This window comes from Ambystoma mexicanum, chromosome 5p (assembly GCF_040938575.1).
Source record: "Ambystoma mexicanum isolate Mex_15411 chromosome 5p, UKY_AmexF1_1, whole genome shotgun sequence".
Taxonomy (NCBI): domain Eukaryota; kingdom Metazoa; phylum Chordata; class Amphibia; order Caudata; family Ambystomatidae; genus Ambystoma; species Ambystoma mexicanum.
The window spans coordinates 706,628,640-706,916,997 of NC_090930.1; positions in this window are offsets into that span (position 1 = coordinate 706,628,640).

Below are 288,358 nucleotides of genomic sequence, written 5' to 3' on the forward strand. Positions count from 1 at the left end.
CCACTACCCCAGGCAGACCCTGCTTGTTCGCTCACCTACTTGTCCAATTTGGAGCAACAACCTACCTTGACTCCACTGCCCTGGCTCCACAAGACGAACACCTGCCACATATCCTCCTCCAATATGAACAACTGGGAGCACTGCTGTGGAAACCAGGACTGTAGCTGGCGCCATGATTTGGTAGAGCACATGAAGCTGCATGTCATCTGGACATCCTACTGTTGCACAACATACACTTTGACAACTCTATGTACATGTGAGATACCAATGCAATTTAATGCAATGTGGGCTTTGTATAGTACCTTTTTGCCATTGCAATGGCTTCAAAGCGCTGAAGTCAAATGCCCTTGGAGGACAAAGGTATGAGGAACCATATATTATCCCAGCTGAGTTACACTATGTGTGTTCATTTTAGCCTGTACAAAGGTAGGTATGTAGGGGTTGTAAAGTACCTGCTAGCGACTCAAGTAGTACAAGATTGTGGTTGGGTGATGTGAAGGTTCTCAGAGAATGTGCAAGTCAAGGAGACTGATAATAAGTTCAACTAGACTGAAATATCAATCATGGGGCTCAGCTGCATTGCAGTGTCAGAGTTGATGGACGATTTGAGAGCAGGTAGTGGATTATTGCAGATGTGTGCAGGTGGGTGGCTGCAGCATGGGATGGCCACAGCAATCTACAAATGAGTGTACACAGTGAGGCCACACCCTACCACAACACTGGCAATGCCAAATACCCACAACAGTGAATGAAGTGTGGGCACATACACATAGACAAGCAAGTGCCAAAAGAACACCTAAACATCAGTGGACCAGAAAGGAACTCAAAGTACAATTAACTCCACTTGCAGTAGCGAATGTGCAGAGGCGAATGAGCTGACACCATATACAACACACAATGAAACCATATAGAGCATGTGGCAAAACACATGGACAAGTGAGTATCCATCCCCAATGAGAGACCCCAAACACCATTATGATATGATAGGTTATTTATAACGCGCTTAATACCCAAAGCTTTCTAAGCGCGGACCTGGGGATCAGACCTGTCGTCTTGCTGCCAAGGCAAGCACGTTGCCCCTGAGCTATCCTCCCGAGACTGATACATCTCACACATCACAACAGCCATCCCAATGCACAACAAAATACTTCACTCAAGCAACACAAACACACTGACACCAAACACGCAGTGCACCTGCACATGGAATGGAATCTGATAATCAGCCAGTTCTACATCCATCTGCCTGATGGCCCCACTCTACATGTCAAACACATGTGCATATATGTTCCAGCAAACATCACAGTAACAACATGACACACAGAGTGAGGCCCCAATCCACGAGACTGACACACAACATATGCCCTCGAAGAACATGAAAAAGTAAATGTGCCTACACAGAAAAGAGACATATGTACAAACAATAGGTGTGCCCCGGAGTGCAAGCGTGAGAAGGGGCCAATAACACGTTTTAAACAAAGAACCAAAAAAGGTACCCACGCTAGTGACAGTCCTAATTTCTGTCAGTTGTTTTGGTTAAATCTTGATATTAGTACAAGGTATATGCTTTCAAAGAAAGTCACATGAACAAAAACCAAAGAAAAGAGGTCCTAAGAGTACAAACAATACATTTATTATTCAAAACATTATTCAAAAAAACATATTATTATTCAAATTACTTCTAACATGAGTTAAAGAAAAATGTCAAGAGAAGAAAAAGACGCAGAACATAGCATTCATCGTATATACATAAGTACACCAAGGGTGGTATACTCATCGAGGAGCAATTTGGATAGTTTTCAATGAACCTAATTTGATGAAGGTATCCTCCCTGGAAAATAATTGTTCCTGTGGACTAAGTATTACCAGGGTGTATAAAAAATGACCCTGGTAGGTAGAAATGAAAAAAATCAGTCAACTTGGTTTATATGGTTATCAGCCATATGGTTATCTGCCAACGTTTATGAGTGATCAAAAAAGTTGTTCCCAGGGTACTTCCAAACGAGAAGGGAACAAAACACATGGATAACACGTTTCAGCATGCCAAAACAGGCATCAGTAGTTGGAGCCTTCCTCAGGGCAGGGATTATGTGGTATAGTAGTTTCTCCCCTGAAAGAGAAGGGGGGATCCGTGAGGCTACTATCCCGGGGTGTTCGATTTCTAACAGTACTTCTGGGATTAGCCAGAAGCGGTGGACCTGGGCCGGAGTTCCAGCGTGTTGTGCAGGGGGTCCAGCAATTGTGTGCATGGTACCAAACGGGGCTGGAGTGAAAGAGGCTTTGGTGAAGCTTGGACAGTCTAGGGTGGACTGAAAGCCAGACCAGAGCCGGCAGCACAGATGATTCTGTGTTAGCTCAGGGCGGCGATCGTGCTGCAGGACAGCTTAATGGAGCTGAAGCGTGCAGCGAAGAAAAAGGTGCCGCGTCATGCTTGGACGAGTGCCGTGAGAGTAGCCAGAGAAAGAGACTGCAGGAAGCGTGGAATGAACTGAAGGAAAACTTATATTAAAATGGGAAGGGTACATAAGTCCTGGGAGAAAAACAAAAAAAGTCCAAAATGAAACATAATTTCATGGAACAATATGATAGCAGTGGGCTACACATCACCATTGTTTGACAATGACTCGACCAGGACAGAGTCGCATTCTACATCCTCTGCCTCTATGGCGGCATTGTTCTTGCCTGGAGGGCTTGCAGGCTTACCAACAGCTGCTTCTCTGCCTCCTTTGCAGACCTGCAAGAATCCTCCAGGATGGCAGCCCACATCATCGCCCACCTACGTGCCAACTCTGCCCTGGCCACCATCACTGCTGCCTCCCTTCCCCGCTGTCTTTCTGCCACCAGCTGCCTCGGGTACCGCCCAAACACAGAGCCCATGACCTGTAGGAGTCCTCTGTGTGCCTCCTGCCTCACATTATCCAAGTCTCTTCCTGTTTGCCTCCTCCAGGTGGTATTGTCTGTAAACAACTGCTGCTGCTGTGCAGGGTGCAACCTCCGCTTTTGCACCCTCCAACTAGATGACATTTGTCAGGGGACTATGGCACCTGCAATGCCCTGAAGTGCCAGCTTACCCTCCATTGCCTGTTCCTGTTTTGGTGACCATATCATGTGGCGTTGTTGGGATTTCCACCTCTGGCAGGGATGTAGGCACAACCAGACTGGGGGGGTGGTGGCAGGACTGGTGCATCGGTGGCCATGTCGGTATGCAGCATGGAAGGCTTACTGGAGGATGACTGGGGCACAGAGGAGGAAGTAGATGAGGTGTCAAATGAACTGCCAGCCAGGTGAGACCACCCAAGAGCAGTGCAGTTGCCATCTGGGCCAGGAAGCGGCTCCTCTGATCGTGATGCTGTAAAAGCTCTTTGCATGAAGGTTTAACAGTGTCACACACAGATGTGGTCTGCCTCGCATTTCCAGCCAACAAGGGTTGCATTTCATCTCGGATGTCCGCATCAGCCTCATTTAAAGCATTGGTCTGGGTGGAGGCATCCAGGAAGGTAGTCACTGCCATAGGCAGATGGTCTAGGGAGAGGAGGTTGTGCAGAACCCTCCATGGTGGACTGCACATGCTCATGTCTCTGGTCCAGGGATACAGCCTGAACACCCTCCTTGATACCCATATGGGCTGAGATGCAAAGGCCTCCACATCCATCAACCCAGATGACTCCAGAGATTTCTCTGCCCTTGAAGGCCCCTCTGTGGCAGCACCCTGTCCCACAGCTGCTGAGGTGTCCCCTACAACAACCCTGGTAATTGCCCTCAGAAGTCTTGCCTGATGGTATTGGTGCTCCACCGCCCACTTCAGTCTCAAAATAGGTGTCAACAGTAACTGGTTGGGGTCTGTGACTGGGTCAGGAGGCCCTGCCCCTGCTTCTCTGCTCCACAGCACTGCTTCTGCTCTCTTTTCCGGCTGCAGCATGGACAAAAAACATCAGTCAACAATGAAAATGCATGTGCGGCATACATAACATAAACAGTACCATCAACTCAGCATGGGTCAACCAGCAACGGCCACACATACCCATGCCCATGCAATCAGCATGAATATTGGCACACTAGTGTAGGGACAATGATGAGTTACAGTCATGACACAAGCACATGCCAACCCAACACAATGACATGTGGCCAAAAACACATTGCAAGAAATCATGACATGGCACAATGCTAATGCCAAAGTAACCCAAGTGTAACCCGCAGCAAGGGCCATGGGAGGTGCACCTGGACACATGTCTCAATGACACTATTGCATGTGTCACATTATCACCTTTTCCACTCACATAGACATTCAGCATGGGAAAGGCTACAAACAGGATGGCCTCGACGACTAATGTGTGCTACAAGGAAATTTGACAGCCCTGGCCTACACAGTGGCACACCAAGTGTGTGGCCACAATGTGCATAACTGGGGCCATGCTATTGACACACTAGAGCAGTACCATTCCGAGAGGCCTGGGGACCCCAACTGCCTTATGGAGCCCCACTAGCACTTCCCTGGGACACCTACTGTGTACATATCCAGCCTGGATCTTCAACTACTGGCCTTCCTCAGCCACTCACACAGCATCCAGGACTGTAGTTACACACCTGCTCTGGTGCCCTGGTACCAGCACAGAGAAGCTGCTCAAGCTCCCATGTCACATGCCCTTCACACAGGGAGACACCAATCACAGACTACAATGCATGCACAAAGTGGGGTCCATAGAGCACAGCTGCAGACATATGTGGGGCACAACTGGGCAAGCTGCGACTCAGGCCATCTGGAGGGCCTATGCCAGCAACATGGACAGTCGGGCCTGGCAGAAGGTACTGGCAGAAGGAAGCAGTGCTAGCCATAAGGCCACAATCCAAGGTTTAGCCTTCAGCCACCAACACTGTGCTGTAGTCTGCTAGTGGCATAACACTGTATGTTGGGTGGAGCCCCATCAAAATGCCTTGTGAACCCTGAGCGGTTCTGGGAAGATGGCCACTTAATGCCACATGTCCTGCATCCGGATGAGAAAATGGCACTGTGCACAGTTGACTTCCCACATCACTCTACGTGACTGCGGGACTCCTGGACATGTACTGATGATCCACTCAAGTAACAAGCCCTAATGTCGCAGTCCACCACCTCTAATATGAGTACATAGTCAGGTGATTGGAGCCTAGGTTGCTGCTCTAGGATGAGCATCACACCATTGGGCCTGTCTATGTGACCTCAGTTTCAGTGGTTGGCCCAATGCTGCAAGGTGGGGGCCATGTTCGTCATGCATGCACAAACAACCCAGCTGGATCGGTGGCAGGAACATCCTCAACCCAGGCTATAATCTTGCGAAAAGGGTGTGGCTGTTGCACACGCATGCACCATTGGTATGGGGAAGGGTGGGCTGGCACCAGTGTAACTTTCGTCCCCCTGGACCGCAGTTGGAAAACAAGCTTGGTTGAGAAGTGCATGGGCATGGCTAAAATGGGCCCAAACCCACTGTGTGTTGTCCAGACCCTGTGGTCAGGCCACCATCCATGTTCTCCCACATGAGCACTGAGGAACTGCTGGCTGGCTCTGTCTCTGCAATGCTTGGAGGGGAGAGACAGCCATGTAAGGGGGCACTCCCTGATGGGGCATGCCCTTGAGTGAACACTGCCCCAAAGCATTTGGCAGTGAATGCCTGTCTCAACAGCCATGACCAGACAAGCAGTCCAACCCAAGATGAACCAAGTGAACAAAATTCGCATGTAGAATGCAGTGAACAAGATGGACAGGCCACCCTGGTGATGCAGTGCACGTCTGCGAGGGTCATTTGATGGCCAGGCACCCTGATGGGCTGCAACAGTACTAACCCACTCAGAAGAGTGGCCCCAGCAGTCAAAGCTCTTTGAGCACATTGCATGGTGCATGGCCCTTGTCTGTCCTCAGGCCAGCCTTCTGGGCCTACCATGCATTCCCGAGGGCCATCATCAGATAACCAGGCAGTTCAAAGGATTACATGTGCCCTTGGCCCTGGCCTCCTGTCAAAGACCACACACCCCTGCAGTGTGGTCCCTGGGAGGTAGAACACAGGGATAGAGGGGTGGCCAGTCCTAATCTGGCACCTGTACCTGTCAGAGCTCTTGTTGTCATCAACTCACATTGCATGCGCACAATTGCACCAACTCACCCAGAACTGACAATGCACATACCTATGTTTGTCCTTTTCACAGATGTCTACCATCACATAAGCCCAGCATCAGCAGGAGGCTGCATGCTGTTGTAGACCCATGCAACACACATGCTGTGTACAGACGGGATACCTTCAATCAGGCATACCCTTGCACAACACGCATAGACTGTAGAGCAGTGCAACACATGGGTACTCACCAGCAGCTTTGAGATGTCATTTCAAGTCAAGAATATGGGTGTGGAGGACTGGGTAGAACCTCTCGAGTACCTGGAGCTGAAGGGATGACATCCGATTGCAGCCCGCATGGTGCAACTCCACGGTGGCTCCTGTCTCCGGTGCTGCCATTGCCTTATCATGGCACCAGTGCTTTAGGTCTTCCCAGTGCTTCTTCATCGTCTTCAGGGAACGGGCTGCTGTCCCCTCTGCATTGATGGCAGCCATGATGTGGTCCCAGATCCTCAGACATCCGTATTTTCTGAATTGCATTGATGGGTTGAAGAGGGCATCATAATTTGCCAGGACCCGATCCTACAGGATGCTAACTTTATTGTAGGTAAAGTTGGCAGCCCTCTGCCTCACTGCCATGGGATTGACCGTCGATGGAGAGGAGGACGGAGAGGCAGGTGTGGGCTAGCTGGGTCCTGACAATGAGCTATGGAGCTGTGGTGGTGGAATAGAGAGGTGGAAGTTCCAAGACAGCAGATGCAGTGGTATCAGGATAACAGGTAATGGGGGAACAGTAGGCACTCCAAGGAATTGCTGTTTGGGAGCAGACACACACACACCACCAGGCAGCAGCAGATGATGAAGCTTGGAGGCAACATAGGACAGGAGGAGGCAACTGCCTCATGCACTCCAAGGCAGCATGGAGAGCAGAGTAAGGGTCCTTGGCCTGTAAGTTACGTGCTATGCGCTGCACGCAGCATGCCTATGCAGCCCACAGTAGGGATGAGTAGATTTAGGAGGTGCAATGAATATTTCCATGCATTTCCAGGTGTGCACGTGATGGTACGGATACCGAGGATTTGAAACTATAGACACTCATCTCACAGAGCTTTTTCTCATCACGTACCACATTTTCTTTTGTGATACCTTGTTCAGCCCTCTGTGCATTGCATAACGCATTTTCTTTTGTAGGGTGCTTTGTTACAGTTACAGGACACCGGTGTGCCCCAGATCACGGCTGATGAACTTAAAAAAAGAGTGGATGACTACTTAAACACCAACTTTGCAAAGGTATTCTCTCAAGCTGTTGGTCAGTCACCTTGCCAGTCCATCGTGTCTAGAGGCTCAAGCACTTTGGCTGGTCCTCAGCAAACATCCTCTTTAGCTGTACCTGATAACTCGCAGAGGCAAAGGAATGAAGGGCCATCTAAATCTCATGTTATCCCCGCCACAATGAAATGGACACCTCGTAAATCTGAACTCCGGTTGCCCTCACGACATCTGCATCCACAACGTGCAAAGTTTCATACACTGATTCTAAAATGTACAGAGGGCAACCATCCTGTGTATGATCTCAATCGACAAAGTGTCTTGAATATATTTGGTGAAATTGACGATCTGTGCAACATCTCCACGCTAGACATAGATCATATTGAATTCTTAACTGATTCTCCGCTTTCGATAGTCAGACTTTGGATTCCTTCAGGTGTGGTATGGCACTCAATATGGCGTTGCAAAATGCTCTTGTTTGACAAGGGATTCTTGTTAGCAGAGGATCCCGAGAATGCCCTATCAAAATCTAAAACACCTATTATAACACCCAAGATATATCAAGGTACTCGACGTGAGACTAGAGATTATTGGGCAACTGAGAGCTCACATCAATAACCATTGCAATGGAATATTCCAACAAAATTGAGTGTTGTCAGCTGGAATTCTCAGGGCTATGGCCATCCAACCACCTCATTTAAAGATATGCCTGAACCCTACCATATCATAGCGCTACAAGAGACATGGCTAACTAAACTACCATTATGGAACAATTACGAATTGGCATTCATTCCAGTGGTGCCTCAAAGCGGGTTTTTCAATTGTACCATGGGCCTCCGTGTATTGTATTGTATTGTATTTTATTTATAACGCGCAAACCCGCAGGCCCGGAGGCATCAGGGCGCAATTAGTACAAGGTTACAGAAGTGCAGGTATAACAGAGCATTATTACAAACATGGGATCCAAAAATGCAGGTCAGGCAAAGAGTCATTATATATATTTGCAAGAGGATCTTATATACATATGTACAGTAGTTTCAGTGCCGATAGATGATAGTAGTGGACGGCAGGTCAGGGTATGTCGGGAAGAGGCGCGAAGATGGCCTTAATGCTGGTTGAAAAGCCAAGATCTAGTGTTGGCTTTGAAGGTATTGAAAGAGTCTTCCGCTCTAATTGAGACAGGGAGGGAGTTCCATAACTTGGAAGCTAAGACAGGGAAACTTGAGCCCCCTGCTTTTTGCAATTTAAATCTCGGGATCGCTAAACAGTGGGATTGGGCTGTTCTTAGAGGTCGGGAGGTAGAGTGGCGCGATAGTCGACTACCAAGGTAGATCGGGGCTTTGTTGGCTAGGCATTTGTGCGTAAGGGCAAGTGTTTTGAGTGAAATTCTCTGTTTGACAGGTAGCCAATTTAGCTTACTTCTGGTTTCTGTGATGTGGTGGTGTCGGGGGATGTTTAGCGCAGCACGAATGGCGTTGTTTTGTGTCGTTCGAAGTATGTTCAGGTTCTCTTGGCTGGTGCCAAGATAAAGAGCACTGCAGTAATCAATTTTAGCCATAATAAGGGTTCTCGCTAGCGTAACGCTGTTAGACGTAGTGAGGAAAGGTCTGCAAGCTGCGATGAGTTTGCATGTGTATGCAGACGCAGATCTGACAGCATTTGTTTGTCGGGTTAATGAAAGTGTGGCATCAAGGTAGAAACCTAACGTTTTGGTATCTTTTGAGACACGAATGATATTACCATCTATGTTGAATGATTGATAGGACGGTTCTAGTCTGCTCAGACGTTGTGCAGTGCCCAAGATTAGGAGCTCCGTCTTGTCATCATTCAAGCACAACTGATGTTGGGCCATCCAGGCCTGGATGACCAAGTAGATGTCGTTAAGGGCTTTGGTGTCACCTAGATAATCACCAGTGATGGGGATGAGTATCTGGGTGTCGTCCGCATAGTTGGTATAGGAGACACCCAGATAGTCAAGTACATCAAAGAGTGGTTTCGTGAAAATGTTATAAAGTGTAGGTGACACACAAGATCCCTGAGGAACGCCGCAGTGAATCGGGGAGGGGTCCGCGGCTGCGGCTGGGGCAAAGACTCTCATGGATCTGTTGCTCAGGAAGGATTTGATCCAAGCCGCAGCCGAGGAAGAGAAGTTGGCTGCTGAATGGAGGTGCTCGCACAGGATCTGATGGTTGACCAGATTGAATGCGGCTGAGAGGTCGAGAAGTAGTAGCAGTGCTAATTTGCCTTGATCCTTTAGAACCTCGATTTGAGTTTTAAGGTCTAATAAAGCGGTCTCTGTCCCGTGTCTGGGGCGGAAGCCAGATTGTCGTAGACCTAGCAAGTTATTAGTTTCCAGGTAATTTTGGATCTGAAAGTATGCGGCACGGTCTAGGATCTTGAGCAGGAATGGTACGGTGGTGATAGGTCGGAAGTTAGTGGGAATGTTCGGGTCTAGGGAAGGTTTTTTAAGCAGTGGGATAACCCAAGCGTCCTTCAGATTGTCCGGGACAATGCCTGTTTGAAAGGAAGAGTTGATGAAGGCCGTGATGAATGGTGCCAACTCATGCGCTGAGTCCTTGATAGTATGGGCTGGGCACGGGTCACCTTGGCAGTTAGTTGGCTTAATTCTAAGAATTATATTTTCTACCTCTGCCACGGTAAGTGGAGAGAATGCGAATGGTGTGAAATTGGTAGGGTCTGGTAAGGGGGCCTTAGTGAGGGAATGAGCGTGGTTGTCGCGCTTCAGGCTGTCCTGTTTATCTTTGATTTTGTCTTGTAGTGTGGAGATTTTATTTAGTAAGGCTGCTTGGATGTTGGCGCACCATTTACTATCTTTCACGCATGTGTCAGGGGGGGCGACTGGAGTTTCAAGCTCTCTTAGGATTTTAAAGAGTTCCTTGGAGTTCGAGTCGGCTTGTATAATGCGGTTGTTGAAAGATTCCTTTTTAGCCGTGATGATGGCATCTTTGTAGGAGAGTGAGGCTAGGAGGAAACTGTCTTTATGCTCGTCTGAGGGGTGGCTTTTCCATCGATTTTCGGCACAGCGTTTGGCTTTGCGGAGCGATCTTAGCTGTGGTGTGAACCATGAGTTGAGATAGGCTTGAGGTTTAGCCTTTCTAAGTTCCGTGGGAGCGCATATACAGTTAGTTAACATTACTAATGGCTAGAAAGTCTTTGCTGTGATCAACATTTACCGAAATGTTGCTGGTATGTCTGATGAAACTTTTTTTTGCTGGTCTTCTCGACATGCTTTATATTATCTCATTAGGCAATATGATAACACACACCATCATATTGGGAGACCTAAATTTGGACTGTTAAAAAGATAAGCCTCAAAGCCAAGAAGTGCGTAAATGGATGTCACTCATGCATGATTGTAACTACCACATGGTGAATGGTTCAGTCCTGGGTGACGTCCCAGCACACTATACATGGGGTCTCATTACACGGTAGGCGGTGGACCAAGGTGCTAATAGCACCTTGGTCCATGCTGGTAAAATACCGGCACCGCCTTGGTGGAAAGGGGAATTACCGCCCTATTCCAAGGTTGGCGGGGCGGTAATTCCCCCTTCCACCATTGCCCTTCCCCATTCCCATTTTTACCCCATAGGGCATACTGGGAATGGGGAAGGAGCTACTTACGGTACCGCAAATTTGCTGTGCCGTAATTAGCACCAAGTTCCCTTAGCGAGTTGGTTTTTAACGCCTGCTAAAAGCAGGCGTTAAAGTACCAACCCGCTAAGGGACCTCGTAGTAAGGCGGTAAGGGTTAACGGTCACCGGTACCATTACCGGTGACCGTTAACCCTTACCGCCTACCGTGTAATGAGGCCCATGGCATTGCGGCTTATCGACTAGCATAATCAACTACATTTATGTTGATTATAAATTGTTTCGAAGGATTGATTCTCTAACCATTAAAGACCATTCAAAGAGCGGCCATAGTCTGCTGATCCTCCAGCTTGAATTGCACCTGATGCCAAAGGGCTACTATCATGGCAAATTAGGAGTCAATAGTTCACGCTCACGACTGAGATGGAACCCGAGGACATTGAACCGGTTTGAGCACTTGGTTGTTTATAACTCGGAAATAGTACACAAAAATCAGTATAGTGATTTTCTACACTCTTTTGCTTAAACAGTCACGATTTCTCAGCGTAACATCGTAAAACATCCTCATGCTTTTGATTCTAACATCCGACTAAAAACAGCTGAATTCAGGATGATCAAAAGGCAAATCTTAGCCTCACTGTCAGTAACCAAATTTAAAGAATTACAATCTGCTAAACGTAAATATAAAAACCGGCTGCATAGTCAGAAGTCAATTCTATACCAGCAAGACAGCAAAGCCATGGCTCTCGCAATGCGTAATAAAAACTCTTCAGGAATGTGGTTCCTTTTAAATAATCATACCTGTCATCAGCAAGCAGATGCCCAATCAAATGGAGTGCCTGAACAAGCGTGGGCTAGTCATTTCACAACTTTATATGCTGACCCACAGTATGCTGATTGCTCCTACGAACCGGTCTCAACATCGACCTGGCTGTTGCAAGCTTCCTATGACACCATCCACACAATCATACAGAAGATTAGCTCCTCGAGAGCAGAAGATCCAGATGGGCTATCTAATCAGATGTTCAAAACAAAACCACAGATATGGGCCCATATACTATCACAAATCTTCAAGGAAATATTTGTTTAAGTTTGTATTTTGTTTTTGGTAGTAAAAATTAATTTACACCTTTACAAAGGAAATTCCTTTTTTTTTATCAAATAGCATCTCTAAACACTTTCCATAACCAATATTAAAATTTTAGTTGTAATGTTTACATAAAACAAAATACAAACAAAAAAATGTATACATTCACTACAAATTAAAACATCGCAACATAACATAAACAAACATTACATTGCAATCAATTCATCACGCAATTCATCATTATACAATTTAAAACAAGAATTCAAACAAGGTTGCAGGTTCAGTTTCATTGCAATTCCAGTGACGTTTCAATTCCTAACACGACTTCACTAAGTTTGTCCGTGAGGGTGTCACATCACCACTAGGGAGATACCCAATTCAAATGTGGTAATCATAGCTAGCTACATCTTAGTGTGTGCCATAAACAAGACAGGATACTCAATACCTTAAAGATCCTACCAAAGCTCAAAAATAATAAACTGCGATTACTTCAACTTCATGATTACATTCACCCTGGGACCAACCACAATAGGGGCAGTTACAGTTGTTAATAGACACAAACTTCATATATAGGTCCTTTTGCAACATACAAGATATCGTTTAAAATTGAGAGATCATCCTCAATCATGTTAACAAGTCTCACAGTTGCCAACATTATTGGGGTACACTGGCCCTACATACAACGCAGCCAAATCATGTTACGCTCAAAGTGAGACTTGGACACCAAAAAGGAGCCTAAACAGAGGAGCCTTTGTTGCTCAAAGTGATCGCAATACATGAAAAAATGTTCAAGAGTTTCAGACTCCTCACGATTGGAACAAAACCTGCAATAGTCCCAACTTCCCATCTCTTTGAACCCTGACCAATTCTTGATACGTGATCCCGTATGGATAAGATCCAACCGGAATCTCATGTATGTCCTTCTGGCATTCTTGTCCGGAAAACACAGAATATATGGCAGACGTGGGGAAAGAGCATGTCTAAATTTAGCATATGTGCCAAATGATGTGTAGTCTGCAATTAAGTCCGAATTGCGGGCCCAGGCATTCCTATAGAACCTAGTTTTAGCTTTTCCCGGAGAGACAATCAAATCCTGCTGTGACATATTCAAAGTACTCAGGATTTCAGACATACGTATTTTAAATTTTAAGATTGATTTTGGCTGGTCTGCTTGAAGCATTGCCCTAAAGTCCTCATAAAGAGAATTTGGCGGTGGCAAAAGCATTTTGCAGTATGTGTTAATCATACGCCATTCATGTTTATCCGCCAGGGGATATAGACCCAAATCATGTAATACGATGGCATTAGGCTTGTGTATAGGCGCGTTACAAATGCCATGTCATATCATATCATATCATATCATAACAGATGGACAGTCAGCATTTGAGACCAACAGGTTCCTATGTACAAGGAACACCATTTTGCGACAGATGCAAGGATGCCTTCTGACAGACAAAGTATGCCTATCACTTTCCAACAATGTCGCAGACACCGAAGTTTCATACAGGTCAACCCCAATTTAAAGATTTGTGTGGAGCATTTGATGGACGCTCAAACCCAGATCCAAAATCACAATGGGGTCAAGCAATCCTGAGCATGTCCCTGATGCAAGCATGTAGTCGATTAAGGACGAGAATTTCATACGCTGCCAAGAGGCCTTAATGCTGTGAGGTGCAAATGAAATCGGGTAAATACCCCATGATTCAAAAAACTCGACCCACAATTTGCCTCTACTTGCAGCCTGTTCGGCATATAGATAGGAATGGTAGACCAAAGGATTGGTTCCCTCTATTCCCAGACAGGAATTCAAGTCTCCACCAATTAAGAGTTCATGCTTGGGGAAGTGCAATGAAACCTTCTCCAGCATTTGAGTTAGTTCCAATAGGACTAAATCCATTGGAACGGCACTGGGATTCCAGTAAATAGACAACAAAAGCAAGGCATGTAACTTACTACCGATGGTATACATTTCCACCAGTATACATGTGTCCGACTTGTCCACTAGTCTTGAGGACACCTTCAAGCTTTTTTTAATAAGAATGGCGATGCCACCACATGGGTGCCCAGACAAGTGCCGACGCGCATGAACGTTAAATGTGATGTAACCATCCAACACAATGTTATGCATCGCCATTGTTTCCAGCAACCGTAAGATATCAGGTCAAAGATGAACCACGACCTGTTCATGCCAAGCCTTAAGATTTCTCACGCCGCAGCGATTCCAAGATGCGACGGCGATCCCTGACAGTTATAAGTTGGAGGATTCAAGTTTCATAGCGACTGCCACTTTAATCAGGGGCTCCAGCCATGATAGACCGCTTAGCACCTGCGTCAGCGGAGCCAATTGTTGTGTTAGTTCATTGGCGTGAGACTCATATCTGGCTGGTGGCAAACCTACGGCCAGTTCTTTAGGTGTCGGCATGATAAAGTCTAGAAATACCCATGTGCTCTCCATATCTGGAAATAAGAAAGGGGAGAGACCCAATAACTCAAAGTCATCCAAGAAATCCAGAATCAGTTTGGTTATTATCTCTGATTGGACTCTACATAGCACTCTATGGTTATTATGTGGTGGTAGTTTTACCTAATCCAGGTCCTTAGGCGCCAGCTTTCTTAAAGAAGGAATCTGGAAAAATGAATTTATCAAAAAGGACTTGTTAATCCTGGCTAGACCATTTATCTCTGGATTACTTACCCATCCAAGTATCTGTTTCATGTCCTTTGGGGTCTCAGAAAAGGACAACATGTCTTGGGGGCTTTCTACGAAAGGAGCCCCCCCTGTTATTTCATCCTCAGGTGTAACATGAACCACCTGAGCCAAAGGAGCAAGCAGTTTCAAAGCCGTTGCTACTTTCCCCTCATGAGCTGCCTTATCCACAGAACTAACTTCTTGTATCAAAAGATCATTGTGGCAACCCTCACGGTTGACCCCAATAGGGAGAGGGTCTGTGCCCTTTTTTAGAGCACTTGCACAATCCACTTCTTCCTGCGGCTGGACAGCTATTTTTTTGCTTTCAATTGTTGCAAAAAAGCTGTGGAGCTGGGATTGTGATTTAGTAATGGGAGTCCTAGGGGACTTTACAGATGAGATCTGTACGTTTCCACTTTTCAGTGCCTTGATCTGAAGATGTTTTTTGCTTTCCTCATTCAAGTCTAGGAGATCTAATTATAGATCATCCAAACCCATGACTAATTTTGGCTAAATGTAGGCGTTTTTGGGCTCTTAGGAAGGCTTCTTTGCCTTTCGAGAGGTAAAGTGACTTCCCTCTTGCTCTGTACTGCCCACGACCAGGTCACTTGTCGATGAATACACCGGAGGCTTTAAAGTTGATTGAGCATCAATAATGTCTGTCAATACAGAGGGACTATCCGGCGCTTGACCATCACTGCTAGTGGACTCCGTTCCTCCACAGAGCCCTGTGGTTACTGAAGGCTCGGATTTAGTGACCATATTAAAAAGTAGGTGTTCCACCTGAAGCAGCCGGTCATGATGAAGTTTGGTTACTTCCAGGAGGTCTAAATCCTTAGTAATGCCATGTTCAGTAACCTCTCTATTTACTCCTTGTAACACATGCAAGTTCAATCTTTGTGGTAGATGTATGAGTGAAGGCCAATTTCCCATTTGAGTGCCTTGAGACCGAGAGGCAGAAGCAAAAGGAAATGATAGACGATCACCAGCAAACTTCATCATCATTTTTCAAATTGAGAGAAGTAAAATGCTTTTGATTGCTCATACGCAAGTATGAAACCTTCCAATTTGGAAATGTTTTCTTTCATAAAGGCTAAAGAGCCCTGCATTTCCCGTATGGAACAATGAGTTAATTCGTGGCCTTTATCAAGAAGGTTAAGTATACGCGAAATCACTGGGAAATTAAAGGCTCATTCGGAAAGATGTCAGAAGGAGAATCCTCAGGCGTCGAAGAAACCCTTATGTTCCCTTTCAGTGCACCTAGGCCAACATCATCATTCCCCAATGAAAAAGTCCCCAATTCCTGGGGCAAAAAGCCCCATTTGTGTGTACACATCCTTCATGGGGATTTGCGTGACCCAAAGGGATACCCCCTCCCATTCCCATTGAAGGAGGCCCTGGAAGATCCCTTCCAGGTTCACTATGATCTTTAAAGCTAGATTCATTAGGAAGATGGAAATTAACTTGTTCACGGAAAGGAAAGGACCTAGAGGCAGGTGAGGAAGGGCCAAGAGAAAGCCTCACACGTTTGCCCATTTCACTCATAATTGTTGGAGCAAGCATAGATGTGTCAGATACATGGGCAAAACCCTCCTGTGCATGTAATAAAATACAGTTGTTATCATGTACATGGGACAGTTGGCAATTCACCTGTCCATCATTCTCATTAGCATCTTGGACTGAAAAAGTGGGTTGGAGCTGGCCCAAAGACCCTCCCTCTATCTGAGCATCTGGGTCAACTACCAATCCCGCCGTTGGTTTAGAATCTGTTACTCCTTCCTGATCTGGAGGTACAGATACCACAGCTGCTGAAGTTGACATTGATAGTAGCGATTTTTTGTTTGAAGGCAGCAGGGGTAGGGTAGTGTTAGCTAGTTTATTCCCTGAGTTCTTACCAGGGACCTTGGGAAGGTTGGCTAACTTATTGCTGCTTCTCAAAGCACGGCTCATGCTCTATTCCTAATCTACAAATAGTATAGGATAGATTTTTCGATCACTAAGTAGTGTGTTTCTCCCGCCAAAATCGGCACAACTGTGTAGGTTGAGACAGATTATACACTAACCATCATCTTCCCTACTAAGCTATCACAGACTCTTTTGAAAAAATTCCACAGCCACCGCCCTGGTAATTTCACTCCAAGTATGAGAGTACTGACTGGTTTTAGAGTTCAACACAGTGTAATTTGGGAGCAGCAAACTCAGGAGACAAAGTGAAACGTAAGCTGAGTAGACTCCAATTTTCACACCTTGATCAGAATCAATAATCCAGCACTTAAGGACACTTTATCACACACACATAGATCTCTTATTCTAAGTGCCTAGGGTCCAAAGGCACAAGGCCCGCAGTCACCCTCTGGGTGCACACTGGAAGTTACAGTTCTAACCACGCCTTTCAATTGCGTGTATATAAATGAAGACCTTAGGGCAAGGTGCGAGAAGGGTTCAAGGGCCTAGTGCCCACAGACACCATTAACAGAGGGCTTCCAACTTGTGCGGGACACCACAAAAACGTCAGTACCCACAATTGCCCTCTGTAAGAAAGGATCTCAAGCACACATTACCCTTACATATGCTCAGTGCAAACATATAAATCAGAATACAAAAGGGAAAAGGGTTCAAAGGCCTGTAGCCCACAGTCACCCTTTACAAAAAGCCCCCAAAATGACAATTAGTTCATCCACAAGGGTTCAAAAGAACAACGCCCACAGTCACCTTCTATGTGGATTGAAGACAAGCACTTTTAGAGCAGAATTACAAACACATAATATCGAAACTCCAACTTCAAAAGGACCTCATAGGCATAGCTTAATGTCAGTATATGGAGGACAAGCACGAGCGTGACAGCCACTACTCGGCTTCTCCCAACACACAACAGCGACAAAACACAATGCAGGCTTCCCTCGAGACGTGTTCCAAACTGTGAGAGCACAAGGCACGAAAAAAGGCCAATTGCAAAAAGTCTTTGAAATGCCACTGGTCACAGGAACACAGGAGGTAGAGAGATACTATGTTCAAAGCGATGAACCAATGTAAAGCTACTAGGGTACCAAAATCAATTTCCAAGTTCTTGTTTTTTTTTTTTGTATTAAATTCTTTTAAAGTCTTACCAATGTACCCGGGGGGCTCCACAGCACCACTCCACTACCAAACACGAAACACACGGCTGACACACCGCGTCACGCTCCGCGCCTGCGCGGTGTGTTTATGGAGCGCCGGTCCGGATTGGTGAAGATAGAAAAAGGACTACGTGTTATGGTGGTCCAGGGTTGAGTCAATTCAGCAACAACACGGAAGGCAGAAAACAAGGTCCTCTCCCACGAACAACACGAAACAACTGCTGACACAAGGACATATTACTTACACGTAACATACCGCTGTCATGGAAGACCTCCATAATCGTCCCTATATTTAAAAAAGGCTATCGTACTGTCCCTGCAAACTACCGTCCCATAGCACTTTTGGATGCTCCAGGGAAGATCTTTACCAGGCTGGTGCTTCATGAATTTAACACCTGGACAGGGACCTGCAACCATTGCAACTCAGACTGGGTTTGTGGCTGGAATGGGAACAAAAATAAACCTATTGACCCTCAATGCCATTAAGGCGCAATGTCAGGAGATCAAGCAGCAGGTCTTTTTGTGTTTATTGGTTTAAGCCCAGCGTTTGACTCAGTCAGCCGCCTTTTACTAATGAACAAATTAAAAAGAGATAATTGTCCTACTACCCTATATGACATCATTAATTCGTTACATTTCGCAACATTCGAATCACCTTGGACGGACTTCTCTCTCCACATTTCGGGGATTAAAGCAAGGATGTTCGGTAGCCTCAGCGGTCTTGAATTATTACATACATGATGTCAAAGTTTCTTTGTCAAAGGTCATCTCTGACTCACCCATGTTGAACAACCACCAGATTCAATCACTCATGTATGCTGACGAATTTCCAGGACACAGGTTGGGCTACAACGTTTACTTAATGCGTTCCAAGAATATGTACATTTAAATGAATTATCAATTAATCCAACCAAAACTCAAATTGTACAATATTCACCTAGACGCAAGGGGCCTCTAGCGTTTGTTTGGACCGTTGACTCTACACCGATTGGGATAGTAACAAATTACTGCTATTTGGGAATGGTCTTTGAAGGGAAGTTGAGAGTGCAGGGTCAGTTGGAGCGAGTGGAGATGAAGCTAATCTCAGCCATATCTGAAGCCCGCATCATCATATAAATATGGTAAATTTTCAATCCTGCCTGCGTGGCATTTCTGGACCAAAAAAATTGTTCCAATACGACTATATGGTTTGGAATCTATAACGATTGAGTCACCTCTCAAATTCAATCCGTGGGAAGCTAAATTATGGCGCTCAGTGTTACACTTGCCCCAATGCATACCGATGGCATGGATGAGATATGAGCTGGGGTTGCTATCACTCCAGGCGCATTACAGCTGGCGTCTGTGTTCCTTATTTAGAAAAGTCTGTTGTCTACAAAGCAAGATGTTCTGTTAAAAAGTCTTGCACAGTACTTGTTTACAGCCAAACATGTGTTTGTAAATAATTGGTTGGACAAAGTCTATCACATCCTAGTCAAGGCTGATGTAACTATTGATCTGTTGTTGTCCAATCCAGACAAAGCAAAACTAAAGATACAACAAAATGATTGGATCAACACCTGTGACCATTGTCTGACTTTTCGTGATGGTGACACAGTCCGATTTCCACCAAACAAGGTGGGCATTTTTCCACCATACTTGATACGGTGTCCTTCACCTAAATTCCGCAATGGCATACTTCGCCTCCGCTTTAATTTGTGGGTCCCAACTGATATAAAAGCAAGGCGCAGGATTGTGAGTACAGATCAAAATTTATGTCGTTTTTGCAATGATGATACTATTCCTGAAACTCTCACTCATTTGATCACAGAGTGTCCAATGTTAAGATCCCAAAGAGAAATTGCGAATACTTGGGGAATATATCTCAAACTAAATGTTGGGCGGTCTTGTTGGGGTGCAACACCATGTCAATTCAAATTGCAGCTGTTAATTGTTTACTCAGCTTAAGATTTGAAAGAAATTTGAAATTAACATTGTAACTGTCAATGGCAGGATGTAAGAACCATAATGCTAAAGTCTGGCAATAACCTAATCGATTATTTTATTGTACTTATTTTGGATCACACCACATGTATTTGACGTTGTTTCTTTTTATTAATTTTGTTGCACTGTAGCGATGATGTCGAGAGTATTGGTGTGAGTTGATTGTTATTGATAAATGAACTTTCTGCTATGATGAATTAATGTAATCTATTTTTAAGAAATGTTTTATGTATTATGATAAGTTTTGTATGTATTTTTGAAAGGTTGATTGAATTCAGCCATATAAAATAAAACAAAATAAAAAAAATGTGAAGCCCTCTATGTATTGCGTACATTTCCTTTTGTGGGGCGCCTTTCAGTGCCCACTACGCATCGCACAGCACATTTCCTTTTGCGGGGTGCCTTGCAGAGCCCTCTGCGCAGTCGGTTTTTTCTTTTGTGGGGTACCTTGCAGAGCCCGCTATGCATCGCGCACTGCATATTCTTCTGTTGGGGATTGCCTTGTGAGCCTTTCCTCTCAAGTTAGGCATTTCTGCCCCTTTTTTTCTGTTGGGGCCGTCTCATAGAGCCTTGCAAAACCACTCATCTATGTTCTGCATCAAGTAGCCTATTTTTTGAGGCGTGAATTTCTGATTGACTGCACCATGAGTGGGAAGGTTTCACTGAGTGGGAGAGAATGAGGGTGTGGACCAGGACAGGGGGAGGAGAGTGGTGAGCCTACAGGTGCCCCTGAACCACCATGATCCGTTAGGGGCAGAAAGAGTCACCATCCCATGAAGAGGCACGGGTGAGGGATGAGGAGCCGCTGAGGAAGAATTGCTTCACTGATGCGGAGCTGAAAATCCTCATGGATTATGTGGAGTAGAACTATGTGGATCTCTACCCTTTGGCTGGCAGTACCCTTACTCCGGCTCAGCACCAGAAGAATTGTCAGGAGGTCACTGACTTCATCAATCCCTGTGGCGTGGAGGGTTGCACTGCGAGACAGTTCAATAACAGGATGGGGGACCTCTCACGGCGGACCAAGGACAAGCTAAGTGAGGACTTGGACTCTTGCCTGCACACTGGAGGAGGTTTGCCACAGGAGTAGGACCTGATTCCGTTTGAAGATGTTGCAGGTGGACTTATCAGCAGTGAGCAGGTGGCTGGTGTGGGAGGTGTAGACACACATGTCTCCATATTAGGTGAGTGACATAATTGCATTCCATAAGTACTCACATTATTGCATGATCTGCTCACATATGTTAGGGTAGAGTTGGCCTGAGTTTGACAGCCATGCATCTGCATTCAGGGAGGTGGTTTTGTGGTGCCTGTGTGTGGTTCACTTTGATGTCACATTACACATAGCTATATAGAGGAGTTCCCTGCTGTGACAATACATCCATGTGTGGGAATGGCATGCAGTGCATGCAGTGCCATGCATGCGTATAGTTGATTGTTAGTGCACACCAATCCTCACAGGGTATAACAGCAACGAGGGGATGACGTCACAGTCATCAATTCCCTGGCCCTGGACACATTAGGCTGTTTTCCAAACAGGAGTATTTGTGAATAGCCAATAGATATGTCAGTGTAGTACTTGGCACATTTTGAAGGTCAATGTAGCAGTGGCCGTGCAAGCTGGCACTTGTCATTTCTATGTTGAACTGTCCTCACACATGGTTGAGGTTCATGTGATCATGACTAACCACATATCCAGCTGAGAGCAATGTGCAATCGGATTTAGGGAGATTATGGCAAGACATATGACTGCATGCAATTTCGGGTCAGCAGATGTACAGGTCAGACTTCCCCATGTTGCAATCAGACAAGGTCAGAGTAGAGTAGGGGCTGACTGATGATGCACAGACCTCCATCCTCCCACTGATGTGAATCAATTCCAATTATAACCTTGTGAGTGTATGTACTCTGGATCATAACTACCATACTGTGTGACACAGCCTTATATGCCCTGGCATGATAGCACAGGTCAACAAATGCCACTCACCTGTGCCTTACAGGGCACAGTTTGCTCATTTATAATATGCATTGAAATGCAAATATGCATGTCCTGCTAGGTACTTATACCTCCAAATGTTTTTTTGTCTTTCGTTGTGCAGGCGGTGATGCAGCAGATGGGGACATGAGGGAGGAAGAGGAGGTGGACTCACAATAGTCCACTTGTGGAGGCTGGGGTGTTGTGCCCCATGAGAATCCCCACGTGCTGCAGGCACGCCACTGTATGATTGCAGACTCTTCTACTGACTCTTCAGATTCTTCACATGAAGCTGATGAATCAGATGTGGAGGAATCACTGAGGGACTTTGAGGGTTCCCCAATGGACAGTCTGGATGGGGCCATTGAGTCAGAGGAGGTGAGCCAGGAGACATTGGTCTGGTTAGTGGGATGTCCTGCATCAATAGTGGTTACAGCTGTAAGATAATCATCGTCAGTGTCGAAATCAGCAGCAGGAGCTCGTCTGCAGCATAGGATTACAGACCTGCAGCCAACGACAGGGGTACCACTGTGTCTGGTCTGGACCCCGGCATCCCACCTTTGTCAGCCCTGCACACTTGGTGGACGTTTGCATGACAGACATTAGGAGTGGGAGCAGCTGCGTGCAACCATCTGACATGGCAAGGTCCTGAAGCTGCACGGGATGCAAAGCATCTGGCCTCGCATTACCATCAGCAGCGGTTGATAGACACCTTGACGAGAACACTGCATGCAGAGATGCAGTCCACTAGGCTCTCCCACAGACTGGGCATGAAGGTCAACATCAAAATCCAGCAGGCTGATCTGACATCTCTGCACGATTCCCTGCATAGAGATGCAGTTGTGAAGAGAAAAGTACTGCAGCTGTAGATGTTGGCGCCTAGAGATGGACACCTGGAGGCAGACGCTCTCCCTGCAGTTTGATGCATCATGAGTGAGCGCACATGAGGACTCTGTTGCCATTCGTGAGGAAGTTCAGTGTGACCTCACCACCATTGGGATACTTATGCATGCATCTGTTTCATGAGTGTCCCTAGCCAATGAAGACAAGGCTTTGGCACTGCATGGACAGAGTGTACCACCACCACCTGAGGATGCACCACAGGATGAGGCTGACAGTTCCAGACCATCCACCCCACCTCACCCACCTGTGCCCTGTTTTATTTCTGTTAATATCTTGTTCACTTACGTGCACCTCCTCCCGTCCAAGATGGACTTTCTTAATTTTTTTTGTCCTCATCCAGAGTGGACTTTATTTAATTTTTACACCCGACTAAGATGGACTTTTCTCCTAAATTGTCCCTCAAGTAATGGGTCATTGCCCTTTCAAGGCCTTTTTGAGTTTGAGCACTAGACCTGCGGCCATGCACAGTGGAGTCAACTGCCATGGTTTTGTGGACTGTTACTGCCTCCCACATACAGGTGCAGATTACAATCTTTTAATTCTCATCTGTGCAGTCTGCATGACCGACTCCTTTACCTGTTCCAATCTAATGTCCTATGTTGTTGCAGGTTGCCTCATCCTGTATCCGCACTCCCTGAGAGGTCTACCCAGCACTCTTTTCCACCCTAGTCCCCAGCTCCTCTGGACACTGGCCCTCCATGCCCCAATGAGGAGGCACAGTGTTAGGTGGAGGTGGTGAGAGAATCACTGCAGAACAACACTAACAGCAGATACAGTAGTGTAACTTTGGGTTACTGGTTCTACATCCAAAAAGTACTGCAGATGCAAAAGGCTGTGCTGCACTAATCCTCCCTGAAATATCGGCAGTCTTTGACACCATTCACCACATTCACCACAGCATCCTCACGGACAGACTCTAATCTCTACGCATCAGGGACTCTGCATTAAGATGGTTCACCTATCACCTGGCTGATTGTTCACAACTCACCCTTCTGGCACCCTTCGCCTCTCTCCCCACCCCATTCCCTACTCTTCAGCCTCTACTTGAGCCCCCTGTGTGTCTACACCTGGTCACATGTCCTGACCTGCTGAAACTATGCTAATGACACCCATTTCATCCTCATGATCCCCAACACCCTGGCTTCTCCACATCCTGACCTTGCCCCGTGCATCACAGAAATAGGCAACTGCATGACGGCTGACCACCTCCACCTCGATCCTTGTAAACTGTGATCCTGAACTGCAGTGAATTGGAACTCTACCCCCCGACCCATCCCCTGGCCGTCCTTCCTTCACAACTCATCCATGGCATCCAGCTCAGAAAAGAACATGGGATACACCAAGGATTCTGAACACTCTCTCACCACATCAATGCTGTGTGTACATCCTGTCCTGTCATCTATACATCCACAACCTTAGGTGGTTCTTCCACTGCCTCTCATGCACTCACTGTTGGCAATCATCCTCTCCCACCTAGACTACGCCAATTCCCTTTTTCTGAGTGCACCTTCCTATCACCTCAGTGATCTCCAACATATTGAAAACTCCAAAGCTAGGCTCCTACTTGCACTTGCCCACTGGGTACACATCAATCCTGGCTTCCGGGTGCTCCAGTGGCGATCCATCAGCTGAAATGCCACCTTCAAGGCCATGTGCATAACCCACTGTGCCCTCCACAAGACAGGCCCTGACTTCCTGTAACACTGGCTCTCAGGCTACTAACCCAACAGGAACCTTATATTAGGATCTGTGCTCCTCTATGTGACCCCTTCCTTCAATTCCACTAGAACATGAGTATCCTCATTCTCCATCCAAGCTCATACACTCTGGAACTCTCTCCCAAACAGCCTCTACCACGTAGAGGACCACCATTCCTACATGAAGGCACTCGAAACCTGGCTCTTCCATTCCCCAAACCACAAAAGGTTCATGCCCCACGCAATGTTGCAGCACGGCCTGCCCTGCTGGGGGCACCATGCCAGCTCATGGAACTGTTGCAGTAAGTGTACTGCCTGTGGTGCTTTTCAGTGAGTCCTGCTTTTTTGGGCAAGCATGGTGCCTGGTCAAAAGGAGTATCACTATGAACTTGCACACAGACACCAGGGCAGCCTGCCTGTATGCATTCATGAACTCCACAGGACCAATGTAATGCATTTGGACCATGTAGGTTTTGACAGCTTGGCACATGCGAACCCCTGACAGTCTTTACCTGTGTCTCACATATATGTCAATTGTCGTTAACTTTAGTTTTTTTTGTTTGTGATCTTCAATGTATTGCATGACTTTTAATTTCCCACATGTCTTTAATTCTCTACTTGCACTGTATGTGACTGTACTGTATGTGACTGTATATTGTGGGTGCATGCCTGAAAAATGTACTCCCCTCCCCACAGCTTCTATTGTCCCTGCAGGATTTTGCAGTAAACCTTATGATTCATAAGGTCCGTGCATCCGGGGGGGTGAGCTCTGAATGAGGGGGAAGTGACAGGCAGGGAGGGAGGACCTGTCAAGCTGTTTCTGAACAATTGTGTCCATCAGGGGGAGGTTTTGAGGGAAGACTCTGGAGTGGGGTTGCCAGAGCCTTACATATGAGGGGAGCTATGACCTGTGTCTCTTCCTGTGTTGCCTGCCATGGTGTGCTGACTGTGTGGTTTGGGGTCAGAGAGAGACAGAGGAGGCCCCTTTAGCAGATACGCTTGTTTTACCTGTCTGCCCTTCACCCTTCCCCTTTTGTCATCCTTCACCCCCAACCTCCTCTGCGTCTCTAGAAGTGGGGCTCCTGGTCTCTCTGCCCCTGCTTCCTTCTCTCTTTCTCTCTTTCTGTCTCCAATCTTTCTTCCAGCTCTCAACCTCTCTACCAGCCCCTTTCTCTCCCCTTGTCTCCCCACCATCTAATCTCCTCCTTGCTCCCGACTCCCTCTCTCTCCCCTCCCCAGCTGCCCATTCTTTCCTCTCTCTCTTCTCTCCCCAGTCTCTCTCTCCCTCTTTTCTTCTTTCTCAGCTGCATACTCAGCTGCATACTCACTCATACATTCCCTCCTCAACCCTTCACCTCCTCCCTTCATGTCCCTTTCCCTCCTCTGCATCCAAGGGTACCCTACAGTCCCCTGGGCAACCTCACAGTGGGTGTTCCGGAATTATATGCCTTCCATCAATGTGCCCAGGGCAGAGAAACCCCTTTGTCTAGAGAGTCTAACATATCTATGTATTTATTTATTTCATTTGTAAAGCACACATACAACCCGTGGGCATTGAGAGCTGCTGCAGGTAGGAAAATCGCGCATGGCTACATGAAGATACAGGTAATGTGGGTAAATCCTGATGCAGTTATCATACCAACATCCAGGAGAATGAAAAGTGACCAGCTGGAAATAATCTTAACGTACATTCTTAGGTCAGTGTGGAACAGGCATAAACAGGTAAATTAGTTGTAACCTGATGGCAGTTATACACAGATACAGAAACACGACCAACTGGTAAATGTCATTCAAAGCAAAACCTGTGGTGGTGGGGGAATGCAGAAAGGTCATCATGAGGGGAGTGCCAGGAGTGGGGAGTTCAGATTTAGGTGAAGAGCTTGGCTTAGAGAGCTTTGCAGAAGATCCAGTAGGATTTCTCTGCCCTCAAGGAGGGTGGGAGGTCGTTCCAGAGCTTGGCAGCCAAGTAGGGGAAGCTGGAGGCTCTGGCTTTGCATCTTTTCAGGAGTGAGCTTCGGCAGTTCTTTTAGAGAGGTATGGTGGTGCTATGTTGGACAGGCACTTATGTGTAATGTAGAGTGTTTGGAATATGATCCACTTTTGAATGGGGAGCCAATGTGCATCTCTTGTAGCTCTTGAGATGTGATCTATTTATGGGATGTTCATGGATGCTCTAAGGGCGTTATCCTGGATCACTTGAGGTTTGAGGATGTTTATGGAGGAGATGCCATTGAATAGGACATTCCAATAGTCTAACTTTGAGCCAATGATTGCATAGGCAGTGGTTAGGCAGCTTTTTTAAAGGAAGCGTCTGGCTGCATTAAGGACCTTGGTAGCGTAAACTGCAGGGGAGGCAATAGCATTCACTTGTCTGGTCATAGTCAGTGAAGCATCTAGGTAGACCCCTAATGTCTTTACGGTGGTTGATACAGGAATTGAGTAGTTGTCGATCATGAAGGCCAAATATTGCTTGTTGAGCTTTTCTAGGGTATTCGGTGGGCCAACAATCAGGATTTCGGTTTAATCGGTGTTGAGACAGAGATGATTGGCGGCCATCCAAGTCTGAATTGTGGAATCGATTGAGTTCAGGGTGTTGGAGTCTTCTGTATAGTTGCCTGAGAGTGGGATCAGTATTGAGTGTCATCAGCATATTTAGTGTATGCTATGCGAGAGAGTCTAAAATGTGGAAAGAGGGGTGGGTGAAGATATTGTAGAGTGTACGGGTGAAACAGGATCCTTGTGGCACCCCACAGGTGATGGGTGAGGGATCAGCATTGGCAATCTCAGAGAAAACCCTTGTGACTCTTCCCTTCAGGAAAGATGCAATCCAGGCAGTCGCTGAGGGTGAGAAATGGGCGTGATTGGTGAGGTGGTGGCAAAGGATCTGGTGGTTGACCAGGTCAAACGCTGCAGATGAATCTAGGAGGAGGAGCAATTCCGACTTCCCTTAATTCCTCTTTGCATCTAATTGTTTTTTTTAAATCAAGCAAGGCAGATTCTGTGCCATGCCTGAAGAGGGAACCAGATTGACGCATCCCTAGGATGTGATTATCATCCAAGAACTGCGGAACTTGTAGGTAGGCAGCTTGGTCAAGGAGTTTTAGGAGGAAGGGGACAGTGGTGATTGGCCTGTAGTTTGAGGCAATGGCTGGGTTCATGGAGGTTTGTTTTAGGAGAGGGAGTACCCAAGCTTCTTTGAGGCTGACTGGAACAGAACTTTGAGTGAAGGAAGTGTTTATGATGGTGGTGATGATAGGGGTGAGTATGTCAGAACAGTCTTTGACAAGGGGTGCAGGGCATATGTCACCTTTGCATTTAGATGGTTTTAGGATGTTGATGAGTTTGGTGACATCAGTTTCAGAAAGGTTTCTAAAGACGAACTGAGGGGTTGGGATCGTGGGGGTGGCAGGAAGGCAGATGTTGCTGGTGGTCATGGGTACTATGTTGAATGTCGCTTGTTGAGATAGGATCTGCTTATTCACTGTGTCAATTTTGCCTAGGAGTGCCTCTTGGATATTAGAGCACCGGGTCTTGTCTTTCATAATGGTTGAGGGGGAACTGCAGGGGATTCAAGTTCTCTGTAGATTGAGAAAATGTCTTTTGCATCTGACTTGGCATTTCTAATTCTATTGTTGAACAAGTTGGACTTTGCTGCGATAATGGCTAGTTTGTGCTGTTTGGAGGCTTTGGCAAAATTCTGTTTTGCCGTGTCTGTGTGTTCTTTTATTCCGCTTAGCTTTGCTTGCCATTTCAGGGTGCAGAATCCTAACAGGCCAGGGTTGAACCAAGGATTGAGTGTCTGAACAACTGTGCTTTGTGAGGTACTACCGGCACTAAGGTGTTAACTGCCTTAGAGAGTATTGAAGTGTAGGTATCCACTAGTGAGATGGTGTCAGCAGTGAAGGAAGCCTGGAGACAGGGAGTGTTGATCAGGGGTAGGAGATTGTCTCTGGTGAGTTTTAGTGAGCTCCTTGTGACAGCAGGAGGAAGTGGGTTAGGTGGTGCAGTGGGCTTGTTTGGAAGTGTGATAGAGAAGTGTATAATGTGGTGATTGAACCAGGGACATGGTGTGTTGGCAGTAGTAGAGATGTAGCACTTGTTCTCTGCGATCCAGTCCAAAGTTCAGCCTTTATTGTGTGTGGGATTGGTGATGTATTGAGTGAAACCCAGAGAGGCTCATTACAATACCGGCAGTAGCCATGCCGGTGTAACAGGCACGTCTGCTGCCGGTATAATTTTTTGTTCTGGCGCCCTCGAATGGGCAATTACCAAGTCATTATGGCCCCACTGGACCCGGGAATTGCCCATTCATGGACACCAGAAAAAAATGCTCCCCATTCTCATTCGAGCCTCTTAAGACTCAATGGGAATGGGGTGGTCGGATGCATTCGTGAATAGTGCTGGTGCATCCGAAATGGTCTGCCGGGCTGCCCACCAGGTCAGACCTGGCAGGCAGGAAGCCACTGCGAGCAGAACTCGTAGTTTGCCGGTCCAGTAACAATGGTACCGTCAAGCTTACCAGTACCGTTGTTACCGGACCGGCAAAGCTATAATGAGGCTGAGGGTGTTGAGGGTGTCAAAGAGTGATTTTAAGGGTGTGTGATTAGGGTCGTGGAGGCCCAGGTTGAGATCACCAAGTAGTATTATTTTTGAGGAAGCTTTAAGATTATCCTGAAGAATATGGGGTATGTTTTGCTCAAAGTTAGGAGAATGGTCAGTAGGGCGATAGATGAGGAGAATGATGATTGTACTGGCGGGGGATGGTGAAAATTTAAGAGACAGAAGATCTGTGTTCCCATCAATGGATGTATGAATTTGTCTAAGGGGAAAGAATTCTCTTGCAATCATAGCGATTCCGCCCCCCTGGAGGTGGGTATGTCGTTCCGTAAAAAGATATATACAGTGGGAATGGCTAAGGCTAAGGCAGGCCCTGATGCTTTGTGAAGCCAGCTCTCTGTGATGGCTAGTGTGTCGAGGTTGTTGCTGGTGATGTGGTCGTGGATATCGAGTGCATGGGCAGGAAGAGATCGGGCATTGATTAGGGCACACGTTAGGAGGGGCTGAGGGACATTGCGCAGGGTAGCAGGGGCTTGATCAAGTAAATGGGTTTGGTTTTGGGAGGCTAGGTGGGAGCGAGGGGGGTGTTTGTAGTAGCGGTGTGGTTTGAGAATGCTGTGTGCTATGGCTTTTGTTGGGGTCCTTTCTGATGATGTGATGTGGAGAAAAATCGCTTGGGTCAGGGTGTAAATAACCAATGTGGTTGTAGGGGAGAGCCGCAACTTGATGTGAGGATTTGGGGCTAAGAATCGTTTTTTTTGGTGGAGATACGGTTGTGACCAATTAAAAGGAGTGAGGGACCTGAGATTCTGTTGTGAGTAGGGCTGGTAGAGGTAACCTGGTCATGAGTGATGTGTGCTATACTGCGTTTAAGTCCTCGCTTGGATGTTATGCTTGGGGGTAACCTGGTCGATGGTAGGCTTATTGTGCGACGTGTGTCAAAGCAAAGTGCAGCCTCATGAGACTTATCAGAGTTGATGGTGGCCTGCGATCTTAGGCACGAGTTTCTGGTGTAACTCTCCGGTGAGGTAGTTTTAGAGGATAGGTTGTGGGGGCTCCATGGGAGGCTAAGATGTACTTGAGGGGATGTGCTACCTGCTGTGCTCTGGTGTGTAAACATCAGGTCAGAGGAAGAGCATGGGAGTGCTGCCGGCAGGCAGTGGATGATAGCCTTAATTACTGCTTGTATATCTGAAGACTGTGAATAGAATGCATTATCCTTGATACAGGCATGTGTAGGGCTATGCCATGGGGGCATTTCAGAAGTGATTTGGAGGTGATGATGGGTGATTGGAATCATCTAAGGGCAATTGCTTGTTTGAGCGGTGCGCGGTGTGTGGTGTGAGATCACTGTGTCTGGGTAGACTTCAGTGTTGGCAGGGTGATGAAGTGCTGGGCACACGTGTGCAACCGCATAGAATTGTGGGGAATGTAGTTCTTTAGTCGTGAATGGGGCCGAGCGTCCCATGTTTTCCGAGGTTGTTTACGCAGCGGGACCGGCGTCCCATGGCAGCAATTAGTATACTTCACTGCCAGTAATGCCTCTGTTCCAGAGTTCTGAATTTGGTGTATTCATTGGTGATTTCACTCTTTGATGTAACCTGCCTGTTGTTGCCAGTGGGGGGACCCAGTTCATCTGTGCATACAATGCACCCTCATCGGGTCGGCTAATCCCTGGTCCTAAACTATGGCTCTGCCTGGGGTCACCCACATGGCCTTCCCCATTTTGTCATTTTCTCCCACATCCACAGGCTGCAGTTTTGATCAAATGGCATTGGGACTGTCTGAAGGGTAGTCCAATGGGGTGGGCCCCCTTACATGGGTGGCTCCCCCCTCCAAGCAGAGCAGCGGCTCCCCTGTCGCAACCCTACAGCAGGTGCAGCTACTGTGTGGATCCTGCAAGTGGCATATGCTTGTTTGTAAGATTGAGCCATACACACATTTGTGCACATGGCCAGTACAGTGACATTGCAAATGGCTCATTGAGATATGGATGTACCCTGTGATGGCTGCATCTGTTATATGGTTTTCGTGAGGAATGCACAGCTAATATATGCCAGCAAATTCTTGTCTTCTAGGATATATGCATTAATCAGACCTAGACAAATAAGGCATATCATGGCCGCTTCAGTGACTGTAGCTACACTTGGACAGTTTGCACCACCCCATGTGGGCAAACATACATTGTGATGTCTGCCCTGTGTACTTCCTGTGCCGACCATGTTGAACACAGTTAAGGGTGAATCATGTTTCGAATCCAATGAGTGCATCTGACAATCATCTACCACATCCAAGGAAGGCAGCAGGCATGCAAATTGCCCACTACCAATTTGTAGATGTACTGATTTGAATACATGTCACAGGACTCTTTCGAGGCCCTGTGATTGGAATGTGTACAGTTCACATCCTTTGAAGCAGAATCATTGGAGGGCAAGTCTGGTGGCAATAGCCATGGTGATTTCTGCTCCACATGCATATATTATAGTTGCTGCACTTGAAATAGCTCATAGTTGGATATTGTCATGAGCTGGTGATGTAGCAAGAGGCACGCAAATGCCTGTTCCAGCCCCAGCCAACATCACCATGTGAAGGCCTGTCCTGCTGCCACAGGGGACAGCAGGCAGACTTGGAGGGCTGTGCACCAGGAAACAGTTTGTTTTGTTTCATATTGGTTTTGTTGGACTCCCAAGTGTAGTTGCTTAAAAGGCCATAGGTCCATCTCGCCATGTGGGCAGGACAGAAGGCTGCCTTTCCCCGACTCTCCTGTACTGGCAGGTTCAGGCTGACATCTGGATGGATGAAAGTTATGTGTGACTCTTGTTGCTGGAACACTCACGCGTCAATGAAGAATGCAGCTAGCTGCAATTCATTTGTGTGATTAATAGTGCAAATTGATCTTTGTCACTTCAATCTCAGCTTGCAGCTCCGGGTTCTTCCTGAGGCTATGCCTGTCAGAGTGTCACTTAAAGGTCAATTTCATCATGGCCCTCCCCGGGGTGAAACTAGGGCTCTCACAGGGTCCCCATTCCCTGTATCCCCATAATCTCAGTCCCCTCTTCACTGCACCCAAGGACTGGGCAGAGAGGGGAGGAGACGTAGTGTAGAGGTGATTCGAGGCAGGGAGGCCTCTCAGTATTCGGAGTGCGTGGGCAGGCTGTCAAAGGGCCGCTGCGCGGAGCAGAAAGTATGGGGACTCCACCTCCTTCCTTCGAAAGCTTGCATCTCTGGATCCACAGAACGTAGGAGAGTCGGGATTGTTTCATTCGGTGCACTAGCGATTCAGATGGCCTCAGGGCGGGCTAGGTCCCCAGATGGGGGGCTCAGACCCTTTCAGTCAAACCCGGTAGAGGAGACCGACGGAGATGCTTCATGACATCTCAGCACCCCTGGTGGCTCCTTCAAATGAATGTGTTTTTATGAAAAACTGAAATATGATACACATATATGTTAGAGCTGAAGTGGTATCATGAGGGATATGCCAGTTTGACATGTCATGAACCTTCCCATAAGGTAAAGTGAGGGAATGGGACAAGGCATCACTAGTCTATTATGTGATAAATGAGGCTCAACTATCATCCACTTTTTAGGATGGAGCTATTTTATACATGAGATGTTCCAGCTGACCTTTGTGAGAGCACAATGCACAATAATAATTTACTGTTAAAAAATATGTATAGTTCATGAATCTCACAAGTTCCATAGCATGTGCGCAGTGGTCTGTATAAAATATTACTACCATTGGGTCTAAGCCCATAATTGATAAAATAAGTCAAAATACTAGGTTATTTTGATCATCAGTTATTTTAAATATGAAATATCAGGCTAGATTGCTGATGCAAGAATATGCACTTACTTATTGCGCAACTAGGACAATATGTTAAGAAGTATTGAATAGTATTTTTCATTTAAATTTTGGCACTTGAATCCAGTACAATTGAGAAGGACCCAATGACATATTTAACTGCATTATGGAAGCAGATAGTACAGTAATTTAATTTTTTTAAACCAAATGCTAAGAATATGTGAAGATTCTGACTGTTTGTGAAGATTTCTGTAATGTAAGATACCATAATCAGCTGTGAGAGGCATTCTGTAACGTTGCGCGCATGACGTGTGACATCATATGAAGTTCATGACGTTACATGCAGTGCATGATGTCCCATGGATTATTTACTTCATTAATATATTCAAAATGGTGCTGGTGCACGCCCGAAGCAGAAGCCACACAGGACACATCCCAGAGACTTATCACAAATACTCTATGGTAAGCCTAATTGTGTTGTTTTCTTTTTCAGAGAGTTGGAATTTCTATTCTCTGAATCAGCACGTGGACATTGGACATACTTAGCCTGTTTGGGGATCTATGGGGATAGGACCCATGCACACATAGTACTCATATATATGTACTTGCTTACAGGTATTGGGACCAGATAAAAAGAAAAGAGGACCAATGATATCCATCACATTATCCATTCTGAAAGGAGGATCTGAAACCAGATTATCTGGTAAGATACCACATTCAATAATGCTAATTAGGAACTCCATTCAACCATAGACTAATACTTAAAGACCATATCAAGGAACAATGAGAGAACATTTGTTTTACTTCTCTCTTTATTTATTTCTGTGCCTTAGATCACATTTGGTTAGAAAAGGACAAATACTGTAAGATTGAGAATCCGTACTAGCCATATGGAAAACAATTTGATTTAGTACAACGGCACTGGGTTAGGTATTCACCAAACAACATATTTTTTTTTGTAGTCTATTTAGTGGGATAATACATTTAAGAGTGATAGTGAGTAAACATCTGATTCTTCAAAACATGTAGAACCACATTTGATGTGGTGAACGCATAGAACCTATCGAATACTACTTAAATCAATGGAGGAAGACCCGACAGCTACAATAGTCAGGGGTAAGTGAACCCCAGACCATGGACTTTCTGTCACTATGTCTACAAGATTTAGGGAGGTCACTAATGTCCTACCCAGCTTACATTTACAGAAACCAACTAAGGAGACAAGTTGGTGAGTTGATTATCTCAATCTCACTTACAGTAGATACTAACACAATCACGTTTAGGGTGTCTTTTCACTATTGAGAAGTATGGCTGAAATAGCAATAGCAATATTACAAGAGCACGCAAGCAATGGTTCAAACTTACATGATTTGCATGCATGGGAATAACAGTCCTGGATTTGCCCACTTTATATAGTCTGAGGACATCAACTGGCAGATCACTGATGATACAGTAGGGGACAAAACAAGCTATAACACTATTGTACTATAGATTGTGACATGGACCACTAGTGTTTGACAGACCTCAAGCATGAATCACAAAGGAGTGATGATGTATTAAGGTTTAGACATGAACCCCAAGGTTCAACAGTCTACTGCAATATGGTAAAGTGTGTGACTATTGTACATAACTGATTGAGGTTTCCTGTTCTGTTTTTTATCTTCTGTTTGCCTTCCTCACCTGACAAAACATGACATTATGGGTATGTAACAAAAATCTATGTTATCCAATATGAACTGTGTTTGTCTGTAACAACTTTAAAAAAAAAAAAATCTTTATTTTTGGTCTCACAATATACAAACGCATTTGCAATGATCTAATAATCATGATGTGATTACTGTAACCAATAATTAACAGCCTTGAGGACGACCATAGCTCAAAACACGTTTCGGCTGTGCAAGACCTGTATCATTAAAAAAGAAAGCATTTGTACATACATTTTTTGAAGACTCTAATAGGTTTTACTATCCAGAAAGTTTTTTCAAACCTTATCGTTCATGGTCCAGGCGCTGTTTGTCAGCATACAACTTTTCTGTCACTTCTCTGTGTGTGTTTTCTGTTTGATATCTGCACAATAGTCCAGTTTGGACCTCTGACAGTGCAGTTCTTCATCTTTACCTTTTGGTGAACAGTACCCAATGGATACCCTTCGGCACCCATTGGTAGGGTGAAGCCCTTGTACCTCTAGTGTATATTTAGGGGCACATGTGTATTGCCCATGTAGCACAGTGTGGGCTGGTGGGTGCTACAGGCTGACTTGACAGTGGCCCTGGGTACTTCCATTTTTGGGATACCCAGGTCATGCAATAAGAATCAATGGATTCCTACACAAAGGCATACACAAAGGCAAAATGACCATTGTAGCCTCTTGGTTTATTTTGGCTTTACCCCTTGTTTCTCAAAGTTCTGAGAAGCCCTGCCTCTGTTCCATTCCCCTGAATGCCTGTTGGGTGGAAGGACCATATATGACTCTGGGGCTGCCTCCTGCCAGACTGGCTGGAGCCTTCCCTAGCACTGCTTGTTGTAGGTACACCATGGGCTGCCCCCTGCATGAATGGAAAGGGGAGTCAATTCACATTTTGTTTTGCATGTGTCTGCTTTTGGTGGAATGGCCTGGATGAATGTGAGCCTGGTTGGGTACTGCCTACATGAATCCACTTGTGTGTGATTGGCTGAATGAGTGTAGCTCAGCTGAGTGAATGGGGAGATGTTTGTATAACAAGGGAACTCTCACTTACCTCTTTGTCAGAAGCTGAAACCAGAAACTTAATTCAGAAGCTGAAAGTCGAAACAGAAGCAAGAAGCTGAAGTCTCAAGAAGCTTGTATCCTGGAATCTAGATGGATGAAGACGTTCTGCTGCTGCAACTCCAAAGGCTGCTTTGCTACTTTTAGGGACTGTACCAGAGAGGACCTGGATAGGAGACCTTGTCCCGTTGCTATGAGGGGACATTGTGCAACTGCTGCTCTTCACCCGAAGTGTCCTGGTAGCCAGTCCTGTGTGTCTGCCGTCCAGAGAACGGATCTTTGCGGGTGCAGAAGAGTAGTGCCTGGACATCTTGAAACCAAGAAGTCTATCTGTGTCTCCCAAAGTCTGGTGGAGTGTTTGTGACCGCTGGTAGCCAAGTTGCTGTGTAACACCCGGAAGAGCAGGTACCCTGTCATAGTGCTGCCCAACACCCAGAGCTGCCAAAGTTCCAAGAAATCTTTAAGTGGCACTGCAGCTATGACATCTGTCAACTTTTCAGCACCAGAGAAGATCCACCTGCAGAGGAGTGCCAGACGGTGGGTTTCCTGCCCCAAAACCACCAAGAAAGTGTTCCATGGGTCTGTACTTGGTGATGGTCCGTAGTGCTCGAGTCCAAGTCACCAGAAGCCCTGAAGAACCGACAGGTGGCCAACAGTAAATTACCAAAAACTGACACCTGCTTCTGCCACTGCACCCATTGCCACAGAAAACCACCAATGACCACCAAAAGATGTATCTTCTTCAGCTAAGCCTTTTCGAGGTCCACGGCAAGTTTAATCTTCGTGGGACATCCACAGCCGGCATAGCAACTCAACTACAGAGACCACTGTGACATTGCTGCCTTTCTGAAACTGCTTGGGTCCCTTCTCTTGCTCAACACCAATGTCCAAGTGACCTGGTCTTCCAAGGAGGGTTCATCATTGAGGAATATCATTGAGTGAAACAGAGAAACTCTGCCACATCACCTTCCAAGGCACCTACTGTGACGAGGAAGAGCATTTTCCATCCTTAGGATTCATACAGTGGTCCCAGATTGGTCTTGGGTCATGTTTTCCTGTGGCTTCCAGGTACTGTGGGATAGTGAGATCTGTAGAAAGAGAAGCAGACTATTAATGAACATATTTGGACTGGGCTGTAATATACAACATAAAGTGCACCTTAACCTTTGTGTAGGTTGCACCCTTAACTTTTCCTTACTCGTTTCCCAGGTGTGACGATCCACACACAGTATTGCATGTTTACACTAAAGAAAGCATTCTGCCTATGTTCTAATTATTACCTGCCTTTTATCAGTAATGTTTATAAGGTGAAACCATGCCTGATAATGGCAATGCTTTTTAATGACTGTCAGCAGTTGGTGCATCATAATTGAATGTAAAGGTAACACTGGTACCACATATAATTAATTTATTTTACCTGATTAGTGTTCTAGTACAAAGTGAGTCTTATTTATTTGTATATATCCACTTCAACCTTTATGTCATTGACTAAAACAACCACGGTAGCATCTGGCATTGTGTGTGGACATTCCTTTGTGGGGGATTGGGGATTCACTGTACCTTAGAACCAACCTACAAAACCTCCCTTGAGATTTGGCCTTGGCTGCTCATCCATTCTACCAATTAAAAGCCTTGGCTTGGGTGCTCTGTGTCTCCATCCCAACCATATAGTGGGCAGAATTATAGATGCCCCCTTCAGTCTTTACAGAAGGGCATTATCTGCTGTAAATACAATAAGGCCTACCTTATTGTCACCAAGGAAACCAAAAGGTAATCAATGGAAACATTTGAATCACTCCTAGCCACGGAAATTCCACAGGGTATCTTCCAATGCCATTGTTTTTCAGTGTGCCTGTCGCATTTTAGGAGGGTGACCTCTTATGCAAAACAGCTTTGGCCCCACAACAAAAGTGGTAGTCGATGGAAACCTAAAAGTTCACATTCTTGTTACATGGGCCCGCTTCTTTGGGCATCATCAGTGAGGTACGTCTTGGGACATTAGGCACTGAAAACTCAGGATCTAAATACAGTCATATCCATGCCACTTAGGATCTGCAAGGTAGCAAGAAATAGTGGTGGATGGAAAGCTCTGACGTATTCATAAACACTTGCATTTCCTCTTGACAGCTTTCCCTTCCATCATTATGTAACCGATCCTGTAACAGAAGACAAAATCACTTGCAAGTCAGACATAATCTTCCTCCAAATGGGGCACTTGGAAGTGAACTGTTAGACCTATTTATTCTGCATGGTACGACTAGAAACCATGGCCATCTTTCTGCCTCTTTGGCTGTCATCATGGGGTGCAACTGGGGCTCTTGGCACATCAAACTCGGGAGATCAGCATGATCCATCTAATTCTAGAATCATTTGTTTGACCTTTTGCAGTAAGCACTGAAGGATGAAATGCACTTTCCAGCCTACCTGCTCCAGGTTTGAATATTTAGTATCTGTTATGTTTTTTTTTTCTCATTGAGAGGTAATTGAAGCAAGGTCTGTACATTGAATTGCACACATTGTTGCTGATTATCTCCTATCTGCTCCCTTGTCCTCTTTGGTGAAGTGAGGGTTTTGCTATGTAAGTGCATGTTTTAGTTTGAATGTCTACTTTATGCCATGCTAAGTAGAACAGGGATTGTCCTATTTATGAGACTATCAACTCGGCTGATAAATGCTTTCACTGCCCTAAAGAATAGCATCGTTGCAGTGTACACCCCGATGCACTGGAAGTGCAGTGTACATCTCCATCACAGGTATATTATTACTGCTAGGTTGTGTTGGCACTATCTCATAAAATTAATAGAAACCCTACTAGGAAATGTGTGCATGTTTTCATTAAAGCTACAGTTTCCCTTCTGATCATTGGTAATAATGTTCTCTCAAAGGTATAGCAGTGCTGCTGACAGGGGCGTGGGAGACACATAAAATCTGGGGGGGACAAGGGACATCTTGGGGACTTTGCTTTATTTATTTATTTATTATGTTTTAGTCAAAGAACTCGACTTTTCACAAAATTATAATTAAAATAGCGGTATTTATTAAATTACAAATATCATTGTATAAAACAAGAGAAAAGAAGAAAAGAAAACAGAAGAAAATTAAAGGATGCAGCAGCAAAGAACATGGGCCTCATTCCGAATAGGGTACAAAGGGATACCGGGCACCGTTAAGGACATCAGTGCCGGTAATCCCTTTGCGCCCTACTACGAGGTCCCTTTGCGGCTTTGCAGAATGGGGAATGGTATTTTCAATGGGGACTTACCAGTCCCGCAAAGGTCTGAGTAGACCGGTAAGTCCCCATTGAATGAGGACGGACTCGGTACCGTTATTGGAGGCTGCCTCCAATCTCGGAATGAGGCCCCATGTGTTTGTATGCTGCATTTCTGGATTTTTCATCTGACTATGAGCTCATGGTAAGAGAGAGGAAATAACAATTACTTCCAGTGGGCCACAGCTCAGACGCCAGCTCGTTAAGAGGCAAATCACCTGTAAGTGGGCTCCTGCCAAATAAAGGAGTTGAAGCCTTTTCTGCCAACTGCAAGTTGCTCGTTTTTTTGTGTGGGTCAATGAGACGTGTGTGTCTCTTGGAATGGAAAGATGGGGGTTTCAAAGAAAGAGGAAATCTTGTTTGTACCTCTGAGTAAGCCCTGTTATGGGAGTAGAGGGACCAGGTGTGTGATGTTGCTGCTTTGACTGTCCCCGGGGGGTGGGGGGGTACAGCAAACAAGGAGGATGAGCGATCGCAAGCCCACCCTCCTATAAGCACTCCCCAGGTCTGCTGCCGGATATGTCGGACCCGGGGGATGCCTAGTAGGTGGGTTGTATGTGCACCCAGGAGGGTGGCCAGAGGGGCAGCCCGCTATGGGGGCTGCCCCTCTAGCGCCCCTGCGAGGGCCAGGCCAGCCTCTCACGATGAGTCTGGTCCCTCTTGTTTCATCTCATACTGGCTTCAGAGCCTAGCCTTTCTTTACCTTTGTTATTCTGAATGCAGAGCTGGACTCTGTTCCTTTCTCGTTTAAAATTTGCTGCACAGCCTGATCTATTTGATTCTCTCATATGTTACTAGGAAGGCAGAGCATGGGTCCTCTGCCCTGTTACTTCATTCATAGAGCCCCTCTGGCCTTTCTTTGCCTCTCCCTTGTCTCACTGCTTGCTTGCTTAATACATACCTCCTTGCTTGAATACTCAACATATTCTCCCTAACACAGCAAAGGCAGCTGCAGTCTGTCTTAACTTCTATTTGTTCCGTGTCTTGAATTTGCCTCTTATTTCCGATTTTCTGTCTGCAAGGGAAAGGCATTTGCCAGTCACTGCCATGATGGTTCTACCTGGCCATAAGAGGGCATCAGCTAGCCAATATTGGAAGAACATGGGCATATTATGCCAGAGGCTGGCAACTGCCTTCCTAATGCCTACACAAGAGACACAACTCTTGCCTTTGTTTTTAACAGTAATTCAGTGGATGAAGAAACGTGACAGCACACATATTGCTTATAAAAGAAGGGGATGATGTCACACTTGGTTAAGACATTTTGATCACGCCAGGAGCTAATTTCCAGCTGCAATTAAGCGATTACCTTTTAGACTTCTGGTTTTAAATAACGTTAATATCACCTGGAAAGCACAGAGGTTGCTCAACAGGGTTCCTGGAGAGAGGAATACCCTACTCGTGGGCATGGATGATTGGAGGGCATTCTTGCCCTGTTTTGGAGCCTGGCCCCTACAGCCATGATGGGGCAGGGGCCTATTACTTCTGGTTGTATGTACCCTTTGAGGGTGGGCAGACATTGCCTCCTGCTTTAGCCCACTAACAGCTCTGCTCTGCAACTTTATCACACATACCTGTCAAGTGTCATGTAACTCAATGCTACTAATGTTATCAGCCTCAGAAGTCTGGAATCCTTTGCTACATCGACTAGGGTACAGGCTTGCCACCTGAGACTTACCCATGTCTGAGTCGACATCTGTCGCCCTGTGGGTAAGACACACACAGAAAGAGCAGGGCACAGTGCCCTTGTGGGTTTTTCACACTTCTTCCTCGGGGTGGGCACAATTCACTCTGCAGAGAAAGTGGCACATGCTGGGCAACATTCTCCCACTTTGACAATGTCACCCAAAGAGCGAAATTGGCCGTTTGAAATACCTCTGTCGACTTATTATTGTGCAATCCACACTGATGGTTTCAGCACCTGCTTAACGCGAGATGGCAATTAAGGGCATTTGCCAACGCATTCAAGAAGCACAAGACACCCTCTTACCAGCGACATGCCATCCTCACTCATTCTGATCACGAATTGTCATTTATCTGGGGTCATGTTAAATGTATTTATTTATTACATGTGTAGCATCACGCAAAACCCCCAAGCATCAAGGCGCAAAGTAAACTGCATGGAGTGGACCACCTACCTTCCCACGTTCCTACACGTGTCCCGACGGAAACGGTACCTCACATGTGTTGATGCCCGTACCTCGGCGCAAAGGGAAAAGGCTAACCCACTGATAGCCCCAAGCCTTTCGGCAAAGCAGATTTTGCTCATGTGGGCAACCTACGGATTTGGGCCTATGGTGTCGAAGCCACCAAGAAAAACAGAGAACACCATGCATTTCTGAAAAGAAGACACCTGTGGGCACCCCCCTTTCCACTAAAAACATCCATGGTGGTTTAATGACCCCCACACCCACTCAAAACAAGTTATCATTTTTTTTGCCTCTTTCCTAGGGGCAGATTGTGCTAGTAATCTGCCCCCAGGGAGGGCTACATGAGATGCCCCTCATCCATTTGGGGTGGGGGGAGAAGGCCACACCCCTTTCCACTAAACACATCCATGGTGGTACAGTGGCCCCCCACACCCACCCAAAACAAGTTATAATGTGTTTTATTTTTGTTTTGCCCCTTTCCTAGGGCATGTGTGTGGCCATCTGCCCCCTGGGGGGGGGCAAAACAAACTGCCCAGGCTTGGGGGTTGGCTCTGCCAATATTTGCAGTGGCCCCCCCACCCCAAATGGATGGGAGCATCTCATGTACCCCTTCCGAGGGGCAGAAATCTGCCCCCTGGGAAGGCTACATAAGGTGCCCCCATCCACTTAGGGTGGGGGGAGATGGCCACCCCCCCTTTCAAATACAAAAAATCCTGGTGGTCTAGTGGGCCCCCCACCCAAAACAAGTTATAATATATATATGTTTGTGTTGCCCTTCCCTAGAGGCAGGTGGCACATGTGTGTGACCATCTGCCCCAGGGGGGTGGCAAACATACTACAACAGGCTTGGGGGACGGGGTGGCTCTGCCCGTATTTGCAGTGGCCTCTCCCCTCACCCCAAATGGATGGGGGCATCTCAATTACCCCTTCCTAGGGGTAGAAATCTGCCCCCAGGGAGGGCTACATAAGGTGCCCCCTCATCCACTTAGGGTGGGGGGAGGGCCGTCCTCCTTTCAAACACAAACAAATCCTGGTGGTCTAGTGGGCCACCCTCTGCCCCCACCCAAAACAAGTTATAATATATATATTTTTGTTTTGTCCTTCCCTAGGGGCAGGTGGGCACATGTGTGTGGCCATCTGCCCCTGGGGGGAGGGGGTCAAAACGTACTGCCCCAGGCTTGGGAGGGGTGGCTCTGCCAATATTTGCAGTGACCTCTCCCCCCACCCCATATGGATAGGGGCATCTCATGTACCCCTTCCTAGGGGCATAAATCTGCCCCCAGGGAAGGCTACATAAGGTGCCCCCATCCACTTAGGGTGGGGGGAGAGGGCCATCCCCCTTGCAAAAATCTCTGGTGGCTAGTGGTCCCACCCGCACCCACCCCACCCAAAACTATGTTTAAAAAAATGTTTTGTTTGCCCCGCTTCCCTGGGGGCAGATGATCACCCATCTGCCCCCAGGGTATTGCCCCCATGCCTTGGGGGACAGGGGGTGAGGGCAGCTTACATAGTAAGCAGCCCCTCCCCGCCACTTCAAAAACAGATCCCTGAACGACACACCAAACACATATTCTGAGGGGGATAAATGACATTACATCCCCCCCACTTAAAATTGTGGGGGGGGATTTGTCCCCCCTGCCCTCCCATGTCCTACGCCCATGGCTGCTGAGAACTGACAGCACTACCACATTAAACGTGTCACACAAACAGTCTTGCTTGAAGTATGGCTACTGTCCCATGAAACAAATAGTAAAGCTGCAGTGAATTGTTTGCATTGTTCAGGTGAGTGGTGGAGAGTTGCAGTCCCTGCAAGTTGTTCTGGAGTGGGGACTGTTCTTTGGAGCTGCTAGAGTATTTTCTACGTGCAAGCCTGAATTTTGGACAGCCCCTTTAAAATCTCAAGCAACTCGCAGAGCGGTGCAGAGTTGCGGAAAGTTGCAGTCCCTGCCATACTTGCCAACCCTACCAATTTAGACGGTAGGCTACTGATTTGTATGCAGTCCTACCACCTACAGATTTCATCCACTAATTCTACCGCTATTTATAGTATGTCAGGCTGAGTGGCAGGTTCATGGGGCTCCAACCAGGCCTGACTACCTGTCAGCCTGCACCCAGGATGGCGAGCTAAACTGCAGCAGCATTTGTATTCACTCTGTTTTACTGGGAATTGGGGGGGACTCATTAATTTGATAGATGATGCACATGATCTGGTGTGCTAGTCACCAGGCAAGAGCATGATGCTGTTGAGGAGGAAAAAGTGCCTCTACCGCAATCCCGCCCCATATTGCCTATATGTTGGAAACCGGAAAATGCAACATGCACAGTGCCAATATTGCTCCCTATACCACGAAGAGTCCTTTGAGAAAGCTCTATATGATGTACCCGCTGAGAAATGACAGTCTTTTAAAGGAGATTCTGGAAGAAGTGTGAAGATGAATGAAAGAGAAGATTGGTGACGTCACATGAAGCAGAAATGAGGCACCCAGAAGAGATGCCAATGAAGAGAGTGTATGACCTTATAGAATCTGATGGCGAAGTAAAGAATTGAGCATCATTTCATGTGCGGAATGAAGATTACACGTGCAGAAAGCACTGAAGAAAATGCAAAGGCGTTTTATAATTGTACAGATGCTGAAATGCCGGTAGACTAAGTAATCATAAGGCTGGCTATACGTAGTGAATACACTGGAGGTGGTGCCACCATTATGTATTTGTGTATAGAATCTGGATGTTCCACAAGGAATTTAAGCAAACTAGGACCCCATGAACAGAAGGGCTGAAAGTGTGGCGCAGTAGAAGAAAACAGCTGACGACAAGGGAAGATTTGGGAAAGGTTGTCTGGCCAGGTGTCAAGGGTTGGTGTAGCCAAGAAACTGGTTATCTATTTGAAAAGATACAATGAACGTGAGAAACGAGGCAAGCTCCTGTTGAGGTGTAATGGAAAAACACTAGACGTGCCAGGATGTAATAATTTAATAGTGTTAAATGCGAAGAAGGAGCTCAAAACACGGTCTTCTGTCACATGGTCAAGATGAAAACAGACTTTGGACAACCTACACCGAGACTTGAAGATAAGACCATGCTCAAGATAAGACCATGCTCACACTCCCTTCTATTCTCGTGCACAGTGATACTTTGCAAGGCCGAGTTCAAAGACTAATTGAATGGCAGACAGCAGGAGTGATGATGGATGTTGGGCTAACTGGGTGGGGAGGCATGGTCAAGTCCAACCCCCCAGCACCTGGGGTACCAGCTTGCATGCTGCTAGCAAGTGGAATATTCCAGAAGGGTACAAACGTGCCACCCAATTGTAGAGTGCCACGTTGCAAAGAGCCCTATAGTTTGAAAGCCAATGAAACGTCATGTATGTCATGACAGCAAATATGACTTGCACTAGGGGTGGCCATAGCTGTTCACCTGACCTTAGAGGTCCAGTCACAATGATAACCCCATAGAAAGTATGCCTAGATGTTCCCCGTAGACCAACCACACTCTTGCATAGGTTTTCCTATTTTGCCACGTAGTATGATGTCACGTATGACACATTTTTGCTATAAAAGTAATGTTTTTTATGAAATGCGTTGAGATTTATGCTGTGGGACGTCCGTTGACCCCCGTTGTTCTCCCTGTTTTAGACAATTGCCATTAAAAACAGTAACTTCTGCATCCCTATCCATCCCACAGAGCGTTGCCTCGCTTAAAGGGCCTACGGGTTCAATGCCATACAGCCCGTGTCTCGTCTTCTTGCCTAAACTCGCCTTTTGTGTGTTTCCTTCAGTGAGTGCACTGCAGAAGTTTGCTTCCCATCTGCTTACACAGGGCAGTGTCACACGCTGTATGCCGTGACATCTCAGTGATTCTTCTGCAAAGTTAGCCAGGTAATTTTGCCATGAAACTCAGAGTGATTTTGAATTACATTACTGCAGGGGGCTAACGCTTCCCAGCTTGAATTTATTTGCATGATAGTCTGGGAAATTGTAATAATTGCACATGAAAGTAAATGCTCAGGATTTCAAAAACTGAATGTGGCAAACAATTGAACGCTGCCTGACAGTTTGTTCTGTCAGATAATTCTTCTGATCCTGATGCCAAGTAGGTAAATTGGTTTTAGTCCAAATTGCATTCAAAATACATTTCAAATTGAACATGCAAAGTAGCCTGAGAAATAGCAGAATTCTAAGGCCCACCAAAGCTTGAAATCCATATAAACGTAGCCAATGCCCACTTATTTCATTTTCGTTTACCGCTTCATTCACACTCCTGGACATTACAACTATACAGAAACGGCTCTAAAATCCCCTTCTGTAAACCCTGGCAGGTCGTTTTGCAATTCCTTTTCAGAATACAAATGTTGGTTTATGCATCTAAAAATGCAACATGATAGTTGTGTAAAAGCAAGGAATTCATTACCATTTTAAATTAGCCACTGGACAACTTGAAATCGCCTTAAACAGTCCGAAATTTCGTACCTAGTTAAACAATAGTTAATAACATGATTGATTCCAATCTATAGGGGTTTATCCCGTCCTGGTTTTTCTTTGCATTCTGAGACTTTTAATCTGAGTTTTATAACGGAACAAGCAGAACTACAAGTCCGAGAATGCAAAGAAAATAACCATTACTGGATAAGCACCTACAGATTTGAATGGATCATCTTGGCAACTATATTTAACACTTAGACATTCCCCAGAAATGCTGTTGTGATAAGCCCATGTGCTTGTAAGTCACCATTTGATAAAGCGTGCATCTTAAATTGTTCTACATAACGTGGAGAACATTTGCACAACAAACTATCCTCATTACCACTTAACTCTGGTGGAACCCTTTGAGAGGGAAAAGACCCCTACAACTGCTGTTTGCTGCAGCTGTTAATTAAACTGCTGCCCATTACCGGAAAGTTAATGAAGATATATAGCATCGATAGTGGTATGTTTTAAGAAGAAAATATGTGTTAGTGTGGTAAAAGCTAGGAACAGTGCTCAGAGTTCACTCATAAGTGTTATTACATGGCTATATTGTCCTACATTGGTACAAGCAGTCTGGGCATGTTCTCTATTTGTGATATGGCATTTTCACGGGCAAAACCAACATGACAAGTGTTTTGACGGGGGGATAGTGGCATATAGTGGTGCAGTCAGAATGGACATGTATAAACACAACCAGCATACTCAAATATATTGTGGGAAAAACATCATGAAAATGCTCCTGTGCGTGGTTTGTGACTTGCAGCTGTTGGATTTTTTTGTAATTTACATTATAAAAACGATTGCAAACTGTGCAGCTCCATTTTTCAGAAAGTAAGCTGTAAAATGCACCTTTTCACACTTTATTAAAAAAAAAAAAATGCCAGGGGGCGGAACATGGTACCCTGTTCTTTGCTACACATATTTGTGGGAAATCCCTCTAATTAAAAGATTCAGGAGCCGCTACTGCTCATTTGGTGATCTGATTTCTTATGATCGCTTAGAAGATGTATGATAGACCACGCCAGACAGGCATTTACTCTAATCTGGTCCGGAGTATATGTCAGGTAATGTTATTCCCTGTGATGGCTTTAGGTTAGAGGTCATGTGATGTATTTGTTTAAGGTCATTCATAAGCTAATTACTATTTTTGAAACTTCCAAGAATCCTACAGCTTTTTGCTCACAGAATGTTGGCAAGTATGCCCTGCAGTCCCAGCAGAAAAGAAGACGTTAAACTTTAACATCCCACCTCACTTGCAAATGTGAGTGGTTTTAATTATAGTACGTTTTCTGCTTGAAGCTTTAGCTTCTGTGCCTTTTTTCTGGTCATGTTGTACAGTACAGTCGCTTAGTGTGCTCTGATTGGATCTCAGTAATGGTCGCTCATGTATGACCTTCGCAAGCTAAAGATAAAATGGTATCTTTTGTCGCGCCAACGTACATAACTGATATGTAAATGATGGTGGCCATACATCTCCCTCCCCCCTTGGTCTCCAGCTGAAGTTTCCACCCCTCGAGTAACGTTTGACTCACTAACTGCTGGGGAGGGGAAACAAAAGTATGCCATTCCAGCTATCTTTTCCCCTCCAGCTAAAATCAAATTACCCACCAAAACCTGCAAGGGGAAGATTACAACGTGCTTTCCCTTAAAGCCGAACCTAGAAAGGAAAATCTGCCACTGACAACTATTTCTCCACTGGTCTAAAATCTTTTTTTGGGCCAATTGGGCTCTGCTTCAGCGGCTGTAAGTTAAGCAGAAGTGACTGTGCCTGCAAACACCGCCTTAAGCGTTAATTCACAGAGCTTTCTTGACACTCCACCGGCTCCGGATATACGCTATGCCCCGGATTTTGATTCATTCTTCTTCCTCTTCTTTGAACCCCGTTTTGGTTCCTTTCGTAGGTTCTCTGTGGGGAATGTCATCAACTAGACTCTAGAGGAAATACATCAGGTTTGATGTATTTTGGTTTCTTCATATGACAGACTTCAAATGGATTTTAAAAATAACTCTGGCATCTTGGACTCATTGGTATTTAAGTTTTAACATATTAACCTTCATGTGGCTGCTAAGGAACTATTATTCAATCACAACATTGTGAAAGGCATTACCTCTGTGCCTTATCAGCTGCCAACAACAAGAAGAGACACAGTTGCAGTGATGAATGATTCCTGCTGTGCTGCTAAGCCTCAAAATGAGAGGGTACCAGTGCATGATAACTCTAGGTGTGTCTCGGGTGGTGATGTATCCTGTTATGAGCTCTGAAGATTGTGTGATTGTGGCCTCCAGTGCCCCTTTGGGAATCTTGGATCACTCTGTATTGGAGATGGTCCAGATTCAACCTTTACCACTGTCTATATTTCTTGAATCATCAGTGGTTATTTAAGTTGAGGAAGAGGGTGCACATAAGGGAACCATTAATACCGCTCCCTTGGGCCCAGTTATTGGTTCGCATGTAATGGTCGTGCATGCGGGTGGAGTAAACAGGTGGGTTTTGGCCAAAAAATGTAAAAACATTACCCTCACGAAGAAGCCTAATGAGGCATTGTGCCGATTTCTTCATAATCTGTTGTCCCAGTTCACAGTTAGGGCGCTTTTGAACAATACGACTACTAAAACCATGGCAGTTGAAACGATCAGAGTCTCAGATGAACATTCTATTATGTTGATACCTGGTCAATATGAACTTAATAGCGGCATAGTTCAGAATGTGCTCTCCTTTTCCTCTTCAACCAGCTCCTTCCGTGCTGCCCTCCTCAATAGTAGATGGCAGCTCTGCTGTAATTGTACAAGCCTCAGTTATTCCAGATGGAGAGATCACTCACTCTCTCCTCACACATCTCAATTGGTCTATATTAAGGGCCCAGCCCAAGGAGCGGGCTGCCATTTTGTAGTTCAATCCTCTGGGTTACCGTCTTTGGGGAAATCAATCAATGTACCTCTCATCAGTTGGTAATCAGAGGCGATGGCTCTTCTCGTTATCTTTTAGTGCCTTCAGTTTCTTTTAAGGGTTCAAATAAGGGCCACAATATGGGGAGCGTAATCCAATGCAGCGTAAACCATCTGGCCTGGGAGGCTACACAGTGAGACATCTGCATGTTTACTTGTTTGAAAGTGTTTTACCTGAAAACAAGTCTTTGGGCCCCATTACGACTTTGGAGGTACAATGGCGCTATTGGCGCCATGGATGCCTCCAAAATCGTGTCTAGGTTCCCTGAATGGGGAATTATCGGGCCATTCCAACTTTGGAGGGCCCGGTAATTCCTCATTCAGGAAACCCGGGCTCGGTCCTTCCCCATTACCATTTGAGCCCATATAGGGCTCAATGGAAATGGGGAGGGAGCTAACAACGGGCCCACTCATAATGGGCCCATTGTTAGCTCCCTGGTTTCCTCGCGGGACCCGCTATGGATGTCTGGATAAACCAGACGTCCACAGCGGGTCCCGCGAGGGAACCTCGTAATAGTGCAGAGTGGGTTTAATGGCGCCGGCACCATTACCAGCGCTGTTAAACCCATTTTGCACAAGTCGTAATGAGGCCCTTTATGTTTGAATCGGTGAACAATGTTACACTTGCTCTCTAAGATCCAAAGTCGGAGGCATATTTCTTCAGGGGACATTCTGAGGGTTGATTTTGTCGATCGTTATTGTATAGACCGATCCACTGCATAATTTAATTCTACACTTGTCTATGACTTGGTGTTGCAAGAACAGGAAAGCCTTTATTCTTTTGGTTTTGATCTTGGGCACTATATAGAAAATGTGACATCAGGTAATCTTGTCATATATCTGGAAAAATTAAACCCTCTGAAGATTAAAAGGATTGGTCTTGGATATAAACATCAATACACTGTCACCTCTGTGTTTTTCGGAATTTCTCATTGGTTGCGCTAGCTTGGAAAACACAAGGCCATTTTCATCTTTTTTCGAACCCAGCAGTGGGAGCAAAAATGTAGGATGCTGCAGAGGAGGAGCCAAGTACCTCTACCGGAAGTTCGGCCCCTATTCTGCCTATATGTTGGCAACCAGAAATTGCGAAATGCGCAAAGCCAATAATGGTGCCTATATCGCAAAAAGTCCTTGAAACAAGTTATCCTATGAGAAAGCCCTGTATGTATCCATGAAGAAATGATGACCTTCTGAAGGAAGTTCCAGAAAAAGTATAAAAATGAATGAAGAAAGAAATGGTGACGTCAGATGAAGTTGAGGTGACGCACGCCGATATAAATGAAGTAAGAATACCTTATAGAAACCTGATGGCGAAGTAATGAAGTATATAACATGTTGCCCCTGAAATGAAGATTGCATTTGCAGAAAGGCACTGAAGAAAATTTAAAAGTATTTTACAATTGTACAGAATCAGTAACACAAGTAGTCAAAGTAATCATAATGCTGGCTACGTAGTGAATAGATTGTGGCGATGCGCCGATGTATATACATAGGAATATACTGAAGCTGGATGTTCCACAAACGCACTTTAGCAAACCTGGACCCCGTGAATGGAAGAATTGGAAGTGTGGCACAGCAGAATAATAGCTGAAGGTGAAGGAAGATTTGAGAATGTCTCGCCTGGCCCATATTCAAGAGTCGCAGCCACCGAGAGTCTTGCCATGTACTCAAGAAGATGCAAAAACATGAGAAGCAAGCTCATCTCCTGTTTGATGTGTAATGAAAACCATTGAGGGTGCCAAGATTACTTCATTTAATGGTATTCAAATACAACAAAGAGCTCGAAAGCATGGTCTCCAGTCGCATGATTGGATGAGAATAGACTTTGGGTCCAGCTACACCGAGAACCGAAGATAAGACCATGCTTCACTCACTTTTATTCCCAGGCGCAATGTGCCTCTGCAAGGCCGAGATCAAAGGTATTATTTGAATGGCAGTCCATAGGAGTGATGATGGATGTTAGGCTAATTAGGTGGGGAGGAATGACCAGGCAAAACCCCCCAGCACCTGGAGTCCCAGTTGCATACTGCTAGCAAGTGGAATCTTCCAGAAGGGTACAAGTGTGCCGACCAAATATAGAGGGCCACGTAGCAAGGAGCCCTATAGTTTCATAAGCCAATAGTATGTTGTATATTTTCATGACACGGAAGAGGACTTGAACTTGGGATGAGCCTAGGTGTCCACCTGACCTTAGAGGTCCAATCACGTCCCTGCATCCCATAGAAAGTATATGTAGATGTTCCCCATTGACCAACCACAACCACTAGTAGGTTTTCTTATTTTGCCAAGTATACTGACGTCACTCATGACAAAAAATTAGTATAAAGGCAGTGTTTTTTGTGAATTATGTTGAGATAAGTCTGTGCGGCATCCATTGATGTCTGTTGTACTCCATGTTTTAAGGACTTGTTATTAAAAGAGCTTTAACTTTTGCCAACCTCTTGAGTCGGTCTGATTATTGATGTATGAGTAAGATCTGCATCCCCATCCATCTCAGATACTGTTACCTCATCTTAAAGGACCCTCTCTCTGGGTTCAACGCATGGAATAATTTCCCTCCAGGAAACATGGTCAAAAACCTTGCCTCATTTGACGGATACAGGGTTTATTGTCAGGCCGCTAAACAGGGAGCATTGAGTCACCCCTTTGGTGGTCTAGTGACTAGTGAAATCTACCCCACACATTTCCGTTATTGGAACCTGGGGTGTTTGCTTAGGGGTTCTTCAAACAAATGGCAAGTTTACATATGAACTTCCATTCAATGTATTGGTCCTTAATGTGTATTGGCATGCTGGGATGAATGATTTGGGCAGTACACTTGAATGTCTTTGTCATGTGGTGAATGATTGGCTTGAAAGTTTTGAAGGTGGCCATATTATGCTTATGGGGGATTTGAAATCAGATTTTTTCACCCCGGAATTTGATGTTTTCACAGACATAGTGGGAGAAGGGAGCAAAACCAAGTGCGCACATGGCTAATATTGGCTGAAGGGGTTGAGGGGTCTTGGCCTCGCCCCTTTAAATGATATTTCATCGGTTGATGATGTTGTAGCTCTGACCTGGTCCAATGGGAACATCATCTCAACAATAGACTACATTTTCACGTACAGCTGGCTTTACCTGAAGTGTACCCATTTTACTAAAATACAAACGAGCCTGAGTGATCACTTAATGCTAGAAGCCTCATACACTGTAGATCTTGAGAGTGAGGCTCTCAGTAATCCAGTATTGGCGGTCGTAGGGGTAAATCCTTCAGGAAAATGTATTTCTTGGAACCCTGCTACAGCCACATAAGGGAACAACTTGGTTTCAACTTTTTGTTACATTCTTCTGAGGAGTCGAAATTCAACACCTTGTCAGTCAACCATTGTGAGCAATTTGTGGCCCGAGTTCTTAGTTCCAGCAAATTGATCAAATAGATGAGACTAACAAATTAATTTCACAAGGATTAGGATGAATATTGTGAGGTACTGGTAGACATAGGTGGGAAATGAGAATGAACCTTTGACTCCTTAGTAAAAAGTCTGACATACCCCTTCAGGAAAAGTGTGGTTTGAGTAGAAAATATCTGCCAGCCTCACCGTAGTTGGCTTCATCACACGCACACTATAAGATCCCAAAAGGACGTAGAGCTGATGTTGTCTATTTTTGGTAGTAAAAACACCTCGGCTTTTCAGCGTGTGATCAATGAGATGGATGTCTCTCGAGTGGAACAGCAGGTAATGCAGTCATGGAGGTGGAATGAGTGGCTTATTTTCATGATCTATTTTTGCTACCCATTGGAATAGACTCGTCTTTAACCCATGTATTTCAGAACACAAGTGAGATCGACCTTTTTGATTTTGGCTATGAGACTGTGTTTGATATAATTCTTCAGCTCAGTCCCTCAAGTGCTTTTGGCCCTAATGGGCTAGCTAATTATTTATTTAAATCAAATCCAGAAAAATGGGTGACTACGTTATCCTGTTTGTTCCAGAATGTGAACACATTTAAAGTCTTTCCAGATACCTGGTCCACAGCTTATATTATACCTATTCATAAAAGGGGTCTGAGATCCGGCCCCCTTAACTTCAAAGCAATAGCAGTGCTGGATGCTGACAGCAAACTGTTTGCCTTAATCTTGCTGTTGCATCTTGAACTGATGGCTGTGGAAGCTGGGAGGCTGGAACAATGGTAAATAGAATTTTGTATAAACATGAGTATATCATTAAATGGCCTCCTATTTAATTGTATTCAACATCTGGTCTTGAGTGCTAATTACGAATCAGTGTATATTGCGTCAGTGGACTACATGGCCACCTTCAATTCAGTTGACCGTGGCCTGTTGTGGGCCAAGCTCTATGAATGGGGTATTCCATTGAGTCTTTTACGATTGATCATTGGCTTATACACTGACTCAAAGATTCAAGTCTGTCTCAATAGTGTTGATAATTTATCGCGATCTGTAGCTTCCTCACGTGATATCATGCAGGGATGTGTTTTGGTTCCCTGCCTGTTTAACCTATACATGGCTGATATAGACAAATCCATTACATCAGCTGGCTTTGTTCCCCCCTAAATTAGATCACTTGCATTCAGTATGCTTGGCCTATGCGGACGACTTTCTTCTGTTTGATTGTAAACCAGTGGGACTTCAACGTCTCCTCAATGCCTTTTCCAACTTTGCCACCAAACACTCTTTCACAGTCAATCATAGTTAAACTAAAATTATCCAGTGTGCAAAGTCTAGGAAAAGGTCTAAGCATATATGGTGGCTAGGTTCTGAATATGTGGGTGAACTTGGTTTGGTTTTATGATCTATCTGGGCATTTTAATCACCTCTAAGCCGTGTGTTTCAAAGTTTTGTTCTTGAATTAAGATTCGGGCGGTTGCCCTGGCCACGCATCTTCAGAGGATTGACTCCAGGTATGGTGTATTTTCCTTGAAGTCTGCCATAAAGTACTATGAAGGGTAGATTGTCCAAAAACTACTCGATGGGATTGATACTTATCTCCTGGCAGTTCTGGAACACTCGTCTGTGGTTAAAGCTTGGTCTGGAGAAGCATTTTAAGATTACCCTATTTAAACCCATCCACTGCCATAAGGTATGAGTTGGGTGTTGTATCATTAAAAGCCAGAGCCCAATGGAAAATCTTTTATCTTCTCTGAAAAATCTTGTGTCTGTCTGATAACACCTTGTATGTGGACCTCAAAGTGATGGTAGTGGCGAAACGCAGCAAACTATGTGTGAAATACACCATCATTGTAGCAACCTGTTGGAGCAGATGGGTAATTCGATTCAAGATCGTATTTATTACCCAGCGCAAATTAAATGTAAATTCTGAGAAACTGACTAGATTTGTATTATTGAGACTGCATGTATATCCCTCCTTACACCATCTTCGAGAGATCCACAAGAAATTAGGGTCTTTGTCCCATATCTGTCCCTCTATCCAGACGGATTCACTAGGTCAATATTTCTATGATTTTGATGGAATCTGTCTGCCACTAAACAAATCTCGGCGAGGTATGGCCTGATATCTGTTGATCAAATCTCATGTCGCATTTGTAATCAGGAAAATACCTGTGAAACTGTGAAGCACTTCTTAATCGCTTGTAAATCACTTCAGGGCTTGAGATCAAATTATCTCAAGAAATTTCAGGAGTTACTTTTATTTTCTGGCTCTGAAGTCACTTTGGACAGCTTGTACTGTACTACTACCTCTATGGTTACTGCAGTTATGTTTTTTTTTTAAAAGCTTCGAAGCTGGAGGTTTATACTTTTTGAATTCTTGGGAGATATACTGTATGATGTTTCTCGTTCATTGATTTTATGAAATTCAATCCTAACATTTAAACTCTGGTTGTAATATTGTGTTTTGATTGCTCATTTTCTTGTGTGTTTTATGATGATTGTGTAAAAATGTTAAAAGGTTGATTTTTTTTCTTTTCAACCAAATACCAATAAATATATATTTTTTGAAATTGTTCAGTTGAATGTACAACAACCCAGCCAACAATGAATGGCATTGTCATTACACATATGCCAGGACTGCCAAGTGCTGCTACCCCCTCAAACTTGTCACTCTAAAGTTGTAGGAATCTGTCCCCAAAGTTATAAGAGTGTCCTCACAAAAGTATAACATCGCTACGGAAAGTGAAAGCACAGTGTCATGCAGTGCACAACAAGCATCCCTGTTGAGAGCTCTCAATAGTGTCCCATTAAAGGTATTGCCACCCTTGTGAAAGGGGGCAGATCGCGATAGTAGACAGGCTCTGCAGTGTCAGTACTTTAAGTTGACATTACAGCTACTGGTCTGAGAATTACAGGTTCTGTCCCATTTAAACTAGAACAGTCCTGATGAGAAGAAAGCAAAGGCCTAAATTAAGAAACATGTTTTTCACACATGCGTGCCATTTTCATATGTGAACAAAGATAAATCCTGCATTCGGCAGGTGGGTTAATTCAGAGAAGCGAATCTGCCTTTTGACATTGCTTGGATTGGGCAGATCAATGAGATCCACCGAATTTGCTGGCATTGGTCATGCCGAGGAAGTGGAGGCCGCGTATCAAAGCAAATCCTTCAAAAGGATGTGCTTAAATATGCAGTGGTCAGTGTGAAGTTTCCCCTTGTGTCTTGTCTCTTCTCTACCATGTCATGGGTCAGAGAAAAGTGCAATAAATAAGGGGTCTTTTCAGGCTATGGTCAGTGTAAAGACTGGAGGCGGTATCTGTAGTTCTGCCTTCTATTTTTGTGGGCACGGGCACAGAGCACCCCGGAAAAGGTTCTCTATATGGTAGCTTGGACAAGCAACCAAGGCTTAAGCTCTCAGGAGGTGATGCAGGCTGGTTCTTAAGTACAGTGAATCCCCAAGCCCCCACAAAGGAATCTCAACACACCATGTTAGGTGATAACAAAGCTTCTTATATAAAACAAGGCTGAGTAAAATATATACCTATACATAATAACACTTTGTAATTTGGCATTTCTATTCAAATAATGTCAATATGATATACATTCTATGTGGTACCACACAAAACTTAGATTTATAAAAAAATATGCACTGACTGTTGAAAGTATGCAAAAAGCAGGTGAACTACTAAGTAAGAGGTGACTGCATAGACTAAGGAACAAAGGCAGGTTAGTTTCAGAACATAAAAGAAAAGGAAAAGTTAAGGTGTACTTGGTCTTGTCTATTACAGCCCAGTCCAAATAATTTCAATAATGCTGTGCTTTCTTTTTATAGGTTCCACCACCACAAAGTACCTTGGATGCCACAGAAAAACAGGATCCATGATGAATCTGGGACACCTGGATGATTCCTGAGGTTGAAAGTCACTCTTCTTCATCACAGTACCTTTGGTGTGTTGGGAGGCCAAGTGGTGGAGTCTCTTGACTATACTCAATGGGACCCTTGAAGGACACACCCCGCCATGCAAGAAAGAGTCTCTGTGTTGTCGAGGCCAAGAGAAAATGCAGAACCAGGCAGTGACGGAACAGCAGCAGTTTCGGTCTTTGCGTTGGTCTCTGTTGGTGTGTCGTTACTCTGGCTGTGAATGTCCCATGAAGGTGAAACTTGCTGTGGACACTGAAAGGGCCTGACTGAAGGTCCCCTGGGCACCTTGGATGCCTTTTGGTGGTGACAGGTACAGTGGCAGAAGTGTGTGGGTTTCAGGATTTAGCAGTTGACAGAATGTTGGTTCTTTGGTGATCCAGCCTCAGCACAGACATCTGGATGGCTTCTGGTGATCTGTACTCGACCACTGGACTGGACTACGGACCCTAACCAAGGCTGGAACCTCAGGATATCTTCTTCAGATTTTGGTGGTGGGAAACCAACTGGAGAACCTTCCTCTGCACAAAGCAAACTGGGATCTTCTTTGCTGGGAAAAAGTGGTCAGATGTCATGTCAGGGATGTCCCATGAAAGGCTCTTTGCTCATTTGGAACTTAGCAGCTCCTGGTATCAGACAGCGCTATGCCAAATTACCACTTCCTCTGGGCAGCAGACAGCAATCTGGCTTCCAGTGGTCCCCACCACTCTTCCGGACCCTTGGCAACACAGTTGGAATTCTTAGGATCAAGATGTCCAGGCACTCCTCTTCTGGTCTCACGAAGACGCCTTCTCCAGAAGGCAGGCACACAGGACTGGCTTCCAGGGTACCTCTGATGAAGAGTAGCACATGCACAATAGTGCCTCGTAGCTCAGGAAGAGGTCTCCTAACCAGGTCCTCTCTTGGATCAGTCCTTGAATGAACACAGCAGCTTTTGGATTATGTGAAGAAAATGCAGAAGCAGACTTCTTCCTCCAGCTGGGCTCCAGGGAGCAGCTTCTTCGTCCTTCAGCTTCGACTTCAGCTTCAGGACAAATTGGTGAGTGAGGGTTCCCCGGTTATAAAAATTGGTTCCCCATTCACCCAGGCTGAGACAGGATCAGGCAGCCAATCATTCACACGTGCATTCATGCAAGCAGACAGTCAATCAGGCTCACAGGCAATCAGGCCATTCACTAAACCCAGATACCCATAACAATGAAGGTGGATCGGAGTAAGCACCCAAGCTTTCAGCACACTACACTGCATTCACTCCAGTTTCAGTCAGGTTTGGCCCAGGTATTGCATCACACACACCAAAAGTAGACACCCACAACACAGAATGTGAGTTGACTTCAGACTCCATTCATGCAGGTCCCACCGCAAGGATGTATCCACAACACACAATCCCTGGGAAGGCTCCAGTCTGTCTGACAAGTGCAGCCCCGGAGCCATATATGGTCTTTCCACACAACAGCCAGTCAGGAAGAAAGGGGCAGAGTCAAGGCTTCCCAGTACTATGGGAAACAAGGTGTAAAGGCAATAGAAACCAAGAGGCTACAGTAGCCATTATGACTTTCTTCAGGAATCCACTGATTCATATTGCAGGGCCTGGGTGTCCCAAAAATGGAGGACACTCAGAGCCAGTGCCAGGTCAGCATGTAGCTGCCACCAGCCCATACCCTGCTCTATGGGCAACACACAGTTGCCCACAACACAAATAAGGGGTACAAAGGTGTACCCCCACCCAAGGGTGTAATAGGGGTATCCCATGGGTGTTTTTCACAAAAAGGAAAGCATAAAGAACTGCACTGACAGAGATCCAGGCTGGACCTCAGTGGCAGATAACATACAGAAAACACACACAGATAAGTGGGAGGACAAAGACTAGAAGGCCCTGTCGCTCCAAAAGGCATTCGCATCATCACGGTCAGTATTTCCAACCCCCTGAAAGAAATGCTAACATGCAGCGTTAGCAACACAATTATTTTTCACATCTCCACTCGTGAAACAGGGGTGAACATGGAGAAACTGGAATTGATCTGGCATACTTTAAATACTGTTACCGTAATTGCACTCGCCGAATCCACGTGGCCAAGAAGCTCAGCACTGACTTGCTCGGTTGTCCAGTGTATATTGAGATGTCAGGAATTCCTTCGACAAACAGAGGGCCTGTTTGGGGGTTCCCTTTTCTTTAAGTCGACCCATTCAATGTTTCTGAATCAGGATTTTACATGGAGGAAAATGTACTTTTATTTATTTTATTTTATTTTATTGAGCATTTTCTAGGCGCCTATACAACCAACTGGTGTTTCCAGGCACTGCAAGGCAAGTGGGGAGGGAGCAAGGCAGTGAATAACAATGACAAAAACAGTAAATATACAATTGTGGTCCTACTAGGCCTTGTGGCCTACGGACGTGCAAGTGCAGTGAGGAGAGGTGCAAGGGATAGGGAAGGGAGGGGGGGCAAGGTTATGATGGGAGCGCAGGAGGGAAGTGACACGGGGAGCCAGGGAAGAGGACACTGGCTAAGTGCTAAGGTGGAGGAATCCCAAAGGGGGGTGCACAGCTGTCAGGCAGGGTGCCTGCAAGGGCAGTGCTGAGGGGTGCTGGTGTAAACTGGGTAGAAGGCCTGGTGACTCGTTAGGCTCATGAGGGACCAGGCCGCCAGTTTCAGTGGCAGTGGGGTGATTAGCATGGAAGAGAAAGAGGAAAAGAGGTAGACAAAAGCAACGTTTTTAAGATGTTTCCAGAACTTAAGAGAGGCACCAGCTGAAGAGAAAGACCTGCCCACACTCACTATTTGGAGAAGCGTTTGACAAGAAGAGAGTTAGAGTTAGAGGAGTAGAGTCTCCAGCAGGGATGTATTTTGGGAGAGAAAGTTGGAGATAGCATGGTCGCAGGCCCCAGAATGCCTTTTGGATCATGCAGAGGGTCTTGCATTTGATCCTTGCGGCCACCAGGAACCAGTTGAGAGATTTTAGGGCTGGAGAGATACGGTCAGAGGCTTGATGCCAAAGATAAGTCTTGCACCGTGTTCTGCATTAGCTGAAGGGGGCATAGGGAGTAAAGGGCGAGATTGAGTAAGAGGCTGTTGCAGTAGTCCAGCTTAGGACCAGTTCTTTAGAGGCATTGAGCTTCTGGGAAAAGGTGAGGAAAGTGAGAATGCCTATAAGGAGGTGACGCTGGAAGTGGGCCTTCTTGGCAAGATCCATGATATGAGAGGTGAAGGAGAGGGGGGAGTCCAAGATGACCCCAAGGTTTCTGGCCTCACAGGAAGGTGACGGTAATGAGCCCAAGGAGAGTGGCCAGCGGGTAGTAGGGAAGCAAGGCGCAGGTGACCCAGTAAGGAGGATCTCCGTCTTACTGCCATTAGTGCAGAGATTGTTAGCCACACACCATGCCTGGATGGCAATCAGACCATCAGGGATGGGAGAAGAGAAGGAGGAGGTAGTAGAAGGGAATCAGAGTGGGACCTGAGCTATAGCAAAGTCAGCTTTGTAATTGTTTACACATAACTCTGGGTTGTATTAAATTCACAGACTTGATCACAGGGCTTCTGAATTGATAATTTGTCTCTGTGAAGTAATTGAAGTAATGTCTGTAAATTAATCATATGCCTGGGCTCTGTGTAGACGCATACCCTATCCCGTCACCCCTTTTGTGACAGGAAGGTGTGTATGTGTGTCTGTGTGTGTTTGTATTTTTGCCTGTGAATGTGCATGTGGGTATGTTTCTACTTGGTCTTTCCAGGGTGGGAATGGCAGAAGGGAGAGAGTCGTGTTGCAGACTTTCTTAAAATGTCTATTCCCTCCAAATGGTTCAGGAACCCCAGTGCAAGATACAATTCCTATGCTTTCACTCGAAACCGAAAGCAGCCCTGTTGCAAAGTGACTGTAGTTCCCAAATAAAGCATAGCATAAAGGTCATGTTAAGAAATACTGATACTGTCCCATCAAAAGTGTAAGCACATTTAGAACTAGGTGAAAGCACTCCCAATAAAAGTAGAGCGTTCATGATTGAAAGTGCTGTCACTAGCCATTGCGTGTATATTGGTCCTGCTAGGAAACCTGCCACTAAACTGTACTGGTGTAGACCAGTGCTGCCCAATTCATTGAAACGCTGCTCTGCTGAGAAGTGTTGCTGCTCTCGCCTGAAATAGGCAGCAGGTCTGCTGAACATTGTTCTACTCTCCCATTACTACTCTGTCAGTTTTCCTGGAAATGATTGCCACTGTCCCTTTAAAGGTATGGTACTCTTGCTGACATGCGCACACACTGTCCCATAAACAATATATCAGCTCTAGTGACAGGTGCTGTCATTGTCTGATTAAAAGCATACAGCATATGTGTCAAAAAAAAAATCCACTACATAGTCCTTCAAAGAATAAAGATGTGCAGGTACTGATTCTAATATTGTCTGACTAGATAAAGCATTGCCTAAAGTCACCACTGTTATTCTTTACAGTACTTGTCATTGCCATTTGAAATGCTCGGGCGGCACAGGATGCATTCTTTGCCTCAATACTAGCCACTTATTCTCGGCTAGCCAGTGGCCTCTGGTGGATGTATGTATTGTACTCCCACTGCAGATGGCTCTTCTACACTCTCTCCACAGTGTGGCACTAGATGCACACAACTCATTCACTGGTCTGGGTGATGTGACCTGCTGTGCTCAAGCTTACGTACACGTGCTGTGGCCTTCATAATGGTGGCCTTGTTTAGTCTGCTGCTTTCTTGACAAATGGAAAGCAATATGGGGTTGTGTTATGTATGTGATTTTGCAGATGTAAGCCTCGTGGCTTGCTAGCCAAGGGCATATGCTGCAGCCAGTGTAACATTCTCCCTATCCCCATAAATCAGCACGATTGCTCCATCTTGCTTTCATCAAGTCACAGCACTTCATTTAATCCTTCTTTGCCTCACCCCTCTACGTGAACCACCGCTGTCATTGCACTTGCGCAGTTAGATTATTGCAACTCACTTTAGTACGTTCTCCGCTCCTACTAAATCCATCATGGACAGCTAAGCCTGAATGTGTCAGCCTGATGCATTGCCAACACCAATAAAAATCACTATTTCTCATCAATCCATTGCTCTCGCCACTGGCTCCCAATCTGCTCAAGAACTCATTTTAAGAAAATGTTCTGGAGCTCGCAGATGCTTCTATCAAACTTGCCCCGTTATCTTGATATCCCATTTCAAAAATAAGAAATAAAAAAAAAAATCTCCTGAACACCCTGCTCCTCTGAGCTTCTGCTTTTTCAGGTGAAAAAAACTGCCAGGAACACCAACAGCTGAGTGGTTTGTAACCACTATCTTTAACCATATGCTATTTTATCAACTCTCTTCAGCCACCCCCTGCCATGCACTATGGTGTGCATGGTTGGTCAGTGTGTGTGTGTGTGTGTCTGTGTTGCTTAGAAATGTGGGCTTTGGCCACTCAGTTGGTACTGTGGCAAGTCACGTGTCAGCCTCCTGCAAAGTGTTCGATGTTTCAGGCCTGGTAGGTCTGGTCTTGGCCTCTTGCAAAGGAGTGGACTCACACCTTTTTATTGAGTGAATTACGTCTAGCCGAGGACAGATGTTATAACATTTGCACAAGTGCTAAACATTGAGCAAATGCTTAGATAATACAGAATGGCACAAACAGATTTAGTTACAATCTGAATTACCTGAAAACGTTTGTATTAGGGCAAAAGGAAATCAGTGTTTGTACTATGTATGTACCATAACATGAAATAAAATGTGTATCCTCAATGTATTTCCATATTATACAGAACAGATAGATAATGAAACAGCCTGGCCCTTTATTCTCCTTGTCAAAACATGTTTAGATGACATGGATTGGGGCTAAACCTATTTTTCCCATTCCTAATTATCTAACAGTGAAACCGGTGCTAAATTATTTTGATTCATTTTTTTGCGCAATATAAGCATTTTGATAATCTGGCCCTCAGAGTGCAAAGGGAGTTTTCATGCCATTTGTTATAGTTTGTTCCCCAGAGTGGCTACTGCAATAACTGATTATGTATCACAGTCTGCGGCACCCACATCCTGGGGCCAGATTATCAAAGGTGTGCAAACAAGTGGATCAAACATATTTAGCACCAATGTTGCTGTTTAGAAATTATGAAATGAAGCAAGCAGGTTTCGCTTCAATCAGTAATGTCAACAAATGTTTTCACCAGGGAAGAATTGGAGAAGGGGCCAGATTTTCAAAGCTTTGCACTGGTCCAAAAAACTGGAGCACATTAATTTATCACCAATGTTACTGTTTAGATAATTGGGAATGGAGCAAACAGATTTAGGACCAATTTTCATTATCTAAGCTTGTTTGTACAAGGGCAAAAAGGAAATAGACTGTTTTATTTACAATTTGATTGAGTAACATGAAAATAAATGTAGCAGATTCCTTTTAATGTTATGAAGTAAGAACAGTACAAAAAACAGTATGATGTATTGTTGCCCCAATGGAAAAGCTTTTAGAATGTGTGAAAATGTTAGATAATCTAGCGCCTGGTTGTTTTATTAACTACGTTTGCTGCAAAACCGGTTTGGTCCATTTTGTATTATCAAAAAGCATTTGCTCACTTTTTGGACTGGTGCAAATGTTAGATTTTCTAGTCACTGCTTGATAATTTGAGAACCAAGTATGTAAGGCAGACGTGTGCCCGTTTGTAGCAGTGCTTTGCCGAGAGTCACTACTATAATGGCTGTTTATGAATAACACGTATTGCATTGAGTTGGGACTCGTATTGACAAATATCTATCAACACAGAGGTTGCATTTTTTTGCATGTGTTTAGTAATGTTTATTAATGTCAATGGAAATTACCTTTATTTATTTCCTATCTGCCCTTGAGCTGCCTACATTCAGATAAGCAATGCTACTTCCAGTCAAAGGTTTCGGGCTAGTGCTTCCCCATTTCACCAAAATGCCAGGGGTAACAGAAGTGACATCACATGAACCTTGACCACTGAGGACATCACAATATGTGATGTTATCTGACCCCACCCCAAAGTGAAATCACGAGAAGCGATGGAACACAACCTTCCCCCCCTTGATAACACAGGAAGTGGAATCACAAAGCATTATTTCTGAGTACACTATGAAAAATATGGTTATGGTATCACTGTAAAGTGATATACATTGCACACACGAATGGCTCACCATATGTATCATTAATATCAGTGCATATAGGCCCATATTACCAAATTACTGTGAATGCAAGCAAACGTCCAAGGCCAAGTGATAATGATCTGTTATTATATAGCACTTACGCTTAAACGCTTCATATAGAACAAATATGCATACAATATCACCCAACCTGTGTTGGTACTCATTTATCAACCTCAGCAGGAAGAAGGGCTGAGTTGACCTTGCTGGGAGTCGAACCTGCAGATCACACACACATTGCAGCAGCAAGTGCTCTACCCACAGAGCTATTTTACCGGCTATAGCTATCAGAAAACTAGCCACTGCAGAAAGAAAGAACCACATGCTGCTGGCCACAGCCCAAGAGCCTCGATTAAAAAAGAAAAAAAACTTTAATTTTTTTAAATTTTTGTTTAGGGGTAGCAAGGGAGGCCACATGGGTAGCAAGGAAGACTTCAGGGGTCACAGTTGCGACCCCTGGCGTCCCCTAAATTACGTCCCTGAGCCCTTCCCAGGAATTGCAATGGGGAGAGTTGATGGATTTGTAGTCTGAAACCTCTCTTAACTCACATTTTTTGCTTGTGTTTATGAAAATTGACTTTCTGGTTACAGTGAAGAAAAAGAGTTACTTTATGTACAGCTTTAAGAAGCGGAGCACAACATTTAGGGCCTCCACAGGTTACAATATGCTTGAGCCTCTGTTTTCTATGATAACAGGTCATACTAATACATACAATACAAGAGAAATAGGTAGGAGTAGTATACAATGGGGAATTTTGCCATGGTGGTACAGTTGAGCCGATCATCGGAGCACGTGGTGATTTAGAATGTGTTGAACAACCATGTTTTTAGCGTTTGCTTGAAGCACTGGTGGAATGGTTCAATTCTAGAGAGAACAGGGAGAGAATTCCAGAGTTTGGGGGCTAACACTGGGAAACTACTTCTCCCTGCCCATGAACATTTGTAACATGGGATGAAGAGCTGAGAGTTATTATTCGATCTAAATAGTCTCATGGTCTTAATGCGAGTAATCGCTTTGTTGATGTAGGTGGGTGCCTTTTTGGAGATACATTTATGGGTGACGCATAGAGTTTTAAAAATGATTCTGGCTTTGATGGGGGGCCAGTGTGCTTTTTTCCTTTTATTAGTTATGTGATCAGATGTTTTTAGGCCAGGGCTGCTCGTAGGACTTTCATTTGCAGCAGTTGGAGTTTGGCCAGATTAGCATTAGAAGAGCCTAACAGGAGAACATTACAATAGTTTAATTTAGACAAAATCAGAGACCGGGCAAGAATTAAACAGTTTTGCGGGGTCAAGAATTGGCGGCATAAGCAATATATGTGGAAGTGTAAGAAGTAGTTGAAGGCAGGGCATTGACATGTTTGGTCATTGTAAGGTTGCCATCTAGGTGGACACCCAATGTTTTGACTTGCTTAAGGACTGGTATGGGTGTACCATCAATGGTGATAGATAAATAATCAGCATGGAGAGATTTGATTTTGGCGGGGGAGCCTACGATGAGGATCTTGGTCTTTTCATCGTTGAGGCACAAACTGTTTGTGGGCATCCAGTTATGGACAATGCATACATTTTGATTATGGTGAAGGTGTCTTCATCATGGTTGCTGGTAATTGGAATGAGGATCTGGGTGTCATCGGCAAAGTTCGTGTAGATGACACTGATCGTGTCCAAGGCTGCAAATAGCAGCTTGGTGTAAGCATTATGGAGAGTGGGTGAAAGGCAAGATCCTTGCGGTACCCCAATAGGGATGGTATAGGATCTGCAGATTCTTTACTGATGGTAACTCTTGAAGTGCGTTCTGCAAGGAAGGATTTGACCCACAGGGTGGCTTCATGCAAGAATTTAAAGTTTTATGACAGAGTAGTGCATCATTTATCATGGTCCACCAGATCAAATGCAGTGGACAAGTCTAAGAGGGGTAGGATGCCGAGATTTCCAGAGTCTCTAATAGAATCCATCTGGATTTTTAGGTCCAATAGTGCTGTTTTGTTGCTGTGGTTTGGCCGGAAGCCAGATTGTCTGGCTCTGAGGAGTTGGTTTTGTTGCATATGACTTTGTGTTTGAGTGTAGGCTATTTCATCTATAATTTTTAACAGGAATGGCATGGTAGTTATGGGGTGGTTATTTATTAGGTACCATGGGGTCCAATGTTTTTTTTTTTAATGAGTGGGGTGACCGACGCTTCTTTAATGCTTGCAGGGATGGCATTGGTGCTGAAGGATGCGTTGACAAATTGGGTGATGATAGGAGCTAGTGTGGGTGATCGCTGAAGCAGTCTCCTTTGCACTTTGATGGTTTTAGTGTAGAGATGGTGTTCAAAACCTGGTCCTGGCTGACCTGAGCAAATTTTAATTCAGTGGCTAGGGTTTTGCAATTTTTGTCCGCAACTGGGCGAGGAGCATTTTTACTGGCCAGGAGCTTTCTTTTGGCTAGAATTTTGTCTTGGAGCAAGGTTATTTTAGAAGCAAGAGCATCTGTATGGTGGTGCACCAGGCTTTATTAGTGTGGACAGCAGTGGTTGATGGGATAGAGTTTTCCGATTCCCTTAGAATAGTAAAGAGTTCTTTATAGTCTGAAGCAGCATTGTCTATCCGAGAATTCAGGGCATTGGCTTTATGAGCTATCAAAGTTGATTTATAACGTTTGTTGGCCTCCTGAAAGGACATGTTAGAGTCAGCCGTAAGAGATTTTTTGTGGATGTGTTCCAGAGATCTCTTGTTTTGCCGAAGAGCCACCAGTTCCTCATTGAACCAGAAATCGGAGCGCTTGGCCAGACGTGGCATTTTAGTAATAAGTGGGGCTAAAGTATCAATAGTGGTTTTGAGACACCTGTGATAAGTAGCTGCAAGGTAGTCAGGGTTAGTATTAGTTCAGGTATGGGCGGAGAGAGCTTCCTGCAGGACAGGGGTGAGGCTATCAACTGTAAGATTACAGGTATTTCTAGTTTCGATAGGATCGAGAGCAGTGTGTACAGGGATGCATTTCATTAGTCATTAAATCAGGTGGTGGTTGGACTCTATTGAAAAATTAATGTTCAACGTAAGTATCCAAACTAGTATTATACCTTTGACATGTGTAGGTGAGTTGACTAATTGGGTAAAATTCATGTCAGTGTGGGCAGAGTGGAACGCCTTAGCTTTAGAGTCATATTTATCATTAATACCTACATTGATGTCACCTAGAATCATGCATTTGTAATTGGGTTTGAGATAAGTTGTGATAATGAGAGCGATGCCGTTTCTGGATGCTTAGCCTTGTTAGGTGATCTGTAAATGCTGAGAATATTATTTGTAGTTTTGGGGTCTGTTGAGAGTTTAAGGAGAAGACTTTTGTACCCTTCTAGTACATCTAATGGGCATAGTCTTAGTTGAAGGTTAGATTTGGCAATGATAGCAACACCACCTCCTGTGGAATTGAGCCTGTCAGCCCTGTATTTGTTGAAGTCAGGGGGGATGGCTAGTGCCAAGAGGGGACCTGATGCTTGGTGAAGCCAGGTTTCAGTGGCAATAAGAATGTCACGCTGATGGTCTGTGATGAGGTCCTGTATCTCAATAGCGTGAGCACCTAAGGATTGCACATTCAGGAGGGCACCTTTGAGGATAATAAGGGGGTTCTGGCAAGGGGCGTGGGGGAAGCTGAAACCTGTGATCCTGGGGATCTATGCAGTGTAGTAGCTGACTTGTGAGTGTGCCGTGATGTGGTGTGGGCTTAGTGGAGAGTTGGCTCTTGGAGTGTAGGGTAGTGAAGTGCACGTTTGCATGTGAGAGGTGTGTTGGTTTGGCTGTATTACTGTGGTGGTGGCAGTTTGTGGTTCGAGAAGCTAATCTAGATAGCCTATCGATACCTATGATGACTTGTGAGGCGGATATGAATGGGGAGGACAGTCTAGAGCGAGTATGAGTACCCTTCAGTGTACTGAGGTTGGCAGTGGTGTTGCCAGGTAGTAGTTCTTTAGCCGAGGTAGTCATAAAGTGCTGGTTTGTAGTATTGTGTGACACAGTGCCTAAAATATTCCTATGGGTGTCTAAGTAGTATTTTGAAGGTAAACGGTGAGGTTTTGGGTAGGAATGGGGTGGGGCATGGGAGCGGGTGGTGGCGTAGGCAGCCAAGTTTGGCCAGGTCATTTCCCATATGTATGAAGGTCCCTCCTGCGTAGCACACAGTAGTATCCCTACTGATGTGTGTCTTCCAGCTAGGAAGTGGTGAAAGGGGAGTCATAGTGGGGGTAAAGCAGTGTGCAATTATTAGAACTTGGGTTCAGACCTAGTGCAATTATTTGTTCAAACAAACCGATACATTGTAGGGTAGCAATTCTATGCACATAGACAATACGTGACTATCCTATTAAACAGCAAGACAGTGTGCAATTGTTAATCTTGGGGCACAGACCTACTACAGTAATTTGTTCAAACACAGCAATACTTTGCAGGGAAGCAGTCTATGCAGATGGGCAACGTGCGACCATTCTATTAAGCAGCATGACAGTGAACACGTGTTAAACATGGGGCACAGACCCACTGCAGTAATTTGTTCAAAAAAGCCAATACATTGTAGTATAGCAATTCTATGCACATAGACAAGATGTAACTATCCTATTAAACAGCAAGACAGTGTGCAATTGTTAGACATGGGACACAGACCTACTACTATGGGGCGGGAAAAAGGATCTGTGCTAACACACATGAATGGGGGACACCACATCATTGAAAGTCTGTCTGCTCTTGACAATGGATGGTCAGTAGACAGTTTCCAGTGCTCTGATTGAACCTGCCACAATGCTTTGGCTTTTAACAGGTATACGAGGCGTTATAAGTATAGGTATGCACAGTTTATTTTCCACCTGCATGTTCTAGCAAGTTTCTCAAGTTTGCATGCATGTAAAGTTGCACAATTGCAGTTTCCAGATATTCTTCTGGCTATGCCTACAGGAAAGATTTTGCTTTCACCATATATTTAGGTTTTGATTCACGGAAAAGTGTGCATTTCTCCCGCAATTGCTGCATGCCGAGAATGACAAAGCACGAGCCTACGCACAGAATAAAAAATGCGCGCCCTGCATATTCATGGAATTGTCTGTGCAAAGTAACCGTATATGCAAGTCACGCCCGGAACGCCCCATCACACCCCCACGCAAAGCAAAAACAGCTAGAACAGTTACCTTTGCGTGCACCCCCGGGTGTGAATACACACACCCATCAAACAGTGCGTGGGGTCCCCCGCAAGCATTCTTGCATCTCGGGGCCCTGCACGCTGTCCCCCGTAACTGTAACGAGCACCCGAGGACATGTATACAGTTTCACAGAGAGCATGTATATACCTTGTCAAACTGCGTATGAGCCACCATAAAAGTCCAAGCACCCCGCTTCACTGCGTACGTGCACCCCTAAGTACAATCGGGACCTCATCTGCATGCACGCACCTCTAAATATGACATGCAAACTCACCTATGGAGTTGCGATTGCTCTGTGCAAGTCCATAAGCCTGCTTCCGGGTGTCGGAGATCATGAGGACACTGCGTGGGCATTTTGCAGGTGAGAGGTTATGCAGTCATATCTATGAATACGCTTTGTCATGTTCTTTTGTGGGTGTGCTATGGACTGCCTGCAGTCTGTCCCTCATAATGCCCACTTTCTGGCCCCTTCCCCATTTTGCGTTTACGACACCCTATTCAGGCCCCTACGCAGGCCAGGCACACCACCTGCGTGGAGTTTTGCGCAAGGCACTGTGCTGCTCGCAGAGCCGTGCCGAGTCTGCGCAAACTCCACGCAAGTCTTGCACAGTCTGTCACATAAATCATCGAGCAGAGTTTTGCACGCAGTTTGATGCACTCGTTCCAGATTGTACGCTGAAATGATTCCATGAATCGGGCCCTTGATGAATGACATTTCCTACCAATTCTCATTGCAGGTAAACATGGTTGCGCACATAGATGTGTATAAAATATTTCAGAAAAGTATATTTGTGATGTGCAGAAAATGAGAAGCATTACCCCATTTGCAAAGGTGATTGATAGATAATATACAGTCAGCTGAAAATAAACGATGAATCATAACCGCATTTGCAAAGACAAGATAAACAAACTTTAACCCAGCCCCATCACCCATCCCTCACAAACAAGAAAAACAAAGTTCTTCAAAAATGTACTTATTATTTATAACAAATGTAGTTAGTGAACACTTGTCTTGCAGCATGAAAATCACAAGGGAATAAAACAGCAGGTCAAAAGAGTAAACTATATTCTTCCAATCATAAGATTTAGTCAACCATCACTCCCAGTGCAGTTGGAATACTGTTGATCCTTCTTTCTGCCTTTGAATTACACTCAAATGGGACATCGTAAAACCAAGCCATCAAAACACAGGTTATATATATTAATACTTTACAAAAGCACCAAAGAGGAGCATTTCATCTCATTCTTCACACAACAAACAGTGTTGACATCTGGAGTCACGACTGTGTTCATAAAAACATATCATTTATTTAATACAAAACATTAAAAACAGTCGATTTAAAAACCCCAAAGCATTTTCTGATCAAGGTGTTGTAAACTGCAGAAGCGGGTGAGAATCAGGCTCAATCAGGAGTGTTTCCTGTTCCGGGCGCAGAGTGACGTGGCACAATTAAAAGACGTTTTCGTGGGAAGAAGATGAAAAAATTAGCTCAAGGACATATTACTTGAACTCACATGAAAGGAAGTTGTCTATGCCATGGAGAAATACATTTTATTGAGAGAATTCATCGCATAAAATACTTGTGTCGGCTTATCTAGCATCTAAGACGTCTACAAGGCAGAACAGGTTATTTTGATTCACAAGGGGCGCATTTAGTGTATTGAAGAAGCATTTTTGTCCTGATGAAGGCCAACAAGATGAAACAGAGGGACAAGATTGGGCTAACATACCCTCCTAAAGGCTGAAACACAAAGTTCTTTATGTATCTATAAAAAGCATTTTTGAACTTATTATTTATCATTTTAAAATATTAAATACAACACAAACATTAAAATAAGGTCAGTGGGTTATATCTCAACAAATCAGATGATTATTTTCCAATGGGAAAAGACATACAGTAGTTCCATTCTTGATCATTTGGGGCCAAGTGTTGGCCCTGGGACGGCACATTAGTATCTGTTGTTGTTGACATCATTACAATTGCTGTAAGGAGTAGAGTTTGCTAAAAAAAAAATCACAATTGTCGTTGGAAAAAGAGCGGGGAACTGGCCTGATGTTTTTTGGTTTCAAATATACCGAGAGATACAAATGTATGTCCGATTACACTGCAGCACTTACGAACAACTTGATCACAACATTATTTTTAAAGCGACTATTTTTACTGTTTTGTATTAAATAAATTATATGTTATTATGAACACAGTCATGACCCCAGATGTTAACAGTCTGTTGTGCAAAGAATGAATTGAAATGCTCCTCATGTGTGCTTTTGCAATGCTTGTATTGAATGACATTCTCATCTCTATTATCGTTTTGACCTGGAAGTAATTTGTTTGTGACAAATAATTTCAGCAAATAGTATTTTACATGAATATTTGCTTGTGTCCACTTCCTTGGTTCTACTGGAATTTGTTCTTCAGTTTAAACTGTTTGCAGATGGGAGGAACCATTTATCATTCTAGTATAGTATATGCACACTTAAATCCCCCCAAAACCCAATGTGCAGGTATCTAAGGTGCTAGTAAAAAGCTTTTTAACTTCATGAATTTTGTAAAGCATTGCAATAAACTACCTTAAGGACCTGATTCATAGAATTATCTGCACTAAAAAGCCGGACTTTGCGCACCAAACCACACACAAAATCCCATTTGTCGATTCATGGAATCGACTTTGTGGCACTTTTTTTTGTACTTTGCGTGGACTTCGCGCAGGCTCCGAACATCACTGCGGGAGGCCGAGTGCATTGCGCGAGACACCATGAAGAACTTGGGTGTGGCTTGCGCAGAGGGCAAGGTAGGGGCGGTACACAGAAAATTAGGAAATACAAGGGAAAATGTGGGCGTTACGAGGAACGCACCCTCACTATTGCGCGGAACGATACATATTCATGGATCCAACCGCGCAACCTCACAGCAGGGAAATGGCCACGCAACGCCCCCATACTATCCGCCACCCGAAGGCAGGCTTATAGGCAGGATTCACAATGCAGAGGTAAGTTTAGGTTTCGGATTCAGGGGTGCCTGGCAGTCAGGGTTCCGTTCTAACTTTGGCGTGTGTGCATGCAGTGTAGCGGGGTGCAGGAACAGTTTACAGGGGTTGGCACGCACATTTTCAGAGTTTTACTCAAGTTACTATGAATCAAACGCATTTTGTCGGGGTGCCAGTAACAGTTACGGGGGTCCTGCGCAGGGTCCCCGAGATGCAGGCCTGCTTGCAGGGGACCCCACGCACTGTTTTAAGGGTCCATGTTTTCACACCCAGGGGAAGCACACAAATTTAGCTGTTTCTGACTGTTTTTGCTTTGCGTGGGGGCGTGCTCGGGGCATTCCGGCCGTGACTTGCATATATGGTTACTTTGTGTGAACAATTCCATGAATACGCAGAACATGCAGAAAAACCTCTGCGCATCAGGCTCGTGCAGAATCGCTCTTGACATGCAGGCTTTGCTGGATCTCTGTGCACTTTTCAAGCCCTTAGTGTGCAAGGGAAATGTCCCACAACTTTGCACAATCTAGTTGTGAGGATGGCCATGGGAATAGTCATGAGGTGAGCCACAGTCAGGGCTGGTGGAAAGGGTGCCTATAGGAGGGTGGAGGTATTGCAAGAATTGATGAAGAACGGAATGGGTTTGCCGTCCCAAGGTAACTGGCAGTGCCATTTGAGGGTGCTGGGCTGCTGACATGCAAGCCATATAATGCCCGGGTCAGAAGCATCGAATTCTGGCTTCGATAGACGTCCAATATATCACTGAGGAACTTCTCCAGCCTAAAAGGCGTTGCACCATTCTCCTTAACCGGTACATATTGTTTATAAAGCAGGGCAAATGACACTGTATGATGCACAGTTCACGGCAAATCGTCCATGAGTGCAGGAGGAGACAAATGTCCTGTAGGTGCTGAGATGTTTTACCAGCACCAGAAAGCCTTTCGTCATCACATCCACGTCACGTACTCCACCCCTTTAATCTTTTGTCCACTTCATGGTGCCATCCACTGGTTTATTCTGGTTTATTCTGCACATTTTTCACCCCTACTCCAACGCTGATATAATTATCAGGTTGTTCTGACCCCTGACATTTCACCCAAACTACAACCAAGACCACATCAAAAACTGGCAGAGGTGTTGGAGTTAATGAAAAGGAATATATACCATGTTAATGCCATGTGTCTTCAAAAATGGGAAGAATACAACAGACAGTCCTGCGACCTGTATAATATTAAAGCCTTCTGATGCCAATCGAAAATGAATAATATTTATCATTTAATGGGCTACAACAGGCTCTAATTGGAAGAAGACAACATACAGTTTGGTGCCCCAAACAGGACAAACCCCTTTCAATGCCCTTAATGGGAAAGGCTACAATTTGCAGCAATGGGAAACACAAAACACAGTACTGCACCCCCTTACAGTTCCAAATCCTTCCAATACAAAAGGAAAATGTAATGCAGTATTTTAATGCAGTTATATAAGATTGGTGAAGAGACAAGAAAGTTTACAACCTACCCTTGATGTTAGGAGAACCTCATTCGAGGCATTCACATTTTCCAGGTCTTTGGAGCCATCTTCCCCTTGACATTGTGAGGTTTCTTCCATTTCAAGGCAGGCTCCTGACATCCCCAAAATTAGTTTACCAATGAAGGTGAGCTTTTCATGGCATGATCCACATCAGGTCCGTTCTTGGCAAATGCTGTGTTCAGAACTAAACCCGTTAGTTTTTCTTCCTCGGTTTTAGGTGCTACACAGGCCAATTTCTCTTCTGTGAAACGTACAGTGAGTTAAACTGTTGCTGGGGACTCTCAAGTGGGTACCTGTGCCAAAGAATAGGTCATTTACCGTGTTCGTTCTCGCAGAGGGGCGCCTATGAATAATATTTTATTGTTTAAGGGACTTAGGTTTAGTCACCCTAGGTTTCCTAGGGTCATCCAGACGTGGACCCCTTGCTCATTGTGCTCAGAGAGGCACACCTCCACCTCACTGAAGAGGCCCAACAAGGCTGAAAAACGTGTATGGGGTTGCTTTTGGTACTCTAGTTCAGAGGAGAATTGCCATGGCATTTCATTACTGGACTGGCCATGTGGGCAGGACAAAGACTCATATGCACATAGATATTTCCATTCAGTGAAAGGTACAGAGAGCTAAAGTGTGGCTGCAGACTCTCGAGTGGGTACCTTCTTAAAGAACAGGTCATTTAGCCATGTTCGTTCTTGCAGGGGGGCGGCTATGACACATTTTTCATTGTCGCAATATCAGATGTTCTGTTGTGAAAATAACGCAGTTTTGTCTGTTTTTGACATGCAATGGCAGAGGGTTGCCTTGAGGGTGTCCATTGACACTCCGAGGGAGGGAATTGTAGTTCTATGGCATCAAGGTCCACTTGATGGCCTCAGATAGGCCAAAAACTGTGGGCCCTGACACTTAGAGGTGAGTCAGTTGAGAAGAGATGTGAGAAGGGAGGGCAACAAGCGGAGAGCAGCTTCAGGTCGAAAGCTCTTTTGAGGTGCTGTGGGTGTTATCATGAACTGCAGATTGTTTCTGAGCGCAGTAAGCAGTGCTTAACCACATGATCGGAATTATTTTTTTGTGTGTAGTGCATACCACCATGCTGCACACACACATTCTGGCACATCTAGTCATTGACCTATAATGGAGAAACAAAATGCAGCTGTGCTTATCTCTAATGCAGCACTGCCCTTGGGCACGAGATGTCCACTTCCTGTCTCCCTACCTGTCCTTTAACTCCCACTGGTAGCACGACTATCTAACACACATTTACAATAACCCTACATTAGGTTTGTGTGCTTCCATCTGCTTTGTTTCTGGCATTTACTGAACAGTAACAGTAATTATAAGCACATTTGTAGTATTGGCTCACTCACACAATGCACTACTTGCCGTTATTCAAGTCCCATTGTATGAGTGCAGCCCATTCAAAATGTACTGTGTGTCTCATAAAAACAAGACACATTAAATACAATAATAAGAATATACACCGTAAAAACAGCAGGACAAAAATAATAAAAAGGAAATACTGAATGTTTTCAGAAATTCCTCGCTCTTATTTTCTGCAACAAATTCAGAATAAACACACTTCCCAAAAAATCAAGGAAAACAATTAAAACAAGAAATAATAACTAATAATGCATTCTAACTCAGGTGTATAATGTACTGTTTACTCAACACGTTCTAAATAGCATTGGCGCTGCAGACCCAACTGAATGGAGGCCCCCCAGTTGAAGAGCATTTGTCCAGTTGTTGAGGCCGGCAGCATAATAAAACAATGCTTTCCAACACATTATGGGCAGATCAGGCAGGCACTCAAATAGCTGTCCGCCTGTGTCTCAGCAGCGAACCATGGGTCCCTGAATTCCTAAGGTGTGGAAATGATACCTATGCCACAGTCTTCTCTTCAGGGCCAGTGCACGCAGGCGTGGCTGCTTTGAAACCCATTGAATAGCAAGGAACCACTTAGTAGTGAAAGGATGCACAGTGTCTTGAAGGGCTGTGCACATTGTGCTGTGTCTCAGGGACAATTTGGGCCCAAACAACTGGGGAAATGTATGGCCGAGAAAGACGATTCCGTCTATAAAAGAGAAAACATTATATCTTCAGAAACGATTAACAAGTGCCCATTTGTAGAAAAGTAGATATTCAAATCCCACTGCACAGCCTGAAATTTCTTATGCCCAAGCTGTGTTCCCAAATGGCAAGGTAGCTGAAAATACAGCTGTTTGCTTTCAGGAGGCACTATAATTCTCAAAAACGCTACTATTAACAATAATACTAATACTCCACAAAGGACCAGAAATTCAGTCGACGCCAAAAAATTCCACAAGACTTTGCTGGGGTACTGTCACCGTCTCAAGATTATTGCTTGGATATATTTTGAAATGGAGCCTGTACTTTGGATACATTTCTGCTTCTTATGCTTAGATGTGTAAAATGTGTAACATGCTCATGGTTTGGGGCGTTTTACATTTGTGATACCATGTGGTAAAGGAAACCTCTTGAAGTTAACCTTTTAAGAGACTTGTACAGAGATGAAGAATTGAAAATGCACCCTGATGCCAAGGGCAGAGCTTTAATGAAAATGAACACATCTGATTATGACAATGAATGTCAAAGACAATTGAATGATAGCACCATATATGCCAAACTAGATGAAGATCAAACCATGTCTATAATGAGTAATCTTAAAGATATTTTGAACAAAGCAGAGGAACTAGAATGGATTAACCATCATGCACAAAAATATCTGTTGAACTTACATCCTATGGTCCCCAATTTTTTACACGATACCTAAGATCCATGAACATCCTACTGATCCCTCTGGAAGACCCATAGTAGCGGCCATTGACAGCATATTACACTAACTGTGCAAATACATAGATTATTTTCTTCAAACACTTATACAAAAGACTACTAGATATATTGAAGATACAACACATTTTTACAACGATTTAGACAAATTGAATACTCACTGCAAAACATTATGTTCACAATAGATGTGAAAAGCCTATACACGTCTATCCCACACGATTTAGCAATTGAGACAATAGAGTGGTTTCTCCTTAGTGAAGAAGATTTTAAGGCATAGAAGGAACTCATCCTTATTTTGTTACAATTCATCGCTCAAGATACATATTTCCTGTATAGGGAACAACTCTTTTTACACATATCCGGCACTTCCATCGGGGCAACCATGGTGCCCACTTATGCTAATTGTTTTATGTACACATTCAAAAAAGATCATGCATTAGAGCATCCAATTTGGCATAACAACCTAACATTTTGGGTAAGATACATAGATGATATCTTTGAAATATAGATATGGAGTGAAGAGTATTTGGAGGTATTCTTCAAATACCTCAATTCATTATTTGGATGTAGAAATCACACGCACACAACATCAGTATCACACAACTTTTTGGGAAATACACTGATAGGAACAATTAACTCCCTTGCTTGAGTTTTCATCAACCAAGCCTTATTAGAATTCTACCATATAGTCAAATGCTATGAGCAAAAATAATTGTCAGCAATCCACATGTTTATGGGGAACACATTTCGATTATGGAAAATAAGTTTGTGTCCCGAGGTTATAAACCCGAGGATGTTAGAGAATCAAGGGAATGACTAGAGAAAACAGAAGTAGCTAATACTTCTACTCAACAGCCCAAATCTAAAAAAGGCACAAAGACTAGTATTTGGCTCCAAATATTCAACCAAGTGTAAAAGGATTAAATCAGTGATCCAAGGGAACTGACAAACACTAACATGTGACTCACTAGTGGAACATTTATTTTAGGAATTATCAGTTTTCCGCTATCTAAGAAGTGGCAGTATTAAAGACCAATTGGTATAAACAAGAACATGTAAAAACCAACATCAACCCAAAGAACTGGTACATACCTTTGCTTGAACTGTACAAACTGCGGGATTGTAACAAAAGGAAATGTGATTACATCATCCCAGAACTGGTGAGAAAATAAAGATACAATGCTTTGCTACCTGTGATGCTAAAAATGTAATCTACACAGTTAAATGACCCTGTGACATATACTATGTGGGACAATGTTCAAGAGCATGTAAACTGAGGTGGAACGAACACAGATCATGTATTCAAACACAGAATACAAACTCAGCAGTAGCTAGACACTGGATGCAACAAAGATATGACTTTTCACAGATCCACTTTCAAGTGGTGGAAGCTGTCACCGGACGAGGACCTTATGACAATTTACCACAGAGAGTGGAACAGAGAGAGAAATATTTTGGATAGACCATTTGGACTCCTTGTCACCAAATGGGATAAACAATGAAATTAACTATCAATGCTACCTGTAAAAAAATGTCAAAGATTTGGAAAGTATTGCATTTCATGTACATACCATATGCAACAGCTAATAATGTGTTATTTTAATGAAAAGTGTCAAATGCTCTGAGTTTATCATTGAAATAAGAATCAGAAGAGGACGTACTTCACGTGCGTTGCGAATAAAGCAGCATAAGGTATGCATGAGAATATTTAAACAAAAATAGGTTAGCTATGCAAATGACATTGCAATACCAGTCAAGTAACATCCGGTATTCTAACATCAGAGCAAGAATGTATCACAACTTTTTTAATTACCCGAGACAACCGAGATTTTACTATATGCAGCAGTTGAATAACATAGTAAGCAGTTTAAATATATAACTACCAACAGTATTCCCACAGTGTTTCTGATGAACGGATGCACAATGCAGGTTGTATCTGCTATGTAGTGATGTAGATTCTGGACACAGGAAGTGTATTTAATGTAGGAACGTTTGCAGGACTAACTAATGTTTTAAAATTAAACATTTGTTGAGAAAGTGAATGAGTTATACGTGATCTACCAAGCCGAAATGTTTTTGTTTACCCAGGCTGCGCATTTCGTCACCAGGCCATTGACGTCACACGTCAGTGATGTCGTGAAGTGGATGACATCATGCGATATGCCATAAAGCTAATAAGCAACACAGGTAAGTGGGATGCGGTAATGGCTAATGCCAAACAACCACATGGACCTCCCTGTGACTACTATTCTTCTAATAGAGATGTAAAAATGGTGGCTATCCTGCCCCCTTTGACGCATTTTGATTTAAAATTTGAGAACCCATTTCTGAAATATATTTTTTTTTCAAATAGGAGCATGCCAGCTGTTGGTGTTACACCCAACTAAAATAAGCACCGATAATAAAGGCCATGATTCCTTACCTAAATAGAAAAACACTTTGTTTGTGATAATCTGTTTTTGTGCATATCTTGAATATATCTACCAATATGTTAGTGTTAAAATGCAATTATGATCATGTTACTAATTATCCTTTTCTTTTGTTTCCTTTTGACTTTTTATGTATATATGTTACATTTTAATTACAATTGGTTTTTTGGTAACTAAAAGGTTCCATCCCTGAGGACGGACAATAGGGCCTCATTATAAGTTTGGCGGTAGCCTTGCCAGTAAAACCGACAGGCGGCCGCCAAACTTCAGAATGATTCCGGCACCCGCAACTGGGCATTTACTGGATCATTACAGCCCTGTCGCACCCGGTAATTGCCCATTCGCAGGCGCCAGAATGTTATGCTCCCCATTCCCATTGAGCCCTATAGAATGGTGCCGGTGCATCCCACATGCTCTGCTCGCGGGTGTCCGTAATGGCAAGTTTACTGGACCGGCAAATTTATAATGAGGCCGATTGTCCGAAATGCATTGGCTAAACATGCAATGTGAACATGAATGTCTACTTCTTCTATTAAAAATTTATTTCAACTTAAAATTAACATTTGTGAATCATATTTTTATCGAATGGAATACAAATATGAAGACAAATATCATAGAATTGAAAGATATAGCATCTCAGGAGAGCAATACGTGAACACATGGACTCCTCAGGACTACTTGAGGGTAACTATTTGTACCATATGAGTCCCTACGAAGGGCTAAAAGCCAGCATGTGTGTAAAAGAAATATCTGGTGGAAGAGAACTGGGTGTTTGGCCGACCAACTGGACCCCAGCTCTATAACTGGAAATTTGGTGTCGAGGCAATCGGTTTTGCTCGGTCCAGCATTTCCTCCAAGCTAGGGATATAATGATTTAAAGAAAATGCCCAGAGGATTTCTAAATTGCACTTCTGTGCGTTGGAACTGTTCCTAAAAGTCACATATTAATGCATGGCCTTTTTAGACAATTGATTGTATACCGACGGTGTGAATATGCTACACAAATCTGGTAATTCTCCCACCATCCAGACTGTTGTGTTTTTTCACTGGAGCTACATGGGCAGCTTATTGTATATTTCTATAATGAGCATTTTAGAAGCCTTTTAGCCTGAATCTTACAATGGAAGAAAGTGATGCTTGTTCACTGGAAGAGCATGGTTATCTCAATGAATTCTTCTATGTTGAGCACTTTAGATCCCTTTTAACCTGAGTCTTATTTTGCTGCAAGAGGGGATGTGCTAGTTCAATTCCACACTTGCAGCACCAACATCTTCATGAATCAGTCCCAGTGTGTTCACCACCCACAAAAATGAAATGTATGCAGTACCCTAACAAGAAATGCAGTGCCTATGCAATAACCAAAATAGGGGACACATCATACCATGGAATTTAAAACACATTATGCATTACATCCAACTAAAATGTATACGAGAACGTGCATCGACTACCGTGCACTAAATCAGGTAACAGTTAAAAACCGTTATCCTCTACCCCTTATCCCAGAACTGCTGGACCAAGTCAAGGATGCCCAAATTTACACCACATTGGACCTCAGGAGGGCATAGCATCTTGTGCGTGTAAAGAAAGGAGACAAATGGAAGACCGCCTTTCGTACTAGGTATGGGCTGTACGAATGTCAGGTGATGCCCTTTGGGCTTTGCAACGCTCCCGCTGTGTTCCAGTATTTCATGAACAATGTATTACAGGAATTGATCTACATATGTGCCCTAGTTTACATCGACAACATCTTGGTGTACTCCTCTTCTAAACAGGACAATGTCAGGCACGTTCACTCTGTCCTTGCAAATTCCAACAGCACCAGCTATATGCCAAACTTGAAAAATGCTTCTTCCTGGTCACCAAAGTCGAGTTCCTTGGTTTCGTCCTCACTCCCAGAGGAGTCCGGATGGAAATGCACGGGTATGTGTTCAAAAGGTACATGATAAAATTCAACATTGTGAGAGAAAAGCTACGGTTAATCCAACTATGACAACAAAGAAACTGCACAAGTCTAGTGTTAATTTTATAACCAAGTACTCAATAGACAGTGGGTCTCATTATGACCCCGCCCAAGTCATTTTTTTCCTTCGCCTGGCTATGGGGACTTAATGGGGCATTAAATCACCGGCAGTCCCGGTAATTCCCCATTGCCGGGCGTTGGACAAAAATGACTCCCCGTTCCCATTTGAGTCCCATTGGAGTCAATGGGAATGGGGAGGATGGTAGCACCGGCACCATTATGAATGGTGCCGGTGCAAACATCAAGGTCTGCGACCGGACCAGCATACTCATAATGAGGCAGAGTAACTTGCTTTACAAAATGTTCCAGAAACATTGTCACATTTTAATGTTAGATACATACCTGAAGCAATACATTGATGAGAAGCCAATGTTCATATATACTCCAGCTCTGATGATTAAGAGTAATGTCAGCGCATAATTTCTATAACCCAGTGAGGTACCAACTGGTAGCCAATGGGTCAAATCTACACACAGGGGTTTTCATAAGTGTGGAACCTGGAGTATGTGAAGGTATGCACACCAGGATACTGAGAATGTTATGTGTAATGGAGGAATGGAAATTCAGATTAAGGATATCATCAATTTTCAGTCCAAACATATAGATATATGTGGGCAGTACCATAAGAAAGATGCATACATCTAAACGAGAACATCTATGCAGATTGAATAGTCAAGATCAGAGATTACCACTGGCCATTCATTGGCAGGAAGACCATGAGATGGGGAACAAAGCTAATATATGTTTCATTGGATTACAGAAAGCTATATGCGGCGATAGGGGTAGTGATCAACCACTAGCTCTTAGACAGTTGGAATTCAGACTAATCTGTAAGTTACGATGTACCACAATTTGTTTCAATAAAGAACATGAGCTAAATGTATGCATTCATCAAACCACACTATGTTATTTAGTTATTTGAATCCAGATTGATCTGTGAACAACAATGCACCATAATGATTTTTATTTAAGGGCCTGAGTGTGATATGTTTTCCCCAGAAGCTCTTCTGTGCTATACTTTTGACAATCACACTATATAATTGGATGCTAATCTACCATCCCCGGGTGCTGATACATTATTTGCTGGTGCTCTTTCTGACTTGGTGGCTAATCTCAGACTACGGATTGAGACGCTAGTGGTCCTGGGAGATTTAAATTTTCATACTCATAATCCAAGGGATACCCAGGCAGCCTGCCTCATCTCCACTTTTCTGGAGATGGGCCTTACCCAGTTAGTAGTGGGTTCTACTCACTACTCAGGAAACACTCTGGATCTCCCCAACCCCAACCTTGTTAGTTTCTTCATTTACACCATATCCAGTATTATGGTCCGATCACTTTATTATTCCTTTTTCAGCTTAATTTTCTTCAGCGCTGTCCCCGTTGCTGCCCCTGCCCCTCTAAAAGGCAGTGGAGAAAGGTCAAGCACCTTGACATTATTCAAGTCATCACTCAGTGGCAACCAGGCGGAGCCGCATGCAGTTTCCGGACTCTCGCTCTGGCTATGTCTCTGCAGCCGATTAACTGGCTCCTCTTCCACTTGCAAACCTTGTGCCTGGCCTTCTGAGCCATGGTTTTTGGCTGATTTGGCTAAATTGCAGCTTGCCCGTAGGCAGGCCGAATGCAAATGGTGTATCTCCTTTTGCGCCCCATCTCGCCTTGCTCTTCGGCAGGCGACAGCTTCTTACCAGCTGGCCATCACACAGGCTAAATGTGGATATTTTTGCCTCCTGTGTGGAAGCCTCTGTTAACTCTTGAAAGGACCTTTAAGGTTGTTTGCTCTTTTTCCTCCCTTTCTTCTGCAGTGGTGGCCTCTTCCCAAAGGCTATGTGACTCTTTGTCTACTTTCTTTGAGGAGAAAATCACAGTCATCCATCAGAAGATTTCAATCAGGGCGTGTCTAGCTGGTCCATTTTCCCATTGTTTTCTGAGGCCACTGTGGTCTCAGCAGCTCTTGCTTTAAAATCGGCCTCTCCAATGCATCCTATACTGCTCAACTTCCTGATGTACATCTGCCCCAGCATTTCACATCTTCTTACGGTAGCGGTAAATGCCTCCTTTGCCTCAGTTTACGTTCCCTCCCCTATTAGCCATGTTCTGATTTTTCCTTTATTAAAGAAACCTAATCTTGACCCGGCTGTTCCTTCCAATTTCCGGCCAATCTCTGTCCATACTTTCCCTATGAAGTTGCTGGAAGCCCTGGTGACTCCACTTCTCTGTGCCTTTTTAGAGGACTCTGGGTGTCTAGACCCTTTTCAATCTGGATTCTGGCCTGGTCGGGGAACAAGTCGGTTCTTGTGGCAGTGGCTGATGATCTGGCTCAAGTTGTGGATCAGGGCAGCACCGCAGCTCTGATCCTGTTGGTTCTCTCGGACGCATTTGACACTGTGGACCAAGCTATCCTGCTGGGGTGATTGTCAGCGGGTGGCTTCTCCAGCCAAGCCCTGGATTGGTTTGCCTCTTTCTCTCAGGGTGGACCCAGCCCCTCTCCCTGCCTCCTTCAACCTCAGCTGCAAAGTTTCTTTCCTGTTGTGTTCTCCAGGGTCCGTCTCTGTCTCCTCTTCTTTTTAATTTGTACATTCAGCCTCTTGTTCTTTTGAACCAGTCTTTTGGCTTCTGTTTGTTTCTCCTATGCTGACGACACACAGTTCTTGGTGCGGATGGATTCATCTCTCCCAGCCTTCACGAACACTGCTGGTGCTGCCTTCTGGCAATTCATCTCTGGATGAGCAGGAACTGTCTGTGCCTGGACAGTGAGAAAACCAAGGTGCTGGTGGTTGGCTCCCCTCGGCCACTTCAGGGGGGTCTTTGGCCTTTTGGCCTCTTGAGATGGGCCCGGTGCATGTGCCTTCGACGGATGTTAAAAACATTTTATAACTCTCTCTCGATGCAATATCAGATTAGTGCAATGTACCAATCAGTAATTTTAAGCTGAGGATGCTGCAGTAGGATTTTCCTTACCTCCATGCTCACCTTCACGCTCTTGTGGTGTCCTCCTTAATATCAGGTTCCATTGACTACTGCAATATTCTGTATCTGGCTCTGCCAGGCTACCTGCTCCAGAAGCTACAGGTGCTGCAAAACTCAGTGGCCCGTTTGGCAGCTGGGGCACCCAGATTCTGTTCCATCACTCCATTTCTGTTTAAACTTCAGTGGCTCGCAGTGGCCAAGCACATTAAGTTCAAGGCCCTCTGTCTGGTTCACCAGGCTCTCTGTGGCAGAGGGCCAGAATACCAGCAGGCTAAATTCTGTCTTTATATTCCTTCATGGTGTCTTCGCTCTGCTTCTTCTCTCAAGGTTTTGGTTCCTCAGTTTCAGTGGGCTCGGGGGGACACTCTTTTTCTGTCACAGCAGCTCTGCTATGGGATGCCTCCCCCCTATTTTTGAGGGCTACTGTAGACCATCTCTCCTTTCGGTGGGCACTGAAGACCCAACTCTTAATTTCTAAATAGGATTCTCCTCTTTCACCCTCCTTTGCTACACACTCTTTGGCCTGATAACGTCATGATGCCCTTGCTGGTGAAGGTTTGCTTTATAAATTCGTATTACATACCAGTACATTATGTTACATGTTATTAGACACACCACACAGATGACCTAATACTTTGGTGCCAGCTGCGATTTTAACATATATGCATTTGTCAACCATATTATTTATTTGGATAGCATGTCACTAGACATGTCACACAGGTGATTTTTATCATTTTAGTTGTAGCTGCAATACGAGTTAAGAACATGTATCATTAGATAATTGTGTTGGCTATGTTTGTAATGTATAACAAGTGCACACAGGATGGCCATTGTTATTGTAATTTTCTAATGAGATGTTCATTTGATATCTTTGTGACTTTTGGCATTTGAGCCAGTGGGTATCATGTAGAGGAGAGGGTACTGTAAGCAGATATATGGTAATATGTTTTATTTGTATGTATAATCTGATTTAGATATATACATAGGGACAATAGTGGCATGACACAATTAATACACGCCTAGAAGAAATTTGAGGTCGAACTAGGAATGATGTATGTGCATTGTAAGAATGCAGCCACAATCCCTGGCCTCTAGGACCAACACTACTACTTTTGTCAAGATACAATTACTATCCACATGCCGTATGCCAGGATTCTAGTAGACATATGACACAATTTAACAATGGGACACATATTTTGGGCACACAGTGATAAATCATTACAATTTCACCAGTCAGTATGAAACAAAAACTCTTTTTATCAGATCACCAATTTGCCATCACTAGAATTTCACTGGCAAGTATATCTGCCCGTCAGAGGTATATATATAACAGCATTTAGAAGCAAGGTGTCAAAACAGGATATTATCCCACATATCAAGTGCACCTGAGCTAAACCTGTTCCTCAATATAGAGATTATTAGAATATCAAAGGTTCACAAACATTGACTCTGTATAAATCAGGATTACAACAGGGACACCCGCCCATACATTGGTCACTCCTTTGTGCTAGAATCGATTATCAGCACAAGTGAAATATTCAACTTTGGGATCCAACCCTATAAACATTACTATGATCGTCATAACTTTCTTATCTTTGTATTTTAATATATATTGCAAATCAATGGGCCGGGTGCATGGACGGCACTGGGCATTTGTTAACCTACCATCAACACTTCGCGTGATGTCAATCGCGGCATAATAGATAACTAAAATGGTGTCTGCCAATGTAAACACGTAGGACTCCACGCAGCAAGGATACACTTTAAACAGGCATCCTTTTGTTAATTAACTACTCAAGACCTAAAAGTAAGGATTTCAATCAGGGTCACCAGGAGCTGGCAAGATAATATTACTTATTTATCTATCAACAATGGATAGTTTTACCAGGTTTAACCAACTCTAAAACAGAGTGTTCATTATTATATATCCTTGCAGATGGATTATTGACTCTTTGAACATAGCCCAACACAATGAATTTTAGGGAACATAGTCTACATAATTCAGATATTATTTGAACTAAGCTGACTTTGAAAATGCTGTGTCTTGGAACACCCATTGATTGTTTGCACAAATATAGCTAATGTCTCACAAAGTGCTAATAGAAGCCTAATACAAGCCTATCTATCCATACAGATAGGAGCATTGGATAACATGAGGACCAATCTTTAGGTTTGGATGAAGAATGCTACTCGTCCAATATGGTGAGTGTGCACTCACCCAATCATTACGCACTAGTTTGAAGCATGTTGCATGGATAGTTGTACACCACTACCACACGGGAATATGGCTGTATTCATTTAGATGTTGGAGTGGATTACAATGAAGTGTTTGTATCTAAGACAAATTCAAAGATCACTAATATGCTAAATCATAAGCTATGTATTGACAACACAATTGCATGAAAGGATGTTTTGGGAACCTATGTATCAATCTGATACATGCATTTAGGTTGATGTGTTAATTTTTTTTTTGTTTTCTGTTTTTCTGTTTCTGTTTTGGTGTATGTCGCTACATTTATCATATGATATATTTTGGAACATGCTCATTTATCATGTATTATTATGTATATATGTCATATTGGAACTTGCTATGGACCCATATGATTTAATTTGGATGTATTTTGTAATGTCTCCATTTAAGGATGTCATGTTCAACAAATTGTGGGAATTTCGAGACCATTGTTTGCCTTGACAAAGACTGATTGGGTTGAAACATGCGTCAGCAGGGGCATTTAGGAAATTTAAATCAGGACATGCTTTGTCATTTATGAGTTGATTATTTCAAATGTTGGATTAAAATTCCTCTTAGTCAATGAAACTGGATAAGAGCAATCTCTCTGGTGTACATCTTTTCTAATCGTTTCAGCAAGTAGTACACATTTTAATTACAACTAGTGTACAAAACTTAAAATAATCACCCTAATTAGAATTATCCATGCTAGGTGACGAGAAACAATTGAGCAGAGACAAGGCAAGCAGCGTTCATCATGCAAGAGCTATGTGCAGCAGCACTGCAGTATCAAATCAACTCCCAGTACCCATGCATTATGAAACTAAAGGCTATGGGTATTCAATACACAAAGGTTGCCCATTATTGTGATACGTGTGTCCAGATAACTAGTTCAGGGAGACTTGAAGCTGAAATTGAAGCACTTTTTGAACAGTGTTTGATTTGTTTTCAGTTTTAAGAACTATCATGTTCCTTGTCCCCTTTGAGTCAGTTTGAGTATAAGACAAGGTCTGAGAAAAAGTGCACATATGTTCTATACCTGGGGTAAACTCCAAAGTGTGTGCATCAGTGCTCCAAATAGGATATTATAACAAGCTGTTCAATGTGGAATTTATTTCAGGAACAGGGCCATTATGCACATAGAATGCATCCACTCTAGATCTCCAAAAAAGAGTTTTGTTTTCTTAATTACACCTATTCTTTTCATCCTCCCTTCCTAAGTAAACACTGTCATATGTTCTTTGTCTGCTTGTGTTGATATAAAAATGAGCTGCAATCTATTCACAGACTTATCTCAGTAAGTTGTCAGAAAGTTTGACCATGCCCCTCCATCTGCCCTAGATGATCTACAGATTTGGGCCCTCACTCCATATTCTGTTTCAAAATAACAGTACACCCAAAGAGTCATCTGAACAATCAATTGCATCCATATCTAAGTAATCCTAAAGCACTTTAATCCGATTAAAAACTAAGCCTTAACTCAACCCACTTTACCACTTTGCAAGACTCACTTTACCGATATCATTGTAGAAAGCTTGTAAAAAGCTACCTTATGGGCAAAACACACATAAAACAAGTGTTGTGAAATAGTGGTGGAATGTGCATTCAGGTTTACATGTTGGTGTGATATACTTTCTATTAATTGCATTCTTAATTTAGATGGTGGGTTTGTACCTTAGCATTGGAATTTGCAAAGATGATGGACTTTACTTTTTTGTTGTTTGGTATGTTGACATTAACCTTACTGTTGCTACTCTGAAGGTTAGTAGACATTTTTGTTTTACAGGTAGTATCCGTTACTCTTAAAACAAAAACAAGTCCACATATTTCCAATGTGCGTGTGTGTGTGTTGCTGACTTTTTCTCGGCAAGTATGTTCAGAAGAACCCATAATCGAACAAATATCAACTGTATTGATGGTTCGACAAACGTCTCAAAGTTTTTATAGATTTGTATCATTGAATTCAGGATGACAGATTTGCCTGTCTGTAAGAGGGGCTTGCTGCTGAAACTCCACATGGGACTGTTGCTATTTGAGGAAATACATATTATATTTTAGGCAGGGCCCTAAGGCATTGATTTTAGGAATGTTGTTTGGCATAGATGAACAAAATGTTTATTTGTTATTTTTGCAAACATTTTGTTTGGATTTCTTATAAAGGCATACTAGATTAGTTTTCAAGTGTTTTGGATATTGTTTGAGATTAAACTAAGTAGTAGCTGACATCAGCATGCTCATGTATTGAATTATTGGCTGGGGTAGCCAGTGTTGCCCAAACCCTGAATGAGTGGTGTCTCATGTGCCCTAGAGGATGCTGCTCTTGTCCTCATGTCAGCAAGTCTTGCTTCAGTTTGCTCTGGCATCTCATTTGTCCTGGAGAAAGTTTCTCTTGCCTTCTGGTTGGCAAGTCATGCTGCTGTTTGTTGTTGTGTTTCAGAAGCTCTGAATGTTGATTTTCGCTTTGCATCAGATGGAGCTTTTCCAAGTGATGTTCATTTTTTTGCAGCATGTTTCAGTCACTCAATGGCTTCAGCATGTTTGGGAAAATCTCCAAGGAAGATTGATTTATTGTGCTCTCTTCTTGTGAATGTACTTAAGTAAACTGTAACCTTGCCATTTCCCATATTTGGAGTGGTTTGATAAAAAAAGTAATTTGTTTTTTAAATAAATTCCATTTAAAAATGCCTCAATAAACACTGTGTACAGTAGTAATACATTTCAAAGGAATAACCAACACATCACACATTTTGCTTCAGACACTTTCCAAATGTTGCCTTCTTCTAGGAACTACTGTAGTGAATTGTTTGCATCCAAACATAGACTACAATCTTGCCCCATAAAAATGAGAAATCCATACAAAATGTGGTAGCAGTGGGTTCAACTTTGTGAATGTGTATAGCCAAACCCACATACATACACACACCCCAAACATTTTTTTCATATCAGATTTTTTCATCCAAACATAGACTACAATCTTTCGCCAGACAAAAGAGGAATCCATTCAAAATTTGGTAGACGTTGGTTCAACGGTGTGGATTTGTATTGCCGGACAAACATACACACACACATACATACATTCAACTTTATATATAAAGATTGCCAGCACTTTGAGGGAAGGGAAAAGTGGCAGGGAAGTGCCAGGAAAAACTGTTGGCAAAGTGTTTATAATCAGTGTTAATATGGCAGAGTGATTTCTCTGATGGAGGATTGATTTCTTTGCTCGAGCAACTAGTAACTGTCTATGACATAAGAAAAGGCTGAGAGAAATATTTTTCAACCCTAGACCCAGTAGAGAGCAATGTGGATATGGAGGAGCAAGGAAACACTGCAATGCTGCCAGCACAGCCCTGCCTGCATTCATAGTGAAGATATTGCTTGACGAACATGTTCTGTTTTCACTTTTTTTGCACAACCTAGTTAGATAACCTAAAGTGCCTCCATCTACAGTTTTGAAAACAATGGTTTGGCAGCTGATGTCAAGTGCGGATGCCTGCTGATAGGTTTCTAACCAGAATTACTTTGCACTCTAGGATATGACACAGTGGTATGATGCAGTAGTTCTTGTAGTGAGAATGATATTGAACAGGTTGGAGAGTTGGAAAGTCCAATTAATAACACATATGATGATGAGTGGCAAAAGATGCATGGCTGTAATGGTGCATTGGCTCCCCCGGTGCCCCCTGTGAAGGCTTGTTTGGAATTCAACATTTGTCCTTATATAAGTTTTTGTGCTGGGATTCAACATTTCACATACTCAAATCCCTTTTTGATTAAAGTGATGCTGTAAATGACTACAGATGCAGTCACATTTGGGTATTGGATGCGACGTCTTCACAAAGAATCAATGGTAGATTATGTGTTTGTTTTCTGTACACTAAAGCCACACCTCTTGTGAGCAATAGCGCTGTGTCAATTGGGAAGATGTTTTCATTGATACGCTTGTTGGAAATTAACCTACCCTGTCTTCAGTGAAAGAGGCATACACACACACACACTTTTGGCCATACTCACAAAGGGAAACACATTTACACTGAGTTTTTCTGCACTCCCAAAGGGAAAGAAGTATCCTCAAATCGTTGCCATAATCCCTTAGGGAAGAGTAGAACATACACAGTTTGTACTGCTCTCCCACATGTAAAGGGGTGAACCCACAACTCTTGGTAGACTCCTCTAGCAAAGTGGTGAACACATTATTTTACTAGACTCCTGCATGGGAAGGTGCATGCATAATTTTTAGGCACTATGGCAGGAGAGGGAAAGCACACACAATTTTCCCCCACCTCTCCAGGGAAGGGACACACACCCAATTATTGCCACACTTCCTCTGTAGAAGGTGTGCACACAACATGTGTGCTCCACACCTTCAGGGAATAGTAGACACACAAAATGTCTGATGAACTCTGAAAGGGAATGAGCAGACGCCTCATTTATGCCAAGCTCCCACAATGAAAGGGACTCAAACATATTTGCATCCACACTGACTCAGTTATTGGGACTATGATTAAGTCACATTTTGGAGGCTGGCTGATGTACCATGGTGACCTTGCGTAACTGGATCCATCACCCATTCCATGCTTCAGACTATGGAGGGCGTACATGGACAATCTCCCAACCTCCCTGGTTCATCACAATCTTTATGTCTGTAGCTCCCACAAGGACTGTTCACAACCCCAGGCTATCTGGGACTAACTGAACTGTGTGGAATATAAACAAGGTGAAGGGTATCCTGAGAGGCATATTGCATAAGGGTCAGCAAATGGGATGTAGCACACTTACGCTATAAAGGTTACACACTCAGGTCTCTGGTCTCAGGAGTATATGTTGACTCCCTCCATTCCTCTAGGAAAAGTGAAAGTGATTTACCAGTCACTAAGGAGGAAGCAAAGAAACTGACATGATTGAACCTCTGAACAACCCATGGAACCCCCTTGGACATTAGTAAGAAAGTACTTATGTGTGTCATGGAGAGTTCACTGCTCCCCTTAGCAAGCAAGTGCCCAATCAATCCTTGTTGGATAGGATGTGCTGGAAGAAACACCACTGACTCAATGCAGAATGACTTTGGTGGTAGATTTACAAAAATGGCACATGCAACCAACAGCAGATGTTTGTTTGTTTGTTTGTTTGTTTGTTTTATTTGGTATAGCGCTCCAGACCCAGGGGTAAATGGGCGCTTAAGGATAGGTTACATAATTACAGTAAATAATCAGTTATACAGTTGTGGCGTTAAGATGCCAAATATAGAATGTACAGGCAGGTAGTAAGCACATTTCCAAGTATGTACAATATATACAGTTGGTACTGATCTTAGTCAATCTATTCAAAGTATGTACAGTAAATGCAGTTGGGACTAAACTTAGTTTATCTGAGGATTTCCTTCTTCAGAAGCCAACTAATGACTGATCTCCTGAACAGTTGGAAGGATTTGGTCAATTTAATACTCAGTGGCAAGGTGTTCCAGAGTTGAGGGGCAAGGACACTAAAGCTTGAGCCCCCCGCTCTTTTGGCGGAGAATCTGGGCACGGTGAGGCAGAGAGTATTGGATGATCTGGTGAGTCTTGAGTTAGGCTTGAAGGAGAGTTTATTGGTGAGGTACGGGGGGGCAAGGTGATTTAAGGCTTTATAGGTGAGGCAGAGGGTTTTCAGGTCGATTTTTTGTTGGATAGATAACCATTTACAAGATATTCTTATGTGGGAGATGTGCTCTCTCCTGGGGATATTTAGTGCTGCTCTCAGCGCATTATTCTGGAGGATCTGAAGTTTCTTGATTATAGCTTGGTTGGCACCAAGGTAGAGGCTGTTGCAATAATCAAGCTTAGATTGTATGAGGGCCCTCGCCAGAATGAGGCAGCTGTTTGTGGATAGAAAGGGTCTACAAGCCCTAATTAATTTTCCTGTGTAGGCGGTAGCTGAGGCGGTCATATTAACTTGTTTGGAGAGGTTGGTATTGGCGTCTAGGTAGAAGCCTAAGGTTTTCACATGATTTACAACTGGAATGATGTTGCCATCTATGATGAATTTGGAGTAGTCAGGGCTGAGTTTCTGGAGGTTATTGCGGGAACCGACCAGGAGGAGCTCGGTCTTCTCATCATTCAGGCAGAGGCCGTGTATGGCCATCCATGCCTGAATGATGGCGAAGATTTCGTTGATCCTGGTGGCGTCAGTGTTGTAGTTGCCAGTGATGGTGAGGAGTATCTGGGTGTCATCTGCGTAGTTAGTGTAGGTGACACCCAGATGGTCCAGTTTGTCAAAGAGGGGTTTAGTAAAGATATTGTAGAGGGTAGGGGAGACGCAGGACCCTTGTGGGACACCGCATGTGATGGGGATGGGGTCTGCTGCAGCCACAGATGAAAAAACCCTCATGGTTCTGTTGGCTAGGAAGGATTGTATCCAAGTGACAGCAGAGTGTGAGAAGTGGGCAGCAGAAGAGAGGTGGTTGCAGAGTATTTTGTGGTCGACCAGGTCAAAGGCTGCTGAGAGGTCTAGGAGGAGTAGGATGGCTGCTTTGTTGCTGTCCTTGATGTCATCAATCTGGCTTTTGAGGTCAACAAGGGCTGTTTCTGTTCCATGTTGAGGGCGAAAGCCAGATTGACGCAGGCCTAATAGATGATTGGTCTCCAGGTAATCTTGGATTTGTAGGTAGGCGACTCTGTCGAGGATTTTTAGCAGGAAAGGGACCGTAGTGATGGGTCTGTAATTAGTTGGTATGGCCGGGTCGAGAGATTGTTTTTTTAGGAGGGGGAGAACCCAGGAATGTTTCAGGTTGTTAGGTACAGAATTGGTCGAGAAAGATAAGTTTATTAGTTTGGAGATGAAGGGGGCTAGATCTCGTGCAGCATCTTTGATGATCTGGGCGGGGCAGCTGTCCCCTTTACAATTAGAAGGTTTGAGGGATGCTATGATTTTTTGGATTTCAGGTGTAGTGACCGGTTTGAAAGTAAAGCCGGAGGTGTTACGGGTCAGGGTGGGTACGTTAGGAATGAGGGCATTACTGTTGGAGAGTTGTTGTCTTTTGGCTTCAAATTTGTTTTGGAGACCAGTAATTTTATTGGCGAGGGCATTTTGGATACTGGTGCACCAAGGCTTGTCCTTCACGCAGGTATCGGTAGGAGGGTTAGGGTTTTCTAGTTCCTTCAGGATGGTGAAGAGTTCTTTAGCCGACGATTGGGCATTATTTATTCTAGTGTTGTAGGTTTCTTTTTTGGTGCGGATTATCTCTTTCTTATAGAAGGAGGAGATGGTTTTGAGGTTAGATTTATTTTCTGCAGTGGGGTTGGATTTCCATAAGGCTTCCATCTTGGCTTTCTTTTTTCTTATAGATTTGAGTTCTGGTGTGAACCAAGGGTTCAAGTGGGCTATGGGTTTACCTTTGCGTTCCTTTAGTGGTGCAATAGCATCAATGGCGCTGGTGAGGGCATCATTGTAGGTGTTGACTAGAAGGTTCAGGTCGGCGGTGGTAGGCAGTGTGTTTAGAGAGGGGAGGATCAGAGGTGTGAGGGTCTCCGCTGAGATGTTGCGCTTGTTTCTAGACAGGCAGGCTGGTGCACAGGGGCTCTGCTTGGGGTTGGGATTATTTAGGTTGATTTCAAATGATATGAGGGAGTGGTCAGTCCATACGAGTGGTTGTGGGGCTTTGCAGGTGATATTGCAGTTGTGGGCTGCGATCCAATCTATGGTTCTACCTTTCTGGTGGGTGGGTAGTGTAACGACTTGAATGAAGTCGTGCTCGGATAAGGCATTGGCCAGGGAGGCAGCTGGAGAGTCGTTAGGGTCATTAAATCCTAAATTGAAGTCTCCTAGAATGATATTTTGGGAGTGGGGTTTGGTATTCTCTGCTAAGAGAGTGGTAATGTCTTCCTCAAAGGATCCTGTGGGGCCTGGGGGTCTATATATTAGTTGCATGGTAATGGTACTCTTAGGGGTGGTTTGTACTTTGTAGGTGAGGTGCTCGCAGGACTTTAGCGGGGGGGAGGTGATATGTCTGAAGTCGAGTGAGGATTTGAAAATGATAGCTACCCCTCCTCCGCGAGCATTAGGTCTGTCTGCTCTGAGGATAGAGTAGTTGTCGGGGACGGCCAGTGTGAGGTAGGGTCCAGCTGCTTCATGTAACCAAGTTTCTGTAGTGGCAAGGAAGTCGAGGTCTCCTGATAGGATAATGTCAGCAATTTCGGTGGGGTGGGCTACTAGAGATCTAACATTGAGTAATGCACCTTTTAGAGCAGTTGTGTTAGTGGTCTTAGCGCTTTCCTTAGTGGTTGAGGTCTTAGTCATAGGTTTGGTAGGCAGTTTGCTAGATGTGGTGGGGAGTCTATCGCCAAGTCTATTATTGCGGTCTTGGAGGGTGGGGTAGGTTGTGGGGCAGTGATCTAATGGGTTGGGAAGGAGAAAGTTGGAGGCAGTATGGTTGGCATTTGTTGAGTTGGTGCTGTTAGGTGGGATGTTGGCTGGTGTGGCCTTGCTTTTAGCGATGAGTTGTTGGTGAGGGGTGTGTGTGAAGGGTGGAAGGGAGGGGAGGAAGGGTGTGGGGCAGGGGATGGGGTGGTGCCTAGGGCAGCCTAGTTTGGCTAGTCCATTGTTGTATGGTATGTAGCTGTTGTTGCTACATGGCGTGTTATTGTTTAAGATGCAGAAAGGGAGCATGGTGAGTATGAGCCAATGGATCATAATTGGAATAGAGGAAAGCGTGGGCAGTTTGGTTGTTGACACAGTAAGATAGGCAGGGGCAGGGTTCGAGCTGGCTGGTGTGGTGCGGAGGTGGGCAGTTTCAGTTAGAGCATAGGCGAGGTTACAGATTGAAGTTGCTGTTATAGTGCAGAAAGGGCGGTTTCAGTAATACAGCCACAGATGGCACAGGCTAAAATCGAGATTATAGCTAGGGTGCAAAAGGGCAGTTCAAATGAAGCAACACAGGTAGGCACAGGCTAAAATTGCGAATATAGCTGGGGTGCAAAAGGGCAGTTCAAATGAAGCAACACAGGTGGGCACAGGCTAAAATTGCGAATATAGCTGGGGTGCAAAAGGGCAGTTCAAATGAAGCAACACAGGTAGGCACAGGCTAAAATTGCGAATATAGCTGGGGTGCAAAAGGGCAGTTCAAATGAAGCAACACAGGTAGGCACAGGCTAAAATTGCGAATATAGCTGGGGTGCAAAAGGGCAGTTCAAATGAAGCAACACAGGTAGGCACAGGCTAAAATTGCGAATATAGCTGGGGTGCAAAAGGGCAGTTCAAATGAAGCAACACAGGTGGGCACAGGCTAAAATTGCGAATATAGCTGGGGTGCAAAAGGGCAGTTCAAATGAAGCAACACAGGTAGGCACAGGCTAAAATTGCGAATATAGCTGGGGTGCAAAAGGGCAGTTCAAATGAAGCAACACAGGTAGGCACAGGCTAAAATTGCGAATATAGCTGGGGTGCAAAAGGGCAGTTCAAATGAAGCAACACAGGTAGGCACAGGCTAAAATTGCGAATATAGCTGGGGTGCAAAAGGGCAGTTCAAATGAAGCAACATAGGTAGGCACAGATACGGCTCATCCGTGAAAATAGCTTGGACTGCTGTGGAAATGCCCATGAGCTTACCTTTACACCCAGCAGGGTGAAGGTGAGGGTGGTGCTGCTTCTGCAGCTCGGGGGGGGGAGCAAATAGCATATGAGCACTCACCAAAGGGGCTAGTGTTCAGATCATGTAGCTGTTCTTAATGCGCACAGTTAGGCGAACAGGGGGCAAACAGGGGCCTTTGTATGGCCTTCGTGTGGCTGCCGGCGCTTCCGCCTGCCGGCGGATGTGGGCGGTAGAAGTATGCGCTAGTTACCTAGCAACGAGGCAACAGCCTCGCTTTGGCGCCGCGCTGCGCCCGGCATCATTAGGTCAGGCAGTGCGGGTCAGGCAATGCGATAGCGCGTCGCTTGCTTAGTTAGGCCAATAGATACAAATTCTTCAGGCAACGTGTGGGCGAGTAGGTAGGGCCTTACCGGCTGGATGGCCCAAAGATGAACAACTGGGCCGCATGAAGGTGTTGGTCGCCGCACGATGGAGCTGGCTGCTGCTGGGTAGAAGATGTTGTGGGTGAGGAGGGGCTCCTGCCCTCTCCTCGAGGTGGCTGCTACGTGGATTGCTGAGGCTCCAGGGGCAAACAGGGGCCTTTGTATGGCCTTCGTGTGGCTGCCGGCGCTTCCGCCTGCCGGCGGATGTGGGCGGTAGAAGTATGCGCTAGTTACCTAGCAACGAGGCAACAGCCTCGCTTTGGCGCCGCGCTGCGCCCGGCATCATTAGGTCAGGCAGTGCGGGTCAGGCAATGCGATAGCGCGTCGCTTGCTTAGTTAGGCCAATAGATACAAATTCTTCAGGCAACGTGTGGGCGAGTAGGTAGGGCCTTACCGGCTGGATGGCCCAAAGATGAACAACTGGGCCGCATGAAGGTGTTGGTCGCCGCACGATGGAGCTGGCTGCTGCTTGTGTCTAAACTGTTCAGACCGTGGACTCCCACACTGATTGTCTGTGTAGCCTAGAACATTGTTATGAAAGAATGGTTTTGAAGAAGACATTTAGCTGTGGACATGTATTCTACATAGGTAGGCAAACACAAATTGTAGGTGTCCATTGGAGGTTGTGCAAGGGAGAAATTCCCATGCATACCCACCACAATCAACATGTAACATCAGAACATATAAAGCGATCAAATTGTTACAGTAACAAATGAGCCTGAAAGAAGGCGGTGCACACAGAAATCAACTCAGACTGCAGAGTCATGTATACACTACTCCGCTGCATTGCAGCAGCTGGGAAATATGTAGTTCCCTAGCAAGCGGCCAATCCACAGTGATCATTTGAAACATACTCACATGTGAATACATTCAAACAATTAGGAATCACAAGGAAAAAACCTACTAGGGAATAAAGATTAACGTGTAAAAGTGAGAATAAGAAGAATCAAGAGTCGGAAGTATGAGATGATAGTGCATGATAAAAGAGCGAGCAAGTAAAGTGGCGAGAGGAGGAGTGGAAGTAGCAGAGAAACAGAATAAAGGGAGAGGGGAAGAGAATAGAGGGATTAAGAAAATGGAAGGTAAATGAGACACTGAAGAGCAGAACAGATGGTGGAGGTGAGGACATCAGTACAAGAGGGAGGGCCAGAGGTGAGGAAGAAGGGGGCACAACATAGAAAGTGGGGGGGGCAGATGCAAAGGAGCTAAGATGAGAAGTAAGGAGGAACAGGGATGATTATCAGCAGAAGAGGAAGGAACAGAGTTAAAGGAGTTGACGATATACAATAAGAAGGAAGAGGGGAGAACATCAGCGAGAGAGTGGAACAGAAGAAGCAGAGCTGAAAGGAATCCTGAAAAGGGAGAGGGGGGAAGTAAAAGGGGAGAAAGGAGGAGCAGCAAGGAGAGGAGCGAGGAGTAACAGTTGAACCCCAAGAGCAAACGAGAAGAAAGGAGAGTGGTGGAGGAGGACCAGATCAGAAGAAGGTAAAACAGTGAGGAGCAGAGAAACTGCACAGAGGAGAAATGAGTGAAAATTAGAGAGAACGAAAGGGGAACAGGGACGTCATTTAGGGGTCGCCTGAGGTCGCAAGAGCGACCGCTGCCGATTGGCCAGCGACCGCTGTCACTCTCTTGCGACCTCTGGCATTTCCTCCAATCAGAGGAGGAGGGGGCGTGGCCACCACTTAAGCGGTGCAGCGTGCTGGTGGTCCTCCATTTTGTGAGCACTGCAGCCAAGCCAGCGTGCAGCAGCAGCTTCGTGGTTTCTCTTGGTGCCAGCAAGTCCAGGCCAACTAACTTCTTCCAAGCTAACACACAGTGGTGAGTCAGTCTGTGTCGTGTGTGTGTGACTGAGGTCGGGGGTCGAGCGGGTGTGTGTGCGCTGCTGGGTGGATTAATGTTGCTGGCGTGTGCTGCCGTAGGCCCCAGCCTGAGGTTGGATGTGTGCTCTTGTGGTATTCCCCTGCAGCCGCCAGGACCAGGTGGAGGCTAGGTTGCGTGTGTGCTGTGCTAGCCTACTATTCGCCTGTGGCCGCAGGTGGCTAGCTTGGCACCTCAGGCGACAACAGCTACACGTGCGTGTGTGCTCGGCAAAATAAAAACCCCTGCACTCCCTACATTTTGGGCTGATCTTTATCTCTGCTTTGCGTAATCGTGCAGCAAGCTTTTTCCAGGAACTCTGATGACAAACATTATGGTTCACGTCTTCTAGACAAACGTACCTCGCTGACCTTAACACGGCCGTTGAGGCCTGATGGATCTACTGCTGTTATTAAGGGCGATTGCGAATGCAGCATCAACATGCAAAGGGCGTTTGAAGCAAATTCATCAACATATTTTTCAGATTGCTATCTAAACATTCTTTGCAAATCAGAATGTTGAAGGTGAGAAAGGGCCATTTGTCTATATGCAGTGTGCATAAAAAGGCGAATTGAGACACTGCTTTGCAAAGTGACACAGTCGGACGCAAGGCACAGAGGCAGAATTGCAAGAAGATGGCTGCCAGAATCTGGTCCAATGATCATTACGGGAGGGAAATAAAATACGCAGTGTTCTAGGCTAGCTATGCGGCATTGTGCAGGTTGGACTAAACATCTACAATGGCAGTGGCTCTGCTGAAAGGTGACACCGGAAATTCTTATTTTCCATAGTGGATGATTTTCTTCCGACATTCGTTTTCGTCCGTGATTTTATTGGCGGTCATTTATATTGTTTCGGGGGTGGGGGTGATTTCAACTTTCGGTGGAGGAGTCGAGGACCGGTTAGTTTTTCAATCACAAAAACGTACTTGTGACGTTGCTGTGTGCGGCACCGTTAGCACTAATTACTGTATGGGTACGTAGGTCTGACTTTTGCCTAATGATAGAACTGTCAGCAGGTCCCTCAAATGTACACATGGATATATTTTGGTCGGTGGAATTTGCAAGTGCCAGCCATATATCTCTTAAACTGGGTCTCCAAAATCTTTGCTAGTGGACTGGATTAAAGTGTGGAGATGGGGGCCAGAAAATGACTGCTAGAAGCATTCTATTGGTTCTCAGGAATATGCTGGCAGAATTAAAGCAGGACCTTTTCACATAATGTAGGTAGGTCTGCTGTTATGATATGATTGGTTCTTTATTATTATATTATTATGATTGGTTCTTGCTTAATACCTAGAGGTTTCTAAGCTTGGACCTGGGGATCGAACCTGTGTTGCTCCCGCGTCGTCTTGCTTCCAGTTGCCCCTGAGCTAGGAATCTGCCCCACGGACTGTCGAGTTGCTGAGGTTTAGCCACCCCAGATTCTCCCCATTAGAGTCCATAGAATCTAGGCAGTGGCCCTGATTTATAAAGCATCATGTGTGTCCCGGCCTTGCAATATTCTAAAATGTCATTGGCAAGGAATTTCAACATATGATATACTATGGCATTTATAACACGGTGTAATATCCATGCTACTAGGAAGAAGAGCACGAGAAGCCAGCATTGCTCAGGCCCGAGCGTTGCAGCGGCCCGAATTGTCTAACGGTAACATTGTGAATATTGTTGCAAATACGGAGTAGCTTAATGTCGTGTTGGTTTGCCGTGACTCCACCTGAGCTCTGGGAAATCTTTTTCAATTACGTCCTTTCACTTCCTCTATTTCCACACGCATGCGTGTTGAATGCCTTACTCTTAAAAGGACATACATACCATTTTGCCTGCACAAACCAAACAACGTGAGAAAGGAAGGTGCTGCAAGCGTTTGAGACTTGTCACATTTGTGGCGCTCATGTTATTCAGGAAATGCTGTTATTGAAAAGGAAACAACGCTGTTTTCCCAAGTAATTCTGATGTCAAAGCATTTAGAAACAATATTAGTATACTGAGTTGAAGTTAAATGAACATTTGAGGACACAATTTAGTCAAACAACCAGTTTATTCCGTGTCTCATGTACTATTTTACATTCACTGAGGAGATTCATCCTGCTTAAATTTAGAAGAGCTTCAGCACTCCGGTGGGCATTATATTAAACCACATTAACTATTGGTGGATTATATATCATATACAGTGGGCAGTGATGGCATTTAGTAGTGTGCCTCCTCCAGCATTGTTTATGCCTGATACAGATGATACATTCCTTGGAAAAGACGGATGCAGCTTTTGTGGTACTAATGTATACTTTGCTCCTGTATCAATCATCATGTCAATTTCAACACCATCAAGATGAACTTTAGCCTTCGGACTGTCTAATACTTTTTCATCTTCATCATCCATGACCGCAGTGATCAAGACGAAGGTGAAGAATGTGTCTTTGTGGTCATGGATGATGAAGATGAAAACGTATTAGACAGTCCCAAGGCTAAAGTTCATCTTGATGGTGTTGAAGTTGACATGATGATTGATACAGGAGCAAAGTATACATTAGTACCACACCAGCTATGGGATAAAAAAAGGCATGAATATCTACATGAGACAGATATTAAACCCAGGGCATATGGTGGTGTGAAAATAGATACCATAGGATGGTTTTGGGGAAATTTGAAATTTAAAGGAAGAAGAGCCAATGGAAAGATCTACATCACTGACTCAGGTCAAACTCCCCTATTAAGTTGGACACATCAAATCAGATTAAAAGTGAAAATTGATTCCATTGCTGAAGAATCTGTGTTTGTTGTTCAGGATGAAATGAATAAACGGAAAAATATTCCCGAAGTGAAGAATTACACTTCTCAAGATGTCATAACAGAAGTGTTTTGTGAAGGGATCGATGTCTTCAGGGATATGTGCATGAGCTAAGACTTAAATCCAATCATACGCCTGTAGTACAGAAATTAAGGAACATTCCTATATCTATGAGAGATGAAGTCAGGAGAGAGATTAAACTCATGGAAAGTCAAGGCATAATTGAAAGCATAAACGCCAGTGAATGGGTGTCACCATTGGTAGTTCTCAGGAAGAAATCAGGAAAGCTACGAATTTGCATTGATTTGAGAGAACTTAATAAATGTATCATACCAGATAGGCATCCTCTGCCCAATATTCAAGAGCTTATATCCACCATTGGGCCTTCAAGTCATTTCTCCACTCCTGATCTTACGTCAGCTTACCATCAAGTCAAGTTACACGAGAAATCGAAACATCTTATGGCATTTATTACACCGGATGGATTATACCAATTTAGGAGGATGCCGTTCGGTCTCGTGTCAGCAGCATCCGTCTTTCAGAAGATTATGCATAAGCTATTTGAAAGAGTGCCAGGAGTGATATGTTTCCAAGATGATATTTTGATTTACACAAATAGTAAAGAACTTCATGATGAAAGATTGAAATATGTGTATGGAAAACTTTGTGGAGCAGGAATAACATTAAGCAAAGAGAAATGCAAAATTGACCGTGCTGAAATTGAGTATTTAGGGCATAAGATATCAGCCGAAGGAATATCTCCAAAAGAACAATTGGTCAATGCAATAAAGAATATGCCCAGACCAAGTAATAAAGAAGAAGTACGTACATTTTTAGGTATGGCAGAATACTACTCTAAGTTTGTCCGTGATTTTGCTGTAGATACTGTTCCTTTACGTGAAGCCAATAAGAAGAAGAATTTTAATTGGAACAACGAATGTGAGGAAGAATTTGAATTTATCAAAAATGCAATTGATAAAGCTCCAGCGTTAAAAAATTTCATTAGTGATAAGAAAGTCATAATTACCACAGATGCCAGCAACGTTGGATTAGGAGCTGTCATCACTCAGGAACATGAAGGGCGAGAGATGGTAATCGCATTCGCTTCAAGAATTCTTAAGGGTGCTGAAAAATCGTATGCAGCGATAGAAAAGGAAGCCTTGGCAATTAAGTGGTCGGCAGAAAAGTTCAGAAGCTTTATTTGGGGTCGTGAAGTGGAGTTCCGGACTGACCACAAACCGTTGGTTCATGTTATTATGTCCAAAGGATTGGACAAAGTATCCAACCGGATCAGAAGATGGGTGATACTCCTTCAGGAATATAATTGCAATGTAAGATATGTACCAGGTACGAAAAACATTACAGCCGATTGTTTGTCAAGTTTGACTAATATATCAGAAACTACAGATGAGGATGACGATACTGAAAATGTTCTTAATATTGAGTCCACTTCTATTTCAAGGACGGAGTGGAGTGATGCCATAAAAAGTGACAGTGATATGGACAATCTTAAAGGATTGATATGCAGTCAAGCTCCATGGAACAAAGCGTTGTTTGAGAAAGCCAATCTCTCAGAATATTGGCCTATTGCTGATGAATTACATATACATAGAGACATAGTTATGAGAGGAGACAAGATAATCCCACCTACCAGCCTGAGACGAAGAGTCATGGAATTAGGTCATGAGGGCCACCAAGGGATGGTGAAAACCAAACAACGCATAAGAAATGACTACTGGTGGCCAAGTTGTGACCTGCAAATTGAGCGACATATTAGGGATTGTATCCTTTGAAACAATAATGATAAAAGTTGTGTGGGAGTAAAACAAACGATGGTTGTAACTGAAATACCGGATAAGGCATGGAAGGATGTGGGAATGGATGTGTTAGGCCCAGTGTGCAGTGCTGGTGTACAAAAATACTGTCTAGTATTAATTGACCTTCTCACCAGGTGGGTTGAAGTACTTATTGCACCCAAAATCACAAGTAATACAGTGATCAAATTCCTATCTGAAATATGTGAGAGGGAAGGTTACCCGAGTAGCATCATGACAGATAATGGTACTCAATTCAGGTCCAAAGATATGAAAGAATTTTGCAAAAAATATTCCATATAACATAAAAGGAGTGCCATTTACCATCCTCAAACTAATGGTACTGTGGAGCGCTTTAACAAAGTGTTGAAACAGACCATTAGGTTGGCATGGTCTAACGGCATGGATTGAGAAAGAGCAGTTAATGAGAGAATTGTTGCACATCGATTCACACCCCATTCAACTACGGGTCTTTCCCCATTTGAGTTAAGTAGGGGTAGAAAGGCGCAAACAACGCATAAGAAATAAGCGTCTATGTGGTTAGACAATGAGAACAATAGAGTCAACAAAGACTTTGGATTGGTGTGTGAAAATATAAGAAATACGCAAATGAGAAACAAAAATGTTTATGATGAAAAAAGACCCATGGGCAAGTATGATGAAAGTACTGTAGTAGGAAAAATGGTAAGAATTAATTTATCCCCTGTGCTCAGAGAGGGTCCCTGTAAATGGTCCAAGCCCATCAGAGTGTTGGAAGCATGCAAACACTCTGTCAGAACTAAGGATGGCAGAATCTGGAATGTGGAAAGAGTATGGATATGTGGTGACAACAAACATTCTGATGGTGGCAGAAGTAGTATAATGATGAGGCAAAAGGAGGGAAGGAAGGAAGATCAAAGAGAAGTAGAGAATAAGAAAGTTCAGAATGTTGTATGTGAGATGAAGAATGTGCAAGAGATGAGATCCAACAAGTCTTAAGTAATTTCCTTGCCCAGTCGCATCAACGAGATGTCCCGCAGATCCAGAAGTGGGAGAACATATCGCAAGCCCAGAAGGATGGAGGACTTTGTGTGAAATTGTATATAGGCTAGTGTGAACACCATTGGTGTTTCATATTATTGTATATAAAGGAAGGGAGATGTGTAATATCCATGCTACTAGGAAGAAGAGCACGAGAAGCCAGCATGAGAAGCCGGGAGCGTGCCAGAGACATGACGTAGGGAAATGGAATGTTGAATACGGGTTGAAGATCAACTGCTGCCAGCCCGGGCTGAAGGATGCACAATCTCCCTCCTCCCTAATGTTTATAACTACTTATAATTATAAATAAAACTCACGTTAACTTACTCCTTAGTCTCTTCCTGTTTCTCCGCCAGACACTTCAAACGCCTATACACAAAGTAAAACACAGTACCATTGGAGAATGATGAAGCTTATCTCTGCCTCTTTCCATAGAATTGGGGGTTTTGTGAATTTACCTCATTGGCGAAGGAGCATGCATTCAATACAGCAATTAAGTGCGCTGCACACATCTGTAATACCTCAAATACTTACACACAATTGGAGCTAAAAGCCTAAATTCTGATTCCTCAAGCAGAATGTAAACAGGGCCCCAACACACTCCACTGGCAGTGTGCCTGTGGCCAAGGACAGGGAGCTCTGCTTTCGGGATGGGGTGTGCATGCATGCAAATGTCTGCTTGCACTAGTCTGTGTGTGCGTTTGTGGGATGTGGGGGGCCTGTATCTGGAGTGCTGCAGGGCTTGGTTGGGCCAAAGAAGGGGGCTTTATCTGGAGTATTGCGGGCTGCGCTCTTGGCCCCCTAGGTGTGTGGTATGTGCGCTCCCTGGTATCTGGAAGGGAACCCTGTGCCTTGGGTGGTTCTCTGGCCCGGGGTCCATGCTGTGGAGGTGTGTCTGGAGTGCAGGGTTCACTGTCTCTCTGTGGCCTCCCTTCTCTCACGCCTCCTTGACTGGGCAAGTGTGGTGGGAGTCGTGGAACCCTGCAGAAACCTAGGCATATAAAGAGCGTTGGTGAGTGTGGGAGTAATGCAAAATGCAGCCAGGATTTTTTCCCCGTAAAATATGGGTACAGGACTTATGAGGCTTTTGGCACTGAAGTTGGCATCGCTCAGTAATGCACTGTATACCTTGAACACATTTTGAACTAATCTTTTGGCAGCCAAAATAACACAAGAAGAAGAATTATTAACAACTGTGGATGCTATACATGTTTTATGGTGAAATATTCTCCCTCTCCCCTTTTATCCTGGCTTTCCCCTATCCCCATGCCCGCCTCTCCGTCCCTGTCCCCCCAGAATGTGATTTCGCTCTATGTCCTGTTGAAATAACAGGGCGGATCCACATAAAGATGGGATTTGGGTTCATACACTTTGCGTGGCAACATGGACCTTGACACTGCTACATATGATGATCCATTATTGTATGAAATGCCACAATACACTGATATCGTAACCATATATTTCATAGTGTACTGAGGGATAATGCTTTATGAGGACACTTCCTGTGATGTCATGTGGAGGGCGTGGCCACATGATCACTTCCTGTGGGGCTTGGTCAAATAACATCACTTTATGTGATGTTGAGTGGGGGTGTGGTCAAAGGGCATCACTTCCTGTGATGTCACTCTTGTTGGTGTGGCACTGTGATGTCAATTCTGCTACCCCTGGCATTTTCGTCAAATGATGTCCCTGAAGGGGAAGTGATAAAGGGAGAAGATGCCACAGGAAGGATGCAACTGGAGCGTTAACTGGTTGAGAAGAGTGCTACTGGTGATTGTCCTAGCTCAGTGGATGAGTACGATGCAGGACGGTCTGCAATATCCTATAAAGGGGTTAAATTGTCAAAGCGAGGTCCCGGGGTGATCTATGCAAAAGAACTTAAAATGCCTGAGACCCGACACCAGACACTATGGGATAATGGAGCCAATTTATCCAAAGAATAAATGTAACATTATGACAACTTTTAAGAAAGCTAAGGAAGCTAGAAACTGCCAAGAATATGTGCAGGACAATTACACCCCAAAGGCCATGGGTGCGTTTGAATCAGCTTGAAACTTGGAGATTAAATGAGATGAGGAAGGACTGAGGACCACAAATCCTCCAGAGAATGCATACTTGTAAATGTTTTTTTTGCAATCCCATACAAAGAACCAACCCCATAGTTTTATGTTTGTTGAACTAAAATCATTGAGCCATTGAATCATTGATCTTGGATTTGAGTCATCTGTTTTTTTATTGGTATCATATATGTTGTGAAAAGTAGGATCACAGACCTTTACCAAGTAAAGGATGCAACGACCCTCTAATCCCAGATTGCTTGGGTCTGGATCAGTTCATCATGGCTTCTAAAATCCTTTTTTAATTAACTGGGGCCAAAGAATGATTGGTAGGCATCTCTACATGATACCGTTCCCAAGGTGCAGAGAGGAGGTATGCCCTAAACAGGGGTCTTATAATTTAGGGCTAACCAATCCAGACCTAGTGTCACATTTCAATACACATCACACTTCAGGTGAGGAAAATGAAAACTGTTCTTCAGGCAGGGCTACTCTAGTTTAATCCTTGCATCCTTTAAGAGCAGCCCTAATATGTAGGTTAGGAGCGCTCAAACCCACTGGTTCACTAGGTACCTAACTTGAATTGCACTGTCACTACCTTTTTGGGTCTCTGGTCTAGTGATAAACCTAACAGGGAAGTGGCCAAGAGAGGAGGTCCATGAACTGGTTGACTGCCCAAAACAAATGGAAGCCTCTGGAGTGGCCTTAAAACAAATATTTATGAAGCCTATAGCCATAGAATTTGACCTGTTAGCAATATATCAAAGCCTAAGAGATCATCTATGGTTACACCTGCATGAAACATTCACCTTGGCAGAGAGGCTGGTGGGAAGCAAGATGCAGAGATGTTTCAGAATCAGATATTGCAGGAGTTTGTATTAGAATAGTTAAAGTCCATTACTGGGTTAACTGAGACAGAAACCCAGCATTGATTGGCAGTCCATGCACCACCAGAGGTTTTACAAAAATACAGTTATTTTGGAACTCTGTGGTTAGTCAGCAAACATTCATTAGATGATCAAAGAGGACAGACGGGCCTATGTCTTTTAACATTCCTTTGTAATAAATAGGTTTGACAATTGTTAAATGCTTTAGGCGCAAGACAGTACATTCAGCTGAGTTATTGTCCTTACTAGCAATCACCACAATTCTGTCATTTTAAGTCAGATACAAATGATACAATACTAATTTAAAACAAAGAAATGACTGGGAAAACAATTTTAAATGTTTAGGCTAGTATCTCCATAACATAGAACTCTCAAATGTTGGAATTTCTAATATCAAGGTTTACTATATTATTAACCACAAAACATAAAGTTGCAACCAACATTGTTGGACTCTTAGTCACCTTCACAAATGACAAGTAAAAAGGTTACATCAGCTTATAGCTACATATTTACATCATACATCAACAACTATAACAAATATACAAAATGTTCTCAAAATACAAAACATTACATATTTAAATACTAGGAAGGACATACATCTTATATTAAATAAAATCAAAACATAGTCCCACACTTACTACAATGATTAGTTCACAACAACATATACTCTTGTTATCGACTTCAAACAACTATTTGCACTACACAACTAACATCCACAAGCAAAATTTGTACAGCAAAACATTAGTATACAAACTAAACACAAAATACTAGTAACACATTACCATATTGATAACAATCCAAAAGAAGAGTTAAGGCTTCTTTTGGTTTATGTTTAGTGTTTAATAACAGATAACTACAATCTTCATTCAGGTGAATCTGGGGAATGTTGCACTCTATTATTTGGTACAGATGTACCAATCAATTTTCATTCCTTAAAGGATTAACCAACTATACGTTACAGAACAACTGTGTCTCAACACTTCACCTGCAAGTGATATATCACAATAAACAAAATCAAACAAAAGCACACTTTGTTCTGCACTTGATTCATCAAAAGTAACTTCAACATGCCACTTAACTCAGAACACAAATTGTACATCAGTGAAACCTAAGGTACAAGAAACACTTTCTAAGGAAAAGATTCTAGTCCACTATATACAATACTAATTATACACAATTCACCATGGTAATGGTAATCGTAATGTGTATTTGTAAAGCGCCTATATACAAAGCAAGTGTTTCAAAGCACTCACAGAGGGAGGGAGGCAAGGGGAAAAACAGCAGTCATTCAGAGCCCTCATATTTCTGAATGATACAAATCTGCCCAGGTACAGTAAGTGCATTTAATACAATTAAGAGTGTAGATAACAGCAAATAGGTCTGACGATTCTGCAGTTTTTCCAAGTTCATTGCGGTGCTACCATGCAAGGAGGGGGGGACAAGGGTAGACAGATAGACGAAACTTCAAGGCATGGTACGTACAGATCGTGCAAGTGCGCAGACGGTACATGAGAGGGGAGAGGGAGGACAAGTGCAGGGGGGTCCAAGTGAGCCCAGTCAGTCAGAAGCTGGGGTACATGCTGAGAGATGGCATTCTCATGGGTACATTGGCCAAGTGCAGTAACAATGCAGCAAGTGCAAGACCCGGAAGGCAAGTGCGAGGGTGTCAGGGACCTGTGAGACTCTCAGGTGCACCTGGGGGCCAGTCAGCAAGCTGTGAGGAAAAGGAGGGAGAGAGGGATAGAGTGGAGAGAGAGGTTAGCAGGGTAGAGGGAGAGAGAAGGAAGAGGAGAAGAGGAATGTCTTAAGGATTTTCCGGAACTTTATGCAATAAGGCTCATGAGGGAGAGCAGTAGGGAGATAATTCCATAGGGAGGCCCCTGCTTAGGATAAAGATCTCCCCCAAAATCTCTGCTTGGAGAACCGGCTCACTCGCAGAAGGTTGGAGGTAGATGAGCAGAGGGCTCGGGATGGGCAGTATTTAGGTAGGTATCATTGCAGATAGCTAGTTCCCAGGCCCCAGAAAGCCCTGTGGACAATGCAGAGGGTCTTGAACTTGATCCTTGCAGCCAGGGGGAGCCAGTGGAGGGATTTCAGCTACAGAGAGATACGGTACCTGGGCTTGAGACCAAGGGTAAGTCTTGCAGTTCTCTTCTGGATAAGTTGCAGAGGGCGCAAAGCAGAGGCAGGGAGGATGGGAAAGAGGATGTTTCAGTAGTCCAGCCTTGAGAGAACCAGGGCTCTGGAGACTGAGTCACTGGGAGAAGGTGAGAAAAGGAAGAGTACCTCAAAGGAGGTGCAGCTGGTAGTTGGACTTTTTATAGATGTCGAAATGTGAGAGGACAAGGGGAGAGTGGGGTCAAAGATGACTCCAAGGTTTTTTTCCTCGCAGATGGGTGCGGGTGCAGTGCCGACGGACGCTGACTAGAGTGAGTGGGAAAGCAGGGGTCCCAATGCGAATGAGCTCAGTCTTACTGACATTGAGGCAGAGGTTGTTCGCAGCACACCATGACTGAATTGTGGACAGTCAGATATGAGTGAGGTAGAGTAGGTGGCTGAGGGTAGCCAGAAGGAGAATGTGTGTCAACTGCATAACACTGGAAGTTAGAGATGAAAGTGGAAATCACACGTGCCAGTGCAGCCATGTACATGTTGAAGAACCAAGGGGATAGGTTAGAGCCCTGGGGAATGCCCCAGGTGGAAAGAGTGATAGTAGAGAGAAAGGACCCAATGAGGTAAACCACGCCAGAGCCTAACCTGTAACTCCCAGGGTGTCAAGCAGATGTGCGATCAGGATGTTGTGGTTTATCATGTCAAAGGCATAGGAGAGATCAAGAAGAATGAGGACAGAAGGGGTATTTGTTTCGAGATTTGAGTGTAGGTCTTCATGGGTATTCAGAAGAGCAGTTCCCATGCCTCTAGCTGCTCTAAAGCCAGACTGTTGTTCGTGAAGACAACCAGCAGATTCATTGTGGAGGGTTAGCAGAGAGATATCCATCTTGTCTGGGAGTTTGCCCAGGAAAGGGGTGATAGAGATAGGGCGGTAGTTTGCCAGGATGGAGTGGTTGGCAGAGGGTATCAAAAATAAATACATCAGTCAATTAAATTGAATTCAAATTACTTAATTTAATATGCCAATGCTGAATTCAACATACCTTTGCCTACGCGTGTTTCACTATACAGGTTCAGGGTATATATATTTTCATTCCTGCTGTTACCTTCTTCAGTATACACAGGAGGGAGAGCCCAACACAGACCCACAGCTAAGTGCTATAAATAAATGTGTACAAAAAGGGTTTTTTTTCCTGGCTGTAGGAGTCAGAGCTAATTGCAACTTATTTATTACAAGTCAATGTTGTGGAGTATTCACTACCCTTCGGCGGCACTATTTATGCATATCCTAGGGTAGGTGTACATGAAGGCGAATAATAATCCACATGTGCTAGCTGGTTTACGAGGGGAGGAACAGCTTTTATTAAGTAACTGTCATTCCGCCCATATAACAAACCACAGTTCAAACAAAGGTAAGCAGTAAGCATAGATCAAAGCCCAAAACAAATGGATGCATGAACATGCTGCATGGTAACAGTGATAGAGAGCGACACAAGTACAAAGACATCTTATTGTTTCTAATACACTTTCTTCTTCTCATTGTAGACCATGTTTTTTGTAGCAGGTTTTAAACAAGTTCACCTAACCAAAGTGGAACTAACATAACCTATTGTTCCTCTAAAATGAAGACCTTGGAAGGGTCTAACATAGCCAGGCTAAAGGGTGACCAAAATAATGGATCGACGTCACTGAAATGAATCTAAACTGAGATTTTAAGGGGACCTAACAACACCACAAGGGGGTGAAAGTGTCCCAGGACGTTTTGGCTTTCAGTGGGTCACAGCCTTCTTCATGGAGCCAAGGAAAGGAGTCACCTGTAGAAAATAAAGGGGAACTAAGGTTACTACATGTGGTGTATAAAGAATAATGTAAAAGCATAGTGGTTAAAAGGCCATGTGCATTAACATGTCATTGTCAAAGGTACAGGACCCAAATAGTTAAAAACACTAGTTTACTCATATTGGTGGTCAAGTACTGACCTTTCACCGGACTGGGTCCTAAATGGGAGCCAGGGGCTATGGATGTTTGGAATCTGATGAATTCCTCATCTGGGATGTGGTGCATTAAACTGCAGCGAAGAGCTGGGTGGAGGAGGGAAACAGAGGAGGGCTATGATGAGTGATTGACCGCTGTGTTTCACCTGTGTTTCACCAATACCAGAGGACATGAACTGGTCACATGTGATTACATAGAAAATGAGAGCAAGGCGGAAGGTACATTGAGGTTGTGAAACAAATATCCAGCATGGACATCTGTATTTTCTGGATGATAAACGTACTGGAAATGTGTGCTGGAGGGGCCTAGCGCGCGGTGAAGGACCTTCAAGAAATGGACGTAGAATGGTATTGTTTTGGAATACATCGAGCTCACGATCATCTAATGACGACCAAGCTAACACCAGTGGAATACCAACTAATCATGGTAACCAACCACAGCCACAGATGTTGCTTTTTTTTAGGCCAATGGGGAACCAGGAGAGGCTACTGGGGCCCTCCACAGTTTCAGCCAATGCCTCCTTTCAACTACCCACGGTGGCGGGCACCGAGCAACAACAGGAGACGGAGGAGGTATTAGAAATAATACCTATCTTTAACCTTTCAGGGATTGCACTCACCGAAGAGGAGAAGTCTCTACTATCCAAAGGACTGTCATTTGTCCCGACGAACCATACGGATTGGTTCTGACTTGACCAAGAACTCACTAACTTTTATAGGACGACCAGAAGAAAGATCTTCTTTCATGATAAAGAAAGCCCTTTGGAACCTGAAGATTCGGGGCTGAGTAAAAAATCTGACTTCTTCCCGAACGACAATGAGATGCCGGCATCTGTGCTTGCTTTTGAGAAATGCATTAAACAAGAAATGAAAAAAGTACAGCATGCTACTTCACATAAAAGATACAATCTCAAACATGGTGAACAGAAAGCATTGAAACTGCTATCTGAGAACACTTCCATTGTCATTAAAGCAGCAGACAAGGGAGGTGGAGTTGTAGTGCAGAGAAGAGATCAATATAAGCAAATGGTGCTGTCACTTTTAAATGATGAGGACAACTATAAAAAAACTGCGCAAAGATCCTACTGCAGAAATAAAAATAAGAATTAAAGAGACAACAGAATTTGCTAGGGTCAATAACTGGATCTCTGACAAAGAGGAAATCTTTTTGAACAACTCAGAAGGGCGGACCCCTGCATTTTATGCTCTACGGAAACTCCATAAGAACCAGACAACGCCACCAGGACGACCCATAGTGTCGGGATGTGGTTCAATACTGGAACCTATCGGGAAGCTCATTGATTACTTCTTGAAGCCTCTGAGTCAAGAAACACCGACATACCTGCGAGACACCATGTCGACCATCAACAAATTTGAACATCAACCCTTTAATCCATCTGAAGACATACTAGTCACTTTGGATATTAACAGCCTCTACACCAGTATCCCCCAAGATTCAGTGGTGGAATGTATCAGGCACCATCTTAAGCATCATATGATACAAACGAGGGTCCCGACCAACTTTATAGTTGAATTGTTGGAATTAGCGCTTACAAACAACTTTTTCCAATTTGCGGGGACCTTCTATTTACAAATATGTGGGACAGCTTTGGGGGCAGCATTTGCCCCGAGTATGGCCATCATCTTCATGGCAGAATATGAATATAACAATGTATTGAACACACGCACTCCATTTCTTGACAACATAGTGCTTTGGCACAGATACATTGATGACATTATCTTTACCTGGAAAGGGGAGAACAATACCCTCATGGACTTCTTCGACTGGATCAATAATTGTACAGAAGAGATAAAATTCACCATCAATAGCAGCAATACCAGTATCAACTTCTTGGATTTGGCTATTAGACCCAAAAAAAATCAATTGGAATGTACCATGTTTAAGAAGGAGACCGACCGCAATACAGTACTTCACTACAAAAGCAACCATCCGTGCAATCTGAGAAACAATCTCCCATATGGTCAGTTTTTATGAGTCCGTAGAAACTGCACAGACATCTCAGAATTTAAAAAGAATGCGTCAGCCCTGGAAGACAAGTTGAAAACTAGAGGCTACCCTAAAAAACTGCTTAGAGACACCCAGAAGAGGGCTAGATTTACGCCTAGAGAAGCTCTACTCTTACCTAAAGCCCATGACATCCAGGAAGATAACGTCATGGCTTGCGTCACCACATTTGGACCTAGTACTACTAAACTTAAAGGACTAATAAGAACATTCTGCCCACTTATTCAGCTCAGTTTACCTGATGAACCCATGCCAAGAATGCCATTGAAGAGATCTAAAAATGTGAAGGACATGCTCACCCATGCCAGGATGAGAAAAAAGACTACCAGATCCTCTTTGTGGAACCTGAGAGAAATCAATGGGAACCATCCCTGTGGAAATTGCACAGCATGCAAACAAACTAAAAAAATTATCTCCTTCCACATAGGCAGTAAGGAGTGGAAATTAAGGCACATTTCAAATTGCAAATCAAGCAACGTGATCTACATCATTGAATGCCCCTGTGGTTTACGATATGTGGGGCAAACATCGAGACCGGTACATAAAAGAATTGGGGAACACCGGTCCCGTATTCGGTGTAAAACCATCACAGCACCACTGAGTCCAAACATCCATAGCCCCTGGCTCCCATTTAGGACCCAGTCCGGTGAAAGGTCAGTACTTGACCACCAATATGAGTAAACTAGTGTTTTTAACTATTTGGGTCCTGTACCTTTGACAATGACAAGTTAATGCACATGGCCTTTTAACCACTATGCTTTTACATTATTCTTTATACACCACATGTAGTAACCTTAGTTCCCCTTTATTTTCTACAGGTGACTCCTTTCCTTGGCTCCATGAAGAAGGCTGTGACCCACTGAAAGCCGAAACATCCTGGGACACTTTCACCCCCTTGTGGTGTTGTTAGGTCCCCTTAAAACCTTAGTTTAGATTCATTTCAGTGACGTCGATCCATTATTTTGGTCACCCTTTAGCCTGGCTATGTTAGACCCTTCCAAGGTCTTCATTTTAGAGGAACAATAGGTTATGTTAGTTCCACTTTGGTTAGGTGAACTTGTTTAAAACCTGCTACAAAAAACATGGTCTACAATGAGAAGAAGAAAGTGTATTATAAGCAATAAGATGTCTTTGTACTTGTGTCTCTCTCTATCACTGTTACCATGCAGCATGTTCATGCATCCATTTGTTTTGGGCTTTGATCTATGCTTACCGCTTACATTTGTTTGAACTGTGGTCTGTTATATGGGCGGAATGACAGTTACTTAATAAAAGCTGTTCCTCCCCTCGTAAACCAGCTAGCACATGTGGATTATTATTCTCCTTCATGTACACCTACCCTAGCATATGCATAAATAGTGCCACCGAAGGGTAGTGAATATTCCACAACGTTGACTTGCAATAAATAAGTTGCAATTCGCTCTGACTCCTACAGCCAGGACAAAACCCCCTTTTTGTACACACGTGACCTTCTTCAGGACTTTGGTAACTATTTCTTAAATGACTTTTTAGTATCTCCAACTGTTAAAATATTTTTTTTTGTATTACAAAGATCTCCTGTACAAAATGAAATAAAGAAAGACACAAAGAGAATAGAGAAAAAAGTGAAAAGAAAAGAAAAAATGTAAATGCAAATAGTGTACAATCTAGTAATTGAACAAGCATTGTTAGAATTTTCACAGTTAAATTAAGTTTTAATGTAGCAAGGTCAAACTATCATATGTTTTTAACCAACACGTTTACAAAACTAACAATCAAATCTAATTTAAGTTCAATTGTATACCTGTATCTATGATGAAGCTTTTTACCACCAGACAGTGTATTTGTTTATTTAGTATTGAACATTCACTGTTCTATCGATGTACCAAAAATTGAAAAAATAATAAAATGTGGTTATAATTCCCATCGTTCTTCAATTTATGAGGCATGTTTAAATTGTCATTTGTTTTTGAATTACAATAAATCAAAGTCCACTTGCCTGTTTCTTTTATTTGTTTATCTCATTAACTTTTTAACTTTTTTTAAAGTCACTGCAACAAAATAAACGTTGAATACCCCTCACTGATGACTGCCAATAATGCAGAAACATGCCTAGGGTTGCTTGTGGTCTTGTGCAGAAGGAATGTGACCGTGCAGTTCTGGCTTGACCGCTCCTTTTGGGGTGGGTCCAGGCCTGATTTGCATACAGCCTTTCCCCTCTTTATAATGGGTTGGCAGGCTCATGGTAATTACTCTATTCTCTCTGCTGCTCATGCTAAGCATTCTCTGCTCTTTTGTTATTGAATCTTTCTGAGGTATTTGACACTGCTGATCATGCTATTCTCTCTTCTACCCTTTCTTCATTGCATATTTCTGGTGTTGTCCACAATTTATTTTTCCTCTCTGTCCGACCGTCCTTATTCTGTTTCATGGGTAAGTCAGTTTTCCTCTATACTACAACTGCAGTACAGTGTTCCTCAAGGAACCATTGTGGGTCCTCTTCTTTCTTAACTTTATACTATTCCTCAGTCTGCTATCATGCCTTCTTTTCATTTCTAACTTTTAATCTCTCTCTTATCACTTCTATGCTGATGACCTAATGATATTTGTTTTCTTTTTCTCACATCTCTGAACCTTACCCTTTCTGCTTGTCTTCTATCCATTCATTCATGAATGTCTGCAAACTTTCTTCAGCTAAACTTATACAGAAACTGAAATGCTGTTCTTCGATTCTTCAAAATTCACAATCTCTGCTCCATTTCCTTTAATGCTCTCAACTTTCATATTTGATTTTTCTCTCACTGTTGCCTCTCATATCACTCATATTGCTTGTTCCTGTCACCTTCACTTATATAACATCTGCAACGCCTGACCAATTCCTTCCTTTCATTCAACTATGCTTCTTGTTTTTACATTAATATTCTCTCATCTTGAATATTGTTCTGCTTTTCTTCTTGGTCTTCCTGCTTATCAACTTGCCTCTTTTGGCACCCTCTACAATTCATCGATCCATCTAATTTACAGTCTTTCATGCCTGCATCTATATCTGCTGTTCTTCTTTCTCTCTATTGGTTGTCTTTTGAAGCATGTTTACAGTTTCACTACTGTTGTACTGTTTTGATGTGCCTACATGATCTTACTTCTCCATATCTTTCTTCTCTCATCTCGTTGTGTCATACTTGACATGTTGATCAATCTCAATCACAATTCCTTCTACCTGTTTCTCCACCTTCCAAATTTCCATTATTTTTTTCTTTTAGTCCACAAACACTCTAACTCGCTCCCACTCTCCAGAAGGTCCGCCACTTCTCTTTCCACTTTTCTGTCCCTGTTAAAACATCACCTCCTTTCCTCTTCTAACAATGTTGTTTTTTATCAATTACAGTGAAGGACACCATTTTCTATTATATGTGAGGCACCCTGGCAAAAGTGCAATATATGCAAAAATGAAGAAAAATACTATCGGGCCGATTCATAGAATAAATGTGTGCCGAAAAGGGGAGCGCAAACAGGAAAATTGCAGCGCAAACGTGAAAATCGTAGCACACGCGTGCCAAAGCCGCGCACCTCGATTCATGGAATTCAATGCGTGTAAATCCTGCGATGTGCGCTAAATTCGTGGGTGGTGCACGCGGGCGCACACGTCATTAAATGGCATGCGCTACGCACACAGGGAAAGTGTACATAGCGCATACAACAAAAGTGGGCGTAACACGGGGCGTAACACGCGGAATGGGAAAAATGTGCGAAAATGTGGGCATTACGGGGGAAGTACAGGAGGTAAATGCTTGCAACGCCCACACGCGTGCCAACAACACGTATTCATGGAATCGAAAAGGGGAAAGGCGTGCGCCAAAAAAGACACGCTAATCCGGAAACACGTACGCCAGCAGGAAGCAGGCATAAGCGGCCCCGCGCAGCATAAAAGTGCGCGCAAACAACAAACAAGCTCAGACGCTATGATGAATATACCGTTCCTCACAGCAGTGGTCATGGGACACCGCAGGAGGAGGAGGATAGCCAGGCTCCGCATTTTCTTACCCAGGACCAGCCTTTTTGGGATGCCTGATGACCAGGTGTATGGGAGGTACAGGTTTCCACCACACATAATCCTAGAACTGGTCAGGGAGTGGGAGATGACCTCACAACACCCACCCTGTGCTCCCAAGCACTGAGCCTCTTGGAAAAGGTGCTCAATGTACTGCACTTCTTGGCTACTGGGTCATTTCAGTGGAAAAGTGCCATAGTGTGGGGGTGTCACAGGCCACGCAGTCATGCTGCCTACACCAGGTGTTGGACATCATGACTGCATGCCCCTCAGTCCGCAGGCACGTATACATGCCCAGAACACCTGCAAAAAGGCAGGACGTGGTGCATGACTTTTACGGGGTGGCACACTTTGTTAGGCGGAAACCTGTGCAGTTCCCTCTGGGACCACTGCAAAAGATTTAGGACTACAGGCGTTGGCAGTGAACCCACTTGGTAGCAGTCTGCACCACACAGATTCACTTGGTAGCTGTGGCTGAGCAGTCAGACTTCTCTCAAGAAAAGTTGGTCAGTATGTGGAGTATACAACATAGGGCAATTCTTCACAGCAAGACAAGCAAACACGCAACAAGGCTTAGTGAAAAGATAGTAAGTTATTTATTTATAACACAACATCTATGGAAAACACTAAAGCAAATCACGGCAAACAAATCAAACACAATTACTCTACGGAGTAGAAAACGATCAATCCCCCTAGCAAAATATCGACAACTCTAGGTTCTACCGGTACCACTTATTTTCAGACAGAGGTGTATACCTCAACCTAGATGACACTCGAATATTAGTTAGGACGGGAGAGAAAAAGATCGGCAGGTTATGAAATCAACACAGTTCAATCCTACGCGGATAAAATGCAAGGCAGGAAGGCAAGAATCACAATAGATGATAAAGTTCAGAGGCCAGGCCCACTCGGAGAGAGGCAAGGCGCGATGTCCCAAAAAGTCTCTAGTGGAGATGCATTCAAGTCTTCATAGTAAATTGTTATCGGCAGATTGAACCAGTTCAGAACAAAGAATGAGCAAAGCTTGGAGGCGACCCAGCGGAACGGAGAGGATTAAGACACCTCACTCGAACCGACCGAAAGGGAAGCCAGGCGGACACAGTACCTGGTTGTGGAGGGCAGCTCCGGCGGGGGCAGTTGTTCCTGGTGGTGGATGCACATCGGGTCTTGGCCAAGAGTAGAGATGATCTCGTCGTCGAAGGAAAGTAAAGTCCGGTGCACCACCAGGGAAGAGACCAGCCGCGGAGTGCTCCGTCACAAGGCACCACCTTTTGGTCGCGGTACAAGGGTAGTGGCTATCCGGTTGCCGAGGTGCTCTGCACGGGCAATTCGACCACTGCGTCCTGAGGCGAATAAAAAGCAAAGGGGACTGGTTGTTCCCACCAGTTAGGGGAAGAGACTCTCCGGCAGGGAGATCTCCTCTGTCGTCGGGAAGTGGTGAGTCGGTCCCGCAGGGCTCCACCGGAGGTGTCGTCGTGCAGGTCGGCTCAGCGTTACCCTCGTCGGATTCTTAGGTCCTGTGGCGACTTCTGAAGATCCAGTCCCAAAAGCCCTGCTTTTATGCAGAAGACCCCCATTCATTCAGCCTAGCTGTCAATGAACACATGCTAAGTGGTGAGCGGGAAGGCTCACCACCTGGGCCAATCACTCCAGAGTGCGACCTGAGTTGGCAAGGCAACTCGGTCCAGGGTGCCTAAACCCCCTCCCACACCCCTGAGGTAACCCAGACAGAATGGCACCACTTTGGAGGGTCTCTGTACAGAGGCCCGCCAAAAGTGGAACAAAGGGCTCAACCTTTGGTTTAGGAGTCACAGAGACGAACACAGACGCCATTTTAAAACCGATTTCTGGCAGAAAATACCACTCGATAAACTTATTTAAGATAAGTAGATCGGTGGTACGTCAGAGATTAATAAGAAAAAGTATCAATCTCCAACAATGGGACGAATCCCATAGGGTTATGTTCGGGATCGAACATAACAAGTAGTTTCCACTGCCACCAGCCAAAACTCGACGAGGGGGGACGGGACAGTGCCCCCTCGAGTAACAGATCCAGGAGTAATCGAATTACCCCTACTAGTACGTCCACAATAAGATGGTTGGTACTAGTTCTGTTAGTAAATTTAGGTCTAGTAAAGCCAATGGTGACTTTACATGCCCGGGGAGACAGTAGTCAGTCCCCGGGTATGGAGTTTATGGTGGGGGACCCGCTAGGGCGCCCCCGTGTTACGACACATAGGGTGCGGTGTAACACACATAGAAAAACATATGAGACCCTATGGAGTAAAAGACCCCATAGCCCATCGAACACATTGACATTTCAAAGGAATTACACACATACATGTCCAAGAGTGGGAGAAAAGAGTCTCACTCTTGGCAGGATGGAAAAAAACAATCTCCAGAAATCCAGCAAAGCTGCTGGGGGACTCACTAGGTTAGGAAATTCAGCCTAAACAGAGAATTCTCCCTAACACACTTCCCCAAAGTGCTAGGTGCCATTGTTTGCACCCATGTGGCTCTACGTCCTCCCAGGGCCACGTATAAATGCCTCTGCACATGCATGCATGTCAGATACTGAGTAATGTGACAACCCCACTAATGATAGCCAACATCACCTCCCCAGGTGACAGTGCCTACCCTCTGAGCACCTACATGATAACGCCAATTCGGAACCCCACCACACCACCCGAGGTAAGATGCAACACAGCCCATATTGCAACCCGGGGCATAATGGAGCGCACATTCAGAGTGCTCAAGTCATGCTTTTGCTCCCTTGACCTCTCTGGTGGGCAGCTGCTATACGCACCCCCAGTAGTGTGCAGGATCATAGTGGCAGCATGTGACCTGCACAACGTTGCAACACGCCGGCACGTGCCGGTGGACATGGTGGTGCTCCCACATCCCCAACCACATGCACGGCCACTGCACATGGGAGGTGAAAGGGCATGTGGTGAGGCAGCCCGTAACCAGCTTGTGGCAAATTACTTCACCTAAAATCCCACCCCTGCGGAGTGCACACAGGCCTGGCACATACCAGCTGACAATCAATGATGATGACAAAAGGGACAGCCAACTGTCACAACCATACCAGCCTGCGATTTTTCACCTGCAAGTGTTACATTGTGTGCATCCCTACCTACTTAAAGACACCCAATGCTGTGTCACAAAAAGACACACATTCATGCAGTAGGAATGACTACACCCTTGCAAAATACCACATCAAAATAGTGCCATGTCACCCAATCCCTCCCCATCTCAGCTACACAACACACCATGGCATGGCATGCAATGTGAATGCAACTAAATGAATGCACAACACATGACACAAGTGTCACAATTGTAAACAGTCCACAGACAATATGCTCTCAGTAATCAAAACCTATATGTATATAAGGGTAAAGACATGGATGCACAAGCATATATCAATACACCATGCAGTGTAGAATCCAACAACAATCCCCACTAGGGATGTACACACAGTTTTGACTACAGACTGCCCCCACAACTCATGGGAGCCCAATGTCACTGTGTAAGTTACTGTCACTTGGTCACACCCTTTGCAAGCCCATGGAAAGGGGAAGCAGGAGGGGTGTGTGTGTCAGGAAACCAAGCATCTAACCCAAAGACAGGACAAGCCTGCATGTGCCCAGCTGCAACACACAGTGGATGCCCATGGTAGCCACACAAAGCAACACTGTTAAAAAAAAGTTTAAAAAAAAAAATCAAAAATGGCCATGTGTGGACCAGGCGGGGGGAGGCCACCCAGGAGGGACGAGGTACAGGGTGCATCCCGATACCCACATGTGTGGATGTTGAAAAGAAAAAAAAAAAAAAACTCCATGGGCTCATGGCCTGCACGGCTACGCCACAGTGGGAGAACTGCCGTTGCTCTCATCACCCTCTGCTGCTACATCAGGAGGTGGGCGTGATATGGGTGGCAGCCCACGCAAAGCTCTGGTATGGTCCTCCATGGCAGCAAGCATGCGGGTCTGGAAGGTTTGGTTCTGCAGGATGATGGTACGGAGATCCCTATGCAGAACCTCACGGGTAGCACGCATTTCTGCCTGCATAGCCTCGCGTGATGCCCGGATCTCCTGGTGGGTTGCCTGGAGCACAGCTGACAGTGAACGTGTGAGCTGCTCCAGCTGATGTTCTGACCTAAAATTCCAGGAAACCTCAAGTTCACCCAGAGTATCTCTGAGGGACCCGTGTTCTAACCTCAGGGCTTCCCTGTGGGCATGTGACTCTACAGATATGGCTGCACACAGAGTCTCCAGTGCAGCCCGGTGGTCCCTGTTGGACGCCAACATGTCCTCCCTGTGTGAGTGGCAAATGGAGTTTGTTGCCTGCTGCTGGAGCTCCATCTGCCTTTCAGGGGGGAGAATGGAAGTGGCCGCCCTATCCATTGCCTGAGCCATCATTTCACACGATGCCCCCTGTTGTGCTGCTATACTGTAAATGGAGTTCTCCCACACAGTATTGCCTGGTGGTACACAGCCACCACATTGGCAGGCACCACACCTGGTTGGGGCAAGGCGATCTGCACCTTGCCGTGCTGGCACTACCTGAGGCTGCAGGACTGCATTCCTCCTTTGATCTGCTGGCCCAGGAACAGGAGCAAATATTGTGGAGTGTGACCCTGCATCCGTAACCGCGACAGGCAGACTTTCCAACACTGAAATCCCCATAGAGGAGTCTACCCCCGGTGCAGGTGGGTTGGACAGAACAACATGCCTGCCAGAAACACTCACCTGCAATGGCACATAGGTCTCACTGTCCGATTCAGCACCTGATTCATAGAGGTCTGCGCAGGTGTAACCAGAGACACCCGTGGACAGTATGGTCTGCAGGAGGATTGGATTTTCACCCACCACCACTCCGCATCCTCCACTGGTGCCTGGTTGTGGCTGAGATGCCTCCTGGTCCTGCACCATCTCCTCCTCCTCAACAGCATCAAGTGCCTCATCACCTGCAAAAACATGAAAGACAACAAATGAAACAGGCATGAGCACCATAGCACACACATAGGCCTGACGAGGCAGAGATCCAGTCTATAGATTGCACATGTCCCACATGGCTATAACCCTGGCATGCATGCACTGTCAATGAATTGGAAGGGGTGGCAAAAAGCACACACTGAGGACTCCAAGATGAAAAAGCAACACATGTGCAGCATGCTGGATAGCACTGGCAGCACACATTGGCCTGTGAGTGGCATATCCAATACACATACATGACACATGCCATCACACAGATGGCACGTAGCATAGCCATGGTATATTTGACAACTACAGCCATATGGTAGGAAATCAGTACTGTCACCCATCCATGTGAGATGGACATGATGAGATGAAACATGCAAAATAGTGTGACAAAACACGCATGTGCCACATGCTGCAACAGATCCAGTGTTCACTGATACAGTGATGGCAGGCAGATGAATACATCAATGATTGGTCACTTCAACATGACAGAACACAACAGTCATGTTCAACATTCAAACAGGGCCCAAAAATGATTGTGTGCAGCCCATTACTCAATCAGCCTAAATGGTGAAATCATTCCCATAACAAGGTAATACATGTGGGCCATTGTGGGGTGTAATGTATGACAGAAGCATGTCACATTTGTGGCAGTACGTCAAAAAAATGTGTCCTAAAAATGGCAAGGATTGAAACAATCAGGCTGAATGAACAGGAAAACATTTTGAACAATGTAGTTGCAAGATGACAGTTGAAGGGCAACTGCAGTAATCTGGTGCAAATTGGCAACTGTGGTCAGAAGGGATACTGTCATACCCAAACCTAAGGCCGGTGAATGGTTTGTAGGGACCACATGGGTGACCCATACCAGTCATGACTACACAGCCTCACCTGGCACTCAATCAGAACACATCACCCAAGAAACATACACATGGATTGCAAGCACATGCATGGGCACTCACCGGACAATGCTTCAAAATCTGGTAGGTCTCCCACACCTCGGATCTGTTCCTCTGTGGCGAAGGCTCCAGCGACACACTCATGTTCAGTGAGTTGGTCGTCCTCTGGTGGAGACCCACCGCCAGTCACCAGAGTAGAGGCATGATTGGAAGCCAGCTTGTTCTTTGCTCTCCCTTTCAGGTCATTCCACCACTTATAGCAATCATCAGCTGTGCGCCTCACAAATCCAAGGGCACTAATGTGGTCCACGATGGTCTGCCAGTGGGCCCTACGTTGAGCAGGCATAGACTTGCATCCTGCAGTCACCACCATTTCGCGGCTATGTGCCAACACATAGGCCACAAGGGCATCTAGTTGATGTGCCAGAGTGTGTAGCCGTGTCTGGGGTCCCAGCCTGTAGTGCAAGAGCACCCTTCTTCTTCTTGGAAGGTAGTGCGGATCCTGAGTGTCTTACGCCGCTCTGGTTGGTAGGGGCAGAAGCGCAGGTGGACTGGGTACTTGAAGTTTGCAAAGGCACAATGACCAAAGGTCTCAATACAGGCATTGGCTGCAGGGTGATGTTGGCAGGACCAACCTCGGTGTGAAGGACTTGGACCGACACTGTCCCGGCTGGGAGACTCAGAGCTGGGGTGGATTGAGCTGCAGCTGCCCCTGCAGCCTCCTCACCCTGGCTACTTGGGGCAGCAGATGACATTGCTGCCCCCAGATCCACGTGGCCTGGTGACAGCAACTTTCACTGCCACACATGGCTTAGACTTGGTGGCACGGAAGTCAGCCTGGGAGTCATCCTGTGCCGGTTCAGTTGACAATATGGGCATGTTTACCAAGGGCAGAGCTGTGATGGTGTAAGCTACATTTCCCATAACCATTGGGGGGTGGGGGCAAAGGTGGCCCCGATTGGTCCTCCACCCACTGGCCTCTTGGGCCACCCTGCACATCCTGGCCATGTCCCCTACCGCGCCCGCCTTTTGGAGGTCGGCCACCTTTGCCTCCCTTACTGCTTGGTTGCCCCCCAACCATGGCACTGATGTTGTGTGTATGGGAGTTGCAGTAAACAATTGTTCTGGGCAATTGGGGTGAACGGGGTAGGGTAATATATGGAATTTGTAAAATAGTGCTCTAGCAAGGCTGTCTGTGACCCCTGGGGGAAGATGACGGGTCACGCAACGCACAGGCACCCCGAAAACGAAATTAAACGTGCACGCATCCCTTGGTAGACCACGTGCGTGGAAAAATGAACCTGCACTACGCTGTGGCACCTAGAAACACAAAAATAAGCGTACGCGTGATACACGCAGCCTGCAATGACCTATGAAGGGGTACGCGACACACGGGGGCAACCATAGTTCAAAAATACGTGCGCGACTCACAGTCTGCCTGGAAAAAGAATGTGAAAAAGACGCGCGTGTGCTCGTTGGCAACACCCCCGCCAAAAGAAGAAATGAACGCTGTCTGAGTAAACAGGGAGTACGAACTGGAACCGTTGTGAAGTAATGGCGTGTGAACCGACAAGAAGTACAAGAATCACCCGCTCGCTCTCCACAAAAAGCACGTACAAGAAAATGATGTCCTACGCATACCTTTTAAGCCAGCCCACACGTGCCACATCACTTACGCGCGTACGCGCCAAGGGCCTTTCCTCCAATTACATGCAGTGCCACCTGGATGTGCAGTTTTTTCATGTGTACAATGAACATGCACCTGTGTACTGGGAAACGCCCGTGCGCGTTATGTCACAGATGCGTTTACGCGCTAAGGGCCTTTCCTTGAATTACACGCTGACGTGCACAAATCACTCGGTATCAAGCTGTCCACGCGAAAACACACGGAAGACCATGCTCCTGCCCAAAAGGCCATTTTCCTGCCCTCCAGAGCCCCGAGCACGCTCCCACCTGCCATCTGCTGCTGCCTGCCTGCTGCCCACGTGCCCTGCTATTTGGTGCCTGCACGTCAGCCATCTGCAGGGGTCCAGTTGCTGTGTCCACCCCTGCTGGAACAGAAGACTCCTGACTGGGATACCATCGCTCCAAAGCCCAGCCCCAGGACCCAGTTGCCCACCCACACCTGCCTCGGGGGTCGCCATGTTGGGGCAGACACCATCAGAGAGGCAGAGGGCTACCAGCTTCAGTGACAAGGAAGGTGTTATCCTGGTGGAGCAAGTTCTGGGGCATTATGATGCCCACTTCACACCATTGAGCGCCGACAAGGAAGGACAGGAGAGGATCTTTGAGGACTTAGTGGTTGCCATCAACGCGGAGGGGGTGGCAACCCATGACATCAAGCACGTCCGGAAGCGCTGGGAGGACTTCAGGTCCAGGACCCTCAACAAGGCCCAAGGATCCTCTTGAAGGCAGAGGATGCAGAGGGGTGCCGGGTCAGCCTGACCAACATCCAGATGAGGGTCCTCGAACGCATAAACCCAGCACTCCACATCCAGATCCTTCGAAGGAAGACCCGTCTGGAGTCAAGCGGTAAGTGGCCATGCATTGCTGTGTGAAACAGGGCATGTTGCAGTGTGCTGGTAGTCAGCTGCTTGCCTATATGTGTTACATAGGCCATGTATGGATGTGTGTGTGCAGGGACATCATGGTAATGCATGTGAGACCAGTAATGCGTTAACCACATGGATGGTGCATGTGTTCCAATGCAACATGAGGAGCTGCATGTGGAATGCACACATGAATGCATGCCTGTCTCTGTTCTTGGACAAGGATGGGGGGTGGGAGATGGGTGCTGCTCTCATGTACATGTATGGTGTACATGTCTATGTGTCTAAGAAGCGTGTGTGTGACTTTTGAACTCCATGGATGCATGACACATGTCCGTGACGATGTGTTGATTCACTTATGCAGTCTAGTCACGCTTGTATCCACTGTGTCTGTGGTGTACAAGCCCTGATGCATGGCCCTCCGGTGATGTGTGTACATGGGATCAGTATGAGCCATGATGCATGTGAGTTTGAAACCAAACCTTTATGTCAATGGAGGCCCTTGTGCATGGATGCTGATGTTGATTGCATGCGCCGTGCCTGTTTCTGCATGTGTGTTGCTTGCATTGACCCATGTGTTGTGGAGGGACAGGATGGAAGTGACGTTTCACAGTGCCACTCCTGTATTATTGCTTCCTGTCTAGGGGACTACTGTACAGTACCCTGATGCTTGTGTTCTATGTCTCCCTCTACGCAGCATCGAGTGAAGAAGAGGGCGGAGACGGCGCTGTGGAACAAAGCGGTGGGGATGCCTCCACCGGGCAGCAATGCAAGGTCCAGCCACCCTCCCAGGAATTGCCATCATCTGGGAGCGAGGGGACTGGTGCTGCGTCTGCCACTACAGCTGTAGCGGAACGGCCTGGTGAGCCCCCACAGGGGCTTGCAATGGCGGAAGACGGTGCAGAGACATCCAGGTTTGTGGTCTCCACAGAGGAGGAGGAGCCCGCTACTGAGCCGCACATGGGGCATGGTGGGGGTAGTACCACTGGTGTAAGTGGTGCAGTCCAGGGCCAGGGGCAGGAGGCAGCACAGTTCGCTGCGGAGGGGCCTGCGCATGTCGCTATCCCTGACCCTGTGACTGTACCACCATGCACCAGCAGGGATGCCCCATCCCAGGCCCGTCCGCAGGTAGGGGGGAGGCCCACGTCATCTGGCACTCCACTACCTGCGGACGAGGAGTCCCATGACCGTATGGGCTCCGTCCTGATTGGTGTCGCGTTGCGCACACGTGACATTCGTGATGACGTGCGTGCTTCCTGGGGGGATCATGCACGTCATCACAAAGAGCTGCGTGGAAACGTGGCACAGTTGGGAAGGGCCATGGTCGGAGGGTTCCTACATGTGTCGCGCACTCTGGCAGACCTCTCCTCCTCTGTGGAGACTATGCGCCAGTCGTTCTCCCTGCTGTCTTCTGGCCCAGATTCCACCAGGGCCCCGTGTGGACCAGGCCCGACCAACACAGCTAGCTTGGTGGAGATCCCATCCCTGCCACAGTTGGGAGTCGGAGGTCCAGCAGGGGTGGACACCCCACCAACTGGAGACCAGCAGATGGAGGATGTGCAGGCATCATCGGACAGGGCACATTGACAGCAGCAGCAGGCTCAAGGTGGGAGCGATGATGGCTCGGGGCCATCAACATCAGAGGGGCAGGCATCGGGCAGAGGGCAGGAGGACCCTGGAATGGGAGTGTCTTCTGTGTGGCTGCGGTTGGGCCAGCGGATAGATGCGGAGCGGCGGCGGGCGGAAGAGGCGCGGCTCACCATGGTCAGGGCGGAGTTCTCCATGCGCCGGGCGTTGAGGTGGGCTGAGTGCCTCGAGGCAACTCGCAGGGAGTTGGAACAGGCCATGACTGCATCCCTGCAAGACCTCGGGGCCAGGGCAGAGGCCTGCCTCCAGGATAGTGAAATGGAGTTCGATGATGCCCTGGCCCACGACATCACAGAGTGAGCCGTAGGACTTGCCCGCCGCCATTGTATATAGTTAGTTAGTGTTAGGTTTCCTTTCTGTTTTTATTTCTTAGGGGACGCTTGGACAATGCCCCACGTTTTTGTATATAGTTCTTCATTAGGTAGTTTTTTTTTTATAGGTTTCATTTCATTCGTTGGGCTCATGGACCCTGGTTTCAATCGTTGTACATAGTTGAACTGTGGATTTCTGAAAAATAATGTATTTTAAATCACCATGGATCAATGGATTTTACAATTTACGTTTCCTTTGGATTTGCTTTGGTGGAAGGAGAGTTTGGACTAACTTTCTTTTGGATTACTTTGGATTGAGACTTCATTTCTTTTTTTCATTTTTGGACATGCATTTCTTTTCTTGTTTAAAATAATTTTCATGGTTTCATTCCTTTAGCTTCATTTTGTGCAAAATACATTTTGATTTATTACTTCCATGTGTGGTATTCGCTCATTGGTTTACTGCATGTCACAATGTGGGTTTACACAATCATTGGCACCCAGTGTGTGTGTGTGACGGACATGTGTTGATGTGCATAGTTGACTTTTGGTTTGTGTCATGAAATAGGCCTTTCAGTGTGGGGTGGATGGGAAACTTGATTGGGTCTCAAGACTGGGGTGGCGTGCAGTGGGATTTTGGTGGACATGAGGCCCATGAATGTGCATCTTTATGACATGTTGGGGGGACATGAGTCGGGCCTGCTGGCAGGTGCCCGTCAATGCTGGATGGGTGGGGGTGCAGGGGGACATGAGTCAGGGCCTGCTGGCAGGTGCCCATCAATGCTGGATGGGTGGGGGTGCAGGGGGACATGAGTCGGGCCTGCTGGCAGGTGCCCGTCAATGCTGGATGGGTGGGGGTCCAGGGGGACATGAGTCAGGGCTTGCTGGAAGGTGCCTGTCAATGCTGGATGGGTGGGGGTGCAGGGGGACATGAGCCGGGGCCTGCTGGCAGGTGCCTGTCAATGCTGGATGGGTGGGGATGCAGGGGGACATGAGTCGGTGCTCACTAGTGCATGGTGACACGTGGGCTGGCTGGGGGGCATGCCCAGGGTGGATGGGCTGCCTACGGGACATGACCAGGGGTGCAGGGTAGTCCCCTGTGGTGTGGGCTGCCTGCAGGGGCTGGGTAGGGGGTAAAGGGCACACCTGGGAGGACCCACACTGCCAATTCATGTGTGAAACTCCCCACGCACCCCCCAAATACACGTACCCCGCTCGCACAAGGCCTATTGCATGTGATTCTCCATGCGCATCCCCCAAATACACGTACCCCGCTCGCACAAGGCCTATCGCATGTGATTCTCCTTGCGCACCGCCCAAATGCACGTACACCGCTCGTACAGGGCCTATTGCATGTGAAACTTCCCACGCACCCCAAAAATACACGTACTCTGCTCGCACAGGGCCTATCGCGTGTGAAACTTCTTGTGCACACTAGAAATACACGTACCCCACTCACACAAGGCCTATCGCGTGTGATTCTCCACGTGCACCCCCCAAATACACTTACGCCGCTCGCAGAAGGCCTATCGTGTGTGATTCTCCACGCGCACCCCCCAAATACACGTACCCCGCTCGCACAAGGCCTATCATGTGTGATTCTCCACGCGCACCCCCCAAATGCACGTACCCCGCTCGCACAGGGTCTATCGCATGTGAAACATCCCTCGCACCCCAGAAATACACGTACCCCGCTCGCACAAGGCCTATCGCGTGTGATTCTCCATGCGCACCCAACAAATTCAAGTACCCCGCTCGCACAAGGCCTATCGCGTGTGATTCTCCACACGCACCCCTCAGAATACACGTACCCTGCTCCCCAAGCACTATCGTGAGTGATTCTCCATGTGCACCCCCAAAATACACGTACCCCACTCGCACAAGGCCTATCGTGTGTGATTCTCCAGGCGTACCCCCCAAATACACATACCCCACTCGCACAAGGCCTATCGCGTGTGATTCTCCACATGCACCCCCCAAATACATGTACCCGGCTCGCACAAGGCCTATCCCGTGTTATTCTCCCCGCACATCCCTCAAATGCACATACACCGCTCGCACAGGGCCTATCGCGTGCGAAACTTCCCGCGCACCCCAGAAATACACATACCACACTCGCACAGGGCCTATCGCGTGTGAAACTTCCTATGCACCCCAGAAATACACGTACCCCGGTCGCACAAGGCCTATCACATGTGATTCTCCCTGGGCACCCCTCAGAATATACGTACCCCGCTCGGCCAAGGACTATCGCGTGTGACACTTCCCGCACACCCCCAGAAATACACGTACCCCGCTCGCACGAGCCCTGTTGTGTGTGATAATTCCAGCGCACCCCAGAAATACACGTTCCCCGCTCGCGTGATTGTAGTGTAGCGGACCTGTAAGCTGGTCCAGGGTTAGTGCGGCCCTTTGCGCTGCATTGGGGATTTCAATGGCTTTTCCTTGCGCAAGGGGCGTTCTTGGGGGTGTAACTGGTGCTGCGGGATGTTCTCTGCGCCAGCGCTCATTATGGCTTGGGAATTCCATGAATACGTGGTGCGCCAGAATGCTGTTTAGTGCACACCACTGGCGCACGCTGGCACACGATCCCTCTCTGCGCTGCTCGCGTGCGCTGCCTCTGCGATGAAATTTATGAATTACCCCGAAAAGGTCATTGCTGGAGTTACAACGGGTCCAGGCCCTCACTGCGAATTTGGAATTATTTTTTGTGAGGCGGGAAAAAGAATACATTTTCAGCAACCTATCTATTGCTAGACTACCAACATGTTACACTTTACCGTTTTTTTTTTTTTCTCCCAGGGATGCCACTGATGCCACCGGCTGGATGGGAAAATGCCCTCAATACCCCAGTGAGATTCCCTGGTACCTCGATTAGAACCGTACTAGAGAATCCCCCAAGGGAAAAAAGAAATGGGGAAAGTTAACGTTTAACATACCTTGAGTCAACATTTGAATGGTGCTTTTACTGTTCGGCAGCTTCTGCTTCTTTGGTTGGTCAGAAATGAGAGGGTGGATAGGGTTAATCTGTATCTATGTATGTTGCTCACCAACCTCCACCCCGTGAGCCCTGCATAATGCCTGTTGGGCTCTGGCGCTGTTATCAATGTTAGCATCCCACAAGTCCTTCACCATTCCTTTGGATATATAATATATACAGTTTACTCATTGTGAGTTTAAATGCAGAACTTCTCAATATGCCTGGCATCTCCACTGTGGCTTTCAATGGAAGGGACATGTTCCTGCAGTCACAGGTCTCCCTGTTTATGAATGTGTCTTCACTGCCCTTTACTTAAGCATTACTTTTTTGCTTGTTGTTTTAACGTTCCCCAATTGTGAATGCTAACCTGCTGCATGTAAAAGTGGAAAATATCTTAATTAGTAGAATTCGCTGTTAATTCAGTTGGTTTGCTAACAGAGAGAGCTCAGTGATTATCGCGATAACTAACACTGATGTATAAGTGCTGAAAATACAGAGGCTGAAAAAATATGCTTCAGGTTTCACAGTAAAATGTCTTTTAAATCTGCACTGCGGTTGCTGTGAAAGATGAGCAAAGCGCAATTATTCTCCTTATGGTACGAGTCGAAGCTGGAAAAGAAACGCTGCTCTGGAATAAAAGAATGTTGTTGGATTTGCTGGAGCTGAGCTGAGGTGCACCAAGTAAGTTTGTGTGTTCATGGAGATGCCTAGCAAAGGGCTTGAGGATTGTGGGTGTGCTATGTTTCTGCATTAGTAGCTTAGTATACTAGATAGAACCCCATAATAGAATGCTATTTATATCAATGCATCGTTCAAAGCACTAATTAGGGTGTGATATTTATTACAATGATCCTTGACACTTTTTTTGCAACATTATAATAACAATCCCTTATACACATATTTCATGAAAATTACATACACATGTGATGTCATCAGTGATGTCATCAATGACTTTGTGATGTCATCTTTGATGTCGTGAATGTTAGTCTTAGCAGTGCACGGTGGTGGCGCGAGTTATGGTTGCTTAGCTTACCATAACTGGCGAATTTCAAGGGTTTTTCGGTTTTACTTGGAACCATAACGTCCCTTTAACAAAGTTTTTTCACTGAATTTCATAGGTTTTTAGTAGCGCAACTTATCTATAACGTCCCTTTAACAAAGTTTTTTTTACTGAATTTCATAGGCTTTTATTAGTGCAACTTAACCATAAAGTCACTTTAACAAATTTTTTTTACTGAATTTCATAGTTTTTTATCAGTGTAACATAACCATAACGTCCTTTTCCATGGAGGAAGACCACTAGCATCCTAGGTTCTCAAAGTGGGAACCCGGGGTGGTAAAAAAAAGATTTTTCTTCCCAAACCGGGACGCCGCAGGCAGGCGTCCCGGCGTAGGAAGGAAAATCTTTTACCAAGATGGACACCAGGGAAAGGGAAGGCAGGGTGTATAAAGAGAACACATCATGGCATCGGCGGGGGTCGGGAAGACCAGGAGAGAGACACGGGGCATGAGCAGGGGGTGGAAAGAAGGGAGACACGGGGCATGAGCGGGAAAGAAGGGAGACACGGGGCATGAGCGGGAAAGAAGGGAGACACGGGGCATGAGCGGGGGTGGGGGGCAACAGGAGACAGACACGGGGCATGAGCGGGAGGTGGGGGGCAACAGGAGAGAGACACGGGGCATGAGTGGGGGGCGGGGGGAACAGGAGACAGACACGGGGCATGTGCGGGGGGAGGGGGGAACAGGAGACAGACACGGGGCATGAGCGTGGGTGGGGGAACAACAGAGAGACACGGGGCATGAGCAGGGGGTAGGGGGCAACAGGAGACAGACACGGGGCATGAGCGGGGGGAAAAGGAGGGAGACAGACACAGAGCATGAGCGGGGGTGGGGGTGAACAGGAGAGACACGGGGCATGAACGGGGGTAGGTCAAGGTATGGCCCCCACCCCCCGCTCATGCACCGTGTCTGCCATGTTCCAACAGTGCAGACACGGGGCATGAGCGGGGGGTGGGGGGGAAAGAAGGGAGACACGGGGCATGAGCGGGGAGTGGGGGCGGGGAAAGGAAAACACAGGGCATGAGCAGGGGGTGGGAGGGAACAGGAGGAAGACACAGGGCATCAGCGAGGAGTGGGGGGGACAGAAGGAAGACACGGGGCATGAGCAGGGGGTGGGGGGAACAAGAGGTCAGCAAGGGGCATCATAGAAGGGGGGCACAAGAGGAAGACACGGGCCATGAGCGGTGGTGGGGGCAACAGGAGAGAGACACAGGGCATGAGCGGGGGGTGGGGGGTACAGGAGACAGACACGGGGCATGAGCAGGGGGTGGGGGGCAACAGGAGAGAGACACAGGGCATGAGCGGGAGGTGACACAGGGCATGAGCGGGGGGTGGGGGGTAACAGGAGAAAGACACGGGCATGAGCGGGGGTGGGGCAAACAGGAGGGAGACACGGGGCATGAGGGGGGGTGGGAGGGAACAGGAGGAAGACACAGGGCATCAGCGAGGAGTTGGGGGGGACAGAAGGAAGACACAGGGCATGAGCGGGGCGGTGGGGGGCAACAGGAGACAGACACGGGGCATGAGCGGGGGGTGGGAGGAACAGGAGACAGACATGGGGCATGAGCGGGGGATGGGGAGAACAGGAGACAGACACGGGGCATGAGCGGGGGGGTGGGGGGCAACAAGAGAGAGACACGGGGTATGAACGGGTGGGGGGAACAGGAGGCAGGTACGGGGCAGGAGCGGGTGGGGGGAACAGGAGACAGACACGGGGCATGAGCGGGGGGGTGGGGGGCAACAGGAGACAGACACAGGGCATGAGCGGGGGGTGGGGGGCAACAGGAGAGAGACACAGGGCATGAGCGGGGGGTGGGGGGTACAGGAGACAGACACAGGGCATAGGTGGGGGGCAACAGGAGACAGACAAGGGGCATGAGCGGGGGGTGGGGGGAACAGAAGACAGACACGGGGCATGAGTGGGGGGGTTGGGGGCAACAGGAGAGAGACACGGGGCATGAGCTGGGGTTGGGGGCACAGGAGACAGACACGGGACATGAGCAGGAGGTGGGGGGCAACAAGAGAGAGACAAGGGGCATGAGCGGGTGGGGGGGACAGGAGGCAGATACAGGGCATGAGCGGGTGGGGGAACTGGAGACAGACACGGGGCATGAGCAGGGGAGTGGGGGGCAACAGGAGACAGACACGGGGCATGAGCGGGCGGTGGGAGGAACAGGAGACAGACACGGGGCATGAGCGGGGGGTGAGGAGAACAGGAGACAGACACAGGGCATGAGCGGGGGCGTGGGGGGCAACAAGAGAGAGACACGGGGCATGAGCGGGTGGGGGGAACAGGAGGCAGATACGGGGCATGAGCGGGTGGGGGGAACAGGAGACAGACACGGGGCATGAGCGGGGGATTGGGGGCAACAGGAGACAGACACGGGGCATGAGCGGGGGGTGGGAGGAACAGGAGACAGATACGGGGCATGAGTGGGGGGGAGAACAGGAGACAGACACGGGGCATGAGCGGGGGTTGGGGGGAACAACAGACACGGGGCATGAGCGGGGGGTGGGAAGAACAGGAGACAGACACGGGGCATGAGCGGGGTGGTGGGGGGCAACAGGAGACAGACACGGGGGTGGCGGGAACAACAGACATGGGGCATGAGTGGGGGGGAGAACAGGAGACAGACACGGGGCATGAGCGGGGGGTGGGGGGCAACAGGAGACAGACACAGGGCATGAGCAGGGTGTGGGGGGCAACAGGAGAGACACAGGGCATGAGCAGGGGGTGGGGGGAACAGGAGACAGACACTGGGCATGAGCGGGGGGTGGGGGAACAACAGACACGGGGCATGAGCGGGGGATGGGGAGAACAGGAGACAGACACGGGGCATGAGCGGGGGAGTGGGGGGAACAGGAGACAGACGCTGGGCATGAGCGGGGGGTGGGGGGAACAACAGACATGGGGCATGAGTGGGGGGAGAACAGGAGACAGACACGGGGCATGAGCGGGGGGTGGGGAGCAACAGGAGACAGACACAGGGGATGAGCAGGGTGTGGGGGGCAACAGGAGAGACACGGGGCATGAGCGGGGGTGGGGGAACAGGAGACAGAAACGGGGCATGAGCAGGGTGTGGGGGAACAGGAGACAGACACTGGGCATGAGCGGGGGGTGGGGGAACAACAGACACGGGGCATGAGCGGGGGGTGGGAAGAGAACAGGAGACAGACACAGGGCATGAGCAGGGCGGTGGGGGGCAACAGGAGACAGACACGGGGCATGAGCGGGGGTGGGAGGAACAGGAGACAGACACGGGGCATGACCGGGGGGTGGGGGGCAATAGGAGAGAGACACGGGGCATGAGCGGGGGGTGGGGGGTACAGGAGACAGACACGGGGCATGGGTGGGGGGCAACAGGAGACAGACATGGGGCATGAGCGGGGGGTGGGGTGAACAGGAGACAGACACGGGGCATGAGTGGGGGGTGGGGGGAACAGGTGACAGACATGGGGCATGAGTGGGGGGTGGGGGGCAACAGGAGAGAGACACAGGGCATGAGCTGGGGTTGGGGGGTACAGGAGACAGACACGGGACATGAGCAGGGGGTGGGGGGCAACAGCAGACAGACACGGGGCATGAGCGGGCGGTGGGAGGAACAGGAGACAGACACCAGGCATGAGCGGGGGGTGGGGGGCAACAAGAGAGAGACACGGGGCATGAGCGGGTGGGGGGAACATGAGGCAGATACGGGGTATGAGCGGGTGGGGGGAACAGGAGACAGACACGGGGCATGAGCGGGGTGTTGGGGGGCAACAGGAGACAGACACGGGGCATGAGCGGGGGGTGGGAGGAACAGGAGACAGATACGGGGCATGAGTGGGGGGGAGAACAGGAGACAGACACGGGGCATGAGCGTGGGGTGGGGGGCAACAGGAGACAGACACAGGGCATGAGCAGGGTGTGGGCGGCAACAGGAGAGACACGGGGCATGAGCGGGGGGTGGGGGGAACAGGAGATAGATACGGGGCATGAGTGGGGGGGAGAACAGGAGAAAGACACGGGGCATGAGCAGGGGGTGGGGGGAACAGGAGACAGACACGGGGCATGAGCGGGGTGTTGGGGGGCAACAGGAGACAGACACGGGGCATGAGCGGGGGGTGGGAGGAACAGGAGACAGATACGGGGCATGAGTGGGGGGGAGAACAGGAGAAAGACACGGGGCATGAGCAGGGGGTGGGGGGAACAGGAGACAGACACTGGGCATGAGCGGGGGTGGGGGGAACAACAGACACGGGGCATGAGCGGGGGGTGGGAAGAACAGGAGACAGACACGGGGCATGAGCGGGGCGGTGGGGGGCAACAGGAGACAGACACGGGGGTGGCGGGAACAACAGACACGGGGCATGAGTGGGGGGAGAACAGGAGACAGACACGGGGCATGAGCAGGGGGTGGGGGGCAACAGGAGACAGACACAGGGCATGAGCGGGGTGTGGGGGGCAACAGGAGAGACACGGGGCATGAGCAGGGGGTGGGGGGAACAGGAGACAGACACTGGGCATGAGCGGGGGGTGGGGGGATCAACAGACATGGGGCATGAGCGGGGGATGGGGAGAACAGGAGACAGACACTGGGCATGAGCAGGGGGGTGGGGGGAACAGGAGACAGACACTGGGCATGAGCGGGGGGTGGGGGGAACAACAGACATGGGGCATGAGTGGGGGGGAGAACAGGAGACAGACACGGGGCATGAGCGGGGAGTGGGGAGCAACAGGAGACAGACACAGGGCATGAGCAGCGTGTGGGGGGCAACAGGAGAGACACGGGGCATGAGCAGGGGTGGGGGAACAGGAGACAGACACGGGGCATGAGCAGGGTGTGTGGGAACAGGAGACAGACACTGGGCATGAGTGGGGGGTGGGGGAACAACAGACACGGGGCATGAGCGGGGGGTGGGAAGAGAACAGGAGACAGACACGGGGCATGAGCAGGGCGGTGGGGGGCAACAGGAGACAGACACGGGGCAAGAGCGGGGGGTGGGAGGAACAGGAGACAGACACGGGGCATGACCGGGGTGTGGGGGGCAACAGGAGAGAGACACGGGGCATGAGCGGGGGGTGGGGGGTACAGGAGACAGACACGGGGCATGGGTGGGAGCAACAGGAGACAGACACGGGGCATGAGCGGGGAGTGGGGGGAAAAGGAGACAGACACGGGGCATGAGCGTGGGGTTGGGGGGAACAGGTGACAGACACGGGGCATGAGTGGGGGGTGGGGGGCAACAGGATAGAGACACAGGGCATGAACTGGGGTTGGGGGGTACAGGAGACAGACACGGGACATGAGCAGGGGATGGGGGGCAACAGGAGAGAGACACAGGGCATGAGCGGGACGTGGGGGATCAGGAGACAGACATGGGGCATGAGCAGGGGGTGGGTAGAACAGGAGACAGACACGGGGCATGAGCGGGGGGAGAACAGGAGACAGACACGGGGCATGAGTGGGGGGTGGGGGCAACAGGAGACAGACACAGGGCATGAGCGGGGTGTGGGAGGCAACAGGAGAGACACGGGGCATGAGCGGGGGGTGGGGGGAACAGGGGACAGACACGGGGCTTGAGCAGGGTGTGGGGGGAACAGGAGACAGACACTGGGCATGAGCGGGGGGTAGGGGGAACAACAGACACGGGGCATGAGCGGGGGGTGGGAAGAACAGGAGACAGACAATGGGCATGAGCGGGGCGGTGGGGGGCAACAGGAGACATACATGGGGCATGATCGGGGGGTGGCATGAACAGGAGACAGACACGGGGCATTAGCGGGGGATGGGGAGAACAGTAGACAGACATGGGGCATGAGCGTGGGGGTGGTGGGCAACAAGAGAGAGACACGGGGCATGAACGGGTGGGGGGAACAGGAGGCAGATACAGGGCATGAGCAGGTGGTGGGAACAGGAGACAGACACGGGGCATGAGCAGGGGGGTGGGGGGCAACAGGAGACAGACACGGGGCATGAGCGGGGGGTGGGAGGAACAGGAGACAGATACGGGGCATGAGCGGGGGGTGGGGAGAACAGGAGACAGACACGGGGCATGAGCGGGGGGTGGGGGGCAACAAGAGAGAGACACGGTGCATGAGCGGGGGGTGGAGAGAACAGGAGACAGACACAGGGCATGAGCGGGGGGTGGGGAGAACAGGAGACAGACACAGGGCATGAGCAGGGGGTGGGGGGCAACAAGAGAGAGACACGGGGCAGGAGCGGGTGGGGGAATAGGAGGCAGATACAGGGCATGAGCGGGTGGGGGGAACAGGAGACAGACACGGGGCATGAGCGGGAGGGTGGGGATCAACAGGAGACAGACACGGGCATGAGCGGGGGGTGGGAGGAACAGGAGACAGATACGGGGCATGAGCGGGGGGTGGGGAGAACAGGAGCAAGACACGGGGCATGAGCGGGGGGAACAGAAGACAGACACAGGGGCATGAGCGGGGGGTGGGGGAGACAGACACGGGGCATGAGCGGGGGTGGGGAGAACAGAAGACAGACACGGGGAATGAGCGTGGGGGGGCAACAGAAGATAGACACGGGGCATGAGCGGGGGGCAACAGGAGAGACACGGGGCATGAATGGGGGTGGGGGAACAGGAGACAGACACGGGGCATGAGCGGGGGATGGGGGAACAGGAGACAGACACGGGGCATGAGCAGGGGGTGGGGGGAACAACAGAGACAGACACGGGGCATGAGCAGGGGGCAACAGGAGACAGACACGGGGCATGAGCGGGGGGTGGGGGGCAACAGGAGACAGACACGGGGCATGAGCGGGGGGTGGGGGGCAACAGGATACAGACATGGGGCATGAGCAGGGGGTGGGGGGCAACAGGAGACAGACACGGGGCATGAGCGGGGGGTGGGGGGCAACAGGATACAGACACGGGGCATGAGCGCGGGTGGGGGGAGGGGAGAGACACATGGGGCATGAGTGGGGGGTGGAGGGGAGGGGGAGAGACACATGGGGCATGAGCAGGGGGTGGGGGAGAGGGGGAGGGACACACGGGGCATGAGCGGGGGTTGGGGGAGGGAGAGAGACACACGTGGGATGAGTGGGGGTGGGGGGAGGGAGAGACTCATGGGGCATGAGCGGGGGGTGGGGGGAGAGAGAGACACACGGGGAATGAGCGGGGGGTGGGGGGAGGGGAGAGAAACACAGGGCAAGAGCGGGGGGTGGGGGGAGGGGAGAGACACACGGGGAAAGAGCAGGGGGTGGGGGGGAGGGAAGAGACACACAGGACATGAGCGGGGGGTGGGGGGGAGGGGAGAGACACATGGGCCATGAGCCGGGGGTGGGGTGGAAGGAGAAAGACACACCTGGCATGAGCGGGAGGAGACAAACAGAAACACGGACATGAGTTTGTGCGGCAGATCCCGCTCCTCGGCCCTCCGCTGGCCACCGTGTGCGATGGCGTGAGCGGGGGGCTGGAGGAACAGGGGAGACATGGAGCATGAGCGGGGGTGGAGGGTCAGGAAGGACACACGGGGCATGAGCGGGGGTGGGGGGACAGAAAGGACACACGGTGCATGAGGGGTGGGTGGGGCAGACACGGGGCATGAGCAGGGGGTGGGAGGAACAGGAGACAGACACGCTCCTGCTGACCTGACAAAGTCTCTCATGCGGGAAAGAAAGATGGCGGGCATCTCTGAAGCCAGACGCACTGCACGCTTTCACCGCATCCAATGAGAGAGCACATCAGATGTCCGCGGACATCGCGCAAGCTGCTTGCCCAATCACTGTCCTGTCCGCGGAGCGAACAGGGAAGTGTGTCCGCGGAGCGAACACAGATATCACACATTTTTTTTACCTTCTTTTTGGTCATTTTAAAAAAAACTACTGGATGGATTTTCACCAAATTTGCAAAATCACACTTTCGGGACCAAGCCACTGCTCCTGGTCCAAATTTGGTGAAAATCTGTCAAGGTTTGGGCTGTAGGCGCGAGCAAAATAATTTTCCCATTCAGTCTATGGGAAAAAACAGAAATTTTGGGACCCCCCCTATAACTTTTCCGCCCCTGGCAAATCCTCACCAAACTTTGCAAAATAATTCAGAGTGGGCCATATACTTTTTTTGCAAAGGTTGGTGAGGATTCGTCCAGAGGGGGCGAAGTTATAAGCCGCCCAAAAAGTGCTCTTCCTATGGAAACAGAGAGGAAGTGCCTGGCTGGGAAGGTGCTATGATTTTGGGGAGTGAGTTGGCAATGAGAACAGAAGTGAAATGTTAGCATTATATTAAAGTGAAGTGTATGGTGTGTGCATAATAGTTTTAAAGTGTTAGGTTATATGCTAAGTATTTTAACGTTTTGAGGATTTGCAGGATTTGAGGATTTGAGGATGTGCAGGTGCACATATGGACACCATGGACCTTTAGATAATATGGACATATTAATGAATGTCATGATAAGGTTGATGCAAATATGTAGATATTTGAATATTTTCAAGGGATTGTTAGGTTATAATGTGCGCCTGTGGACTTTAAAAAAAAGAAATATATATATATATATATATATATATATGTATATATATATATATATATATATAAATATATATATATATATTCAGTGAAAAAACTTTGTTAAAGGGACGTTATAGTTAAGTTGCGCTACTAAAAACCTATGAAATTCAGTGAAAAAACTTTGTTAAAGGGACGTTATGGTTCCAAGTAAAACCGAAAAACCGTTGAAATTCGCCAGTTATGGTAAGCTAAGCAACCATAACTCGCGCCACCACCGTGCACTGCTAAGACTAACACCCAGGACATCAAAGATGACATCACATGTCTGGCTCACTCTTTTTCCTTTTACTGACATATATAGGCCACATGGTTTGATTCAATAACAGTCAGAAACTAAAATGTTTAGTTTATTTGTAGACGTATCCTTCAAGTAGGTTCTTACAGTAATTCCCTTAGAGTCCAGTCACATCATATGAAACATATACATAGGGGAAGACACACACTTGAAAGACAGCAATCCTTTTTGTGCATAAAGGTAATCAATAGACATATCAGCACTTTCTGATAGTTCTGTTGTTTTTTTATGGCTGTACTTTCCCTGTGCGGTCCTATTTGTTTACATTGTACTCACACTACTTTCCTTAGGGTCCAATCACATCAAGTGATACATATACATAGGGTAAATAGCAGCTTTGAAACAGCAATCATTTATTTGCATAAAAAGAATCAGATAGGTTATGAATTGTTTCTGCTACTTCTTGTGCTTTTTTGCTAACTTCACTTTCCCTGTATATACCCATATTGGTATGTGTTCTTGTCTCTTTGTTTTTTGTCTATAGTAAAGCAATTATGTAATACATGGGTTTTATTAGCTACTTATTACATATTTCACAGTACACAAAAATCTATTAAGAAAACAATTATCATTTCATTATTCAACATATTAACATTACGAATATTATACCTTCATCTTGTACGCTGCACACAATGCTATGTTTCTGCATGAGTAGCTTAGTATACTAGATAGAACCCCATAATAGAATGCTATTTGTATCAATGCATCGTTCAATGCACTACTTAGGGTATGATATTTATTGCAATGATCCTTGACACTTTTTTCGCAACATTATAATAAGAATCCCTTGTACACATATTTAATGAAAAGTACATACACATGTGATGTCATCAGTGATGTCATCAATGACATTTGTGATGTCATCTTTGATGTCCTGGGTGTTAGTCTTAGCAGTGCATGGTGGTGGCGCGAGTTATGGTTGCTTAGCTTACCATAACTGGCGAATTTCAAAGGTTTTTCGGTTTTACTTGGAACCATAACGTCCCTTTAACAATGTTTTTTCACTGAATTTCATAGGTTTTTAGTAGCGCAACTTAACCATAACGTCCCTTTAACAACGTTTTTTCACCGAATTTCATAGGTTTTTAGTAGCGCAACTTAACCATAACGTCCCTTTAACAAAGTTTTTTCACTGAATTTCATAGGTTTTTAGTAGCGCAACTTAACCATAACGTCCCTTTAACAAAGTTTTTTCATTGAATTTCATAGGTTTTTAGTAGTGCAACTTAACAATAATGACTTTCACTTTATATACATATCATATGGAACTGACTGAATCTCTTCTACTGTACTTGATGTCCGCGAACTCATTTAATGTTCGCGGACATGTTCGAAGAACAGTACCGCTACCTAAAAAATTCTGGGGGGGTATGTTTGATTGTTATATCATAACATAGGAACATTTAACAAATTCAAAAAAAAGCACCCAAACACATTATATGTACTAATACATAAGAAATGTAACCCATATATACAATACACTAACCATTCATTTAAATGCACTATGTTCTAAAATGGAATATACCACAAGAAAATAAATTGGCTTCCAACATAATTACCTCACAAACACAACAGAACTGAGAACAAGAGCAGACCCACTGAGTACATAGGACATATCTTACCTGAAATAGTAAGTGTACTTAATTTTATTCATATATTATAAACTTTCTGTATTCGATAAAAAAATATATTATCTTTTTTTTTTCTCTCACAGAAATGTCTAGTACTCTGGAATGGCTAGAGGAACATTTCCCACATGAAGAAATGTCACAAGATAGTGAAACTAATGGTAAACACTTTATACTATAAACCATTTAATTATTATTATTTTGTATACATTTAACATATATATATATTATTTTTTTGTACAGAGCATACCAAAATAGAAAATACTTCAGAAAAACCTGTTATGGATAACACTTTTCACAGTATAGAAGAAAAAATTGATTTATTGTTGACTGATTTTAATAATTTGAAAACTTTTGTGGAAGATCATTTTAAACAAAAAACCTCGTACCATTGCCACACATGTACTAGTCCCTCCTCACCATATCCCAGTCAATTATCCCCAAACCCTCTCCATAACCCAAAACGTTTTGATGAGACTTCCATCCCTTCTTCACCTAATAACAATCATGATGAAACCCGTAATTCTCCTCTTTTTGTTTCTGTTTCTGCCTCACCTTCCCTGTCATAAATAATTAATATATGTTAAATAAAGTTTCATTTTTATATTGTGATATAAATAGTTTCATTTTTTTTTTAAAACAATGTAGGTGTCCGGGGACAGTGTAGGTGTTCTGAAATGTTCGTAAATAAACGAAAATGGAGGTGTCCTGAAGAACACCATACCTGTTTGTACTGTTCGCTAGCAATATGAAACTATTCTAAGAACACACGCGGTGTCCTGAAATGTTCGTAAAAAAAAAAAAATTAAAGTGTCCTAAAGAACACTATATCTGTCTGTAGTGTTCGCTAGCAAGTTCAAACTGTTCTAAGAACACACGCGGTGTCCTGAATTGTTCGTAATTAAACGAAAATGGAGGTGTCTTAAAGAACACTATACCTGTCCGTACTGTTCGCTAGCAAGTTGAAAATGTTCTAAGAACACAATTGGTGTCCTGAAATGTTCGTACATAAACGAAATTGAACGTGTCCTGAAGAACACTATATCTGTCCTTACTGTTCGCTAGCAAATTTAAACTGTTGTAAGAACACACGCAGTGTCCTGAAATGTTTGTTTCATGTGTGACGCAATTTTAATTAGTTCAGTACCCGAACAGTGTCCGTAGACCATCAAAACGCATGCGCTAGACAATCTCCGTGCATTTGGTGTCCTGCGGACATGCGCTTCCTTCGCGGACTTGTTCGCGAACGGATCATATGACCACGCCCACGCTGATCGCGTGTTCTGAATGTGGACACTGTTCGGGTCCCCGAACAAATTAAAAGTACATTTTCAATTAATCCATAATATTTTTCAATAAAATCTCACCATGGCACAAGTCCCACATAGTAATCCTGAGTTTCTACATACCTTTTGAAACTTTTCAAACTTTTTTTTGTGTTCGATCTGTCCGCGGACAGCGCGCATGTCCACGAACCGCGCACAAGCACCCCTATAAAAGACTACGCTCTAGAGCTTATTCTCATTCTGTTTCTGGCTATTCTTCAGAGCACAGCTATTTCTCCAGCAACTTGCTGATTACACCATCGAGATTGCATCCCTGGATGCAGAACTGCCACCTGGTGCTGCACCTGCTTCAGCACCACCCCCACCCCCTCCCCCACCACCACCTCCCCAAGGGCCTGAAGAGGGGAACAGGAGTGAGGATGCAGAGGAGGAAGAAGAGGATGATGAGAATGAGTTAGGGGAAAAACCTACTACCTGCACTAGGCGTGAGTCTTGAGTGTGGCGGTTATTTACCATTCATGGTAATTTTCCTAAGGCTCGTGCGAACCGTGTTACCTGCAATGAGTGCAAAATGATACTCAGTCACGGGAAGCACGGTAAGTACAGCTTTGGGACCACTACTATGAAGCGACACCTGAGGTCATTTCACTCTGGGGCTATTCGCAGGGTTGTACCTTGCGAAGAACGTAGCAGGTTGATTTCCTCATCTTCATCCTCTGTTTCTGATCCTGTCACAACAAGAACCACCTCTGTGGGACAGCGTTTTCCTCAAGCTGCCTCACAGGCCATACAGAATGCTGATGACCCTTACCTTTCGAGGGTCACAGTTGTATGTATGTACTGTGACACAGTATTCTGCAGGGGGGAGTGACTTCATAGTGCTTTTGAGACTATCGTCTCAGAGCACGAGAAGATCTGCTCACTACCCAAATAAAACCCACTCTACATCTTCCTCTCTCAGCTCGCCCTTTCTTATCCCTGTGGTTGGTGTCCCCCCCTTTACCTTCCTTTCCCCTCCTCTCCTAGTGTGTTGTGTATAAAAAACCAAATAAAATACAAAATATCAATAATCAAAAAAAAAAATAAGGCTCTTTTCAGATCCGCCTTTCACAGTTAAAAAATAGAAGTGAAAATAAATGAAGCAGGGCCCTTTTTATTTTTTTTAGAAGTCCGCGGACAGTTCGCGAACATTTAAAAAATTGGGTTGCAACCCCATCACAAACATTGCAATTTTCTCTGGGAAGAAGTGGTGGCTCTGAAAAGAGCCTTTGGGTGGTGTTTGTAAGTCAAAAATTATAAATGCTTAACACCTACTTCAAAATGGTTGTTGTAATTCCAAAAAAGGTTGCAATGCATTTTGTACATTTCTCAGAAAAATCTGATTGCCAGCATAAGATGGACTCTGCGAAAAATGTATGTACTACGAAACATAATATTTTCATTGTGAAAAGGGGACATGCCAAAATCTCTTAGAAAGGCACAAACAGCCTTATTAACATTGCGCCTTGCTTTTTCCATTTGTGAACCAAATGAAGAAGAACGAAGCCACATTTGTCTCTGCGCAATCCGTGAAAATATCACTTGAGAATTAGGAAACATGTCCATAACCTTCCCAAGTCCTTCTTTCATAGCAAATTGCAAAAAAACTCCAGTCACATGTCCTAAACTGTTCCCTCCACAATGAATTACAATTATGTCTGGATATTGCTCTGTCTCCAAAGTAGCACAGAGAGGTAGCAAGTCCAACCACTTCATTCCACGTACCCCATGCCAGTGTACTTCCACATGTGGGAATCCAAGATCTACAGCTACTCCACAGCTTTCTGCATGCACCTTCAACCAATGTATCCACGAATCTCCCAAAATCCAAACAATCTGTTTTCTGAAACACACAGCCATAGCTATCTTTTGTTCTCTCAGCAAAAAGAGTATCTGAGAAACTCTCTCCTGGCACAACACACCCACTAAACTTTCCTGACCGATCCCTTTCAGTGCTTATTCTCATTTGCATGACTTCTGAACTCAAAAATCCCCGGATGTAACTCCCGATGTCCGCGAACTACCGCCATGTCCGTGTACATATCGTAACATGAACAGCCCTTCTACCATTTCCACTTCACTCTCTCTGCCATTCCCTCATTGGATGTAGCTAAAAAATCACATGACCATGCACCAATCACATTCAATACCTCTAGATCTAACTGCATCATCATAGATCAGCACTACAAATGTACTGTGAATCTCTCTGAGTACAAGTGTCACATCATTGGCAAGCACCATCTAACAGAAATACTGTACAAGTCTCCAAGATTTCTACTTGCAGCTCCATGCATATCCATATGCATGAACACAAACTTCAGGTATGCATATTTTCTGTACAGTAGATGAACACATTTTCAAACAGACTTTTTGCTTGTGTAATCTGTAAAATTAATTTACTGTATTTTTTTCAATTTCCTAAAATCAACTATCACTTATAAACCTTTATACTATTTACTTTCTTTGTACACACACACTCAAATCATGTTAAACTAACATTTTTTAAATGAAGTATATAGACTACATATATTCAAACAAAATTGCATGCAAGCACAATCTATGTTTAAATCTTTAAAAAAATACTTATACAATTTCATATTTTTTGTTTTTATTTATTTATTTACTTAATTACTTTAATTTAGACATGACATTGAGGCGCTAATACCTAGAACAGCTTACTTACAGAAATAGTGGTATTCACTGGCATATTATAAATTTCACAAGACATAGTAAAGATATTTTTTTTTTGCTACAGTTAGTCATTCAATACAATTTGTTCATTAAGAACATATCATATGTGCTGAACTGATGCAATGTATCTTATGTAAATAAATTAGTTTAATGGTTTTAAAGAAGGCACTGAGGATTTCAATTAAAAAATCAATATCTAAATTAAAAACAGTGCTTTATACAAACAAAGTTACTAATTTGAAGCTTTTACAATTGCAGTGAAGACCAGTCTCCTGAAAAGAAGCAGCCGAATTCGAAGAACAAAGAAGAACTAAGAAGTTACCTGTTAATTTACGAAAAAAAGTAAGTAAAATATCACAATAATATTTGTATTATTAATCAAACATACGTTAATACAAGCTATTTTGGTGCCTAAAAATAGAGATTGGGTACCATTTTGTCCAAAAATCTCCATGTCTTAAACAGCGATTTACAGCCAGAATGGCCCACAAATTCCTATTTTTGGACACACAAATTACCCACCTGAACCGCTACAATTTTCATATTATAGAGCAAACAACTGTTTTAATTGTATACATTAGATTTACTATTTGTACTTTTCCACACCACTAGCTTACTTTTTTTTTGTCATCTGAACCCCAGTTTAGTAACACATAAATTCAAGAATACCTATCCCTACTAGTTGTAGTTCCCAATGCACAATCACACACAATTGCATACATCTTTATCATCTTACTCAAACACTCATGCACACAGCACACATACATTCCAGAACACCCCAACCCATATCTTCTTTATTTTTTTCAACAGACCCTAAAGAATGCCTACCAAAAGTCAAGTCCGTAGAAAGCAACGCAAAAGTAGAGCAAATGAAAATAAAAGTGTCCAACATAAGCATCCATCTCTAGCAGAGTTTGTAAAAAAAGTTGAAACAAAACAGCTAATACAGTCATTTAGTGAAACACAAGAAGTTTCAAGTACAAAAACTTTGCCTCCTCTATCAAAATGTAAAACAAACAAAAAACAATAAACAGAATATCAGCTATCACTACAGATAAAACTACTTCTTCAAATTTTAATATAGTGCAAAGTAAGCATACGAAGAAAAGTATTTTAGCCAAAATGTACCGTCAAAAAGTCCTTCAAAATCTTATAAAAACAGGAGAGAAATCAGGTTCAATGCTTAAAACCTATCGTAGGAAATTAATCTTAGAAGCGTTGATGGACAGTGCAATTCTTCTAAAAAGAAAGTTATTTATTTTACTGTTAAACAAAATGAAACCACTAACAAAACTAATAACTAAATTACAAAAAAGACTTCTCAATAAGCGAAATGTCAACAGAAAGAACTTCTTAAGTATCTGCGGAGGTGAATGGAATCACACTACGAGCACAGAACCATATTTTAATGAAGAAGCGTACAAACAAAAGCAAACAAATTCCTCAATAAATATGTAAAAAGCAAAGACAAAATCAAAATTAAATCACTGCAAAATATGTATACCTGTCCAGTGCGCAAGTACACAGGACTACAAGGACATTCATTGGCCTGCATTACAGGACCTACTTGTAAAACCACTTTCCATGATATCAAAAGGATATCAACACATCATTCAACTCTAAGAAATCTAGTCTATAAACTGTAGTATGCTAAAAGTCCTGCTTTAGCACTAGCAAAGTTAAATAACATCCTTCTACATGGTACAGCAAAAGACCTACTTGAAGAAATTCACTATATCCAGAAAAAATATTTTGGAAGTGAAAGCCATTTACAGAATGAAATAGCTTTAAACCAATTAAGCAACACTTCTACATATGGCAACCTTTTGCTAAACACATACAAAAAAGAAATACTAAAATTTAAAAGTACATCAGCAGAAGTACCAAACCATGTATGTGTATGTTGCCGTAGAACTTTTTATAAAAGTAACACATAAACTGTAGACCTATCATACAAAATAGAAGACAATGAAGATTCTAAATGGTTTGAATTAGCTCTCTACCTTGTAGCAGAAAACAAATACGAAATAACTCAGCCCTTAATACTTTGCAGTTACTGCACTACAAAACTTGACAACAACCAAACTCCTTCATGTGCTATCACAAATAATTTGGAATTATACCCAGTACCAAAACCCCTACAACAACTTAATTTATATGAGAGCATCATAATTCAAACAGTACACCCATTTCAAGCAATAATACGCCTTCAACCAAAACAGCAAAATTACCTCCCTCTGAATTGGTAAAAGGCATTCGTGGAAATGTAGTTTATTTACCATTAGATCTAAAAGAAAATGTGCATACTCTAGGAGTGCAACGTCCAATGCAGCAATCTTTAATTATCTTGGTAAATGGAGTACCTACAAAAGACAAAAAAATATGGCAACAGCTGGTAGATTCATATAAAGTTAGACAAGCCTTCCAATATCTTAAAGAGAATAATGAATATTACAAAGAAATTAATATTGAAGAAAACTTGAAAGATACAACTGAAATAATTCAAGAAACACAAGAAGCTGGTCAATTTGAGCTACTAGATCCTGCTACAATATCATATACTTTAGACCATTATACAATTCATCCTTTGCACTGTAATGACACCGTAGAAGATGTAGTGGAAACTTACCAAATCCGTCAAACGAAAGGATCGCCAATCCGCATATGGGAAAAAAGTATAGAAGCATGTGCTTTTCCTCTACTCTTTCCTACTGGCAAAGGAGGAAGGTATGATGATAGACCTATTCAAATATCAGCTTCAGAATACCGCTCATTACGGATGTATTCTGAAGATCCCAGATTTAGACACAATGTGGAATACATATTCCACCTACTCTTTGAAAGTGAACTAGCAACTTTATGTTACGGAGTTGCACACATATTAAAATCAGGATCACACTTTCAAAATATGACAGCTACACAATTATTAGAAAAAGTGCAACAAAAGGATGAGGTTGTACAATCAAATATTACAAATCTATTAGCAAATATGCGTAGTACTAAATAGTACTGGTTTCGACGTCATGGAGATGTACGTTGTATGATCAGAAACCTTGGCCCACCCACTTGATTTGTTACATTAAGTTGTGCAGAATATGCATGGGAAGATTTACATGATTTCCTATGCATATCAAATAAACACCTGGAGAACTTTGTTCTTTGGATCCTGTTAATGTTTCAAGATATTTTCACCATCGCTTCATTGCTATGCTACATTTTATTTGTAATAAAACTGTTCCTCCCCTTGGAGAAGTGCAACACTTCTTTTGGAGAAAAGAATACCAAGCCAGAGGAGCACCACATATCCACATGCTTTTATGGATTAAAGATGCTACTAAATTTGGTCAAGACAGTGATGCAACTGTTTTACAGATTATTGAAAAATATGTCACTTGTGAAATTCCATCAGAAGCCACAAATAGTGATCTTCATGCACAAATTTTACAATTTAAAAGACACACGTGGAAACTATTGTCGTCGCAAATACAAAAACAAAGGGAAAGACCACACCAAATGCCGATTTGGTCTCCAGTTACAAATACAGGTCAAGTGAACAACCTCATGTCTTCAGTTAGACATAGTGTTAAACGTAAGTCACCTAAAAATACATATTACATAAAAAGAAAATAAGAAGAAAAATTTATCAATGATTATAATGCAATCATTGCCCACTTATGGAATGCAAACATAGATGTGCAGTACATTGCAGACAATTCTACTGCATGATATGTCACAGCATACTTAACTAAAGCAGAAAAGACAGAGCTCCAAGACCTCTGGAATGACCTGTCATCAGACAAAACAGTATCTCAGAAATTATACAGCTTGTGCATAAAAATGCTCACCCATAGAGAATGTGGATCATATGAAGCAGCTGATCGTTTAACTGGTACTGCATGATATGATATAATATGATATGATATGGCATTTGTAACGCGCCTATACACAGGTGTTTCAAGGCGCGACGAGGCAGGGAGGTATCATTCAGACCGCACAAGTGCAGGGGTAGGTGAAGGGAAAAGTGCAAGGGGAAGGGGAGGGGGGAAGTGCAGTACAAGTAAGTAGAATAAAAAAATAAAAAAATATATAAAATAAATAAATAAATAGGGCCAGCTGGTGGCAAGTGCAAGGTAAGTGCAGACAAGTGCTGGGAAGGGGGGGCTGTAGGGATACAGAGACAGTCCCGCAGTGCAGGGGTTGCCAGGCAGGCAGTGCAAGTGGAGGGTGGCTGGGCCCAGGACCGAGGTCGGTGAGAGTGGGCCAGTTGCAGATTCAGTGCAATTTCAATGAAGAATTTAGCAGGGGAGAGGGACAGAGAAAGCAGAAGCAAAGAGGAAGGTTTTGAGGTGCTTCCGGAACCGGAGATGGTTCTCCTCAAATTTCAGGGAGGCAGGAAGGCTGTTCCAGAGGGAAGCCCCTGCCGCGCAGAGAGATCTACCCCCAGCTCGTTGCTTTGAGAAGCGGCTGACCCTGAGGGAGTTGGAGACGGATGAGCGAAGGGCTCGGGAAGGAAGATATTAAGGAAGAGAGAATTGAAGGTATTTAGGCCCCAGGCCCCAGAAGGCCTTGTGGACAATGCAGAGGGTTTTTAACTTAATCCTCACAGCCACTGGGAGCCAATGTAGAGATTTCAGTCCTGGAGAGATACGGTCCCTGGGCTTGAGGCCAAGGACAAGTCTCGCAGTTCTGTTCTGGATGAGTTGCAGAGGGCGGAGAGTGGAGGCAGGCAGATTAAGATAGAGGCTGTTACAGTAGTCCAGCTTCGAGAGAACCAGGGCTCGGGAGACAGTGAGCTTCTGGGGGAAGGAGAGGAAGGGAAGAATACTTCTGAGGAGGTGCAGCTGGTAGTGTGACTTCTTAGAGACGTCAGATATGTGAGGAGAGAAGGAGAGTGTGGAGTCAAAAATGACCCCGAGGTTTTTTGCCTTGCAGGTAGGAGCAGGAAGAGGGCCAAGGGAGGCTGGCGAGAGCACTGCAGGGAAGGAGGGAGTGGGTGTGCCGATGAGTAGAATCTCAGTCTTACTGGCATTAAGGCAGAGGTCATTGGCGGCACACCATTCCTGGATAGCGGACAGACAGTCAGAGATGAGGGAAGGAGAGGAGGAGGCCGAGGGTAGCCTGAAAATAAGCTGGGTATCGTCCGCATAGCACTGAAAGTTGGGGCAGAGGGCGGCGATGCAGTGGGCAAGGAGTGCCAGATACTGTTTGAAAAGCCAGGGAGAGAGATTAGATCCCTGGGGAACACCACAGGTGGAGAAGAAGACGTCAGAGAGGAAGGACCCAAGTTGGACCTGGGAGGGTCGATTGGAAAGGAAAGAAGTCAGCCACGCCAGAGCCTGACCAGTGATACCCAGGTTCTCAAGGAGACGGTTGAGCAGGATGGCATGGTTGACAGTGTCAAAGGCAGACGAGAGATTGAGCAGAATGAGTGTCAGGGCTGGGGCTGGTCTGGGGGTAAATGCCCTTGTGGTTAACCTGGGGGGCGGGCAAGCAACCAGAAAGCGCCCCACCAGGTACTCCAGGCGTGTTCTCCACCCTTTCTGTAGGACCGTGGTCCAGGGATGGAGAACAGCCCGAGAACTTCATTTCCCAACAGGCCGCTCGGCGCTTGGGTCTGCTCGGAGGAAGACTGCCACGCCCCTGACCGCGCCCGCACCAGCGCGCATTCGCAAGCCGCGCCCGTGGGGAGCCGCTCGCAATACTGACCGGCGTCCTGGAAAGACGTGTTCTCAGGAGCTCCGGAGGCAAGCTTACGCGGGGCGATTCCGCCCGATGCCTGCAAACCCCAGGCCCCGCGTACAAGGCAGAGATAAGTACAAGCCTTACCTTGCATTTCATACCCGAGGGGGGTCACGCAGTAGAAGCGGCGCAGAGGCCCACCGGCCCACCGCGAGCCGGAGCGCAAAACTCCTGCAGGGAACGCTAGAAGTTAAAAACGTCCCTAATCACGCATGAGACTCGAACGAACAACGCCCGCATGTTTATTTTGATTAACAGTAAAGTCGCATGACTCCGGACCGGCGCTTCTCGCCGTGCAGAGTATTCTGAACCCACTAACCAATCACGCGCACAGCGCGCACAGATATTGACTCTAGTTTTGCTCTTGCAGAGAGACAGGAAATCGGGGAGAAGTACGTGGCCAATCAACACGAAAAGGCCAGAAAACTCATGCTGAAATCGAAGCTAAGTACCTTATTGCTTTGGGCAAGACCTATTTGGTACTGCATGAAGTGAATGCAGGTTTGGGAGGGCCGTTGGGCAATGGCTACAGATGCTGCATGAAGTAATGCAGTTTTGGAATCCGCATGTTGTAATGTGGGGTAATCTGCAGTCAATGTGTTACTTGTGATGTCCTGGTTAGGGGCTCCAGTACAAAAGCCCGAGGTGAACTCAAGCATTCAGTAAAAGAGTGAGAGGTGAGAGCAGGAGTGCATGGGTGGAGTTTCATGGAACAGGAGCCGAGGAGCATGTAACCCTGACATCCCCCTTCCCATCCAGAACCTCTACCTAAACCTTTTTCCGGTGTTCCTGTGCTGTCTATCTCCAGGTACTGCGACCTAACGGGGAGGGAGGCGTTTTAGTTGCGTTTGTGCTGCCTCTACGCCTGGAAGGAGCAAGGTGTGACAATGAGAACACAAGGGGTGTTGGAGTCGAGGTTCAAGAGCAGGTCCTCACGGATGTTCAGGAGAGCAGTTTCTGTGCTTCTGGCCGCTCTGAAGCCAGATTGATGTTCATGAAGAGTACCAACAGATTCAGCATGGAGGTTAAGAGATGGCCAGTTTCTCCAGGAGCTTGCCCAGGAAGGGAGTGATGGAGATTGGGCGATAGTTAGCCGGGCAGGAGGGGTCGGAAGAGGGTTTCTTAAGAAGAGGGTTCACAAGGGAGTGCTTGAGGGGGGATGGGAAGACTCCAGAGGCAAAGGAGTGGTTGCAAAAGTCAGCCAGGGCAGGAGCCAGGGAGTCGATGTGGTCCTTGATAGTTTTGGAGGAACATGGGTGAACCTGTTTAGACAAGACTTTCTTAGATCGGACTTGTCTGGAAACCTCGTCAGCAGAAAAAAGGGGAAAGGCAGAGGGAGGAGGGGTGGCTGCAGAAGGGCCAGAGGAAGAGCCGGGAAAAGAGGGAGGGAGGTGATAGGAGGAGAGTGAGCACAGGATGTCCTGAGTTTTAGAGATGAATTGAGAGGCCAATGCCATTTAGAGGACCTGGGAGGGGACAGGAGAGGTAGAGACTGCAGCAGGGTTGGCAAGCTCCTTGCAGATTTTAAAGAGTTCAGCCCAGTTGTTATATGCCGCAGAGATGCAGGCTTGAATAAGGGCTCTCTTCTTGGTGAGAACGAAGAGACGGTATTGCCTTTGGAGCAGGCGGCAGGCCAGTTTGTCAGAGGATGAACATGAAGCACGCCATTTCCTCTCTGCCACCCTGCACTTGCGTTTTAGGGTGACGAGATTCGAGTCATACCAGGAGTTACATTTGGCTTTGGGCTTCAGGCGGATTCTCATGACAGGGGCAAGGATATCAAGAGTATCAGATATAGCAGAGTGGAGCATGGAGAGGGCTGTGTCAGGGTGGGAGTCAGCCAAAGGAGGATGGGGGGCGAGAAGGTGGCAGCGAAAGCCTCAACTGACACACGCTTCATGGGTCGGATGGCCGAGAAGGTGGGTGGCGATGATGAGGGTGGCTTTGCCTGAGGGGTAGGGAGGGTGAGGTGGGAGGATAGGAGAAAGTGATCACTCCAGGAGAGAGGAGTGGAGAGAGGGACCGAGAGGGGAAGGTCAGAAGAGATCAGAGCATCAAGAGTGTGCCCTGCAGAATGAGTAGGTCCAGACGGGAGAATAGAGAGTGAGAGAGAGTCACAGAGGTCACGAAAGAGTCCAGTGGGGGGACAGGAGGCATCCAGGTGGATGTTGAAGTCACCAAGAAAGAGGAGTTGAGTGGTAGCGGACAGGAGTGAGGAGGAGAGGTCAGCCCACTCAGAGAGGAAGGAGGAAATTTGACCAGGTGGCCGATAGATAGTAGCCACGGTAAGGGAATGGCTAGGAGAGAGAGAGAGTCGGCAGAAAAGACATTCAAAAGAGGAGTAGGTCTGCGTAGGAGTGACAGTGGCAGGAATCCACTCAGGGAAGATAAGGGCAACACCCCCCCCTGCACGGTTAGGCCTGGACACGGAGAGGATCATGTAACCGTCAGGTAGGAGTGTGTCAAAGCTAGTGACAGAGCTGGCTGTGAACCATGTCTCAGTGAGACCGAGGACGTCAAGGTCCAGTTCCTCAAGAAGGCGACAGATATCAGAGGAATGCTTGATGGCAGAGCGAGAGATAAGAGTGGCAATGTGGAGACGGTTGCCATCCTTGAAGGACTTCCGGGGAGGGGCACAGATCAGAGGTACGCCCTGCGGAGGTGTAGAAGAAGGAGGTGAAGAAGGAGCACGAGAGGGGGCAGGGAGGGAGGGTAGAGGCAAGGTAGACGAGGACAGGGGAGGGGGGACAGCAGGAGAGGAAAGGAAGTTGATGAGGCATGGGAAGCGTCGGTTAAAGAGGTGAAGGTTGGCCTTAGGGCCTTGGACCAAGACGGTCCCATTAGCGTAGACATTAATGATGGCCTTAGAGGAGTGGAAGGAGGCCAAGAGGACATCCCAACGGGTGCCACCATTAATGGGAGAAGAGGAAAAAGGAGAGAGCACGGAGACCATATGAAGGGTCCATAGGTCAGGCGAAGGCACGAAAAAGAGGATGTCAGTGAGAGTTTCCTTAGAGCAGGCACTAGTGTAGGTGCCAGCGATGGGGAGGCCTGGGTTGGGAACCAGGATGTCCTTTTAAAACTTTTTCCTACCAGATTTAGTAAGGAGAGCAGGATAGTCAATAGAGAAGCAGTTAGAGAAGATAGGCGAGATAGAGAGCACCATGGAGTAGGAGGGGGCGGGGGGAGACAGACAATGCAAGAGCACGCAGACAGGAAGAGAGCGGCAAGCACAGGTTACCACATTTCAGAACAAACAACGGTATGCAAATTAGGTACACAGTGGTGAGGCCTCCTAAGTTTGAGAGTCCTGCGAGGGGAGAAAAACCGTAGTTTACCACATTTCAGAACAGACAACAGTATGCGAATTAGGTATACAGTGGTGAGGCCACCTAAGTTTGAGAGTCCTGCGAGGGGAGAAAAACCCTAGTTTACCACATTTCAGAACAGACAACCCTAGTTTACCACAACTGTGACACAATGAGGTGAGGACAACATGCGAATGCAGTGGCCAGGTGTAGGTGGGGTGGCTGGGCGAGGATGGAGAAAGCAAGTACTGGCACCAAGCGTCCCCTGCGGACACCTGCAGACACAGAGGGAGCCGCAACTGTAGGAGTCGACCTTGGCCTTGGGGCCCTTAGCCGCAGGGGGCAGCCGGGCAGAGGGCTGCTCAGGAGGGGGGTGGTTATAGGAAGAGGGAGGAGAGGAAGGGGAGGGGGGGTGTGGGCAGGCAGGGAGGCGGGAGCAAGAGGAGGACCAGGAAGTGGGAGGGGAGAGCAGGCACAAACAACGCGCTCAGAGCGGGTATGCAATATTCAGTTAGAAAAGCACAATCAACTCAGGGAGGCCCGATGGCCCAGGCAGGGCATCCAAGGCCTGCAGTTCCCTCAAGGGCTACCGGCGACCGCTCTCCCACGCTCAGCTGAACAAAGAAGCGAGCAGGGGGAGCGGGCGTTGAGTAGCCCAGGAGGGCGGAAGCCACACAGCCAATCAGAGGGGGGGTGGGCGGGCAGGGAGGCGGGAACAAGAGGAGGACCAGGAAGTGGGAGGTGAGAGCAGGCACAAACAACGCGCTCAGAGCGCAGATGCAATATTCAGTTAAAAAAGCACAATCAACTCAGGGAGGCCTGATGGGCCAGGCAGGGCATCCAAGGCCTGCAGTTCCCTCAAGGGCTACCGGCGACCGCTCTCCCACGCTCAGCTGAACAAAGAAGCGAGCAGGGGGAGCGGGCGTCGAGTAGCCCAGGACGGAGGAAGCCACACAGCCAATCAGAGGGGGGGGTGGGCGGGCAGGGAGGCGGGAGCGAGAGGAGGACCAGGAAGTGGGAGGGGAGAGCAGGCACAAACAACGCGCTCAGAGCGCAGATGCAATCTTCAGTTAAAAAAGCACAATCAACTCACGGAGGCCCGATGGGCCAGGCAGGGCATCCAAGGCCTGCAGTTCCCTCAAGGGCTACCGGCGACCGCTCTCCCACGCTCAGCTGAACAAAGAAGCGAGCAGGGGGAGCGGGCGTCGAGTAGCCCAGGACAGAGGAAACCACACAGCCAATCAGAGGGGGGGTGGCCGGGCAGGGAGGCGGGAGCAAGAGGAGGACCAGGAAGTGGGAGTGGAGAGCAGGCACAAACAACGCGCTCAGAGCGCGGATGCAATATTCAGTTAAAAAAGCACAATCAACTCAGGGAGGCCCGATTGGCCAGGCAGGGCATCCAAGGCCTGCAGTTCCCTCAAGGGCTACCGGCGACCGCTCTCCCACGCTCAGCTGAACAAAGAAGCGAGCAGGGGGAGCGGGCGTCGAGTAGCCCAGGACGGAGGAAGCCACACAGCCAATCAGAGGGGGGGTGGGCGGGCAGGGAGGCGGGAGCAAGAGGAGGACCAGGAAGTGGGAGGGGAGAGCAGGCACAAACAACGCGCTCAGAGCGCGGATGCAATATTCAGTTAAAAAAGCACAATCAACTCAGGGAGGTGCGATGGGCAGGGCAAGGCATCCAAGGCCTGCAGTTCCCTCAAGGGCTACCGGCGACCGCTCTCCCACGCTCAGCTGAACAAAGAAGCGAGCAGGGGGAGCGGGCATCGAGTAGCCCAGGAGGGAGGAAGCCACACAGCCAATCAGAGGGGGGGGTGGACGGGCAGGGAGGCGGGAGTGAGAGGAGGACCAGGAAGTGGGAGGGGAGAGCAGGCACAAACAACGCGCTCAGAGCGCAGATGCAATCTTCAGTTAAAAAAGCACAATCAACTCACGGAGGCCCGATGGGCCAGGCAGGGCATCCAAGGCCTGCAGTTCCCTCAAGGGCTACCGGCGACCGCTCTCCCACGCTCAGCTGAACAAAGAAGCGAGCAGGGGGAGCGGGCGTCGAGTAGCCCAAGAGGGAGGAAGCCACACAGCCAATCACAGGGGGGGGGTGGGCGGGCAGGGAGGCGGGAGCGAGAGGAGGACCAGGAAGTGGGAGGGGAGAGCAGGCACAAACAACGCACTCAGAGCGCGGATGCAATATTCAGTTAAAAAAGCACAATCAACCCACGGAGGCCCGATGGGCCAGGCAGGGCATCCAAGGCCTGCAGTTCCCTCAAGGGCTACCGGCGACCGCTCTCCCACGCTCAGCTGAACAAAGAAGCGAGCAGGGGTAGCGGGCATCGAGTAGCCCAGGAGGGAGGCATTGTATGGTCAATCTGAAAATATAGTATGGCTAAGTCTTGGTCCAGCTAAATCTAGAAAAAGAGTTCTAAAATCATATGAAGATATAGAAACAATAGCCAAACATGATCCCAACAGCCAATCCATTTTAAAAAACAATGTATTGGACACATACTACCCAAACAGAAGTAATACTTTGGAAAACATGTGTCTATACCACATAGCCCAAAACTACACATACAAAAATAATATGAAACCTGATGAAAAAAAAAGGTAAATATATGACAAACTGTGAAGGCAGCTTAGTTAAACTCACTAAACCAAATTTAATTAATCATATCAAATTGTCATTAAAGACTCCTCAACATAAAGAAGTATATTACATGTCCCTGCTACAACTCTTCAAACCATGGAGAAAAGAAGAACAATTACTAGATAACTATGACTCATATGAGGATGCTTTCAAAGCAAATGAAAGCACTATAACTGATGTAAACTTTACACAGTACAAAAAATGTTGCACAATGAACAGCAACACGAAGAAGAACTCCAAGCCTAACTAGATAAGGCCACTCCTGACAGTAGTCAACCTTCTGTAACAGGAAGCCAAGAACCACTGGGAGAACCACTAATAATAAATGAGGCAGAATTAGCTATGATAGAAGTAGAAAACACCATGGGGGTAATTCATAGAATTCAGCGCACAAGTGGCGCATGCAGCTGGCGCACAGTGTGCGCATGCGAATCCCTGCGCCAGCCGCGTGCGCTAAAATACATTTCCGAGCACAGCGTATTCATGGATTCCAGCCATCAAAACCAGCCGTGGCGCACAGTGGCGCAGCGAGCCTGCAGTAGCGCCAGTTACGCCCCCAAGAACGCCCCTTGCGCAGGGAAAAGCCATCAAAATCCCCAATCCAGCGCAAAGGGCTGTGCTAACCCTGTACCAGCACAGCAAGCGGGGTACGTGTATCACTGGGGTGCGTGGGAAGTTTATCACGTGATTTTAGCTGGGTACGTGTATTACTGGGGTGCGCGGGAAGTTCCACACGCGAGTGTCCTGGGTATGTGTATTTCGGGGTGCGCGGGAAGTTACACATGCGAATTCAGCAGGGTACGTGTATTTCAGGGGTGCGCAGGAAGTTCCACACGCGATTCCATCAGGGTATGTGTATATCAGGGGTGCGCGGGAAGTTCCACACGCGATTCCATCAGGGTACGTGTATTTCAGTGGTGCGCGGGAAGTTCCACACGCGATTGTCCCCGTGCGAGCCGGTACGTGTATTACTGGGGTGCGCGGTAAGTTTCACACGCGATTTCAGCTGGGTACGTGTATTTCAGGGGTGCACGGGAAGTTCCACATGCAAATGTCCTGGGTACGTGTATTTCGGGGTGCGCGGGAAGTTACACATGTAAATTCAGCAGGGCACGTGTATTTCAGGGGTGCGCGGAAAGTTCCACACGCGATTCCATCAGGGTACGTGTACACCAGGGGTGCGCGGGAAGTTCCACACGTGATTCCATCAGGGTACGTGTATATCAGGTAGCGCGGGAAGTTCCACACGCAAATGTCCTGTGTACGTGCATTTCGGGGTGCGCGGGAAGTTTCACACGCGATTTCAGCAGGGTACGTGTATTTCAGGGGTTCCGTGGAGTACTACACGTGAATTGGACGTGTGGGTCCTCCCAGGTGTTCGCTCTACAACCTCCACGGCCCCTGCAGGCAGCCCACACCACTGCGGACTACCCTGCACCCCTGCTCATGTCCCGCAGGCAGCCCATCCACCATGGGCATGCCCCCCAGCCAAGCCACATGTCACCTTGCACTACTGATCAACAATGCATGTCTCCCAGCACTCCCACCCCCAGCAGTGCAGGGCACCCTCCACCAGGCTCCCACTCATGTCCCCCTGCACCCCCACCCCCCAGCACTGTGGGGCACCTGCCAGCAGGCCCCCACTCATGTCCAACTCATGTCCCCCAGCACCCCCACCCCCCAGCACTGTGGGGCACCTGCCAGCAGGCCCCCACTCATGTCCAACTCATGTCCCCCAGCACCCCCACCCCCCAGCACTGTGGGGCACCCTCCACCAGGCTCCCACTCATGTCTCCCAGCACCCCCACCCCCCAGCATCCAGGGGCGCCCTCCACCTGGCCCACACTCATGTCCCCCTGCACCCCCAGCATCCAGGGGCACCCTCCACCAGGCCCCCACTCCTGTCTCCCAGCACCGCCACCCCCTAGCATCCAGGGGCACCCTCCACCAGGCCCCCACTCATGTCTCCAAGCACCCCCACCACCCAGCACTGGGGGCACCCTCCAACAGGCCCCCACTCCTGTCTCCCAGCACTCCCACCCCCCAGCAGTGCAGGGCACCCTCCACCAGGTCCCCACTCATGTCTCTCAGCACCCCCAGCCCCCAGCATCCAGGGCCACCCTCCACCAGGCCCCCACTCATGTCTCCCAGCACCTCCACCCCCCAGCACTGTGGGGCACCTGCCAGCAGGCCCCCACTCATGTCTAACTCATGTCCCCCAGCACCCCAACCCCCCAGCACTGTGGGGCACCTGCCAGCAGGCCCCCACTCATGTCCAACTCATGTCCCCCAGCACCCTCACCCCCAGCACTGTGGGGCACCCTCCACCAGGCCCCCACTCCTGTCTCCCAGCACCCCCACCCCCCAGCAGTCAGGGGCACCCTCCACCAGGCCCCCACTCATGTCTCCCAGCACCCCCACCCCCCAGCACTGTGGTGCACCCTCCACCAGGCTCCCACTCATGTCCCCCTGCCCCACCACCCCCCAGCACTGTGGGGCACCTGCCAGCAGGCCCCCACACATGTCCAACTCATGTCCCCCAGCACCCCCACCCCCCAGCACTGTGGGGCACCCTCCACCAGGCCCCCACTCCTGTCTCCCAGCACCCCCACCCCCAGCAGTGCAGGGCACCTTCCACCAGGCCCCCAATCCTGTCTCCCAGCACCCCCACCCCCCAGCAGTCAGGGGCACCCTCCACCAGGCCCCCACTCATGTCTCCCAGCACCCCCACCCCCAGCACTGTGGTGCACCCTCCACCAGGCTCCCACTCATGTCCCCCTGCACCTCTACCCCCAGGATCCAGGGGCACCCTCCACCAGGCCCCCACTCATGTCTCCCAGCACCCCCACCCCCCAGCACTGTGGTGCACCCTCCACCAGGCTCCCACTCATGTCCACCTGCACCCCCACCCCCCAGCACTGTGGGGAACCTGCCAGCAGGCCCCCACCCATGTCCAACTCATGTCCCCCAGCACCCCCACCCCCCAGCACTGTGGGGCACCCTCCACCAGGCCCCCACTCCTGTCTCCCAGCACCCCCACCCCCCAGCACTGTGGTGCACCCTCCACCAGGCTCCCACTCATGCCCCCCTGCCCCCCCACCCCCCAGCATCCAGGGGCACCCTCCACCAGGCCCCCACTCATGTCTCCCAGCACCCCCACCCCCCAGCACTGTGGTGCACCCTGCACCAGGCTCCCACTCATGTCCCCCTGCACCCCCACCCCCCAGCATCCAGGGGCACCCTCCACCAGGCCCCCACTCATGTCTCCCAGCACCTCCACCCCCCAACACTGTGGGGCACCTGCCAGCAGGCCCCCACTCATGTCCCCCAGCCAACATGTCATCACAATCTAGATCCCTGGCCCTTATGGTCAGCCTCCAAATGCCAAAAACCCACCCGAGTATTGCATCCACCCACTTAGAAATGGCAATAACATGATAGAACCCCCATCGCAAGTTTGGAAATGAACACATGTCCCTCACATACACCCAATGGGTGTCAGTGAATGTCAAAACCCATATCATGATATGCATGAAACAATGAGATAATACTACACATTGAAGTTTGAAGAAAAAATATGTATTAAAAGCAACATAAATTGAATCAAAAATAAACAAACAAAAATGGGAATTAAAAAAAAAAACCAGCATGTCTGTGAAATAATGCAAAACCACAAATCATATTCCAAAGGAAAGGTGTCCAAAGTCACAGTCCACAAAAGTAAATCCAATGGAAAATTAAAATCGAAAACCATTGCTCCATGGGTAAATCATAAAAAAAATTAAAATCCAACAGTCAACTATATACAGATAAACAATCCAGGGTCCATGATCCCAACAGAAGAAATGAAACCTATCTAATAACACTACCTAATAAAAAAAAAACTATATACAAAAATGTGGCCCATTGTCCAAAAGGTCCAAAAAAAATGCAAAACCAAAGGAAACCTAACACTAACTACAGAACTATTTACAAGGGCAGCGTGCTAGTCCGAAGGCTCACTTCAGGATGTTCCGGGCCAGGGCATCATCGAACTCCTGCTCAATGTCCCGGAGCCGGTCCTCCTCCATGGCCCCGAGGGTCGGCAAGGCCGTCGACATGTCCACCTCCAACTCCCTGCGGATTGCCTCGAGGCACTCGGCCCGCCTCAGGGCCCTCCGCATGGAGTTCTCCGCCCTGACCATCGTGAGCTGTTCCTCTTCCGCCCGCTGCCGCTCCGCATCTAAGGCGTGGCCCAACCGCTGCCACACGGAAGACACTTCCCGTCCTGGGTCCTCCTGCCCACCGGCCGATGCCTGCCCCTCTGATGTCGAAGGCCCAGAGCCATCATGGCTCCCACCATGTTGCTGCTGCTGCTGTGCCTCTGCCCGTGCACTGCCTCCTGCTGCCTGCACATCCTCCGCTGGCTGGGGTGCAGTCGTTGATGTGGCCACCCCTGCTGGACGTCCGACTCCCGACTGTGGCAGGGATGCCTCCTCCACCAGCCTGGCCGCACCGTCAGAGGCAGCTCCACCGGGCACCCAGGTGACTAATGGGTGGGAAGATGGCACGGTGGACGACTGGCGCATAGGGGGTTCAGTTGAGGAGGGGGTCTGAGCAAGCCCCATCAAATGAAGGTATCCGGTCTGGGTGACCTGTCCCAGTAGGCCGACGCGGTCAACGAGCCATTCGAGATGATGTGCAGTCTCCTCATGAAAAGACTGCAGGTCACCTCGCATGGCCCGTTGACGCAACACCACACCAGTCAGGACAGGCTCAACCCGGACCCGGATAACCACATCCACAGGCAGACGAAGGCCAGTTGTTGTGAGCTCAACCCCTGCCTGAAAACGGGTCTGGACGTAGGCATCCCTGCTGGTGCAAGATGATGCAGCGACAGGATCAGGGACAGGATTGCACACAGGCACCTCCGCGGCGGCCTGTGCTGCCTCCTGTCCCTGGTCCTGCACTGCACCACTAGCACCAGTGGAATCCCCACCTCCAGACCCCATCTCTGTTGCTTGCATGGCCTCCTCCTCAACCAAACCCCCCACCAACATGGATGACTCCGTGCCATCTTCCCCCGTTGGGTCCTGTGGGGTCCCAGCTGCCCCTTCTGCTGCCAAGTGGTCCAACTCCAACCTCCGCCTCTTGGACCTCCCCCCCGGCAGCTGCGGCCTGGGTCGCAGCACCGGACTCCTCACTCCCCGACGAGATCACAACCTGGGAGGGGAGCCGGGCCTTGTGTCTCCGGCTGGCAGTGCGATCCCCGCCGCTGTGCTCCACAGCACCTTCTCCGCCCTCTTCATCAGTTGACGCTGCAGACAGGGAGAAATAAAACACAGGCATCAGGGCACTGTACAATGGACACATACACACATGACAGTTGTACATGAGTGGCATTGGCAAACCTCAGACATGGCATCACAATCGCCAACACACATGTCATTTCAACCTGCACACATGAGCCATACCACATCCATATCGCAACTGCCAGCACCAGCCATACACATACAACAGCATGAGCAGGCAAAGGTGAGCCAGACATCACATGCAACACAGGGAGTGCACTACACATGCACGCACACCACCACACTTGCATGCATGTGTACACCTCTGCCAACTGTCGCAGTGTTCAGATGGGCCTCCATGTCACATCTGCCAAGCAGGCTTCCACATCCCGCAGTCACATGCATCCATGTTGCATCACTGTTGCACCCTAGTCAAATACACACACATGCACATGTACACAGTGCTGATACATGCAGCTGAAAACAACATACATGCGTGACATCATGAACATGCCTACTTACATACACATTCATTCAAACATGTGTACCCACACAACTGCATTTGGCATGCAAGCCTACACACACAAGCACCATCCATGTCTCACACATGACAGCCCTCGCATGTGTTAGCCTCACAGCCCTGTACTCCCCCACCCATACTCGGCCCCATACAAACAGATGTGCAACCTGCTGTTACGCTCACCTGATTCCCACGGAGGCGCCGACCCGTTCTGGACTGCTACAACTTCTTCCACGGTAAAGCGTAGTGCTTGGAAGCTGGATTGGACTGGACCCCCAAACCTCGTCTGTCTGGCCCGTAGAATAATCCTTCTGTAGATGGGAAAAGGGAGTTAACTGTCTGCTAGATTGTGTGTGAGATTCCCCCCTTTTTCCCCTTCTCACCCTTCTCGAACCCTAGCTGTGCCTTCCGCAGACTCTCACCTTAATTTCTGTATGGACGAGCTCTCCATCCTGCTTCTGACGCAGGGGTGCGTAGATTTCCAGTTACTTCACTGGATCTTAGATTTGGTGAGGGTTCGATGTCTGCTTGCCTTTACCAAAATGCTGCCGTAAGTATATAGTTCAAAAGGTCAAGTCTTATTTGTCCCTTGGCCTTTGTTTAATTTTCAGGGACTACATGAGGAATCCGTGTGGAGGAATGGATTCGCCGAGGTAAGCTCAGGTGAGTTCTTTTAATGAAGGTGTGCTGTAGTGGTTTGCTCTGACACCTTAATGAGTGTGTCTTATTTCCCCATAGGGGCCGGGGTACGGAAAAGCCAGAAAAGCCGCTCCGACCCGAAAAGGGGACTGAGGTCCCAACAAAATTCAGGTAAGACTTAAGGTGAGTAATCTGTCCTTTTGCAATTAGTTCGTTGCACACCTTGTTTTGTCCTTTTTCTCCGTAGGTCTTGAATGCGACCGATGTCGCCTATGGGCGCTGAAAAGGTTGCCAGCGCCACGTGAAGGTAAGTGGAAGCGGCGCGGCAGCGTGAGAAGCAGAGCGCTTCTAACTATTGTCTTCCTTTTCCGTAGGTGCTGGGATGCGGCCGATGTCGCCTATGACCGCTGAAAGCCGGACAGCGCCACGTGAAGGTAAGTGGAAGCGGCGCGGCAGCGTGAGAAGCAGAGCGCTTCTAACTATTGTCTTCCTTTTCCGTAGGTGCTGGGATGCGGCCGATGTCGCCTATGACCGCTGAAAGCTAGACAGCGCCACGTGAAGGTAAGTGGAAGCGGCGCTGCAGTGAGCGATGAGATGCGTTTCTAACCCTTGACTTTCTTTTGCAGGATCGACGGAGTGAAGAATCCGGATGCTGGATGAAGGTAGGTAATGTCCTAATGCTTGCCTTTCTCTCCTTGCAGGTGTTCCAGGTGCTGGCGGGCGTGGCAGGAGCCAGGATGCAGGAGCCGACTCAGTGAGCGTCCTGCTGCAGATGCAGAATAACGTGAAGCACGTGTGGCCATCCGGGCGTGGTTTAAATAGCCTTGGAAGAGCTTCAGGTGAGTGTTCTTCCACTGGCCCCACCCGAGTAAGAAAAGAGTTCCTGAAAGAAAATAGTTCCTCCCCAGCCTTAGTTGGCTTGGAGTTTCAGACAGCATGGTCTGCCTCGGGTGAGTATGCAGCATGGTCTGCCTCAGGTGAGTTCACCCAAGCATTACCATATGTTCTGCCATGATGAGCCTGGCACCTATGGCGCCAGGACAGATGCCTTTTATGAGCCTGGCGCCAAAGGCGCCAAGACAAGGCCCAAAGAGCCCCTATAGGGGTTTGCTGGGTCCTGCTTGGTGAGTATGAAGTCTGCTTCCGGGGACGCTGGGCCTGACCTGGCTCCTCGGGAGCATGCATCATGACAGCACTCCCCCCCAAGGCCCCTCCTAAGGTTGTTTTCCCCGGGGGTTTTGGTTTGTCTGGGAAGGTCCGGTGAAATTTTTTAATTAACTGAGGAGCATGTACATGGTCATGGAGTTCCCATGACCTCTCTTGAGGCCCGTAACCCTTCCAATCGATTAGATAGAAAAGCCTTGATCTTATCATTTTAGAATCTACAATGTTCTTCACCTCGAACTCAGGTTCTCCCTCCACTTGAATGGGTTCTGGAGGCTTGATTAGTCTGGTTCCAGGTTGCACAGGTTTCAAAAGTGACACATGAAAAACAGGATGTATTCGCATATGAGCTGGTAAATCCAGTTTAACGGCCACAGGATTGATTATGGCCGTAATGGAATATGGTCCCAGGTATTTGGGATTAAAAATTTGAGGTCCTCTGAGTGATAAGTGTCTGGTAGCCAGCCAGACTTGATCCCCAATATGGTACTGAGGTGCCTCACTTCGATGCCGATCAGCACTTTTCTTGTATCTTTTCTTGGATTGTTGTAAATTTTCAGTTGCTTCTTTGAAGGCTTTGGTAATTGCGGTATGCAGCTGGTCCACTGCGGGTGTTCCGAGATCATGAGGTGGATCCAGGTCAGAGGTTCGAGGGTGAAGCCCATATAAAGTGTAAAAAGGACTTTGCCCAGTTCCAGAGTACACAGAATTATTATATGCATATTCAGCTATCCAAAGAATGTCTTTCCAGTTGCTTTCAAATTGTTGCAGCATACAACGTAAATATTGTTCGAGAGTCTGGTTCGTTCTTTCTGTTTGACCATCGGTCTGGGGGTGATGACTGGTTGATAGTCTTACATCGATTTGTGCCAATTGACAACATCTACGCCAAAAGTGGGAAATAAATTGGCTTCCTCGATCTGAAATCAGCACAGACGGAAATCTGTGTAACCGGACAACATTTTCAACGAATTCTTTAGCTAGAACCGAAGCTGAAGGTAAACCTTTTAATGGAATGAAGTGTGCCATCTTGGAGAATAAATCTCCAATAACAAGAATAGTGTTATATCCTGAACAGGGGGGCAAATCCGTAATAAAATCCAATGACAGGGTGTGCCAGGGCGATGGTGGAATGTCTAACGGTTGAAGAAGACCGGCTGGTCTTTTCTTTTGGCCTTTATTTTGGGCGCACACACCACAGGACATCACAAATGATTTTACATCTTTTCGCCAAGAAGGCCACCAGAATTGTCTTTTCACCTTTTCCTCAGTTTTGGCAATTCAGGGGTGTCCCTCTATTAGTGTATCATGATAACAAGAAACAACTAGCTTTTGTAAATCCGTGTGTGGAAGAAAAAATCGTCCTCAGAAATAAGGTAAATCGTTATCTATAGTAAAGTCAGAACCCTTCTGAACCCAGTCCTGGAAGTCTGTTGGGTCCAGGAGTTGTTTAACTCTAGTTTGGATATTTTCTAGCGATTGTGAAGAAGTCATACCTAAGATCCTCTGTTCGGGAATTATCGGCACAGGCTCTGAGTTAGTGACTGTGTCCCCCATTCCAATTTGGGATAGAGCATCCGCTTTGCCATTCTTACAGCCAGGACGGTAGGTGATTATGAAATCAAATTCAGCAAAAAACAGAGCCCAACGGAGCTGTCGAGATGACTGAGCCTTGGCGGTTTTCAAGTACTGTAAATTCCGATGGTCGGTGATCACCGTGATGGTATGTCTTGCGCCAAGGAGATAATGTCGCCAGGCCTTAAAAGCAGATTTAATCGCTAACAGTTCTTTGTCCGTGATGGCGTAGTTAATCTCGGGAGCCGAGAATTTCATGGACCAGAACGCAACGGGATGCAGTTGGTTAGTCTCTGGGTCCCTTTGAGAAAGGACAGCTCCCATAGCTAGACTGGATGCGTCGTCTTCGACGATATAAGGGAGATCCGGGCACGGGTGTTTCAATACGGGTGCAGAAGTAAATTTTGCTTTTAGTTCTTGAAAGGCTTGCTCAGCTTCTTTAGACCATTCAAAACATTTATTTTTTCTTAAGAGTGCAGTGATGGGTTGAACCACCTGTGAAAACTCCGGAATGAACCTGCGATAAAAATTGGCAAAGCCAAGCATGCTTTGAACACCTTTTACAGAGCTGGGTGATGGCCATTTGAGGATAGCATCCACTTTTCGTGAGTCTATGTGGACTCCTTAAGGTGGCAGGATAAAACCTAGAAATTCGACTTCCGTGACATGGAAAACACATTTTTCAAGTTTAGCAAATAGTTTGTGTTGGCGCAATTTCTCGAGGACTGCCCTGACATGGTTTCGATGATCAGATTCTGAAGAGGAGTATACAAGAATGTCATTGATGTATACGATAACACAAACATCGATGAGTTCCCTGAGGACATCGTTCATGAAATATTGGAAGGCAGCCGGTGCATTGCACAGTCCAAAAGGCATAACCTGGTACTCGAACAACCCATATTTAGTGCGGAAGGCAGTTTTCCATTCATCACCTTCTTTGATTCGCACTAGATGGTAAGCCCCCCCGGAGATCTAGCTTGGTGTATATGCAGGCATCTTTCACTTGGTCAAGGAGTTCAGGGATCAAAGGCAAAGGGTATTTGTTTTTGACAGTTATCTGGTTCAGTGCGCGGTAGTCTATACAAGTTCTGAGATCGCCTTTTTTTTTTGGTACGAGGAATAAAGCCGAGGATGCAGGAGACTTAGACGGGTGAATAAAACCATTGGCTAAGTACTGGTCCAGATATTGTCGTAAATGAAGATTCTCGGGCTCAGTAAGGGCATAGATCCTGCTGCAAGGGGGTGTTGCACCAGGTAGTAGATCTATCTGGCAATCGTATGACCTGTGGGGCGGTAGAGTATTGGCCTGTTCCTTTTGGAAGACGTCTTGAAACTCTTGGTACTCTGGCGGTATTTGCAAACTGACAGGAGTTACGGTAGCTAGGCCAATGCTTGTATTTCGTGGATAGCAGGTTTGTACACACTCTGGAAAGGTTATCCTCTTTGCTCGCCAATCAATTTGAGGATTGTGTGTTTCCAACCAAGGGATTCCTAGAATTACTTGAAATTGCGGAGCCTTGATTACGTCAAACACCATTGCCTCCCGATGCCCATCTTGACCCAGCAATGTCACTTCCGTGGTGGAGTGAGTGATCGGCCCAGAGGCGATTTCGGTTCCATCCACAGTGGTGATGACATCTTTATTGGATTTAGGGCAAAGAGGGAGGTTCATCCTAGAAGCCAATTCACGATCCACGTAGTTTCCTATAGCCCCACTATCGATGTATGCCTTAATTGCATGCAACCGTTCAGGCTGCTTTGGATTTATGAGGACCATTGGCATGGTGAAGTGCGAGGTCAAAGAGTTGGTTTTTAAGCTCGGCAAGCGGACCTCTACACTTGTCGGACGTGGTCGTTTCCCGGTTCAGATTCTACAAGATCTTTAACCATGGCTCCTAACTGCCTTTTTGGGCGGTTTTACAGGGCAGTCTCGTAAGAAGTGTCCTGAAGTTCCACAGTAGAGGCAAAATTGCATTTGCCGTCTTCTTTCACGCTCCCTTTGGGTCAAAGGTCCCTTGACTACTCCAATCTGCATAGGTTCAGTAGCATCGACACCCTTGGGCTGAACCTGGGCTTTGGCAAAAACCCGGGTTTCAAACCTGGACCGATCTGCTTTTCTGTTTTGAAGCCTGTGATCCAGTTGGACCACTAAGTCAATATAGTCCGAGCAGTCCTGGGGTGGATTTATGACCTGGGCCAAGACATCTTTAAGTTCTCCACGTAGACCTCGATGGAATAGCGTAATTCTCTTATCCTCGGGCCATCTTGTTTCCACAACTTACCTATTGAATGTCGCAATGTAAGCTAAGAGGTCCAGATTACCCTGTCGTAGAGATAGAGATAGGAGTTTGTTGTCCAGAGCCTGTCCCTGAGAATGCCTCGCAAAAAGTCTTTCCATACTTGTCTGGAAGGCTTGAAAGTTCTAAAGGATCGGGGCGTCTTGAGTAACCAATGGGATTGGCCAATCAGCTGCGCTGCCGGTGAGATAAGAAAGTACAAAGGCTACCTTGGTTTGGTCATTCGGGAAGGCCCCAGGTCTGCAGAGGAAATGCAATCGGCATTGATTCATAAATACTGCAAATCTTTTGGGATCTCCAGCAAAACGTTCAGGCGAGGCCAGTGGCACGTTTCCAGGTAGATTGATTTGCACTGGAATAGTTGATGCCACGGGGGTGAAACTACCCCCTGCACTTGGTAGAGGAGTTTGACCAGCTTGACTCCCTCCTGAGGGCATTCGTCTCCTGGCGAGCGGATTGAACTTCGGCCCGTAATTCCCCTAATAGCTGGGCCAGCTGGTCTGTCTCAGAAGTTTCCATGGCGCCTGGGTAGGAAGTTATTGGTAGGCTTTGCGTTCTGTTACGCTCACCCGATTCCCACGGAGGCGCCGACCCGTTCTGGACTGCTACAACTTCTTCCACGGTAAAGCGTAGTGCTTGGAAGCTGGACTGGACCCCCAAACCTCGTCTGTATGGCCCGTAGAATAATCCTTCTGTAGATAGGAAAAGGGAGTTAACTGTCTGCTAGATTGTGTGTGAGATTCCCCCCTTTTTCCCCTTCTCACCCACCTCGAACCCTAGCTGTGCCTTCCGCAGACTCTCACCTTAATTTCTGTATGGACGAGCTCTCCATCCTGCTTCTGACGCAGGGGCGCTTAGATTTCCAGTTACTTCACTGGATCTCGGATTTGGCGATGGTTCGAGGTCTGCTTGCCTTTACCAAAATGCTGCCGTAAGTATATAGTTCAAAAGATCAAGTCTTATTTGTCCCTTGGCCTTTGTTTAATTTTCGGGGACTAGGTGAGGAATCCGTGTGGAGGAATGGATTCACCGAGGTAAGCTCAGGTGAGTTCTTTTAATGAAGGTGTGCCGTAGTGGTTTGCTCTGACACCTTAATGAGTGTGTCTTATTTCCCCATAGGGGCCGGGGTATGGAAAAGCCAGAAAAGCCGCTCCGACCCGAAAAGGGAACTGAGGTCCCAACAAAATTCAGGTAAGACTTAAGGTGAGTAATCTGTCCTTTTGTAATTAGTTCGTTGCTCACCTTGTTTTGTTCTTTTTCTCCATAGGTCTTGAATGCGACCGATGTCGCCTATGGGAGCTGAAAAGGTTGCTGACGCCACGTGAAGGTAAGTGGAAGCGGCGAGGCAGCGTGAGAAGCGGAGCGCTTCTAACTATTGTCTTCCTTTTCCGTAGGTGCTGGGATGCGGCCAATGTCGCCTATGACCGCTGAAGAGCTAGACAGCACCACGTGAAGGTAAGTGGAAGCGGCGCTGCAGCGAGCGATGAGATGCGTTTCTAACCCTTGACTTTCTTTTGCAGGATCGGCGGAGTGAAGAATCCGGATGCTGGACGAAGGTAGGTAATGTCCTAATGCTTGCCTTTCTCCCCTTGCAGGTGTTCCAGGTGCTGGTGGGCGTGGCAGGAGCCAGGATGCAGGAGCCGACTCAGTGAGCGTCCTGCTGCAGATGCAGAATAACGCGAAGCACGTGTGGCCATCCGGGCATGTTTTAAATAGCCTTGGAAGAGCTTCAGGTGAGTGTTCTTCCACTGGCCCCACCTGAGTAAGAAAAGAGTTCCTGAAAGAAAATCGTTCCTCCCCAGCCTTAGTTGGCTTGGAGCTTCAGACAGCATGGTCTGCCTCGGGTGAGTATGCAGCATGGTCTGCCTCAGGTGAGTTCACCCAAGCATTACCATATGTTCTGCCATGATGAGCCTGGCCAAAGGCGCCAGGATAAGGTCCAAAGAGCACCTATAGGGGTTTGCTGGGTCCTGCTTGGTGAGTATGAAGTCTTCTTCCGGGGACGCTGGGCCTGACCTGGCTCCTCGGGAGCAGGCATCATGACTCCTGCACACTACTGGCACATCACCACACGCACAGCTTACAATCATGATGTATGTACACTTACCGCTCGACTCCAGACGGGTCTGCCTCTCAAGGACCTGGACGTGGAGCGCTGGGGATATGCGTTCCAGGACCCTTAGCATCCGCTGCCTTCAAGAGGCACCGGGCCTTGTTGAGGGTCCTGGACCTGAAGTCCTCCCAGCGCTTCTTGACATGTTGGAAGTCGCGGACTGCAACCCCCTCCGCGTTGATGGCAGTCACGATGTCAGTCCAGATCCGAGTCCGTCCTTCCTTGAAGGCGCGGGAACTTCCGAAGAGGGCATCATACTGCCCCAGGACTTGCTCCACCAGGACACCAACTTCAGAGGCAGTGAAGCTGGTGCCCCTCTGTCTCTCTGGCCGGGGGTTGTCAGTGGTGCCAGATGTTGCAGTGCCTGACATGACAACCCCAGAGGCAGGAGTGGGTGGGCAACTGGGTCCTGAGGATGTGCTGTGGAGCGATGGAATCCCAGTCGGGAGTCTTCGGTTCCAGCAGAGGTGGTCACAGCAACAGCACCCCTGGCTGATGTGCAGGCAGCAAATGGCAGGGCACGTGGGCAGCAGGCAGTCAGGCAGCAGCAGATGGCAGGTGGGAGCTTGCTCGGGGCTCTGGGGGGCAGTAATTCGGCCTTCTGGGCAGGAGCGTGGTCTTCCGTGTGCTTATGCGTGGCCAGCTTGATACGGAGTGATTTGGCACGTGAAAATTCTGCACATCAGCGTGTAATTCGAGGAAAGGCCCTTAGCGCGTAAGCGCGTCTGCACGCATACGCAATTTCATTGGACAGAAGGCCCTTCAAGCGCAAGCGCCTCTGTGACGTGACGCGCGCAGGTGTGCATGGGCATTTCAGCACGCGTGAAAATCTGCACGTCCGCGTGTAATCCGAGGAAAGGGCCCATGCGCGTAAGTGACGTGACGCGCGTGGGCGTTTCCCTCAACACCGGTTAAAGGTGAGCGGGGCCAGCAGTTCGCTGTACGTGCCTTTCGTGGAGACCGATGTGTGTTGCTGCTTCCTGTTGTTTCGCACGCCATCACAACTTCACAGCTATCAAGGACGTATCTCTTCTTTTGGCGGGGGTATTGGCTACGTGTGTTTTTATGCATCGCGCTAGTCAAACGGTGAGTCGCACACGCTATTTTTCCCACTGCGGGTGCCCCTGTGTATGGCACCCATTTTCGATGTCATAGTAGCCTGCGTGTCCCACGCGTACGCGTTATTCGTGTTACTGGGTGCCACTGCGTACTGTGGGAGGTTGATTCCACGCACGTAGGCTGCAGGGTTGCGTGCACGGTTTTACTGCAGTTTTGGGGTGGCTGAGCGTTGTGTGACCCGTCACTACATCACCGGGGTCACATACAGCCTTGCAGGTGCAGGGGGCTGTTAACATCTTGCTTCCCACCCCCTTCACCCCAATTGCCCAGGTCAATTGTGGTGTACACCTCCCATTGGCACTACTCCATCTGTGCCGGCACTACTACATCTGTGCCATGGTTGGGAGGACACCAAAGGTGAGGGGCGCCTCAGCTGGGTGTACTCCTCGTGGGGGACGTGGCCGTGGTGACCAGGGAGTAGGGGGACTCCAGGGTGTCCAGGGCGGCCACAGAGGGGGAAGAGGCAGGGGTGCACCACTTGAGCACAATGTTGTGCCATGTGTCGGTGCAGTCATGCCACCACCCCCTGTGGTTTCGGAGGATGCAGCTTCTGCATCTGGCACTGGCGCCCGTGTGACCCGGCAGTCCATTCCATCGACTGCCACGGGCCCAAAGGTAGTGGTAGCTGCAGGTGCAGCTGTGGACACCGCCACCCATGCTCAGGGTCTGCTAGCGCAGGCTGCGTTGGCACTTGAGGAGCCCTTGGTAGATTTCCAACAGGCCAGGAGGGAAACCATAGGGGCAGGCAGGGCTGCTCAGACCAAGATACGTGTCCCTGGGGCAGTTATGTCATCTGCTGCCCCGAACAGCTGGGTGTTGGCAAGTGCAGGGGCAGATGCACCCAACAACACCCCGGTTGTGAGTCTGCCAACCAGGACCGTTGCGGTCAATGACCCTGCCACAGCTGCGCAGGGTCCATTAGAGGGCACCCAGATGCCACTGACACAAGTCAGGCCTTTGGTCGTCCCTTCACCTGCCACTCCCTTGGCTCAATTCACCGAACCCACTGGCCATACTGGTCAGGGCGGCATTAGCCTGCCAGAGTCTGCGCCACAGTCCAAGAGGAGGACGGTTGCACCTGTAGCACAGGCTGGGACCCCACACACAGCCACGACCTCCTGCACGTCGAGGAAGAAGCCCTTCTGCAAGCAGGAACTGGACTTCCTCCTGGGCTACGTGCGGGGCCACAGCCGTGACATGCTAGTGGGTGCCAATAGTCAGACTACAGCTGCCCAACGTGACACCCACTGGAAGCATGTTGCGGAATATGTCAGTTCATTCGGCCATGAGGTGCGCACGGCGCAAGAGTACAAAAAGCGTTGGAATGACATCAAACGCAGCACTAAGGCTAAGCGTGCCTCTAATTACAACTTGACTCTGGTGACTGGCAGTGTGCCTGCACCAGAGGAGGAAGAGCTCACTCCGCATGAGGCACTCGTTGCGGAGTTCATACCACCTGAATTGGTCGAAGGAGTGGGAGAGATGCTGGACTTTGATGCCCAGTCCAGTGAGTGTTGATGTGTGTTTGTTGAGGACGTGTGTGTTTCACTTGTGGGATGTGTTGTGCATGATTGCCACTACATGTGACGTGTGCATGGTTCTGATGTGTAAGTAATGCAATGCTTCCGTGATGCATGTCTGCTCTGCTGGATGGTGGACATGTGGCGCAGACGGGGACTGTCCGCATCACCACTATTGCACCCTACTGACATGCTGGTTACAAGTATGCCCCTCCGGTCCATGTTCCAGCTCACTTGCCCTTCTGCATGTGGCGTGGGGTGACCTTCCTCTCAGCCCAGGCACAATGTCATTGCATGACTGACGTGCATGTCTCCTCTGCCTGCATGTGGGGACTCCATGTAGGCATGGTCCCTTGCCCCTCCTCTGCCACTCTGCACCCCAGTTCCACCTTTGCACTGTCTGCTTCAATCTTGCCAATGTGTACTTTCCTATTCATGCGTCCTGTGTAGATGCTAACTTCCAGCGTACAATCTGCCAGACATATGCCGTGTGGTACAGCCCTAGTACTTGATGCAGGGTATCTCACTTGTACTGTGCATAGGTCAGATGTCCTGCAAGGACATGAGTGCCCATTCATGCTCGATGTGCTTTGCACGCATGCCCCTATGTGTCCTTGACTGGATGATCACTGTAATACAAGTCCTGGGTGACATACATTGCATGGCATCTCATCAGCCTTCCCATGTCAACTGTGGGTCAGTACTGCGTTGCACACATGTTTAGGCTCTGACAATCTGTGTGGCTCACAGGCCTCAGCCTGTTCAATGGCCAATGACTCTGTCCAACTGTTGTTGTGTCTTCTTCTTCCAGAGTTTTCATCATGTGTCCTGCTTACTGTCCCATCATCATTTGCAGTGTTGTCACTTGAATCACATTAAGCTGTTGATGCCAGTTAACACTGCCTGTCAATACACATGTGTATGGTCAGCCTTTTGATACCATGCTAGGCATCCCTGCTTTTGTACTAGGGAGGAGGGGTGCTTGGCTTCTAGATATGGTACACATTGAATGCACAATGCACGTGATGCCTGAATTTGACCTTGCACTGCCTTCACATTTCCTGACACACACCCTGGAGTCCTTATACATGTAGGTAGTGAGTGGCGTACACATTTTCTGCACTGCATAGACCCACTTCCATGGAAACTGCCACCTTTCAACAGGTCTGATCACAGAAGCAATTCAAAGTTGACCCAGCATGCATGCCAGGTTATATGTTGTGTGTCACATGTCTGCCTGATGCGTTTGTTGTCGGTGTGTGTGTGTGTTGTGTGCTTCTGACATATGTAGTGACCTTTTTTCTCTCTATTCTTCAGGTGATGACGCAATGGAGGCGGAGGATGGTGTTGTCATGCCAAACACAGGGTTGTTACCACTACATCAACCCGGCACAAGTGGGGGTCGTGGGGTGGTAGGCCACGAAAACCCCCAAGTGCTACAGTCCATCTTGTCTCTGGCTGCCTATGAGTCCATCCTTGATGACGACTCTGACGTCCATGTTCAGTTGGATGAGCATCAAGTCTATGTGTCAGGGGTGAGTGATTCTGATGTGGACACTCCTCTGTCCGCGACACCTGCACTGAGGAATCAGACAGTCTTGATTCCTCCGCCCATGGTGGATCGGTACGCAGGGTCACCCTCTACACCAGTCACTGATGTGCCTGGGACATCACGTCGACGGGGCATGTAGTCGTGCAGCCGCGGGCGGTGCCAACACAGCAAGGGGTCAAGCCCGGCAACGCAGTCGCCGCGCGCAACCGCAGTATACTGAGTGGGAACAAGACATGACTGCCAATTCAGAACGGCAGGGGGCAGCAATGGAGAACATCGCTGAGAGCATGGAGCATGTGGCCCGATCTGTGCTCCCCCCTGCTAGGCAGGTGCTTCTCCAGCAGCAGGTGGCACGGTCCACGGCCCGCTCGCACAGGCTGGGCATGGCGGCCTCAGACAGGGCATGCCAGGCTGAAATGTCGTCTCTGCGTCAAGCAATTGCTGCTCATGCAGAGGCGCACATGGATGCCCTGAGGGAGGAGTATGCTTCCCTCAAATCCACTCTGGGTGTCCTTATGATGTCCCAGAGGCAGCGGGCAGAGGAGAGGTTTGCACAGCTTGAGCGTACCATCTCGGCTGAGCTACAGGCTTGCCGGGAGGTGCAGCGGTTGTCCAGCCAGGCATTGCAGGAGGAACTCCGTGTTACACGTGCTAGCTTGCAAGAGGAAGCACGTGTATCACGTGAGGTTCTGCATGCAGACCTACGTCACATCGCCACACAGAACCAGGCTCACCCGTCCGGCAGACTTGCTGCCGACGAGGGGCAAGCTGCGGCTAGGCGTGGCCAGGCTACTGTGTCACGTCCTCCTTTCCAGGATGAGCCAGACTCGGACGACCATCTATCTCCCACATAGGTCGGGTTGTGCAGGCATTGAGCCCATGGAGGTTTTTTTTTTGGCTCAGCATCATCGCATGTGGGTGTTAAGCAGCACCCTGTACCTCCCCCCTCCTGGGTGCCTCCCCTCCCCCCCGGGTCGTATGTGGCCATTTTTGATTTTTCTTTTAGTTTAGTTAGTTAAGTTTCTGTTTGACAGTTAGTTTAATTAGGTAATGTAGGTTTTTCATAGTTAGTGTAATTAGTTAATGTAGTTTAAAATTGCTTGTCTATTGTGCTTTCATGTGACGGTGCAGTGCTTTGTGGCTTTTGAAGGCATCCACTGTCTGTTCCAGCTGGGCCCTTCAGGCTTGTCTTGTGTATGTGTTTGCTGCGTGGGGTCCTTGACTCACATATGCCACTCCTGCCTCCCTTATCCATGGGCTCGCAAGGATGGTTCGGTGTGACAACCTATTACACAAGGGCTTTGGACTGTCATATCTGTGGCATGTCTGGTGCTGTGTGACTTGTGTTGACACCCCTAGTGGGGATGATTGCGGTGTTATTGTCCACTGTTCAGCTTTTGCTAGATGGGGTGTTTCATGATTAATGTGTACATTCATTGCTATGCATTGTGTAGTATGTTTCTTATCTTTACTGTACACGTGCTTGTTGCAATTCATGCCGTAGATAGTGTGTTCCACACTTTGGATGTGAAAGACGGACTGATGGTGTGATTTCTGATGTAAGTCTCTGACATGGTCCAGTAATGAGATGCCTGAAGAGACACACACAGATGACTTTAAAGCATTAATCATGTGTTTCATGCCCTTTCTGCAGGGGGATGAGCCTCCAGAGCACCTTTGCCAGCAGACAATGGCCCATTGGACATCTGAATTCTGGACACGTTTGTTGGTGCCCACATGCACATGTGTGCACAAGCAGAGGCACAGCGATTGCAGACCAACATCCTAGAACTGCTGACGTGTTCCAAGGAACTCCAGGCAAGGTGAGCAGCACAGGGGGGCCACAACACAGCAAAGCTTGCACCAGGCGAGTTGCACATGCAGGCTTAGTTACAGCACTGAGGGTGAGCTTGGACGAATATTGGTGTTGAAGCACACAATGCAGCTCAGATGTGTTGGTGGACTGATGGCTGTTGATTGTAAGGTTGTCTGGGACACCTGCAGGGACAGTGGCACATACCCTCCGGTACACCAAGGTCCATTGAGGCACTTGTATCAACCATGTAGCCTTCCGAGACATGGAAAGGGGCAGCTCACAGGGACATACAGCAAGGGACATACTCGGGTGCAGTGCATTTCATTTCGATGTACATTTTGATACATGCACTGCCTACTTTGTTTCTGTCATGGTGGAACACGACTTGTTCTGAAGTCATGCCTTGCTATATGGATCTGTCTGCTTACCCAGGGAACATTGCATGTTGTGTGAATTGTGACACATTGGTGTTCCATTTGCCACGCACCCACCGGCGGCTGACTTACTGCATTGACAGTGTCTGACCCATCACAGGGGTAATGTTATATATGGGTACGTAGCATCTACACCAGATTGTCTGTTTGTAGAGTAGTTTGTTGCTATGGGGCATGTTTGGTGGTGTGTTTTTGTGTTCTGGGCACGGACAGATTATTAACTGTGGCTCTCTTTGCAGCATTGCAGTGCTCCTGTAACCGGACCTGAGAGTGCGCAGGCAGGAGGCCAGCACTCAAAACCAGAGCTAAGTGTCTTGTTGTTTTTCTTTCAAACTGCTCTGCATAGGCTTGCTGGGGGGTGCACTAATGCATGGATGAATGTGTAATTCAATTTGGTATGTTTGTTTTCCCCTAATCACCCGGAGTCCTATCCAATTTTAAAACCTGTACCCTCTACCCGGTGTTCCTGCTTCCCGTATCTATCCAAGCAACATTCCCTAACCCTCTTTCCCCGCTGGGGTTGCGGATGCCTGTGTAAGCCCCAAACTTGCAGGCACCAAAACCCTAGAGGGGGTGGTTGGTTCGTGCCACTCCTAAGCCTGGACCACAGAAGGCCATGACAATGATGTCCAAGTTTGTTCGGATTGTGTATGTGTTCATGCAGGTAGTACATTTTCCTGCATTCCCTACTTTCATGTGTCATTCCTCCTCCCCTCTCCTGCCACTCATTCCAGTTATCCAGTGTGCCAAAACCTGTCCTGACTGCATATCCCTGACCCTCCTTCCCCACCAGGGTCTCAGAGGCCTGTGTGAGTTTGACCTTGCAGGCACCTGGGACACAGTGGGGGTGGTTGTTTCGTGCCACTCCTGCGCCTGTACACGGGACCTGTGACAGTACACATCCGTTCATGGTGCATCATTCTATGTTATGTACCACACATGGTTCACATCCTGTTGTGACATTGTTTTACTGTGCTACCTTGGTTGTTACATCATTGTGGTAGTACTTGGCCTTTGTGAGGTACTGCTACGTCAAGTCTTCTACTGGAGGGTGTTCTGGTTCGTTTTTCTGGCTTGGATTTTGTGATTTTGCAAATGAGGGTGGACTCCGCAGGTGCAGGCACCTTTTTACACACAAGGTGGGAGATGGTGACGAAGGGGAAGGGTGATCCTGTGGCCAGGTGAAATTGAGGGTTGAAGGCTCCATGACCCAGATGCAGTTGTTCAGTGGGTCATGGTCATTTGTGAGGGAGGGGGGGGGTTTGTTGTTGATAGTTGCCTTGCCCTGCAGTGTGATGGGAACCCTGACATTGTAATAATGGTATCCTATGTACATGTTGTGTTCTGCTGATCAATGCCTGTTCATGTGTTGTGTTTACCTTTCAGGTGTGAGGGGATAGTTGTGGTTTGACATACTGGGGTGTACACATGGTGAATGTTCACATGTGATGTGTAGAGGACACTGATGGTCACTTGATTGCACATGCATATGTTGAGTGCATGTCCTTACTGACCCACACACTTGCACTATGATGCACTACATGTACAACCACCCTTGCACATCCACGTGTACACTCTGTTTGCCTTCTGGTGCCCACTGTGTCCCTACAGCACATGTTCTGTGACCAATTATGGATCCTGTACATGCCTAATTTGCTTTTTGATGTGGTTTGTCGCTTAGATGTGATGCTCAGGGTGTGCATCACACACAATGGCTGTTCACTGTGCTGTGCGCTGAGCAGTGTGTTGCAGGAGTTGGACACAGCACACAGAAGCTGCAGTGTTGATTTTGCAATGCACAATGTGCATGTAGACAGGCATTCATTGTTATGTTACATATACAACTTTTGTAATGCATTTGGGAATGACTTATTTTGGGTGGGAGGTTGTTGGTCAGTCATTTCATCTGATTCCATGTCAGGCATCATTGTCTGATGCCACTGTACATTTTTGACATGGCAATGTGCACCTTATTGGTACTGTGTTGGTGTATGGGTATTGCTTGTCATGTCATGTTGTGGTTTGGGAGGGTTTGAGTGACATAACAGTGATGGTCATGGCCTGTTTTGCAGGTGTGTGTGATTCACACCTTGCATGTCAGGGTCATCCGCTTCTCAAAGCAACTAGCTGGGGGTAGATTTCTCTCTGCGGCAGGGGCCTCCCTCTGGAACAGCCTTCCTGCCTCACTGGAACTTGAGGAGAACCATCTCCGGTTCCGGAAGCACCTCAAGACCCTCCTCTTTGCTTCTGATTTCTCTCTCCCTCTCCCTTGCAAAATTCTTCACTGGAACTGCACTGGATCTGCAACTGGGCCACTCTCACGGACCTCGGTCCCTGGCCCAGCCACTCTCCACTTGCACTGCCTCCCTGGCAACCCCTGCACTGCGGGACTGTCTCTCTATCCCTACAGCCCCCCCTTCCCAGCACTTGTCTGCACTTACCTTTGCAGTTGCCACCAGCTGGCCTATTTATTTGTTTTTTAGTCTACTTACTCTGTACTGCACTCCGCCCTCCCCTTCCCCTTGCACTTTTCCCTTCCCCCTACCCCTGCACTTGAGCAATCTAAATGACACCTGGCCTAGTAGTATCGTTGTCTGTCTTTCCTTGTTCCCCCCTCCCTGCCCCGTCGCACCTTGAAATACTTGTGTATAGGCACGTTACAAATGCCATATCATGTCATGTCATATCATATGTGTGCCTTTTGGTCACACAGGATAGCTTGTGTTTAAGTAGCTAGGGATGCAGACAATGTGGCACTTCCATGGCAACTATTTCAGGGTGGTAGGGTTGTGACAGTTGACTGTCTCTTTGTCATCATCGATTGTCACCTGGTATGTGCCAGGCCTGTGTGCACTCTGCAGGGGTGGGAGTTTAGGTGAAAAATGTGGCCACAAGCTGGGTCCGGGCTTCCTCGCTACATGCCCTGTCCCCTCCCATGGGAAGCGCCTGTGCCTGTGGTTGGGGATGTGGGGGCACCACCATGTCCACCGGTACACCCTGCCGTGTTGCAGCATTGTGCAGGACACATGCTGCCACAATGATCCTGCACACTACTGGGGGTGCATAGAGTAGCTTCCCGCCAGAGCGGTCAAGGGAGCGGAAACGTGACTTGAGCACTCCGAATGTGCGCTCCACTATGGCCCTGGTTGCAATTTGGGCGGTGTTGTATCTTACCTGGGGTGGTGTGGTGGGGTTCCGGATTGGCATCATTATGTGGTTGCTCAGAGGGTAGGCACTGTCCCCTGGGGAGGTGTAAATGGTTGTGATTATTGGGGTTTGTGTATTTGTGTGTGTGTGTGTGACATGCATGCATGTGCAAGGGCATTTGTACTCATCTAGGAGCCATGTGTCGCCATGCTGCCCAGCTTCCAGGGCCCGGCTCAGGGCAGACATTCTGTATATGAAAATGTCATGGGTGGAGCCAGGGTAGTTTGCATAGACAGAGGTGATGATTCCCTTTGCATCACATACCACCTGTACATTGATGGAATGCCAGTGCTTGCGGTTTCGGTAGATGTGCTCAGTGGCCCTAGGTGGACATAGGGCCACATGGGTGCAATCTATGGCACCGAGCACTTTGGGGAAGTGTGCCACCCTGAAAAAATCCAGGACAACGGCCTGCCTTTCTGTGGGTGTTCTGGGCATGTATATGTGCCTGCGGAATGAGGGGCGCGCTGTCATGATTGCCAGTACCTGGTCTAGGCAGCGTGACTGCGTGGCCTGTGAGACCCCCCCCCCACTATGGCAGTAGTCCGCTGGAATGACCCACTGGCCAAGAAATGCAGGACATTGAGCACCTTCTCCAAGGGGCTCAATGCTTGGGAGCAAAGGGTGGGGGATGTAAGGTCATCTTCCCACTCCCTGACCAGGTCTAGGATGATATGGGGTGGAAACCTATACCTGGCGTAGACCTGGTCGTCAGGCATCCCAAAAAGGCTTGTCCGTGGTGCGAAAATGCGTGCCCTGGCTATTCTCCTCCTCCTGCGGTGTCCCACGATCAGTGCTGCGACAAATGGGACATTCATACGTGTTTGTTGTTTGCGCGCACTTTTATACTGTGCGCGGGGAAGCTTCCGCCTGCCTTCGTGTGGCGGACGCGTTGACGCCTGTGTGCCTCTTTTGCCGTTCGCGGGTTTCCCGTATTCGAATCCATGAATACGGGTTGTTTGCGTGCGTGTGGGTGTTCCGTGTAGTTCCCTGCAGTACTTCCCCAGTTACACCTTCTTTTTCACGCGTTATTCCACATTCCGCGTGTTAAGCCCACTGTTCCGCCCACTTTGGTTGTGTTCGCCGCGCTATGTGCGCTTTTGAGGTGCGCATGCGCCATGGCAGGATTTGGCGCAGGGACAGCGGGAAACACGCGCAGCGTCTTCCTTGAATCGCACGCGTGCGCGTGCGCTGGGTTTCTCACGCTTGCGCCACCTTGCGCCTGCTTGCGCTGGGATTTTCGGCACACGTTTGCTCCATGAATCGACCCCCATGTGTCAGTATGAAGATAAGGAAGACTTAACTGTACTACAATCAAAACTAAACAATGAGCAAAGTAGCATTTTTCAAGAAGTAACAAAACAAATTGCACATGGTGTAAACCATGAAAATAAAGAATGTTCCTGCCATAATTATAAACCTATACTACTGTACGTCAGTGGTGAAGCTGGTTCTGGCAAAACATTCCTAATCAAAATCATTAGTAAGTTCCTTCAACAATTGACAAACAACAAACTGTCAGCTGTTGTCACTGCCCCCACCAGGTTTAGCTGCCTACAACATAGGTGGTGTTACATTACACCGATTACTACTATTACCAGTAGAACACCAGAACAAATTAGACTATTACAAACTTTCTGCAGAAGCTGCAATGGAATTACGCAGAGTATTGAAACAAATGAAAATGCTACTAATAGATGAAGTGAGCAGGGTCTCCAACCTGATGTTGGCTTTGATTCACATCAGATTACAAGAAGTACTCAAAACAGACTATGAAGAGCTCTTTGCAGGAAAACACATTATTGTTTTTGGAAATCTGTTTCAATTAACACCAGTAAAAGGTGAGCCTATTTTTAAAACATTAGGACACAAACTCTGCCGTACAACTGTTGGCAGCATTGGAAATGTCAACCTTTGGCAACAGTTCCAATACAGAGAATTAACAGAAAACATGCGGCAATCTGCAGATCTCACTTATGCCAACATTTTAAAAAGTATCAGAGTTGGTATACTTTCTAAAGAAGCAGAAGCAATATTGAAAACCCGGCACATTAATGCACTTTATGGCGATAATGCATGTGCTACAGATGTTATGGAACAATTAGCCCACAAAAATGTCAATTGTATGGCCTTAATGCCAACTCTTGCAAGCTCTTTCAAATTCAATAAAATCATGCTAAGTAAAGAAATGCAACCAATCATGGAAATTAGCGCCACAGACAAACTAGATGTACATGGTATGACACTACCCTTGTGTGACCAAGCCACAACAAGACTAAATAGTTTAGAAAAATCAATCTCAAACACAGCAGGCATAGAAAAGATATTAAAATTATCCTTAAATTGCAGAGTAATGCTTAAACGTAACCTTGACGTGGACCAAGGACTAGTTAATGGAGCACTGGGTACAGTTGTTGGCTTTCAAACGTACCCACACAACAACAAAATTCAGTTTGTCAATATACTCTTTGACAAACTTTCAGAAGTAAAAAGGATAGGACGCTCAACAGCTAGATTCCTTCTCTTCAAAGATATGTATGTACGCAGAGAACAATTTTCTCTAACTCTTGCATACGCAGTGACGATTCATAAATCACAAGGTCTTACCCTAGACAAAGCAATGATAGATATTGGTAACGCAGTCTTTAAAGAAGGCATGAGCTATGTAGCACTTTCACGCTTACGTACACTTGACGGTCTATTTCTAATCAATTTTGATGCAAGTAAAATAAACGCTGATATTCCCTGCATTTTTTAATACAATAGACTTTGCTCACTATATACCCCCACCTAAACACATATTCTGTTCCACAAAAAGTAAAACGTTATAAAAGAAAAATAAATCAAACAGAAATGCAACAGGATGTCACTGCAAATCCTCCAAAGAGAGTAAAAGAAAGTAATACTTCATCAAGTACCACAAGCAAAAAAGAATCAATTAGGGAAAGTAAACCAAGTACTTCTTTAAAGAAGGAAGACAAACTCCAAAAAAAGCAGTTAGATACAGAACTACCTGGACCATTTAAATTCTCAAATATAGTTGGTGTAAGTTGCTACGCAAATGTAGCAATGAATATTCTATTTCAATTACCTCCAATTGTTGACAACATTTACTTACACAGTACAGACCCATTGTGTTTGCAAATGTTAGTACTTCACAGAAATGCAGCAATTAATCCTGACAACACGTATAGTGTTTTTGGAATAAGACAACAATTGGACTACTGTGCTGGAATGGTGAAATTCACTATAAATTCACAGGAAGATCCACAAGAATTTCTAATGTACTTACTACAAGTACTGGAAAACAAAAACATACCTATAAATGAAATCTTTCAGATTTCATATATGTGGAAACATACATGCACTCTCTGCAACAATGTGACACAAGAAGAAATCCCCAATGAACGCTTCATATATATATATCAATACCAAATTGTAAATCCATTCCATTTCAGCGACTTGTACAAAATGCAAACCATGGTAGATTATGCTCTATCTGCAATTCAGATAATCGCTCCATGTTAGTAAAACAAACACATAGGGCCTCATTACTCGGACGGCGGTGGACCAACGTGCTATTAGCACCTTGGTCCATGCCGGTAAAATACCAGCACCGCCTTGGAGGGAAGGGGAATTACCGCCCTATTCCAAGGTTGGTGGGGCGGTAATTCCCCCTTCCCCCATTGCCCTTCCCCATTCCCATTTTTGCCCCATAGGGCATAATAGGAATGGGGAAGGTGCTAAGTACGGTACCGTAATTAGCTCCCTGGTCCCTTTTGCGGGTTGGTTTTTAACACCTGCAAAAAGCAGGCGTTAAAGTTTCCAACCCGCAAAGGGACCTCGTAATCAGACATTAAGGGTTAACGGTCACCGGTACCATTAACGGTGACCGTTAACCCTTACCGCCGTCCGTGTAATGAGGCCCATAGTAAGTACATAATACTAATGCTTCTACGTTACAATGCAGATGGTACCAAAAACAACTGCAAGCTGACTGGATTCACACATGGTCAAATATCACTTGGTAAGAAAACCTTCACAACAATAGGTATAATCTACCACGCAGGAGCCACAACCAATTCAGGGCACTACACTGCATATATAAAAAAGAAATGTGGATGGTTTGAATGTAATTATAGTACCATTACTCTAAAGCAGAGATTACCAGGAAATCTTACAAACGCTTATTTGATGTTCTTAAAACCAAAATTTGATAACTAAACTGTATTTAAACCCTAAGTAAACTTGTGTTAAGAAAATATAAACTGTTAGAATACTCCAAAAGCTATCTAACTGCTCAAAGATTCTACAACAACTAATCAGATAAATGAGTACCACTAAATTAGACCAAAAAATGCACATTTAGAATACGCCAATTGGTATCTAACCGTCCCAAAATTTAACAATATCCAAATAGACAAATCAATACCACTAAAATATATAAAAAAAATAGACAGTTAGAATATGCCAATTGGCATCTAACTGCTCCAAAATTATATAATATCAAAACAAAAAAATAATATGTTACTGCTCCAAAAAAATACAACAAGCCAAAGTATAAAGCATTAGCCAGAAACAACAAGTGAACACTGAAAACAAACAAACAAATAAACTGTAGCATAACAGAAAAAGTTTTTTTTTTTAATCCAACATGGATTTTTTTTTCTCCCACAGACCCAATGATTTTAGAAACAAATACAGAAACTGAGCAAATTGCCCAGTACTCTGATTTGTAATCTACTAAATATGAGGGTCCAAAAAAAAAAAGTATATTGATTATACAATGTAATAATTCATTACAAAATACTAATACTAACATGCTATTTTCTTTTATCACAGAAATGAACAAGAAAAACATGGACTCCCGTTACTAGACCAAACAGTAACTATACAATAATAAGGAGAACCATAGCAGAATATCACATCCATAGTATCTAATACCTTTGTTCCTTATTCATTTGTTTTTCACCCAAAGTTATAAGCAAATATGAATGTGATATGCTGCGGTGGTTGTTGCCAGGGCATACAGTCTTGGGTGCATGGCCAAGTGGCCATGCACCCAAGACTGTATGCCCTGGCAACAACCACCGCAGCATATCACATCCATAGAGTCAAACATTTCAACTATGGTCTATGGACACTTTTAATGTCCGCGGACATTATGAGTGTTCTTAGAACACTTTCAACTCGCCAGTGAACAATACGGACAGCGTTTTCAGGACACCCCCTACGAACATTTCAGAACAACGCGATAGTTCTTAGAACACTTTCAACTTGACAACGAACAATATGGACAGTGTCCTCAGGACACCCCCATTTTGTTTATTTGCAAACATTTCAGGACACTGTGAGTGTTCTTAGAACACATTCAACTTGCCAGCGAACAATACGGACTACGCCTTCAGGACACCCCCTACGAACATTCCAGGACACCGCGAGTGTTCTTAGAAACGTCTTCAGAACACCCCCATTTTGTTTATTTGCGAACATTTCAGGACACCGCGAGTGTTCTTAGAACACTTTCAACTTGACAACGAACAATACGGACAGTGTCCTCAGAACACCCCCATTTCGTTAATTTGCGAACATTTCAGGACACCATGGGCCTCATTAGGACCCTGGCGGAGAGGGTATTACGCCAGCGTAGTGCATGGCGTACCTCTCCGCCATACTACGAGTTCCCGTAGCGCCATGGAGGTTTTCTCCGCCTGGTTTTACCAGCCGGAGAAAACCATGGCGCTACGGGACCTCGTTGTTAATTACGCCACCGTATTTTACGGTGGCGTAATTAACTCCTTCCCCACTCCCATTATACCCTATGGGGCAAAAATGGGAATGGGGAAGGGCAGAATGGGGATTGGGGATTTACCGCTCCGCCGAGGTCGGAATGGGGCGGTAAATCCGCCAACCCCCATGGCGCTATCGGCGGCTTTCCGCCATGCTTCGCGGTGCATTTAGCACCGCGAAGTCCGCCTGGGTCGTAATGAGGCCCCATGAGTGTTCTAAGAACACATTCAACTTGACAGAGAACAAAACGGACAGTGTCCTCAGGACACCCCCATTTTGTTTATTTGCAAACATTTCCGGACACTGCGAGTGTTCTTAGAACACATTCAACTTGCCAGTGAACAATACGGACTACACCTTCAGGACACCCCCTACGAACATTCCAGGACACCGGGAGTGTTCTTAGAAACGTCTTCAGAACACCCCCATTTTGTTTATTTGCGAACATTTCAGGACACCGCGAGTGTTCTTAGAACAAATTCAACTTGATAGAGAACAATACGGACAGCGTCCTCAGGACACCCCCTACGAACATTCCCCGGACACCGCGAGTGTTCTTAGAAGCGTCTTCAGAACACCACCATCTTGTTTATTTGCGAACATTTCAGGACACCGCGAGTGTTCTTAGAACACCTTCAACTTGACAACGAACAATACGGACAGTGTCCTCAGAACACCCCCATTTCGTTTATTTGCGAACATTTCAGGACACCATGAGTGTTCTAAGAACACATTCAACTTGACAGAGAACAATACGGACAGCGTCCTCAGGACACCCCATTTTGTTTATTTGCGAACATTTCAGGACACTGCGAGTGTTCTTAGTACACATTCAACTTGCCAGTGAACAATACGGGTTATGCCTTTAGGACACCCCCTATGAACATTCCAGGACACCGGGAGTGTTCTTAGAAAAGTCTTCAGAACACCCCCATTTTGTTTATTTGCGAACATTTCAGGACCCCACGAGTGTTCTTAGAACACATTGAACTTGACAGAGAACAATACGGACAGCGTCTACAGGATACCCCCAACGAACATTCCCCGGACACCGCGAGTGTTTTTAGAACCGTCTTCAGAACACCACCATCTTGTTTATTTGCGAACATTTCAGGACACCGCGAGTGTTCTTAGAACACATTCAACTTGACAGAGAACAATACGGACAGCGTCCTCAGGACACCCCCATTCTGTTTATTTGAGAACATTTCAGGACACCGCGAGTGTTCTTAGAACACATTCAAATTGTCAGCCACAACCCCCATTCATATTTGCGAACATTTCAGGACACAGCGAGTGTTCGACAACGTCTTGAGAACACCCCCATTTTGTGTATTTGCAAACAATTGAGGACACCGCGAGTGTCCTTAGAACATATTCAACTTGACAACGAACAATACGGACAGCGTCCTCAGGACACCCCCATTTTGTTTATTTCCGAACATTTCAGGACACTGCAAGTGTTCTTAGAACAGTTTCAGTTTGCTTGCGAACAAAACAGACACATATTGAGTCCTCAGAACACCCCCATTCAGTTTATTTAGAACATTTCAGAACACCCGTGATGTCCGCAGATGTCCGCAGACAAATCGAACACAAAAAGAACGTCTAACACATACAAAACACAACTTTCATCCTATCTCATACACTCCCACCCTCCCCAAACACTCCTACACACCAACACACTCTACTAAATACAAATTTTGAACAAAGTTCAAAATGGCGGGTGCTACCGAAAATCTGACGCACTTCACGGTCCACGCCGTCCACGCCGTCCACGCCGTCCAATCAGCGAACACGTTGCATGTCCGCGAACATCATGCAAGCCGATTGGCCAATCAGGACACTGTCCGCGGAGCAAACAGGGAAGTGTGTCCGCGGACCGAACACAGATATCACTAATTTTTTTTGACCTACTTTTTGGTAATTTTAAAAAAAACTACTGGACGGATTTTCACCAAATTTGCAAAAGCACGCTTTCGGGTCCAAGCCGCTGCTCCTGGTCCAAAATTTTATTCCCATTCAGTCTATGGGAAAAAAAAAGTTTTGGGACCCCCCCTATAACTTTGCCCCGCCTGGACGAATCCTCACCAAACTTTGCAAAAAGATTCAGAGTGACCCAAGTACTTTTTTTTTGCAAAGTTTGGTGCGGATCCGTCCAGGGAGAGCGAAGTTATAAGCCGCCCAAAAAGTGCTCTTCCTATGGAAACAGCAACTTAACCATAACTACATGGCCACTAGCGTGGCCATGTAATATATATATACATATATATATATATATATATATATATATATATATATATATATATATATATATATATATATATTCAGTAAAAAAACTTTGTTAAAGGGACGTTATGGTTAAGTTGCGCTACTAAAAACCTTTGAAATTCAGTGAAAAAACATTATTAAAGGGACGTTATGGTTCAAAGTAAAACCGAAAAACTGCCGAAATTCGGCAGTTATGGTAAAATAAGCAACCATAACTCGCGCGACCGTGCACTGCTAACACTAACACCCAGGACATCAAAGATGACATCACAAATGTCATTGATGACATCACTGATGAGATCACATGTCTGGCTCTCCCTTTCTTCCCTTTACTGACATATCTAGGCCACATAGAATCTTCAGTAACAGTCAGGAAGTAAAAATTGAAAAAGTACTATATTTGTAGACTTAGGGTCATGTCACATCATATGAAACAAATACATAGCGGAAGACATAGGCTTGAAAGAGAGCAATCCTTTCTGTGCATGAAGATAATCATTAGGATTATCAGCACTTTCTCATAGTTTTATTTTTATTACTCTACCTTCCCTGCTCATATTTGTATACATTATACTCACTCTCCTTTCCTTTGGGTGCAGTCACATCATGTGATACACATACATATGGTAAGTAGCAGCTTTGAAACAGAGCAATAGTTTCTCTGCAATCAGTTAGGTTATGAACTCTTTCTGCTACTACTTCTGCTTTTTTGTTTACTTCACTGTCCCTGTATATACTCATATGTGTATGTGTTGTTGTCTCGTTGTGTTTTGTCTGTAATAATTATGTATTAAGTGGGTTTTATTATCTACTTATTACATGTTTCACAGTACGCAAAACTCTAATAAGAAAGCAGTTATCATTTCACTATTCAACATGGCAAGATTATGAATATGGCACCTTCATCATGTATGCTGCACACACTGCCTATGTTTCTGCATGAGTAGCTTAGTATACTGGATAGAACTTCATAATAGAATGCTATTTATATCAATGCATTGCTTAATGCACTAATTAGCTCATGATATTTATCCCAATGATCCTTGACAGTTTTTGGTCAGCATTATAAGAATCCCTTGTACAGAGTTTTTATGAAAAGTAAATGCACATGTGATGTCATCAATGACATTTGTGATGTCATCTTTGATGTCCTGGTTGTTAGTGTTAGCAGTGCACGGTGGCGCGAGTTATGGTTGCTTATCTTACCATAACTGCCGAATTTCAGGGGTTTTTCGGTTTTACTTTGAACCATTATGTCCCTTTAACAACGTTTTTTCACTGAATTTCATAGGTTTTTAGTAGTGCAACTTAAACATAACGTCCCTTTAACAATGTTTTTTACTGAATTTCATAGGTTTTTAGTAGCACAACTTAACCATAATATCCCTGACTTTAAATACATGTAACATAGAACATACTAAACCCCTAGCTAGTGATTTCGATGTCCGCGGACTACCGCCATGTCCGCGGACATATCGAAAATGTTAGTGTGGTGAATGTAAATTTAAATAGTGTGCCCCATTTCCCCTTTGAGGTTGGCTCTGAAAAGAGCCATTTTTTTTGTTTTTTTTGCAGATGCTTGACACCTGTTATTTTGTATTTGTTTTCTTCTTTTTTCTTACTTTACTCCTAAAATCTTCACATAACCTTCTCCAAAGCAACCCTTACATTCCAAAACAGCATGGCATTTCCCATAAAAGATAAGGAAATACCATCTTCTTTAAAATAAACAGCATTACTGGAATCAATATTCTCATTATTACAGAAGAACATACCAGCTCTAAGCATGAAAGCACACATTCCTCGGTTGATTACACACCTAGCATTGTTTTGCTGAGGACAAAAAACTGAACTATTGTCCCATATTGCCCTAGGTAGTAATCCAGAAAAAATTACTTTGGCATTTGGAAGGATGTTCATTACTGCTTGAACCAAGTGTTCCAAAACTGCCAACAAAGTAGGGGCACTGACATAGCCCAAACGCAAAGCACCATAGTGCAAAACTACCACATGGGGACTGTTGATCCTGCCCATATCTTCACAACCTTGTACAATTCCCTGTACATTGCAATCAGGCACAGTGCTCCACACAACCTCCACTCCTTTAACATCAAAATTCTTTGCAACATGCCTGCATTGAGCATACTGTTGTAAACCATGCACAAACATATCTCTGAGAACCAACACCCTGACTTTCTCCACTTCTGCCATCTTCAATACACACAGTCTCTTTCAACACAAATCCACAACCTCAACATCTGATTGGCTGATCCCTACTGTCTTCTTTCCATGCTGGATTTGCTGGAAAACCCCGGATGTAGCACGCCCTGTCCACGGACAGCCGCGTTGTCCGCGGACCACGTAACTCTTGGACCGCCCTTCTACCATTTCCACTTCACTCTCTGTGCCATTCCCTCATTGCATACAGCTAAGCAGTCACACAATACGGAGAACGTCATTTCAGGACACCGCAAGTGTTCTTATAACACATGCAATTTGCCAGCGAACAATACGGACAACGTCCTCAGAACACCCCCATGTTCTTTATGTACGAACATTTCAGGACACCGCGAGTGTTCTTCTGGCTCGCTCTTTTTTCTTTTGCTGACATATCTAGGCCATATGGTTTTCTTCAGTAACAGTCAGAAACTAAAAATTGTATTTTATTTGCAGACGTATTCTACAAGTAGGTTCTTATAGTAATTCCCTTAGAGTCCAGTCACATCATATGAAACATATACATAGGAGAAGACACAAGCTTTAAAGACAGCATTATTTTCAAGCAAATAAATGATGATTTCTCTGTTTCAAAGCTGCTATTTACCCTTTTATATGTATATTGGTATGTGTTCTTGTCTCTTTCTGTTTTCTCTATAGTAATGCAATTATGTAATACATGGGTTTTATTAGCTATTTATTACACATTTCACAGTACACAAAAATCTATTAAGAAAACAATTATCATTTCATTATTCAACATATTAAAATTACGAATATTATACCTTCATCTTGTAAGCTGCACACAATGCTATGTTTCTGCATTAGTAGCTTAGTAGACTAGATAGAACCCCATAATAGAATGCTATTTATATCAATGCGTCGTTCAAAGCACTAATTAGGGTATGATATTTATTACAATGATCCTTGACACTTTTTTCGCAACATTATTATTTTTTTTTTTTTTAAAACATTTTATTGGCATTTGTAAAAGTGCGAAACAAACAACAAACAGTGACTTAGCAAACAACTTAAAACAAATTAACTAATTAACTACTTAACTTCCACAGCCTTCATAGAGCAATGTATCGTCCGTGATGGGGGGCGGAGGGGGGGGGTCGGTGTGCAGCAGATCCGTGGTCGTGGGGGGCTGGGTATGGTGTTGGCCATTCTTGGAAACCAGTCACAGGCGGTATTCTGTTAGGAGCGAAAATTCAGGGGGGTTTGTGGTCGGAGGCAAATTGAATGTCACGCACCAGGGCCTTCCATGAGTCCAGAGCTTCATTGGAGTCGTCATCGTTCGAGCGGATACCATCCTGCCAGGCCCTAGTCTCCGCCTCCGTCCACTTTTCCAGGTCTTTGAGCCAACGTCCGTGTCTAGGGCCCCCTGGGGATTTCCATGCCATCGCCACGGACCTCTTCGCAAGGATGCAAGCAAGGTCCATTAATTTGACCTGATGCTTGTGTTTGCTGAGTCTGGGATGGGCTCCCAGCAGGCATTCCTTTGGGTTCAACTCGTATCTTGTGAGCCCCGCCTCAGTGCAAGTACGTTCCACCATGGACCAGAAGTGCGCAGTTTTGGTGCAGGTCCAAAGCATATGGATCAAGTCTGCCTTGTCGTTACCGCACCAGGGGCAGTGCGGGAGTGCACGATTGTTGAAGGTGGCAACTCTTAGCGGAGTCATGTATGTCCGGTATAGGACATTTAACTGGACTTGTTTAAATCTGGCATTCCTCGACACCTCCTTGGGGTACAGAAGTATTCGCTCCCATTCACCGTCGGTGAGGGGGACCCCCAGGTCGGATTCCCATTTTTGTCTCAGGGGCGCGCTTTTTGGGTTGGGTCTGTCGTTCAGCTTAGCGTATAAGCGGGAGACCGGTCTCCAGCCATCTGCTAGGTCATACATCTCCTGAAGAAGGGGGTCCGGTGGGGGTTCCTCCAGCCAGACAGGCCATTGTGCCTTTGCCGTCCGTTTGAGGCGGTGGTACCACAAGAACTGGGCGTTTGAAATGCCTTCGTTGGCTTGTAAGGATTCGAGTTCTCTGAACGTGCCGTCTTCGAACAGATCTCCCCATGTGTAGATTCCAGCTCTCTCCCATTGTCTCGCTGTCGCTAAGTCTGCGTGGGTCTTGCACACGTCAGCCAGGATGGGGGCACTGGGATTGTAGGGGTGCTCCAGGTGTCGGAGAAAGCCGGTTCTGGCCCAGACCTGCCGGCCCAAGGTGACAATCATGGGGACTCCTGAAGCTTGTTTCATCGGGTTCCAAAGCATCTCCTTGGGGAACAGCTTGGAAGTCTGGTTACGGAGGAGCTTCGTTTCCGACGAAAGTTCATCAGAAAGCCATTTCGTTGTGTGACTGAGCTGTGCGGCCAGATAGTACCTTTGCAAATCCGGTAGTTGTATCCCACCTTCTTTGTGCGGGAGCGTGAGTGTGGGGAGGGAGATCTTGTGTCTGGCGGACCCCCATATGAAGTCCTTGATGAGAGAGTTCAGTTTTTTGAAAAAAGGCGGCCTGATGTAGAAGCATACATTCGTGAAGTGGTACAAGAGGCGGGGGAGAACTATCATTTTGACTAATGCGGCTCTGCCCATTACCGCCAGTGGTAGCTTCGACCAAAAGTTCATGGATTTGCGAAGGGTCCTAACAGCTTTTTCCGTGTTATGGTCGTGTGTGAGAGCTGGGGTATGGCACACGTCAATTCCCAGGTATTTAAAGTGCTCTAGTTGCCATCGTATCCCGACGTCTGGGAGGTCTGACTCGGCCAGGCCCCTAAGTCTCGCCAGCGGGAACGCACAAGACTTCAGTTTGCTGAATGTTATTCCGGAGTATCGGGAGTAGTTGTCGAGGATATCGAGCGCGACGTGTGCATTGAGCCGGGGGTTATTCAAGTACAGGAGGACGTCGTCCGCATACATGGATATTATGGCATAGTCCCTGCCCAGCCCGATGCCCGCGTCAAAATGTTGTGCCCTGAAGTAAGCAGCCACTGGCTCCAGGCCCAGTATATATAACATTGGGGATAGTGGGCATCCTTGTCGGGTGCCGCGCTGTATCGGCCAGGCCTCGGACATCGTCGTTCCAGTCTTCACCCTCGCTGTCGGGGTGTTGTATAGTACCTCGATCCACCTCACGAAGCTCGCTCCAAAGCCGAATTCCTTTAGTACTTCAATCAACCACTCCCAATAGATGGAATCAAAGGCTTTTATGGCATCCAGAGAGAGTACAGCGAGGTCTTCATCTCGGTCGTGGGTCTCCGCCATGATATGTTGGAGCCTCCTCAGGTTCGCAGTGGTGTTGCGACCTGGCACAAAACCATTCTGGTCTTCATGGATCAAGGTTCCAATCACCTTCGCCAGCCTTTTAGCTAAAATTGTGGTCAGAATTTTACAGTCGTAGTTCAGCATGGCAATCGGGCGGTATGATTCACAGTTGTTGGCGGGTTTGTTAGGTTTGAGTATAGGGATAATAATTGTCTCTTTCATGGAGTCAGGTAAGGTCCCAGTTTCAAATGCCTCCATATAGACCCTGTGGAGTGTCGGGGCAAGGGTCGCTGCGTAGGCCTTGTAAAATTCGGGCGGGAGTCCATCGCTCCCGGGGGTTTTACAAGTGGTCAGCGACTGGATCGCATATGTCACGTCCTCAGCGGTGATCTCTGCATCCAATGACTCTCTCTGGGCCTCCGTCAGACTTGGGAGCTCAATCTCGGCCAGTGTGGTCCTGATGTCGTCCACTGGTATTTTGGCGTCATGGGCGTACAACCTGGAGTAAAAGGCCGCAAAAGCTGAGTTGATATCTCGTTGCGTCCGGTGAGTCGTCCCCCTTTCATCCGTTATTTCGGTTGGGAGGTGTCTTGGAAACTCGCGCCCACACAGCCAGGCAAGCATTCTACCAGGCTTATCCGCTTCTTTGTGAGTTCTGGCTATGTAGGTCGCGTAGTCGAATTTGGACAGTCTGTTCCATGCCAATAGGCACTCCTCCCGGATGTCCTTCAACTCTGTTTCGGCATCGGGCGCATTATTGAGTTCGGATTCGAGGTGGGTGATCCTGTCTTCCAGTTTCTCCAGTTTCAGTCTCAGTTGCTTGCGAATACCTCCGGCACCTGATACAACTTCGCCTCTTGTGACAACTTTCATGGCCTCCCAGAGTGTGCTCCAGCGTGATACTGAACCTGTGTTAATGTCGAGATAATCTTCAAGTTTGGTACCCAGTTCCTCCCTGAACGCGTGGTCCGTGAGTGCTGCGGGTGGCATTCTCCATAGCGGGATTGGTGGCCTGGGTCCTCTAGGGGTCCATTGCATGATCAGCGGTGAGTGATCAGATATGGTTCTGCCTAGGTAAAGTGTGTCGTCCACCTGCTGAGCCAGTGCACGATCAATGAACAGATAGTCTATTCTCGTGTGGACCTTGTGGGGGGCCGAGTAATAGGAGTAGCTCCTCTCGTTGCGATGTTGTTCCCTCCAGATATCCACCAGGTCGAGCTGTTCTATTGCCGTGTTCAGCGCGTTAGACGCGAGGTTGTTCAGGGAACGGGGGGGGACCGACCTGTCCAGAGCGCCGTTCCTGACGGAATTGAAGTCGCCGCCCCATATGAAAGCGCTCTCTCTCCTGGGAATGATTTTGGCAGTGAGCATTGCGAGGTGTGAGGGTATTCCTTGTTGCGGGAAATATGAGTTCACCAGGCACACCGGTATGGAATCGATGGTGCCCCATAATATTAGATATCTGCCCTCCTTATCGGCTTTGTGGCCCAACAGGTGGAAGGGGACAGTTGGGCTCACCCACGTGAACACTCCTCTGGCGAATTTGGAATAAGGCGCCCCTTTCCCAGTACCTCCCCACTTATCGGAGAGTTTGGCCGTTGCTTCGTCCGTGAGGTGGATTTCTTGGAGCATTGCTATTGATATCTTTTTCCTACGCAGATAGGAGTGGATCCGATTCCTTCTCATGTACGTGCCCATGCCCCTCACATTCCACGTCATCACCTTGATTTGGGACGCCATGGAGTTATTGTTTCAGCCTCGTCCGCCGCCCCCAAGAGTCTCCGGTCCCATTTTTCTGTTTCATTAGTAGTATGAGGGCTGTGGTGTGAACAAAAACAAATAACAAAACTAAAACTGGTGCGCCCAGCAACGACAGAGTCTTGCGGGTGCTCAGGCGCTCTCGTACCGTCTGGACCCATCCGGGTATCGGGCACGAGGAAGGTCGGGCAGGCAACTGGCCCGACCTGTTCTGTTCGTGGGGGGTGGGGCCCTGTGCCTGGCGGGGGCCGAGCGAGGGCCGTTTCATCTTTGCGAACTATTGGGTGATGTTACCTTCTTCTTAGATCGTGTGCCTAACGTCCGAGTTGAGTATATGAGGCATGACATCTACGCATCGGGCGAGGGGGTCATCAATTCGCGGAAAGTTGAGAGTCATTGTCCGCTGCTAGATTGTTGTCCTCTAGCCACATGGTCGCCGCTGCCGGGGATTCCAAGAAGATCGCCCTGCCCTTGTGGATCACTTTTAGTCTGGAGGGGTAGAGCAACATATATTTTAGGTCTAGTTGTCTGAGCCGAGCCTTGATCGGCACGAATGAGTTCCTCTCCCGTTGAACTTTCGGGGTGTAATCAGGGTAGATCGTGATCTTAGAGTCGTTGCGTTCGATAGGGCCCTCCTCTCTGGAGTGTCGGAGGATAATCTCCCTATCTCGGAAGTTCAGAACTTTGGCAATTATAGGGCGGGGGCGCGAGCCCGACGGAGGTTTCTTTTGCAGCGATCTGTGCGCCCTTTCAATCGAGAATCCCTGCGTCAGTTTTCCTGCGCCCACCTCCTGTTGTATCAGGGATTCCACATAGGCCGTCGGGTTCAGGCCCTCGCTTCCCTCCGGTACCCCCAGTATTCGGATGTTGGCGCGTCTGGCTCGGCCCTCGGCCTCTTCGGCCCTGGCTTCAAGTGTGAGTACTTTCCGTTCTAGGTCCGTCACCTTGGCCTTCAGCTCCGTTGTGTCTCCCGACGTCTCTTTAATGGTGGATTCGGCGGAGGTCACCCTTTCCGTCAAGTTGCGGGCGTCCTGGCGCACAAGCTGCAGCTCAGATTTGAACTCCCCAATTCTCATGTCTATGAACTCACGCAATGATTCAATCGCCTCCAGTACTTGTGCTTGGTTTTCTGGGGAACCTGTTGGTTGCGCTCAGGGGGGTTCAGGAGTGGAAGCGCTTGGCTGCGGAGGAGTCTTCGGTTTAGCGGACACGTAGGCGTCCATGGTGCTTGCCTTTGTCTTGTTCCTGGACGCCATATTGGCGCCACTCAATCGTGTGGAGACAGGCGCCGGGGTTATTTGTCGGAAGCAGGGTGGTCCAGGCTCAAGTTTTCAAGAGGGTGTACAGTGGGATATTTATCAGGTCGTTCGCGCTCATGCCCGGCGCTCTCCCCACCGCCACCGTCGTCTGTTGTCGACGGCCGGGGCCGTGCTCGGTGGTGTGGGTCTGAGCCCCGGTTTGGATTCCCCGGCCGGGAGCTCTGGTTGGTTCAACTCAGCAGGGCCGGATAGAGGTAGAGGCTCCTCACCCCCGATGCAGTCGCAGCAGAAGTTGATAGGTCGGTTTGGCTGCAAGGGCGGCCGGCGTTCTCCTGCGACATTAGTTTCGTAAAATGGCCGCCATCTTGGGTCCCGCCAAGGGGGGGGACCGTTATCGGGACGAATCCGTGGGCTCGGGGGCCCGGATCCAGGGGAAGACCTCTGCAGCGTATCCGGGGTCGGTTCCCCTCCCCTCGGAACCGATTCTTTCTATCTCAAGTGCGATTTTAAGTAGGCAAAAGGATCTGGAAACGGCGCCTCGGCCGGAGCACGGCGACTCAGCTTCCACTCGCCATGAGCTCCAGGCCACGCCCCCTTTCGCAACATTATAATAAGAATCCCTTGTACACATATTTCATGAAAAGTACATACGCATGTGATGTCAACAGTGATGTCATCAATGACATTTGTGATGTCATCTTTTATGTCCTGGGTGTTAGTCTTAGCAGTGCACGGTCGTGGCGCGAGTTATGGTTGCTTAGCTTACCATAACTGGCGAATTTCAGGGGTTTTTGGGTTTTACTTGGAACCATAACGTCCCTTTAACAAAGTTTTTTTATTAGCACCCAAACAATATACAAAGATGGAGTGTAAAAAGCAATTTCTCAGAGATGGCTGAACACAGAATGTTGCAAACTAGGAATTTATGGTCGTTTACAGTGAAGGTCAGCTGCTTCCATTTTTTGCTTGCGTGCCGGAGAGGCCCACGACTCGCACTATAAGGTTTAATTGTTTTTTGACCTTGACAGACAGGGATCGTGCTAAAAGACTTCTTTTGAAGGAGTGTTGCAAAAACGTAAGACACGATAAGGATGAAATTTCTGAAACGAAACCACTTTTATATATTATATCACTATGAGAAAGATCGTTGGCACAGACGGAGTCGTATTTTGGGACTGCACTATGCTTAGACAATGGAAAATGCCAATATAATGTAAGTTACACTTTAGATTATTTTATACCGGAATATAATAACAATAGCGTGGCGTTAAAGCCCGTTTAAGTTGTACTTGTTCGTTCAATTTGGCATAGTGTTTACTACCGCGCACTATCACTGCCGAATTGGTCCCCTGTCGCTTAGAGGGCTCTGAAAAAGGCAGAGGACAGAGGGTGGGTTAATGGGAATAAGTTAACATACTCTGTTGCACTATCCTCGTTAGCAAATAGTTTCACGCCCTAATAAATAAAATGAATATTTTTAATGAAGATCGGCCGGTGAGACTAATTTATGTTTTTTAAAACAGGTATGTCCTTCCGTACTGTCAATGCCACGATTTTCAGACCCCGGCCGACAGATTTTTTAACTGCCAGGTGCAGCTACTTCTAAACAACTTCATGACCCTCACCATTTTATGGGACAATCGCCAAGGACCAATATGCCCTTACGCGGTACTAGCGGCTAGAAGCAACATACCAACCATTATGGTGGTCTAATGCCTCGTTGTTGGAACAGCCTTCCGATTATCAGTGCGACCATAGTGCTTCTTTTATCATAAACCAACACCCTGTGTACCGCAAAGGAACAGCGCGTGACTCAAGATGAACTTTTGCGGATCAACAGCAAAGACAAATGCAAATCGCTGAATATTCTCTAAACATTTGATGTCAAATAAAAGTACTTTACGAAATGTACAATCTTGCTGTTTGCTTTTAAATCACAGTTTCATATTCCGAATTGTGGCGTGCTGTGTTGTGAGATGATCTGTGTTGTTTTCCGGGTTCTGTGTAAAGTCGCGTAGGACTGGAGACGACTTGGCGCGTTTGGCTACGCACCCTGTACCGTCACTGAGAGAGACGGGGAATATGAATGCTTTGATAATGTCAGGTTTAGGGGTGGGAGATTTAGTGTCGCAAAAGCAGGTCAGCCAGGTCGATGGGGCAAGTGATAGGATTATCACATAATGGCGACGCAGAGCAGCTTGATTTATCGTTTCTTTAGTGGACAAAAAGTTGGGTAAGGGCCATAGGAAATTGTAATGTCAACGGACATAAGGAGGATTCTTATAGCACTTTCAACATGACAACGAACAATACGAACAGCGTTCTCAGAACACCCCCATTTTGTTTAATTGCAAACATTACCTCCACGTCCACTCTTCCTCGTCCCAGTACTTACTTCATGAGGCCCCTGCCTCCGACACAGGACCTTCTTCTATTTCTTTAAATTCCTATAACTCCTCCCCCACATCCACATCACTCAGTTTCATATTACCAAGCCGGAGCATGGGACCTTCCCCGCAGGGAGTGTGAGGAGGGTCGTCAGTACTGTGACGAAGAAGAGTAGGACTAGCAGTAATGAAGATTACCGGTAAGTAATCACAGCATTTCAGGACACTGCGAGTGTTCTTAGAACACATTCAACTTGCCAGAGTACAATACGGACAGCGTCCTCAGGACACCACCATTTTGTTTATGTACGAACATTTCAGACAGCCGTGTTGTCCGCAGACAAATCGAACACAACAAAAGCATCTAGCATATAAAAAAAAACAGAACATTGAACCTATCTCATACTCCCCCACCCTCCCCAATTACTTTTACACACCAACACACTCCACTAAATACAATTTTCAATCCAAGTTTCACTGCGCTGTCCGCGGTCGTCCGCGAATGCAAGATGGCGGGCGCCACAGAAAATCTGACGCGCTTCACGCACCACGCCGTCCAATCAGCGAACACGTCGGGTGTCCACGGACATGGCGCAAGCCGCTCGACCAATCGGGGCACTGTCCGCGGAGCGAACAGGGAAGTCCGTCCGCGAAGCGAACGGAGATATCACTAATTTTTTTGCCTTACATTTTGGTCATTTTAAAAAAAACTACTGGACGGATTTACACCAAATTTGCAAAAGCACGCTTTCGGGACCAAGCCCCAACTCTTGCCGCAAATTTGGTGTAAATCTGTTCAGCGGTTTGGGCTGTAGGCGTGCGCAACATTTTTTTCCCATTATGTCTATAGGAAAAACAAAAGTTTTGGGACCCCCTATAACTTTGCCCCCCCTGGACCAAACCTCTCCAAACTTCGCAAAACAATTCGGAGTGGGCCATACACGTTATTTGCAAAGTTTGGTGAGGATTCGTCCAGAGGGAGCAAAGTTATATGCCACCCAAAAAATGCTCTTCCTATGGAAACACCAACTTAACCATAACTACATAGACGCTACTACATTATACATTACACTGCAGTGGCCGTGTAGTTATGGTTAAGTTGCTAATCTCATAGGAAGAACACTTTTTGGGTAGCTTACAACTTCGCTCCCCCTGGACGAATCCTCACCAAACTATGCAAAAAAAGTATATGGCCCACTCAGAATTTTTTTTTTGTGCAAAGTTTGGTGAGGTTTGTTCCAGGGGGGGCAAAGTTATAGGAGGGGTCCCGAAATTAATTTTTTTCCCATAGACTGAAGCCCAAACCGCTGGATGGATTTTCACCAAATTTGTGTTTGTGTGATGTGTGTGTGATCAGCACCATCAGCGGGTAAAATATAAGTCCCAGAATGTATCACAAAGCTAGATATGCATATTCGTTGTCCAAAACTTCCAGCAGATAGTTACATAGCTCTCAACCTTACCAAGGTGGGTGAAAACACCAGATTTTTTTTTTTGGGACGGGGTGAGAGCCCTGTGAGGTGAATGGGCGTAGAGGAGGCTTGGCAGGTGAGGGAGCTGATTGTAAGGAGGTTGACACCCTGCAAAAGCGTGCAAGTTGAAAGTTATCATAACTCCAATGCTGCCTTCTGTTTTTCGAATACATTGGATTGGAATGTACTAGATTTTTCTCTCATTTAACACGTCTGTCTGCTTATCGACTGTAAGATCATTACATTCAGTTTTCTCACAATGTGTAAAATTGTGTGGATCCGCCATGTGCACAGATGCTCCGATGCCAGCTGAAAACCACCACTAAGAACTTAGAAGGCTCACCTTTAGGCACTCCCATGGTGGAAAGATTTTCAGTGTTTCAGCTCCCTGCTAGCTGGCTGTCTTGCCATGGCCTTTCAGCTCTTTCAGTTGAAAGTGGCTTTGGGGCACCCCAGCAAATGCCCCATGTTGCCAGTCAGCAGTTTTGTAACATGGTAATATATTCCTTTCTATATTCCTTTTGTTTTGGGGCTTAAAATTAGCGCTTTGAAATGCTCGCCCTTCAGCTGCGTTTGCTGGAGCCCTTTTAGCGGTCACTTCCTTGAGGTATACAGAAGTGTTATCTCTACATTGCCTTTTAACACTGGTTCCCCCACATCACCCAACCTCTGACAAAGGGGGATTTACAGATTTTCAGTGGGCATTTGGTGTTTCAGCTCCCTGCTGGCTGGCCGTTTTGTGATAATCAGCAGCTATTAACTCCTGGCTGTTTTTCTTTGTCTCCATTATAATGTATGCACCCAAAGATTGCCTCAGACTGTTTTGTGCTCTACACAATGGGGGGCCACCAACTGCCATATTGAAATGGGCACCAGCTCATCTTCAACCAGGCCTAGGTAAAGAAAACATAAGTATTATCAGGTGGCTAGACCGGCCTGCATTGAATATTGGCCAGTCTAGCCAGCAATAACACTTATGGTGCACAGCTGGTCTGTATATATGTTCCGTGGCATGTTTTTTTTTTGCTGGTTGTGAGTCCTTATATGGTATTACTGGCCCAGATGCCTTTGGGTTTGGAGTGCTTTACAAATGCCAAATAAATAAATAACTATTTAAAATATATTGATGCAGGCTGCATGGATATGTTTGGGAACAGCCAGCATGAATATGTTTTCAAACTGGCATATGTTGTGGGCAAAGATGGCATGAAATGCAATGGAAAATGCTCCTGTGCACGGTTCGTGCATCTACTGGGTTTGTCCATGTGCTACCATACAAAACCAATTACAAACTCTATGGCTTTTTACCCTAATTTAACTAAGAAAGTGCTGTAAAATGCACCATTTGAATGTTTCAAAACAATTTGGGGAGCGGGAAACCTTCTCAAGCACCCCTTGTTTGGTTTGGGCTCCCTCACTGTGCTCTATCAGTCCCACATAATTGGTGCAAACATTTAAGCTTCTCCAATTAAAAAATGCATCAGCTGCCACTGAACATCATCTACATGTCACTGTGTATGATGTGAGTTTTAATGCACACAAACGGGCAGGGCGCTCCTCCCTAAAGCTGGCGTCACGCACCACCCACCGTCATGCCATCCTATTTATATGCATATGTCAAAATTGTTATTCTGGAGTGAACTTGTCTTCAGTACAGGAACATACCTTTGCTGTAGTTGATTTGCTGTAATAATAATGAACCATATTTGGGTTCCTCCACACAAACCCAATGGGAGATTTCTTGCGTCTCATGTTTGCGGCGGCAACGCTGGCCCAGTGCCAATAATTATAAGGGGGCCTCACCAAAAGTTTTGCCCCGGGCCTCACCACACGTTGTGACAGCCCTGAAAACAGGTAAGAAGATAAAGAAAACAGTTTAGAATTGTAGTGTTGGGTGCTGGGCTATATTGCAAAATAGGCTAATAAGGCAGTACTATTTAATCTACTAAGAGTACTGTGCAATGTGCAAAGTTTCTGTGTTTGTTGCTAAAATCATTGGGTCTGTGGGAGAAAAAAAATCCATGTTGGATTTTAAAAAAAACCCTTTTTCTGTTATGCTACAGTTTATTTATTTGTTTGTTTTCCGCGTTTACTTGTTCTTTCTGCCTAATGCTTTGTGCATTGGATTGCTCCAGTTTTTGTGAGCAGTAAGATATTAGGTATTTGTTTGGATATTGTAAAATTTTGGCCCAGTTAGATACCAGTAGGCGTATATTGAGAATATTGACAAACTGAATTTTGTTGTCACGTGGGTATGTTTGAAAGCCAACAACTGTACCCAGTGCTCCATTAACTAGTCCTTGGTCCACGTCAAGGTTACGTTTAAGCATTACTCTGCAATTTAAGGATAATTTTAATATCTTTTCCAAGCCTGCTGTGTTTGAGATTGATTTTTCTAAACTATTTAGTCTTGCTGTGGCTTGGTCACACATGGGTAGTGTCATTCCATGTACATCTAGTTTGTCTGTGGCGCTAATTTCCATAATTGGTTGCATTTCTTTGCTTAACATTATTTCATTGAATTTGAAACAACTTGCAAGAGTTGGCATTAAGGCCATACAATTGACATTTTTGTGGGCTAATTGTTCCATAACATCTGTAGCACATGCATTATCACCATAAAGTGCATGAATGTGCCGGGTTTTCAATATTTCTTCTGCTTCTCTAAAAAGTATACCAACTCTGATACTTTTTAAGATGTTGGCATAAGTGAGATCTGCAGATTGGCACATGTTTTCTGTTAATTCTCTGTATTGGAAATGTTGCCAAAGGTTGACATTTCCAATGCTGCCAACAGTTTTACAGCAGAGTTTGTGTCCTAATGTTTTAAAAATAGTCTCACCTTTTACAGGTGTCAATTGAAGAAGATCTCCGAAAACAATGATGTGTTTTCCTGCAAAGAGCTCTTCATAGTTTGTTTTGAGTACTTCTTGTAATCTAAGGTGAATCAAAGCCAACATTAGGTTGGACACCATGCTCACTTCATCTATTAGTAGCATTTTCATTTGTTTAAATACTCTGCGTACTTCCATTGCAGCTTCTGCAGAAAGTTTGTAATAATCTAACTTGTTTTGGTGTTCTACTGGCAGGAGTAGTAATCGGTGTATAGTGACACCACCTATGTTGTAGGCAGCTAAACCGGTGGGGGCAGTGACAACAGCTGACAGTTTGTTGTTTGTCAATTGTTGAAGGAACTTACTGATGATTTTGATTAGGAATGTTTTGCCAGAACCAGCTTCACCACTGACATACAATAGTATAGGTTTGTAATTTTGGCAGGTGCATTCTTTGTTTTCATGTTGCACACCATGTGCAATTTCTTTTGTTATTTCTTGAACAATGCTACGTTGCTCTTTGTTTAGTTTTGATTTGATTGTATTGTGGTTAAGTCTTCTTTATCTTCATAGTGACACATGGGGCCTCATTCCGAGTATGGCGGTAAGGGATAGCGGCCACCGGTAACGAGACCGGTGGCGGTGATCCCTAACCGCCATACTCCAAGTTCCCTTTGCTCCCTCGCCCTTAAGGCCTGCTTTGAGCAGGTGTTAAAGTCGAGGGCGCAAAGGGGCCTCCAAGCCAATAACGGTGACCGTAATGAACGGTCACCGTTATTTGCATCTTCCCCATTCCCATTGAGCCCTATGGGGGCTCATTTGGGAATGGGGAAGAGCCTTGGTGAATGGGGAATTACCGCCCCGCCAACCTTGGAATGGGGCGGTAATTCCGCCATCCACCAAGGCGCTGCCGGTCCGGGTACGGCGTCAACCAAGGCGTTAATAGCGCCATTGGTTAGCGCCGTACTCGGAATGAGGCCCATGGTGTTTTCTACTTCTATCATAGCTAATTCTGCCTCATTTGTTATTAGTGGTTCTCCCAGTGGTTCTTGGCTTCCTGTGACAGAAGGTTGACTTCTGTCAGGAGTGTCCTTATCTAGTTGGGCCTGGAGTTCCTCTTCGTGTTGCTGTTCATTGTGCAACATTGTTTTGTACTCCGCAAAGTTTACATGTTATACTGCTTTCATTGGCTTTGAAAGCGTCTTCTTATGAGTCATAGGTATCTAGTATTTCTTCTTCTTTTCTCCATGGTTTGAAGAGTTGTAGCAGGGACATGTAATATATTTCTTTACGTTGAGGAGTATTTAATGACAATTTGATATGATTAATTAAATTTGGTTTGGTGAGTTGTACTAAGCTGCCAGCACAGTTTGTCACTTTGTATTTACGGTTTTGCTCATCAGGTTTTATATTATTTTTGTATGTGTAGTTTTGGACTATGTGGTATAGACACATGGTTTCCAAAGTGGTACTCCTGTTTGGGTAGTAAATGTCCAATAAATTGTTTTTTAGAATGTCTTGGCTGTTGGGATCATGTTTGGCTATTGTTTCTATATCTTTGTATGATTTTAGAACTCTTTTTCTAGATTTAGCTGGACCAAGACTTAGCCATACTATATTTGGAGATTTACCATACAATGCAGTACCAGTTAATCGATCAGCTGCTTCATAGGATCCACATTCTCTATGGGACAGCATTTTTATGCCCAAGCTGTATAATTTCTGAGACACTGTTTTATCTGATGACAGGTTATTCCAGAGGTCTTGGAGCTCTGTCTTTTCTGATTTGGTTAAGTATGCTGTGACATATCGTGCAACTGCAGTAGAATTGTCTGCAATGTACTGCACATCTATGTTTGCATTCCACAAGTGGGCAATGATTGCATTGTAATAATTGATATCTTTTTCTTCTTCTTTTCTTTTTATGCAATATGTATTTTTAGATGACTTACCTTTAACACTATGTCTAACTGAAGACATGAGGTTGTTCACTTGACCTGTATTTGTAACTGGTCTAGGGAAACCAAATCGGGATTTGGTGTAGTATTTCCCTTTGGTTTTTTTTTTTGCGACGACAATATTTGCCACATTTGTGTCTTTGGAATTGTAAGATTTTTGCATGAAGATCAGTATTTGTGGATTCTGACGGAATTTCACAAGTGACATATTTTTCAATAAACTGTAAAACAGTGGCATCACTGTCTTGACCAAATTTAGGAGCATTTTTAATCCATAAAAGCATGTGGACATGTGGCGCTCCTCTGGCTTGGTATTCTTTTCTCCAAAAGAAGTGTTGCACTTTTCCAAGGGGAGGAACAGTTTTATTACAAATAAAATGTAGCATAGCAATGAAGCGATGGTGAAAATATCTAGAAACATTAACAGGATCCTGAGAACAAAGTTCTCCAGGTGTTAGTATATCTATGTTTGTTTTGTTTTCGTTTGATATGCGTAGGAAAGCATGTAAATCTTCCCATGCATATTCTGCGCAACTTAATGTAACAAAACAAGTGGGTGGGCCAAGGTTTCTGATCATACAACGTACATCTCCATGGCATCGAAACCAGTACTCTTTAGTACCTGGCATATTTGCTAATAGATTTGTAAGATTTGTCTGTAAAACCTCATCTTTTTGTTGAACTTTTTGTAATAATTGTGTGGCTGTCATATTTTGAAAGTGTGATCCTGATTTTAATATGTGTGCAACTCCATAACATAAAGTTGCTTGTTCACTTTCAAAGAGTAGGTGGAATATGTATTCCACATTTTGTCGAAATCTGGGATCTTCAGAATACATTTGTAATGAGCGATATTCTGATGCTGATATTTGAACAGGTCTATCATCGTATCTTCCTCCTTTGCCAGAAGGAAAGAGTAGAGGAAAAGCACATGCTTCTATACTTTTTTCCCATATGCTGATTTGTGATCCTTTTGTTTGACGCATTTGGTACGTTTCCAGCGCATCTTCTATGGTGTCTTTAGAGTGCAATGGGTGAATGGTATAATGGTCTAAAGTAAAGTGTTTGCTATTGTAGCAGGATCTAGGAGCTCAAATTGACCAGTTTCTTGTATCTCTTGAATTATTTCAGTTGTATCTTTCAAGTTTTGTTCGATATTAATTTCTTTGTAATAATCATTATTCTCTTTGAGATATTGCAGGGCTTCTCTAACTTTATGTAAATCTACCAGTTGTTGCCAAATTTTTTTGTCTTTTGTAGGTAATCCATTTACCAAGATAATTAAAGATTGTTGCATTGGACGTTACACTCCTAGAGTGTGCACATTTTCTTTTAGATCTAATGGTAAATACACTACTTTTCCACAAATACCTTTCACTAATTCAGAGGGAGGTAATTTTGCAGTTTTTGGTTGAAGGCCTATTATTGCTTGAAATGGATGAACTGTTTCAATTATGATGCTCTCATATAAATTAAGTTGTTGAAGGAGTTTTGGTAGTGGATGTAATTCCAAGTTATTTGAGATAGCACGTGAAGGAGTTTGGTTGTTGATAAATTTGGTAGTGCAGTAACTGCAAAGTATTATGGGGTCAGTTATTTCGTATTTGTTTTCTGCTATAAGGTAGAGAGCTAATTCAAACCATTTAGAATCTTCATTGTCTTCTATTTTGTATGAAAGGTCTATAGTTTTTGTGTTACTTTTATAACACGTTCTGCGGCAACATACACACACGTGGTTTGGTACTTCAGCTGAAGTGCTTTGAAATTTTAGTATTTCTTTTTTGTATGTGTGTAGTGAAAGGTTGCCATGTGCAGATTTGTTACGAAGTTGGTTGACAGCTAATTCATCTTGTAAGTGGGTTTCATTTCCAAAATATTTTTTCTGTATATACTCGATTTCTTCTAGTAGGTCTTTTGGTGTACCATGTCGAAGAATGTTATTTAAATTGGCTAGTGCTAAAGCAGGACTTTTTGCATAATACAGTTTATAAACTATATTTCTTATACTTGCATGATGTGTTGATATCCTTTTGATATCATGGAAGGTTGTTTTGCAAGTAGCTCCTAATATGCAGGCCAAGGAATGTCCTTGCAGTCCTGTGTGCTTGCGTACTGGACAAGCATCCATACTTTGCAGTATTTTAATTTTGATTTTGTCTTTGCTTTTCACATATTGATTGAGGAATAGGCGTAAAGATTTGAAATTTTTTTTGGGAATGTTACACATTGACGTGCATGGCCATGTGTAAATTAGATGTTCTGATTCAGTTGAATGGAGGGATAAATCTAAGTTTTCAGGGCATATTTATGTAGGGAGTACTTCTTGTTCCATTATGGTATTATTAACTTTTTCATAACCTCGACCACTGCTATTTATGGCAATTGTATTTGTTTGCTTTTGTTTGTACGTTTCTTCATTAAAGTATGGTTCTGTGCTTGTAGTGTGACTCCATTCATCTCCACAGATATTTAAGAAGTTATTTCTGTTCCCATTTCGTTTATTGAGATGTCTTTTTTGAAGTTTAGTTATTAGTTTTGTTAGTGGTTTGATTCTGTTTAACACAACAATAAATATGTTTCTTTTGAGAAGAATTGCACTGTCTATCAACGCTTCTAAGATTACTTTCCTACGATAGGTTTGAAGTGTTGAACCTGGTTTCTCTCCTGTTTTTATCAGATTTTGAAGGACTTTGTGACGGAACATTTTGGCTAATATGATATGATATGATATGATAGTTTATTTATATAGCGCCTATACACAATGTGTTTCTAAGCGCTTAACTTGGTATGCTTACTTTGTACTATATCAAGATTTATAGAAGTCGTTTTATTTGTAGTGATAGTTGATTTTCTGTTAATAGTTTTTTGGGTCGTTTTACTTTGTAATAGAGGAGGCAACGTTTTTGCACTAGAAACTTCTTCTGTTTCACAACATGACTGTATTAGCTGTTGTGTTTTAACGTTTTTTACAAATTCTGCTATAAATGGGTGTTTATGTTGGAGACTTTTCTTTTCATTTACTCTACTTCTGCGTCCCTTTCTACAGAGTTGCTTTTTGGTGGGCATTCTGTAGCGTCTGTTGAAAAAAATACAGAAGGTATGGGTTGGGGTTTTCTGCAATGCATGTGTGTTGTGTGCATGATTGTTTGAGTAAGATGATAAAGATGTATGTAATGGTGTGTGATTGTGAATTGGGAAGTTGAACTACCAGGGATGGGTATTCTTCAATTAATGTGTTACTAAACTGGGGTTCAGATGACAGAAAAAAGTAAGCCGGTGGTGTGGAGAAGAATAAATAATATAGGTAAAGCTATACAATTAAAACAGTTGTTTGTTCTACAACATCTACATTCTAGCGGCTGAGTTGGGTAATTTGTGTGCCGAAAAATAGGAATTTGAGGGCCATTCTGACAGGAGATCACTGTTTAAGACAGGGGGGATTTTTGGTCAGAATGGTGCAGAATCTCTATTTTTAGGCACAGAAATACCATGAATGCTCCGTACAGTGCGTGTGAGTTATAAATCAAATATTATGGTAACAATCTACTTACTTTTTTTCAAAAATGAGTAGTTTGCTTCTTAGTTGTTCTTTGTAAATCAAAATCGGCTGCTTCTATTCAGGAGAATGGGCTTCACTGCAATTGTAAAAGAAAGAAATTAGTAATTTGGTTGCTATATAGCACTGTTTTCATTTTAGACATAGATTTTTTTAAATTGAAATGCTCAGCGCCTTCCTGAAAACCATTAAAACTATATTATGACTAACAGTAGGAAAGAAAATATCTTTACTATGGTTTGTGGAATTCATAATCTACCAACGTATACCACTATTCTTGTAACTAAGCTTTTCCACGTAATAGTGAGTCATTGTCATCATAGCTCTCAACCATGTGTGTCGCAAAGGCGGGTGAAATCACATGATTTTGTTTTTGGCGGGTGAGACGCCCATTGGAATGAATGGGCGTGCACGAGGCTTGGCGGGTGAGTCAGTCCTTTACAAGGCGGGTGACATCCGCCAAAAGCGTGTGAGTTGAGAGCTATGCGTCAAAGCCTGCTTTTGCACGTAACAGTGAGTGAATGTCATAGTCTGCTTGTCCAATATAAATGTATGTAAGTACTTATATAAACAAAAAAAATTAAAACCAATTATGTGTTTGTACAAATATTATTGTTTGAGATTTGATCATAGAGTGTGTATGTTATTTTGTGTGATTATATGTCGTGTATATATTTTATTTCAAAAATGTTAGTTTAATAGTATTTGCATGTGTGTGTGTGTGTATGAAGAAATTAAATGATATAAAGGTTTGTAAGTGACAGGTCATTTTAGGACAATGAAACAATGATCGTCCATTCATTTTTCAGATTATAGAAGGTAAAAGTCGGTTAGAAATGTTTTCATGTACTGTGTAGAAAATATGCATACCTGTACTTTCTGTTCATGTATATGGAAATGGACCAAGCTGCAAGTAGAAAGATTGGAGATTTGTATAGTATTTCTCGTAGATCGTGGTTGTCAATGGTATGAGACTTGTACTCCGAGCGATACACCGTACATTTGTAGAGCTGCTCTATGATGATGCAGTTACATGTAGAGTTATTGGATTTGATTGGTGGATGGTCATGTGATTGCTTAGCTACATCCAATGAGTGAATGGCACAGAGAGTGAAATCGAAATTGTAGAAGGGCTGTACATGTTACGATACGTTCGCGGACATGGCGGTAGTTCTAGGACACCGCGTATTACATCCGGGGAATTTGGGGAGGGGAGGTATGGAAATGAAATTGGATGAAGCAAGGGATTGGTCAGTAAAGTTTAGTGAGTGTGTTGTGCTAGGAGAGGTTTTCTCAGATATTGTTTGTGCAGAGAGAAGAACAGATAGCTATGGCTGAGTGTTTCAAAACACAGATTGTATGGATTTTGGGAGACTCGTGGATTCATTGGTTGAAGGTGCATGCAGAAAGCTGTGGAGTATCTTTAGATCTTGGATTCCCACATGTGGAAGTGCACTGGCATGGAGTGCGTGGAATGAAGTGGTTGGACTTGCTACCTCTCTGTCAACTTTGAAGATAGAGGAACATCCAGACATAATTGTAATTCATTGTGGAGGGAACAGTTTAGGACATGTGTCTGGAATTTCTTTGCAATTTGCAATGAAAGAAGGACTTCAGAAGATAATGGACATGTTTCCAAACTCTAAAATAATTTTTTCACGGATTGCGCAGAGACAAGTGTGGCTTCGTTCTTTCTCATGTGGTCCACAAATGGAGAAAGCAAGGTGTAATGTTAATAAGGCTGTTTGTGCCTTCCTAAGAGATTTTGGCATGTCCTCTTTTAACAATGAAAATATTTTGTTTCGTAGCACCTACATTTTTCGCAAAGATGGAGTCCATCTTACTTATGCTGGCAATCAGATTTTTCTGAGAAATGTACAAAATGCATTGCGACCTTTTTTAGAAATACAGCATTCGTTTTGAAGTACGTCTTACGTAGTTAAAATGTTTTACATTCAAACACCTCCCAAAGGCTCTTTTCAGAGCCACCACTTCCTGTTAGAGAAAAATGCACTGGTTTCAATAGGGTAGCGATGCAATTGTTTTTCTGTTCACGGACCGTCCGTGGACTTTCACGAAATGGAAATGGCTATGCTTTATGTATCTTCACTTCTATTTTTTAATTGTGAAAGGCGGCTCTGAAAAGAGCCTTATTTTTTTTTTTTGATTTTTGTTATTTTGTATTTTTTTTGTTCTTTTTTATACACGACACACTAGGAGAGGAGGGAAAGGAGGGTAAAGGGAGGGGGACACCAACCACAGGGATAAGAAAGGGCGAGCTGAGAGAGGAAGATGTAGAGTGGGTTTTATTTGGGTAGTGAGCAGGTCTTCTGGTGCTCTGAGACGATCGTCTCAAAAGCACTCCGAAGTCGCTCCCCCCTGCAGAGTACTGTGTCACAGTACACACATACAACTGTGACCCTCGAAAGGTAAGGGTCATCATAATTCTGTATGGCCTGTGAGGCAGCTTGAGGAAGACGCTGTCCCACAGAGGTGTTCCTTGTGGTGACAGGATCAGGAACGGAGGATGAAGTAGAGGCAATCAACAAACTACGCTTCTCGCAAGGTACAACCTTGCGAATGGCCCCAGTGTGGAATGAGCGCAGGTGTCGCTTCATGGTAGTGGTCCCAAAGCTATACGAACCATGCTTCCCGCGACTGAGTACCATTTTGCACTCATTACAGGTGACACGGTTCGCATGAGACTTAGGACCGTTTCCATGAACGGTAAACAACCGCCACACCCAAGATTCACGCCGACGGCGGGTAGTAGGGATTTCCTCTACCTCATTCTCGTCATCCTCTTCTTCCTCCTCTGTATCCTCACTCCTGTTCCCCTCTTCAGGCGCTTGGGGAAATGGTGGTGGTGGAGGGGGTGGGGGTGGTGCTGAGGCAGATGTAGCACCATGTGGTAATAGTCGAGCCATGGATGTCATAGGCTTGGAGATGGAAATCTCAAAATCTGCAAAGTATGCAGCAAAATGCAGTGTGCTCTGTGGAATAGTCAGAAACACAATGAGAATGCGCTCTAGGACGTGGTCTTATATCGGGGTGCTTGTGCGCGGGTCGCGGACATGCGCGCCGTCCGCAAGAAAGATCGAAATCAAAAAAGGTTCAAAAAGTCACAAAAACTATGTGGAAAGTTAGGATTAGTATGTGGGATTTGTGGTATGGTGATTTTCTAATGAGAAATATTGTGGATTACTTGGAAATGTACTTTTAAACTGGTCGGGGACACGAACAGTGTCCGCATTTAGAGCATGAGATGAGCGTGGGCGCGGTCACATGATTGTTTTGTGAGCATGTTCGCTAAGGTAGCGGTCGTCCGCAGGACACCCAATGTACGGACATTGTTTTGCGCATGCGTGTTGATGTTCTGCGGGCAGTGTTCGGGTCCTGAACTAATTAAAAGTGCATCACATGTAAAACGAACAGTTACGGACAGCCGTTTGTTCTTAGCACAGTTTAATTTATTTGCTAACAATACAGACAGACATAGCGTTTCAAGCACACCTCCATTTTCGTTTATTTACGAACAATTCAGGACACCACGAGTGTTCTTAAGAACACTACGAATAGGCATAGTGTTCTTAAGGATACCTCCATATTTGTTTATTTACGAACATTTCAGGACACTACGAGTGTTCTTAGAACATTTTCAACTTGCATGAGAACATTATGGACAGATGTAGTGTCCTTAGGACAGTCACATTTTCGTTTCTTTACGAACATTTCCGAACAACCGCGGTGTCCGTGGACACCTAAATTGGTTTTATCACAAGGAACTGAAAGTAATTACAACACAATATAAGAAAAGTAACTTTATTTCATATATATATACAATTATGACTGGGAAGGTGGGGCAGAAACAGAGACAAAAACAGGAGAATTAGGGATTTCTAGATAACTGGGATCAGGTGAAGAAGGGAAGGAAAGCTCATCGAAACGCTTTGGTCCATAGACAGGGTTTGGGGTTAACTGCGTGGGATAGGGTGAGGGGGGACAAGTGCAGGTTGGACAATGGTGTGCTGTTGGGGGTTTCACATAATTTTCCACAAAGTTTTTCAAATCCATAAAATTTTGCATAAGGTCGTCCATTTTTTGATTAATCTGCTGTAGAGTGATATCCTCTGATTGTTGTTGTGAGATGCTTGGAATTTTTGTATGGTCTGTAATAAAAAAAATGTATATGTTAAATGTATACAGAATAATATTTATTAATTGGTTTATATAGTAAAGTCTGTACCATTAGGTGGACTATTTTCTAACATTTCCTCTCGTGGGAAATGCTCCTCTAGCCAGTCGAGAGTACTACACATTTCTGTGAGAAAACAAAAAAGTAATATGTTTTTTTTTTCTAATATAGAAAGTTTATAAATATATGAGTAAAAAGACTTGCACTTAGTATGTCTGGTGAGATATGTAATCAGTAGTGTATACGTCTGGTCTTGCTGTTGGTTGTGGAGCGTCTGTGATGTAATTATGGTGGAAGCCACTTTATCTTCTTTTGGTATATTCCATTTTAAAACATATTGTATTTACATGAATGGTTAGTGTGTTACATATATGGGTAACATTTTTTAAGTATTACTACATATACTTTGTATGTGTGCTGCTTTGTGAATTTGTTAAATGTTCCTATATTATGATATAACTATTACACATACCTCCCCAGAGTTTTTAGGTGGTGGTACTGTTGTCCAAACATGTTTGCGGACCGTCAAATTCAGTAGAAAGGGTTCAGTATGTTCCATATTATATGTACATAAAGTCAAAGTTATTATTGTTAAATTGTGCTACTAAAAAACTATGCAATTCAGTAAAAACACTTTGTTAAAGGGACATTATGGTTAAGTTGCACTACTAAAAACCTATGAAATTCAGTAAAAAAACTTTGTTAAAGGGACGTTATGGTTAAGTTGCGCTACTAAAAACCTTTGAAATTCAGTGAAAAAACGTTTCCTCTCTTGGTTTTGTGTGTGTGTTGATTTTGTGAAAGGCAAATGCCATTCGTCCCGTGCAATGTGGGTGGTTGTGCCAAGACAATTTTATGAAATGTGCATATTTCACCTTCATATGTTAATTTCTGGCAATGTCACATCCCATTGTGTTTTTTTACTAGTCCCCCCACTTTAATTTTTAGGACTTGACCCTTGGATTCACCAAATCAGATACCTTACCTGCTGCTGCAGCACGTCTTGTCTATAGGCCCCTGCACGCGCTGCTGTGATCATCCAAGGACCCTGGACCAGCCTCAACGAAATCCAACACAAGTGCTGCCAAGCACTGGAGTCCAGGCACTGAAGTAATTTTACTTAACTACTTCATCTCCGACTCCAACGCCTGCGTCCTCTGAAAATGTAGGGTTAACAATCCACGTGAAATCATGCTAGGCCCGGGCGCCAGCAAACTGTTACATTGTTCAGTGCTGCCAGCGCCACCTGCCCAGTTCTCACAATATCCCCTGTGGGCCATGGGCAGCCTTGCCCTCCATGCTGTGGGTTGCATGTAACTTTTTTTTTTCAATCCTTTTTTTTTTCAACCTTAATGACCGCTCGTACAAAGAAATACCATACAGGCAGCCGCGAGGCCCCCCCTGAGTGTGAGACCTGGGGCAGTTTGCCCCCCCTGCATCTCCCTCGTAACGGCCCTGCCTGTTTTCTTTATCTTCTTACCATTTCCTTTTTTTCTTCCTCATATTACATTTCAAGAGCAAGGTTGCTCTTGGATTCTCATTGTTCTAAATCACCCATCATTTCCCTCATAGACACAATCTATTTTCTCCCTTTCATCTTTCACCCCACTCTGTCTAAGTCCGATGTGAATTGATTTTGAATAGATTATATGGCTGGGCATATAATCTATATCCCCAGACAGCAGGTGTCATTTCAACACCTGCTGCAGAGCAGGTGTTGAAATGACATCTGCTCTGCAGCAGTACAAGGTGAGTAGCATTGAAACCACTTACTCAGTCCTCACACTTTTGCAAACCAACAGTGATCACAATCATAAAGGTAAAACAGCACTGTGGGTAGGAATGCACAAGTGAAAGGGAATTCAACATCCTCAATGTTCTTTAAAAAGTATATGGCCTCATTACGAGTGTGTCGGTCCAGTAACAATGGTGACGGTAAACCTACTGGCACCATTTTTACCGGAACGGCACACTCGCAAGTGGCTGCCGTCCCACCCACCAGTTCTGACCTGTCGGGCAGGACAGCACCTGCCTGCAGACCTTCACGGATGCACTGGCAACGTAATAAATGGTGCCGGTGCTTCCATCATCCCCATTCCCATTTGAGGGAATGGTGAAAGGGGATTAACGATTTTCCAGTGTTTGACTTCCAGTAACACCGGGGTCATAATCCCCTGGTGTGTCCGTGAAGCCAGGCACCGGAAAAATTCCCAAGTCCGATGGCAGCCTGCCGAATTTACTGGCACAGCTACCAGCAGACTTGTAATGGGTCCCAATGTCTTTTGATGGAAAAAACACACAAACTCCCTACCAGTCTTTGGACCAAGGAAGGAGTTATGGATCAATAGTATCCTTTTCCATATTTTTGGCAGTTCAACTGAGTTTAGGGCCCTTTAGGAACATACATGTGATGGATGGGTTCACAGAATAACTGTAACTCCAAATAACCAAACCAACTCAGGAAGATGGCGAAGTACTGTTTTATTAACAATGATCTAAAATAGGGAGTTACAACGAACATCAACGGACGTACTCTCAATTTTTCTCAGCAATCCTTTTACAAAACAAAAGTTATATATGACGAAATACATCAAGGTAAAATCATACTACGTGGCAAATAATGAAAAACTTACTAAGGGCCGGGATAGGCATAAGAGGAACATCTAAGTATATTAACTAAAGGAACTACGTTTGTGATTGGCTGCCCACTGTCAGGTGGACAACAGTTGCCTACCTCAAAAACATGTCATCATCAGAAACATTAGATGCACAATTTCTCATTGGATTTCAAACTATAAGGTCCTTTGTTATATGGATCACTACAATTGGTTGGCATGCTTGTGTAGGTCTGGAGCAGTCAGGCTCACTTATAAGCACGTAAGCCCAAACCCAGGTGCAGGTAGATGGGGCATAACACTACCTCCCTAACCAAATAGCCCAGCATCTCTCATCACCCAAGCCTTCTTCCATGAAGATTGTCTTTGAACTTGGCCTTGCAAAGTATCCTTGTCTCTGAGAATACATGAGAGTGTGGGCACACACTATCGTGTTCTAGAACTCCAAGTCAAACTCAATTTTGATCCTTGGCTCAGTTAACAGGAGACCATGATTTTGTTCATTTTGCAGGTTTTAAATGCTCTAAATGAATACAACTTGGCACTCTTGGTGTCCTTTCTTTGCACCTTAACAAGGGATGATTCATCCTTCGCACGTTGACTCCTTTCCAGAATAGAAAGCTGACCTTGGCTGCTTCAATCCGGACTCCAGGCCAGACAACCTCACCATGTAGCTCCATGATTCAGCTTATTCTTGCTGAAACTCAATTTTCCCTTTCCCATTCATGGGGCCTGACTTACTAAATTTAAGATACCGATGTCCAGTTTCTACATAAGGCGACTTTGCCTGTATTCTATTCACTATGTATAGCTGGCTTCTATGATGCCTTAGTCTACCTTGCGTTTCAGCATTTATACTATTATTGAACGGTTGATTCTCTGCCACACTTTGTGCATGTGTAATCTTCTTTTTCATATTTAAAAGTTCACTTGATTCTTTACTTAGTCTTTTGTTTCTGTAGGATCTATTCAGCCAGTATCCTGAGATATTGTTCATACTCTCCTATGACGTCACAGGCTTCTGTCTTTGCTCTTTTTCATATTCCTTAAGGGAATTCCTCCCTCAGAGTGTCGTTCCTTTGGGGATACATTTGATAGGGTTGCCTCAATGGGTACCTTCTTTCAAATATATGCTGTGGTATTGGCACAACTGCTGGTGTCAAACACGGCACAATCTCAGGCTTCCAACATATGGGATGTAGGGGGGGCAGGATTTCCTGCGGAGGCATGCAGCTGCTCCGCTACACAACACTGTTCAACCGGGCTTCGTGGTGTTTTGTGAGTGGCTGGGATCCAGTTCAGGTGCTGAGAGTCATGTTGGCCCAAGAAGCAACCTGGCATTGAGTCAGTTGGAATGCAGTGGCTGAGAGTGATTTGAATGGGACTTTCGATCAATGCAGGTCAGAGTTGTAACTGCTGGGTAGAGTCAATGTGTGATGCTCCAGTGGTTTTAGTTGAATGTTTGTGATGGTTTCAAGTGGTGATCTTGATATTCTGGTGTGTGGTTCAGTGAAGCAGTGGTTCAAGGTCGAGCCATGTCAAGACAAGTCATTCTGTGACTGCTTGCTTGAATAGATGAGCGAGACTCCAGAGGTTCAAGTTGATTCCGGTTATGAACAGTTTATTCAAGCTGAACAGGTGAAGGACTCTGTGAGAAAACAATGTGGCATTGAGCTGGAAGGAAGTTTGCAAATGTGGTTATTCAAATGTTCGGTTCAGTGTCAAAAGCAGCACTGACCAGTCCCTATGGATTGTGATGCAGTAAACATGGTCCAAATGCGGTTCCAGCAGTTTGATGTGGCAGAACAGAGAGAACTAGCTGATATAAGACCCATCACAGGTTTCTAGTACAGAACAAGTCTGTCCAGGGTCTGCTCTCACAGTCTAGGGAGGTTTGGTGCAGGGTGACAGGTCCTGGTTCACAGCAAAAGTCACCCTCAATGTGGTGTGTGAATGGGTTGGGAGCAGAGCTTTCTCTGATTTGGACTGCTCCTTCTTCACATCTGTTTCTGAGTGCTTTGGCTCTTTGGCTGTTTTTCAACACTGTACAGGTGAATGGACTAAAGCAAGCCTGCTTTCGAGGTACAATCTTTGTCCTTTGAAGGAGTAGAAAATGCCTTCTGACATAATACCCACAGTGCTTTTAGTGGAAGGAAGTGGAGTGGACAAGAAGAAAGAAGGATAAATAGAAAAAAACAAGATGGTGGAATCTTCCAAATGCTGGTCCCGAGCTCCCACAGTTTACACTCAAACTGCCCTCTCCCTTGTCAATAGCATCAAAGGCCCTTTGAGGTTAGTCAGTTGGTGATGGGTGTGCCCTTTGTTTCCTGTTGCTCAGACCAACCCTTGCTGGGAGGCTGGCTTACCGAGAGAAGTATTACCAGACCACACAAAGGACCACAAGGAGAGGCATACACATCCATGGTCCTGCCCTGTCACTTGGGAGGTCAAGGCTGTCTGTCTGAAAATAAACATAACCCTTCCACAACTGAGCTACGCTCATAGTGCTGACACATGTTTGATATCAAATTGGTGTGGCTGCAATACACATGTGAGAGGCTGCAACCGTACCCTAACTCAGATATGGCTTATATATTTTTTTTTTTATTCACATATGTATATTTACAACAGTGACGACAGTAACTCCCCTCCCACAAGCCCCCCTTTTTCCAAACATGGATCACAGAGCTAATACATATTTAGAAACCTGCCCCAAATATTTTCAAATAGTTTACTTTTCTTCTGACGATTATAGATCACACGCTCCATATCTACCCGTTAAAACATTTAATTAAACAATGTATTCTCAGTTGTGGGATCCTTGATTTTCAATGTCTTAAAATTAACTTCTTGTCCATCAATGGACCTCTAAACAGCCACTTCGTTTGTGCTACAGTCAACCCCCCAACAAGTTCATCATCACCCAAAATCAATGTCTCAAAATCATAATCAAGAGATAACCCAAGCACTTTGTTGAATACTGCACACAAATTCTCCCAGAAGTTCTGCCCCTTAACACATTTCCACAGCATGTGTTCCAGAGTTCCTGCCAAATGCGTGCAACCCCAGCATTAATTCATATAAGTCATGCCTCGTTTATGCAGGCGCTCTGGCGTCTTATAGACCCTATTTAAAATGTGAAACTAACATGACCTCTCTCTCAAGCTAATAGATGAGAGAGCCACATTCTTAAAGATATTCGCCCAACATATCTCTGTCATCTCACCAGGCAACTTCGACGACCATGCTGAAGCAAACCTATATTGCTAGTTGTCGATGATACAATTAGTGTGTAATATTTACAAGCCAGATGGCCTTCGATCTCCGCTTGAATGTTTACATTTTCAAAATCAATCTCTCCCAATTCTGAGATATTGCCAATAGCCATTTTCAATGTACGGAATTCTTGACCTATACAGTTTGGAATTTGCCATGTATTTTTCAACTGATCAAATGACAGCCATTTTCTTCCTGCTCTTATGTTGCCTATCCATTGAACACCCCCCAAAACCATTCTGGCTGAAACAGCATTTTTTTCGCGTCTTTTGCGGCTGGGTTGTTCCAAATTGAAGAATCATGGCGTTTCAGAGAATTCCCTCCTAGAGGTGCCAGGAGTTTCTTCCACGAAGCCCTTTGAAAATCGGTGGTTAGTGCTGTAATCTCAGTCCGTACCGATTTTGTTGACAAATTTTCCTTCGGTGTCAAAGGCCCATTCAGGCTCGCCTCTGCCTGTGCCCATTCATCTGGCTCTCATTTCAATAGTGGCTTGTATTTAAATTTTACATCTGCCACAAGTATAGTAACTCCCATAGTTATGTGATTTTGGGAAAAGGGGTGCATATATTAAATGCAGTCCCTGCGTTGCAGTGGCTTGGCTGTCAATGCAGCTTTCAGTAGGCACCTGTGCTCACTGAGCCTGCTCTGTGCCACAGGTGAGCAGGCAGTGCAGATCAAGATACTGATGCAGCCGTGCACAGAGGTACACTAGGCTTTTTGCAGGAAGATTGTGGATATGGGGGTCTGGTCAGTAGATCACCCTCTCTGCAAGAGAATTACTTGTATCATTTACATTTAATGAAAATTAAAAAAAAGCCAGGGCTTCCACACCTTTGCCAGAGGGCAATCCTTCAAGGGCACCTTCTTCCAAAGGCCATCAATGAGCAAGCTCCTCTATCACACTTAAATGTGCTCAGTTTCATTACTGAACCTAGTAGCTTTTTTCACACTTCCCTTAGCCGTGATGATAGCCTTTTAACGCAGACTTTTGCTCTGACACTACAACACAATTTACTTTCCTTGGAAGAAGAACCCTTTTCCTTCAAATGTCATACCTTTCCTTCCTCTTTATTCCAACCAGAACCGTGCCTTTTTCGGAGACTTGATACCTGCCTTTATCATACAGTTTTTGTAACAGAGACTAACACCCTGTTTACCTGCCTCAGAGCTCCCTCAATGTTTTCAGTTCAAACCCCTCCTCTTTATGCTATCTAGCACTAGGGTCATAGCTTTGCCTTCCTCGCCTGTCTCCGTCAAATATCCTCACAGAGATATTTCACTAGATACCTCGGTAGCTAACCTACACATCTTGCAGTAATCAAATTTCATACCTCACAAGGATTCTCTCCTTTACACGTATTCTCCAATCATGTGACAACCAATCGCTAAATCCATAATTTCATCTCAAATAGTAGACAAATCAAAGACCTGTCAAATATTACAAAATGTGATTTAATATTCTTATGTGCATTGAGACAAGATTATATGCAACAGCCAAGATGTGTGTCAGCCCACACAGGTCTTCCTCAAGGCTGCAATATAAAACATATAGTAACATCTTACATTGTGAATAATACCAAAGTAAAAAGAGAAAGCATGTTGCAGTAATTGAGTGGAACACCGGAAAGGTCAAGGACAGAAAAGAGAAAAATAGTGAGAAACGTGAATGATTGTTGTGAATTTCAAAGGACAAATAATAATAGCACTGCTTCATTGTATATCATTTAAATTATAGCACTCTGATTGCAAATTCAGTCTTTTGGTTTATGACAGAAATTATTTCAAATGCAGACAAAGATAATTGCAAATTAAAATAAGAACTCGTTTATGCTAAGGTACAGTATTCAGCATGATGAATCAGTAGAAACTATAGGTCCATCCAGCTTATATCATACCAACGTGGTTTAAAATCTCTAGGATCTGAGTGATCACTGATTGGTAAGTCTGCCGGGCTCCCGCTATGCTAGGGGTGTCTAAGGTCCCACATTTCTGTCATATAAATAAAGAAATTATTTAAATGATCAAAGTCACATGGGGGTCTCAATGTAAATAAAATAAAATGGCCTGCAATGTGCCAATGCTCACTAATCCAAATAAGTCATTCACTAATAACACATACTTACAGGAATCCCACGGAGGTTAACTCCACACTATATGCCACTAGTTGTCATTGCAAGACAGTACAGACAATGTACCCATTAGGGAATACATAAGATCAAGAAGAAACTGGAGCAGCAAACTGGGTTTCTTGTAGGAATGTACATTACTCACCACAAGATTCCAGGAAAGGGGATACAATCTCTCCAAATTTAAGACTGCAGAGAAGAAGGCATCAGCTCTTAATAGAAGTAACTTATTGATTCCCAAAAATAAAAAAAGAACTGGACTTGAGATGAGTGAGACAGAGACAGTGACAGTGAGACAGAGAGATTCATCACAAGATACAATTTGGGCTGTCATAAAATACATACGATCATCAAAAAGCATTGGCACATGCTGAGATTGTATTCGGACATTACAAATTTCATTAAAGAATAGCCAAAATTCACATACACAAGGGCCGCTACACTCAAGTCGATTCTTAGCGCTTACTTTAGGGATAATAAAGTAGAAACCAACCCTAACTGGGTCCAAACAACTGTGACAAGTGCCTTTCATAAATGTAGCAACTGCTCGATGTGTGCGCATGCTCTCAACACCAAACACCTATATGGGGATTTTCACATTAGACAAGGTATCAACTGACAAACCAAATACTGGACATGATTTCTTGTGGCGCAAGAGAAGGCGATGGATAACTCAAGTTACGCCAGCTCAAAGCCAAATACAAATTTCAGACAGAGCTGCATGGTCTGAACACGGATCATGAACTTCATGCTTTCTTGTGAATTATATAATCTTGCCTATCTAATCACCTTGTAGGTGAGAACAATCAGTGCCTGCATGCTTTTTAACTATGTAGATAACCCCTGGTATATGAATTAGGCTAACAGGCCCCTGAATGAAATTTCATGAAGTATCTTAATGATATAGATAAAGCAACAAAAGGAATGTATTTTGTATTTTGTTTTTTATTTAGTTTTACATAGCACTTTAAGCCAAAGCACTGAAAATAGGAGTAAACACGGTACAAAAAAGGTTAAAAACTAAAAATGGTACAACAATTGCAACAACCTTTGTTAATTAGAGAACAGAAGATAGGATCTTAGAGCTACAAGGAAAGATGAATAAACAGGGATAGAGCGAACAGAAAGTGGGAGCAAGTTCCAATTTAGAGTTGCTAAGAGAGAGAAAGAATGGAAACTAGATTGAGCACAAGGAGGGTGTGGAACTATAAGAAGGTAATGAGACACTGAATGAAGTGAATGAGAAGGAAGATAAAAAGAAAAACAAGCAAAGAGAGATAAGGAGGAGCAAGACTATGAAGAGCTTTAAAAACTTGACATAAGAAGTTACATTTTAGACAGTGATGAAAAGAAAGCCATCTAAGTTTAGCGAGAGAAATCAAAATAGAATCACCAGGAGCAAGCAGACAGATAGTGAGGATAGAAGGATCGGGGTTGAAAGCCTGTGATCCAAATGTTCGAGGGAGAAAAGACTGAAGAATATTTTTCCGAAATAATCTTCAGTCTTTTCTCCCCTGAACATTTACAACTTGGCCCCCACCCACAACCCTACCACATCCCCACCACATCCACACCCCCACCATACTCTCACACCCCTACACACCTTGTGTCCCTGCAATGCCTGTTCCATTTCACTTCCATGATCGGGAAACGGCGCTGCAAGGTCCTTTTATTTATTTTTTTTAAAATGTTTTGGGGGGGCTGCGGGGGATGCCTCCACAACCCCTGCTCACAATATAGTGAGCAAGGGTGCGGGGGACACCCCCACAACCCCCGCAGGCCCCTGCATCAAATGCATGATCTGGCCAAACTTTTCGGCCATTCTGAATTTTCGAACAGCCGAAATTCAGCCAAATCGTGCATTCGGTCATTTCATTTTGGTCATTTTGGCTGTTTCCCGGATAGAAGCCTTGAAGATTGATTTTAGTGGCGCTAAATGAGAAATAGGATGTCCAAAAAGTACAGAGAACAGTAAAAAAGCAGTGAAAAGATTAGAGCCAACACCAATAACCTTTGTGCCATTAAATGTCATAAAAGAAAGAGCTTTAAGAATGTTTTATAGAAGAAATTGACAGGAATGAGCAGATAATGAGATATTATATATAAAAGAAAAATCTGAGTCAAGGAAAAGACCTAAGTTACGAGCCACTGATGAGATGGGTAACTGAGCTGGAGGAAAAGATATAAAAGAGGGTGAGAAGATGAAATATTAGAGGCAAGAAAGACGATAACCTCAGTCTTTGCAGCATGAAGAATTAAAAAGTGATCAGACATCCATGATTGGATAGCCAACAAACAGGCGTTAAGTTTAAAGTGAATATCATCTTTAAAGTGAGGAACTGAAAGAAAGAGCTGTGTATCATCAGAGTAAAAGTGATGCGAAAACCCAAAAGAAGAAACAACCCCTGCTAATGAGAAAGTTTAGAGAGAGAAAATGAAAGGGCCAAAAACTGATTCTTGAGGGACAACACAAATGAGGGAATGTGTTTGGATGGAGGGACGTTGCCTTTCTTGCCTTCAGCACATATAATTATTTCTGCACTTCACAGCACCCAGCAAGATCAATTGTTGCCAGAGCGGATTGAGGATTTCCAATGCTCTCCATAATTGATTAATATTGCTTTACACATAGACTGCGCGCATGCCGATGTGGCCTTGAAATCAATCACTGAAGCAGGCATTCTCAGGTGCACGCAACTCGAATGAGCAACTACAATTGGTGCCAGCGAGAAATCATGAGCAATACATAGTGTGTGCTCCTTTGAGATCAGTAGATTCAAATTTAATTGGAAATCAGATATTTTGATTTGCGTACTGTGCATGGTTTATATACAACACTAATCATGTTTTCCATCACCGCTCCATCTTGACCCACCATCCTTAAAGATGATGCATAAGACCTTCTTCTTAAAAGAATACGATTCATTTACATTTTTAATATGGGACTTGTTATGATTGAGATACCCCTGACCTTACGCATCATACCTATGACATAACTGTTGAAATATAAACAAAAAATACAATAGCGACCCTGAGGTCACCCAGCAACACTGACTGTAGCCTAATAACACCACTGTGCTGTACCCTACTAACACCACTGTGTTGAAGCTTGTATTTAGGAATTGTACCCAACAACATTAGGTATACCCTGATTGCACTAAAGTTTTACTGTATTGAATTGAGCAGCCATTGGAACGAATAGAATGGATGGAACGGATGCAGTGAACTGAATGGATGGAATGGATGGAATAGATGAAAAAATGGAAGGGATGAAGTGGATGGAACGGATGGTTTGGATGGAACGGATGAAGTGGATGGAACGGATGGAGTGGATGGAAAGGATGTAGTGAATGGAAAGAATGAAGTGGATTGAACGGATGGAGTGGATGGAACGGATGGAAAGGATGGAACGGATGGAACAAATGGAACAGGTAGATGGAGTGGATGGAGCGGATGGAAAGGATGGTGTGGATGGAGTGGTTTGGAGTGGATGGAACGGATTGGAGTGGATGGAACGGATTGGAGTGGATAGAACGGACGAGTGGATGGAAAGGACAGAGTTGATGGAATGGATGGAATGGATGGAATGGATGGAACAGATGGAATGGATGAAGTGTACGGAATGGATGAAGTGGATGGTTTCTCCATGAAGTGGATGGAACAGACGGATGGAGTGATGGAACGGATGAAGTGATGAAAGGATGGAACACCGGGAATGGATGGACCAGATGGAATGGACGGATCGGATGGAATGGATGGACTGGACGGAATGGATGGACCGGTGGTGCGGATGCCACAGATGGTGCGGATGCCATGGATGGTACGGACACCACGGATGGTGCGGACGCCACGGGTGGTGTAGATGCCATGGGTGGTGCGGATGCTGCTGACAGGGCAGTTGCTACGGATGGTGCAGATGCTGCAGATTGTGTGGATGCTGCGGATGGTGCGGATGGTGCGGATGGTGCGGACGCTGCGGATGCTACGGATGGCGCAGATGCTATGAATGGTACGCATGCTGCGGATGCTGTGGGTGATGCAGATGCTGCGGCAGATGGCACATATCTGTCTCTCCTATACATGCTATGTACCTGTATCCCCATGTTATCTGTATCACATGTTTACCCCTATTGATCCTGCCGCTTTATATACGTATGCCGTTATGTACACCCCCATGTCCAGCTCTCAGGCTTGGTCCCAGGCGCTTTACTGATAACCACCATATAACACTACTACGCTTACTCTCTCCTATACACCATCATTCAACTAAAACACAGCTATACTAGGACACATTCGGCCTAGCTATTCTCATACTAACATGACCCCACAAACTCCTCATCATCCTAATAAAACATAGCTAGCTGAGCACATACTGGCCTCCTCAGGCCTAACGCAGCCAGAACTTAGTCTCGGTGTCCACCCTCCAGACTGAACACATCCAACTGATTTCATCAGCACCACACCTACCACTAAGAAGCAGCTATCATGCAACAACCATACCAGCTGCACACATATCCGGTGCGCCCACGCACCATACAGCACTCTCTCTCTCTACTGACTTGAACTGTGATTCCCGAGGGCGTTCAACCTACCAGCTATTTGAGGTCATACCAATGATACAAAAGTCACTATGTAAATGTCAAGTAATATAACATAACAAAACAAGAACCACACAGAACGGATAGCTGCATACGGCTGAGGTAACTGTACCCAGAATATAAACTGGTAAGCAAGGTTTAAACATTGAATACAGACTGTGCAGAGTTGGCCTTTAAATATAGACTCAGTGTCTCTTTTCTACAACCAGGAGTGTCTATTAAATTCCAGATAAATTCTTGAAACATACTTTATCCAACAAGGGGAACATCTCAGAACTATAATATTTTCGTCATGGGAAATGTTGAAGTGCCTATCTGGGCGTGTGATCGATCTGACAACCACTCACTACGATTATGTAAAGGGATAGTCTGTGCCACTGTGTTTTTCAGTATTTTTTTTAATAATAGTTTGTCCTTCAATTTAGCAGTGATGCACACATGTATTCCCATTTTTGTTCCAGATATACACCATGGGTGTCCTGCACAATTCGGCTTGTGTATGCACACATTCACGTTAAAAAGAAAACCACTCAGCTAACTTGATATTTGGATTAGTGTGTTGCAGACCATTTACATTAAGAGACACCCCCCATTGGGCCGCCCCTGTGACTTTGAACATTTTAACAATTTCTTTATTCATATGACAGAAATAATGTGGGACCTAAGAACACCCCGGGCAGAGCGGGAGCCCAGCACACTTACAAACAGGAGCTACCCTGTCTTATGTTTGCTTTACCCGTGATAATGCAAATATTAAAGATTTTGCCTGGCTAGACTGGCCTACATTGTATTTACATTGTATGTAGTAGGCTAGTCTAGCCAGCAAATAAGACTTTTGCTTGCATTACTGTTCATGCAAAGTAAAACATGTCATGCCAGTGCCCGTCTGCATACACTTTCTTCATGTAGCAGGGTATGTTTGACTTCATATCAAGAGAAAAGGCCCCTGAATTAAATTTCATGAAGTATCTTAATATAAGATAGCAAATATAAGTGTTATTACTTGGCTAGACTTAACTACATTAGTCATTTCAATCTTACTTTCTTAAGGTGGCATGACAGGTTTTCATTGGCATCAAAAGTTAAGCAAACATGATAATTGTTATTACATGATTAGCTTGGCCTGTGGTGTCAGTGTGCATTTCCTTCCTTACTGTGGAATGGTATTTATTACTTTTTACTTGGTAGCAAGGGTAAAGTGAACATAATGTGTGTTATTACATGGCTATAATGGCTTACATTGGTGGCCCCAGTTTAGCCATATCATTTTTGTGTGTCATGGCATGTCTGTACTTTGCATCAAGGCCTAAAGCAAACATGTGTGATTGTGTGGTACACTGGCCTCTCTTGGTATAGCCAGTCTAGATATACTTTCTTTCTGTGGCATGCCATTTTCTAATTCCTGAGTGGCCTTATATGGTAATACTGGCATATATTGGTGCAGAATGCATGAACGTGTATGGGCAGAGCCAGCATGACATTTTTTCATATACTAGCATAGGTTGTGAAAGTGTGGTGCAAAATGTGCACTGTTGATACCTTGCATCTTATGGGTTTGTTCATGAGCTACCATACAAAACTGATAGCAAACCGTATGGCTTTTTAGCCACATTTTCACAAACACTCTGTAAAATGCACCATTGTAATCCATTATTTAAAACATCTTTTGAAGAGGAGAAGCCCTAGAACTCCTTTTGTTTAGTTTGTGCTCCCTCCTTACATATGGTCTCTCACACATATTAGGCACATACATTTACGCCCCTCCATTTTAAACAAATCACCAGCCGCCACTGCATTTACTTGTATGCCTCATAGGCAGCATTAGGTGAGTGAAGAGGGGATGTAACCAAGCAGTTTGGATTGGACTGTTTACAATGCCCGCAGGACCAGTGACTCTTTTCTGGCCAGGCAAAGATACAGGAAATATTGAGAATTGGTCTTATTTGCAAAGAGAAAAGTAACTTCATTCATGAAAGGGAAAAAAGGCCCATGATAGAGCAAGGCACACATGCTTGGAAAATAATGTCAACATCTACTGAAATAGCGATAAACTATATTTAACGCTTGCCACTCAAATTTACATTACCTGGGTCCTTTTAGTATAAGATACCAGTCTAGCAATACGCCCATGTCCTCCGCATCTATTTAAGTATTGCAACTCTGATAACAGCAATGACTCACCAAGCTGTTTCCATTTCCTGTTCAGTCTGCGTTTGTTTATTTATTTATGTATGTATTGTATTGCTCATGCAGAGTTAAAGAAAAATGTGATGCAGGAAGCAGAGCATCATTTCTGAGCACGGAGACATTTTAATCTGGCCCTGTAGAACTTTTACTAGCTCTCTCTGCAGAAAAATAAATGTATAATGTATTTCCCCTCAACTGCACAGGCATTCTTACATGAGTAACCTTGATTGAACTGACTTCATGAATGCTTCAAGTAAATACGACTGCATTTATTCGCAATGAATAACACTGCATGGCTATCAGTAACCAGCGCACAGTGGGCAGCAGAGGTGGGGAAACATTAAGTGGGCGATCTGAGAACTTTCATCCCTTTTCCACCTCTCATCGTGGTGGGAGAAATCACAGCCTCGCTGCATGGCTGTCACACTACTAAGAGATGCACAGCAACTCTATTTTTTTAGTAGAGTATGAGGAAGTGACTAGTATGCAGCTTCGCGTGACATGTTTTCTCCACCCTCGGCTGGAGTGCATGCGTGGGCGGCATTGAGACTGTCACACGTGGTGGAAACCAATTTCCTGCTATAATCAATCATGAATATTGCACTGCCGGTTGATATGCCCTCCTGTTTCGCCACACACACAGATCCACTGCTTCAAAAGATGCTCATTAGACATCATGTGCTAATGTTTTAACTGCTTTGCCCCCCTTCACTTTTCAGCTCGTTTGTATTTTTTACACACCATAGTGCGCAAGCATGCATGAAAATGGACCAAGAAGAATACAAAACAAAGCGTATACGCACATAGAATGGAGGTTCCTGTTTAATGTTAGTTGTTCTACGTGAATTGCAAATATATGAGACAATTACCGAGTACTTTAATGCCATTCGGTTGGAACAAATAAAATTAGCATAACATACAAAGTGAATCTTTGTTTACTCTCCGATAAAACAGCCGAGACAATAATGTTACTTCTGTTACGTTGTGGCGGCCGTGCTGGGGTTTCGATTGTTTGCTGAAATTGGTGCTGGCTTATTGTCTCACTTCTGTTAATTTGAGTTTCGTTAATCCCACAAAAACGATTTTATGAATGTAAACTAGCTTTGGCTACAATGGGCCTGCTTTACAAAAGCGTTTTTGAAAGGGAAGATTCTAGGAAATCGGGCCCAATATCTGCATTGGTGACTACACACTGGAGATTGTATGCAGATGCTCCTTCCCACACGCTGTTTTGAGGATGCTGGAGGAGCAGTGGAGGCTGGTGCGTGTTTTAGGTAATACCTTCCCTGTAGTTAATGCGAGCAGAGAGAGTGGTTAGGAATACCGACCAAATTTACAGAGTAACATTTTTTAAAATAATAGGTTAAAATGGTGTTTTACAGAACACCATTTGTTAAAAAAATTTGGTAAAAAACCATGCTATTTAAGTGGCTCTGTAGAGTACCTCTAAAATCCAATAGATGACAGGTCTCCAACAGTACATAGACGCCTTTTCAACACATTTTCATAAGCCATTTTCCCACAATATATTCTTGAATTGATACTGTGCGCACCCTCCTGGACCCAGGTGATCAGGGAGGAAAAGGAGGAGACACCAACATTCAAAACCTCCAAATGTATACGAAGCGCAGTGAAGTGTCTGCCAAGTGGATGCAGTCTGTGCAGTGTGCAGTGTGCCAACAGCCTATTTGTTTTTTTTTATTATGTTTTATTGGTTAAACAGATTAAAGCTTTAACCTATCACCGTCTTCACTACTATCACATCTCAGAGATATCCATTGTTAATAGGTAAGTGAAGGTCTATTCCTCTGCTGGTTTAAAGCTTGTGGGTTCTTTATGCCCACAGTATCTTCATCCTCCTCAAGTTCGTCTTCGTCTATTTCCAATTTCAGTGATTGGACAAATTCTAGGGCAACTAATGTTTTGCCAAATTTTTAGACTGTCAGTAATCTCTCCCAATACTCCTCCTCCGTCTCCTCGGAGATATTAACAGTATAGCTTCCCATAGCTGACTCGCGGTTAGATCTCAGAGCCGGACACACTAACATCACATGTCTGATGGATTCCAAATGGTCTTTGTTTTTACAAAACCTACAGTAAACTTTTGATTTTTCCATCAGCTTTCTTCTCCATTTCACCTCTCTAGAGTTCCAGATATTAAGTCTACATCTCAACAGGAGGTCTCTATAGTGGTTTGATTGAAATTCTGCCAGGTAAGGGGGGAGCAGATTTAAGCCTTTTCGCTCCCATATAATGTTATGGCACTGATTTTTGGACAGTCTGATTGCCTGAGTTTCCTCCCAATCCTTTTCCTTGATGGTTCTTTTTTCCTTGTCTGGATTGGATTCAGGGTATCGTCAGAGATTCCGAACTGTTCCAAAATGTTCTTACATTTCGTTTTCCAACGTTGGAGTATCGTATCTCCAGTTAAGGGCCCTGTTTGAATTAGTATGTCATACGGTTTAGGTATCTTTTCCAGGATGCATTTTCTGTAGAGCGATAAAGTGTTTCGCAGCACAGTTGATACCAAGGATTGGAGCCTTAGTTCAGTTCTTATAAGCTCTAATGGCAGCAAATTAGGGAGGCGTAGAATTTTCCTCCAAAAGTAGGACTCACACAAGTTCCAGGCTTCCCATCGTAGGGCTAGCAGGGCCTCGGCTCCATAAGTGATTACGGCCACAACTTTTTGTTTATAGAAGGTTATTATAGGCGTCATGGAAAACTTTCCATACCTTCTGTGTATAACTAGACCTTGATCGGTCAAAGTTGTTAGCTTTTCCCGGATCAGTGCGTAGTGCCCTTCTTCATTGCAGTTTTTATTTATTCTTACCCCAAGATATAAAGTTGAGTCCACCACCTCCAGTTTTTCCTTCTCCAGCGACCAAGCAAAATGTTTCCCTGCCATTTTTTTCCCCACGACAGGTCTTCATTATTAGAACCATCGACGTCTTGATGTTATTTTTCATGTCGTTTTCGACAAGATACTTGTTGAAAGCCACTATTCATTGCTGGAGTACAATGGACGTTTGGTCAACCAGTACGGCATCATCCGCATACAGCATCCACGGAACTTCAGTCCCGTTTATTTTAGGAGGGAAGGCACAGACCATTTCTTGCGAGGTTCTCATATCTGCCATGTATATGACAAATAGAAAGGGGGCTAAGACGCACCCCCGTTTGATTCCACAAAAGGTTTCAATCTTTATTGTCAGCCCTCCATTTGCTGTTGTTTGAATCTGTATAGTAGTGCTGGTGTGCAAGGCTTGGATCGCTTCTAGGAGATCTGGCGGGCATCCCCAGTTCGTCATTTTGGTCCACTTGTGCTCCCGATTTACCCCATCGAACGCCTGTTCAAGGTCAATAAAGCTAGATAGGTAGCTTTCTTTCCTTCCAAGGCTTTGGCTTTCATCAGGTTGATCAGGAAGAGGTTTAAACCAGTTCCTACTCTGCTGATGAAAGTTGTTTGTCGCTCATCCACGATGTTCGCCTGGGTCGCCCATATTTTTAGATCTCTTAGGAGGAGAGAAGAAAATAGCTTACCAATAGAGTCCAACAATGCTATCAGCCTATAATTTCTTGGGCTGCTTCGATCTCCTTTTTTATAGATTGGGACCATATATGCCTCTGTCCAAGAGGAGGGGATTTGCCTAGCTTGTTTTATTTGTTGGAACAGCGTATATATTAGGTCCGACCAATCTTCACAGCTGTCTTTCAGGATCTTATTCAAAATGCCATTGGGGCCAGTTGCCCTAGCGGCGCTGAGTTTTTTAATTAGGATTACAATGTCATCTCTATCGAATTCAAGGACCCAAGGAGTTTGACCGTGGATCTTCTCTATAGGCATTTTCTTGGTTTTCCCCTCATACAACCGGGTGTAGTGGTTAAGCCAATTCTCCTCCGAAACTTGATTGACACCTAATGCTGATTGATTGCAATCTCTGTCATTCAATAAGTCCCACAAGCTTCGTGCATTAGTTGTTGAAACTGCAGCTAGCATTTTTTCTGCATCCCTTTTTCCTTTTTCTGAATCGGGTAGAGCGTAGCCAGTTTTTATACGATTGCTGACACTTCCTCCGGAGGTCATACTTCTCGACGCATTTTGCCTTTTTAAGCTGTGTCAGTTCCGCTCTGTACTGTTTTCTTCTGGCTACTAGAGCTTCATCATAAGCGTGTTTCTTTTCGATTGTTTTCACTCTATTCGGGTCAGATTTAACTTCAAATGCTTCAAGCTGCCATTTATATTCAACCACCTCTTTATCCTTCCCATTGGCCTTGTTATAGTCTTGTACCAGCTTTGGTATTGCCTGTTTTTTAGGCTTTAGATGATTTCGACCCCACAACACCTCAGTTTCCATCAGACCTTTTTTTCTTGGCATATAACCTATTTTCCAGGCTAGTTCAGTTTCCAACAGGCTATGGTCGCTATTTGTTTGCCTTTTTATTGTGAAAGAATTCACCCATGCTAGCGTGTTTCCTCCTACGAAACAGTAGTCCAGACAGGCTCCCGATTCGCCGCTATGCCATGTATTCACCCCGTTCAGGTCACCTCTCGTCTGGCCATTTAGCAACCTCATGTCTCGGATACGCATTTCCTCCATCCGTTTTTGTTCTTTTCCAACCAGATGTTCTGTCTTTTTAAGTTTACCCTCCATATCGAGCAGCTTGATATTTAGGTCTCCATTGAGAAGGACCAACTGGTCTTTTTCCTCTGTCATTGATTTATCGGTGGCACTCATGATGGCTTTTAGATACCCCACCATATTCGGCATATTTTCGCTGTAGGTGTTGATCAGTTTCAGACTTGCCGGGCCATCAGACATTTTCGGTTTGACTGCTATTTTTACTATTTGCACATAGGGGTTCGGGATAGTGTGCTCCAGCACTTGTAGGGGGTTAGCTAATTGTTTTAGAATCATGAGGCCCGCAAAGGGTCTCCCTTTCGGCCCCTTTCCGGCTGGATTTATGTATACTTCGTATCCCTCACACAGCAGTGGTTCACGCAGCCAGGATTCCTGAATAGAGATGAGGTCGTATTTGCCCAAGAAACTACTGTTTTTAGAGAACAGATGTTTAAAGCCTCTGTTATTCCATGAGGCACAGAAGACCAATCTTTGGGCCTCTTCATCAATCTATTGTTTCTTCTTTGTGTTTAGAGTGTTAGCCATCCACGTCCAGTCGTTGGACTTATTTTCTCCTTTATTAGGGTTTATTTTCCCCTTCCTCAGGTTCTCAGAGTTGTCCACAGTAAACCTCAAGGTCCTCAGTTTTTCTGTACTGTCCTTCATTGTGGATCGGATTCCCCTATGTGTTTTCAAGTCTTCATTTGAATTATATTTTTAGATCTTCTTTATTTCAACCACTGGGAGTGATCTAGTTTTTGCACTAGTCTCCTTCTCGGTGTCTTTCTTTGTATTGTGGACATTACTCATCCCCCTATGGTCCTTCTCCTCCTTCTTTGTTTCTTTTGTACTGGCAGGCTTGTGATTTCCTTCCAGAGTTTCTAGTCTGCAACCCTTTCTTATGAGGATGTCACTGGCCTCCCGCAATTTCTGTTTGATCCTATTTGAGGTTAAATGGAGAATTACTTGGTCCATCCGCTCTTCTCTTGGAAATTCAACCATTTTTAAATCGTCTGTTGATAGCGTGCGCAGTGCTGATGTTTCTTTACAAAGAGACATTATGTAGCTTCTATTTAACACCACCCTTATAGGGCCTCTGGATGTTGTTTCTAGTTTTAAATAATATCCTTTCGGAGGTCTTGTATTCTTTGGGCTTCGCCGAGGGGCGGCAAGCCTCGGCGAGTCTTCGGAATATTCACCTTCTTTTTTATTCCTTTTTGGGGTTGGATGGAAAACTTCTTTATGCTTTCTTTCGGACTTATTTTTGTTGTCATCCTCCTTCCTTTTTTGTTCCAGTGTTTTGAAATGAATGGTGTCGCTTTGATCGTCACAGGGGCCTCTATGAGCGGGAACTGCCTTTTTCGCCAGTATCTCGGTCATATTTGTCGATTTCTCTCTTTTGGGGTTTGGTGTCTTAACACTTTTTTGTTGCATTCCCGGTACAACTGTTTCCCACTTATCAAGGGTTTGCCAGTCAGATAGACTGATGCTCTCCCATTGCTCCTCTTCAGTGTTTTTGTCCATCGTTTCAATTAAGTCACTTAGGTCTGCTGTTTGCTCTGTCTCGTCCCATTCTTCATCCTCTCTTGCCCCCTGTTTTTTTGCTTCCTTTTCCCTGTTGTCCATCAACGACTCCAACACTGTCATAATCAGTTCTCTTCTAGGTTTCTTTGCGCACTGTGAGCTTTCTCTTTTGGGCGGCGTTCTTAAGTTCCTCAGGAAAGCTCTCGAGCCATTTACTTTCCGTGTTAGGGTTTCATTCTTTGATTTTTTTCCTTTTTTCTTGCTTTTTCTTGGTTTCCCCCTTTCCGTTTGAATTGCCACCAGCAAAAATAGCAAAGTTTGATTGCTCCAGTTTTGATGCAGGAACACTCCTTTAATCAATTATCTTTTGAAGGGAGATCAGAATGACCTCTTCCAATGGGTTATTTATTTGTTTGGGGTCTCTTTTATCCCCTTGAGTCAATTTCATTGGCCCAGTTTCTTCCTTTGAATTCTCTCCTCTGGGATCCAGGTCGTTTTTCTGTTTATGAAAAGACCTCATCCATTTGCAGTCCTCAAGGACTGCCTCATTAGTAATGATTTATCAGTTGCATCTCGTCTCGCTAAGTCACTGAGGCGATTTTGCCAGAGTTGCGATTTCTCCGCTTCCTTATTTATTCGGATGTCCAAGCTCTGTAAGGAGGTTTCCATTTTAAAATGTGCCACTTTGATTTGTGTATTAGTACTGGCTACGTCTTGTAGAGAGTCTTTTATCACCTTGTAGAGCTTTAGAAAAGGGGCGAGTGTGATGTTCAAAGACATCATAATTACTTTTTGAGTATGCTCGGTATCCATTTTTCTTTCAGTTTTCCAGACTTCATTGACTATTTCGGTCAATTGTCTTTAACCAGCTCAGCTTGGGACAAGCTATTTTCATCACAGGCTGATGTTTGGGTAATTTTAGTTGAGGATTATTTTGTTGAGGATTTTTTCCCTTGGGGTATAATGGGAGTCATGCATAGGTCCTCATAGGAAGATGTCCCTTTCACATGATCTTTGTCTAGGGCCACCATTTTTTCATTTATGAAGGAGAAACTTTTCCTTTTCTCTCTTTCAATTTTCCCCGTTAAAATCGTTATGTCTTCCATGATTTTATTCACCAGACTAGAATTGCTCTGGCTGGTTCCTAGCGAGTTAGGGTATATGTTATTTTGTAAACGTCCTGACAAGCTCATTCTAGCAACTGGCGTCCGTACTTGATCGTGACTCCATCCAAAATCGGGTATTTCCATTGTCAATACCTGAATGGGGCAGAAGCTATGACTTCCCTCTCCGCCTAGATTTTCATTGGTCTTAGGCATTACATTGTGCTATTTGCTCATTTGATAGCTTCTACCCCTGTTTCCTTGAATTTGGTGGTCTTCCTTGAGTGGCAGAAAAATGGTGAGCCCTGTTGGAACAGTTCCTGTTGGAGTTATTTGATGCAACATTTTCCCTTTTGTAGTCCTGAGTCCCTGGAGGGCTTTGTCCAGGTTGCCAAGCTCGGTCAGGTCCCAAGGCTCGGCATTTTCCCATAGGGCCTCTGGAGATGCAGAATCACATGGGGTATGATCGGATGGTATCTTTGTACTATTGGAATCTGGACTGGGTGTTGCAAATTCGGCCCCTAGCTTACTTCCAGTCACATTGCTCAAAGGACATTCATTCGGTGCCTTAATTGGCGAAGGTGACCCTTCCCGGGGTGGGGGAGCCAAATCGACAACAGTTGCAGATTTCACAATCCGACCAGTTGCTTGAGCCCCAAAGCCATTGTTGGGGGATTGGGGCTCCCCTGAGGGGGAATCATTTGGGCGACCGGCCTGAGTTGATCTGGATTTTTCCAAAAGGTCTAAGTTCAGAATCTCTTTTACCGGCCTAGACCTTTTTGACATGTTCTCGGGGGTCTCACAGAGTTCCGGTCTTATTAGACCCAAGCAGGTATCATGCTCGTTAGGGAGAATGATACAATCTGTCTAGCCTTTTCCGCCACATGACTAGCCCGAGGCTCTCCGATGCGCCCCACAAGCAGGCATGCTTCAGCCGTTTGGATAATGACAGGGTCAGCCGTCGGCAGACTAGTACTCTCCACTGAGGTTGGAGTGAGGCAGTCATTATGGAGATGAGCGGGTTGACCGTCAGAGGCTGGGTTGCCCTCCACTTCCAGAGGCACCAATGTGCTCTTTTCAGTTGACAGATCGGCCCCCACTGAGAGGCTATTTCTCTTCTTTGTACTATAGGGTAGATGTGTCTGTTTAAGCATAGGCAGATCCTTTTGCATCGTTCTAGGAGAAAGAGCAGGGTTGCCCTCACCTTCCGGGAGTGAAGTGAAACGTTGTCTTAATTGAAGACGAGTTCTTAGAGTCACGATTGAGGCCTCCACGGGCACCGACTTCATTTAGTCGTGCATCTCCTCTATCAGCTTCCCTCCTGTTAGTGACCTGCCATTTTAGGATGTGAGGTTAGGTGGGTGGCCAAGCCACAGCAAGCAGCCAAACAGCACGCCCTTTGCACGCACGGTCTTAGCACCGCAAGGGTGCCTGGGAGGATCTTTTCTAGGCACACTTCCTGCAAGGCAGAGCTCGGGCAAAAAGGGGGCGGGGCTTATTAGCGCAGCAGCGCTTCCTCTTTCACAGTCAATTCCACTCGCTTTCTGATGAACAGCTGATGTGTAGCTTCTCCCACGCAGCCACAGCACAACAGCAGCTACTCCTGTGGACGCCCTTTGACGCACAGGCTTAGCCAACAGCCTATAGAGGGCCAGGGTGATGATAGAGGAAGAGGAGCAGGATTCAAAAGCTCAAACCTGCATGAAGAGCAGTGACGTGGTTGCCAATTGGCTGTAGCCAGTGTAGTCAGCTCAGCACGGTGGCTTGAGCATTTTTTTGAATCATCAGTTGGTTCTCTGCTGGATATTACCGACCTTTACTGATTGAAGTAAGGTGTTTGTAATTAATTTTGTGAGGGTTATATCAGCTGATTAACTAGTATTATTCAAACTTCTTGTACATGCCCCTTTTACAAAATGTGGGCCCTCCCCTTTGAGCCAGGCTGAGGGCGCCTCTGACCCCAACTTTGGCAACAAATCAAGGGCCACGCCACACTCTGGTGGGCCTGCCCAAACTACAATTATGCAATATACGCGATGACCATGCTGATGCTGGGGCATGCAATACACTGTGCTAGGAGCAATATTTAAATATGTGTTTTAATGCATTGTATAGTACACTTTCTGAGAATAATTGGCTTGAAAGCCAGAGTGTTTGCAATTGTTTTGTAGGGTAACACCAATCCCTAAATCCCCTGGTCTTGCGAGGATAGCACAGGGGCAACATGCTCCCCTTGGAAGCAAGAGACACAGAGCAACACAGGTTCGAACCCCGGGTCCACGCTTAGAAACATCTGGGTATTCAGGGGCCGATTCATGGAACAAATGTGCACCGAAAATCTTGGCGCACGCTGGCGCAAGCTTGAAAAAGCAAGTGCACGCACACGCGTGCGATTCATGGAAGTGCCTGCGCGTGTTTACTGCGGGATGTGCGCCAAATCCCTGCGTGGCTCACACGGGCGCACACATCATTCCAACGTCATTCCAACATCCCGGACGCCATGCGTGATGTGCACAGCGATAGCGCACAACGTCAGCGCACACACCAAAAAGGGGGCAGGACACGGGGCGTAACACGCGGAATGGGGAACAAGGCGTGAAAAAGAAGGCGTAACTGGGGAAGTACTGCAGGGAAATACACGGAACGCCCACACGCACGTGAACAACACATACTCATGGAATTCATGGAATCGAATACGGGAAACCCACGCACGCAAAAAGACACGCACAGGTGTCAACACGTCTGCCACACGAAGGCAGGCGGAAACGTCCCTGCGCACAGTATAAAAGTGTGCGCAACAACAAACACGTATATACAGCTACGATGAATGCCCCATTTGTCGCAGCACTGATCGTGGGACAACGCAGGAGGACGAGAATAGGCAGGCCCCGCATTTATTTGCCCCGGACCAGCCTTTTTGGGATGCCTGACGACCAGGTCTATGGCAGGTATAGGTTTCCACCTCATATCATCCAAGACCTGGTCAGGGAGTGGGAAGATGACCTTACATCCCCCACCCTGTGCTCCCAAGCATTGAGCCCCTTGGATAAGGTGCTCAATGTCCTGCATTTTTTGGCCACTGGGTCATTTCAGCGGACAACTGCCATAGTGGGGGGGATCTCACAGGCCACGCATTCACGCTGCCTACACCAGGTGTTGGCAATCATGACTTCACGCCCCTCAGTCCGCAGGCACATATACATGCCCAGAACACTTGCAGAAAGGCAAGCCGTGGTCCAGGACTTCTACAGGTTGGCACACTTCCCCAAAGTGCTTTGTGCCATAGATTGCACCCATGTGGCCCTATGTCCACCTAGGGCCACTGAGCACACCTATCGAAACTGCAAGCACTGCCATTCCATCAACATGCAGTTTGTATGCAATGCAAAGGGAATCATCACATCTGTCTATGCAAACTACCCTGGATCAACCCATGACAGTTTCATATACAGAATGTCTGCCCTTAGCCGGGCCCTGGAAGCTGGGAAGCATGGCGAAACATCGCTCCTAGGTGAGTACAAATGCCTGTGCATATGCATGCATGTCACACACAGACAAATACACAAACCCAACTAATCACAACCATTACGACCTCCCCAGGGGACAGTGCCTATCCTACAAGCAACCACATGATGGCGCCAATCCGGAACCCCACCACACCACCCCAGGTAAGATACAAAGCTGCCCATATTGCAACCAGGGCCATAGTGGAGAGCACATTCAGAGTGCTCAAGTCACGTTTCCGCTTCCTTGACCGCTCTGGCGGCCAGCTACTATATGCACCCCCAGTAGTGTGAAGGATCATTGTGGCAGCATGTGTCCTGCAGAATGTTGCAACATGGCTGGGCGTACCAGTGATCATGGTGGTGCACCCACAGCCCCAACCACAGGCACAGGTGCTGCCCATGGGAGGGAAAAGGGCAAGTGGCGAGGCAGCCCGGTTCCAACTTGTGGCCACATGTTTCACCTAAACTCCCACCCCTACGGAGTGCACACAGGCCTGGCACATACCAGGTGACAATCGATGATGACAAAGAGACAGTCAACTGTCACATCCTTACCACCCTGATGATGTTGCCATGGGAGTGTTACATTTTGTGCATACCTAGCTACTTAAACATAAGCAATCCTGTGTGACCAAAAGGAACACATGCAAGGTGTGTATCACACCCCCCTGCAAAACAGGCCATGACAATCCCTGGTATGTCACCCAAACCCTCCCAAACCACACCACCCTTGTCTGCCACACCATGTCATGGCATGCAACAGCAAAAGGCCAACACATGACCAATAACATATGAAGTGACATGTGATGAATGGAAAGTGGCCCGAGACAATGACTGACAACAACCTCCCACACATACCAAGTCATACACAAATGCTGTACACCAGTGGTAGCTTCAACACAGCACTGAATGCCTGTTCACATGCACATTGGACAAGTCAAAATCACCACTCCCAAACCCGTGTGCTGTGTGTGTCTCCTGCTACACACTGCTCAGCACAGAGCACAGTGAGCAGTCATTGCGTTGGGGATACACGTTGAGCATCACATCAAAAGGACAAAATAACACATTTTCCCATTGACGCATGTCCAGGATCCCCAAATGGTAATTGATCAAGAGCTGCAGGGACACAGCGTGCCCGAGAAGGCAATATGGGTGCACCTGTGCGCATGGACGCGTGGTTGTACGTGTGGTGGAGCATTGTGAAACTGTGTGTGTCAGTAGGGACATGCACTCAATATATGCATGTCAAATCAAGTGACCCTCAGTGTCCTATACACATCACATGTGAACATTGCCCATGTGTACACCCCAGCATGTCAAACCACAAAAATCCCCTGACATCTGAAAAGTAAATACAACACAGGAACAGCCATTGGCCAGCAGAACACATCATGTACATAGTACCTCACAATGACATTGTCAGAGAGTTCCGAAACACTGTATCCCAGGCTTACTGTCCAACAACAAAAGGCCCTCCCTCCTTTACACATCACCATGACCTTCTGAACAACTGTGTCTGGGCTATGTAGCCTTCTCCCTTTTAGTCTACCTGGCTACAGGATCCCCCTACCCCTTGGTCTTCATGTTCCACCTTGCGTGTAAATAAGGTCCAGCGCCCTCAGAGGCCTCATTGACTGATAAAAATATGAAATTGCAGAGAAGTCCAAGGATCCCAACTCCCAAACCAGGGGAAAAGCCTCTTGGCACAAAAAAACCCTGGAAGAGTCTCCAGTACATTACTTGAAGTGGAAAAAAAGTCCTGGCACATGTGCAAGCAGAACGATCGAACTTCCAAGGTAGCACAGTACAACAATGGTTCAACAGGAAAGGTACCTTTTTCCGGAAACAACATACAATGAGGATGCAACAAGTGATGGGTAGTGTCACAGCTCCGGTCTCCAGGCGCAGGAGTAGCACGAACCAACCACCCCCTCTGTGGTCTGGGCGCCTGCAAGGTAAAACTTACACAGGCCTCCGAGAAATCGGCGGGGAAAGAGCATCAGGGATCCGTTGGTTGGACAGGCATTGGTATTCAGGATAACCGGAAAGAGGGGCATGAGAGGGGAGTCGGATTTGCAAGGGAAAGTAGGCAAAATACAAAATACAACTATTGACAATAACACATACTCAATCAGAGAAACCATGTTCTACATGTACATAGTACGAAATGAGTGAAATGCAAGACAAAGAGAGACTTATCTCTGGGGTGAGTGCTGGCCTCCTGCCTTATCTCAGGTCCGGTAACAGGATCAGTTGCATGCTGCAAAGAGAGTGTGAGTTACTAATCTGTGTGTGTTTACAACACACACACAACAACATTCCTGCACAAAGTAAGTGACTTCTCCACAAACAAACACCCTTGTCTGCTGCTATGCACGTATACGTTAGCTTGTCCCTGTGATGGGTTATACACTGTCAATGCAGTAAGGCAGGTGCACGTGGGCGCGCGGTAAATGGAAGACCAATGCGTCAAGAATCACACATGATAGAATGGTCCCTGGGTGACCTGCTAGACACGTATAGCGAGGTGCGACTTCAGTACAAGTCGTGTTCTGGCAGCTGTGGATTACAATAGGTAGTGTAAGTGGCAATTTGCACATGCAAATGATATGCACTGCACACAAGTCTGTGCCTCGCTGGGTGTCCCTGTGCGCTGTATAAGTTTCTGGCTCGGAATGCTACTGCGCTAATAACTCAGCTTTTATGACACAGGGGGGACTGGAGGATATTTGCGACGGCCCCTGTGTGTGCCCCTGACAACTTGTAAAGCTACTTGGCATTTGTCCCTCAACACATCTTAGCTGTACTGTTCGCTTCTACAACAATATCTGGCCAAGCTCCTCATCAGTGGCGCTACTTAGCATGCATGTGCAAGTGGCCTGGTGGAAGGTTGGCTGCGGTGTGGCCCCCTTGTGCTGATCACCTTGCTTGGAGCTCCTGGAAACACGTCTGCTTCTGTTGGACGTCTGAGCACAAACCCTGTGCTACTGCTTGCGCACACATGTGCATGTCTGCACCACCGAACGTAGCCAGGTTTCTGTAGTGCTTCGCCCTGTGTCTGCTGGCAAAGGTGGTCTGGAGGCTCATTGTCCTGCAGAAAGGGCATAAAACATATAACTAATGCTTGAAAGTTCCCTGTGTGTGTGTCTTCATGCTGGTTGTCACTGGGCCATGTTAGAGACCTACATCAGAACTCCTCCCACCATCAGTGTGACTTTGACAGGCAAAGGGTGCAGGCTACTGTCTACAGCATGAAGTGCATCAAGCACATATACTGGAAAGAAAATAACATACATCACAATCTAGATCAATTAATGGACACATCAATCATAAACCCACCCAAATTGATCACAGACATGCCATGGATAAAACCCCCACAATCCACACAAGTAGTACAGCAGCAGACAGGCCACAGATATGACAGTCCAAAGCCCTTGTGTAAATGTTTGTGACACCAAACCATCTTTGGGAGCCCATGGATTAGGGAAGCAGGAGGGGCCTATGTGAGTCGGGACCCCAAGCTGCAAACACATACACGAGACAAGCTTGAAGGGCCCAGCTGGAACAGACAGTGGATGCTTTCAAAAGCCACAAAGCACCACACGTCACATGAATGCACAATAGACAAGCAATTTTAAACTGTATTAACTAATTAAACTTACTATAAAAAACCTACATTGTCTAATTAAACTAACTATCAAAAACCATATTAACTAACTAAACTAAGAAGAAAATCAAAAATGGCCACATACGACCCGGGGGGGGCACTCAGGAGGGGGAGGTACAGGGTGCACCTCAACACCCACATGCGATGATGTTGAGACAAAAAAAAAATCCTCCATGGGCTCAACGCCTGCACAGCTCGACCTGTGTGGGAAATATCTCGTCGTCCGAATCACCCTCTGGCTGAAATGGTTGACGTGGCACAGTACCCTGACCACGCCTAGGTGCAACTTGTACCTCATCGGCTGCAAGTCTGCGGGACGGGTGAGCCTGGTTCTGTGTGGCAATGACACGTAGGTCAGCATGTAGAACTTTGAGTGATACGCATGCTTCCTCTTGCAAGGTAGCACGTGTAACACAGAGTTCTTCCTGCATGGCCTGTCTGGACAACTGGTATACCTCCTGGCAAGCATGTAGCTCAGCCGAGATGGTACTCTCTAGCTGCTCAAATATCTCCTCTGACCGCTTCCTCTGGGACATCAAGAGCACAACCAGAGTAGATCTGAGGGAATCATACTCAACCCTCATGGCATCCATGTGTGCCTGTGCGTGAGCAGCAATTGCTTGACGCAAAGACACAATTTCAGCCCAGCGTGCCCTGTCTGAGGCCGCCATGCCCAGCCTGAGCGAGCGGGCCGTGGACTGTGCCGCCCGCTGGCTGGAGTTCCACCTGCCTAGCAGGGGGTAGCATGGATTGGGCCACACGATCCATGCTCTCAGCGATGTTATCAATTGCTTCCCCCTGGTGTTTTCTGAATTGGAAACCATGGCTTGCTCCCACTCAGTATACCCCAGTGGCGCGCGGCCACTGCGTTGCTGGGCTTAACACCTGCGGGGCCCAAGGAGCCGTTGTCCTTGTTGGGTTGGCACCGCCCATGGCTGCAGGACTACATTCCTCCATCGACCTGATGCCCCAGGCACATCAGAAATTTGAGTGGAGGGTGACCCTGCATCTCGAACCACCACAGGCGGAGGTCCCACCACCGTCTGGCCCCTCAGTGCAGGTGTCACTGACAGAGGAGCATCCACATCAAAATCACTCACGCCTGACGAATGGACCTGATGCACATCCAACTCGACATTGTCGTCAGAGTGATCATCCGAGCTAGACTCATTGCCAGCCCTAGACAAGATGGTCTACCACACAAGTGGGTTCTTGTGGCCTTCCACCCCACGACCCCCACTTGTGCTGGATTGCTGGTGTGATAGCAACCCTGTGTCTGGCATGACAACACCATCCTCTGGCTCCATTGCGTCATCATCTGGAAAGCGGAGAAAAGATTAACATTAGTACACATGTCAGAAGCACATGAAACACACACACACATAGACATCACATACACAGCCAACACATGAAGCAGACATGTCACACACAAATTAGAACCTGGCATGCATCCAGTGGCCTTGATATGCAAACACATCCCAAAAGCAGAAATGGATGTGTGTAAATAGCAAAGCCTACACTATTACAAAATGTAGTATATGAACTCCATCAGACACCACCTCTGTCCGGCACATGTCACAGGCAGAAAAGACAAATGGCAACTAAGAGATGCAACAAACCATAAGCATGCCTGAACTGCAAGTTGACCACTGCTGCAAGTGAATCCAAACACACAATGACACAGGTGACATGCATTTAGCCATGCATCACGGAAGTATAATCATTAATATAGCTAAATCCATCTACAGCTCGCCCCGTACTGGGTGGCATGGGCCATGAAGAAATAGTGAATGTCACAAGCAAAGCAAGGGCCTGCAACCAGGCATGAGGGACCATAACACCCTGTACTGCCTGGCTGAAAAGGTTGACGTGGCACAGTACCCTGACCACGCCTAGGCGCAGCTTGCACCTCATCGGCTGCAAGTCTGCGAGACGGGTGAGCCTGGTTCTGTGTGGCAATGACACGTAGGTCAGCATGTAGAACTTTGAGTGATACGCATGCTTCCTCTTGCAAGGTAGCACGTGTAACACGGAGTTCTTCCTGCATGGCCTGTCTGGACAACTGGTATACCTCCTGGCAAGCATGTAGCTCAGCCGAGATGGTACTCTCTAGCTGCTCCAATCTCTCCTCTGACCGCTTCCTCTGGGACATCAAGAGCACAACCAGAGTAGATCTGAGGGAATCATACTCAACCCTCATGGCATCCATGTGTGCCTGTGCGTGAGCAGCATTTGCTTGACGCAAAGACACAATTTCAGCCCGGCGTGCTCTGTCTGAGGCCGCCATGCCCAGCCTGAGCGAGCAGGCCGTGGACTGTGCCGCCCGCTGGCTGGAGTTCCACCTGCCTAGCAGGGGGTAGCATGGATTGGGCCACACGCTCCATGCTCTCAGCGATGTTATCAATTGCTGCCCCCTGGTGTTTTCTGAATTGGAAACCATGGCTTGCTCCCACTCAGTATACCCCCGTGGCGCGCGACATACAAATGAGAACCTGGCATGCATCCAGTGGCCTTGATATGCAAACACATCCCAAAAGCAGAAATGGATGTGTGTAAATAGCAAAGCCTACACTATTACAAAATGTAGTATATGAACTCCATCAGACACCACCTCTGTCCGGCACATGTCACAGGCAGAAAAGACAAGTGGCAACTAAGAGATGCAACAAACCATAAGCATGCCTGAACTGCAAATTGACCACTGCTGCAAGTGAATCCAAACACACAATGACACAGGTAACATGCATTTAGCCATGCATCACTGAAGTATCATCATTAATATAGCTAAATCCATCTACAGCTCGCCCCGTACCGGGTGGCATGGGCCATGAAGAAATAGTGAATGTCACAAGCAAAGCAAGGGCCTGCAACTAGGCATGAGGGACCATAACACCCTGTACTGCCCGAGCTGCAGGGCATGAGGCCTCCACAACAACCCCTGAGGTCCTGATTGTCCACACTGGGCTATAAATGTGCTCTCTTACATCATTCCCTGTGGAAATGTACATGCCCAGGAACCACCATGGTAGCTAATTGGGCCTGGGCATACACATACTGCACAACAGTGAACCTTTGGGATCATGCCAGTTCCACATAACGTGCGCAATGCAGAAATCTCACCAGCAGAAACGTCTATATTACTCTGTCAACAATAAAGCTGTGGAAGACACATGTGTAAATGGACACTTTCACAAAAACATGAGTGAGTACTCGCAATGTTGCACCACACAACGTTGAAGCTGCTTGCATATGTGCTTGTGAAAGTGTTCAAAAACACCCATTTCCCCATACACCTGTATTGTGAACATGACCAGCATCCAATAACCCAAAGCAAGCAGCTATAATGCTGCTTGCTTTGATGTATGTGGAAGTGCACACATACACACGTGAAGGATGCTCCACAGTCATCACAACCCAATTCGCAGGCTACATCCAATCAGTGCCCTATGCCAGTTGGTATAGGCTGCACATTGACCAATAAACTAATCTAAACAACAACTAGGTAGTCCTAACACTGAGTACATGTGTCACAGGATGCACCTGTGCCCGTCGATACATGACAGAGAAAGGATGAAAAACAGTTCATACATGCTAGGTGACTTTGACATAGCATCAGTGAGTAGTAATGTAGAAGGGTGTAACCCGGCTCAGAAATGGGTTGATGCAGTGCAGAACATGTGTACGTGCCCCACTATCTACATGAATAAGTACATTATGAAGTCTAAAAATACACGTGTGGGCAGTGCAAGTGCAAGTTCAGGCATCACATGCAATGTGCATGCAATTGGTTGCATGGTTACAGGCAAACCCCCCACCCACCTAAGTGAAAATGCAAGGAGGCATTGCATGGCAGCGAAAGGGGTACCAGAGACCTGTGTATTGCCAGACAGTGTTGACTAGCGTCAATTGCATCATCAGAGTCAACTGACAACACAGCAGATGATGATGGGATAGTAAGCAGGACACATGATGAACCCTCAGTAGTACACCCATGTGTGCAGAAGCCACTGCACCAGTTGAACAGAGTCAGTGGGCCAGATACAGGGTGAGGTCTGTGCCCCACACAGACTGTGACACCCTAAACCTGTGTGTGATGCTGGGCTGAGCCAGAGTGGCCATGGAATAGTTGATCAAATGCCATGATATGTAGGTCAGCCTGGACACGTACTACTATGATAATCTGGTCAAGGACACATAGGGGCATGCATGGAATGCACATGGAGCATGAATGGGCACTCATGTCCCTGCGGAGCATCTGCCATCGGCACAGTCCAAGTGAGACACCCTGCATCAAGGACAGAGGATGTACCCCACTGCATGTGTCGGGCAGGTTGGCTGGTGGAAGTTTGCATGTACACCGGAGCCTTGAACAGGCCATTGCAGTAAGCCAACATGGTGCACACCAGTGCCATGGTGAAATGGTGGTGCAGGTGGGGGAAGGGGCAAGGGAGCATGCCTACGTGGAGTACCCGCATGCTGGCCGAAGACACATGCACGTCAGTCATGCAATGACATAGTCCCAGTGCTGAGAGGAAAGACACCCCAGGCTACATGCAGAAGGTCCAGTGAGCTGGAACATGGACCGGAGGGGCAGCCGGTTGACTAGCATGTGAGTAGGGTGCAAGTGTGGTGATGAGGACAGTCCCCGTCTGCTCTACATGTCCACTATCCTGCACAGCAGGCACACATCAGTGAAGCATTACATGACTTGCACATGAGAACCATGTACACATGACATGTAGTGGCAGTCAAGCACAACACATCACACAAGCAAAACACACATGGCCTCGACAAACGCGCGGCAACACTCACTGGACGGGGCATCAAAGTCCAGCATCTCTTCCACTCCTTTGACCAATCCTGTCGGTATGAACTCCGCAACAACTGACTCGTGTGGAGTGAGGTCTTCCTCCTCAGGTGGTGGCCCACTGCCAGTCACCAGAGTCATGTTGTAATTAGAGGCATACTTCATCTTAGTGCTGCATTTGAGGTCATCCCAACGCTTTCTGCACTCTTGAGCTGTGCGCACCTCATGGCCGAATGCACTGACATGATCCGCAACTTGCTTCCAGTGGGTATTACGATGGGCAGCCGTAGTTTGACAATTCGGCCCCACTAGCATGTCACGGTTGTCTTCCTGCACGTAGTCCACAAGGAAGTCCAGTTCCTGCACGCAAAAAGGCTTCCTCCTCGACGTGCCGGAGGCTGTAGCTGTGTCTGGGGTCCCAGCCTGTACTGCAGGTGCAACCTTCCTCCTCTTGGACGCTGGTCCGGACCTTGGCTGGTTAATGCCGCCCTGATCAGTATGGGCAGTGGCGCTGGTGGAATGAGCTGAGGGAGTGGCAGGTGGAACATGGAGGGAAGCCCTGACTTGCGTCAGTGGCTGCTGGGTGCCCTGGAATGGACCCTGCGCAGCAACATCCGCTGTGCCAGGGTCATTGACCGGGACTGTCCTGGTTGGTAGACTCACAACCGTGTTGGTGTCGGCTGCATCTGCCCATGTACTTGCCAACACCCAGCTGGTCGGGGCAGCAGACGACATTACTGCCCCAGGGACATGTGCCTCAGTCAGGGCAGCCCTGCGTGCGCCCTACGGTGTGCCTCCTGACCTCCTGGAAATCTTCCATGGACTCTTCAAGTGCCAACGCTGCCTGCGCTGGCAGACCCTGAGCCTGGGTGGTGGTGTCCACAGTTGCACCTGCAGCTACCACTACCCTTGGGCCCGTGGCAGTCGATGAAACAGACTGCCGGCTCACATGGGCGCCAGTGCCAGATGCAAGAACGTCATCTCCCGGAGCCACAGGGGGTGGTGGCATGACTGCACCAACGCGTGGCAGAACATCGTGCCGAGCTGGCGCACCCCTGCCTCTTCCCCCTCTGCAGCCACCCTGGACACCCTGGAGTCCCCTACTCCCTGGTCACCCCTGCCACGTCCCTGACCACGCCCACCACGTGGAGTATGCACAGCTGAGGCGCCCCTCACCTTTCGTGGCCTCCCAGCCATGGCACAGATGGGATAGTGCCGGCACAGATGTAGTAGTGCCAATGGGAGGTGTACACGACAATTGTCCTGGGCAATTGGGGTGAAGAGGGTGGGATACAAGATGTTAACAGCACCCCTGTACCTGCAAGGCTGTATGTGACCCCGGTGATGAAGTGATGGGTCACGTAATGCTCAGGCACCCCAAAACTGCAGTAAAACTGTGCACGCAACCCCCGGTAGCCCACGTGTGTGGAATTAACCTCCCGCAGTATGCGATGGCACCCAGGGACACAAAAAACACTTATGTATGGGACACGCAGGCTACTATGACCTCGAAAATGGGTACGCGATGCACAGGGGCACCCGCAGTGGGAAAAATAGCATGCTCGACTCACCGTCAGACTAGCTTGATAATGAAAAACACGCATAGCCAATACCCCCCCAAAAGAAGAGATACGTCCTTGATCCACTGTGAAGTTGTGATGGCGTGTGAAAGAACACGAACTAGCAACACACACGTGGGTCTCCACGAAAGGCACATACAGCGAAATGCTGGCCCCGCTCACCTTTAACCCATGCTGAGGCAAACGCCCGCGCGCGTCACGTCACTTACGCACTTAGGCCCTTTCCTCGGATTACACGCGTGTTTTTTCACGTGCTGAATCACTATGCACCCGTCACGAGGGAAACATTGCACGCGTAATGTCACAGACACGCTTATGCGCTATGGGCCTTTCCTCGAATTACACGCTGACGTGCAGTTCTTTCACGTGCCAAATCGCTCCGTATCAAGCTGGCCACGCGGCAACACACGGAAGACCACGCTCCTGCCCAAAAGGCCATTTTCCTGCCCCCCAGACACCCTAGCACGCTCCCACCTGCCATCTGCTGCTGCCTGCCTGCCTGCTAGCCATGTGCCCTGCAGTTTGGTGCCTGCATGTCAGCCATCTGCAGGGGTTCAGTTGCTGTGACCACCCCTGCTGGAATAGAAGACTCCCGACTGGGATTCCATCGCTCCACAGCCCAGCCCCAGGACTCAGTTGCCCACTTACACCTGCCTCAGGGGTTTTCTTGTCTGACACAACACCATCTGGCACCAGTGGCCACCCCCCAGCAGAGAGGCAGAGAGCTGCCAGCTACAGTGCCAATGAAGTTGGCATCCTGGTGGAGCAAGTCCTGGGGCAGTATGATGCCCTCTTTGGAAGTTTACGCGCCGACAATGAAGGACAGAAGAGGATCTGGATGGGCATTGTGGCTGCCATCAACGTGGAGGGGGTGGCAGCCCATGACATTCAACACGTCCGGAAGCGCTGGGAGGACTTCAGGTCCAGGAACCTCAACAAGGTTCGGCGTCTCTTGAAGGCAGCGGATCCTGAGGGGTGCCGGGTCCGCCTTACCAACAACCAGATGAGGGTCCTGGAACATATACGCCCAGCGCTCCACCTCCTGGTCCTTGAGGGGCTGACCCTTCCGGAGTCCAGCGGTAAGTGTACATGTGTACTGATTGGATGCTGTGCATGTTGAGGTGTGCCAGGAGTGTGCAGGTTGGACATATGTCTTGGTAGGCCCATGTATGGATGTGTATGTACAGGGAAATGAGCCTGCCGCATGTGAGTCATGTCATGTGTGAGGCACATCAATAGTGTATGTGTTCAAATGCATGGTGGCCGAATGCATGTGTGGGTGCACACATGTTTACATTTCTGTGTATCTACTGTGGCATAGTTGTGGTGTCACACATGGATGCTGGTTCCACCTTCATGTATCTGCACTATGTACATGTACATGTGTATGTATTTGACAACTGTGCGACTGTGATACACCATGGATGCATGTGACACTGACATGTAGGAGGCTGATTGGCAGATGTGACATGGATGGTGATGATATCACTGCGACAGGTGGTGGAGATGTACAGCTGCATGTATGTCTGGTGGCATGTGTTCTGCACTCCCTGTGTTGCATGTGACGTCAGTCTAACCTTCGGCTGCTCGTGCTGTTGTATATATATGGATGGTGCTGCCTGCTGCAACATTCCTGTTGATTTGCGCATGTGTGTGAGTTGAAATGATATTGAATGTTGGGGAGTGTGATGCCATCTGGGACGTTTGACACTGCCACTCATATGCAACTGTCATGTATGTATCAGACCATTGTACAGTGCCCTGATGTCTGTGTTCTATCTCTCCCTGTCTGCAGTGTCAACTGATGAAGAGGGTGGAGACGGTGCTGTGGAGCACAGCGGCAGGGATCGCACCGCCAGCCAAAGAGGCAAGGCTCAGCTCCCCTCCCAGGTCGGGGAGTGAGGAGTCTGGTGCCGCGTCTGTGGCAGCAGCTGCCGAGGGTAGATCCAAGAGGCGGAGGTCAGAGGTGGACTCCTCGGCAGCAGAAGGGGCAGCTGAGACCCCACAGGGTCCAATGGAGGAAGATGGCACAGAGTCATCCAGGTTGGTGGTGGGTTTGGTTGGGGAGGAGGCCGTGGAAGGGCCACACATGGGGTCTGGAGGAGGGATTCCACTGGTGCTAGTGGTGCAGTCCAGGGGCAGGGACAGGAGTCAGCACAGGCCGCCACGAAGGTACCTGTGTGTAATCCTGTCTCCGATCCTGTGACTGCATCATCCCGTCCAGACCTGTTCGCAGGGAGGGGATGCACGAACAACAACTGGCCTTCCTCTCCCTGCCGACGTGGCAATGCGGGACCGTGTTGAGCCTGTCCTGGCTGGGGTGGCGTTGCGTCAACGGGGCATCCGGGATGACGTGCAGGGTTTTCATGAGCAGGGTTTTCATGAGGCGCATTATTTGGGATGCCTCATTGACGGCGTCAAGCTACTAGGACGGGTCACCAGTGCTGGGTTCCTCCATCTGCTGGACCTTGTACCGACCCCCTCCTCAACCCCCTATGTGCCAGTCGTCCTCCGTGCCATCTTTCAGCCCAAGTATCACCTGGGTACCCTGTGGAGCTGCCTCTGACCCAGCGGCCAGGCTGGTGGAAGACACATCCCTGCCACAGTTGGGAGTCAGAGGTCCAGCAGGGGTGGCCACCCCAACAACTGGACCCCAGCAGGAGGAGGACGTGCAGGCATCAAGAGGCAGGGCACATGCATGGCAGCAGCAGGCTCAAGGTGGGAGCGATGATGGCTCGGGGCCATCAACATCAGAGGGGCAGGCATCGACCGGAGGCCAGGGGGACCGTGGATTGGGAGTGTGTTTCGTAGGGCAGCGGTTGGGCCAGCAAATAGATGCGGAGCGGTGGCGGGCGGAAGAGGCATGGCTCACTATGGTCAAGGTGGAGAACTCCATGCGCAGGGCGCTGAGGCGAGCTGAGTGCCTCGAGGAAATTCGCATGGAGTTGGATGTGGACATGGCGTTATCCCTGTGAAACCTCGGGCGATGGAACAGGCCCGCCTCCAGGACGTAGAACAGGAGTTCGATGATGCCCTGACCCGGGAAATCAACAAGTGAGCCGTAGGACTTGCCCGCCGCCTTTGTATATAGTTAATTAATGTTAGGTTTCCTTTATGTTTTTATTTCATTTGGGGCTCATGGACTATGGCCCACCTTTTTTATATAGTTATTTATTAGGTAGGGTTTTTTGTAGGTTTCATTTGGATTGTTGGGCTCATGGACCCTGGATTTGGAAATTGTATATAGTTGAAGATTGGATTGTACTTCATTTTTTTCATTTTTGAGCATGGAGCAATTGTGTTATTTTTTCATTTGGATTTTGTTTGATGGACGATCCCTTTGGAGACATTTTTTATTTGGATTTATTTTGATGCAGCATTCATGTATTTTATTTTATTTATTTTGGACATGCAGCCTTTTGTTTTTTTATTTCTATTATTGTGTGATTTTCTTTCATTCCCTTGTTTTTATTTTTAATACATTTTGGTTTCATACTTCATTTGTGTGGTATTCTCTCATTGGTTTCATGCATGTCACGATGTGGGTTTTCTCATTCATTTGCACCCATTGTGTGTGTGTGACGGACATGTATTGCTGTGCATACTTGCCATTTGGGATGTATCATGTAATGGGGATTTCAATGTGGGGTGGATGGTATACTTGGTTGGGTGTTTGGACTGGTGTAGCGTGGGGTGGGATTTGGGTGGCCATATGGGCCATGTTTGTGGATCGTGATGACATGTTGGGGGGGACATGAGTCGGGGCCTGCTGGCAGGTGCCTGTCAATGCTGGGTGGGTGGGGGTGCAGGGGGACATGAGTCGGGGCCTGCTGGCAGGTGCCCGTCAATGCTGGGTGGGTGGGGGTGCAGGGGGACATAAGTCGGGGCCTGCTGGCAGGTGCCCGTCAATGCTGGGTGGGTGGGGGTGCAGGGGGACATGAGTCGGGGCCTGCTGGCAGGTGCCCGTCAATGGTGGGTGGTTGGGGGTGCAGGGGGACATGAGTCGGGGCCTGCTGGCAGGTGCCCGTCAATGGTGGGTGGTTGGGGGTGCAGGGGGACATGAGTCAGGGCCTACTGGCAGGTGCCCGTCAATGCTGGGTGCGTGGGGGTGCAGGAGGACATGAGTCGGGGCATGCTGGCAGGTGCCCGTCAATGCTGGGTGGTGGGGGTGCAGGGGGACATGAGTCGGGGCCTGCTGGCAGGTGCCCGTCAATGCTGGGTGGGTGGGGGTGCAGGGGGACATGAGTCGGGGCCTGCTGGCAGGTGCCCGTCAATGGTGGGTGGTTGGGGGTGCAGGGGGACATGAGTCGGGGCCTGCTGGCAGGTGCCCGTCAATGGTGGGTGGTTGGGGGTGCAGGGGGACATGAGTCAGGGCCTACTGGCAGGTGCCTGTCAATGCTGGGTGCGTGGGGGTGCAGGAGGACATGAGTCGGGGCATGCTGGCAGGTGCCCGTCAATGCTGGGTGGTGGGGGTGCAGGGGGACATGAGTCGGGGCCTGCTGGCAGGTGCCCGTCAATGCTGGGTGGGTGGGGGTGCAGGGGGTGCAGGGGGACATGAGTCGGGGCCTGCTGGCAGGTGCCCGTCAATGCTGGGTGGGTGGGGGTGCAATGCTGGGCGGGTGGGGGTACAGGGGGACATGAGTCGGGGCCTGCTGGCAGGTGCCCTTCACTGGGGGTGGGTGGATGGGTGGGGGACATGAGTCAGGGCTCACAAGTGTGCTCACAAGTGCATGGTGCCATGTGGGCTGACTGCAGGGCATGGTGAGGGTTGTAGGGTAGTCCCCTGTGGTGTGGGCTGCCTGCAGGACATGGAGAGGGGGGAAACCGCACACCCGGGAGGGCACACAATGCCAAATTGTGTGTAAAACTCCCAGCGCACCCCTCCAAATACACGTACCCCTCTCGCACTAGCGAAATCGCGTGTGAAACTCCCCATGCACCCGTCAGAATACACGTACCACTCTCGCGCAAGCAAAATCACGTGTACAACTCCACACGTAACCCACAAATCACATACCCCGCTCGCACAGGGACTATCGTGTGTAATACTCCCTGCGTACCCCACAAATACACATACCCCGCTCGCACAGGGCCTATCGTGTGTGAAACTCCCCGCGTACCCCACAAATACATGTACCCCGCTCGCACAGGGCTTATCACATCTGAAACTCCCCACGTACCTCACAAATACACGTACCCCACTCGCACAGGGACTATCGCGTGTGAAACTCCCTGCGTACCCCACAAATACACGTACCCCACAGGGACTATCGCGTGTGAAACTCCCCATGTACCCCACAAATACACGTACCACATTCGCACAGGGCCTATCGTGTGTAATACTCCCCGTGCACCCCTCAGAATACACGTACCCCTCTCGCGATTTACACGCGATTTTGCTAGCGCGAGCAATGGCCTATCAGCCATTGAGCAATCCACAACAAGACTCGCTGCATGTTTTGGTGTCAGCTGATATGCGCTGTTGATTTACTCCTTGCTTGAGAAGGGAACAAACCCATCCCACCCCCCATGGCGCTTTAGAGTGAGGTGAATCCCATTGGAAGAACTCTAATGAGGGGGGAGAGCATCTTTCAGGCCCCCACACGATCATAATATTGTAAGCAATTCAGATGCTTAGACATAGTGCGTGTATATAAGCAGACACCATTTTGTAGCCATAGTCGAAGCATGATACCTGCACGGCCATGCAGTATTTAATGTGTTAGATACAGGCTGCAAGCCTGAAGGAGATATCTGATTATGCTCAAGCGCTGATGAGAGAGTCCCACACTGCTATCTTTCACAGAAACCTTCCTTTGTTCTTAAAAAAATGTCAATATGTCTGATCTACAAATAATGTGCCCTGCAAGGTCACAAGCTATCCCATACAGGCCAGAGCAGGCCTCCGACCCCTACCTAGCCAACCACGAGGTATAGCCCAGGCAACTTCTCCAGACCCAAGACACCTGAATTCCAATATACTGGTTTAACCCAGACCACCAACCATAAACCAATGCACAATAAAAGATCTAAGAGCATGGTCATCCCACGTTTATTTTATAATGACATGATTTGGAATGCGAGATACAGGGTAGGATAAATTATAGTTCACAAGCAAGGATGGAAGATTTGGAAGCCAAGAGATGCGATTGGGATGAGTGAAGGATGTGTGGATCAGTATGACCTCGAGAATCCCCCAGTACCAGTCTTTGAGTATGCCAGGTGCCTTGAATAATGATCGACTAGCACTATTTACAAAAGTAGCTAATTGCTCCATCGGCATTGGTTCCTTGGAGACGATTAGCCCAGCAGGCCCCACGTGATGGAAGGCAGATGAACTGGGCTGGGGTCAATGGCCTGGCATCCCCTATGGAGCAGAGCTGCCATGTATAGGGTTGCACCAATCAGCTACATGGGTTTTCACAATTTGTAATGACAAAGCCTATGACACTGTATTGGTTTTCAAGCTTCTGCTTGCACCCCTTTTCCTCAGAATGTTCCATGGCAGCAGAGTTCTTTGCTGACGCACCTATATTTGGAGAAATAAAACATGTTATCCTTGCAAGAATTTCTTGGGCCTTTTTCCCTAGTGGGTTGTATTTTTTCTGGTGTGAGCCTGTAGGGGCATGCCTTCAATTGGTGACCCCGACGTGATCCCAGTTCCCCCATGCCTGTGCAGGTGTCCAGGCCTATTCTCCAGAGGGGCCGCTCCCACCTACAGTGACCAGTCCCAAAAAACACATATTCCAGAGTGGTTTTACGGGAGTCGTGTTTGCAGAATTCCTGCTCTTTGGAGCGGGGCATGGATCAGAGGAGAGTGCAGGCTGGTATTAATGTGAACCCAACAACAGAGGAGTTTGGATGAACACGCGCATGTGAGTATATTCTTGCAAGTGATAACAGGCAGGGGATGGGTATAAGGGGAAATGTGAATGTTGTGAACATGTGGAAAGTGAGGTTGTTGGTGTGGTGTGGTTGTGGTTTGTGTTGTTTTTTTATTATTACATTTTTTAAGGAGAATATTAAGGAAAGGAAAATGGAATGATAAGGATCTTCCCTGAGTGGAGGAAAGAGGTTGTACCACATATATTGTGTAATGGAAGAAAAAGGAAACAAATAGAACCCCTGCATAATTAGTAAGCTTTTAATTTTAACTAGTTATTTTGACTTGTTTTTTTCACATTTTCTATTGTGTAGAGTGGGGGCCCAAGGAGGGTTATTCTGTAAAAAATAGTGTGCTTTGAGTGTGTGGAGTGTATGAGTGGGGCTGTGGGGAGGAGGAGGGGGTGGGGGAAAAAGTATTTTCAATTTTTGACTGGTGGGAAGGGATTAAGGATTGACCTTTATTGACAAACAAGTGGCAGCGTATGTGACGCGTTAACTAAGCCATAAGGTAGTGAGACGTGAGGACCAATATAATGGAAGGAGAAACGCCCATAGAGTATGTGTACAAAGCCCTGCCGCTATATTGGGACAGAATTGAGAAGAATCACAAGCAGTGGGTGAAAGTATCAAAAGGAGGGGGGTATGCCCCGCTCGTGGCCAGAGCACGGCTCCCATAATAAGGGAATTCTGGAACATATGTCCATATTTTTGGCAGCCAAATATAAGGGGAAACAGTTGCAAAAGAGGAAAGAGATATTAGACCTTTGGAAAATGTTCGAAGCTATGGAAGATCTTGATGGGAGAGGAGTGCAAAATGAAAGAAGGGGCTATGGTACAGCAAAGGAGTGTGAGGCACCAGTGAAGCATGGAGGAATATTCCCATTGGCAGCTCGCCCCGCAGTAGACTACATTAAGCCAACCTATGGGTCCACCACAGAGACAACCCCACCACCCCATATGCCTCCCTTTTCGGTGGTCCAAACGCATTCTGATGATCAATAAAATTGACTTAGAAGTGGCACTGGAATTAGCACAAATGGAATTGACTAGATTGCGGGTGACCCAGAGTGAAGTGAAAACAGACAAACCAGCAGAGCCAGGGTCAGATAGGTGGAAAGCAGGAGACTTTTTGTTCAGAATAGATAGTACAGCCATAAAAAAACATGCATATAGAAAAGGAAGGAGAAAGGAGCGAGTGGACGGATAGCCTAGAGTATGAGAATTTAGGCTCTCCCAGAGGAGAGAAAGACAGGTGGAGTACAGTTGATCAGTACATGGATGATGAGGACGAGGAGGCAGAGCAAGCACCTGAACAAACTCCCTGGTGAATATTTTGTGGGATGGCAGGTTAAGGAGCAGGTTTGGCTGGATGGTGGTTTCAAGGAAAAAAGGAAATGGAAAAAGAGCTCATGGGGGTAGAGCAAAGATGCAGATGCCCATTATTCATAAGGGGTCCGACAGGCCGCACTATGTGCCATGAAAGAAGATGTACAAAAACAATGTAATAAAGATACTTCCTCCCCTCTTAGAAGGTATGAGTAAGTGAATTTACGCATTCCAAAAGCAGACCACTGGGGTACCCCTTGCAGTCGGTGACATAACAAGCTTATTGGTAGCGCCGTTTGGAGGCCAGGCCGAGGATATGTGGGTAAAAGCAGGAGTGAATTCAGGGAACGATGCACACAATGGAGCATTGTTCATCAAGATCTGGGCACAAATATAGGACGCACTGCGGCGAGCATTCCCAGTAACACCTGATTATTATAACCTATAATGCAATGTAACTTGGGGGATGATGAATACTCCCCTCAGTTTATTTAAAGTTCATGAGATGTGGAGAGCAGAGACGGGTAGCTTGTGAGACCAGTCAATAACCTTTTTCTACTTTGACATTAAAATGAGCCTGCCCAAAGAAGTGCAAAAGGTACTAGACAAAATAGTGTGCATTGAGGTGAAAGGGTGGGCCAAAACACAGAGCATAATAATACACCATTGCAAGAGAATAAGGGGACGTGACAAGGAAACAGCCCATAGGTGGCAAGCAGAGGAAGCAATACTAGTACAAAACAAACTAGCGAAATTGCTGTGGAGGCATCAGTATCGACAACAGTACAAAAAGAGGCATCAGGGAAAGCCCAAGAGTTGGCATACACTAGGATTGCAAGAGTTTTGGCGGAAGGAGGGCAAGGACAGTGGGGTTGGGAAACACAGTACCCTAGCCCACAGTGGCAACAAGGACAGAAGCAAGGAAGAGGTGGGATCTGGGGAGCAAGGGGTGGGGTTTTTGGGGGGATGGGACCCACAGGGGGGGTGGAATATTCACAAAGTTGGAATTGCAGGAAGTGGGGGCATTTTTCAAGAGAGTGTAGGAGCAGGAATGGGCTGGGGTCTAACTATGGACCTCCAGCCCATTGGCACTCACAAAGGCTGGCACCCACGATGGCTTCCATACCCTATGAGATACACCAGTCCTACATACAATTACTCCCACAGAAACCTGTCCCAACCACTCACAATACACATCCCAGAACACATCCTAACAGAGAAACAACATGACCCTGCTCAACGGGACACCAAATGGTACGGTTGCACCCTTCCGAGACACAGCTGTGATGGGGGGACCACTTTTAATTTCCCGCAACAAACAATTATCTTGATTGGTACAGCCCACAGAGATCTCTTGCGTATTTGTTACTGTTGATGACCCGCAACCCTGATGAGGAACCCTTGGTGGGGGCAGAGATAGGAAACAAGAAATTAATTTTTATGGTTCAACCGGGTGCTGCAAAATCATGCATCAGTGATGGAGATGTCCCCTTTTTGGGCAAAACTCTTGACACACAATGCTTCTCTGGTCTTTTTCTAAAGTTCCGTACAACAAAGAACTGGATGTAAAGGTGGGAGGGAAGGTGGTGTGCGCTCCCTTATTCTCTGAGACTTCCCCTGTCAAACTTGCTCAGTAAGTTGAACATTGTAACAAAGACAGAGAACATAGATCAAGAATTAGATGCAAAACCCATTCAGCACCACTGGTGACACACTTCCTGGAATTCCAACATGGCCATGATGAAATAATATGGTGGGTAGTCGATACAGTGAATAGCAATATCAATGTTACACAAAGAAGATTGGTGGATTCACCGGCTTCGAACCATCACCAATGGTGCCAATTAAGCAATGCCCCCCCCATTTTGGAAGCTAATAGCTGTGTTGCACTGTAAGAGGATTCAATTCAACACTACAGCTAAGTCAATGCCTAGTCTGGGATACTGAATGGAAACCCTTATTAATATATCTTTATGTCCAGTTCATGCGTTCTGGATGACTACCCCTATATAACACCCCTCTCTTGGAATCCTCTTGACCCCGCTGAGCCAAGAAGTAGTTCTGTTTTGCAAGTTTAAAAGGTTTATTTGATAATTTAAACAATAGATATATATATCACACTTTATAATAAATTAATAATTGAATATCACACTGAATCTGAGCAGTAATCAATAATGGATAGTCTGGCACTAGCACACTTGTGAATAGGAACAGAAGAATAAGGTGGTAGAGAATGCTTTATATCAGTTCAGATGGATGTAATGTTGAATGAAATGCAATCCAGAAAATACTCAATATGATTTCAACAAAACAATGTAATCACTTTTCTCTGGCAATCCCCTCCCCCCTTTATGCAATGCAAGGAAATGGAAGGAAAGCACACAGTTCTCAGAAATGCAATCAAACGTAATTCAGTTCACCCCAGCAAGCTTAGACTACAGAAGTTGGAAACACAGGCCCAAAATGCTTTTATATGTGCTGGCAATGAAGTGAAAAATATGCTAAAATGCTTTTAATTCCCTCTAGAGGTTCCGGGTGAGTGGTATCTAGTTAATATTAGTCCCGGCTCACTCTAGCAATGATTCAGGGATGGTTCTTAAGAGGCAAACGAATTTTTAGCAAGGAAACTGCTGTTTTCACACGTAGAGAATTTTTTTTTTTTTTTAATTTGTTTTGGCTGAAATAAATCAACCTTTCAAAAGAAAAAATAAGAAAACAAATACATGTAAGACAAGATTCATGAACATAAACATCAACATCAAAATCAGCATCAGGTATCAAACATATTTTAAATATTCACTAACGAAACAAATACACAGAAAAAACACAAAAAAAGAATAAAAATATGTGATTTCAATAACTTCAGCTGTATCCCGAAGTTTTTGTTAGAGGAACCTCGTTTACTAGGTTTAAACTATGCAGAAAATTAACTGCTGCAATTTGAATAGCCAGATTGTTACAGGCCAAAATCACTGCCCAACATTGTTTTTCCGATAAGCTCCCCAGATGGGTACAATGTCTTGTAAAGAAAATGTTCCGTTTTGCCATTAGCGTTGTACATTCTGTGAATACATGGCATAATGTTTCAGGGATGGTTTGAATTCTGCAAAATCTGCATACATTCTGTGTTGCACTTATAAGACCCCTTCTTGAGTTTATATCATTGGTCTGCCATAGATTCATGCGTAATCGTATGATATCTGCTCGGTACATGGGAGTGGGACAACGTATCAGATATGGTGGTAAAATGCCTGATCTTTTAGGCGGAAAACGTAAGGAATCACCATCACGAAAATTGGTACATTGTTGACAAGTGTTAATCCAGTCCAGCTGATAAATCTTAAATTTTGCTTTATCTGGATTAGTTAGTAACAGATCAATAGAAATATCTGCAGTAGCCAAAATGTGGTAAGCTGTTTCAACCCACATTTTGGCAAAGTTGTAATTGGCCGAGAACATGTACTGCGATAATTTTTTTAGCAGTATGTCCTCCTTTGATGAAAGTAGGCATTTCCTAAAGAAAGCGCAAAGTCGCCAATTATAATGTGCCTGTAAAGATATAAGCCCCAACTCGTATCTCAGCCAGGCACATGGTGTACATTGAGGTAGCCGAAGCACAGATCGCCAAAATTTGGCTTCCCATTGCTTGAATTTAAATGGTGAATTAGTTGGCATTGTCTCTAACCCATATAGCATTATTGGGACAATTTTTTTAGTCCAAAAATGCCATGCAGGTAGAATCGAGAATTTGCCATATTTATACATAATAAGGCGTGCCTGCGAGATTGCAGATGTTAGTTTAGTCTCCAGCCGAGTAAGTTGTCCCTGTCCATTGCCATTGCCATCAAAAATCATGCCCAGGTAGCAGTAATCCGTTACTACCTGTATGGGAACCGATGTGATTGACCACACATATGAAAGTGGGCCTAATCTTTTTGGTGAATAATAAACTATTTGGGTTTTAGAGGAGTTTACTGAAAGTTCATTTGCCTGTACATAATCTTGGAAACCATTCAATAGCCGTTGTAAACCTATCTGGGTTCGTGAAATGAGCACCAGGTCGTCTGCATACATTAATGCTTGAATTTGCACATTGTCTAGCCTTGGGGAGTCCGATATAATTTTGGAAAAAAGTTCTTTAACATCATAGATAAAATAATTAAATACCGCAGAGGCCAAGGCACACCCCTGTTTCAGACCTCGATAGGTTGGAATTTTTTTTGAAAGTAATCCATCAACAGTGATTCTAACACGTACTGAAGTTTCATGGTGAAGTGCAGAAATAATATCATACAAGGTGGAAGGGCAATTATCTCTCTGAAGTTTCCATAAGAGAAGGCGTTGGCTAACAGAGTCAAACGCTGCATTCAAATCAATGAAGCCAAAAAAAACCTGTTGCTTGTTTTCTTGGCACTGTGATTTAAGAGCATTTAAGGTAAGTAGATTAACATTAGTCCCCATACCAGCAATAAAACCTGTTTGATTGGGGTCACGACAGTTATTAATTTTTGTCCAATTATTGAATTCACGCAGAACTAGCCTAGCAAAGATCTTCCCAGGTGCATCAAGCAGAGCTATGGGGCGATAGTTTGCTGGGATAGTTCTGTCACCTTTTTTAAATATGGGAATAATAATCGATGTTTTCCATGAGGACGGTATTGTGCATGTTAGTAATATATTCGAAAATATTATACACAAAATTTTTGTCCAAATTTCTGGGTGACATTTAAACATGTAGTTAGACAATCCATCAGGGCCTTCCGCCCGAGAGACACTGATGTGTTGAATAATATTGAGTACTGATTCTGGTTCTATGTCTAGTTGCCAGTGTGAAGTCGAATATTTTCGGTAGGGACTACCAGCGTATTGATCATCGGAATATAGTTTTAGGAAATGATCAATCCACAATTGTTCTGTTACGCCATTTAATTGTGAATCGGCTTGTTGGTGGCAAGAGTGGTTGTTAAGTAATTGCCACATGCCAGATGAGTTTTTATTTTGGATTGCTCGGGCCATAGATTCACTGTCGCGCTGAAAGACAATTGCTTTCCTGTCACGCATCCAATTCTTGAATTTGCATTTTGCAGATTTTAACTCTTGCCATTGTGTTGCTGAAGCAGATGCAAGAATTTTCCTTTTTAGCCCCCTGAATTCAGCTCTTTTCTTCACAAAGGTAGCATCATACGTATGGAGATGTCTAACTGCATTTCCTTTCGGAATAATAATTCTTTCAGCAAATGCAGTTAACACTTCTGTATATGGATTTTTGTCTAGATTATGCTTGACTAGTTCCTCAAATTTACACAGTGAACCATGATTCCACTTCACACGAGTGCGAGCACTGTTCGCTTCTAGAGATGTTCGATAGAAGGCACTCATTTTTTGCTGTTTGTGTTCGAATTCATTGTTGACAAGTGTTAATCCAGTCCAGCTGATAAATCTTAAATTTTGCTTTATCTGGATTAGTTAGTAACAGATCAATAGAAATATCTGCAGTAGCCAAAATGTGGTAAGCTGTTTCAACCCACATTTTGGCAAAGTTGTAATTGGCCGAGAACATGTACTGCGATAATTTTTTTAGCAGTATGTCCTCCTTTGATGAAAGTAGGCATTTCCTAAAGAAAGCGCAAAGTCGCCAATTATAATGTGCCTGTAAAGATATAAGCCCCAACTCGTATCTCAGCCAGGCACATGGTGTACATTGAGGTAGCCGAAGCACAGATCGCCAAAATTTGGCTTCCCATTGCTTGAATTTAAATGGTGAATTAGTTGGCATTGTCTCTAACCCATATAGCATTATTGGGACAATTTTTTTAGTCCAAAAATGCCATGCAGGTAGAATCGAGAATTTGCCATATTTATACATAATAAGGCGTGCCTGCGAGATTGCAGATGTTAGTTTAGTCTCCAGCCGAGTAAGTTGTCCCTGTCCATTGCCATTGCCATCAAAAATCATGCCCAGGTAGCAGTAATCCGTTACTACCTGTATGGGAACCGATGTGATTGACCACACATATGAAAGTGGGCCTAATCTTTTTGGTGAATAATAAACTATTTGGGTTTTAGAGGAGTTTACTGAAAGTTCATTTGCCTGTACATAATCTTGGAAACCATTCAATAGCCGTTGTAAACCTATCTGGGTTCGTGAAATGAGCACCAGGTCGTCTGCATACATTAATGCTTGAATTTGCACATTGTCTAGCCTTGGGGAGTCCGATATAATTTTGGAAAAAAGTTCTTTAACATCATAGATAAAATAATTAAATACCGCAGAGGCCAAGGCACACCCCTGTTTCAGACCTCGATAGGTTGGAATTTTTTTTGAAAGTAATCCATCAACAGTGATTCTAACACGTACTGAAGTTTCATGGTGAAGTGCAGAAATAATATCATACAAGGTGGAAGGGCAATTATCTCTCTGAAGTTTCCATAAGAGAAGGCGTTGGCTAACAGAGTCAAACGCTGCATTCAAATCAATGAAGCCAAAAAAAACCTGTTGCTTGTTTTCTTGGCACTGTGATTTAAGAGCATTTAAGGTAAGTAGATTAACATTAGTCCCCATACCAGCAATAAAACCTGTTTGATTGGGGTCACGACAGTTATTAATTTTTGTCCAATTATTGAATTCACGCAGAACTAGCCTAGCAAAGATCTTCCCAGGTGCATCAAGCAGAGCTATGGGGCGATAGTTTGCTGGGATAGTTCTGTCACCTTTTTTAAATATGGGAATAATAATCGATGTTTTCCATGAGGACGGTATTGTGCATGTTAGTAATATATTCGAAAATATTATACACAAAATTTTTGTCCAAATTTCTGGGTGACATTTAAACATGTAGTTAGACAATCCATCAGGGCCTTCCGCCCGAGAGACACTGATGTGTTGAATAATATTGAGTACTGATTCTGGTTCTATGTCTAGTTGCCAGTGTGAAGTCGAATATTTTCGGTAGGGACTACCAGCGTATTGATCATCGGAATATAGTTTTAGGAAATGATCAATCCACAATTGTTCTGTTACGCCATTTAATTGTGAATCGGCTTGTTGGTGGCAAGAGTGGTTGTTAAGTAATTGCCACATGCCAGATGAGTTTTTATTTTGGATTGCTCGGGCCATAGATTCACTGTCGCGCTGAAAGACAATTGCTTTCCTGTCACGCATCCAATTCTTGAATTTGCATTTTGCAGATTTTAACTCTTGCCATTGTGTTGCTGAAGCAGATGCAAGAATTTTCCTTTTTAGCCCCCTGAATTCAGCTCTTTTCTTCACAAAGGTAGCATCATACGTATGGAGATGTCTAACTGCATTTCCTTTCGGAATAATAATTCTTTCAGCAAATGCAGTTAACACTTCTGTATATGGATTTTTGTCTAGATTATGCTTGACTAGTTCCTCAAATTTACACAGTGAACCATGATTCCACTTCACACGAGTGCGAGCACTGTTCGCTTCTAGAGATGTTCGATAGAAGGCACTCATTTTTTGCTGTTTGTGTTCGAATTCAAGGGTTAAAATCAGTGGACAGTGATCACTCAAGATATGCTCCTGAACAATTAAGGACTCTATCTTTTGAAACAATGGCAAATCAACAAATATATAGTCAATCATGCTGGTGACAGATCCTCGATGCCATGTATGCTGTGGTGGCATATCTCCCTTTACTGCCCCATTCACCATACAAAAATTACGTTCCAGCATGAGTGCCTTCCACTTTGATGCCACTGAATTCAAGGAATTATCTGACCAACAATTCAGATTCAGGTCGCCTAAAATGATGGAATGACTAATAGATCTTTCCGCCGAAATAAGATGTAACATATCTAACATGCCAGGTGAAAGCTTTACAAATGACAGGTGACAGTTAGGAGGCAGTTCTACTTAGATTAAAATAGCTTGGATTAGATTATTTTAACTAAGAGATTGGTTCTGCACAGTTCTGCTAGGTACTCACACTATATTCTTGAATTAAATGGGCCTCGCCACGGATCTGGTCAGGTTTTAGACTGGACTCTGGTCTGGTCTCTGCACTTCACAGTGATCTGGGTCAGCTCTCTGGTTCTGCTAACAGTGGTCTGGGTCAGCTCTGCTCTCTCTGGTCTAGCCTCTCTGGATTCTGGAGATTGATGGATTTGAAGTCTGGATCTCTGGATGTTGTATGGTCCGGCAGAGCGCGTTGCAGCAAATGGAATTGAATGTCTCTATCTGTCCTGACTGTCTGCTTTTATGTGTTTTGAAAATGGGTGTGTGTGCAGCATCACTAGCCACTATTCCCAGCACCGGATTATTGAAGGTGCTGTGAACTGGACGGATTATTCCCCTGGACTCAAGGTTCTTAATTATTTCAGTAAGGGACTCCATTGATGCGAGAGGCAAGCAATATTGCTTCACAAACACAGGAGTCATGCCAGGGTCCGTGGGGATTGTTGTTGTGTGGATGTCAGTGCGACCACAGTCATATGAGTCTACCGCAAAGAGATCTTGGAAATCCAAGAAAACTTGTTTCAACTTTTGCTTTTGTTCCAGAGTCACACAGGCATCAGCTAGGTTGACTCTCTCTTCCACCATCTGCCTGAAGCCTGGAAAGACTTCTGGTTTGGCTATCTCAGAGGCCTCCTCCAGCTGGGTGGAGAAGTCCCTGGTCAGAGTGCTGATTTGGACTGGGGGCTTCAGGTGGGAAAGGCAGCCCTCATGGACTTGGAAAATCACCTCATCCCTCCTGAAGTCACAAGTCACATCTTCCTTACCATAGGGGCAAGAAGTGTACACCAGGAAGTTCCCCCCATGCCGGGTAAAAATCCTGTCTGGTGTTGTATTGTCATCACTGTCACTGTCAAAGCAGTCCTTGGGGATTGGCCCTAACAGTTCATTACCTAAATCTATGGAAAAATATCGGTCATCAACCGCCATTCCAATAATGGTGCCTGCGGCTAGAGTAATACTCTTTAAGTCGCTGTTATCCACCTCTATTGGAATGGTGTCATGTTCTATGTTGACTAATGGAGTTGGGTTTACCCCCAACCCTTGTTGTTGGAGAGAAGCATTTAGATGTATGTAAGCATCAGGGTTTTTCAAATGTTGTCCTCTTTTAGCTTTCACTTCCAGGGAGAATTGTCGGGTCCTTTCTGGGATGGTGACTTCCTCTTTGATCTGAATTTCAACTGCATAAGGTAGCAATTGAGCTGACCTAAATGCTTTTTCTGGATCATCAAAGCCCATGGGATTATCCACTAATCGGGACCAAGCTTTGACGTTTATTAGGTCCAAACTAATGGCAAAGCGATTGAGAATGTCACTGCCTAAGTAAAAGGCGGCAGTGACGTCTCGCACGAACCAACAATTATGGACTATGCTCTTGTTGCCAATGGAGATTTTGAGCATACACCTGCTTGGCAGGAGCTGTTTGGAATTAGGTGCTTCCAGGTCCATTTCCCATTTGTCTATCAGTTTGAATGTGGGAATGGCTGGATCTTTTGGGAGTTGGCGGAACATGGCTTCGCTGATGAAGCTCTTACCGTTGTTCACACACACTCGAGCGAGAACAGAGTCCTTCCCATCATTTAATTGGACAGGGATGAACAACTGCTCTCCAATTTGCTGAATATCAGCCAGGCTCTGAGCTGATTTCACATCTTTCTGGGCTATAGGAGTGGGAGTTTTTGATTGTGGATTGGTAAAGAATTTCAGGGTGTTTCCTTCCAGTGTGGAATACCACCTTAAACTGGAAGGAAGGTTGATTTTCAGAAATAGAGAGGACCCTCCATCACCAGTCTGTTGTCCTACTGCTATTAGTGTCACGTCTGGAATTTGGCTATTCTGGAAGTGAAATTCTACTTGGTCAGATTTTTGTTCAACCATGTGGCAGGTGCCGTTTAAACTAACATGGTTGACACTCTGTTTTAATTTTATTGGTCGGCTAGACTGGGTCCAGAGGACCTTGTTTACGCAATCTATTAAGGGTGACAACCTCCTCAGGAGGTCATTCCCCAGTAAACAAGGGGTGCCCTCTGGAGTCACAACTATGACCGGGTGTTTCAACTTGTGTCGCCCAATTTTAATGTCCAAATCCGCCGTCCCCTCGACGGGAATTTCCTTCCCGTCAAAGTTCTGGAGTTGTCCAGGAAGTGAGGTGAGAGGCGTTTGGTAATTCCCTCCCCTTCCTGCATTCAGTTCATCAAAGGCCCTTCTGGACAGAAGGGTAGCTTGAGATCCCGTGTCCACCAGTGCCAAAATTGTACCCTGTCCCTGTACTTGTACCGGGGCATAGTATCTTCCCTCCTTCTCCTCAAGGGGGCACAGATAATGCACATTTTTGGACAACTGGTGGGCTAACTTTCTGGTTTTGGACATCGCTAGCGAAGAGATTTGGGCAGAATTCTGTGGAGAGCCTTGGGAATCTGAAAGAAAAAGTTGGCAACTGGAGATCAGAGCCATTGTGGGTTCCCCTGGCTCCGGTTCTGGGCCGCCCCCCCCCTTTTTGGAGGCAGTCATCAGGATGGGTTTGAACCAGGGGATTTTCTTGGTGTTGGTTCTGGGATGAGATGGTGGGCGGCGGTAGCTCAGTCTCCCCATCTCCCCAGTCTGGATTTGCATCCCTAGGGACCCATTTTTCTTTGGGAGGAGTTCCCCCTTCTCTGAAGGAGAAGATCCTTTTCCCAGGATCCTCTGAGGATCCCTCTCCCTCAAATTGGAAGATCTGTACCTCCTCCTCAAACTGAGTCTGTTTGGGTCTTTTGTTTCTCCTACCCCCCCTCTGCTCCTTAGGAGGCAGACTTTCAGGGGCAAGAGATTTTGTTTCCGGTTCCTGGGTTTCCAGGGGCTGTTTACAAGTGAGGAAGGAAGCTTCCTCCAAGGCTTTACACCCCCCTTCCCTTTGTGCCTCCTCCCTGGGAACCGGTGAGTTATCGGGGTGCTGCCCCCGTCATTGTTCTGGAGCACCAGGCCCAGTGTTTGGTGCATTCTGCGGTGGCACGCTCATCTGATGGTTCTGTTGAGCCCTCAGTATGTGACCCAGATCCCGTGCCATATTTTGGACCTGGCGCTCTAACTGGGAAACCCGCTCAGGCTGATACGGGGCCCTGTTTTCTCCCCTGGGCTGATCCCGGGAAGGGTAGCTATCCCTTCTTTGGTAGTACCCCTGGTTGGGAAGATTTGGATACCCCTCCACCCTTGGCCTCCCCTCTCCCGGATTCGGTTGTCTGGGCTCAGGGAATTGGGGAAAGAAGGGTGGAGGATTTTGGGGCTGGAAGTTGGGTGGATACCTGGGAAAAAAGTTCTGCCCAGGATTTGGAGAATTTCTGCCCTCCGGTGGGAAGTTAGGAGGGAAGTTCCCTGGGTTAGGTGCTTGGCTGGAGCCCCCCCTTGGGCTGGAGGAGTCCACACATAACCCAGGATGGGTCGACTTCCCTTGTAACGGGGACTTACATAGTCAGGAGAGCGAGGGACCCCATTTGTGGGACTACCTCCTTGACTCCCTGTTTGTGACTGGCCCGAGGACCTTCTGGGCCTAGCATTATTAGGTGCAGGTAGGTTTTTAGGCCCCCCCATCTCCAACTCTAAAACGGGGGTGACCTTTACCTCTGCCACCTTGGCAGCAGCAGGGGTGTTGTTGGCTTTGGGGTTTTTGGGCGCATTATTTTTATTTTCTATTGGCTTCTGCACCTCATAGATCCGGGTCGCCTGTTCAATGACCCAGTCTAAAGATCTTTTCTCGTGAAAATCCCTCACAAGCTGGGTCATTATGTATTTGGGCAAGGCATGGAAAAACGTATTAATAAATTCTCTGCTATCCGTGCGCACCCTTCTTGTGGTCTGTGCAAAAGCACGCTTTAACTCCTGCACAAATTATTGTGGGGCCTGATCCTCACCACATTGTAAATTGTAGGCTGCCTTGCGAGCCTCTTGAGGATTTCTATGAGTAGAAAAATGTTTCAAGATGGCCGCCTTATAGGTGGACCATCTTAAATGATTTTGGTCCTCCAGCCCCGCAAAGAAACTGGAGTATTCCGGGTAGAAGGTCCACTTTATATATTGAATACAGCTTTGGCTGTCTTTCAAATGGAAAGTCTCCATCATTTGCTCAAACAACTCTAAGTGCTCCCAAACAGAATACTTGGCGTTCTTATGATAAGGCGTGATGACACTCCTGATTGCCTTAATCTGTTTCAATGGGTCCTTAAGCAAGGCCCTTTTTGCCTTATTGGCCTTTTTGGTTCGGGTAACCCTGGTCCATTCATCTTCTGACTCAGAGGCACTGCTCCCAGAGGTTCCCGTCTGTTCTTCCAGGTTTTCCCGGATTCTGCGAGCCTGGGAATGGCTGGCAGAATGTGGGGACCTGGTCTCCTGTGTCCTGTACCGCTCAGAGGAATCTTCAGATCCCTCCTTGCTGCCAGGATTTGATGGGTACCCCCCCCACTGACCTAAATGGGCAGAGGTTTTCAGGATGCCCTTAATGGGCCTACTCTCCTGGGTTTCCCCATCAAATTGCACTGTGCTTGGGTGCCCATACCCGGATGCCCGCCCCTCCATTCCTGGGTGGTACTGGCCTATGAGCCACATGCTTCTGGCTGGATAGTAATCTGCCATCCCTGTGGCCCTGTGCTCATGTGCGCCAGGGGACATGGGGGTGGCAGAGTCCAGGGACTGAGAGAAATAAAGGCCTCTGGTACTAGGGCTCCTGGGGTTATGCTCAGGAGTTTCTGTTTCCCAGCGAACATCATCTCTATCCGCCCCTGCTCCCTGTTGCAATGCAAGATCCTGCGCCTTCAGTTCCTCAGTTAAGGCCTTACTAGACTCTATCAGTCTCTCCTGCATCGCTACCTGTTGTTGGAGTCTATCATTGTGCTGGCAGAGAGCCTCATTCTCTCTCTGCGTTTCCTGATTGGTCCTGGAGCACTGGGCCAGTCTTTGCTGCAGGAGGGTTACCTCCTGAGCTGTGTCCCTATTGGCCTGCTCCTGTCTTGCCAGAGCCTCCTCCACCCTCCTGGTGTGCTCTAGCAAGTCCTGGTGTTCTTTTTGGAGGTCACCCAGTCCCTGGCGGGCCAGGTGATTTTCTTCCATTTTTCTCCTTAAGTGGCAGACTTCCTGGCCTAAGGTGTCCCTTTCCTGACCAAGAGCTTGAATTTGTGACGCCAGGACGTCCCTTTGCCTTTGGAAGGCACCAGCTTTCTGGCGCTCCTGATCAAACTCTGCCTGGGTATCCAGGTCTTTCAGTATCAGTTTATTGCTCTCCTCTTTCTCTCTGTCTAGTTGGATTTGCAGGGTGGCTACCTGCTCCTTGCATGCCCTGTTGAAATTGATCTGTTGCTCCAGCTTTTTCTGGCTCTGCAGTAGGGATTCCAAACTGTCTTGGCGTTCCTTCTGCAAAGCCAGAATTCTGGTATCCTGGTCTGTCTTTTCCTGTTGCAGTATATCCATGTCCTCTTTTATTTTAATGATATACTGCCTACTATCATTTTCTGACTCCTGGCTCCCCTGCAGCCTCTGCTCAGAAGAGACCAGGTCAGATTGGACCTTCTCTAACGCCATCTGTCGCTTGTTCGCCAGATCTTGGCTTTCCGTACATTTATCCTGCATGTCTCCCATATATAGGTACAGGTATGCCGCTATCCTAACCATCTTGTCTTGTTCATCCTTAGCTTTAGGAGCCATGTATAGTTCACTCAGGGCCACATGTAGGGGACCCTGATCTCCCCATATATCTGACCCTGTTTCAGTGACCTGTTGCGTGATGGCCTGCAACCAGACCATGCGGTCTTGGTGAGTCCACTCACCTCTCACAAATAACTTATGTAAGAAGTGCTCTCTGGCTATTTTCATGTCTACTAAGGTCGTCATTCTAGAGATTGGTCTCTGTCCTGACTTACAGAAATTAGTATTTTATTTTTGCAAAACAGACCTTTTTCTTAGAGCGTTCCTTTGAGGAGTGCTTTACAGCGTAACACAGCGTGGTGATCCGACCGGATATGTGTATCTGGTCAGCTGGCACACTGTATTAATCTGCACAAAGGATAGATCTAACCCAAACGTCCCGCTCGAGCCCCCAATTTGTAAGAGGATTCAATTCAACACTACAGCTAAGTCAATGCCTAGTCTGGGATACTGAATGGAAACCCATATTAATATATCTTTATGTCCAGTTCATGCGTTCTGGATGACTACCCCTATATAACACCCCTCTCTTGGAATCCTCCTGACCCCGCTGAGCCAAGAAGTAGTTCTGTTTTGCAAGTTTAAAAGGTTTATTTGATAATTTAAACAATAGATATATATATCACACTTTATAATAAATTAATAATTGAATATCACACTGAATCTGAGCAGTAATCAATAATGGATAGTCTGGCACTAGCACACTTGTGAATAGGAACAGAAGAATAAGGTGGTAGAGAATGCTTTATATCAGTTCAGATGGATATAATGTTGAATGAAATGCAATCCAGAAAATACTCAATATGATTTCAACAAAACAATGTAATCACTTTTCTCTGGCAATCCCCTCCCCCCTTTATGCAATGCAAGGAAATGGAAGGAAAGCACACAGTTCTCAGAAATGCAATCAAATGTAATTCAGTTCACCCCAGCAAGCTTAGACTACAGAAGTTGGAAACACAGGCCCAAAATGCTTTTATATGTGCTGGCAATGAAGTTAAAAATATGCTAAAATGCTTTTAATTCCCTCTAGAGGTTCCGGGTGAGTGGTATCTAGTTAATATTAGTCCCGGCTCACTGTAGCAATGATTCAGGGATGGTTCTTAAGAGGCAAACGAATTTTTAGCAAGGAAACTGCTGTTTTCACACGTAGAGAAATTTGCAAATCGTGGTAAATTCGCGAGTGCGTTTTTCGCGATTGCGGCTAAAGTGTATGGAATAGGAATGCGGTTCTAGGTTCGTTGAAAAGCTAAGATTCTAAGCTTTCAGAGGAAAGTTACTGCAAGTCTCTAGGACAAACGGTCACGGAGATTTGAGCTATTAAATAAAGGTCATTTTTCAGATTTGGAATGTTAAAATTCAAAGTGACAAGTGCAGCTTGCAACTAGAAAATGGGCCTCATTACGACCCAGGCGGTAAGGGGTTAACGGCAGCGTTAACAGCGCCGACCCTTACCGCCTGAGTACGAGGTCCCTTAGCGCCATGGCGCTTTTAACACCTGCTTTTAGCAGGTGTTAAAATCCATGGCGCTAAGGGACCATGGAGTTAATTACGCCACCGTAATTTACGGTGGCGTAATTAACGCCTTCCCCACTCCCATTATGCCCTATGGGGCAAAAATGGGAATGGGGAAGGGTAAATGGGGATTGGGGATTTACCGCCCCGCCAAGGTCGGAATGGGGCGGTAAGTCCGCCAACCACCATGGCGTAAACGTAGTTTACGCCATGGTGGTAAAGTCACGGCCCAGGCGGTAACTTACCGCCTGGGTCGTAATGAGGCCCAATGACAGGTGACAGCTTTACAAATGACAGGTGACAGTTAGGAGGCAGTTCTACTTAGATTAAAATAGCTTGGATTAGATTATTTTAACTAAGAGATTGGTTCTGCACAGTTCTGCTAGGTACTCACACTATATTCTTGAATTAAATGGGCCTCGCCACGGATCTGGTCAGGTTTTAGACTGGACTCTGGTCTGGTCTCTGCACTTCACAGTGATCTGGGTGAGCTCTCTGGTTCTGCTAACAGTGGTCTGGGTCAGCTCTGCTCTCTCTGGTCTAGCCTCTCTGGATTCTGGAGATTGATGGATTTGAAGTCTGGATCTCTGGATGTTGTATGGTCCGGCAGAGCGCGTTGCAGCAAATGGAATTGAATGTCTCTATCTGTCCTGACTGTCTGCTTTTATGTGTTTTGAAAATGGGTGTGTGTGCAGCATCACTAGCCACTACCCCTCTCCACTTGTCATTGGCCACTTCATCCTCTTCCCCTTGATTGGGGGAATGAAATGAAGTGTCATCATGATGAGGTCGGTTTATGGTACAGAGAACCCACCCCTGTCAAATTGCACACAATCTATATTTTGACCCAAAAGACATATTTGCACAGGTACACATTTGTTTAAAATTACATGCACCCATCACATATCACAGGAGGTATACCCTGTCCAAATCTGCTCTTCCTGGGAGCTTGCATTCAGAAATGGCAACATATTTCACTTTTTGGTCAGGTTACCAATATCAGATTCTTACTCAAATTTATACACATGTGTGCAAGGCATGCAGGCATTAATTGATGAAGTATCAGACTTTTAACATGCATACATTTTAAGTAATACCCTCTTAACTGCTAGTTTGCCCCCAGATCATGCCACCGGTTCTAAAAACCTCTTAAAATGTGGGCAGAAAAATCACAAGAATGATGGTATCATTTAAATAATTATGACAAGTCCGTACTATGAGTTATTCATCTTTTTCTAAAACCATATTCTGGCTACAGGGGTGTGTCTTTTCAGGTCACATGGTACAGAAACCAGTCTTTCCACTTTCTTCAAGCTCAGCCTCTGTCTCCAGTTTCCCCCCCTCCCAGTTTCTGCCAAGAGGAAGCCATTTTTATTACCCCTGCAATAAACCATCTGCCTGGGCCCTGGAAGGCCCATTGTTCAAGAGGAAGCCATTTATGGCCACTTCCATAAAACATTTGCCTGAGTCAGGACAGGGCTTTGTTCAATTTCCTGCAGAGCCCAGGTAATTCAATCAGAGAAGTGTCAGATCCCTTTTGGTGGGAGCAGCAAAAAGGCAGCTAGGCCTGGGAACACAGCAGTTGTGCAAGTCTCATCTCCTGTCGGGGGTAGCTGGTGGGCAGAATTCAGTTCCTTAAGCCAGGTTTCAGATAAAATGTCACTTTTGTTCCCCAGTTTAAGTCAAGACAATTTTTTACATATGCAGCTAGGATGCTGATTCTAAATTTAAAACTATGACATTAAAACAATTGCAACCTATGTGACACTCAAAAGTAGGTCACTCATTTCTTTTAAACATTTAGATTTTTAGTGTCTTTCAGTCCAAATTTACTTAAACTGCTGAAATCCACAGCTCAGCCAGTCTTGTTATAAACCTTCAAGTCACTTCAGAATATAACTTTACCTTGGATCCACCTCTCAGTAAGTCTTTCTTTGGCCTGCCTTCATTTATTTAGTTTTACACAAAGTCTGGTGTTGTTTTAAAACGCCGGCTTTCTGATAGTGGTGAGTACTGGTACTGCACCCATTTTTGGGATTTAAGAAAATGAATTCCCCACAATTCTAGGTTGCTTTTGGCAATCAGCATTGCCATTCCCAATGGTTTCAGACTACTGTGTGGGTAGTCCAATGGTGGTTTTAGGCAGTGCCCTTCTGTGCCCATAACATCGGCAAAAATGAGTGGCAGCCTATTCTTCATGCATTTCCCTGTGCATTTTCTGGGAAGCTCTGGCCACCATGATGTTTTCCATGTCAGTACTGCACAGTTTTGAGGTAGGGCTTGGATGCGTGGATAAAAACATCCCACAGCACACACAATCTCTACCCACTAGCTTCAACAAACAGGAGAGAAAATTACTGCAACCCAGGGTCCTCCATCCCAAGGGAGCCTTCAAGGTTGGTTCCATCGTAAACTACAAGTCCACTGACACACCTCGACCAGGAATGAAAATAACTAATTGTTAACACATCAACATATGACCAGTACTTGAATTAGGCACAGGCACCATAGTTGGCAACACACAGAAATTCCCCTACATCCACAGTTAGGCCCTCTCAAGCCGAACAACTGGTCTATACATGCACTGAGACTAAACCTGTGGGGACGTAGAAGATACCTGTGGGGATGTAGATTATGTTATTAGATAGAGGCTCACATGGGCCTTACAGCTAACACCCACCACACCATATTAATTGTGCCTGATGAGTTCCACGCTTATAATTTCTAGCAACACATGCTCCCAGGCAACAGATGGTAGAGACCCAACAGGACCGCTCCAGCAGCACACATAGCCAATCTATTGCGCATGCACAACACACATGCATGCCCTGGTTTCCCTTGTGACACACGGATCACTACATGTGAGTCCACCGTAAAATTAGAACACCCTAGCAGTGTGCCTTTCACTACACACAGAGTGATATAACGTTTGTCCCTACATGAGACCAGGATCGAAGGTAATCGGTTTTGCTAATATTATATTTCTTCACATCCCCCTGTACCTACATCAGACAATACAGCTTCCCCAATACATGTGAAGCGCATGCGCAAGCGACATGCGAGGCTAAACGCATGTGTTCTCGAAGAAGCAGCAATTTATTAGCCATAACAACAGGTCTACCTCACTGAACCCAAACACTGAGTTAAAGAAAGTGGCGACCGATAGGTAAGAACCCTGCAAAAACCTGGCTCCACTCCATAACGCTTGGCCAGAGCACACACGGAATAGCTAATTTTTCACTTTTACTTGTGTCACCTACCACAGAGCGATCGTGTCCATGAGCACATGGAAAGCAGCCCTTGGAGCCTGAGCAGAGCACAATGCTGCACATAGTGTGATACATCCCATTACCTTAAACTAGAGGTAACTAGCACATTTTAGCATGTACTGATCAAGCACTGCATTATAGTGAGAAACTATTAGCCCAATTATAGTGCCATTTCATATTCCTCTCCAGCCATAAAATCAGAAGGGGATTGGCCTCCTCTCTATCCCAGTTGGTCACTGACACAGAATGCCATTCAATGGCTAATATTAAAGTCCCACTACAGTGGTCCATGCTCCTGTTCTGACCTGCCTTTCAGGAAAGGAAGGCCATTAAGGGTAGTGCACAATAGGGTCAAAAAGTAGAACCTACAATGTTTTAACCTTCCCTACCGGGTCTAGCTGGCCCCTAGTTTTAACCTTAACCTTCATTTTTTAACCCTAGTTGTAGAGATGGCCACACAGGCCTTTCCATATACTCATGGAGTAATATGGTTTTCCCCACAACAGGGACAGACAACCCATGGTCCAGAAGAAGGCAGCACGACACCACACTCTGCCAAAATGTCATTTGAGAAGGACAAGATATACCACCTTTAGTCACTGTCCACAATAACGACTAATCACTAGAGACGTCGACCATTACAGCAAATTAGAAAGGAAAAAGAAAACAAATAATGAACTAGAAACCATTTGAGCAAAGAAGCATAACAATGTGTGGCATAAATAAATAACACTGCTACAACTAGCAAAAAGAAGCTAAGTGTCTCTGCTCCAGGAAGCCAACATAAAAAACGGAACGCTCTGTCCTTGGCCCCTTGGAGTAAAAAAGTGCTCTGCACTGGATTTATGCGATAAGCCTCTTATACTCTTTTAAAACACTAAGGTTGCTAAAAAAAAGAAAACATTTATAAAATACCTGTAGACAAATGGCAAAGTATAATGTTTGGTTATGTATGTTTGTTCACAATATGTGTAATTGTATCATTATGAACTACATGGCACATTAGGAAATGGCCAGCACAGTTCTTTGACTATTAATTGAACTATTTGCTGTTAATCCACCGCGTCTGTGCTTGTTGGTTATTGGTTTTGAAATACCACTCACTGAGAAATTAGCATTGTGATATTTGAATATGCTATGAAGTAATAAAACAGGGCAATGAGACAAGTCCAAACCAGAAAAAAGGAATACATTGCTAGAAATGTCGTTCTCAGTACTACGATTGTCTAGAAAATTGGTTTTGAAGGTAAAGAGGTACTTAACACCTCAAATCAACTAATGCTATAACATGCAAAATGGATGCCTGTTTCAACTTTAAGTGTTAGGAAACCCCTTTGTTACAGTAGTATCTTTGCCCACAGTCCAAACAATATAGGGCCACCCTTCTGTTAAATACAGTAAGTTGAACATGACAATCTCATTAGCTGATCATGGCATTGTTTGTGCCACGCCAGGAATTTGCATAATGAGGGCAATGGTATACATGCAATGGCAGGAGAGGTGGTGGTCCGAGGGATACCCATAGACCCAGACATGCTCATCTATGAGATAACAGTGCTTGTGGAAACGGTGCCACAAATTGCCAAGGGTTGTTAGAGCTTACCAACAGATTTTATCTTTCGCCCTGTAGTGTCCCCTGAATTTGTAGCAGGCACAATCTTATCCCTAGACCTGCAAGGATTGTTGCTGTCGCTGAAGAGGGTGGTCATACCAGGGACAGACAGGCATGGGTGTGAGTGGCGCACAGTGCTTTGCATTGACCCCACTGTACCTCTCAAGGAGGTGACATATGTACAACTATTTGAAAACAATGACAATGATGGAGAAATAGTTTTGGAGATTTGTGAGATCATGCTGCAGTACCGGAGAGTGCAGTGCCCTTGATGGCCGTTGTGGCCTCACCTCCTTCATTGAAGCAGACTTAAAATATGTACCCAAGCAGTTGTGGACCACCAACCCGCATGATGTTGGGCTTTTAAAAGAAGTAACTCTAGTACACATAACACTAAGGCAGGGGCAGAGCTACCCCGGGTGAAGCAGTATGCACTGTCAAGAGAAGCGGAGGAGGGAATTCGAGACCTGATACAGGACCTGCTAAATCAAGGGATAATAGTGCCATCCACATCACCTTGTAACACAGAGATCTACCCTGTCAAAAAGGCAACAAGGGCAATTTGAGAATGATCCAGGATTTGTGCCCCCTAAATGATGTGGTACAGAAAGAATTTCCAGTGGTTACGAACCCTGCCACCATTCTATGCAGTATCCCCAGGGAGGCAACCCACTTTACAGTCGTAGATTTGAAAAACGCTTTCATCTCAATACCTCTGCACCCTGATTCACAATATCTTACAGCATTTACCCATGGCAGAATGCACTACGAACACACTTGTTTGACTCAGGGGTACTCCGGGAGCCCAAGCATTTTCAACAGAATATTGCACGCTGACTTAGGAAACAATGAAGTGCCCAGCACGGTCATCCAGTAGGTGGACTATTTGCTTGCGTGTATCGACAGTGAGCAGAATTGCTGAAGAGACTTATTCACACTCCTACAACTCCTGGCCTGCAAGGGGTACAACGTTGTCAAGGCCAAACACAGTACTGCCAGCAGGAAGTGCTGTTTTCTGCTCAGCTGATATCAGAAAACAGCAGCAGAATCAAACCAGACAGAGCGGCATCTGTGTGCGCCACTCCCAGACCTATGACAGTAAAAGACATGCAAAAAATCTTAGTGTTATGTAACTACTACAGAGCATGGATTCTAGACTGTGCAGAGTATACCAGGCCGCTTCTGCAGGCCCACAAGGAAGCAGAAAAAGGCAAACACAAACTCAAATGGACAGCAGACATGATTTAAAAGAAATGATATCTACAACTCCAGTGTTTGCCACCCCAGACTATACAGAGGAGTTCTACATATTTTCACATAATAATGGCCAACTCATGACTGCTGTTCTGGCCCAGAAGAGTACAATGGGTAACAAGCCATTGGCCTATTACAGTGGCACACTAGATTCAGTAATGCAGGGACAGTTTGCCTGCGAGCAAGCACTTGCTGCAGCTGTGTTCACCATTGAGAAAAGTTCCACGATCGTGATGGGGTGTTCTGTCACCTTATATGTAGAACACATAGTGTTCACCATTTTAGAGAGATCGAAATCTACCCTGACCACACAGGGTAGATAAACAAAATAGGGAGGAATACCACGTCTCGCCATGGGCTGCCTCAAGCCCACTCCTCGAAGACCCCTCAGCGAGGTGATCCTCTCGAACTGGTCCACCCCCAGGGTCTAGCTACAAAAGCAATGGCCATGCCTTGGCCACCTGAGAGAGAGATCCCCAGGGACTAGTAGGTGAGACACCCTCCGGTTTCTAACATCGCAGACTCTACAGCTGATACATTGGGAATGAGTCTGATATAAGGAACCTGTAGCAAATTTGGGTGTGTGATGCTTCGGAGGGACAGGGCCTCCGTATACTTGTCCTTTACTACTTTTTATTGTGTGTTCTGTCATGTTTTCCACACAGAAGTTCATGTGGGACTCCTGGCGGTGCAGCTCTCTCCTTTGGTTTCGGTGAACAGACCCATGGGATACCCTATGGCACCCATGGGTAGGGATGCAACCCTGTGCCCCTAGTGTATGTTTTTGGGCACCTGTGTGTGACCCACAGAGCAGGGTATGGGCTGGTGGCAGCTCTGTGCTGAATTGACTGGTGCCCTGAGCGTTCTCCATTTTGGGATGCCCAGGCCCTGTCATTGAAATCGGTAGATTCCCAATGGAGTCAAAATGGCCTCCATGGCCTCTTGCCTTCCATCGCCTGTTACCTTGATCTTCCCGAAGTCCCGGGAAGCCCTGACTCTGTCCCTTTCCCCTGACTGGCTTTTGGGTGGAAGTTCCATATATGGTAGTGTGGGGAAGTGCTGACCAGACTGGCTGGAGCCTTCTCAACGATTGTATGTTGTGGGTACGCCTGTTGGTGGGACCTGGGTAAATGGAGTGTGTGACGAATACACATTCTATGTTATGGGTGTCTAGTATCTGGTGTTTGACACAATGACTGAGACAGCCCTGCCCAAAACCGGTGTGAATGCAGTGTGGAGTGTTGAATGGCTGGGTACTTGTCCCAATACACATAACTTGTTGTGAATGGCCTGAATGCACCGTGTACCTGATTGGCTGCCTGCCTGCATGAATGCCCTTCACTGTGATTGGATGCTTGAGTATGACCCAGCGGAATGAATGTGAGATCAACAGTATATCTGGGGACCTCTCACTGCTAGGAATCATGTTCAGAAGCTGAAGTCCACTACGACGAGTAACTGGAGTAACTGAAGCTTGACCTTGAAGCCCTGCTGGACAAGAAGAATTGCTGTTGCTCTCCTTCACAATCTGAAAGCTGCTGTGCCTCCAAGGACTGACCCAGAGAGGACCTGGTAAGGTGCCCTCTTCCCGAGCTACGAGGGACCATCGTGCAAAAGCTGATCTTCGCCAAAGCTCCCTGGTAGACAAACCTTCGAAAGGTTGCCGACCCGAGACAGGGACTGCCGCGGAATCCCAAAGAGAAGCACCTGGACTGTTGTCCGCCACTGTCGACGACCGCCATCGCCAACCGGAGCCGCCGTGCTCCCATTTGCCAAAGAACTTCATTTGATCCAAGGACGCTCTCGTCTGCATCGTCGCCGCTGTATCCTGCTGGAGAAGGCCTGACCGTCGACGCGCCAAGGAACATCCGCCGGCGGGTTTCCCACCACCCAAAGATCACAGAGATGCCGACGACTCGATGCCCTTGCTGGGCCACAGTTCTTCAAACTCTTTGCGGTCCAGAACTATCGACACTGAGATGCCCCGCACGCCTTTTCCTTGCAGGACATTTAGGCTTCCCCGTCAACGAGCACCGCTAGGAACGACGCTGCCACTTCACCGTCATATCTCGACCTGTTCTCTGTCGGACGTTCGACGACCAATGACTCCTGCCTTAAAGGGAGGGCACTCAAGAAGGGCTGTCGATTCTCCGCCGAGGAACGCTACAATGCCAGGTACTTTGGGGTTGCAGAACTATTGGGAAGTCTATTGTGAACAATATATGGACTGGGCTTGTATCTTTATCTTACAGGTTGCCCAGGTGGGGGGACCTCCACACAGAACTGTGTCTAGTGGTACGGGGCCAGCAGTCTGCCAATTGTTCAACCATCTTGCTTTCCTTCCTCACTCTACTGCTGGTTTCCTCTTTATTGATCTGTGTGACATTTTGACAGTATAGTTGATGCACTTTAATGAGATCTAATAATCGTGTGGTACCACTTTAGAACTGCATATATTTACCCTTGTTGATTTTTGGAGCACAAAAAGAGTTATTGTAATATTGTATATAACCTTGAATATTAATTATATAAAGACTGTGTTTTAACCGATACAGTGTGCGGACATTCCTTTGTGGGTGCTTGGAGACTACACTGTACTTAAGAACCAGCCCACATCACCTTCTTGAGAAGCTAGGCCTTGATTGCTCGACCACGTACCAATATTGAGAATCTTGGCAGGGGTCCTCAGTGCCTCTCCTCTACCAAATAGACAGCGGAAGTACAGACACCCCCCTCCGGTCCTTCACACTGTTGGCAGCGGTGGGATGCTTATGGTTTTAGGAATCAGTATATAACCGTGCCACTTACGAAGGATATCTGCACTTTATTAAATTAAGGTTTAGTTGTGTACAAGATAACTGTACTACAAGCAATGGAATCTATTGTGAATGGTAAATTGACTCGGATGAGCTTAGAGGCTCTCCAGAGTGCTTGTGAAGGCAGGGAGTTAGACTTCGTGGATAAGTCTAGGGCTGAGCTGATAGCTGCCCTGGTGGAGTACCAGACTGATTATGAAACTCTTGAAGGGGGGGATGCAACCAATGAGGACTCTACCCCGAGGGTTGTCGCTGAATCTGATTCTGGGAATGCCACTATTCCTGCTGCCTCTGTTCCACTCCCCAGCAATTCCTTGGAGCTTGAGTTATTAAGGATGAAATTGGCCTTTGAATATCGCAAGTTGGAAATAGATGCTGAGCTTAAGAAAGAGGAGTTGGCACAACAAGTGGAGCTCAGGAATCGATATCTTGAACTCAAAGACAAGGACACTGAATGTCAGCGAATCCAGTTAGAGAAAGCTCGAGTGGAGACTTCAGCTAAACCAGTTGAGAGTGTCAGGTCCCCAGCAACCAAGTTTATGAAAGATTTGATTGGTGTGTATGCAGAGGGTTCTGATATCCTTCAATGGATTGAAGCGTTTGAAATGGCTTGTGCAATTCATGATGTTGATAAGAGAGATTGGGCTAAGTCTGTATTAAGCAGAGTGCCTCAAACTGGATATGACTGTATTCTGAAACTGAGTGTGGAAGAAAGGGGTCAGTATGAGTGCATGAAATCTGTTTTAATTGCCAAGTTTGGCAAGACACGGACCCAATACCTTAAACGGTTCAGGGAATTAAAGAAACTAGAGAATGTGTATTGGATTGACAGGGTGAGTGCTGCGCACATGAACATGTTGGGGTGGATTGATGGTTACAAAGTGAAAACGTTTGTTGAATTGTCTCACCTTTTGTTTTTTGAGCATTTTTCTGAAGCTTGTTCACCAGAGCTACGTCAGTATGTTGCTGACCAGAACATTTTGGATCCCTTTAAGCTGGCTAGGTTGGCTGACAAGTGGGTCTCCCGCTGGGTGTCCCCTAAGGACTCCAGTGGGAAGGACAAGGAAAAAGAAAAGGGGGCCTCTCAGAAAGCTGAGGAGTCCCAAAAGCAGTCACAGTCGGGTAAACCAAAACCTTCCTCTCCGAAGACCCAAAAACCTAGTGGGGATAAGTCTGTTTTGGGTGGGAGTAAGAGTAGTGGTCCGCCAGCTGCGAAGCAGGGTCATAGTGGTTCTAGTACTGTACCCCGCACTCCTGGCACTTGTTGGGATTGTGGGGCTCGGGATCACCGAAGGGGTGACCCCAAGTGTAAGGGTAAGGCACTTGGAGTCCAGGCTGTCAGCCTGACCTATCCCTACTCCGTACCTGAGGTGGAGGACACTGTCCTCCCCTCCTCTACTGCGATAACCTTCGGTAATGCCGCAGAGATTTCCTTAGTGTCCCTTGGGGCTTGGGACCAGTACGCAGAAGTACTGGCGACTATCCCACAGAGCACTTGTAGGTTTTTGAGGAGTGTCCTCTTGAATGGCAAGCCTTTTACTGGTTTGAGAGACACTGGGGCAAGCATGACAGTGGTGGACAAGACCCAGCTCAAGCCAGAGGACTATGTAGGTGCTCCTCTGAGAACCACCAGGTTAGCTGGTGGGCCTCCCAAATTATCGCCTGTAGCCTTAGTCAACATTACAATTGGAGACAATAGAGTGAAGCTTCCGGTCCTGGTTCAGGACAACGTGCCTGCGAACATTTTGTTAGGAAACGATTTGGTCGAGTTGGGGATGATCATGGATGGCTACCCATGGCTGCTGTGGCGGTCACTTGATCGCAGGTCACAGCGGGTCCGGCTGCAAGTCCGGTACCCTCGCCGACGGCGAAACCTAAGGCGTGAAGGAAACGGAAGAGTAAGAAGGCCACCTCTATGGAGGGAGCCCCTGCTCTTCCTGCTGTTCCGACAGCACCCATTGGGATCCATGCTCCGGACAGGCTAGATTCAGTGGTGAATCCCGTCTCAACTCCTGTGGGAGAAGAGCCAGAAGACTTTCCTGTGGGAGAGGCTCTCAACCCAGAGGATCATCCCAACCTTCAATGCTTGTTAGCTGAAGGGGGACCCTCCCGGGCATACTTCTGTAAGTGACAGAGAGAGTGCCACTCTCTCGAGGGTCTGAGGAAGCAGGCCCTGTCCCAGGCACAAGGAGAAGTGTCCAGGACATTCCGGATTTAATGGGAGGGTGAGCTCCTTGTTATTGAGCCCACTAAGCCTGAACCTGGTGCCCTCAAGAGGTTGGTGGTACCCCAGGTTTACAGGCCCTTCCTACTGCAGTTGGTGCATGAGGTGCCCTTAGCAGGTTATCTTGGTACCAAGAAGAAAGAAGACTAAGCAGAGGCTCTCTGCCCATTTCTACTGGCCTCGCATGGGAGTAGAAGTGGAGTCCCAATGCAGGACCTGCCCAACTTGTCAGTTGTCTGGCAAGACTGGGGGCAGTGTCATTGCCCCACTACAGCTGTTGCTAATAGTTGGCACACCGTTTGAGAGGGTGGGCATCGACATCGTCGGTCCCCTGACCCTCCCACCTCAGGTGGACATCGGTTCATCATGGTCTTGGTCGATAATGCCACCAGGTACCCTGAGGCTATACCCCTTCAGACTATTACTGCCAAGGTGGTTGCCAGGGCTCTCCTGGTCATTTTCACCCGTGTTGGATTCCCTTAGGAGGTTGTCTCTACAACTTCATGTCTAGTTACATGTACCATGTGGAAAGAGTGTGGGGTAACCTACAAGTTCTCCACCTCTTACCACCCCCAGACCAATGGTCTGGTTGAGAGATTTAATAAAACTCTCAAAGGCATGCTAGGTGCTTTGGAAGAGCCCCTAAGGAGGAAATGGGATCTCCTCCTGCCATGCCCGCTGTTTGCTTACAGAGAGGTACCTCAAGAGGGTGTTGGTTTCAGCCCCTTTGAGTTACACTTTGGACATCCCGTGAGGGGGCCCCTTGAATTAATCAGAGAAGGTTGGGAAGCCACCCCTCCATGTCCCGCCAAGCAAGTGGGGGTCTATGTGTTAGGCCTCAGATGGAGGATGACACAGATGATGGGTCAGGCAACTTCGAACTTCAAGGCCAGCCAGGAATTGAACAAGTACTGGCACGACCTTAAAGCATCGCAAGTGGATTGGACTCCGGGACAGGAGATCCTTGTGATGGAGCCTACCAAGCCTCGGGCTTTGGCCGATAAGTGGACTGGACCCTTTAGGGTAATCTCCAAGATGGACGAAGTCAATTATCTGGTAGACATGGGAGCCTCTGGGGTAGCCCCTTAGGTATTCCCTGTTAATAGGCTCAAGCCTTTCCACAGGCAAGCCGAAGTCTCATGTCTCTTGCTAGCTTCAGAGCAAGAAGAGGATGAGAGTGAGCCCCTTCCTGATTTGCTGCATAGCAACCCTCAGGATGCCTCCATGGAGGTAGTACATCTCTCTCCCGATCTGACGACAGAGCAACAGAGGGCCTGCAGGGCTTTGCTCCGGCAGTATGCCTCTCTGTTTTCACTGACACCAGGCCTTGCACCGTGGTGTAGGCACGAGATTGACACTGGTGACAGTGTGCCTGTCAAAAGCAGGTGCTACCGTATGCCAGATACCGTTAAGAACTGCAGCCAGGCTGAGGTCACCAAGATGTTGGATTTGGGTGTTCTTGAACCCTCAACCAGTCCCTGGTCTATTCCCGTGGTCCTTGTCCCTAAGGCAAGTTCCCAGGCAGGTACCAAGGATTGGAGGTTCTGTGTGGACTACCGAGGAGTCAATGCCATCACCAAAACTGACGCGCACCCATTGCCCAGGGCTGGTGAGCTAGTGGACACCATAGGTGCTGCCAAATTTGTGAACACCTTTGACCTTACCTCAGGCTATATGCAAATAGCTCTGACGGACCATGCCAAGGAAAAGACGGTGTTCTCAACACCAGAGGGACACTACCAGTTCAGGGTCATGCCTTTTGGGTTGAATAATGCCCCTGCCACCTTCCAGAGATTGGTCAACCATGCGCTCTGTGGGCTGGAAGCCTTTTGTGTGGCTTACTTAGACGACATTGCCGTCTACAGTTCCACCTGGGAAGAGCATTTGACACATCTGGATAAGGTGTTGCATGCCTTAAAAAGGGTTAACCTCACTATCAAGGCCACCAGGTGCCAGATAGCTCAGGGAAAAGTCACGTATCTTGGTCATGAGGTAGGAGGGGTCAAATCCAACCTCTCCCCAGTAAATTACAGGATGTACAAGACTGGGAGACTCCCACTACTCAAACTCAGGTGAGAGCCTTTTTGGGCCTCACTGGGTACTATCGCAATTTCATGGCAGACTATGGAACCATAGCTGCACCCCTGACAGCTCTGACTTCACCCAAACAACCTAGGAAGGTTAATTGGACTGAAGACTGTCAGAGGGCCTTTGATGGCTTGAAAGGAAGTCTGTGTATGGCACCTGTGTTATGTGCGCCTGATTACAGCAAGCTCTTTTTTGTTCAAACTGACGCCTGCGACACCGGAATTGGAGCTGTCTTGTCCCAGTTAGATGACAAAGGAAGAGAACATCCGATCATATTCATCAGTAGATAACCTAAATGTAGGGAACTTAGGTGGGCTACTGTTGAAAAGGAATGTTTTAGTATAGTTTGGAGCCTTAGGAGTTTTAGACCCTACCTTACCGGGTCTACCTTCAAGGTCCAAACCGATCATAAGCCCCTGAAGTGGCTTATGCAGATGAAGGGTGAGAACCCGAAACTGCTCAGGTGGTCCATTAGCCTGCAAGGGCTAGACTTCACCATTGAGCATAGACAAGGGGAAGAGTCACGATAATGCAGATGGCCTTTCCAGAAGGTATGTTGACCGTCTGGATGAGGGTGTCTATCTCGTGGGAGATTAGGCACCCTAACCTCAGTCTGGGGGGGCGACTGTGATGCTGAATTATGCACTTTAGATCTGTATATATTTACTCTTGTTGATTTTCGAAGCACAAAGTGAGTTATTGTAATATTGTATATAACCTTGAATATTAATCATATAAAGACTGTGTTTTAACCGATACAGTGTGCGGACATTCCTTTATGGGTGCTTGGGGACTACACTGTACTTAAGAACCAGCCCGCATCACCTTCCTGAGAAGCTAGGCCTTGATTGCTCGACCACGTACCAATATTGAGAATCTTGGCAGGGGTCCTCTGTGCCTCTCCTCTACCAAATAGAGAGCACAAGTACAGACACCCCCCTCCGATCCTTCAAAGGGTGCACTGGGAAAAACCTATGCAATTAAGTGTCTTTGTTATAGGGACATTATGGTTACAAGTAAAATTGAAAAACCCCAGAAGTTCACCAGTTATGGTAAGCTAAGCAACTATAACTCACGCCACTACTGTGCACTGCTAAGACTCACACCCAAGATGTAAAAGATGGCATCACAAATGTCATTGATGAAATCCCTGATGACATCACATATCAAATTAATTCTGATGAAAGATCCCTACAAGGGGTTGTGTTTACAATGTTCGAAGCAACATATCAGCGGTGATCGGAAGACAGCTCATGAACTACTTAATGTATTAAAAATGGACTAATCTAAACGAAATATTATATTGGAGTGTTATTAATACAGAAACCTGATAATACATGGACATAGATATTGGGTGCAGTATGTACCATAGAAGTACAGTATTTTTAATCTGGTAATATTGGCCAGTAAAATAACAACGTTTTTCACTGAATATATATTCAGATTAGCTTACTGAATTATCTGCATACCTGGATTTGACTCACTTTAATGTTTGCATACCAAGATTGACCCATGTGTTATCTGTATGCCTAGACTGAATCATTGTATTATCTGCATATCCAGATTGACTCGCTTTACTATCAGCATACCTAGATCCACTCATTGTGCTGTGTGTGTAGTGTGATGAAGCTGAAGACTTAGGGCCTCATTACACGGATGGCGGTAAGGATTTACCGGTACTGGTATTTTACCGTTACCGTTAAATCCTTACCGCCTTACTACGAGGTCCCTTTGCGGGTTGGGGAATTTTACGCCTGCTTTTTGCAGGCGTTAAAAACCAACCCGCAAAGGGACCCAGGGAGCTATTTACGGTACCGCAATTTGCGGTACCGTAATTAGAGCCTTCCCCATTCCCATTATGCCCTATGGGGCAAAAATGGGAATGGGGAAGGGCAATGGTGGAAGGGGGAATTACCGCCCCGCCGACCTTGGAATGGGGCGGTAATTCCCCTTTCCACCAAGGCGGTGGCGGTATTTTACCGGCATGAACCATGGCGCTAATAGCGCCATGGTTCTCCGCCATCCGTGTAATGAGGCCCTTAGTCCCTTCTTCCCTAGGAGGAGCCACCTTCGTTGAGGCATGGGAGGTAAGCCCACTCAGCAAAACCCTCCCTAGGGGTTTGGGAAAGTGGGACGTCACTGGGAGTGATTCCCCTTTAGGGGACAATGGCCCTCATTACGACCCTGGCGGAGGTCCATGGTGCAATTTGCACCATGAACCATGGCGCAGAGCTGCCAATACCGCCATGGGGGTTGGCGGACTTACCTCCCCATTCCGAGGTTGGTGGGGCGGTAAGTCCCCAATCCCCATTTACCCTTCCCCATTCCCATTTTTGCCCCATAGGGTATAATGGGAGTGGGGAAGGCGTCAATTACGCCACCGTAAATTACGGTGGCGTAATTAACAACGAGTCCCGTAGCGCCATGGATTTTTCCGCCTGCAAAAAGCAGGCGTAAAAATCTCCATGGCGCTACGGAATGTCGTAGTCTGGCGGAGAGGTACGCCATGCATTACGCTGGCGTGAACCCCTCTCCGCCAGGGTCCTAATGAGGGCCAATGACTGCAATTCCCATGGGAACTCCCTATACCGAAGGTAAAATCTGTCTACATGGGAGTAAGAAATATTGGCAATACCTGTATGTGTTTGGCTCAAGCTAGTGTTGAACCTCCAACATACTTGACAATTTGTGATGAACATTACACCCGTTTTGGAAAAGCAGATCAGGCATTAAGGGCCAACAACTCTTGAATCGAATGCTAGAAACCCAATGCAGAGGGGAGTCTAGGACGTGAGAACGTCAGCAATGGGCAGGGTCATGCAGACCATCAAAGATGGCTGCAGCGTGGAAGGAGGTGAACGCCTGAAGTGTATGCTGTCTACCAGACAGGGAAGCGTGCAGTGCCTGTGAGGCAGAGGCCGTGCAAAATGTGCTGGACCTGGAGTTGCGACTACGTACATGACACAATGGGTCTGGAGCCTGCAAACAGCCACTCTCGTACCGAGAGCCAACCAGAGAGAGAAAGAGCCAAGATGAGTGGAAACAAGGAGACCACTAGCATCCAGTGCAGAATAGCGGCATACAATGGAGAATGCTGCTGTCACTTATTAGACCGACCCCCCCCCCATTGGAGCAAAGCAACACAGCAGGTTCGAGGGTTGCCCAGGTCGGAGGGAAGAGAAGTGAGGATGAGTGGGGAAAACGGAAGGACTGCCCTAGCCACATTCAAGGGTCACTGGGGCCGGAGTGAAGAGAAAGCACAAGATAAGTAGAAGGGTTATGGTAGCCTGAGAAACCCAAGCAGCAAGAAGAAAGATCACAGGGACCTGAGAAAGCTAAGAGAGCCAGAAGGAGAGCGGGGTCACAGGAACCTTGAAAACCTAACTGAGATATTGAATCAGGGGAACCCAAAGGAGCCAAATAGCAGAGTGAAAATAAGATTTCATGGGAGCATCTAGGCACCAAAATGTTGATCGAAGTGGGGAAGGATCGAACAAGTTGGTGGAAAGGGATCAGGGAAATATTCCTACATCCAAAGAAATATGCACATTTCCTTTTCCGGGAACCTTAGAATTTTTTTCAAAATTTGGGGAACTTTGAGGAACATTTGATAGATTGACAAGGATTGTTTTCTTTGAGTAGAACTGTTACTTACTTCTAACCATTGGATGCAGACCAAGGAAAGATTCCTGGTATAACCTGAGATACCTGTGTGAAGACCAAGAGTGCAAGCCCTCCACCTATTTATTTTCTATGATTTGCTAAGTGGTAGGGCCAGTTTAGTAGATAGTTTGGACAGAAGACTATTTTGATTTTGACTACAGACAAGCACCTTAGTT